Genomic DNA, 223,716 nt, shown 5'->3' with positions numbered 1-223,716 from the left:
TTCAAGGTTTGTCATTTGTTTCCCAAACTCCTCTTCTATTTCCTCTTTCTGTCTAGGTGGTCTGTAGTATACTTCTTTGGCAAAATCATGTTTATTTTTCTTCTGTTTGACATTTACTCAAATACTTTCTGTCATTCTTCCTCTCTCTGGTTTCTGGATTTCCTCACATGAGGATACCTTTTTAATATATAATACTACTTCACCCCCTCTTTTACTTATCTTGTTTTTATTGAAAAAAAGTTTACCCATCTATAGCTATAGAATCAAGGCATGGGTTCCCTAGCCTCAGTGATACTTATTAAGTTATATTTATCCCTTTGCATTAGGCTCTTTAGTTCCTCTTGTTTACCTTTCACTTCGTTCTTTGTCTTCTCAGAGAATTCTTGGTTCACAGACCTCTCCAATCCAATTCCTGCACTTAGCCATAGATTAAATATATATATATATATATTAATGTTGCTGTCCCTTCAAACATTCTGGCATCCCAGTTCCTCAGCTTCCCATGACTTGCATCTTCCCTCCACCTCAGCTACATACTGAATTGGTTATACTCTTCACCTCATCACTGCCTATGACCATGATTCAGAGCACAAAATTCCTTCCTTTGATCACATCTGCCTATTTTTCCCATCTCTCCCTCTTCTTCACCCCTTCTAAAACTAATCTTCATTTTCACCATAAGTGAGTCAGTCAGGAGACAAATAGGCAATTAGCAAGCATTTATTAAGCACTTACCATATGCAGGTAAGTGTGGGGAATACAAAGGAAGTTAAAAAAAATCTGCTCTCAAGGAAAGGCAGCTACACAGCCCATTGAGTGCCAGGCTTGGAGTCAGGACAACTTGAGTTCTAATTCAGACTCAAACACTTGCTAGCTATGGGACCCTGGGCAAATCTATTTGCTTCAATTTCCTCATGAATTGGAGAAGGAAATGGCAAACCTACACACACACACACACACACACACACACACACACACACACACAACTATCAGAGGAAAAGTGTTAGCCTTAAGGCAGATCAGTGAAAGTTTCTTGCAGCTCAGTCCATCTTTTCTCCTCTGATTTCACTTCCCTCCTTTCCTACTCTCTCCCCTCAAATCCCCTTATCCTTTTACCCCTGATGTCTTTCCAAACTCCAATCCTAAGTGTCTTCCCTCCCACCATCTTCCAATCATTACCGGATGCTATGCATTGATTTTGGAGGAAGTCTTACAATCATGTTAGGTGCGTTCAATATATTTATCTTATCTAATATCAACTAGATCCTTATTTTTGTTGTTTTTTCAATCATTTCAATTGTGTCCAGTTCTTTGTGATCCCAATTCTTGTGTTTATTTGGGTTTTTTTGGGCAGAAATAGTGGAATGATTTGCCCTTTCCTTCTCAAGCTCATTTTGCACATGAGGAAGGTTAAGTGACTTGCCCAGGGCCAAACAGTTAGTGTCTGAGGTCATATTTGAACTCAGGAAGATGAGTGTTCCTCATTCCAACCCCACCACTCTATCCACTGTGCCACTTAGGTGCCCCACCAGATATATAGTAAGTGCTATATAAGTGCTAGCTATTGTTAATCTTTGATTTTTCTTTATTTCTTCAGTTGGCTCATTCTCTAGTTTCAAAACCAGGTCAATATCTCTTCCAAACTTAAAACAAAAGAAAAACTTTTACTTGACTCTGCCAAGCCTTCAAACCATCGTTTTATATCTTTATTCCCCAATCATAGCCAAAGTCCTCTGGAAAAATAAACCAAAAAACTTCCAATGTATATATTTTGCTTGTACTTTTCCACTTCTTAACTGCTCATAGTGTGGTTTCATCTGAAAACTATTCAACTGAAATTTCTCTTTCTTCTGAAAAAATTGAAGACTTTTTATCAATTTCATTCTTCTTGATTTTTCTGGAATTTTTCAGTGTTGATCATACCCTTTTTCCTTCTTTGCTTTTGTGACATAGCTCTGTTTTGTTTTGATTTTCTGCCAATGTTTCTTTTGTTTTCTATCTATTTACCATCATTCCTGAGCTGCTTTTGCTGGATTATCATATGTCTCTAGTCCCAGTATACATGAACATTCTACATGCCCTGTTTTGCCTCCCTTTTTATAAAAATAGCTTTTTATTTTTCAAAATATCTGTAAAGATAGTTTCCAACATTCACCCTTATAAAATCTTATGTTCCAAAATTTCTCCCTGCCTCCCTCTTTCCCCTCTCCCTTAGATAATGAGTAATCCAATATAGGTTAAACATGGGCAATTCTTCTAAACGTATTTCCATATTTATCATGCTGCACAAGAAAAATCAGCTCAAAAAGGGAAAAACCGAGAAAGAAAGAAAAAAGCAAGTAAACAGAAACAACAACAAAAAGGTGAAAATACTATGTTGTGCTCCACACTCAGTCCCCATAGTCCTCTTGGTGGATGCAGATGGCTCTCTCCATCACGAGTCTATTGGGATTTGGGTCCCCCTTTCTAACAACATTCTCTTTCTTGGTGATCTTATCAGCTTCCATTGGTTAATCATCAACATTGCCATCATCAACATCACTATTGCCATCATCATCATCATCATCATCATCATCATCATCTTCTTCTTCTTTAAGATCATCGTCTCTATGCAAATGACCATCAAATCTCTAAATTTGGTCCTTATTTCTCTTCTGAGTTCCAGTCCCACATCTCCACATATCTTTTGGAAATCTACACCTGGATTTGCCATAGATACCTCAAACTCAACAGAATGGAAATAGAAATTATCCTCTTTTTCCCTAAAATCATCTTTCTTCATAGATTACCTAATTCTTTTCCACACCAAGGATGCCATTATTTTCTCAGTCATCCAACTTTATTACATAGGAATCATCTTCAGTTCTCCACTTGCACTCATTCCTATTTCCGATTAGTTGCTAAGGTTTGTCCTTTCCATCTCCAATAGATTGTAAACTCCTTGAGAGAAGAGGCTGTGTTAATTTGTTTTTGCCTTTCTTTGTATTTCTAGCATTAAGCACAATGCTTGGCACATAGCAGGTACTTAATAAATGCTAGTTGAACTGTGCTGTTGTTGTTTAATTGTTTTTTGATATGTCCAATTCTTTATGACCCCATTTGGGGTTTTCTTGGAAGAGATTCTAGAGCAGTTTGCCATTTCTTTCTCCAGTTCATTATACAGATGGAGAAACAGGGCTAAGTGACTTGCCTAGAATCAAACATTTAGTAAGTGTTTGAGGCCATATTTGACCTCAAGATGATGAATCTTCCTGACTTCAGTCCTGACACTCTATCCATTGCACCACTGGTAGCTGGCCAAGTTGAATGGTTCCCTCATAAGGAAATCTCCTTACTTCCTTACCTTACTGTGTCTTGGAATCCTAATTTATTTTTTTTATAACTTTTTTATTATAGCTTTTTATTTACAAGATATATGCATGGGTAATTTTTCGGCACTGACAATCACAAAACCTTTTGTAAAGGTTTTTCCCCTCCTTCCCCCCACCCTCTCCCCTAGATGGCAGGTTGACTAATACATGTTAAATATGTTAAAGTATAAATTAAATACAATAGAAGTATACATGTCCAAACTGTTATTTTGCTGTACAAAAAGAATTGGACTTTGAAATAGTGAACAATTAGCCTGTGAAGGAAATAAAAAATGCAGGCGGACAAAAATAGAGGGATTGGAAATTCTAAGTAATGGTTCATAGTCATCTCCCAGAGTTCTTTCGCTGGGTGTAGCTGGTTCATTTCATTACTGCTCCATTAGAACTGATTTGGTTCATCTCATTGTTGAAGAGGGCCATGTTGGAATCCTAATTTCACTTAAGGCTCAGACTAGGTATGATTTCTTGTCCCCAGCTATTAGTGTCCCTCTATCAAATGTTTTTGGTATTATTTTGTATACAGCTCATATTTACATATCTATGAGCATAACAGATTGCATCACTCCCCAATGGAAACTATAAGCTCCCTGAGAGCAGACACTGTCTCCCTTTGTATTTGTATCTCTCAAGTCGAGCATAGTGCCTAGCATCTGAAAGGAATTTAATGTTTATTGATCATTGGACATTTCATTGTGGATGTCTGATAGGCATCTCAAACTCACCATATCCAAAATAGATTTCATTATCTTCCATCAAAAACTTGCCTTCTCTATACCTGCTGTACCTTCCAATAATCCATTCTGTTGGTTTAGAGAAAATGAAGATGGTTTCTATTTTGGATCTGTTGAATTTGAGGTGTCTGTGGGACATCCAAATGGCAATGTCCAGAAGATATATGGAGGTGTGGGACTGGAGCTCAGAAGGGAAACGAGGACTGAATATAGAGATTTGAGTTATTTGCATAGAGATGATTGATGATAATGATGATGAAGATGGTGATGGTGGTGATGATGGTGATGCTGATGATGGCAATGATGATGATGAACCAATGGAAACAAAGATCACCAAGGAGGAGGATGTTGTTAGAAAAGGAGGCTCACAATAGTATGAGGAATACTCAAGTTTACGGTCTTCCTCTTTGCAACCTTGGAGTTATCCATGACTTTTTCTTCTCCTTGACTCCCCAAACTCTTATTAGTTGCTGAGTATTGCCAGTGATGGACCTAGAATCAACCAGACTTGAATTTGGTTGCTAGACACTAGCTTTGTGACCTTAGACAAATCATTTATCTTGATTATCCTCAGTTCCCCCATCTAATTTGGATAATAACAGTGCCTTTCTCATAAGGTTATTGAGAGGATCAATGAAATAGCAAAATGCTTTGAAAATCTTAAAATTCTCTATAAATTCTGGTTGTTTTTATTGTTGTTGTTATTATTACCTCCACAATTTCTCTTATATATGTCTCCTCTCTATTCACTTGCTATATATTTATATCTCAAACCCTCATTGACTCTCATTGATAATAATTGGATTATCCATCCTCCACAGTTGCCCCTCAAGAATATGAGATAAAGACGGAAGGGAGGAAGGACAATTGAACTTAGGAGTATACAGTTGAACTGTAAGAGAACTATTTCAGGAAGCCATCTGAAGGTGACTTTATGATGGAGGGCTCCCGTAAAGATCAGGGGAAGGCAAAGGTCTTTAGATAGGGTGGTTGGCGATTCCCTGCTTAGGTACACTAATGTTTGTGTTTACCTGACAGAAAATAGAGAGGTCCAGTAGCTTCTTGGAGTGCCCCTATTTGGGATATCATGGTCATGATTATCTCCTACTCCTTATGATTCGAGAGAAGACAGATAATTTGCTAGAAGATACATAAGAGGTAGTGCTGGAGGTTATAAAGGCCAGTGAGAAACCAATGATTCTAAGGACAAAACAAAAGATGTTTTTCCTATTGAAAATAGGGAGCTTTGGAGGAAAAAAGAGACCAAACAGCTGGTACCAATAGAGTGCCTGATGTACAAAAGAATATTCCTAGCAGCAGTTTTCATGGTAGTTAAGAATTAGAAACCAAGTAAGTACTAATGGATTGGAGGACGACCAAACAAATTGGGATATATGAATGTAGTAGAATATTTCTGTCCCACATGAAATGATGATAAGAATTCATTGAAGGATTGGAAGACATGAACTGATACAGAAAAGCAATCCCAGGAAAACAATGTACACAGTGACTGCAATAATGTAAACAATAAGACCAAATGGAATACAGCATAATATGAAATGTGAATCATTGTTTCTTCTTCTTCTTCTTTTTTTGAAAAGAACCAATGTAATGACATCAGAAATATCCTGACTCCTGGGGGAATTGGATTTAAGTGAGACCGAATTGTATTAAGTTGTCAACCTCACTCTCTCTTCCAGAATCATCAAAGTCCAGTGGCAGGACAAAAATTAGGTTGATGGGCGATGGACTGGGGCTTGGTGGATTCTCTTGGCGTCTTCAATGTTTGCTGAAGCTCTAAAGGTTCCACAGTAACTGCTTAAGACACCTCCGTGACCATTTTAGAGAAATTGTTCTCCTCTGCCCATTTTGCTGGGGAAAGTCTTTACATGTCTGGGATTGACATCTCGTAACTTGCCAAGAGATTTGGAGTCTATCAGTTTACCTTCAGTCTGGTTTAGCCCACCTGCAAAAACAGTTTTTAATCAGGGTGTGGTTACTACACATGCTACGGCTCCTTGGAGCCACAGGTAAGAGTTGAGTGGCAGGTGGGCACCAAAAGTGGATAAACAGCTTTGAAAAGGGCTTGCAAGCTCTCACATTATAGGTGCTAGTCCTCCTTGAATACTCCACAATCCTTAATATATAATTTATATATAATAACCCAGCTTGGTCTCATAGAGAAAGAGTTGAGAAATGTATCTCTTTCCTTTCTTCCAAGAAGTGGGGGACTACAGCTGGGGAATGGTACAAATGCTATCAGACACAATGTATCCATTTTGATGAACTGCTTTTTCTTTTTTAAATCTTTGAATAGAGAGAGAATGAAAATAGAAAAAGAAAAAAACATTGCCATGTGCACAGCAGAACATAAGAAAGAATTCAAAATGTGAAACCCTAAACTTCCTCTTCAAGAAAACCTGTATAATAGATAATACACATTTTGTTCAGAACTGTCCGTCTTTACTCTGATTCCTTATAGTTTTTTTGCTCTTTATTGTGCACTTTTTACTTTATTCTTTTTTTTCCCCTTTCCTCTCTCCCAATCCCTCAAGAAGGCTATAATTATGTGTGTATATATATATATATATATATGTATCCATGTTTAATATATATATTGATAACCATAATCATACACACATGCATATATCTGTCTGTCTATCCATTTATCTTATCTTTCTATACATATATTCATATATGTATTCTTATTGATCTTCCATTCCTCTGAAGGTAGATAACATCATTCATCATAAGTCCAAATCTTTCCATATTTTTCAAAATTTACCAATTTATCACTTCCTGCACCACAGTAATATTCCAACCTTATACTACCTAGTTATTTCAAATAGTCTACAACAATATTGATTAATATGACTGGCATATAGTGTAGTTTCCCTATTTTTCTTTTTTGATTAAATCTATTTTAGTTTTAACTTTGTCAGAGACCAATGATTACTAGCCCTGCTTTTTTTTTCCTAAGTTCTACTCTTGATCATTGTTATTATGTTTGTGTATATCCCCACTTATTTCTCTGCTTTACTTCTACCTGCTACCTTGCCTTGTTGTTACTTAACCTGCTCTGCCCCACCCCCACGAGGATCCCTCCCTTATCTTCTCTCTTCCTTTCCCCTCTTTTTCCATTCCCATTAATCTATACAACTTTCTATATCCCCCTAATTCTATTCCTTTTTCTTCTTATTTTTTTAAAATAAATTTAGAAGTCTTTTATGCTCTCCTAGATATACATGCATCATTCTCTCTTTAACTCATTCCCAGTGTAAGTAGGATTTCAGAACTACCAGCCCTCTTCCTCCTTCTGTGTCAGATTTTGCTTTTGCATCTTATTCGTATAACCTAATTACTCTTTCTAACTTTTCTTACATGGTTTTGCTTTTTAAAAATCACATCATACTCAGCTCTACTACAATCTTTCTTTTGAACTATCCAATTACTAATGACGATTTTAGACATATGGTTTACATTTCCACGTATAAAACAAAAACAGTTTGTCTTTGAGTCCCTTGAAATTAGTTTTTGATGTTTACTTAATATTTCTCTAGGATATTAAATGTTGAATTTTCTATTAAGTTCAGAGTTTTTTTCTTTGTTTTAGGTTGCAAAAACCTGAAAGTCTGGCAATTCATGGAATATCCCTTTTTTTTTTTTCATTCAGGATTATGCTTAACTTTTCTGGGCATGATATTTTTGGCTGCAACTCTAGTTCTTTTGTTCTGTTTTGATAGATAGTATTCCAAGACCTGTAGTCCTTTAATGTAGCTACTGCTAGGTCTTGTGTGATTCTAATTGTGACTCCACTGTATTTGAGTTGTTTTTTCCTTGTTGTTTGTAATATTTTCTCCTTGATCTGGGGATTTCAGAATTTGGCAATAATGTTCCTATAGGTTTTCCACAAAAAATTTCTTTCAGGTGATGATTGATAGATTTTTTTCCCTATTTCTACCTTTACCTCTTATTCTAATACTTCAGGACAATTTTCTTTAATTATTTTTCTATTATCATATCAAGATCCTTTTTTTGACCATAACTTTCTTATGTTTTCTCTTCTTCATCTGCTCTCCAGACCTATTGTTTTTCTTATGATATGTCTCACATTCTCTTCTATTTTTTCACTTTTTACATTTTGTTTTATTACTTCTTAGTCTCTTATAACTTCACTGACTTCCCATTCCCCTATTTTAGTTTTCAGGGAGTAATTTTCTTCTTTAAGATTCTGGATCTCTTTTTCTAATTGGTTGACTTCTTTTTATTATCTGCTTTTTTTTTCTTGGCTAGTTCTTATTTTTAAAAAAGGTTTTCCTCAATCTCTCTCATTTGATTTTTGAGTTCTTCTATGAATTCTTTTGGGGCAGGTGATCGTTTAACTTTGGGATTACATTTTGGGTTGGGAAGAAGCTTTTTTTTTTTTTTTTTTTAAATTTCAGGATCCTCTTCTGAACCTGGTCTTTCTTTAGTGTAATCACCTCTGGTCCTAGAATGGAGTGATGGTGCCTCTGGCCTCAGGTTCTCCATCAGGCTCCCCTCCATCCTCCTATAAGTGCCTGCAGACATCAGTTTTCCTGTCCCACTGCTTCTATACTCACCAAGACATGTGCTGTGAGCTGCAGCTGGCATCCTTTATTAGCAGGGGTTTCCTCAGTCTTCCTTGACTCAGACTCCCGACTTCCCATGCTGTCTCAGAGGTGAAAGTTCCTGAGACTGGGGTGGAGACTACCTCCCAACACAGCTGGCCCTAGGGCTGGTGCTTGCTGTTTCAACTGAGTTACCCTGGATATGTTTACACTTCACAGAGTCCAAACTTCCCTCTTGGTATCTTCCTTCAGATCTTCTATGATTGTCCTTGGAGGACCACTGTTCTGCCCAACTACTATTTGATTTTAACTACCCTATTTTTGTCCTAAACCACAATTTTGTCTTGTTTGTGGGGGACATCTGGAAAGCTTGGAATTTTCTGACCTACTTCTCCATCTTCCCAGAATCCTCTCAAGGGATATATTTTCAAATGAATATTTTGTAAAAATGAATCAATTAATCAACAAGCACTTATTAAGCGACTTATATTCTAGGCACTGTACTAGGTACTGGAGATAAAAGAATAAAGCTGAAACAGTTCCTGCCCTTGGGGAGTTTATAATATGGAGGGTGGGACAGGTAGCTTTGGTAGATATATGCAAAGTATAAAGATGAATATAAGGTAATTTGGGGGAAGGCACTAGGAATTGGAGAAGGGGGTCCTTTGAAAGAGAGACCAAATATGGAAGAAAATGAAGACCATAAAATCCCAGCATTACCTTCACATTTCCAAGGGGTTGAGCCTCAAATCTCAATGATCTGGTCCACATTGGGGGTAATGAGAAATCTTTGCTATTCCCAGTGGGTCTCTTGATATAAGGTGATAATGATAAACAGTAGCATAACAGGAATCTGCAGACTGCAGTATGGATGATGTATCTCTGGTACAACCTTTAAAATGGGTCAAAGTCATTTAAAGCAGGGCTTCTGAAACTTTTTCCATTTGAGACCCCTTTTCACCTGAGAAATTTTTATGAGACTCTGGGTATAAAGGTATATAAAATAGTTATACAAATCAAACATTTACTGATAACAAATTATTAACAAATTTATTTTTAAACAATTCTTTGGTATACAGATAATTTTACCATTTATTAAAGACAAAAATAAATTTGCATACTGATGACTTTTTTTTTAAACATAAAGAGTTAATGGAAAAAGTTGATGGGAATATTTGATAACTCAGACTGTTGCCAAATTTTTTGTGATCCCCAACATTTAGTTACACAATCCCATATGGGGTCATGCCCTACAGTTTAGGAAGTTTTGATCTAAAGTAACATAGTTAAAAGGTCATTTATGCTCTTGTATACAGTATCAATGCCAGTTGATACCCAGACTTGCCCTATGCCACCACCTTATTAGTGATCCTCAATTCAACAGTCAAAATATCCTCATCCCTGGGAACTCCACTGGGGAAATGATATGAAATTTCTATCCATTTAGAGACTTCTGCTGAAAAGTTAACCCACCCATTTACTAGAGCTAGATATTTACTCTCTCTCACTTTCATCCAAGAACTCAAAATTATTACCAAGTTAGCTGGTCCTATATTTCTTCCTGGCTAAACACCTTCAGTGATCTCTTAATGGCCCAAATCCTCATCCTATTTGACTTCTGTTAATCTTCCTTTATGCATGCTTTTTTCTCTCTCTGTTTTAGTATTTCTCCTCCATGTCTAATCGTTTCCTCTTGTCCCCTTTGCTGGATCTTCCTCTTTTCTTTTTTCCCCCTCTTTACTCCTTTTTTGGTCATCTCATAAGTTACCATGGATTCAATAATCATTTCTATGCAGGTGATTTCTAGTTCTATTTATGAAATCCTAACCTCTCTACTGACCTTTCTCATCAGCAATTTTCTCTTAGATTTCTTGAAAAGGATATCTGTAGGCATCCCAAACTCAATTTAGGAAACTCAGACTCAAAACAGCACTCATTATCTTTCCTTCCAATCCTTCTCATTTTCCAAACTTTCCAATTATTGTCCAGAGCACCACATCCTCAGGTCACCCAAGCTTACAACCTTGCAGTCATTCTTGACTCCTCACCTGCACTCACCCCAAATTTCTAATTTGTTGTCACATATTCTGATTTCTATCTTGACAATATTCTGATTTCTATCTTGACAATATCTCTCACACTTGTTCCTTTTTCTCTTCTGATACTGCCATCATACTGATCCATACCTTATTAATTTACTTCTGGACTATTTCTTTTTCTTTTTTTATCTTTTTTGCTGAGGAAATTGGGGTTAAGTGACCTGCCCAGGGTCACACAGCTAGGCCGTGTTAAGTGTCTGAGGTCACATTTGAACTCAGGTCCTTCTAACTTCCGGGCTGGTGCTCTATCCACGGTGCCATCTAGCTGTCCCACATCTGGACTATTTTAATAGTTTTCTGGGAGAGGGGGTCTGCTTGCCTTAAGTCTCTCTTCACTCTGACCCTCCATTTAGCTGCTCCAAAAGTTCCCCATTGCTTCCAGAATAAAATATTAAATGTTGTGTTTTGCATTTAAAGCCTTTTATAACTTGACTCCTATATCTTTTCATTGCATCATGATATGAAAAAAGTGCATTTATTATTTCTGCCTTTCTGCATTTGATTTTGAGGTTTTTAGGTCCTAATACATGGTCAATTTTTGTATAGGTTTCTCCCATATCTTTTCAATGTTCTTACTATCTACCCATCTCAACATTTTGAGAAATGGAGCCATTCCCCTCCATAACACTCCCAGGGACTGTATACTGACTTAGAAAACCACATATTAACATCCTCTATATTCCATTGTCTTTGTATTAATTAATAACATAATTATACAAGTAATGTGTATTAATTAATAATTATAATGAAATATTTCTCAATTGCATTTTAATTTGGTTTGGGCAGCACATTGTTTGTTTCTAACAGACTGAATGGTCCTCATATATATAGAGAGATGAGCTATTTGCCTTCTCATGGCTTCCTGGCCCACTTTAGAACTCAATTTAAATTTCACTCTTCAGGAGACTTTATCTAATCCCTCATCACCCAGTCTGTTCCCCCCCCCCAAATTATTGACCACTTACATCATATGTATATTATATGTACAGTTATTTGCCATTGAGAACTTGAACTCTTGGAGGACAAGAAGCATGCTTTTGTCTTTCTTTGCATGCCCTGTGCTTAGCATAGTGCAAACTCTTAAATAATGTTTGCTGACCAACTTACTGGTTAGAGCATCCCCTTTCTTTCTTACATTCACCCTTGTTCTATAGACACAACTTCACTTTACCCATGCTGCTAGAAAGCAAAGCACTTCTCAACAATATCACCCTTCTGTTGCCCAAACCCTTTCTGGGAAGGAATTGTTTCCTCCCTGAGGAAATGAGATTTTTCAATTGAGGACACCTGAGTTATTTCCCCAGGACATATTGACCATTCTGGGGGATAGAAACCTTTAGACTTTAAGGAAGGAGTAAGAAAGGGTTGGAAGAGGGTCAGGTAGATTATGTCTAAAAACAATCCATCGGGGTCTATCACAAACATAGTTTCTGGGAGGGGGAGACATCTGACCTTGGCAGTTAGGACCAGTATGATGAACTTACTGATTAGCTGGGGTTCGCTTCATGCCCTGAGATTGGACAAGAGAATCATTTTGCCAACTGAGGATAGACTGAGGGTTAGGGAGGTTAGGGAGGCACTCCAATTGGCATGTAGGGACTAATTGGGCAGAAGTAGTTCCCTCATCCTTGGTTAGGGGGATCAAGTGGTCTTCCAGGCTCAGTCCAATATGATAATGTCCAGAGCTGTAATAGATCCACAACTTCTGTTGTTCTTATAATGGCTTTGATTGGTTGTTTCATTTAGCAAAGAGAATAAATATGATGTCTTTGATAGGTTAACATCCTACAACTAATGTGCAATGGAATAAATTGGCAAAATTCCTTTATAGGTTCTGATCCCAAAGAAGAGAACCTTTCATTGCCCAATCCTATTTCCTCCAGGTCCCAGACTACCCCACTGCTCAGGAATAAGCATGAAGATCTTAGCTGATTTATCTTAAGGCTATCTTACAGGTCAGTGCTGAGGATTATAGCTCAACTCAATGCCATGATCTTGTCTACCTAGGTTATTTCCTGTTATTAGATTAGTGGCTACTGAAGTCCAATTGCATATGATTCTCTCATAGAGGACAAAGCCATTGGTAAACCAGTCAATCAATCTATTTATTTTATTTTATTAACTATTTTATTTTATTAACTCTTACTATGTGTCAGGCACTGAGGAAACAAGCTTAAAAAAACTGTGCATATAAGATACATACACTTTATGTAAATGGAAGGTAACCTTGGAGGCCTCAGCCACTGTATCTCATTTGCCTTGGTCAACATCATATCAAGAGTGTAATGGTGTGCTTCCATATCCTCAGGAAGGAAAGTCTTTTCAGGTCTCTGCTTACCAGAATGTGATGTTGTTCTCTGAGTCTTTTGCATTTTAAAAATTTTCTGTAAATGAATTAACAAATACTTGTCCTATACCTGATATTCATATTCTATACTTTCTAGAAAAGACTGTTACTCATTTTTTTATTTAAATTTTTTCCCAAATTTATTTTATTTGAAGAAACAGAATAATAATAAAAAAAGAAAAACAGAAAAGCAATGCAAAACAAAATGAAACAGAAGAAAAGAGAACATTATCATGTGCTCAGCAGAACATCAGGGAGGATTCAAAATATATAACAACAAATACCAATTTAAGAAAGTATATATGTTAGTAGAAGAAAATATATTGAGTGTCCATCTTTTCTTTACTTCTTTGTAAATTGTTATTTTGTTCTCTGCTGCACATCTTTTTTTTACTTTATCCTTTTTTTTTTTTGCCTTTCATCCCTTCCTCACTCCTGAGCAAGCTATAGTTTAAAAAGGATATAGATATAGATATATGTATATCTATCTATCTATATATATACATACATAAACCCAGACACACACACATATTTCCTTTTCATCCTCTTCACCATCCCCAAGCAAGCTACAGATAAGAAAAGATGTATTTATGCAGATATATATATAGATATATACATACATACACACATACATACATACCTTACATACATACATGTCTGTTCCATCCCTGCTGATTCATTAAATTCTGCTCCCTTATTTGGTTTACTATTACTTAAACTCCCCCCACCCAGGGATTCTTCCCTTGTCTTCTTCCCTCACCCTTTGCCTCCTCTTCCACTTATCCCTTCCCCTTATGTCTTTATAGATTTTGAAGGGTGCTATACCCTTCATGGTATATATGTGGTATTGCCCATTGAACCCATTCCCAATGTGAGTAGGTTTTCAGAACTAGGAGCCCTTCTTATTACCTAATGCCTCTGTGCCTATTCTTCCAATGCACCTCATTTGTACAACATAATTACAATTTTTACCTTTACTCCGCCAATCTTTCTTTTGAGCTTACCTACTGTTGATGTAAATCTTAAACAAAAAGTATATATTTCCCATGTAAAAAAATAATTTGTCCATGTTTATACAATTTATCCATGTTGAGTTCCATAAAATTGCTCTTCGACATCAGCTCTTATATGTTAAATTTTCTGTTAAGTTACGGGTTGGTTGATAGAAAGTCTTGAAAATCTGCAAGTTCATTGAATGTCCATTTTTTTGTCATTCAAAATTATAAATAATTTTTCTGGATATGATATTTTTGGCCACAGGCCTAGTTCATTTGCTTGTCTGTAGATATGATTCCAAGACCTATGGCCTTTTATTGTAGTTGCTGATAAGTCTTGTACAATTCTAATTCTAGCTCCAGCATATTTGAATTTTTTGTTGTTGTTGTTTCTTGTTACTTGCAAAATTTTCTTTTTGATATGGGGTTTTTGAAATTTGGTAATAATATTCCTATGTATTTTCCACAAAGGATCTCTTTGAAGTGGTAATCAGTGGATTTTTTTCTATTTCTACTTTCCCCTCATGTTCTATAACTCCAGGACAATTTTCTAGGATTATTTCCTGCATTATTGTGTCAAGGTTCTCTTTGTGGTCACAATTTTCTGGCAGTCCAATTATTCTCATATTTTTCTCTTCTTGATCTGTTCTCCAGATTTGTTATTTTTCTTTTGAGATATTTCACATTCTATTCTATTTTCTCGTTCTTTATAATCTGTTTTGTTATTTCTTGGTCTCTCATAGTTTCATTGGCTTCCCTTTGCCAGATTCTAATTTTCAAAGAGTTATTTTTATTTTTGAGATTCTGTACCTCCTTTTTAAATTGGTTAACTTTTTTTTTCATAATCTTGTTTTTTTTGGATGGTTTTAATTTTTTTCTTTAGTTTTTCCTCAATGTCTCTCATTTGATTTTTGAATTCTTTTTTGAGTTCTTCTATAAATTCTCTCTGGGCAGGGAGCCACTTCACATTACTCTTTGAGGCAGAAGCTTTCTTTTTGCTAAAGTGTCCTCCTCTGAAGATAAATCCCGGTCTTCCCTGTTCCCATAATATGTTTCAATGGTGCGTTTTTTTCTTCTTTGGCGGTTCATTTTTTTAAAAATATGAGGTATTAATATTTCAAGCTTCCCTTTAGCTTAAACCAAGAGCACCACCCTCCTGCAAGTACCCACAGCCAGCAGTACCCCTGCCCCAAAATTTCTGCTCTCTTCAGGTGCTGATTCCTTCTCGCCCAGGGCCGTGTCTCAGCAGCACAGGTGAGCCTGGTGTTCCCAATCAGCTGAGGTTCACTCAATCTTCCCCCAATCATACTCCAACAGGAACAAATAGTCCAGAAGGTCAAAGTGTCTGTGATTCTTGCTGAGACTCTAGCTACAACCAGATAGTCTAAGGACTTCCCTACTTGACATTTCTGAGGAGCTATCACAGAGGTGTTTGCACTTCAGACAAGTTAATGCTGGCCTGGGGGCTTTCTTAAGATCTTTTAGAATTGTATTGGGAGGATCCCCATTCCGTCCCAAGTCTTCTTGGTTTTTCACCAGTCTTTGTTCATTCTGAAGCACAAATTTGTTCTATTTGTGGAGGAAATTCGGAGAACTTGAATTTAACAATCTACTCTGCCACCTTCCCAAAATCCTCCCCTCTGTTACTCATTTTTTGGAAGATCCTATTCATAGCCTTACCTAACTTTTGTTTTAGAGATTTCCCTATAGTGTTATTGTGGAGGAGGATGAGAGTCATTAAGAGAGAGATTTTCCTTTCCCAGGTCAGGTCCTCTAAGATGAACTCAGCTTCATGAGATCCTGGAATCCCTTGCTGTAGATGAAAATTTATTTTAGCATTTTTGACTTCCATGTCATATGGTGAACATACTGAGTTTGCAATCCACTAAAACCCACAGGTTTTTTTTTTTTTTTCAGATAAACTACTGTCAAGCTATTTCTCTGCTATTGTACTTAGATCAATTTCATCAAATGTAAGATTATATTTTTCCCCTATTAAATTTTGCCTTATTAGATTCAACTCAATACAATAACCTGTTACGATCTTTTGGGATCTTGACTCTACTATTTATTGCATTAGTTGTACCTTCAAATATTATTTGCAAATTTGCTAATTATTCTTTTTCTGTCTTTATAGGCCCCAACATAAATCTGAGACACCTCACTTGAGATTTTTACCCATGTTGATGTAGAACCATTAATGACTATTTTTTGAGTTCAGTCATACAAGCAATTATAAATCCATTTAATTGTTGAATTGGTTAGCTCCCATTTCTCCATCTTTTATGCAAGAATCATGTGAGGTATTTTGTTAAATACTTTGCTAAAATCTTGGTAAGCTAATCTATATCATTAGTAAATCTATAGCATTCTACTGATCTAACAGTTTAGTAGCCTTTAAAAAAGGAAATAGATTTTTTTTTTGGTCAAAATCTTTTTTAATTAGATTTTTTATTTTCTCCATTTCTTTTCTAGATGTTCACCAGTCTTTCTTTCATAATACATTTTAGAATTTTCATAGTAATTGAAGTCAAGCTCAATGACCCATAGCTAACTCCTGAGGAAACCTTCTTTCTCATAAGGGGGCCTCAAAATAGATGTCTCAGGGTCAAGGTACTCTGTGGCTTCCCAGTTAATCAACAGCAAACAGGCATCCTACTGATGTGTTTATTTTTTTTTCTCCCTAGACAGATGGAAGACACAATTAGTTCAAAGCAAAGGCATTTAATGAAATAGCATAGTAAGAAAAGTAGCAATAGAACATTCCCACCCCTCCCCAACCTAGAGCATATTCCTCCACAAATATGCATATCATCAATGGGAAGAGAGTGTATGCATAGGGATAACACATGAGGGACACACATGTGGGGAACATATGTGGCCAGGAAACACATATGGAAGGGCAACTCATGGAGAGCTTCCAGCTCTCTAGGGTCATCTCTGGGTGATATTATAGCACTGTTCCTCCTGGGTCTTTCCCCCACTAGGTGCTGATCTCTCCTGGTTCTATTCCTGGACATTAGGTGATGTTTCTCGTTGTTTCCCCACTGGGCATTGTGTTTTGCTTATGTCTACCTCCCCCTGCTCTCTCATAATCTGCTCTGCTCTCCATCAGGTATCAATCACCTAGGCTGATGTTCTTTGCTGGGCATTGCTACCTGATGATAGTTTCTGAGTTTCATCTCTTCAAAATCACCAAACAGCTACCTTATCTCCAATCTACTGATGAAAACTGACTAGAAAGAATCCTCTTCCCATTAAAAGCTGACTGACAACTCTTTATTCAGCTCAAAATCCAGACAGAATGACCCAAGTTTTTTCTTCTTCAATCTATTATCTGGAGCTGAGATCATAATCTTTTGCTCCATACAATTATCTGATTTAAAGTTAGAAATTCCCAACCTCAATAGAAGCAATTACAAAGACATTATTAGAGAGTTTTGATTACATGAAATTTAAATGCTTCTTCACAAAGCTAATAAATTTAAGATGGAAAGGAAACAGTTGATTGAGAAGATATATTTGTATTGAATGCTCTTATTAGGATTTGAAAACCAAGACATATAGGCAACTAAGAGAAATATGATTCCCCAATATATAAGTGGTCAAAGGCTATGAACAAATAGGATTTAAAATGAGAATTATAACCCAAGACATAGGCAACCAAGGGAAATATATGATTCTTCAATATATGAGTGGTCAAAGGCTATGAACAAATAGGGCTTAAAATGAGAATTATAAATGATTAACAACAATATGAAAGAATGCTCCAAATCACCAATAATAAGAGAAATGCAAGCATGAGGTTCCAATTAGTACAAATAATCTGAAAAACAGTTTGGAAACATGCAAATAAAATGGCTAAAATACTTTTACCCTTTGACTCATAGATTTTATTACTAAGTATACATCTCAAGGAGATCATTGACAAAAAAGAAAGGCTCCAGCTATACTACAACATTTATAGCAACACTTTTTGTGTTAGCAAAGAAATGGGAACTAAGTAGCTATTCACTGATTGAGGACTGGCTAAACAAATTGTTGTAAGTAATTTGAATACAGAGAAGCCTGGGAAGATTTACATGAACTGATGCAAAGTGAAATAAGCAGAACCAATGACTACAATGATACAAATAAAAAAGACAATTGCCACAAAACTATCGAAAATTAATACTGCAAAATTACAAATAATAAATTTGGGCTCAAAGAAGAGATGTGATAACACACCTCTTCTCACCCTTTTGTAGAAGTGGAGAAGGGAGCTTATAGGTGTGAAAGAAGATGTATAGAATATCGCAAATATTGTAAAAAATTTAATTGTACAGATTTGCTCTGCTGATTTTTTTCTTTTGTTATGAGATGGCTCTCGGAGAGGAGGGAAAGAGTGATACAGAGAAATCTAATTGATTAAAAAAGAAAATGAATATTGTAAAATTATAGATGTAGCAGGAGAGTCTTCACATGTAGAGGAATATCCTTGTGTGGTTTGAAGGGATGCAAAAAAGAATCTCTAGTCTTTTTCTGCTAAGAGGGGAAGAAATAGAATGGAGTCAAACACTGCTTTTCTCACAAAGAGAGGATACAGGGGTAGAATTATGTCCATCTGTTCCCTTAAATATTGTTCATCTAGGGAATATTATTAGGTTCACTCTAATTTCCAATCGCTGCACCATTATTATAATCAAGAAGGTGACTTCCAAGCTCCATATCCAAAGCTTGACCCGTTTCCCACAAAATACAAGTTACACAATGAACACAAATAGTGAATAGCAAAGAATACAGCATATTCAAATCACAGCAGAACAGAGACTGAAAAGGTATACATACGGGAACATTTACTAGATAATACAGAATGAAAGACCTCTCCCATTGGGAAAGAGAGATTCCTAGATCTTACCCAGAGTATTAAAACTCTCTGCAGTCTCTACTGCAATGAGCTGGGAATATGACACGACTGAGGCTGCCATCTCTAAGTCTTTTCCTTCAGCAAACTCAAGTGGGATTAGTCTCTCTCCTTTTTCCTTTCAAAGCAGGAAGTGCCCAAAGTGATGGAACTACAGAGTATCAAAGAATACTAAAAGCTTGATGAATCCCAAAGAGAATTGGAGTTCTCCCCTTGCACCAATGCTGCCCTGACCATCATGATAAAGGGAAGGCCTTTATCTCTATCAAAGGTTATGTTCCATAGCTAGAGTGCATACCCAGAGTCCCAATGGGCTTTGGTATAGGGGTTACATTAAGAAAAAGCTTGGTCCCAAAGAAGTGACGTCAGAAAACACTTCTTCCAACATCACTGCAGAGGTGGGATGAGGGGCCCATTGTTATGGAACAAAACCCATCATGTCAAAGATTTGCTTAATGAAATTTCTCCTTTACTTTTTTTTTTAAAGAAAAAACTTTGTTTGAAAGGATTATTTTGAGAAAGGTACAGGGAGAAGGATTTGGGGAACATCTAGGTGCTATAAAAACAAATTATATTAATAAAAATCTATTTAAAAATAGAAATTCCCAAGATAATTTTTTGCATTCTTTACAAAAGAATCTGAACCAGAGTAAAAGGTTTTAGTGAAAAAAGCAACATATTGTTCTCCACCCATTTGGCCCTCATTCTGATTTTTAATAAATCAAGTCTAGTAAATAAACACTTTGTGCTAGGCACTGTGCTAAGTACTGAGAATACAAATACCAGTAGAAAGTACCTGCCCTCGACAAGCTTACATTCTAATGGCTGTCAGACAATACGTTTTGTTGTTGTTCAGTTGTGAATCTTCATTAACCCCTTTGGGGTTTTCTTGGCAAAGATACTGGAGCGATTTGCCATTTCTTTTTCCGGCTCATTTTACAGATGGGAAAACTGAGGAACACATAAAAGGAAGCTTAAAAAAAGATTGGAATGGGAAGGGGAAAGAGAAGAAATGAAAGTATCCCACAGAGGGGCATTATAAAGTCCAATAGAGGCAGGAGAAAAAAAGAGACTGACTTAGGCACCTTCTTTAAATGTTCAGGAGGAACCAGTTAATCAGAGGGAGAGGCTAGAAGTAGAAGGTAGTTTCAGTGTGTGAAATCCAGAAATGGAGTGAGCTTCTCTTGCAAAGAGATTTTTGTAACTGTCTGCAGCTAAACTTCCTAGGTCTGATGCTATATTTTGGCCAGTGATATACATATATACATATATATATGTGTGTGTGTCTATATACTATACATATATATGTATATATACTATACATATATATGAGTATGTGTGTATATATATATATAGGTCAGTGATAGATAAATACACACACCCATATAATTTGCAATTTTCCTTCTCTTCCCTTTCTTGAGTAGCAGGACAGCTGCACATTTTCTTTTTTTTTTTTTAATTTTTTTTTATTAAATAACTTTTTATTGACAGAACCCATGCCAGGGTAAATTTTTACAACATTATTCTTTGCACTCACTTCTGTTCCGATTTTTCCCCTCCCTCCCTCCACACCGTCTCCCCAAGATGACAAGCAGTCCTATACATGCTAAATAGATTACAGTAGATCTTGGATACAATATATGTGTGCAGAACCGAACAGTTTTCTTGTTGCTCAGGGAGAATTGGATTTAGAAGGTATAAATAACCTGGGAAGAAGAACAAAAATGCAGGCAGTTTACATTCATTTCCTAGTGTTCATTCTTTGGATGTAGCTGCTTCTGTCCATCCTTGATCAATTGAAACTAAGTTAGATCTTGTCTTTGTTGAAGAAATCCACTTCCTTCAGAATACATCCTCATACAGTATCGTTGTTGAGGTATATAATGATTTCCTGGTTCTGCTCATTTCGCTCAGCATCAGTTCATGTAAGTCTTGCCAATCCTCTCTATATTCGTCCTGCTGGTCATTTCTTACAGAACAATAATATTCCATAACATTCATATACCACAATTTACTCAACCATTCTCCAATTGATGGGCATCCATTCATTTTCCAGCTTCTGGCCACTACAAACAGGGCTGCCACAAACATTTTGGCACATACAGGTCCCTTTCCCTTTTTTAGTATCTCTTTGGAGTATAAGCCCAGTAGTAGCACTGCTGGATCAAAGGGTATGCACAGTTTGATAACTTTTGGGCATAGTTCCAAATTGCTCTCCAGAATGGCTAGATGTATTCACAATTCCACCAACAAAGTATCAGTGTCCCTGTTTTCCCGCATGCCCTCCAACATTCCGTGTTATCGTTCCCTGTCATTCTAGTCAATCTGACAGGTGTGTAGTGGTATCTCAGAGTTGTCTTAATTTGCATTTCTCTGATCAATAGTGATCTTTCATATGGGTAGTAATAGTTTTAATTTCATCATCTGAAAATTGTCTGTTCATATCCTTTGACCATTTATCAATTGGAGAATGGCTTGATTTCTTATAAATTAGAGTCAATTCTCTATATATTTTGGAAATGAGTCCTTTATCAGAACCTTTGACTGTAAAAATGTTTTCCCAGTTTATTGTTTCCCTTCTAATCTTGCCTGCATTAGTTTTGTTTGTACAAAAACTTTTCAATTTGATATAATCAAAATTTTCAATTTTGTAGTCAATAGTGATCTCTAGTTCTTTGGTCATAAATTCCTTCCTCTTCCACAGGTCTGAGAGGTAAACTATCCTATGCTCTTCCAATTTATTTATGATCTCATTCTTTATGCCTAGATCATGAACCCATTTTGACCTTATCTTGGTGTACGGTGTTAAGTGTGGGTCAATACAGCTGCACATTTTCAATTCTCATAGCACTTCTCTTGTTTTTCACCATATTTCAAATATCACTCAAAGTAGTCTATCGTCTCTTGCTCTCTATTTCTTTCTCTATCTTTCTCTGTCTCTGTCTCTGTCTCTGTCTCTGTCTCTCTCTCTCTCTCTCTCTCTCTCTCTCTCTCTTTCTCTCTCTCCCACTTATATGAATTATTCTGTAGCCATAATTACCCACTTCACCAGTGAACTGAGATTTGCAATTCTACTTGTCATTAGCAAAACCTCCTATAAAACAGAATTATCATCATGTCACAAAGAGGCTTTGGAGTAGGACTTTGTGTAGGATGGTTTAACATATGTTCTAGATTTTCAGAGAGTGAATTTCAAAGGGATTAAGAGAAAAGATAGGTAGAATACAGTAGTCTATAAGGTAAGTAGTCTGTCCAATGTAATGTAAAGCTCTAAATAATTAAATTCAGGAAATAAAAAATCTTATAATATCAAAGTTGGAAAAGATCTCAGAAGTTATCATGGTAGCAGTAGCTAATTAATTAACTAAAATTAGCTAAGTCTCATAATGGATAGGATGCTGGGCCTAAAGTGAAGAATCCTGCCTCAAATATTTACTAACTGTGTGACCCTGGGCAAGTCACTTAATCCTGTTTGCCTCAGTTTCTTCAATTGTAAAATGGGGACAATAATAGCATTTATCTCCTAGGATGTTGTGGGTATCAAATAAGATAATATCTGTGATGTACTTAACACAGAGCCTAGCATATAGTGGGTACTTAATAAATGCTTATTTCTTTCCTTCCATTTAGTAGAACTAGAACATAAATAAGAATTCTTTCTCTAGTATACTTTATGAATGGTCACTCATAATCTTTGCCTGAAGATGTCTAGAGATAGGGAATCCACCTTTGTATGAAGCTTCTTTTTAGGAAGCTTTTCCTTACATCAAAACTAAATTTGCTTCTGCATTCTCTACCCAGTTGTTCCCAGCTAGACTCTCTGGAACCAAGCAAAAGGATAATAAAGTCCTCCCAATAACAATTAACCCTATCCTCATCTTTAAGGCTTCTTATGGATCCTGTAAATCTTCAACTCTCCAGGTTGAACATCCTTAGATCCTTCATTTGACCCTCTTATATCCTGATCCTGGGACTTTTCAGTATTCTGTTTATCCTTTGATATTCTCCAGTTTATCAATATTTTTCTTAAAACATGGTGCTTAGAACTGGGGTATTTCATTTTACTGAGTGACTATTTCAGAAATGATCTGACCAGGACAGAGAAAGTGGAATGGTCACATCCCAACCCTTGTATATTAGACCTCTCTTAATGCAAACTCAAATTTTATTTGTCCTTTTTTTTTGGATGCCTTTTACCACACTCATGCAGGACAGTGAAGGACAATGGTCAGAGGGCTGTCTTTTGGCCAGGAAGACTTCAATACTGTTTTGGACAGCTATGCCATTATGGACAATTTGGTCATCTGGGATAAGGAGCCATTTAAGACTACAAATCATCAATGAGTTAGCTGTCTTTATCTGTGGAAGAAACTTCCATACCAGCTTTCTCTAGGTTTGGACAAAAAGATTTTTTTCCTCTGAGGTTGTTGGAGTTAAGTGACTTGCTAGTAAGTCTAGAAAGTAGGATAAGCTGGAAAGGCTTCTAAGGTGGACTCGATGATGGTCCAAGAACCAACTAAGCTACAGAAAGTTTCATCATGAGGCTGACTGCAGAGTGATTTTTTTGACCACAGCAATTCAATTGCTTGATTGAATTTTAGAAGGGTTACAATCTTCATTAATGAAGGGGGTAGCCTCTTTGACCAGTTTTAACATAGTATTAATCTCATATGCCTTTAAAAGCTCTCTATATCCAAAGATCAATGTGGGGTATTTTGCAAATGTGGTTTGAACCCCTATCTAGATCATTTTCTATTTCACAGATCAATATAATAAGTAATTGCCAAATTACAAGTTACAATTGTACAAATTACTAGTACAGAATAGCAAAAGAGAAAATTCCCTTTTGAACAGAGAGATATGATCTCTCCTAGACTCTTAATTTCCCACTAGGCTATCCTCCTCTGAACTTATCCATTATTTCCCAGAAACTTCTTCCTGGAAGGTCCCTTCAGCAGAGCAAGCAAACCTTCTGTCTCTGGGTCCCTCCTTTGAAGGTTCAGCTCCAGCCAGAACCTCCATTTAAGGTGGGCACCCAGGACTTCTCTATCATACATCTGATTTCTTCTTCCTATCCCTCTCTACCTTCTTTTTATGTGTTGTCTTTTCCATTGGAATATAAGTTCCTTAAGGGCAGGGAATGTCTTCTTTTTACTTGTATTCCTGGAATCTAGTATAGTGCTAGCACATAGTAAGTGCTTAATAAATGCTTGTTGCTTATTGATGACAGAAACTCCCTGGAAAACTCATACTTTTAGAATTATATTCTAGCTGGAATGTATCTTACGGTTTAGTCTACCAGCAACTAGCTGGTCTCTCTTTGCTGCTCCCCATCCTGACTGCAGCTGCTGTTCCTAAATGCCTGTGAAAGTTATTTATTCCTTTTCTGCTCCTCTGATGAGTTGTGGTTGTCATCTGCAGGAATTATTGTCTATTGTCCGTGCCTTTCCTTCCTTAAAGGGAGCGTTAACTTTTTCTGTGAGACTTCCTAGTCAACATGCCTGGTGCTAATCAACTTATTTTCAGTGATTTTGTCAGTCATGCCCCCAGTCACATCACAGACAAAAACAGACTCTTTTGAGCATGATGCTAATGTTATTTTTTTCCACCCACACTGGAAGAAGCTCCTCAATATTTAGGTTGGGGTGAATAAATTATTTTCAACTCCTATTATATCCCTATCAGTTCTGAAAATTTTTTTTTAAAATTTCAATAAATCTCAAGGAGATTTAGTAGGACTGGAGAATTGATGATCTTTCCCTTTATTCTTGATGCTATGCATAAGTTCTTTTTCTTTCCCCTTCCACAGACACACAAACACACACACTTGCATACATATTTAATTTTGAAGTATTTATTTTCAAAGGAGAATTCCATCAAAGGATAGAATTAAAATAGTTAATAGGGAGGTAAAACCCAGGGGAAATGGGGAGATGGGAAGAGAGCACCTGGCAACACTCAGTGAGATGCACAAATTTAGAGAATCTACCCCAAATGTTCACATGGACTATTTGCACCTCATTTGTGGTACAGCCTTCCAAGGTCATATTGGTCTGATCAGCCACAGTTGGACACACTGTAACTTGACTCTAACAGAGGGAAATTCTCTTAGAGAATGAAGGACAACAACCAATCAACCCTTAATGATTTTAGTTCAGCAGCTTTTTATTTAAGGTTGTTTGATCAAGGGAATCTCTGGTCAAATTGATGAGTTCTCAATTAATCTGATGAAATTATAGGTGTGAACCTTTGTTTAGAGGCACCTGAAGGTCACCTTCCCATGGAGTTTGGATATACCTGCTGACATCCAAGAGGGTTCAGGGGACTAAAAATTGGCTAGACTTTTCTTTTATTTGCCTCAATTCTTATCTAGCCTTTAATCACTGAATGGGTGTTGCCTCAGATAAAATGAGACCTGGGGAAGAACTTAACTTAAAAAGGCCAGGGTTTTCCACTGCATTTGGGGCCATCATTAGCCATCCTGATCTGTGTCTTGCCATTGGACTCTGATGATTCTGGAGGAAAGGGTGAGGCTGATGACTTTCCACAGCCCTTCCACAGTCCTTAAAAAATGGAATGTCAACTTTCTTTTTCTCTTTCTCCTGACAAACCAGCGCATTTCATAAATAGGGCTCGTGTGTGTGTGTGTGTGTGTGTATGTGTGTATGTGTGTGTGTGTGTGTGTGTGTGTGTGTGTGAGAGAGAGAGAGAGAGAGAGAGAGAGAGAGAGAGAGAGAGAGAAAGAGAGAGAGAGAAGAGAGAGAGAAAGATTCAGAGAGAGAGGGAGAGACAAACACAGACTCACAGACAGAGACAGAGAAGGAAAAACAGAGTCAGAGAGACAGAGACAGAATGAGACACACAGAGAGAGACAGAGATAGAGAGACAGAGAGAGGGAGGGAGAAAAAAGGGAGAGAGCAGAGAGAGAGAGGAAGGAGGAAAAGAGAGAGAGAGAGAATAAAAGAAACCTATGTCTATTCACAGTTTTCTTCCACCCCCAGGAGCAGTTAATGACAATGGGCAATTTATGACAGAAGCTCATGGAGAGCTGCATGTGCTCTCCCAGGTGGCCTGAGAGGGGAGTTACTGGACCTTAAGTTCCTGGCTGCTATTTCCTTTCCTGAGCACAAGCCAGAGACAGAAAGAAGACTGGATGATGAACTTCCCCAGCCTGAGATATTGCCTGGGGGCAGAAGCAGATTTCCTTCAGAAATATATGGCAAGATCAGAACAATAGTTGCCCTCTCAACTTTGGGAAGTTCCTTGTAAGTGACAAGTTTGAGATTTTGGGAGTCCCAAACTTCTTTTTTTATTGACAGTACATATGGATGGGTAATTTTTTACAACATATCCCTCGCTTCTAGAACTGGGGTTCTTAACCTTCTTTTGTGTCACAGACATCTTTAGCATTCAGTTTGATGAATTCTAGGGACTTCTCTGAATAATGGTTTTAAGTTCCTAAAACAAAATACATAAGATTACAAAGGAAACAAATTATACTGAAATACAGCTTCTTAAAAAATCAAATTCTCACACTTCAGGTTAAGAATTCCTGTTCTAAAAGGTGCTAATTCCTCCATAACATGCTTCTTGGAGAAGGAGAATCCACTGATGTGTCCCCTCCAGCTAAAGTATTGTAATCACATTTTGGGGTGGGATGGCAGGGGACAGGATTGCAATATCATTGATTTAGGACTAGAAGAGATGCCATCAAGTCCAAACATTTCATTTTACAGACGAGTAAACTGAGGCTCAGGGAGTAACTTGCTTAGGATCATACAATTAGTAAGCATCAGAAGTGGGATTGAAATGCAAGTCTTCCTGATTTCTAGTCCAGTGCTCTATTCACTGCCATCTAGCTGCCTCAATCTGGTGACTTGTATCTTGCTACTTCCTTGCTTTTACCATGAGATACCATGACAATACAGGTCCAATGAGAAGGGGTATTGTTTATTCAGAAGAATCCAAAGTATAGTGTGTTTACCCAGGGGATGGAGGGGTAGTTGAAAGGAGAAGGAGCCTTGCAGGGATTATGTAGGATTCTGTATGAAAGAAGGATTTACTAGAATGTCAGAGAATTGCTTCATTAACAATCCTAAATTCAAATCTCTTCCTAGGGAACTGGTGGGCTATTTGAGTACTTTGTGTATTTTCTGAGTCTATTTATGGCCTTTGGAGAATTCTTTGGTGAATCTTCTGTCTTTTCTGCAAAATAAAATAAAAGATGTCTTATCCTATATGCATTTATTATTTCAAGAACTTCTATAGCATCTGGGGACATTGTTATCTATATTTGAGGAACCCTAAGTACCATGAGGAGATTTTTCTGGAGTAACTCAGGGTGGGGAAAATGAGTAAGAGAGAAATTGGCCCTTTTGGGATTAGTCCCCAGGACTGAATCTGGTCAGTGTTTGCCAAGAATCTTGGGGAGGGGGAGACTGAGCTATGGATTACATTTTCAAGATACATTCCAGGCTACCGAGAGAATGGCAGATGCAATTGCTGAGACAATCTTCGAAGAAATGTAGATGGGAAAGGTATAAACAGATGGGAAACTAGCAAACATATGCTGTTTCCAAAAAAAAAAGGAAGAGGGTAGAGAGCTCATGAAATTGACTTTAATCCCTAGAAAAATTCTAGAATATAGCACTGAAGAGAGTTTGTGAGCATTTAGAAAATAAAGTAGTAATCACAAGAATTAGCATGGTTTCATCAAGTATAGTTTCATCACACCATTACAAAATTGCTAGGTCAGAGAAATGCCAGAGACATGGATTTTAGCAAAGTATTTGACAAATTCTCTCATGCTGTCTTTGAGGATAAGGTAGAAAGATGGGGACTAAAAGATGTACAAGTTAGGTTAGTTTAGAACTGATTGAATAACTAGACCCATCAAGAATTGGATAGATAGATCAATGTTAACTCAGAAGTCTCTAGTGGAATGTCCAAGATACTATCCTTGTATTCTTTCCAATATTTTAAATTAATGATTGGGCTGAAGACAAAGACAGCATATTCCCACATGACACAAAGCTGAGAGAAATACCTAAGGTATTCATGATCCAAAAAGTCTCTACAGGCTAGAATGATGGATCAAACCTAATATAATGAAACGTCACAGGGATAAATGTAAAGTGTTAATCCTTGGGTTCAAAAAATCAACTACACAGTTAGATAGTCAGGCATGTGAGCTCAGTCAGCAGTATGACATATCATTCCCCAAAATCTATTGCAGTTGTAGCTAGATTAAGAAAGATATTTTCTCCCTAAAAAAGAGAGTTGATGGTCTTGTTGAACTATGCTCTGGTTAGAACATGTCTTTGTTTTCAGTTTTGGAAGCCACATTTTAGGAGGGACCTTGACAAGCTGGAGTATATCCAGAAGATGTTGGCTGGGATGGCAATGGGCCTGGAGGAAGAAGCCTGGGAGAAATTAACTTGAGAAACTGGAGATCTTTAGTTTGGAGAAGAAAAGACATGGGAAGGACATGATAACCGTCTTTGTGTCATGTGGAAGAGGGATTAAATTATTCCACTTGGCCCTGGAGAGCAGATCTAGGCATTCTGAAGGGAAATTATTTAGAGGCAGATTTTGGCCCCAGGGAAGGAAAAAAGGAGATTTTGGGAACTGAGGGAGTGAAGGATTTAGTGGCTGAGGGACTAAGGGGGCCTACTGAGGGAAAGTTGGGGGCTGAGGCTGAGGGGGAACTACATGCCCTGAGGGACCCAAAGGGGTCTCAGAAACTGAAAGACAGAAGATTGGAGAGATGCAAAGACAAGGGAATTGAGAGAATGGAAGGGTTAAGTAGAATAATGAGGAAAGAGGAGATCCAGGGAGTGGAGAAGACATATGGGACCAAGGAACTTTGAAAAGATCAGACACTGAGAGCTGGAAGGGATTTTGAAAGTCATTTAATAATAAAAGTCAACATTACTGAGCATTGAAAGATTTGGTAAAACCTTATCTTTTTTCATCCTCACAACAATCCTGTGTAGCAAATTCTGTTATCTCCATTTTAAAGATCATCACACAAAGCCTATTGAGTGATGGTCATGGTCAGGAGGCTAGCAAGTATTAAAGGCAGGATGTGAATCTAGGATTTGTGGATTCTAAGCCCACCATCTCCATTGGGTCAGGTTGCCTCTGGCCAAGTACAATATCCTGATTTTTACAAATAAGGAGATCAGATATAGATTAAGGGTAGGCAGAGAGGTTTGATTTACCTGAGACCACAAACACATTAAGTAGCAGATTGTAGAAATTCCTCTAGGTATTTTGATCCCCAATATCTTTGCATTTTCTACTGAATCAGGATTCCAACGGAGGTATTAAGAGCCTAGTTGGTTGAGATACTGAAGGGAACTAAAGGCTCAAGGAGAATGGGGTCATTGGGGGGGGGGGAATGAGAGGCTAAGGGACAGACTGACCTGGAGGATTTGGGGAGAGAAGGGCAGAGGGGACTGAATGGGAGATATCAGAGACTCTCAGATGACAAAGGGGACTGAGAAACTGAAGTGTAAGAAGTCTGAGGAAACTTAAGGGAAGAGACAGGGAGATGTTTAGGGAATTCAGATTTTTAAAAGGCCTTAGATATCAATACCTCATTATTTTTTAAATTTTATTTTTTCCAATCACATGTAAAAAGTTGTTTAACATTTAATTTTTTTCTCTTAATAGTATTTTACTTTTTTCAATTACATGTAAAGATAGTTTTCAACATTGATTTTTGTAAGATTTTGAGTTCCCAAATTTCTGCCCCCCTTTCCAGCCCCTCTCCAAGACAATAAACAATCTTATATGTTATATATTTATGTACAATCATTTTAAACATTTCCATATTAATTATAAGATTTTATTTTTATTATTTTTTTCTGTCAATTTGGGGTAACACAGCTAATAAATGTCGTGGTCCTTGAACTCAGGGCCTCCTGACTTCAGGGCCCAAGCTCTCTATTCACTAGCTGCCCTCAAAATTTGATTTCCAAAATTTTGAGTTCCAAATTCTGTCAGTTCCTCCTTTCCCTACTCCTTGAAAACTCGAGCAATTTGATATTGAGTGTATATGTAATATATACAGTGATATTTACTGAGCAGGAGGGGAGGCACTAAATACCCCCTTCCTTAGGATGATAGGAACAAGGAAACAAAGGGAGACACCAGAGGATGAATACAAAAGTTTGTCACAATTCTAGAGAAAAGTCGGGAGAGCTGAAGCTCAGAATTAGCTGAGGCTGGCTTTGAAGGCTTATAGTGACAAAAAGCTTCTAATTTATTGTGAAAAAAGGGGTGAACCTCAGAGAGAAAGCTGCCTACAAGCATGGCCTCCAGTTCTCTCCTTTCCCTCCTGGCTTCCGACCTCTCATCAATTTCTGACACTCCTCGGGTATCTTTGCTCCATCTGCATCCCTTGCATCTCTCCTAATTGTGGGTGTTTCCCTACTACTCTGCCCTGGGCTCTCTTCTCCCCTTCCCTCCTCTCCTCTCCTTCCCTCTCTTCTTCCTTCCTCTCTTCTCTCATGTCTCTGTGCCCTTACGAACACACGGGGGTTTGATAATCATCTCTAAGCATCTGACTCCTAGGTCTGTACTGTAGACCCAGCCCTGGCCTGGCTCCTGAGCTCCAGCTGTTCATCGTCAACTGCCCACCGGCTACTTCAAGCTAATGATCACGACATCTCTGAAATCGAACTCGTTATTTTTTTTATTCTAACGGATCTGCCTTCTTACCTTCCCTGCTTCTGCCAAGGATACCTCCATCCTTTTCCATACAAGGTGGTCCCTTCTCCTTTGCCTTGCCAATCTAATCAGGACTGACTCTTTTAAGAGTCGACATCTTGTCGACCACGACATCTCTTCGTTTTGCTCACATGGCTCACTTTCCCTAGTTGAGGGCCTTCTTTCATGTCTCCTACTGAGAGCGTCCTGACAAGGTAATTCTGCCCCAAGTCTCCTATCCACAGCTGCTGAAGGGATCTTCCTAAAGCCCGGAGTGGCCCGTGACACTTGGCTCTTCTCCATAAAACTACAGTGATTCCCTTTTATCTCCAGGTCCAAATACAAACTCTTTCTCATCTAAAGACCTTTCCAAGCTGGCTCCAAGCTACCTTTGCAGCCTTATAATTATGCACCACTCGTCTGCAGGTATTCTTGCACCCAGCCAGACTGGCCTCCCGCATCTTGGCTTTGGCTGTCCCTCATGGCCCGATTGCTTAGAATCCCTAGCTTCTGTCAAAACTCAGCTCACACGAAAGCTTTCCTCTCGACTGCTAGAGATCCATCCTCCCATCTAAAGTCCTTTGCAGTTGTTTCTTTTCGTATTTGTGTCTCCCCATCAAATGTAAGCTTTTGGAGGGCAAAGGCCGCTTCATTTTTATCTGGCCTTCCCAGAGTCCTCCCGCATGGAGTAGGCGCTTTATAGACGTTAAATGGAGAGAACGTGAGTATGAAAGGTTGAGGAGATGAAGGGGGGATTACAGGATCGGGGCCTCGGGGACCATCTGGTCCAACCATCTTGTTTTCTAGATGGGGAAACTGAGGCTCGGAGAGGCGAAGCGTTCGGCCCCGGAGCCCCGGGCGAGTCATCGGCGGAGGCGGGATCTGGGGCCCGGGCTCGGCCGCGGGGCGCACGGCTGGAGCTGCGCACTGCGGCTTTTGCGCTTCGCGCGCCCCGCGCTCCGCTCCGCGCGCCCCTGCCCGTGCCAAGGCCGCTGGCTACGCGCGGGGCCGCCGACCGGCCGCCGGGCGTCGGAGGCGGGACGCGCCGTCACTGAGCGCGGCGGCGGAGGAGGAGGCGGCGGCGGCGGAGGAGGCGGCGGCGGCGGCGGCGGGAAGATGGCGGAGTCCGGCGGCGGTGGCGGCGGCGGCGGAGGTGGAGGAGGCGGAGGAGGAGGAGGAGGGGGCGGAGGAGGCGCCGAGCCCGGCCCGGAGAGGCCCCGCAGGTGGGTGCGCGGCGGTGCGGTGGCGGTGGCGGCTTGGGGCCTGGACGCTCTCTGCCCCCCTCCTCTCCAGCGGCCCGGCGCCGGTTCCTCCCCGAGCGGGCGGCGGGGAAGATCCCCTCAAGGCCCCGCGGGGATGCCCCCCACTGCGGCGCTGCCCTCTCCCTGGGAGAGGGGCAGGACCTGCTTCTCCCACTCCCTACCGGGCAGGAGCCTCTCAACCCCCGCCCCCGGGGGCAGGACCCTCCCCTCAGCCCCTTTCTCCAACGAGACAGAACTCTCCTCCCGCTTCCGCCACCCCCAATTCTTCCAACCCTCCTTCACCCCCAGTATTGAACAAGATCCTTTGCTTTCCCCAACGGGACAAGAACCTCCAACCTTCCACCAAATACCCAACTGCCAACAGAAAGATCCTTACTCCCTTCGCATTAGCGCTCCCTCCCCCTTTTCCAACCACCAGCTGGCAGGACTGCCCTCTCCTCCCCCTGCTCGCTGAGCTGGACCCTTTTCTCCCCTCCTCACGGGGTAAGATCTTCCCAAGCTTTCCCCTGCCCTCACCTGCCAACTGGCGGGGACCTTCTTAATACCTGTTCTGCACCAGGGCCTTGGAAAGGGAGCATCTTACTCCCCAGATCTTTCCCTGCCATCTCCCCAGGTCCCCCTCTCCTCTCCCTCACCCTGTTCTTTTCCTGTTACAAGCCAGACCTTCCAAACTCCACCTAGGTTCCCTCTCTTCCTCTCAGCAAGGGATAGGACCCCCACCCCACTCCACTTCCTCCATTCCTCACCTGAGATTGGACCATCTTCCCTTTCCCCTCTCTCCCTCTCTTGGCGTAGGATCCAGGCCTTACCATCCCAAGAGACCACCCTAGCTTCTAGCTGAATCAGGTGTGCTCCCTTCTTCCCCTCCCATCCTCTAGGCTTATGGACCTTTCCCCAGGGGGATTTGGGGATTTATGGAGAAACCTTTTCTAAAGGTTTCCTAGACTTCTTGTCTGGTGTCAATACATACTTTTTTGGAGGCCCTCCCCCCAACCACCTGCTGTGAGGAGTGTAAACACTTGGGTGTCCCTTCATTAAACACCTCCTGTGTTCTGGAGTTCTATGTTGGACTAGGGAATCTATGGAAACTTTGACTAAATGTGCACATTTGATAAAATAGTACCCCCTCTCTTCATGGAGCTCCCTCTCCAGCAGGGTCAGAAGACACTAAAAGAGATAATAGGAATCTACAATATTGTCTGTTTAGGGTATGTATGAGAAGGCTAATAAGTTCCCAATGAAGTCTGGGATGGGGACATCCCGAATGAGAATGGTGGGGATCAAGGAAGGCTTTTCTATCAGGGAGCAGTTACTTTGGATGGCCAAGGACTGTGCAAAGACCACGCTTTAAACCTGTTATTCAAAACAAAACAAAACAAAAAGTGGATCTGTGATTTAATTGGTAAAGGGAACTGTCTTTCCTGATGCAGATGGGCAAATCTGTGGCCAGGTTAAGAGACTTCCTTGTCCAGGGCTACGTGTTTAGAAGCAAGACTTGAAACTACCTCTTGACTGAGTTCAACTATCTTTGTTGTTATTCTACCTCTTGGTACCTGGTAATAGTAAACATTTAATAAATGTTGAATCAAGGGAAGATTTACTATCTATGATTGTCTTGGTCAGGTCTGGGTTGGGATGGCTGGTTTAGGATATTTGCTAAGTGAGGTTTATAGGCATTCTGGTCAGTCAACATTTATTTATTGATTACTGTGTTCCAGACGGGATATAAATAAAAGCAAAACCAACTCTTCTTCTCACAGGGGAGACAACATGTAAATAATTGTGTATATGGAAGATATATATGGACATTGGGGGGATGGAAGGTAATTTCTGAGGAAAGGTATTGGGGGAAGGGGAGAGAGGGAGTAGGAAAAACAGTTACAGAAGGGAGTCCAGCTTTAAGCTGAGTCCTGAGGAAAGCCAGGAAGCAGAGCACTCTGGGGAGGATGGTCCATGCCTCCATGCAAAGGCCTGAGTCCTCTTATAATAGGAGGCCAGTATTATTGGATCTTAAAAGTATGGAGGAGAGTAAAATCTAAGAAGACTGGAAAGGTAGGAAGGAATTAGGTGGCAGAGAGCTTTAAATCCCAGAGGCTTTACTATTGGTTCTTAGAGGTAAGAGGGAGCCACTGGAGTTTATTGAGTGGTGGGGGAGACAGAGTTGAGGGAAATGACACCTGAGCTTTAGCTTTGAATGGAGGGTGGATTGGAGGAGGGAGAATGGGTTTTTTTCTTCAACTCATTAAATTTCTATAGAAATTTACTTGCAAAGCATCTTCCTAGTAGTCCTGGATGCTTGGGTCCTTTTAGAAACTTGATCCTTACCCTTCCATTTCAGAAATGGCTTTTTGGATTTCGGGGGCCAAGAAAAAAATCATTATTAGAGTTTATAAATAATTGGAATTCAGTTTTGGAATGGGCAAGGGAAAAGGGGGAGAAACAGGAAAGACTAGTCAAAAAATTAGAGATTGCATAATTTTTACGTCATTGCTGCAAGATGTTTGGTGAAACAAATTTCCACACTGTAAAAAGTAAAAGCAAAAAAGTCCTTATGACTTAGTGCCTAGCCAACTTTCTGCTCAGCTTAGCTGGGCTAGTCTCCAGATGACAGCCCCTGGTTAGTATCTAGGCTTTTGGAAGCCATTAGGTATGGTGGAAAGGGTGTCGGCTCCAGTAAGGATGTGTGTTCAAAATCCCTGATAGTGAGATGGATGACATCTAAACTCTAGCCTCAGTTTCCTTTTCTGTTCCAAATTTGTGATCCTGTGACTAAGACTACAGTTCTTTCTATTGGATATCCAGATGGTACAGACTTGGAGTCAGGGAGACTTAAATTCAGATCCTAGCTATGTGACCATAGACAAGTCACTTTGCTTCAGTTCATTTGTTCTTCAGTTTCCTCAACTATAAAATAGGATCATTGCTAATTAATATCTACAAGTGCTTAGAACAGTGCCTGGAACACAGTAAGTGCTTAATAAATGCATGTTTCCTTCCTTTTTTTCCACACTGCCTTTTCTCAAGGGACGGCTTTAATTTATTAGCAACAACCATCATTTATTAACCACCTACTGTATGCAAAGTACTGTTTTCTAAGAGCAAAGGAATTCTCTAGCCCACTCCCCCCAAAGGTTATATAACATGTTTGTTTTAACTTCCTTTTTTTCCCTCAACCGGGGGGGGGGGGGAGAAAAGAGCTCATTCTCTTTCCCATCTCTGGGGAACAACAAAAATCGGTTGCCTAGTAGAACAGTCGTTAATGGTCGAACCAAACCCTGCTGGAAGCCTTGGGGAGAGTTTGAATGTAGCTGCTTGAGCTGGGGGTTTGCGTAAGGAAGGTGGGGGCCCCAGCGTAGGTTTTCAGCCCTCCTCCTTTTGTCCCACGGGTCTTGGAGAATCCACACAAAAGACACTTGTTCTCCAGTGGACCTCCCCCTCCTTGGACCGGGAGGTGTTGACTGTGTCCAGTGCTCCTCCAAGGAAAAGAGGATGTTTGCTCCGTAGGCTGGGAAGGGGATTTGTGGAGGGGAAGGAGAAATTCCCTGTGGAGTCACACCTCCTGAACTGAAATACCATCTGAGTGAGGTACCGCAGGCAGCCGAGTGTCAGGGATTCCTCTGGGCCCTTTTCATCATTAAAGGCCTTTCAGATGTTGTCCGGCACTGGTGTCTGCAGGGATAAATTGAGCTGTTCATGGGTGGTGAGGAGAGTCCAGGGGCAAGAAGGGTCTGGGAGGCCACAGAGATGTTCCCACTGAGAATGATCAGATGTAATGTCTCTCCCGGGGGTGTTGGAATTATAAATGGGATCTTTTTAAAAACACAAGGAAAGACTGTGTGGTGGGATGGAAAGAACATCTGAATACCTCTAGAGGTCGAAGTATTCCCTTTATTTCTGCAGGCAAATAACTCCTTTCTGAGACTCAGTTTCCTCATTTTTTAAAAAAGGATTTGATGACCCTGGCTCTCCCTACTTCTGATTGGTTGACCTGCAGGCTGAGGGCTTCTTAAAGGGTACAGTGATATAGGAATGTGAGCGCTTAGCAGGCATTATTGCCCACCCAAACTTGGAAAATAGTACTCCTTCCTATTGGGAAACATTCTGGTTCAGTGGGAAGGGCCTGGGATTTGAGGTCAGAGAAGCTGTGTTTGCATTCCAGCTCTGTCACTTGTTGTGTGACCGTGGCCAAGTCACTGAGGCTCTGTAAAATGTAAGAGTTTTCTATAAAATGAGACTTGGACTAGCTGACTTCTGACAGTTCGATCCAGATGTAGCTCTGAGGCCTGCAAATCAGAACCAAGGTAACATTCCTAATCACCTTCCCCTACTCAAGACTCCATAGATTCTTTGGTGTCACAGTTTAGTTCAGATATTTATTAAGTGCCTATAGTATACAGAGCCGTGAAATGATCTAGTGGGAGAGAAAACCATGCATGCACAAATAATTTAGGAGAAAAATGTATAGGGAAGATCTAAACCAATATTTATGACAGAACGGGCAGGAAGGGAAGGAATTGGAGAAGACTTCCTGGAGGAGATAGCAGCTCAAGCATTTATTAAGTGCCTACTATGTGCCAAGCACTTACTAAAGTGCTAAGGATACCAAGAAAGGCAAAAGCTTCTAGTCTAATGGGAAGTTAACAGGTAAGCAGCTATATACAAATAAGCCCTCCTCAGCATGAATTGGAGATGATCAGCATTAGATTTGGGGGGGGGGTTGGGAAAAGCTGCTTGCAGAAGGTGGGATTTTATCTGGCATTTGAGGGAAGCCCTGGAGAGCATTCCAGGCAGGGGGAGCTGCCCGAAAAAATATCAGGAGTTAGGCAATTAGGGCAACCAGTGTCATTGGGTCAGAGAACACAGTGGGAGGACTGAAGGAGGGCAGAGGTAGAAGGGTTTCTGGAAGACTGGAAAGGTCTGGCTGGGGCCTAGGTTATGGATGAACAGTGGAAAGAGCCTCTAGGCTGCTGAGGGCAGAGAACCTTGTTTCAAATCCTGCGTCATGTTTATTATAGGTATGACCTTGAGCAAGTCAGTTTACTTGGTCAGCCTCAGTTTCCCCAGCCATATATTCAAGGTTTTGGATTAGATTGCCTCTCAAGTTCTGGGTGTGGGATTCAGTGGTCCTCAGTGGCTAATGAGATAGAATGGGTAGGGGGGAAACAGTTCCCAGGTGAGACCCCTACCTCTGGCTGGATCTTAGAGCGCAGGAGGGACAATGAAATAGAAGGCCACAAAATCAGGAAGGAGAAGAAATGAGGGGATGTGGCTCTCCTGTCCTGGCCACTTGTAAGTTGTGGGGAGCTTGTGTCTCCTGAGTGCCCTGGGTGTGAGCACACTTGAGACACGAACAGAAGGTGGGAGGGAATATGGGACCCTCCATGGGGCAAAGAGTATCCCTGTGGACCTCAGTCCTTGCAGGGGGCTGGGCTTGGCTCACTGCTTCATCTGTGGAGTATTCTAGGGGTCCTTACAGTTTCAAATCCATAGTGCAATGACTTGCTGGGCTATCTTTTGCCATTTTTGGTCCCTTTTAATCCTATTTTTTTTTATTTGTTTGGTGGTTCTCTGAGACACTGTATAATGTAATTGAAAGAACATATTCCACCTCTGACTTGGCTCAGCTGTGTAATTGCAGGCAGGTCATCTTGTCTCTCAGCCTCAGTTTTCTTATCTATAAAATGGGGACAATATTATTTTTACTCCTTTCTTTAGAAGTTTTTTTGTGAGGGAAACATGTTGTGAACTCCGCAGTCTGATGCTGTTCTGTGGACAAGATGGCAGTGCACTTAGGCCGACTTAAAACTAGGTGAATGGCTGGACCCAAAGAGTAGCTGTTTTTGGAAGGAAGTTTATAGTGGAGTGCCCAAGGGATCTTTTCTTGTTATTGGACTATTGCTTAACTTTTTTTTGACAAAGCCTTGGAAAAAGGTAGAAGTGGTATGTATATCAAATTCCCCTCAACATAAAGCTGATATAAAGACTTAACACATTGGAGAGATGGGAAAACCTAGACAAGTGTGAGTAAAAAAACAAACAAACAAACAAACAAAAAAAAACAAAAAAAAAAACAACCTCACTACTTTCTAAGTAAAACATGATAAGATATAGCCAGATTGCACTTTGGCCCCAGAAGATCAGTTCTTGACCTGGGGCCCATGAGTTTTTTTTTTAATTAAAGCTTTTTCTTTTCTTTTTTTTTCCCCCAATTTTCTCAAAAGGTCTATCATACCTAACTTTTTTTTTAATTGAATCTTTTTATTTTCAAAAATATATGCATGGATAAATTTTCAACATTGACTCTTGCCAAACCTTATGTTCCAAATTTCTTCCTCCCTTTCTCCCATCCATACATAGCTACCCATGGCTAGCAAAATATTAAAAATATATGTTAAATCCAGTGAATGTATATATATGTATACAGTTGTCTTGTTGCAGAAGAAAAATCAAATCAAAAGGGAAAAAAATGAGAAAGAAAGCAAACAGCAATAAAAACAGTGAAAATGCTATGTTGTGTTCCACACTTAATTCCCATAGTCCTCTCTCTGGGTGTAGATGGCACTCTTTATGACTAAACAATTGGAACTGGTTTGAATCATCTCAATGTTGAAGAGAGCCATGTCCATCAGAACTGATCATCGGATAGTCTTGTTGCTGTGTATAAGGATCTCCTGCTTCTGCTCATTTCACTTAGTCCATGTAAGTGTCTCCAGATCTTTCTGAAATCATCCTTCTGGTCATTTCTTACCAAACAATAATATTCCATAATATTCATACACCACAATTTATTCAGCCATTCTCCACTTGATGGGCATCCACTCAGTTTCCAGTTTCTAGCCACTACAAAAAGGGTTGCCACAAACATTCTTGCACATACAGGTCCCTTTCCCTTCTTTAAGATCTCTTTGGGATACAAGCCCAGTAGTAACACTGCTGGATTAAAGAGTATACACAGTTTGATCACAGTTCCAAATTGCTCTCCAGAATGTTTGGATCATCTCACAACTCCACCAACAATGTATCAGTGTCCTACTTCTCCCACATCCCCTCTAACATTCATCATTGTCTTTTTCTGTCATCTTAGCCAGTCTGAGAGGTGCATATTTTTTTTTTTTTAAGATTTTGATCCCCATATTTCAGCCTGTGGCAGTTGGCTTCCTTTGTAGTCCTGGGTATTTCATTTGGGACATTTAAAATGTGATTCTGAGAAGAGCCCCCGAGGACTTGACCAGACTTTCTGCCAAAGGGTTCCTGTGCCAGGACAAGGTGGTAGGCGATAAATAGGCCACAACCTATGGTCCGAGCAACTTGGGCCGTCCAGAATGAGGCAGGAGGTCGTTCCTGTCACGGTCAGACCAGACCCAGAGGAAAATGTTCAGATCTGGACTTTAGGAAACTGGGTGATAAAGTGGAGGGGCCAGGAAGGGGCTTCCCATTGAAGGGGGAGCCTGAGGGTGCTGAGAGGGAGGGGAAGTGTGTGGGGCTGCGACAGAGACTTGTCTTCAAGGATTTGAAAGGTTTTCCAGGAAAGTGGGTTTTGATTTGGGCGCGGCTCCAGGGGCCTAATCTGCTTCTCCCTGTGGGTCCTTTTCCCCTCCAGTTTCATTCCTCCTGACTAACTGTTGCTCCTCCTCTGTTGGGAGACCCTTCCCCATCTTAGTGACCCGGCTTATCAGTGTGGAAGGTGTACAATGGATGGAGACCTGTCTTAGGGAAAAGTGGCTGCAGGTGTGGATTTTACCAGCCAGCTCTTTCCGCTTCCTGGTGCCCTGGGACATCTGCGTTTGCAAAAGGGCCTTTGGCAACGGCGGCCTCTATGAGGGAGGCTCCTCATGGCTGTGACCCAGCTGACAGTCAGGGACTGGAGGCCGAGGCTCTAAGGAGCCGTTGGCCGTGCCCAGGCAGCCTGCCAGGTGGCATGATCTGTGCCCTCTGACTCCCCGCACCCTCTGTCATTCTTTCTTAGTTATCGCTCCTTTGCCAGGGAACGTGCACTGAGGCTTTTTCACCACCTTGGTTTTGCAGGTGGGGAACCCTCTGTGGGCCCAGATCTCACCCCTTTAGGTTGTTAATTTTGGGGAGAGATTCGGCCAGCTTCTTCCTCCCGTGGTGGGTCAGCCTTCTGGGCTTGAGCCTCCCTGGAATTTGCCCGGCTGGTCCCCAGATGACGGACGTGTTTTCGCACGGGCCCGTCCTCGGGAGCTTTCCTACTTGGCAGGACCTGCCAGGGCTTGTTCTTTGCTGGCACAAAATCTCAGGGTTAGGCCCGTGTCGTGACGAGTTCCTGGGAGATGTTTGGGGAACTTGTGCACGCACATTCCGAAAAGTGAAAGAAACCCGTCCTTGCCCCGAGATCTGGGAGAAAAAGGGAGGGAGGAGGACCAGTTACCTCCATACTCAGCCAGATTCTGGCAGTCCCAGGGAGCCTTTGTTGAGAAGACCTTTGGCAGTCTTAGAAGTAGGAGATGAAAAAGGGGCCCTCCTCCACGCTCTCTGCCTCGGCTAGGCCAGAAAGCTGTGCTCTCAGGGCTCGGATCCCCCTTCCCCCAGGGGCTCTTTTTTTGCTGAGGCAATTGGACTTAAAGCACTTTTCTGGGGTCACAGCTAGGATGCGAGAAGTTTCTGAGGCTACATTTGAACTCGGGCCCACTTGATTTCACAGCATCATCCAGCTGCCCCAAGCCAGGGGATTTTGCCCTTGCTCTGTGTCCCTCTGGCAGCCAGGGAGGTGAAGCCTGTGAACTCTGGAGAATCATGCATTAAAAAGCCAAACCATAAAACACATAGGACCTCAGAGGAGACCAATTACAGTGGAATGCATTTATCAGAATTAAACAAAACACCAAGTAACTAAACCATTGCTTTAGAATTCCTGCCCTGAAGTCAGGAGGACAAAGCTCAAATCTGGCCTCAGACACTTAACACCTCCCAGCTGTGTGACCCTGGGCAAGTCACTTAACCCCAACTGCCTCAGCCAAAAACCAAACCAAAAATAAGAATTCTGGCCTAAACAAGAAGACTACATGATGATTACTTCTGATGGACGTGGCTCCTTTCAACAGTGAGATGATTTAGGCCAGTCCCAATGATCTTGTGATGGAGAGAGCCATACTATGGGAACTGCATGTGGTTCACAACAGAGCATTCTCACTCTTTTTGTTGTTGCTTGTTTGTATTTTCTTTTCTTTCTCATTTTTCCCCTTTTTATTTGATTTATCTTGTACAGCAAGGGATTTGTATAAACATGTATTCATATGTTGGATCTAACATATATTTTTACCATATTTACCATATATTGGATTACTTGCCATGGAGGGGTGGGGTTGCAAGGAAGATTTTGCAAGGGTCGATGTTGAAAAATTATCTGTAACTACCTGCCAGCTAGGGGAGGGGGTGGGGGAAAGAGGGGATAATTTGGAACAGACGGCTTTGCAAGGGTCAATGTTGGAAAATTACCCATGCATATGTTTTGTAAATAAAAAGCTTTAATAAAAAATTAAAAAAAGAAAAATTATCCATACAGATGTTTTTGAAAATAAAAAGCTTTAATTAAAAAAAAAAAGAATTCCTGGCCTAGAGTAACATAAATTAGCCCATTGGCCGTTTTGGTTGCTCCTTCTAAGAGTGACATAGGCTGGCTTACACGCAGGGAATTCATTTTTGGAGTTGAAGCATTGGCCACGAATCTCTGGGGATTCAGACACAAAGAGGATCCCCAGGCTCGAGCAGAGGGCCAAGACAACAAGCTTTGGGTCAGGACATCCAACAGCCAGAGCACCTTTCCCAAAGTTCTAGGCACATGCATTGGGAAAAGATGAAGGGTGACATCATCCCCCTGCCCCCGGCGCAGAATGCATTCAGCAAACAAAGTCAAGAGGCTGTTCTGTACAAACATCTGTGGCTTTGTGCAGGGGCAAATGGGATCTAAGTCTCAGGGAGCTCCTCGTGGGGATGAGGATGTGATGGGGCTGAAGAGAGATACAGACTCAATGCTCAGGGAAAACCAGGGGAGACTTTGAGAGGGCATCCCAGAAGGCTTCACTGGGAGGCAGTGTCGGAATTGAGCCCTGAGAGGATCTGGGCCTTTGGAAAGGGAGGGAAGTAGAGGCAGGCGTGGGGGTGGTCCTCAGGGAGACGGTGTGCTCAGGGAACATTGGGGCTGGAGTGTAGTGTTCCTTGAAGGGGAATAATGTCACAGAAGTCAGTAGCCTATTATTCCAGCTGTCCTGTCCCGGGTGGTTGTATTTTCCATTCTCTGTGCTGATGATTCTCAGATAGATTTGAACAGCAATGACTTCTTTTCCTCACCAGGTTCTTATCTCCAACTGTCTGTGGGGCTTTATGAACTGGATATCCTATAAACATCTGAACTTGTTATCATTTTCCCTTCTTAACTTCCATTTTATTTCCCAGTCACTTAAGGAGTCATCCCAGACTCAGGACTTCTGCGTCTGATCATTTGCCACGTTCTATACTTTCTCACTCCCATCCCTGGGATATATAACCCTTCTTCTCCCACCTTTCCCCACCCTGGGCTGGCAAGTCCTCATCACTCAGGGCTGGACTCTTCCCACAGCCTGCCAAATGGGTCTTCCTGTTCCCTGGCTCTCCCCTCTCCAATCCATCCTCTACTTGGCTGTCAAGTTGACTTTCTTAAATTATAGTCCTGACTCCTGTATTCATGCTTTCCAAGGGTGCTCTGGTATCTGCAGGATCAAATAGAGCAAAGCTGCTTTTAAGCTGTGGATCAAGACCCCATGGGGGTCAAGGGACTGAATGTGGGGATTGCAAAATCTTGATTACCGCTAAATGTTTGATTTGTAAACCTATTTTATATATGCTGTATGCTCGAGCTTGTGTGAAAATTTCTTTGGCAAAAAGGAAAAAGTTTAAGAAGCTCTGAGATAGAGAAAGATTCTGGCTTTTAAAGCTTGCTGTGGTCTGACTTCTCCCTACTTTTCCAGACTGTTCCCCGTAATCAGTGACCCAGTGATATGGACCTTTCTTCAAACAAAAAACACTGTCTCCAGATCTGGGCATTTTTACTGTCTTTCGGACCTCTCCATTCTCATTTCTGCCTCTTGGCTTCCTGACTTCTTTCAAGTCTCAGCCAAATTTTCCCCAGTTCTCCTTAATTCTATTTCTTCCCTTTGGGGTAATCTCCAGTTTGTCTTCTCTATTAGACTCTGAACTCGATGAGAGCTGGGGCTGTTTTTTGCCCTTTTTTGCACATCCAGAACTTAACACAGTTTTTTTTTTTTGCTATATAGTGGGGCTTAATACATGTTTATTGACTTGACTTGGATTGACAAACTAGATTATGGAGAAGCTTAAATGCCAGAGTGAGGAATTTGTATTTTATCTGGTAAGCAATAGGGAACCATTGAGGGTTGTTGAGTAGAGGGGTAATCTGGCCAGGTATTAGGTATATTAGTGTATTAGAAATATTTTGACAGCTACGTGAAGGATGGTAGAGATTGTTGGCAGGATCCCAGCTAGACTGGTACGGTAGTTTAGGTGAAAGGTGGTAGTGGCTTGTAGAGTAGTGGTTATGGGTTTGGAGAAGAGATATGTGAGACATGATGTGGAATCAAGAGCTGATTGCACATGACAGGGGGGAGAGAGGAATCGGGATGGACTCCACTTTGGGTTCCATGGGACTGGCAAGATAGGAGCGCCATTAACAGAAAAAAGTCCTGGGGGATGAGTTTGGCAGGTTTGGGGAATAAGATGGGACCAGCTTTGTAGTTAAGATGCTGTTGGGGATACAGAGGGAGATGTTTGGCAGGGATTGGAGGGGTGGGCTGCAGCTGAGGGGAGAGGAGGGGCTGTATGACTGTGGGAGGCCTTTGTGCAGAGGCTGGATTGGGACCCATGGCAGCATCTCCGAGAGGAATAAAAAGGACTGACCTAGGACAGAACCTGGGGAGAAAGTAAGGAGACCAAGAACCAGTGAGCAAAGTCCTGGAGGAGTGTGGAGAAACAACACATCTTCATCTGTTTTGAAGGCTTCTGATAGTCAGCTGTGTCCTGAAGACACCTGTTCATGAATGGCTTGGGTCATTAATCGGTACCCAAATCTGTCTTCCTATCCCTTCTATGCATCCTAGGCTGGGTTTAGCCCTGCCCACTGGGGCCACAAAGAGCTGATCAGACTTCTTATCATATCTCTTCCAATATTTGAAAAGAAAAATCATTCCTTCCCCAATTGCTTTTCCATACTGACATTCTCATGTCCTTCCATTAAATCCTTAAGAAGGCATTGTATTCATGCTCCTTTCCAGGTGCCCTTGCTCATCCTAAAATGGAGACCCAGAACTGAGCCCAATACTCCAGATATTATCTGACCGGGACAGAAAATAAGGTTCTCTTCCTTCCTAGGGATAGGGACAAGGGAGATACTAGATTTCTATTCATATCATCCAATATTAAAGTGAACCAAATTAAAATGTAAGTTCCTAGAAGGCAGCCACTTTTTTTGTCTTATCTTTGTATTCCCCCCTTCCAGAACAGTGTCTATACCCTTAATGGATGAATCATTTTTTATTGAATTGAATGTTAATTTGAGATTTAAAAAATGATTGATGCAGGCTGAAACTTCCTTCCCCCAAGTCTCCAGATCTCAGAAGGATGAGTAACTTTGCATAGTGTCGATCTAAGTATCTGAATCACTTCTTAGAGTCAGGATACAATCCTAATACAATCTTAGAGTCAAGAGAGATCTCAGAATATGTCTAGTCAGATCCCAAATTGTAAAGCCTGCCGGCTGCATCCTTCTCAGCTTCTTCCCCGTCCCTTGGCTTTTGCATCTGTGGTTACCATATCCTTGGATTTATTAATACTAGGGACTTTAGCCTGCCCTATCCCCTTCCACTTCTTTGTAAGAAACAGCACTGACCAATAATTGATCATCTGTGCTGAGTTTTCTTTTTCTGTGTCATGTAAAATAATGTAAAAAAAATTGTGTGTGAGTGTGTGTGTGTGTGTTTGAGAGAGAGAGAGAGACAGACAGAGAGAGACAGAGAGAGTGACAGAGACAGAGAGAGAGGGAGAGAGACAGAGAGAGAGAGAGAAAGAAAGAGAGACAGAGAGAGAGAAAGAGACAGAGACAGAGAGAGAAAGAGAGAGAAAGAAAGAGGAGAGAGGAGAGAGACACACACAGAGAGAGAGGCAGAGAGACAGAGAAAGAGAGAGAAAGAAAGAGGAGAGAGAGAGAGACAGAGACAGAGGCTGAGAGACAGAGACAGAGAGAGGAGGGAGAGAGACAGAGAGAGAGAGAGACAGAGGCTGAGAGACAGAGACAGAGAGGGAGAGAGAGAAAGAAAGAGGAGAGAGGAGAGAGAGACAGACAGAGAGAGAGAGAGAGAGAGACAGAGAGGCTGAGAGACAGAGACAGACAGAGAGACAGAGAAAGAGACAGAGAGAGACAGAGAGAGAAAGAGGAGAGAGGAGAGAGACAGAGAAAGAGACGGAGACAGAGAGAGAAAGAAAGAGGAGAGAGAGATAAAGACAGAGAGAGAGACAGAGAGACAGAGAGAGAGAGAGAGAGAGAAAGAAAGAGGAGAGAAGAGGAGAGAGAGAGAGAGAGAGAGAGAGAGAGAGAGAGAGAGAGAGAGAGAGAGAGGGAGAGGGAATTTTACTGTGTGACCCTGGGAGGGAGAGCAGCATTAACTGGTACCATACATCCTTCTTGTAATGTCAGCCCCTAATTGCACAGTGCCATAGCCCAGCTTGCAGAGGCTGGAATGGCACCTGAGGGAATTGAAGACCTTTCTGGTTAGAAAAGCCTTTTAGAATTGAACATACTCAGGCTGGAGAAAATCCTGAATCAGGGACCTTGCCAGCTCTTCCCAGCCTAGGGAGAGGAAATGGGGAGATGGGAAGTCTGGGGGTCATCTGAGGATCCAGGAGGAAGACAGCTTCCAAGGGAAAGGATGCTGGATTCCACAAGGATGGAGATGGGCGTGAGATTCGTGATGTCCTGCCGCTCTTTTCTTCCAGGGGACGTTGGGATTTGGGACAGCCTGCCAAAAAGGGCAGGTGGCAAGAATGCATCGGCTCACCTGGAATCCAGTCATCTGCCCTGGGGCTGCTGTAAGCTTCCCCTCTTCTACCCTGCATCCCAAAAAATCTTCCAGACGGGTCCATCTTTCATCAAGAGAAAGCACCTCTCCCAAGCTCCTGTGGGAAGGTCCCCCTCAAACTTCCAGGGCTGGAGTTCAAGATCTAACCCTGTATTTTAGTTAATGAGGTCTGGTCAGTGGCGGGAGCAGCCCCCTCCGCCCTCCCAGGCTGCCTCATTCATGCACCCTGTGTCATGATGTTAAAGCTGGCCTTGCCTGCCAACTCGGGGAGACAGAAAATGTACAAATGTTTATGCTACAATTGAGTCACCCGCACAAATGATTGTGTCTTGTGTCTTTTTTTTTCCCTTTTTTTGCCAAGGAAGAAACTGAATGCCTTCTGAGCCGGAGGAGGCTTCAGACCCTGTAGTTTAAACTTTACTCATGCTTTTTCCAGGATTTTCACATTTGCAACTGTTGAACAGTTTCACAGTCGAGAGCATAGGAAGTCAAATGACCTTTTCTCTGGAAAGTCTAAGTAACCCAATTGTGGCTCCTGGCGGCCCCTCCATTGTTATCCGGGAGCAGACAGGGTTCATTCTGGGGATAGTTATCTCCCACACATGGCCCAGAGTCAGGGCCATTTGGGAACTGATGACGGTCGAGCTCCTTAGGAAGGCGGAGGGACAAGATGAAAGGGGCCTGAGAACTTGGAATGTGAGAAGCGGAAAGGACTCCTAGAACCTCAGCGTGATGAACCTTGGAGCTCCAGCGAGGAGTCTGCCTGCTCCACTTTGGAATAGCCCTTGTCGTCACACTTTTTGCTACATTAAGCCTAAAACTGTGTCTCTAGGCATAGACTTTCAGAGCTGGGAGGGTCCTTGGAACAAGAATGAAATAGAAATGGGATCACTACACCACACATAAATAGAGGAAACCCCACGTTATTAGCATTATCTACATTCTGTTGTGTATTTTGTTAAATAGTTCCTATTGATGTTTCCATGTTTGCCACCTTTGCTTTAGAACACAGTGTTGGAACTGGGAGGGCCCTTAGAACCCAGGATGGCAGAGCTGGGAGGGCCCTTAAAGCTCAGGATGGCAGAGCTGGGAGGGCCCTTAGAACTCAGAGTGTCAGATTTAGGGCAAGCTTAGAATGCAGTACTTAAGTTATAAGAGAACTTGGAATGTCAGAGTTAAGGGGAGACCTTGAATAAAATTGAGAACTGGAAAAGGGGTGAGCTTAAAAGATCCCTCTAGACTAACCCCTTTCATTTACAAGTAGGGGAAATGAGGCAGAAAGCAGGGAAACGACTCCCTCAGCAAGCCGATAGCCGAGCCGGGACTGGAGCTCAGGCTCTCTGGCCCAGTCCAGAATTCTTTTCTCTTTTGTTGCCGCGGCCTGAATCTTAACTCCAGAGCTTACATAAGGCAGGGAGCGGAGGGAGAACAGGATTTCCTGATGCTCACCACCACCCTTACTCTCTCTGCTGCACGCTCATGCAGTCACTTGCCCACGCTGTAAAAAATGAAGAGATTTTACTTATTAAAGTGGCAGTGTTTCCAAATCATTTTGGGATAAAGTGGAGGAATTTACTCTTGCTTTAAACAAGCCCCAGGGGAGTGTTAGAAAGAACAAAAACCTTATTCCTTGGCTTGCCTGGCATTTGGGGTCTGGCCTGACCCAGCCACAGATGTGGAGCTCAGGGCCGGGAAGTGGGGGGGGGGGGCGCGGCAGGGGCGCCTTCTCTCCTAGCACGGCAGAATGCAGAGGGCTCATGAGCGAGCATTGGGAGATCAGGGTTCTGGGCCTGGCTCCCCCCCATTTTTTGTGTGACCCAGCACTTTGCACAAGCTTCTTGATACTGACTGACTGACTGATGTCGGCGCCCTCACTCCCTTTCCCTGGGCCTTCCCTGGGACCTGTTTTCTTTATATAATGAGGAGGGGGGAAAATTGATCTTTTGCGTCATAGGCTTAGCATTGGAAGGACCTGAGAAATCGTTGAGAATAGCCCCTGTTATCCCAACATGTTTATGGATTATTAAAAAGACACCCAGAGAGGTTAAGTCCTACAAGTCACCAGCTATACCGTCTGAGGTGGGATTCAAAGCTCCTTTTTCCCGGCCTCAAGTCCAGTACTCTGCCCTTTATTCCATGTTTCATCCCTTTTAGTTGTTCTGTGTTCTGAGGTTGCTTCTACCTCTGAAATCCTGTTTTCTGATTTCCTCCCCATCTCTGACAGCCTTGTCTCATGTTCTAAGGTTGTCTTCAAGTCTGATAGTCTGTGTTTTATGGTATTCTCCCGGATTCTAAGGGCCCTCCCAGCTCTGATCTCCCGGATTCTAAGGGCCCTCTCAGCTCCGACATCCTGGGTTCTAAGGGCCCCCTCCCTGCTCTGACCTCCGGGGTTCTAAGGGCCCTCCCAGCTCTGACATCCCAGGTTCTAACTCCTGAGTTCTTCTTTATTTTAAGGGCCCTCCCAGCTCCGATGTTCTGTGTTCCAAGGGCCCCTCAAGTTTTGACATCCTGTGTCCTGAAAGCGCAGACATTAGCTCTGTTGCATAGTGACATCTGCCATCCCCAGTGGGCAGAAGCCCAACAGAAGTGTTGCCCCCCGGGGTCCGAATTTGTTCCAGATCTATTGGAGAAGGGGAGTGATGGTAATGTCAGCCGGCCTCAGGCTGGGCGCCTACATGTAGTTGGGTGCGTTAGGTACTGCTTCGGAGGAGTCCTGACTGCTCAGAATCTTCCATCTCTGGCTTTTCTGCCTCCCTGTTCCTCACTAGTACCTGCTTCTTAACAGCAGAAATTTCCAATACACCCACATGTTGTCTTGAGTTGCTATAACACTTGGTTTTCTGTTTTAAATTATCACTGGAGATTTAGGAAAATAACCGTTGTGATGAAAAAGCAGCAGAATAAGGAGCGAAATTGTTCACGCCAAATTGGAAAGAGCAGCTGCCCCTGGGCTGGGAATGGGATTCTCAGTGGGCTCAGTGGTTCCCTGCCATGGTTTAGTCTAGGGCACTTGTCATGAATCTGGTACCATTGAGTGTCCCCTAGCTTTTAGTCAATGAGGAGGGAGTAACTGGGAGGTTCATCCTTCATCAGTGGTCAGCAGGGAGGCCAAAGGGCAATCCATCTCCTGTACTGTTAAGTTCTTAGGATATCAGATCTGGGAGGGCCCTTAGAACCAGGATATCAGGGATGGAAGGGCTCTTAGAACCCAGGAGGTCAGAGCTGGGAGGGCCCTTAGAACCCAGGAGGTCAGAGCTGGGAGGGCCCTTAGAACTCAGGAGGTCAGGGCTGGGAGTTTTGCCTCTAAGGGCACGTTGGGCCAATTCCTTTCTTCTATCTGGAAGAAGAACCCAATTCCTTTTGCTTCCACTGGTTTTTTGAGAGTTAATGGATGAGTCTTGAGCTTCTTGGCAATTAAAGTTCTTCAGCATATCTTGCAAAACGTCAACAGAGAGGTTTCCATTTTCCTCCTTTGTCTCTCATGGTCCTCACAAGTACTTTGCGAGGTAGCTGGGGCAAGTGTTCCTGCTCTCCTTCTGCAGAAGAGGCCGCTCAGAGCTGGGGAGGGAGGGAGCCTGTTCCAGGGCCCTCAGCTGGTAGGTGGCGGGGCTGGGCCTGGAGCCCAGGGGGCCGGCCCCCTCCCCCTCCGCCTCCCCCGGCAGACCGTCTCCGGAGCCCTCTTCTCATCCCACTTGAAGTTCCAGATCCAGTCAGTTTGGCTTGAGAAGGATGCTCTGCTTTTGCTTTGCTCTGGCCCGAGGGTGGGAGGAGGAGCAGGGGAACAGAGCCCAGGGAACAGTTCAGAAATGGAAGTGTTGACATGACCTCAGCCACTCCAGCGTTCGTCAGAGCCATGTTTAACCTTCTTGCTCTCAAGTAGCATGCGGCAGTGATAGCGAGGTGCCAAAAATATGGTGATTTTATCATTTTGGGCTCGGAGCACAAAACCCAGAGCTGTAAAATATTATGGTAACCATGGCGACGGGGATTTATATGAGGGCGGCTGACTTTGTTTGGAGAGTCTAATTGTAGTGTCGGAATCAGACTTCTAATGTACCTCTTACACACGGCAATGCAAAGCATCGCAGGAGATGGCTGCAGATGCACGGCTGGGGCTTTTTTTTTTTTTTTTTTTTTTTTTCCAGCTTTCAAGGACTTGAAAGAAAGCAGTTTCTCATCACGCTCTGGGTTAGGAATAAAGTTCAGTTGTCCTTCAGGGGTGTGCTTGTCTCATCGTGAAAGGCAGGATTGGGCTCTCGCACCCTGAGCTGTGGGATAGGGGAGGGGGCCCTGGGGGGCTTCCAGCTGCTTCCCCCCACTTTGGTGGGCTTGGAGCAAGCCCTCTCCCCCCTGGGCCTTAGCTTCCCCATTCATTAAGTCACAGCACCCCAACGTCAGGGCAGGAAGGGGCTTTAGACCCCGAACGTTCGATCTAGGAAGGATCTCGGAGACCACCGGCCCCAGCTTCTTGTGTAGAAGATGTTTGAATGAGCAAACAAACAAAATATATACATGGGGTGTAAAAAGAAGCTGGCGTTGGAATTCATACCTGGGTTCAAATTTTGCCTTTTACTACTGGTATGAGCTCTGGCAAGCTCTTTCCCTTCCCTGGCTGCAAAGGGAGGAGGTTGGACGAGGGCTCCAGAACCAGGACCTTCTGTCCCTTTAGGATAACATTTCAAGGCCAGGGAGAGCCAATCTTGAACCACCTCTTCTGAATCTGCTCTAGATGATCCTCTGGATCTGTAGAAACAGCAGCTTGACCTAAGGGAAAGAGTGTTGGTTTTCCAGTACAGAAGTCTGAGTTTGAGACTTTTCTAGCTTTGTGACTTTGGATGAACTAATTTTTTTTTTTTTTTTTTTTTTATCATTTGATGCCTTAGTTTTTCTCTCCAAAAATTAGGGACATTTGCATCCCCTCCCTCCCAGAGTTGCTGTAAGGAAGAGTACAACATAAATGTGAATTATATGAAAGCTGTAGTAGGTTTGGCCCCTCGAGGAGCCGTGATTCGAAGGCCTCTGGTGTTAGGGGCCAAGGAGGGGAGTTGCTTGCTGGGCCAGCCCCTGGGAACCTCTCCCTGGCAGAAAGAATGGCGAGTTTTGGGGGGAGCCAGACCCGGGCCACGCTTGCAGCCAGCGCCGTCCATCCCTCTGCGTCAGAGTCCCTGGGCATCGCTCGCCGATGCCCGCCACGGTTCTGGTGGGAGGTGTCGGAAGCAGGAAGGCCCAGTGGTACACAGTCAGTCTTGGGACAGTGCCACCCAGCTGCAGCCTCTTTCCGTCTTCCATGAGAGCCACATGGACAATAAAAACCAGAATTGGCTTTGGAAGTGGAAGTACTCACAGTTTGGAGGGGAAGTGAGGGAATTTGAATGTAGGACAATATTTTAAAGGGGCAACACTGTCAAACTTCTCTCTGGCCCCTTGCATTAGGCCTTCTGTGGGGGTGGGAAAGGATTTTTATAACCCCCTGAGGACTTGTTTTCTGTGAATTTTTCTGACATTTTAATGAAAAGAAGTGCTGGGGGACTCGAGTTTCCCCTGCAGCTTTTCAAAACCAAACATGACCGGAGGCTGGAGACATCCTGGGGGGAAACCAGGGATGGCCACATGGGCCAGGGGATAGGCTGCTATGAATCCAAGAGGTGGAACTTTAAAAAAATCAAAACAGAAAGTTAAAGCTGAGGAGATTTGTGGTGTAAGGAAGAGGGGTGTGTGTGTGTGTGTGTGTGTGTGTATGTGTATGTGCGCTATAGTAGAAGGGGCCCTTAGCCTAGGGATCACAAAACCTGCCTTTAAGACGTAGCCCTATTAATGATTAATTGTGTGACTCTGAGGGAGCCACTTCCCCACTCAATCTCCTCCTCTGTGAAATTTGTTGTTCAGTTGTTAGATCTGACTTTTTGTGTCTCATCTGGGCAAAGATAATGCAGGGGTTTCCCATTTCTTTCTCCTGCTCATTTTACAGATGAGTAAACCGAGGCATATGGGGTTAAGTGCCTTGCACACAGTCATATGGCTAGTGAGTGTCTGAGCCATTCCCGACTTCGGACCCAGAGCTCTATCCTCCACACCACCTGGCTGTCCGTCTGTGAGAGAGGGGCTGGGAATCCCCTTTTTGCCTGCCCTGAGCATTAAGTGATGTAGTGTTTCATTCCCAGGCAGGGCTGCCTATCGCAGTGTGAGGTTAGCAGCAGCCAGTCTGTTAAAGTGAATAATCTAGTGTCCTCACAACTAGAGTTGTGGGTTGCCCAGTGGGTAGTGGGGAGGTGGGCACTGACCATCAGGCAGGCTCCTATTTGAGAAACACATTTGATGTGCAAGATGGACCAGTTCTCTGGTGAGAATGACTGTGACTGATCTTCTCTCATATTCCATTCCTTGATGTACATCTATGATCCAGACATCCTGGTCTCCCCTCTGTGGATACTCTTCATTTTATTAATATCCTCCCCCCCAAAATGTGGTATCCAGAGATGGGACCAGGCTTCCATTCCGGGCAGAATGGGATGCTGCTGTTCCCTCCGCGTCCCTGGAAACTATGCTGGAGCCTGCACCGGCTTTTCCAATCAGTGCCCTATTACAGTGGTCATTGATTGAGCCATCAACCCTAGCACCATCTTGTAAAGTTGAGTTGTTTCAGCCCCATTTTTGGAATTAACGTGATTTGAAATTGATTTTTTTAAACCAAGGTGTAAGACTTTACCTACGTTCTTCTTAGATTTCATCTTATTGGATTGACCCCATGTTTTAGTCCACCAAGCCCTTGTTCCATTCTGATTTTTTCACCAGGTATGTTTGCTGTCTCTTCCCGCTCGGTCGCGCCTCCAGATTGGATAAGTGGGGCATCTCTGTCAGGAAACTCACCTTTAGGCTTTGATTTCTCTACTCAGTAGCTGTGTGCCTCTGGGCCAGTCCCCTCCCTGTACCTCAGTGTCCCCATTTATAAAATAGAGATAGTGATACTAGTATTGTCTCCCAGGGCTATGGTGAAAGTGCTTTGATAAAGTGATATAAAAGTAGGAGCTGTTATTGCAGCAGTGCTACAACAATAGTCATGGTAAATGAGGCATCTGGGCCGGGGAGACATTTGTTTTCTGTCAGGCCCCTGGGTTCAGTCTCCCTCCATGACCTCAAGGGCCGCCTAGTAAATATTCAGAGATCAGACCAAATTGATTTTTCCTGACTCATGGGGAGATGACTTAACCAGGCTCATCATAATGACCAGGGGCAGAGCAGGACTGAGTGGGCTGACTGCGTTGGGAGTATGGAGGCTCCTTCCTGTCCTCCTCCCCAGACTCTCTCCCCAGCTAGCTTCCTGTGTGACCTTAGACACATCCCTCCCTCTCCCACTCCGGGACTCAGGGTGTGGTCATCCTTACCCATCATCATCCCCCAGCCTAGGGAGGGAGGGAGGGAGTGATGGAGAGAACGAATGGGCTACTGTGAGTAATGAGCCTGGCCTGGTCCACAGGCAGGCGGAAGCCAGAGATAAGCATCCTAGACCAGAACTGAGCCCTCTTAGTCATGAGCCCTGCACAGAGCCAGAAATGTCATGGAATTAGTGAGGAGTGACCTCAGAGGTCATGGAGTCCCAGAGCTGAAAGGGACCGCGGCAAGTGGGCTCCCTCCAAAGCGTCCTGCGGCCGGAGCTCCCTGCCCACTTATCCAGCTCCTTTCACTTTATGGAATGTCTGAGCTGGAAAGAACCCCTACATTTTACAATGTCAGGAAGGTTCTTGGTTCACCCAGGAACAGAGCTGAAGCTAGAACCTTGGAGGGTCTTCCCCGGCAATTTCAGCTTCCAAAGAGCTCACGACTGAATGCAAGAGATAATCTACAACTATATTGGATGTTCACGGGTTAAATAATCTCAGAGAAGGCACATTAGCATTGAGGAGGACCGGGATATGCTTCCTGCAGAAGGTGGGATTCTGAGGTGGAAATGAGATGGGAGAGCCTGCAGAGCTGGGAGGCAGCCAGAGAAAATATCCAGAGTTGGGGGGTCAGTGTCAGTATGTCGAGAGGAGTCAGGTGTGAGAAAAGTGGAAGTACCAGAAGGGACTGGGTTATGGAAGGCTTCAAAAGCAAACGATGGATCCTGGAGGTAAGAGGAGCCACTAAGGAAGATCAGTCGGAAAGCCGAGGTAGGCTTGAGGTAGAGAGCCTAGCCAGCAGGTTAGTGTGACAGTGCACGTAGGAGGAACCAGAGACAAGGAATGTCAGCAGAGAAAGGCAATGTTGGAGAAATTGGACTGGCCTGAGGAACAGCTTGGATGTGGGGGTGAGTCCAGGTTGGGAGCCAAGGTGATGGGGAGAATGAGGGATGGTAATAGGGAAGCTTGGAGGTGGGGAGCGGTGGGGGTGAAATAGAATGTTTAATATTGGGCACGTTGAGTTTAAGTTGTTGTATAAGATGATAAGTGGTCGGGTCCTCCAACTCCTCCATCTCTGGGTCCTCACCTCCCAAAGGTTCTGGGAGGAGGAAAACAGAATTCTGTCCTAAGACAAATTCAACAGACTTTTATTAAGTGTGTATAACTGATATCACAATTCTTGCCTTCACATGGGTGGAGAAGGGTAGAAAAGGAGAGAAGTCAGAACTCAAAATTGTAAAAAAAAAAAAAAAAAAATTGCCAAAAATAAATAATAAAATGAAAAAAAAAAAGCTATTTATGGGACATCCAGTTCTCAATGTCCAATAGGCATTTGGAAGTACACATCTGGAAATCAGAAGGGAAATCAGAACTGGATGAATAAAGCTGAGGTTTCCCCTGTGTAGAGATGAAAATTGAATCTATGGGAACTGATGAAATCAGCTTGGAGGAGAAGAGAATAGGGCTCTTGGGGACAGCCTCTGTAATAATGGTCAGCGGGTCCTAGATCTGACCCTATCTTGTCTAGTGTGTTCCCAGTATCTTCTTTTCTCTGAGCTTCTAGATCACCTCTCTTGTCTGTGTTTACCTGCTGAATAGAATATGTACCCCAAGATTTCAAGGCCTCCTCTCACTTGTCAGAGCTTTGGCAATAGACATTTTTAATTCATTTAGTTTTCCTGCATCGATTATTAGACCGAGTTGTTCTGAGAAGTCATGGATCTAATTGAAATGGTAGTTTTCTTGAGCATGAGACAGTCAACATTGTAATCATCTGAGAATGGGTCCATCTGGCCTATCCCTTCATCTTTTAGAGACTTCCTTCAGGGTGATATAATAGAAAGAGCAGGAGATTTAGCATTGGAGGGATTTGACCCCATCTTTCCTGCTTGCTTGTTGTTTAGGGGAAACTCAATGAATCTCTCTGGGCTTCCCCTTCTTTATTGAGAAAATGAAGAGCTTGCATTGCGTGATCTCTGAGTTCCTTTCTTGCTCCATACCTTTGATCCCAGGTTTCTGGATGCCTCCCCTGGGCCTTTTAAAGAAATTTACTCATCCTTTAAAACTTAATTCAGATGTCTCCTCCTCCAGGAAGTCTTCCTGGACCTGAAGTGATGATTCTGCTTCCAATTTAGAATCTACCTCACAGCCTAGTGCTAGAGTCTGTTCTGTCTTGCATTGTCAGCTAGCATTTTTCAGGTATTTTCCGTGACGACGGTGTGGGCCTGCAGGTAAGTCTTGATCCCTAGCTACAGCACCAGCCTGTGGAGGGCCAGCACTGTTTTTTCTCTTTCGGGTACCCCCCACAGCACCTATAATAGGGTCCATCTCACTGGAAGGCACAATGCTGGCCACAGGTCCAGTGCTCTGAGATTCTTGTAGATCTGGCAGGTTCCCAGCTCTGAGTTCCGAGGGCCCTTTGAACATTGACCTTCCAAGCATCAGAATCCATTTCTCTGCAGCTAGTAAGGGCCCTCAGAGGCAGCTAGTGTCTGGATAAAAAGTCATAGGACTTAGTGCTAGAATTTATACCAAGCCCCTGATTTTACACATGAGGAAACTGAGATACAGAGAGTCTCGATGGGCAGACCAAGGTCACTGAGGTAATAAGTGGCCGGATCCTCCACACCTCTGCCTCTGCATCCTCACCTGCCAAAGGGTCTGGGAGGAGGAAAACAGAATTCTGTCCTAAGACAAATTCAACAGACATTTATTAAGTGCTTGTGTGTAAGGCAATCTTCTAGGCAATAGGAGTGCAGCAGTGGAAAGACGGGGATCCCAGCTGGAAACTTTTGACATATTTAGTGGAAGGGGGAGAAGGGTCTCACTCTGAGTTTATGGGGAAATAAATAGATGTAAGATCTTCTCTACCCTGAAATGACGGTCTGAAAAGTGAATTTTTATTTCTCCCAAATATTAATTTGGTCTGAAATATACATTATTCCGTCCCTCTTCACTATGCCTGAAGATTTCCAAGCTTGCTATGGATGAAGCCTTGTGCTGGCTTCTGGGGGTTACAAATACAAATACTCAGATAAGTAAATGGCTAGTAAATGAGCCTTTTACTCCCAGGGATGGAGGTTGGGGTGGAGGTGGGGGTCAGGATAAGCTTAGGAAAGCCTGAAGAAGACTTGGGGACCTGAATTACATGCACAGACCCATTGTGGGGAGATAGCTATCAGCCCAGCTTTTCCGAAATGGAGGGTAAGGAAATACAGAATATGAAATTTGGGAAAAGGCAGCTTGAATGGAAACTGGATGGCTCTTAAAGTACCAGACCAAGGAGCATGAGCTTTACTCATTTGGGAGCTACTGAAGGTTTTTGGGTTAGACATTGATGTGTGTTGGGAGGAACGTTTGGGTGGGCGGTGGAATAGGGGGACAACCAGGGAAGCTGTTGCACTCACCTGAGGAAGCAAGATAGTGGTCCTTGAGCCGAGGAAGGAGATGGGTGGAAGACAAGTGATTTTGGGTGAATCAGGAAGGTTTGACATGTGGTTATAGGAGATGAAGAAATAAAGATTCAAGAGTAACTCTGACCTTGCAAAAGTGGGTATTGGAGGGGCAGTAAAATCCGTAGCACTTCTTCAGGGTAGAGACTGTTTGTTTTTGTCCCTATCTCCTTGTCACCTAGACATAGTGAGCACTTAATAAGTGCTTACTTAATAATTGCTTGAAATTTGGAGGAGGGGTCCACCCAGACCTGAAGACTTGAGTTCCATTTGGCATTGTGAGTAGTGTTCAGGGAAGTGATATAGGGTGCTGTATGTGAATATAATATGGGAGCCCCATGAGAGGAGAATAGGAGAGAGAGAGAGTGAGAGTGAGAGTGAGAGAGAGAGAGAGAGAGAGAGAGAGAGAAAGGGAGGGGGAGAATAAAGATTTAGAACTGAGTTTTTCATGATACCTGCCCTTAGGAATCCAGTGGATAGAAATGAAAGGGCCAGGTAGCAAAGGACCCAGGAGAGGGCATTGTCACAGAAGCCAAGTGAAAAGAGCATTCAGGAGGAGGGGATGGTCAAAGGTCTTAAAGGCTGCAGAGAGGAGAGTAAGGATGCAGCTGGAGAAAAGACTTGAGGGTTTAGTAGTTGAGAAATCATTAATGGGTCACCATAGAAAGAGTTGTTTGATTGCAAAGCATTGAAAAGTGATGGGATGGTTTTTCCCTTTTGCTCTGATTTTTCTCTCCCAGCATAATTCATAAAACAATGTATATTAAAAATAAACTAAAAAAAGAAAGAAAAGTCATGGGAGATGAGGAAATCGAAATAGATCCCTTTTGTTTATCCATTTGTTGCTAAAGCATAAAATTTAACAATTTTTGCTAAAGCGTAAGAAGGGTGGCTTTATCTAGAATCTGTGAATTTATTTTTTAAATATTTTGGTAACTGTGTTTAAATATAGTTGGCTTCCTTGGCAATCCTAGGTACTTTTATTTTCTGCATTTAAGAGCATTATTCAGAGAAAGGGACCATAGGTTTCACTAGATTGCTAGCAGGGTCCAGGACAGAAAATAAGGTAAGTGATCTAAAAGGGATGCCAAAGTCACATGAATGAATGAACAAAAAACATTTACTGAGCCAGTATTATGGTGTGAGAAGAAGGGAGACATTCCCCCAACTTCTCTAAAAAATAGGGTTTGCAAGGTGTGAGTTATGAGCGATAGGACATGGAAGCATGGAATTTGAACCATAGAGTCAGTGCTGTGAAAGGGGGGAGTGGGGATTGAGGAGGTGACACTATTATGGGTAATACAGGCTAAGTGAAGACATAAATCATGGAACTGTCATGAATTGGGAAGTCAGAGAGATGGAAATGTGGGAGCATCATCATTCTCTCCTGAGGTCCTTGGAGTATGAGAGCAAGAGTGTGATTCTGGTTCTGAAAGGGGGAAGAGGGATCTGGAAGCCTGTCAGTGGCTAAATGAGGATTATAATATCCCTGTGAAATAGGTAGTAAAATATCATGTCCATTTTACAAGTAGGGAAAGTGAGGTAGTGTCATCTATAACAATTCTAGCAATTTGGGCAATGACCACCAAATGTAATCGGGGCAGGCAGCCTAGAAAGTGCTTTCAAATTAGCTTCTTTTAAAAAATGTAATTTAATATTTTATTTTTTCCCTAATTACATGTAAAAACAGTGTTAACATTTCTTTTCTTTTTTCAAATTCAAATCAACTTCTTAAGAAAAATTTATTGTAATGAGGGAAAGAACGTAAGGGAGATTTTATGGGCCTCTAGAAACAAGGTCCAGTGGTGGGTAGGGGGGTGGTTCAAGACTGAGACTCTGAGATACTTGTGAGTTTGCTTCTGGGGAGGCCACTGGGGAAGTCACTGCAGGGAAGGGAGGAGTCTCAGGGTTAGTCCAGACAACAGCTTACTAGGATTTCAGTCACTGGAGAAGGAAGTCTGACTTCTGGTAGTTTCTTATTAATTAGTAGTTCTTGCTAACAAGGTGCTAAACTCATTTCCTTCTGCCTGCTAAAGGTGCACAGGTACTGTTAACACCTTTAAAATTTCAGCACCCTGGGATAAAGCCCTATTTACTCTACCCTAGTCAATCTACCAGCAAACATCTATTAAATACCTACTATGTGCTGGGCAAGAAATCTTGAAGCCGGTAAGACTTCAGTTGAAGCCTGATTCCTGTGTGATCCTGGACAAGTCATTTAACTTCTCAGTGCTCTAGGCAGCTTTGAGATTGTGAGGTGATATCCTGTACTAGTAAAGGGAGTTTCCTGATCTGGGAGTTCCCTGTACCATTGAACTCAAAGGTGATATTCTCCCCACTGCATTGCCAGACCATTGTGTGGACTGTCCGGTGATAGCAGGAAAGTCTGGAACGAGGGCAGGAGGAAAAAGCTGCTCCTTGTGGAGTTGGAGGGCCCAGGAAGAAGGGCCATGTAGGGAGAGACTTCCGTGATCAGGGAATGAGGTGTTTCCTTTCCCCAAGTACAAAATCTTTTGGAGATATGGACTTCAACTTACCATACCCCTTCTAGAGGGACAGCATGATGGAGGGAATAGAGTGCTAGACTCCCAAGTCAGGAGACCAGAGTTCACATCCCATCTCTGTTATATGCAACATAACCAGGGGCCAGTCATTTAACCTTCCTCCAAGCCTCAGTTTCCCTTTCTGTAAAATGAGACTGATAATACCTACTATATGTACAGTACAGAATGGTTGAGGGATTTAAACAACCTTGGGCATTTAAAGTGCTTTGCAAACTTTTAAATACAAAACATGGGTATTAGTGGTGGTGACCCCTGGTACTTATTACTCATTTACTTACCTTCTTCCCTGTTCCCTTCCATCAGCCCTTACTATTGAGATCTTTTTTTTTATCCTTCAAGCTGGGAGTGGGCTGGTAAATATTTAAGAAGCCACTTTTTTTTTGGGAGGGGAACAAGTATATGCTAAAGTCACATTTTGAAGTTTAACATTGTTAATATTTTCTCCATCACTTTTTTAATAGTCACTTTTTATTTTTCAACATTCATCTTTGCAAACCTTGTATTCCAAATTTCTCTCCCTACCTCCACCTCTCCCAGACAGCAAGTAATCCACTATAGGTTAAACATTTGCAGATCTTCTAAACATATTTCCATATTTATATGCAGTGCAAGAAAAATATCCAAAAGGAAAAAAAGGAGAAAGAATAAAAAAGCCAGCAGACCACAAAAAGGTGAAAATCCTATATTGTGATATTGTGATTCACATTCAGTTCTGCTAGACATCTCTCTACTTCACTTTCTTAAATCTAACATTTAAAACAATAACAACAGTAAATCAAGCCTTGATCTGTACTTTGCCAATTTCTGTTTACACTGAGAATTTCACTATTGGCTCTGGGGAAAGCTTGTAAGAAATAGTTCTTCCTCCTGACTTTCTTGACCCCTTTTAGCAACAGCCAGAAGGGATCTCGGCTTCCCTCCTCTGTGTCAGTTCGTTCCCAAGCACTTGACCCTTTGCACACAACTCTCACCTCATCCCACTTCCTCACCTTCCTCAGCTTCCCTCCTCTCTCCCCCATTAAGATTCCATGAGTTACACAAGCTTGATTTGTCCTTTAGGAAGACTTTGACATGAGCAATGCCCTGCTAGTGAAGGGCTTGGAGTCCAAAGGCTGATATTGAAGTAGCAGCTCTACCACTGCCAGCAGCCCTCACTGTGTCTTTGGACAAAATGCTTGGCCAATCTGAGCCCCAAGAACATAATTTATACAAGGTGGAGACCATCTCAGCTGTTTGGAGGAAAGTGCTTTAGAAACTGTAAAGTTGGATGTTCCCAACATCCCAGGGCCAAGCAGAGTGCTCTGCACATAGTAGGTACTTAAAAATGCTTATGTTCACCGGCTCTGAAGTCAGGAGGACCTGAGTTCAAATATGGCCTCAGATACTTAACACTTCTTATCTGTGTAACCCTGGGAAAGTCACTTAACCCCGATTGCCTCAGCAAAAAAATAAATAAATAAATAAATAAAATAAAAAGTGTTTTTGTTAAGAGTAATAGCTTAAAAAAAAAGCTGACATTAATGCAGTGCTTTGAGATTTGCAGAATACATACCTACATTATCTCCTTTTCATTCTCCACTAACCCCTAAGGCAGGTGCGATTATTAACATCACTTTACAAAAGAAGAAACCAGTTCTAGATGAGTTGGCCAAGACTCTGAGTTTGGATTTGAACTCTCTCCACTGTTACACGATATCAAGAGTTGAAGTCAGCTGCTGGATGACAGCCCCCATAGTAGGTCAATAATGGGAGCTTGATTATTTGGGGATGACTCAGTGTGTAGAGCACTGGGGGTGGAGTTCGAATTCAGCCTCAGAGACTTAGTAGCTGGGTGACTGTAGGCTAGCCACTTAACCTCCACTTGATGCATCTATAGTTTCATTTGGAAAATGGGCACATTAATAGCACCTTCTTCCCCCATGCTACGTGGTTGTGGGAATCAAATGAGATGATGATAATAAAGTCCTAGTGGCTCCTAGTAAGCACTATATAAATATTAGCCATTATATTGTTATTAATATTTGAGGTCCGTTTTAGGAAGGACATCAGACCATTTCTTTGTGCCCCATCAGAGATAAGATCCTGGACTGGCCAGATGGCAGTCCACCCCCCACTTCTATAGAGGGATTCTGATTGTTTTTCTTTTCTTTCTTTTTTTTTTTAGTACAATTTTGTGCTTTAATATCTTTTTAAAATTTTATTATTAATTTTTATTGTTAAAGCTTTTTATTTACAAAGCATATGCATGGGTAATTTTTCCAACATTGACCCTTGCATAACCTTTTGTTCTATATTTTCCCCTCCTTCCCCCCACCCCTCCCCTAGCTTCCCCTAGTCCAATCTGATATTTTTTTGAGCTGGCGTCTGGTACCCTGATTATAGAATCACGGGACTCGGGCGTTGTTGAGAGAGATCTCAGAGGAAACCTAGCTCTGTGCTGGCTTAACTGCGGTCCCCCCAGTGTAAATCTCCTTCAGCAGCCCAGCCCCCTTAGCCATCCCTTCAACCGCTGGGGCCAGGGAGAACAAGCTTATTCCCTTATGAAGACATGACTGGCCTTCAAATACATCCATGCTCCTTTCAGCCACTAATGTGATTTTCCTAAAGCTCAGGTCTGATCACCTAGCCCCCTTCCAGACCAATAAACTCCAGTGATTCTTGGTCCTCTCCAGGAGCTAACACTTCCTTTCTCAGCTCTTTCTCTTTTCCCAAGCTCCTTTTGGTTTGAATTTTTAGAAAAGGGTCTTAATGTTAATGGGTCTGTTTTCCTGACTTTGGGGATGCTCAGGAGTCCAAGGTTCCCCCACACTTTCCAGTTCAGTCAGCTAAGGGTGACCCCGGACGTTGAAAGTATTTCTAGGAAATGACCGAGCAGGGTCCTGCGCAGGTCTCCCGACTGAAAGCTTTGCTCCTCATTTCTTGTCATTTATTTTACACTTTTGCTATGAAAGCCCTCCTCTGATTCTTCAAACTGGGCTGGGTTCTTGAGGGCTTTGTCAGTAGGACTCTAGTTCTAGCAGGTCCTACTGAGCTGGAAGGGCTTGGGAGACCAGCCCTGTGATGGACAGAATGCAGACTGGAGAGTCCATCTAGTTAAATTCAGAAGGGATCATCTCTAGTTCGCACTTTAAGGGAATGAATTTTGTAGTTGTAGCAACTCCTAAAGACGAGGTTTTAAGGTGTGAAAGGGCTGAGAACTGTCCCAGTGGAGGGATTGCCCCCCAGTGGAGGGATTGCCCCCCAGTGAAATCTGCAGTCCTTCCTTGGAGGTCCAGCCAGGCTGGCCACTTGCTGTTGCCCCTCACGCTGCTCCATTTCCCCTTCCTGGACTGCCTTCCCTTCTCCCATCTACCACTTACACTCTGGCCTTCTCTCAGACTCAGCTCAAGTGCCGCCATTTTCAGAAGGCTTTTATTGATCATTACCCCTGACCCCTTTTCCCAGTCCTGCCTCTCCTAATACCTAATCCCTTGGTTACTTTGTATCCACTCTGTGGGTTTCGTTGAGACTTTTGCAGTCGTGTCTGATACTTTGTGACAATATCTTGGCAAAGGTGTTGCCATTTCCCTTGTTTAAAGGCAGTGGAGTCTGAGGCAAACAGATAAAGTAGCTGCCTAGGTACTAAGTGCCTGAAGTCAGATTTGAACTCCGGAAGAAGAGGTTTCCTGACTTCAGACCGGGTTCCCCATAACTGCCCCTAGTTTTTTATCATGACTAAAAGGACAAGTTGTCTCCTATCCTATGAGACTTGATTGTTTTCTCTGTGTCCTATAGAACAGTGTCCAGCACATAGGAAGGGCTTACTAAATCTTTATTGTTGGATTTAAATATGTCCATCCCTTCCACCTCTGGATCTGTGGTCCTTTGCATCTGAATGACTGGGGGCTCCATGGACAGGTAACTTCTGCAGCTCTGTCTTTGGGAAATGAACTGGGGGTGGGGAGACCATCTGGAAAAGATCTGTTGATATCCTTCACCTAGCTAATGACATTTATCTCTAGCAAGACTTCGGCACTTAGAAGTACTGCTCTCTTTCTTTGAATCTTTTAGTTCACTGAATTTGTCCTCTGCCTCACTTAGAACAGTCTAAGACAGAGGATGGAAGTTGGAAAGGGTCGCAAAGCCCCAGTTCAACCTGGGCACCCCCTCCTGGAATGACTCCTATAACGCCTAAGCAAGTTGGCATCCCATCTTAGCCGGAAGAACTCTGTAGAAGACAAACATTGTGTTACTTCCTTGTAATCTCATCCTATTCTTGCACAGCTCTCATTATTAAGCTCTCATTGCCTCAAACACAAACCTGCTTTTTTATAAGCTCCACCCATTGCTCCTAGTTATATTTTTTTGGGTTGAACAACTATCCCTTGTTATCCCTTTAATTCTTAAAAAAAAGCTGTCATGTCCTCACACCTAGAATTAGATCTCCCTCCCTCCCTCCCTCCCTTCCTTCCTTCCTTCCTTCCTTCCTCCCTCCCTCCTCCTTCCTCCCTCCCTCCCTTCTTTCCTTCCTTCCTTCCTTCCTTCCTTCCTTCCTTCCTTCCTTCCTTCCTTCCTTCCTTCCTTCCTTCCTTCCTTCCTTCCTTCCTTTCTTCTTCCTTCCCTCTCTTCCTTCCTCCCTCCTTTCTACCTTCCCTCCCTCCCTCCCAACAATGAGATGAGTTCCAATGATCTTGTGATGATGAGAGTCATCTACACACAGAGAGATAACTGTGGTAAATGAGTATAGATCACAACATAGCATTTTCACTTCTTTTTTTCCTTTTTTTCCCTTTTTGATCTGATTTTTTTGTGCAGCAAGATAATTATATAAATACATATGCCTCTATTGGATTTGCATTTTTTTTTACCATGTTTAACATATATTGAATTCCTTGCCCTGGGGGAGAGAAATTGGAACACAAGGCTTTTCAAGAGTTTATGGTGAAAAATTATCCTTGCATATGTTTTGAAAATAAAAACTTCAATAAAAAATAAAATTAAATTAAATCTCTTTTTTTTTTTTTTTTTTTTTTTTTTTTTTTTTACCCAGGTTGATTATCCCTTGTTCTGATGACCAATCCTTCTATGGCATCATCTTGAAGCCTGTCACTATCCTGGTTATCTTTCACTGGGATGTTTTTCCCAAAACATGGCAAACAAATCTCTAAAGATGAAAACCTGGGGCTTAGAGTTAGAGGACCTGGATTTGAATCTCTGCAATGTTACAGCTTAACTGCCTTTGTGACCTTGGCCAGGTGATTTCATCCCTCTGTTGCCTCAGAATGAAGACATCAGACTATATGGCCTCTGAGGAGCAACCAGCTTTAGGCCTGTGATCCTGTGTCTTCCAACCAGGGTAGAAGTCAAGAGGACTTGTCCCCTTCCTCAATTTTGGCACCAAAAACCTCATTAACTTTGCATTACTTGTAGTTAGTCAGAAATTTATTCAAACACCCAAATCTCTTTCAGACAAACTGTTGGTCTGACCACTTCTCTGCCATTTTGTACTTCTGACATTGATTTTTTGAAACCAAGTGTAGAACTTTACATTTATCTGTATTAAGTGTTATCTGATTTAATGCTATTCAGTGTTGTAGCCTATTGAGCTCAGTTGATCCTAACTTATGTAATATGACAGCTATCCCTTTTTATGTTTTGATTAGACTTTTATGTTTATGTAAGTTTTGTTTAGGCTTTTTCAGTCCTGTCTGGTAATTTGGGACAATATTTTTGTTACAGGAAATTTAATAAGTATGTCTTTAAAAAACAGTAACAAAATGAATTACCAGTATAGGACTGTGGACAGATTACTAGGGATTTCCAGAGACTTTCTTCCAAATGATATTGACAATATGGACTATATTTTGCATCTGAGTGCTCATTCAAGCAGTCCTAGGGCTGTCATGTCATACTTTCCTTGAGCCAAATCTCTCCATTTTCCTCATAAAAATGCCCTGAAAGACCATGAAATACTTGGTCAAAATCTAGATAAACTATAACTACAGGACTCCCTTGATTTCCCTATTCGCCCTGTCTAAAAAGGAAGTAAGTGGCTTAGTCTGGTATGACTTGTTTCTGAGGAGATTGTACTCATTCCTTGAGATTGATGCTTCCTTTCCTAATGGTCCATAAACCTTTGTTTGAGTAACATGCCCTAGAATTTTGCTAGGAATTGGAAGTGATATTTCTAATCTTTGAACCAAAGGAGGTTTGGTGACAATGCTTTGTTCCCCGGTTTTGAAGACTGGGACATTTTCCTTTTCCAGACCTTCTGTATTACTTGTGTTCTCCAAGATATTTCAAAAGCATCGGAATCATATCTTCCAGATCTTTAATCAGGGGAAGAAGCAGTTTGTTTGGGTCTGGAGACTTTAATTCATCACTTGAACTACCCATTTTCTAACTTGCATTAGAGTTATTTCTATATGTTATTTATAACCCTTATCTCCTCTCCTCCCACTAGACTGTAAGTACCTTGAGGGAAGGGACAGTGTTGATTTTCTTTTTTATATCTCAGACACCTGATGTAGTGCTGTGCATATTAGCAGAACCTTAAGTTCCCTCCACTCCATGAAAGATTCAGTTCAATTTAACAAACATTAACTGCTGTGTGTATACCAAGCATTGGGTTAAATCTTGGAAGACACGGATTTCAGAAAAAGATCCTATTCTTGGGTAACTTACTCTGTCCCAGAGAGACAAAGGTACAAGGATAGAGTGAATTTAAGGAATTTGAGGAGGGAGACCTGGGAAATGGTCATAGAGAAAGTAAGCTTTAAAAAGAGATCAGAGTTTCTGAGTCAAAGATCTCCATCTTTGTAAAGATGGAGTACATCTTTAGTAGTAAAGAGTAGTACATTTTCAGCCTCTCGGGAAAAGGCTTGTCTGAACATTCGAGGTGGGAAATGACAAGCTGATTTTCAAAGATGTCCAGAAGAGAATGGGCAGAAAGTCAGGAAGAAACCCTGATGATTTAGGACAGCTTTGAAAATGATGTGTTGAATTTACTGTGCTTAGAGAGACAAGCATGCTCTCTTGGTGCTGATGCCGACCTCTTTTTCTGTTCTTTGTAGATAAAAATGCTCATTTCTTGGTATTTGCTAAGTTCAGAAATTTTTTAAAGCATTTTTAAACACTAAAGAAAGAAAAGAAAGGCATGTTGAGTTCCAAAAGCAACTAGGAAACCATTTTTGGCCCTTGTGAAAAAACATGAAATACCAGGATATGAAGCTCTTATTTTATGCTATAGGAAATAGGGAGCCCTTAAAGATGTTTGAGTGAGGGCATTATGAGCTAGACCATTAGCCTTAGAATAATCTGGCTTTTGAATAGAGGATGGATTGGAGAAGGGAGAGACCAGAAATGTGGAGTCCATACTTTTTTTTTAATTTGGCTTTAAAAATCAAATATAGAGAGAAATATTTACATTTTTTTTATTTAATAGCCTTTTATTTACAGGATATATGCATGGGTAACTTTACAGCATTAACAATTGCCAAACCTCTTGTTCCAATGAAATATTTACATTTTTAGGAACACATTTTCTAGTAGCTACTTCCTTCCTTGATTTCTGGAGTGTGTGTGTGTGTGTGTGTGTGTGTGTGTGTGTGTGTGAGAAGGATGGTCCATTAAGAGCTAAAGATCTTTTTCCAGTCAGAATACATTGAATATAGGATGGATTGGAGAGGGGGAGAGACCAGAAGTGTGGGGTATATACTTTAAAAAAATTTTTGCTTTAAAAATGAAATAGGGAGAGAAAGGTTTACATTTTTAGGAACACATTTTCTAGCAGCTACTTCCTTGATTTCTTGAGGGAGGGGGTGGGCCACTAAGGCTAAAGGTCTTTTCCAGCAGATGGAATTGATTTAATTTTTTAAAAAAGAAAAGAAAAAAAGTGTTCCTTCTCCTAGTTATAAAGAGATCTCACCTCTAAGGCTTTAAAATTCAATTCCTTATTAAATGAGGTGGCTACCGTAAGACTCTCTGTGGGCAATGAATGCTTTCTTACGTTTGATTGTACATGAGCGTTGTGCTGGGAATAATGAGCCTCGGGTTTGAGTCTTCAGCTTGGGGTGGATTTTCAGGCATGAATTTGCTGTATAACTTTGGGCAAGGGCTCATTCCCTTCTCAATTTCCTCATCTTGAAATTGGGGGCGATCCAGCACTTTTCAGAGGCAAAGCACTCTTTTGTGCTACCTTCCCACTGCCTGTGGGGGCTGTGATTATTATTATTAGAAAGCCACTGATCTCTGTTCTCCTGGAGGGCTTGGTTTAGCTGTTGACAGGCTCCCCTTCCAAGGCATGTGGTGGATATGACAGTCTTGTCAGTTTAATTCTCCTGAAAAGACACTGGGGCAATTTATGGCTTTTGGTCAAGTGCAGTTGAAGATGGAAATTGCTATGTGAAGTGCTCAGCCTTAATGGAAATAGCACCACATCAGGGAAATTAATTTGGGAATTATTGGCCAAAGTGCAAAGAGCAGCTTAATGGAGAGGATTCATTTGCGTAGGTGGCTCTATGGTTGAAGGGAGTGGGGCAGGCGTGCTAACCTAGACAGGCTTGGGGGAGGACTTCCCGTTGATGTGTGGGACAGAAAATAGGATGGCCTAAGTCTCCTAGCTTGAAGATGTTGTGGGAGTTCTTCCTAGAAGAAGCCTCAGATTTCAGATCTGGAAAGAACTTTAGAACAGAATACAGACTGTTAGAGCTAAAGGGGACTTTATAGCAGAAAACCTAGAATACCAGACAAATTTCAAGGCTCAGAGGACTCTTAGAATGTAACACACAGGATGCCAGAGCTAGGAGAGTCCTTAGAACATAGTGTGTTAGAGCTGGGAGGGTCCTTAGAACCCAGGATGTCAGAGCTGGGAGGGTCCTTAGAACATAGTGTGTTAGAGTTGGGAGGGTCCTTAGAACCCAGGATGTCAGAGCTAGGAGGACCCTTAGAACCCAGGATGTCAGAGGTGGGAAGGCCCTTAGAACCCAGGAGGTCAGAGCTGGGAGGGTCCTTAGAACTCAGAATGTCACTGGGAGGGTCCTTAAAATATAAAATGTTTGAACTAGAAAGACTCTTAGAATGCAGATGTCAGAGTTTAGGTAAGATCTTCAAATTTAATATCACAGAATCTTAACATCTAAGTAAGGAATCACTCAGTCTAACTTGTTCATTTTATAGATGAGAAAATTCAGACCTATATAGGGCAAGAGACTTGGCACAAAGCCTCATTGTTCAGTGACTGCCTAGAGATTTTGAATTTATGAAACTTCAGAGGGGTTTTTTCCTACTCTTCTCTCTCCCCAACAGGCAGTATTTTGTAAAGGCTGGAACTGTGGGTGAAGGAACAGGTATAGAGCAGAAATGACTCTGGAGACATTAAAACACTAAGTTTTGGCTGTTTAAGAGTCCAAGGGATATAAGCAGTCTTCCAAATGGGAGGCCCTGGATGTGAGGATTGATAAGGGGCATTGGGAAGAGTCTAACATGATTTTTTTCTTGCTTTCCCTAAACTGCTCTGTCTTTCAGAGCTCCTTGGGCCATCAGGTTCCTGAGAATCCTGGGTGGGATTTCTGAAGACTTTTCTTTCCTGTTTTTTCCTTCTATGCAGCATGGCTGATAAGAATGGGGCCCTCAAATGCACCTTCTCTGCTCCTGGCCACAGCACAACCCTCTTGCAGGGACTCGCCACCCTCAGAGCCCAGGGCCAGCTCCTGGATGTCATCCTCACCATCAACAATGAGGCATTTCAAGTCCACAAGGTGGTCTTGGCTGCCTGCAGTGACTATTTCAGGTGAGACCAGCAAAGGAGAAAAGACTGACTCTCCTCCTGAAAGATAGAGCTTAGCCACCTTTTTGTTGTTGTTGTTGTCATTTCTGGCCCTTCCTCCCTCCCTCCCTCTTTCCTTCCCTCCTTCCTTCTCTCCTTTCCTCTCTTCCTTCTCTCCTTTCCTCTCTTCCTCCCTCCTTTCCTCCCTCCCTCCCTCCCTCCCTTCCTTCCTTCCTCCCTCCCTCCCTCTCTCCCTTCCTTCCTTCTTTCCATCCAAACTTCCTTCCTTCCATCTTCCCCCCCCCCTTTTTAAAATATGGCTTATATGAAAATATGTTCTGCACGTCTTCTCCTATATAATTGATATCATATTGCTTACCTTCTAAATGGATGGTGAACTGGCCTGACCCTTTTCAACTTAATCATCTCCACTTCTAGAGGCCACAAATGGCCTAATGGGGAGGATTTGGCCATTATTTTGTAGCCTTGTGCTCTCTCTGACAGTGTTGGGGACAGTTCTTGAATTGTCTTGGGTGTCTTGTGTCTTCTGGCAGTAATCACTTCCATTGGTGCCTGTGGGAAAGCTCTGGGCTCTCTCCACTTCTTGGGTGCTGCAGGAGTCACATTTCCAGATTGAAGGTTGGTGTTTGGTCCAGATTAGCTCAGCCCCATCTCTGGGACTCAGTGCTCCCCAAATCTCTTTTTTTGTGCTATTAATTGGCACTCATGGCTTCTCTCCAGACTCTCAAGCTTAGAACAGCTTAGAAAGCTCAGAAATGTTTGTTTGGGATGTTTACTAAGTTCTCATTTGTGTGGCAGGTGCCTAGACCAGAGGCATTCTGAGAATACAAATACCACAGACATTTCTCTTTTTTAATTAATAGTATTTTTCTCCAATTACATCTAAAAATTAGTCTTTAATATTTATTTCTGTAAGATTTTGAGTTCCACATTTCCCCCCCTTCTTCCCTTACTTCCCCTCCCCAGGAGAGCAGGCAATCTGATATAGGTTATACATGTACAATCATTTTACATTTATTTCCATATTAGTCATTTTGTGAAAGAAAAATCAGAACAAAAGGGAAAAACCACAAGAAAGAAAATGCAAGCCAAAGTGAAGGTGAAAATAGTATGCTTCACTCTCCATAGTTTTCCTCTAGGGGCGAATGGCATTTTCCATCCCAAGTCTATTGGAATTGTGTTGGATTGCTGCACTGCCAAGAAGAGCTAAGACTCTCTTAGTTGATCCTCACAAAACCTTGCTGTTGTTACACCACAGACAATTCTGAGATGCCTTCTACATTCATACAGGGCACTCTGCTGACTCCTAGAGTGAGATCCGTGGTAGTCTTTGCCCTCATGGAATTAAGGCACTAGCTCATAAGGCTTTCTTTACACACAACATAACAATCCCTACCTATGTGTAGTGTTGGGCCTGAAGAGGTGGGTTGGCATTCATGGGATGGATCAGGGGAGCTGCTCTAGAGAAAGTGACCTTGGAGCCAAGGATCCCTCCTTATCCTTCCCTTTCTCCCTTCTCATCCCCTTCTTCCCTCTTTTCCCCCTCCTCTTCTTCCCCCTCTTTTCCCTCTTCCCTTCTCCTGTCCCTTGGAGGGAAATCATATGGATATTATTGTCCCCCTTTTACAGGTCAGGAAACTGAGATTCAGAGTCATTGGGGCTTGAGAAAGTGTCCATTTATTGCCTTCTGTGCATGAAGCACAGTGCTAGGCTACAGCAGAGAGAAACCAAACAAGCTCTGCATTCAGTCCCCTGCATTTTCTTGATTTTATTCCAGGCTCACAAGGCATTAAGCGTCAGAGGCAAGGTTTGCACTCAGCTCTCACTGCTGGGGATTAGGGCTCATGCCACTGGACCACATTGCCTTTGATTCCATCTTCTGATGTCCCTTTGGCAAATGATCATTGGGTGTCTGCTCATACACTGCCCCAATTTAGGAATCTGCCAATCTCCTGAGGCCCAGTGGGGCCGGGCTGGGGGTGAGGAATTCACTGGTCACAGGAGGGCCCTCCCTTTCAGGGACCCTTTCTGACAGCTCAGTCCCCTGCCTACTCTCTGCAAAGTCCCTGATGTTGGAGGCTGTTCGGATGAAAGAATGAGCCCCTGCCTTGCCTTTCTGGAGGCTGTTAGGGAGAGTTCGGAAAGACCCTGGCGGGTCCTGGATGATAGATAGCTGGCAGGGGCCGCTCCCTGAGCTGTTTCTGGTTCTGGTGAGCTGGGCCATCCCGGGCCCGTGGGGCTACTTTCCATAACTCTGGATCTCGAGCCGAGTTGGAACGGCCGCTTCCGGAGGGTATTTGGAAGCCTCTTCCTCCAGCTGCAGCAGAGTGTCGGGAGTGGCCGTTTAATAATTAACAGGCCTGGAGTGGAGTGCCTCAGGCTGGGCCCGCAGGGTTTGGGGCAGGTGCTCCCGCCAGGTTCCCGCTCTCTTGCCCCGGGCCTTCCTCGGGGCCTCGGGCCTGAGCCTGTCGGGTGAGTGGAGACCGACCAAACCGCTCTTTGTTTCTGACCTCCAGGGCGATGTTCACAGGCGGGATGCGAGAAGCCAGCCAGGACATCATCGAGCTGAAGGGGGTGTCGGCCAAGGGCCTGAAGCACATTATCGACTTTGCCTACAGTGCCGAAGTGACCCTCGACCTGGACTGCATCCAGGACGTCCTGGGCGCCGCGGTCTTCCTGCAGATGGTGCCCGTGGTGGAGCTCTGCGAGGAGTTCCTGAAGTCGGCCATGAGCGTGGAGACCTGCCTCAACATCGGCCAGATGGCCACCACCTTCAGCCTGGCCTCCCTGAAGGAGTCGGTGGACGCTTTCACCTTCCGGCACTTCCTGCAGATCTCGGAGGAGGAGGACTTCCTGCACCTGCCGCTGGAGCGCCTGGTCTTTTTCCTGCAGAGCAACAAGCTGAAGAGCTGCAGCGAGATCGACCTGTTCCGCGCAGCCATCCGCTGGCTACAGTACGATCCCACGCGCCGGCCGGGCGCCAGCCAGGTGCTCTGCCACATCCGCTTCCCGCTCATGAAGTCCTCGGAGCTGGTGGACAGCGTCCAGACCCTGGACATCATGGTGGAGGACGTGCTTTGCCGCCAGTACCTGCTGGAGGCCTTTAACTACCAGATCCTGCCCTTCCGGCAGCACGAGATGCAGTCCCCGCGCACCAGCATCCGCTCAGACGTGCTCTCCCTCATCACGTTCGGGGGCACGCCCTACACGGACAACGACCGCACGGTCAGCGGCAAGGTGTACCACCTGCCCGAGCCCGGTTGCCGCCAGTTCAAAGAGCTGACGGAGATGGAGGTGGGCTGCAGCCACACCTGCGTGGCCGTGCTGGACAACTTCGTGTACGTGGTCGGGGGCCAGCACCTGCAGTACCGCAGCGGCGAGGGCGCCGTGGACATCTGCTACCGCTACGACCCCCACCTCAACCAGTGGCTCCGCATCCAGGCCATGCAGGAGAGCCGGATCCAGTTCCAGCTCAACGTGCTGTGCGGGATGATGTACGCCACGGGCGGGCGCAACCGGGCCGGGAGCCTGGCCTCGGTGGAGAAGTACTGCCCCAGGAAGAACGAGTGGTCCTACGTGTGCTCGCTGAAGCGCCGCACGTGGGGCCACGCCGGGGCCTCCGTCAGCGGGAGGCTCTACATCTCCGGGGGCTACGGCATCTCGGTGGAGGACAAGAAAGCCCTGCACTGCTACGACCCCTCAGTGGACCAGTGGGAGTTCAAGGCCCCCATGAATGAGCCCCGCGTCCTGCACGCCATGGTCAGCACCAGCAGCCGCATCTACGCCCTCGGGGGCCGGATGGACCACGTGGACCGCTGCTTCGACGTGCTGGCCGTGGAGTACTACGTGCCCGAGGCCGACCAGTGGACCACGGTGAGCCCCATGCGGGCCGGCCAGTCAGAGGCTGGCTGCTGCCTCCTGGAGAGGAAGATCTACATCGTGGGGGGCTACAACTGGCACCTGAACAACGTGACGAGCATCGTGCAGGTGTACAACACGGAGACGGACGAGTGGGAGAGGGACATGCACTTTCCCGAGTCCTTTGCGGGCATCGCCTGCGCGCCCGTTCTCCTGCCGCAGATCACTGCGCAGAGATAGCCCTGGGAGGCCCCCGGGCCGGGGCCCGGGCGCGCCTCGCCATCTGCACGTGGCTTCGGGCGACGGCTCTGTGGGTCTTGCCTCGCTTTGCCAGTAACTCTCTGTGCCAAAGGCCAGGGGAGAGCGAGGGCCGGGGTCAGGAGTGTGGATGTCCGTCCCCGGGGTCCCTCCTCTTCCTCTCGTCTTAAGAGTCTGGCAGCCGGGGGAGCCGAGAGCCCTTGCCAGGGCACTGCGCCGACCGTGTCATGGCTGAAAATCGCATTGCGGGCTGCTCCCCCCCCCCCCCCCCCCCACTCACCATTTCTCCACTCTGTTTGTCACAAATGAGAGAGCCCCCATCCGACTTTTGTTTTAGGCCATTAGTTTCTATTTTGCTTCTTTGTGTCCTTTTTTTTCGGCCCCGTTGTTTCCGAATGATCCCAGACATGATTTCATTAGTGTTGAGTGGCTCCCCAAAGTTGTCTCTCCCCCGCTCTCCATTCCAAGTTGCTTTGTGCGTGTGTTTCTAAAATAAATTTAACCAAAACTTTTATAACATACGGACCTCCAGGAGCAGAAAGAGACTGAAATAGTTGAGGTTTATGGATGATGAAAGCGCATTCTTGCCTCTCAATAAGTGATTTTCCCCCGATGCCTGAGATGCATGGAGATGTCTCTCTGCAGAGTGCGGTCATGAGCCCGTCCCCCGGGGCAGTCGCTTCCCTCCCGGAGGAAGTCATTCCTGCACCTGGTTCCCTGCCTGGCTTCAGAGCCGCCTTCCTCACTCACTTTTCTCAGTGCAGACGAACAACCAAAGACAGCTCTGGAGATGGCCGAAGTCCTCAAAGGTCATCGGTTCGAATCTGTTTTTAAACTTGCCCAGTAAGTTCTGGACGGGGTCTTATTGGGGAGCAACGGAGAAGCTTGTCTCCCAAGCCCCGGAGACCCTCTCATTCTCCTGTGTCCCATTTACTTTCAGTTACCTTCCCACCTCCCCTTCCGGTCAAAACCTTATTGATTTCTCTTTTGTTCATCATCCTCATCATCTTCATTTATTTCCCCATTTTGATAGCTCTCCAAGGTTTGCAAAGCAACGTTTTTACCGACCACTGAGTGAGCACAAGTATTTTTAACCCCATTTTATAGATGGGGAAATGAGATTCGGAAACAAGGAAATCGCCTGTGCATTCAGGTGGTTAGTGAGCTGCCTACTCAGAACTTGAACTCGGGACCCTGGATCCCAAGAGCTTTTTCTTCTCTCTTGTGGTGCAGTAGACAGGAATCCCTCGAATGTCTCCGACTTCCCTTCCCACAAGGATTCCGGCCCATTTATTAGCCATCTCTGTTCTGTTGGCTAAGGCTCTTAAGGCCGGACCTATATCACTTAAATAAAAATTTGTATCCTCTTGAGGTAATTTTGGATGTCTCCTTTGATACTAATACTTGAGGGATAAAATCTCTTTGTAGGCAGGTACCTCCTGTCTTAAAAGAGTCGTTTTTTCTCCCTGTGTCTATTTTTTTTTACGGTTTGTGCGGCCCCACCGTTGACCTCCGAAAGGTCTGCTAATGCTTGGCCCTAGCTATTTTTCTCTCCCCTCTCAGCATGTTGGGGATCCTGTGCCATGGAAAGAGAGGTGGCCGGGAGCCCCTGCCCGGCTAGGGGGCACTAGCAATGCAGCTGCAGCCACCCTGAGTGATCTCTGCCAACTTTTGGAAAATGCAGTCAAATAAAATTCTTATCCAAGGGTGAAATCTCTGGCGGCAATATTATTTTCAGACTCTTGTTTTTGGAGGTTCATCTAATGTCGGTTATGTTCTGTTGTTAAAATTCCTCTCCTCATTTTCATGCTGATCCTTTCTCTTCCCTCCCCTTCCCCCCTTTTCTTCCTTGCCACTCGACCCAGAGAGAGGTGCCCCCCATGGCGCCATATGCCCATCACTGGATGTCTAGGGGGGCATGATTCCCTCCCTCCCCTTCCCAGAACTGGCTCGGTTCTGGCTCCAGAGGCCTGGTGGGGTGGGGGGTGTGAGTTCAGATTGGGGTGGCTGAAGCAGCGGGGGAGGAGATGGGGACTGGCCTGGTCCCAGGAGGTTGAGGTTGGAGAAACTGGGCAGGCCCCAAACCAAGCATGAAGTCATTTGTCCTTCCATATGGACCGAAGGGATATTCTGTGCAAGAGAGAAGCAAGCCCCCCCTCTTTTATGATCTGCCTCCTTCCTCGCTGATCTGCAGAGAACACGCAACTTATTGGTTACATGTTTTTTGAGAATGTTTGACATTCATGGACATTCTTCCAAGACCAATGCTTCTGGGATCCTGCTCTGAAGCATACATCCGCACACAAGACCCTGTGCCAGCAGGCTGGGCCCTCCCAGGCAGTGGGCCTAGTGCCCCCGGGGGGCTGAAACGGGGGAGAGGTGCCAGACGGGGACCCTGGCCTCCAGGTCCTGATGTCAGGCTCATGAGGGGGTACTTGCTGGGGAGCCCTTGGGAGAGCCCCCCCAGAGCCATCCTTCAGGCTGTGAGGGGTAAAGGGCGCCGGTCGCTTCGGCAGGGCTGGGGCCTCCTTGCCAGGTCTGAGTCCCCCAGCTCAGCTCGCACCTCTGAACATCTTGTTCCCGAACAGCTGGCAGAGGTGTGGGGGTGGGGCCTTCCTATCTAGGGGCAGATCCATTACCCAGGGATTGTGCAGAACAATCTCGCCTGGTTGGTGGAATGCCTTTCCCCCCTGGAAGAGAAGGGAAAATTATTTTTTGTACTGTAAACTTTAAAAGCTAAAAAGCTGTTTTCAATTTACCAGAAACTGCCTTGGAACTTAACTTTGCAAACGTTTGTGTCCTTCAAAAAAAAATCTACCCCAAACCACCAGCAATTGTTTTTTTAAAGCTTTTCTCTTCATGTTAGTGCAGAGGGAGGATTTAGGGGCTTCCAGCCTCCTTCCTATCCCTGATGGACATCACGAGGCTGTGGAACGGATGGCCGTCCTGAGTGGGGACAGAGGCTGCAAGAACGCTCCCATTCCAGATGTCCTGTTTCTGTGCAGCTCTGGGCTCAGCGAGAGCAGAAGCTTCCCTCTGCACCTGGGCTCTAGCTGTGGGAAAATGCAGGGTGTCCCTGGGCCAGCTTGATGCAGAGAGGGCTCCCCGCCCTCTCCCATCCGCCCGTCACCCCCCAGCTGGCGCCGAGTCCAGCCCTGGCTCTGGTACGGCTGGGCTGGGGAAGAAAGCTGCCATGCGAGGCCGAGGAGGCCGAGGGGGGAGGGCTCCGACGGCCTCTCTGGCCTGCACTGGGCACACGCCAAGCAGTGGGGCACCTGGGTGCAGCTCTTTGGCTCCATGCTGCCCAGAAATCCTCCTGATGCCGTTCAGATCAGTGCCAGTGCTAAGGGACCCAAGACAAAAATGAGCAGTCCCCTGCCCTCAAGAAGCTTGCATTCCACAGAGACCCTCACTTTCCTATTACCCACAATTCTTTATTATTATTATTATTATATCTTTTTATTTACAAAACATATGCATGGGTAATTTTTCAGCATTGATCCTTGCAAAACCTTCTGTTCCAATTTTTCCCCTCCTTCTCCCCACCCCCTCCCCTAGCTGTCAGGTAGTCCCATACATGTTAAATATGTTAAAGTATAAGTTAAATACAGTATATGTATACATGTTTATACAGTTATCCTCAGAAAAATCTTACCCATAATTCTTTTTTTTTTGTGGTTTTTCTTTTCTTTTTTTTTAAATAACTTTTTATTGACAGATGACCCACAATTCTTGAGAGAACCTGCAAATATTAGCAATAATAATCTGTAGCACCTTATCATGTGCAAACCTCTACCTTTAACCCATTCTATGAGGTAGTCACCCCCATTTTATAGATGGGGACACAGGTTAAGCAGGAGACTTAGGACCAGTACAGCCTCTTGGGTCTGGGACTTCAGGGGCCATCTAGCAAAACCCATTTCACAGGTGGTGAAACTGAGACTCAGGGAGATGCAAGAGACTTACCAAGATGGCAGAGGTTGCAAAAGAGAATATTTGAAGAGTACAGTGGCCAGCAGGTGGAATTAATCCAACTAATTGAGTCAGATGTGAATCTGAGCCTTAGGTCTTAATGCTTCCAAACTTGGTATACTTGTTTCGTTAATCTCTTTATCTGTACACTACTCACCTTTCTGGATTTTTGTAAGGGAAGTTCTATGTGTGAGCCTTAATCTCTATTAATGTGAACACTTGTTTAATTCAAGAGGCAGCCAATGGCCCAGTGGATAGGATAGAACAATGGTCCTGCAGTCAGAAAGCCCTGAGTTCAAATTCAGCCTCAGACATTTACATTGTGTGGTGGGGCAAGTCACTTAATCTCTGCCTCAGTTCCCCAATTGTAAATTGGGGATAATAGCACCTACCTTGTTATCTCAGATGAGATATAAAGCATTAGTCCCTGGGGACATAGTAGGTGTTTAATAAATGTTTATTCCCTTTCTTTCTCTCCCCCTACCCCATTATTTAGCTAGTGAATGGCAAAGCTAAGACTCAATGTGTCTTATTAAAAAAAAATTTCACTACTATCTTTTTACTATATCCTACCAGACTCCTTAGAGAAAGGGGCCCCAGTTATTGTTTGGTATCTCCTTCCTCCCCTTGTCCATCACCTTTTTCCTAGGCTGAGAACAGATTATGCTCCATTGGTCTCCAAGACTTTGCTGTAATTTTCCCTAATGTTCCCAGCATCCTTAAGGAGTCCAGGCACAGAAGGATGTGAGAAGCTGTAACCTTGGGACCAGAGAGGCAGCTCAGGCCTCCTGCCTCCTCTGCCCTTGCTCAGTTTGGGTGCCCAGATATCTGGGGGAGTGTCAGTAGGTCTGGGGGATAGGACTTTGCTCCTTCCTCATTCCCTCCTCCACCCCCCTCCCACTGTTGAGGGAAAAAAAAATCAGCCCTAGTGTATCATGACAACTAACTATGAGTCATTGCAGTTGCACTGAGCAGAAATCGTGCTACAGGCCCGGGAAGTACCTGGCTGGCACAGGGAAGCCCACTGGAGCAGATGGAGCAGTCACTCTGTGGACCCACGGACCGCCCACGCTTGCCCACCCGCCACTTGCTGCCGCCAGGGAGCTGTCATCTCGGGCGCAGATGCTTTGGGTGCCTGGGAATGTCTATAAAACAAGCTGGAAGTGAAAGGAGGGGGGCCCTCATCTCTTGGGGGAGGAGGTTATGGGTGGGAATTGGGGAGCTGCTTCCTTCTGGCTATAGAGAGAATAACTTTGTCTTCTTGGGCAAGTCACTCCCCTTAATCTATAAAGTAATTTGCAAGATGCCATCCAGCTTTAAAATCTCATCAGTCACAAGATATTGAGCTCAAAAGTAATTGACACAATGTCAGGGCTGGAAGGGCCCACAGAACACAGGATAACAGAGCTGGGAGAGCCCTTAGAACCCAGGAGGTCAGAGCTGGGAGGGCCCTTAGAACCCAGGAGGTCAGAGCTGGGAGGGCCCTTAGAATCCAGATGTCAGGACTGGGAGGACCCTTAGAACATGGGATGTCAGGGCTGGGAAGGCCCTTAGAACCCAGAATATCAGAGCTGGGGGGGCCCATAGAACACACCAATCAGGTATAGATAGACCTGTTCGTGACTTCTTGACACAGGGAGCTCTCATATGAGGAATCTCTCTTGGAACCAGTCCAAGTCAGCGCCTCCCCACCATGTCCCTCCATAGCCCCAAGCTCCAGGGCCCCTTGCCTGCCAGCGGGTCACTAGGGGCACCTCCTGCTGGGCACTGCCTCCCTTCTGGCCCTCAGCCTAGGCGAGAGGGGATGGCACATTGGGGCCAGGCCGGGCTTCCCTGTGGGCCCAGGTTGCCTCCAGTCTGTGCTCCCTGCGGCTTGGCTTAGCATGGTGGGCACACACACAGATGAATTCATGTGTAGGCTTTGTATGACCCCATCTATACCAAACATGGGCCGTATCGGAGCAGGGGTAAGGAGTAATTGTGTGATTTCATGGTCCAAAGGGACTTCTAAGGAGGAGACTTCTAGCACCAAAGCGGGTCAGGCTCTTCTCCAAGGCAGGGGGAGGCTAAGGAACCCACCCCACGTGACCCGGCCCATAAATATCAGATGGGGGTCTGGAATCTGGGACTTGTGGATTCTGAAGCCAGCTCTCTAACCATCATACCACCAGTACCTCTTTAAGGCCCACAGAATTCATACTAGGCAATTATGAGTGGGGGGGGGAGAAAGGGAGCTGGCGCCAGCAGCCTGGAGCATCAGCCAGGGCCCGTGCGTGGTGGGGAGGAGGTGGTGTTTCAGCTGGACAAGGAAGTGGCGATGAGGAGATGAACCATCCCAGGCGTGGGGGACATCTTGTGCAAAGGCACGGAGAGAGAAGATAGGATGTCAAGGGACAGCAGAGCCGGCCAGTTTGGCTGGACTGGAGAGCTCATGAAAGGGAGTAATGTGTTAGGAAGCTAGAGCCAGGATGTCAGAGCCAGAAGGGCCTTTGGAGAATGTGGAGTCCAAACCCCTCGCTTTATAGATTAAGACTCTTGGGCCAAGAGAGGGGGAAGTTACATCCTTGCCCAAGGTCACATAGCTCCATGTAAGTGTCAAGGGGAGGTTTGTAATTGAGATTTTCCCACTCCCAAATCTGGGGTTTGCTTCCACATTTCCCTTCAGTTTTAGGAATTTCTGGGTCTCTAATCTCCCTAGGGTTTGCCCACAGGGGAGGGGGGGGGTTTCCAGGGCCAGGTCTTCCTCCTTGTGCTGATGGAGCAATTTCCCAGGCTAGACCCAAAGATCAGAGTAATACTTTTCTGGGGCCATCTGCCCCCAGGATGCTCCATTTCAGACTTATTTAGATTCAAAGACTCCCCATGTTCTGAAATAGGAAGAGCTTTTGGAGATGTAATCTCACTCTCCTTTTGCAGATGGGGGAACAGATCTGAGAAGGTTGATGACTTTGAACACCAACCCGGCTCTTGCTGAGGGCCACTCACTTTCTTTTCTTTTTACTAGGTTCCCATCACCACTTTTGGCCCCTTTTCCAGGACCTCCGCAGAAGGAGGAGGAGGAGGAGAAGGAGGAGGTGATGGAACCTTCCCGGGTCTGGCCTTGAAAGGAAGGAAATGGATCTTTTTCCTGGCCTCATTACTTGTGGAGCTGAGATGGTTTTAATTAGGTCTCCCTGGGGCCCTGTCTGGAAAGGAGCCTTCATCCAGCAGGGGATTCAGTCTAGTTCATGAACCTCTCACGTGGATGGAGTTTGTCTCCAAGGGTTCCATTCCTGGGTGACCTGTTGGGGTGGAGCTCATCCATCCTGGACAGAAGATGCTGGTACATCCGTTCCTATGGCTGGTTCAGGGCCAGAGGAAGGTGGAGATGGCCAAGAAGTAAGAATGATTGACATAGATGGGGAATGGAGGGGAGAGGTGAGGAGAGAAGATTTCTACTTCTACCTAGGATCTCCTCCAGACACTTCCCCCCCCCACCCCGCCATTTCCTCGTAGTTGTGGGTTCAAGTCACCAAATTTTTTTAGGCTGTGAAGAGAGCCCTGTCTCTCCATGCTGGGTGAGATATGAAGATAAATAAATTAGGATTCCTGCTCACAAGGAATTTGTAATCTAGTAATAATCCACCCCCTTCTCATCCCCCTGTCTGTGCACCTGCTGAATTCCTGCTCATCCTTTAAAGCTCTCTGGAAATGTTTTAGTTCACTGATTAAAAGAACATTTATTAGGCACCCACAGTGTGATACGAAGTCAGCCAATCAGTCAACCAAGCATTTATTAAGCATATATGTACCAGGCTTTACAAATATCATCTGGTTTGATTCTCACATATCTATCAAGATAGGTGTTGTCATTACTTGCATTTTACAGTTGAAGAAATCACAATAAGTGATTTGCCAAGGTCCCGAGTTCTGCAAAAATGCTTTAGTATGTATCTGAGGTAAAATTTGGACTAAGGCCTTCCTGACTCCAGGCCCAGTGTTCTATCTTCAACATCCACCAGTCACCATCAAGTCCAACTTTCCTGATGAGGAATCTCAGATTCAGAAGTGATTTGGACAAAGTCACACAGGTAGCATCAAGGTTGAACCTAAGTTTTCAACTCTCCCATACTCCACTGCTTCCTTCCATTTAATTGAAGGACTGGACGATTTGTCTGACATTTTCTCCCCACAGTTGGTAATGACCTTCTCCACTGGAACTCACACAGCACTTTGGTTGCATTGGTTTTGGATGGTACTTATTGGTGACTATAAACTTTCCTCCTGAGAGACTGTGAAGTCCCAGAGGAAAGGATGGTGGCATCCCAATTTTGGATGTTCCCCTTCTTCTGGGCATAGTGCCTAGCACCTCAACAGATGCTTAATAAGTGTGCCGAGTTGAAATATTTTGATGATTAATAATGATTGGTGACATTTGTGCTTTGCATTGATCTCTCTGGCCATTTTCCCCTTCCTCCCCCAAATGGGGCATGAGGGAGGGGGATAAGCATTTAGTAGTGGCTACTATGTGTAGGCACTTTCAGGTGGAAGAAAAGATGATAGAGCAGCGTGCCTATGTCTGACCTTGAAAGAGAAGAAATTTCTCCCTTTCCTGGATTCTCTGCTTCGGGGACTTTAAGGATTTTTATTATGTGTCCTTGCACTTCTCTCTGGAAAGGACAATTGTCTTGATCCTTGCAAGGGTTCTGGGAGGGAGGGGACTGTTATTTCTGCTTTGCTGATGATGGCAGTCAGAGAAACTCCTAACTTGCCTTAGCTACGTCTGGCTCTTATGCCTACTGCAGGCCTGTGCAAAATCTTGTGTTCCAAATTTTTTCTCTCTCCCCTCTATCTCCTCCTCTAGACAACAAGTAATCCAATATATGTTAAACACGTGCAATTGTTTTTATTACACATACATATGCGTGGGTAATTTTTCAACATTGACCCTTGCAAAAACTTCTGTTCCAACTTTTCCCCTTCTTCCCTCCATGCCCTCCCCTAGATGGCAGTTAATCCCATCATGTGCAATTTTTATATACATATTTCTACAATTATCATGCTGCACAAGAAAAATCAGCTTAAAAAAGGGAAAAAATGAGAAAAAGCAAAAAGCAAATAAAAAAGTGAAAATACTATGTTGTGAGCCACATTCAGTTCCCAGGGCTCTCTCCATCACTAGACCATTGGTATTGGCCTGAATCACCTCATTGAAAAGAGTCCCATCACATATTCAACATATATAGGACTGCTTGCCATCTAGGGGAGGGGGTGCAGGGTGGGAGGGAAAAATCGGAAAAGAAGTGAGTGCAAGGGATAATGTTGTAAAAAATTACCCTGGCATGGGCTCTGTCAATAAAAAGTTATTATAATAAAAAAAAAACCTAAAACAAAAAAGTAAAGAAAAGAGTCCCATCAACATTGATCATGGCATTATTTTGGTGTTGCTGGGTACAATGATCTCCCGGTTTGGTTCACTTTTTTCAGCATCAGTTCCTGTAAGTCTCTCCAGGACTTTCTGAAATCATCCTGCTGGTCATTTCTTACAGAACAATAATATTCCATAATATTCATAGTCAGCCATTCCCCTTCCAAAGGCTTCTACGAACCAGTATGAAGGTGCCTTAATGACCTTAGGACAAGGGAGACCCCCTCCCAAAGAGATTCCTCTTAGGATGTTGGATGTGCTTTGCTCTGTGACCCCAGAATTTTCAGTTCATTTCATTAAAACTGCCAAGAGAGCGACAAAACCGCAGCTCTACGTTGTAGGCTAACAGCCAGCACCCATCTAGCTATTTGAGACTCACAAAGCCTTTTACCCGTGTTCATTTGTTCCGGACAACAACACTGGGAGGTGAATGCCAGAATCTTCATTTAACAGACAGGGAAACTGAGGTACATCGTCCCTCGGTTTCTCGAGAAATGAACACCTCCGGCGAAGGAGTGTCTCATTGGCTGAGACCTTCGCTGAGGATCAGGGATATAAAGAAGAGCCGGTTCTTTAGGGAAGTCCTTGATAAAAGGCATTAACCACCAGTGCATCCCTAGAATGGGATTGTTATTTTTTAGTAGCTGTTTTTTAAAGCACCGATTAAGCGCTATTTCTCAGCCGTAGACCTGAGACATTGGAGTCGGGAGAGACTTGAGTATGCAGAATGCCAGAGCTCACCGAGCTCAAGCCCCCCCAGAGAGGGGCAGGGTTGTGGGAGACCCTGACCCTGTGGGGGACCTGACCCTGTGGGGGACCCGGACCCTGTGGGGGACCTGACCTTGTGGGGGACCCGGACCCTGTGGGGGGCCTTGATCCTGTGGGGGGCCTTGATCCTGTGGGGGACCCGGACCCTGTGGGGGCCCCGGACCCTGTGGGGGACCCGGGCCCTGTGGGGGACCCGGATCCTGTGGGGGGCCTTGATCCTGTGGGGGACCCGGACCCTGGCCCTGTGGGGGACCCTGACCCTGTGGGGGACCCGGACCCTGTGGGGGACCCTGGCCCTGTGGGGGACCCGGACCCTGTGGGGGACCCGGGCCCTGTGGGGGACCCTGGCCCTGTGGGGGACCCGGACCCTGTGGGGGACCTGGCCCTGTGGGGGACCCGGGCCCTGGCCCTGTGGGGGGGTCACGAGGAGCCGCGGGAGGGCGGGGCAGAGGACTGGCTCCGCACACCTGTTAGGGGGCTGGCTGCAGGGAAGAGACCCGGGTACAACTAGGGGAGGAGGCAGCGAGCGCCGGAAGCGGCGGACGGGAGCGAGGGCGGCGGCGCTTGCAGGCCGGTGTGGGAGCGAGCGCGCCGGGGCCCCAAGCGGAGAAGGGCAGGAAGGCGCGCGCCCGCGCGCCCGCCCCTGCCCGGAGCTAGGGAGCCCCGGCTGCTGCCCCGGGCGGGCGCCGCGGACCAGCCCGTGGCGCCTGCGCCTTAGCGCTTAGCGCCCGCTCCCTCCCTCTCCTCGCCGTCTTCTCCCTGCCGCGCAGGCGTCTTCCCTCCGGCTCTGCGCGCGGCCTGGTGCGCCTGCGCGAGGAATCCGCCGGCGGCGCTTGCGCGCTGCGGCCGCCAGCGGCCCGGCCCGGCGCCTGCGCGGTGGCCTTCGCTGGAGGAAGGGGAGGAGGAGGAGGAGGAGGAGACGGGAGGGGAGGAGAAGATGGCGACTTCGAACAATCCGCGGAAATTCAGCGAGAAGATCGCCCTGCACAACCAGAAGCAGGCGGAGGAGACGGCGGCCTTCGAGGAGGTGATGAAGGACCTTAGCCTGACGCGGGCGGCCCGGGTAAGAGAAGCCCCCTCCTCACCCGTCCTCACCCCCGCTCATCCCTCCCCTGATCATCCTCATCCTCCCCCTCCCCGCCCCCGGCGGGGGCGCGCACGGAGGGTGCGCGGGCACGAGGCGGGAACGCGCGCGGCCCCGACGGGCGCGGGGATGGGGGCGGGGGGCGCCGGGGGAGTGACCCGCTCTGAACTGGCGGAGCAGGTGACCCCTCCCTCGTGGGGTCCAGGGGGTGTGTGTAAATACTTGACCCCCTCCCTCACGGGGGTCTTGGGGGGAGCAGGTAACCCTTCCCTCACGGGGGGGTCTCTGGGCCCTCCCCCATGGGATGTTTTTGGGGAAGCAAGTGGTCTCTCCCCAGTCGGGGGGTCTGGAAGGTTAGCGGGTGGCCCCTCCCCCACGGGAGTCCGGGGGAGGAAGCAGGTGGGCCCCGCCCCCGCAGGGGACCGGGGTGGGGGGACAAGCGGGTGGTCCCTCCCCCTGGGGATCTTGGGGTGGGGGAGACAGGTGGTCCCTGCCCTAAGGGTCCTGATTGGAAGAAGCCCCCGCTCCCAAACAGCATCCCGAGATGACAGGTGTCCCCGGTCCGGAGCGCTACAGCGGAGCCAGGGCTAGGCAGAGTCAAGTTCAGCTGCCATCTCTGAGGCACAACTTGCAGAAAAGCGCTGGCGAGGGACGTTTAAAAAAATGTAACTTTTAATTGATGTCCCTATTTTTGTTACCAGAAAATTCTACTTTTTAGAGTCTGTGGGTAGGTGTTTTGTGCTAAGTCGAGTTCCTTACGAAGCTCCAAGGCTCTGGTGAACCCGCCGGTGCTTTCTTCCCCGACGTGGGGGACAGGTGCAGGTGGCTCTGCCCCTCCCGAGTCCTCCGGGAGCAGGTGCCTCCCCCCACGGCTGCACCGGCCCTAGCAGGGGGGAGCTCTAGAATTACTGTTGCCTTGATCCTATTGGGCATTGCCTGGGGTGGGGGAGAGGATGCAGGTGCCTTCGTTGGGTCTCATTCCAGAGAATACCCCTGCTTCCCGGGCCAGGAGAGGCAGCTGTGGTCAGTGTCATGCTTCCCAAGGCTTTTGAATATCAAAAAATTTCTTAGTTCCGACCACCCTTCCCAAATCATGGTAAATGTATATAATTTGTGTCCAGTGATTTGAGAGAATAATGACAAAAATCCACTCTGAATTCAGCATCACTTTTAAATAACTATGTATTTTAATCACAGTAGCATTAACATATTTTGAAAAAAAAAACAATACATATGTATGAAACATTTTTTTCAGGCTATAAAAGGTCTGTTTGCTTACTTATGGATTTGATGATCTCTTGGCTTTCTTGCTAATAACTCCATGACCACCCGCTACCACCCAAAAATGTTGCTCACAGATTGGAAACTATTAGACTAATTTGAGTCAGGAAATCTATTTTCTTTTTCTTCTTCCACTCCTTTTGTTAATTGTATATTTAGCCATTTAGCAAACATGTGCCTTGGTTCTTTCATCTATCAAATTACAATGTCTTCTCTGCCTATTGGCCATTGTGAGGCAATAAATAATAAAACGAGGTGAGAGACCTTTGAAAGATTAAAAGTGACATAATAGTAGTATAAGATCTTCTTGTTAATTTTACAGAGCATCGGAGATCCCGTGTCTTATATAGTTCTTAGTGATAGCTGGGAGGCTAGGAAGCTCAGCTTCATCATGCAGAAGGGTCTGCATCTGGTCCCCTTCCTGGCTGTGGTTGCCTGCTCATAGTTTCGCCCCTTGATATCTCCACAGTGAAGCAGGGACAGGCTGGTTACCCAAGGAAACCACTTGGTAATGGAAATATCATTGAACTTGGAGTCTGGAGATTTGGATTTGAGCCTCAGTTCAGCATATTAGTTAGTCAGTCAGTTGGTTCAGGCATTGTGCTGAGCAATGGGGATACAAGGATTGACCAAAAAAAAAAAAAAAAAAAAAATAGTCCCTGTCCTTAAGGTGCTTATTTTCCAATATAAAGAAATCAACTCTGTGACCCTTCCACTTTTTGAGCCTTGTAGTTGTCTCATTGGTAAAATGAAGCCAATAACATTTGTTCTACTCGTCTTAAAGGGTTATTTCATAAAAATTGGACTATGAGTGTAAAACCCCAAAATTTAAAGTATTATATAAATGCTTGTTATTGTGGTGGCTCCCCCTCTCTTTCTCTTAGGGTGCTTGAGCTGTGGGTGAAGATGAGCTATATTTATTATAGGAAAGGTATACAAATACCATTTTAATGCGTCTACTTATGTTACTCCTGGGCTTTAAAGCAGGCTTTTGTGTTTCCTTATTGCCCAGAGGTTCAAAGACAAAGGCCTCAGCCTGGGCACAGGAGGGCCTTCCTCCTATCAGGCTTCCTCCCATCTTACCACCTTTGTTTCACATTCTCCATGCACTCTGCACGTCCATTCTGCCCACTCACACTCGTCAGGGCCTGCAAATCTCTCACTTGCATTATTGCAATATGGGCCTCTATTTGGCCTCCTGTCCACTCTCCATTTGGCGGCCCCAGCATTTCTGGGCTCTCCTCCCTCACTCTTGCCCATCCCCCACATACTGCCCAATTGGTCTTCCCAAAGCACAAGTTGGACACGGTCCTTCCCCTTCTCCATAATTTCAGGGGCGCTCTAGCCTTTGAGAATGAAATATAGACTCTGTTGGCAGACCAGAACTCTTTACCACCTGGGCGTACTTGACCTTTTTAGGTTCCTTTACACCTTCTTCCCCTTTCTATTCAATTTCCATTCCTTCTAAAAGCCCATTCTACCTGGCTCCTCACCTTTCCTTGTCTCAGGTTCTTCTTCCTTCCTTTAACCTCTTAGAAGCCCTGGCTCGTTTCCAAGTTTAGCTCATGAGCCACTTTCTCCAGAATGCCTTTCTTGTTGCCCCCACTCCCAAATTACCTAATATTTATCTTGTTTATACTCATAGATGTATATAGCTCCCCCATTAGAAAGCTCCCTGAACACAGAGATTATTTTATTTTTGTATTTGTGTCTCTAGTATCTGGGACAGAGCAAGAAGAAGTAAACTCATGTTGGTTGATGACCATCTTCTTGTTTATTTGTGCAGATTGTCATCCATTTTAGACAGTCAGTAAGCATTTATTAAGCACTTACTATTTGTTAAGTATGGAGCGGGCATACTATATGCTAGATGCCGCAGTGGATGGAGCACTGGGCTTGGAATCTGGAAGGGCCTTTTTCCTTGGTTCAAATCTGGCCTTAGGGGCTTGCTGGTTGTGTGATCCTGGGCAAGTCACTTAGCCCTGTTTGCTTCAGTTTCCTCATCTGTAAAGTAAGCTAGAGAATAAAGCAGCAAACCACTCTAGTATTTTTGCCAAGAAAATCCCAAATGGAGTCATGAAGAGTGGGACATGACTGAAGAGACTCAATAACATTCGTTTACGATGGGGAAGTGGGAGCACTAAGAAGTCTATAGAAAGGTTTCTTGTAGAAGGTGATGGTTGGAACTTGAAGGAGGCAGAAATAAGGAAGGAGAGCATTGTAGGCATGAGGGAAGGTGGGGGGGATGCCTGGAGCTGGGACATGGAATGTTGGGTTTGAGGAGCAGCCAGGAAGCTGGTGGCACTGGGTGGCAGGGCACGATCCTTCTGATCTCACATGGGGAAGGCTTTTCTCTTCTCAGTCTCCTCCCTGAAACCTCCCTCAAGGCCCTTCCTCTTGCTCCTAAGATTTGTTTTTCCTAGGCCTGTGATTTCATTGGTGTAGGGGTTTGGGGGGGGGGAGATCTCTCCCCCAGGGCTGACAGACACCTCTTTTGCAATCTGAGATCCTGGAGTGTTGCTGAGGCCACTGAGAGGTGAAGTAACTTTTTCAGAGCCTCAATCAGTGTATGTCAGGGCTGGGTCTAGAAGCCCATTCTCTATTTCCTATGCCAAGCTGCATCTCTCCCCTTTCACTGCCTGCCTTGTAGTATACTCATTTGTATACATGACCTAATCCTGTCCCCCCCACTAGATTGTAAACTCCTGGAGTGGAGGGTACAGGAGGGCAGAATATCATCCTTTTTCATTTTTTCATCAGGGCTCAGTACAGTGTCTTAATACCAAGTAGGTGCTTAATTAATGCTAGTTGCGTGTTAAATCATTGCACCATTTCCACATTTTCATGTGCTTTTTGTGCTGCCCTCCCCTTTGCTAAAAGGCAAACTCTGCAGAGTTGCTGTGGCCAGATTGGATTGTCAGAGCTAGTATGAGAAAGGAGGGGCTCCTGGTTCATGTTTCTACCTACTGCTTTCTCCGGGCCTCCGGTAAGGGGCCTGTGGTGAAGATCTGAGGGCTGGGGCCAGTGGGGAGAGATTTTAAACCTCCAGTGCCCCTCCTTGGAAGTGTTCTGTGAACAGTGTCGGTCTACCTAGAACAGGTGTAAGCCAAGTGAAGTCATGGGGTTGGAGTCACCGATACTGTTACTCTTATGTTCTACTAATTGTTATCCCTGGTAATTAGTGTGCCTTTAGTTGCTTCTAGCCTTAGGAAACACCATAATTAGACATTGCGGTATATCTTGTCACTCGGAGGAGCGTCAGGCCAGGTTTTTATGCTGTGTGTTTTGTATGTGTCAGGAGATGGTCAGAAAGGGTTAAGACTTCTTGGCCATCTGCTGGTGGGGAGCCAGGGGCTAGGAGAGATTTTGTTTCTTAGTGACTAGCTCATCTCTGAGATTGCCAGCTTTAGTCTTATTACTGTATTAATAATGCCTTGCATACAGTAGGAGCTTAATTGAATTGAATTAAAAAAGAAAATGAAGGCCGATTGGTAGCTATGCACAGGAATAGCAATGGTTGTCTAGAGCCCTAGGAGATGGGGGGAAACTGGACCTTTAGGGAAGGATTCCCTGCCCTGGGCTCCAGTGTCAGTTCCGGCATTGATCAGACCTGTGGCCTCAGGAAAGTCTCCAGTCTTTCTGAGCCTCAGATTTCTTGCTTGTAAAAAGAGGGGGTTCCAGCTAAGTTATCATTGGGGTGCCTGCCAGTGAACCATCAATGAATCTGTAGCATCTAGACCATAAAAGCTGGGAGGGAGGAAAGAGACTGGGCCTGTCCTTCCTCTCCTTTTGTCTTCCACAACCCAACCATCTGAGGGTCAGAGGGTCCTGAGCTGGAAGAGACCCTTGAGACCCGCTATCCTAGAGCCTGCCTGCAACAGTGAAGTGACTTGTTTGAGAGGGAGGGTCAGAGGTCAGAGCCCTTTTTTCAGGGCTCTTGGTTTGCCTCTTTCACAAGATCACACCATCATATCATATGCTGACATAATGCTGTCATTGAGGCAGGGTTATAGAACTAGGCCATTTTACAGATGAGAAAATGAGGTTCAGGAAAGGGAACTTATTGGCCCTTTGGAACCAAACTATACAGGATCAAAGTTTATTAATAGCTAGCCTTTATAAGGGCTGCTAGAGCACTGGGCCTGGAGTAGGGTAGACCTGATATCAAATGCTGCCTCAATTATTAGCTGTGTGACTCTGGGCAAGCGTTTGCCCTGTTTCTTCATCTGTAAAATTACCTGGAGAAGGAAATGGCAAACCAAGCACTCCAGTATTTCTGCCATGGAAATCCCAAATGGAGTCATGGACTGGGAAATGACTGAATAATAGCAAAAAAGCATTTATTTCTATAGAACTTTAGAATTTGTAGTGTGCTTTATGTGGATTACTTTATTTGATCCTGGAATTTGAACTTGAGTCTCGCTGATACCATGTCTTTTATGTCTATAATACTACTCTATGAGCTTAGAACATTTTCACTGCTGACGTCTCTTTCAGTACTTATTGTGTTCTAGGGTCTCTCAGCTCAGAAATTCTGTGTTCCATGGTCAAGGTTTCTTTCTCTCTCTGCTCTTTCTCTCTTGGTATTTTCATTAGATTCTGTGGTTTCAGTGGTCATCTTGATGCAAATAAACCAGAGCTATATGTCCAGCTCTAATTTTTCTCTGGAAGTAAGTCCTAAGCTGATTAATTCTCTCACTAACTGCCCTTTTTGGGTATCTAGATATCGATGCCCCCTAGGCTTCTTAAATTCAACATGTTCAAAACCAAACTCATTACCTTTCCCCTCAAACTCTCCCCTTTTCCCATTTTTAATTAATTAATTGATTAATTTTAAATACACATTGCTTTATGAATCATGTTGGGAGAGAAAAATCAGAACAAAAGAGGAAAAAAAAAACATGGGGGAGAGGAAAAAAACAAACAAACAAAAAAGAAGTGAACATAGCATGTGTTGATTTACATACATTCAATCTCCAGAGTTCTCTCTGGATACAGATGGCACTTTCTGTCCAAAGTCTATTGGGATTGTCATGGATCACTAATCATTGAGAAGAACCAAGTCTTTCCTAGTTGATCATTGCATATTCTTGCTGTTATTGTGTCCAATATTCCTGGTTCAGTTTGTTTCGCTCAGCACCAGTTCATGTCCCCATCTTTCTAATTACTGTCCAGGGTACCACCATCCTCCTCCTCAAGCTTCATTTATAATCACTCAACATGTTCTGTGTATTGTTATTAGTAACTCTGTTACTAACATTAGGTAACATTAGTTACTAATCCTACAGAATTACAATTAGTAACTGTTCCTTCTCTCTGTTGCCACAGTCTCCACTCTAGTATAGACCCTTATCTCTTTACACCTAGACTTCTGCAGTAGCCTGCTGGTGAGTCTCCCTGCCTCAAATATTTCCCCACTCTAGCCCATTGTGCACCCAGGTGCCAAAGCAGTTTTCCTAAATCACAGGTTTGACCACATCACTCCCCTACTCAGCATACTTCACTTGGCTTTCTCTTACTTCTAGATTGAATATAAGACTCTTGGTTTGTTGTGTACAGACTCACAATCTGGCCCCTTTCCACCTTTCCAATCTTCTTATACTTTACTTCCTCTGATCTACCTATACTTACTTGCTGTTCCTTGCATGTAAAACTCCATGTAAAACTCTGTGGCAGAAATGAGATTTGTACAATCTGGGTCTTTTGACTCCGGAGCCTGTCCTCTTTCTCCTGTGTCACGTGTTCTTGAAAACCCAGGGGCATTTCCACACTTCTGTGTGGCTTCAGAAGACTTTCCTGAAATTGGCTGGTAGCTTCATAATATCCACCCAAATGAATACCCACTTGTCAATTTGCCTTATTTGCCTGTCAAACTATTGAAGCTCTTTTGTTAGTCTTGCAAACCCTAAAATGTATGTGTTTTGTGAATTCTTTCTGCTCAGGTAGGTGAATTGGTACCTGGACTCTCATAAGGGCCTATGAGCAATTGAGACAGGAAAGGAAGGAAGGAAGTTGGAGCTCTGGACAGTTAGAAAGACGTCTGGGTGATTTTCAGTCTAAAAGAAGATTCAACTACAAATCAGAACTCCTGTTTTTGATTTGATAATATGTTCCTCAGTTTTGTGACCCGGATCAAAAGTTTCTATTCCATGGCATTGGGCTGAATATCTTCCAGTGTTAACTATTGGGTCTACTGTATTCTTAGAATCTGCAGATGAGAGATATGTCCCTGTTCTTAGTAACAGAATTTGTATTCAAACTTTGAAACCAGAAACCTTTCAGGGGTGATTTTCTCATCTTTTTCTTGTCTGAGTTTGATTCAGATAAGTGTGAACCCTTGTGCTGTGTGCTGGGAATAAATTCTGAGATGAAATAGGGCAGCCTCTCTCTCCAAGGAGCTTAGAATCTAGTAGGGGAAGCAGCTTGCTTTAATGGAGTTATTCTTCAATATATCAGCGATTGTGGTTTTCCTCAATGTACATTCACTGATGCAGATTGCAACCCCTTTTTGATTTAATAGACAGCTTGTCTTTGAGAGTTGCTATTGCTGAAAAATTTATCTTTCTGCAACCATACTGGCTAAACTTAGTTGTTATTGGGATGAAAAGCACAGAATTCATTATCAGAGCCATCCTTTGATTATCAACATTATTGGAGATGAGATATATACACAAATGTTTTCCCTCTTTACCTGTTGAAGTCCAGCTGGTCCTTTAGAGACCAAATGGTTGCTATGTGAAGCCTTTATAGCAGCCCTACCCTCTCCTTGAAGGACAACGTTCACGGTTTGAGAGGCTACAGTATAACAGATTATATTTGTTCTCGTTGGCCCCAGGGAAAAGGAGAAGCAATGGGTAGAAATTGTGGGGAGATGGTTTTTTTTTTTTTTTGGCTCAGTATGAGGAAAAACTTCTTAATAGCTGGAACTGTTCCAAAGTAGAATTGGTTGCCTCAGGAGGTAGTGGCTTCCCCTTCAATAAAGTTCTTCAGACATAGGTTGAATGATCACTTGTTTGGAATTTTGTATGTGATTTCCTGTACAGGTGTGGGTGGGCCCAAGATTCCTTCCAGCTCAGCGTCTGGGGCTATGACAGGGAGTGATAGAGAGAAGAATGATTCAGGAAAATCTTCCTGGAAGAAGCCATGCGGTGTCTGGTAAGGGCCACGAAAGGATGGATTTCCACTGATGGAGGTGGGAGGAGGGGAGCTAGTGGGTAAAAATCTACTCCAGGCGAGGGAGGAATAATGTAAACTAAGTGAGAAAGGGCTAAAGAAGGAAAAAAAAAGAATGACTGAAGAAGTTGGCCAGGTTGGCTGTGGTATCTGGTGTGTGCAGGGGGCTGTGTAAACAAGACTGGAAAATCAAAACAAAAATAACCCAAACAAGACACATTGTGATGTCTTGGATAGAGTCCTGCCTGTAACATACACTGGCGAGTCAGTTAACCTCAGGCGAGTCAGTAAACATTGGTTAAGCACCTACCATATTCCAAGCCCTGTTCATAGTTCTTGGGATACAAAGAAAGGCCCTTGAGGAGTTTCAAATCTAGTGAGGGAGACTATGCATCCAAAAGAAACAGAAAAGGGAGAATACTTTTGGGATCTTAGGCAGAGTCTGAGGAGATCTGAGTTATAGTGTGCTTTTCACCTTGCAGGGTAAGGCAGACACTTAGCAAGTGATGAGGTAAATGTCCCAGGCACTTTCCTTGAGTGGAGGATCTGGGGGGAGTGCCCAGGTGTCTCTCCACCCTGCACCAGGACAGGCAGAAATGCTGAGAAGGTCTGAGCTCCCAAGTGGATTTCATCCTGCAGAATGATTGGTTTCTGGAGATCATGAAGTCCAGGACATAAACCAGAGGGGAAATGAACTTCTCAGTATTTTAGGCAAATTCTCTGACTGTTAGTTGCAGGAAGGTGCCTACCTCCATAGGTAAAAAGGGAGTTTTCTCATCTAAGAGTTCCTCATCTCAGTGAAATTCCCATCTTTGTAAATAATGAGAATATTACTTATTTCTGTGGCACTTTGCAGTTAAGTAAGCTCCTTCCTTGTGACTGCCCTATGTGACTGTAAAACCTCCTCACTTCTGTATCTCATCTAAAGGGTCACTTCTCTCTGATTCTCCTTTGCCCCCTCTCAGCAAGTTGTGTCTTCCCCCCCCCCCCCCCCCCCCCCCCCCCCCCCCCCCCCCCCCCGCCCCAAGTCATCTTAAGTCTATTTTGTCTGTCCATACCTGTCTATTTACATGATGTCTTCTGGGACTAGACTGTAAGCTCTGTGAGGGTAAGTATGCTTTGGTTTGATTTTTTGAGCTCTAGTGCTTACTTTAGTACTGTACATAGATACTTAATAAGGCTTTATTCATTGACTGATTGAAAAACTCCTCCCAGATTAGTAGCCTTGTTTTCCCCTTTCTACAAATGAGCAAACTGACCCCTTGAGTGGGAAGTGACTTGTCATTAGTCAGTCCCACAAGAAGCCAAGCTTAGTGACTCAGAGGGCCCTGCTCATTTGTAGGAGTCAGATGGTAGAAGGCTCGAGTGCCAGGCTTAGGAGCATCATGTCCAAGGAAGAGAAGCCTCTTATGTGAATCCCAGTTGAAAGGGAGCTTGGGCATCTACTGAAGAAGACTCACACTCTTTAGTGTGCCCTTGCCAGAGCAGCCCATGAAAGAGATGGGACAGAGGGTCAGAGGAAAGCAATCTTTTATTATAAACTTAGTATTTCATCTAAAATGTTCAAAGACGATTTAAAAAGGAAACAAAAGTTCTACAACAGTAAGTTCCAAAGTACTATGTTTTTAAACATTGCCTAACAACTTCAACTTGATAACAGAAAGGTTATTTGCTTCTATGCCTCCTTCTAGTTCCTTTTATTTCTGTGTATTTAAAGAAAATCTAGTGCTGTGATCATTACTATTTAATTCTGTGTAGTCATAGGCCTTGGGGACTCTATTTCGACTCTGTTTGCTTTGCTCTGTGGCTCACTATTTCTCTGTAGTCTTTATGTTTGTAATTGCTCACAGTGCAATAATATTTCATTATATGGAGTTATTGGTTTGTTTGACCATTCCCCCAGTTGTTGGATACATAGGTTGCTTTCAATTTTTGGTTATTACAAATAAACTGTGATGAATGCTTTTGGTATAGACAGGCCCTTTTTAAAATGACATCCTTAGGGTCTAGCAGTATCACAAGGTTAAAGGGTATGATTTGTAAGTCCTTTGTATATTGATTGCCTTATTGCTTTTGAAATGGATGTTTGGGTACAGATTGTGCAAACCTCCCTTTGGAGACTACCTAAGTTGATAGTTAATCAACAGGCATTTATGGGTGTCTTTCATGGATCAAGCATTCGGCAGCGCCCTCAGGATAGAAAGACTAAATAAACCCTCGGTTCAGGGGAAGAAAACATGTACATATATATATAAGCCTGTATAAATTAAATTATGAGGTGATTTGAGAGGAGGGGCACTAGCAGCTGGGTAGTTCATGAGAAGTCATTTTGGAGGTGGATTTGAGCTGAGCTTTGAAGAAAACAAGGGATATTAAAAGGCAGAGGTAAAGAGGGACACATTCTAGGTACACCCTGGAGAAAGCTTCCTTTCTCCTTGGTGGAGCTTTTTTGTATGGACTTTATGGCTCTCCTGGCACAGACAGGTGATAAAAAGTCTGAAGATATCCAGCATTGGTATGCTTGATATTTTTTGCATTTGGCTTAAATGGTGATGGCAGATTTCAGCTAAGATATGCTTTTATTTTAATGAAAGACCTTTTAGAAAGTTAGATTATTATGTAGTGTATTCAGAGTGGAATGGAAAATCAGGCAATCACAAAATAGCACTGAAAGCTTGCTATATGGTATGCAGAGATATATGATGGCTCTTGCCCTCCAAGACTTTACTGCTAGTTTGGGGGTGATGAGATGTTGACATAGTTAACTCTATTACAAATCATTGTGATAAGAACCTGGTGACATTGGGCGATTATATAGTTTTGGGGAGCGGGAAGCCCTGACTGGCCATCAGGAGATCTGAATTTTTAGTCCTGGCTTTGCCGTTAATTCACTGGGATCTAGGGGAGATCAGTTAACTGCTGTGGTTCTCCTCATCTGTGAAATAATGGTGTTGGGGTTGGATGGCATTCTTTGTTGCTGTGATATTTTGTTCTTTGTTTCCATAAGAGGGTGACTACAGGAAAAGGCTTGTCCTCTCTTCCCCTAGGGAGCTGCTCCCCAATAGAAAGGGCATGGGCTCAAATTTGCCTTCCTTTTTTTGTTTGCGCCATCTTTAGTTCCCATTCCACAGGGTGCAGGATGTGATTTCTAACGGTGACCAGCTGTTGGAAGGCTAGGCGTTGAGTGCCAGGCTACTCACACGGACTCTGCCTTCCTCAGCCATCTCTGGCTGGGTGGGTGATCCAGGTGCACAAACAGGGAAGCTAATAAAAGGCTTTGCCCAGGGGAGGAGTGGAAAAAGTCAATATTTATCATTTGCCGGATGTAAAAGGAGGGGCTCCTAGGGTAGCATCTTCAATTGCCTCTGTTGATTTTAGAGGAAATTGCCCCAGCAGAGATTCCAGAACACTGGGGATACTAGGAGGGCTACTCTTCTCCCAAAAGCCCTCCTGCGGCTTTGGGTCTTGGGGGACTGGATTGCAAAGATTGCTAGCTCAGCTTTTAGGAAACAGAGGACTTTCTTAGCTTTCTAGGAAAGGAAAACAAAAAAGAGGCTAAAAGGCCACAAGTGGCTGGAGGACATTGTTTCTCTGCCTCAAGTTGGATTCTAGATTAGAAACCCAGAGGCCTCCAAATCATCTGAGGCCATCAAATGACTTCTCTGGAATGACTCCAGGAGAGGCTGCTGGCCTGGGAATTAGAAGAACTGTAGTCAATTCCCCTCCCTGATGTGTTTCTCAGGTGTAAATGAAGATGGGTACTGGTCTCACTCTGGACTCACAGACCTTAAAGCGCTACAAAAGTGTTGTACAGTTATAGGACAGGCTGGAGAATGGGTCCAGAGACTCAGTGAGAAGGAATTGGAGGCCAAGCTGGAGGAGATCCCACGGGGCTGAGGAGATGTGGTGAAAGGAGAGTAGTCAGGAGGGCTGGCTTAGAACCTGGGCCTGTTTGGAGGCTAACTGCATGACCTAGACCACTCTGGCTGTCTCTAATATCTCCAAGATCTTTTCCAGTTCTGTGATTCTGGGATTTCCAGCCGTAGATGCCCCTAAGTGGGTCTTTAATCTCTCCCCATCAAGTGATGCTTCCCAAGACTAGGAATGTTTTCATTTAAAATCATCCTGAGAGTAAAAAGGGAATGGACTTAAATGGGAAGAAAGGAGTGTCTTTCTGTGCTCTTGGGTGGGATTATTCTGAAAATATGATGTCATTTCTATGTACTGTTAAATTATTTCAGAAGTGTCCACCCATGGTCTGTTCTTCTGGAATATATTTTTAAGCATCAGAAAGCCCAAACAATTAGGAAAAATAAAGGTTTCCTATAAGTCAGTTGCTTTAGTTGGTATATATTTTTAAAAAAGACATTTGGGTCGGAGCCTTGTATCCCTGTCAGCTTGGAGTCTGGCCCTCTGCATGGATGTTGCTGCCATAAATCCAAAACTGTTGTTGAATCACTGGGAAAGTTGCGTAGATTATGACTGGGCAGTCTGGTTCTGTTCAGTCCAGAATGGTGGAAAAGCCTGCGGCTTGAAAGTCCTGGGTTCAAGACAGATCCCACCTCTTCTTACCTTTAGGACCATAATGGGATCAGCTTCCCTTCTCAGAGCCTTAGTTCATTCATTGTTTACGTAGGACTGTTAATCCTTGTGCTGGGGAATCACATGAGATCCTATAGCAGGTGTTCTTCAGACTTTACAATCTTAGAATTTAACATGAGCTATTGTCAAACTGTGGAGGCAACTGGGTGGCTCAGTGGATGAGTCCTCCCTAGAATCAAGACTTGAGTTCGAATCTGCCCTTAGATAGCTCATTTAATCTTTGTTTGCCCTAATCCACTTGAAGAAGGCAATGGCAACCCTCCTCTTTCCCCCCAGTGTCTTTGCCAAAAAAAAATCCCAGAGAAAGTATGGGCCACAGGGCACCACAGTAAAGCATTCTAGAAACAAGAGTAATCATTATCACTGTTGTAGTGACAGTCTGAAAGCCCTCTGAGGCGTTTACTAGTGTGATGGATGAAATCACATCTTGCAAGCTTTGTTAGCGAGGTGTAATGGGAAGAGTCCTAGGTTGGGAGTTGGAACCACTGAGTGCAGATCCTTGCTCTGCTATTTGCCCGTGTGACTGTGGTTAAGTCATTGGTGGAATAGCCTCTTCCCTCTGTGTCTTTATTTTCCTTGTTTGTGAGATGAGTGGCCTGGGCTAGATTATTTCTGAGGGCCCTTCCAGTTCTGAATTCCATGAATTAGTATTATTAGTTGCTTTAAATGAGAACGATTAGCTCAGTGTTATCAGCTGAGACCCTGGTTGTTTTCATTGAGTGGATTGGGCTAGAAGCCAGCAAGAGTTGCCTGAATAAGCTTTGTAATAATTCTGATTGCCCAGAGCACAGTATGTAACTTAGAGTGATAGAGAAAAATACTCTTATTAAAGGACTTATTCTCTGATTTAGCAACCTGAGAAGTGCTTTGAGTCTTTTCTGGAAACCAAGAGTGAATTTAGGTTCTAATTTCATAAACAAAATTATTGTTTTAGTTGTCTAACCTGTTATTCTGCTAATAATTGTAATTGTACCTAAAAAGTGGCATGGTATGCTTTGAGACTGAATGTACAATGTTCTCCCTCATAGCAGTGAACTCATTGTTTGTCAATACCCATTTTGTCAATCACTGAATAATTACAGGGTATCTCTTAGTCTCATGCACTTTTTAATTATTTTTGAATGTACTGTTGACATTTGCAGAGATTACTTGTGTGTAAAGTGATTTTGAGGAGCTTGTTGGTATCTCATTTGCAGGGGGAGAAGAGGGGTTATTAAAAACTACTGGATATTACCTTTCCTCTTTCTGCCTCATTTAAGTATAAACATCTAGTTTGATTCAAGCTGTATAAAAAGCCTCTTTCTTTGCTGATTGAAAAGAAATACACTATTTATTTGAAACATTTCAACGTAGAAGTAAAAATCCAAAACTTTGTAGGCTTCTTCCTCCTGATTGTCCCAAACTGGTACCATGAATACCTGAGACTGGGCCTGTGAGCAAGTCCCAACTGATCATTACAGCAGAAAGCTTGGAGGAGGAATCTGAGGAGTCAGTGTGCCTGGTGCCAGTGGCCTGGTTTTGCAAGGTCTCCGCCCTTCTGGTGTTCAGGACATGGTGGGGCTGAAAGTGAAAGGGTTACTTATGTTCTAGGATCCTAGGAATTTGCCATGGCACTAGATCACATGAAAATAAATTTCCCACAAGAGTTAAGTTACTGTTCCGGTACCTCTTTCAGAGAGAGTGTGAGTTTTGGAAGGGAAATAGTCCATATGACCATGTCTTGTAGTGCTTCGTTCAGCTCAACAAGTAGACTGAGCCAGGGTCTGTGAAGCACCTAACATAAGGAAAGGAGAGGGGAAGGGGATAGATGGAGGAAGGGACAGAGAAAGAGGAAGGGAGACAAAGACGGAGAAAAAGAGAGCAAGAGAGAGAAGGAAAAAGAGAAAGTAGAGAAACAGAGAGGGGCGAAGGGGGAGGGAGGAGAGAGAGAGAGAGAGAGAGAGAGAGAGAGAGAGCGAGAGCGCAAACGAGTGAGCTTGGGAGAAAGGTGCTGCAGTGATTTATCAGTACAGTAATAGAGTAGGTTGGAAGAAGTGCAAAGAGATATAATGAAGTACTTTGCCAGGAAGGATTCCTATTTTATGCCCAAGGGAATTAAGGATGGCTTTAAATCTGCTACTGTGAATTACAGAATTTTAGACCTGAGGAGGACCTAAGGAAAAAGCTTTGTCCAATTCCCTCATTTTCAAGAAAGAAGAAATTGTGACCTATAATGTGTCCATAGTCACTGAATTAACAAGTGACAGAGCTGGGGTTTGAACTTGGGTCTTTTTGTTCTTTCCTTGAAACCATGATGCCTCTCCCTTCTATGTCTTCCATGCATATATCAACAAAATGGGCTCCTTGGTTGTTCAGACTACCTGAACGAAGTCTTTCTCAGAACCCCTGAGTGGCTCCCAGTTATATCTTGAATGAAATGGCAACTATTGTTTTTCATTCATTTATTAGTTGCTTTAAGCATTGTTGATCACTTGTCCCTTTTTCTGAAATGCTCTTCTTGCTATCTCTCAGCCTGCACTTTAATAACTGACATTTATATAACACTTTAAGGTTTGCAAAGAATCTTATGTACTTTCTCATTTGAACTTCACAGCCTTTACAATCCTTGGAATCATGGATAGCAGATTGTTTCACTGTGCTGATCTTCAAATTTATGCTTTGTAAAATGGAGATCATAATCCTTGTGCTACCTACTTCACAGGATTATTGAAAAGAAAGGACTTTGCAAAGTATGAGGGGCTGGAGAAAAGTAAACTTGGGATATTATTTGAGAAAATAATAAAATGAATGCATAGTTTTCCTTCATAAAAGTTGGCTAGGAGGCTGGAAGTAGAATAATATTAATCTTTCTGTTTACAAATAGCTGAACTGGTGACTTCCCCTACTTTGCTTTTTCTTGGAAAAACATGGTTCCTGAGCCGTGGGAGAGTGCCGGCTTCACCTGCCCAGGAAGGTTTTCATCATAAATGAGAATGAAATCCCATCTTGTCCAGATGTTGCCATTGGACCGGAACATGGAATTCAGAATGTGGGACAGGGATCGTGCTTACTCTCCTCAGGCTGTTCCTATTACAGTTCCCTTCCACCCGCCCAGTGGAAATCCAGCTCATCCTTTAACACTCAGTTCAGCCTTGTCTGGCCCTTAGTCTGAAGAAGCTGTCCTCCCCCTTCTCTCTCCTCCCCAGCATTCTGTTTGCCATCTCCCCTACTCATTTATCATGCATTGTTTTTACTGTTGTTCTTTGTTATATTGTAATGTTGCAGCAGTACTGGGAGTGCTGCCTTATGAGGCTTGAATTTGAATCCTGCCTTGGCTTGGCTGCTCTTTAGGGTGTCCCTTTTTTTCTATCTTAGATTCATTAGTCATAAAATGGGGATGATGTTTTTTGTCCTTTTTGGCTCACAGGACATTTGTGAGGAAAGTACTTTTTAAACCTTCAAATACCATATGGATCTGAACTGCTATTATTTGTCATCTATTGGTAACTGTAAGATTGCAGGAGGCCCCGGGTTGGACATTTGGCATAAGTGAGAGGTCAAAAAAAGAGAGCCCCGGGACTCCACCGGGTCCATCCAGACAAGGTTGAGGGATGAGGATGCATGGAAGGATGTGAATCAGAATCAGGCTCCACCAGTCCATAGTCTGTGGGCTAGGCATTGTGCTAGGTGTCAGGGATGCAGAGACAAAAACTGAAGTCCTCTTCACGCTTGAGGAGTTTCCATTCTGTCAGAAAAGATAACAGGTACATTTGTCATTACATGAGAGGACCTCCAGGGCCATCTCCAGTCATCTTGATTTGTGTTTGGTCACTGGACCCAGGTGGCTCTGGAAGGGAAAGGGAGGCCCAGCCCTTCCTCCCTCAAATCCACTTCACATCATGTCATGGCATCCCCTCCCGTCTGTCATGGTCCTCTTTAAGAGCAAAGGACAAACCACAACAATAACAAGTGGCAGTGGGGAGGGGCAGGAAAGGCTTTGTGTCAGAGGTAGGGCTTGGATTACATCTTGAAGGAAGGGGAAAGTATGGAGGAAATGCATTCCATGCATGGAGGACATGGGCAGCACAAATATGGGACAGCAAAGAGAAATGAAGGCTGTGTTACTGGGATGGCAAGAAGGCTCATATGGTAGGACCACAGAATGTGGAAGAAAGAATCATGTCCGTTGAGGCTGGGAGCGTAGGCTGTGTAGAGTGTTAGCGTTTGATCCTAAAGGCAATGGGGAACCACTGAAGTTTATCTAGTAGTGAATGACATGGTCAGATCTACAGTTAAGGGAAACCACTTAGGCAGCATCCTGGAGAGTGAGTTCGAGTGAAGAGTGACCTGAGACTGGGAGACCAGTTAAGAGGTCCCTGGGATAGTTCAGGCAAGAGCTAAGAACAGTGGCTAGCCTTTAATTCCCCTGTAAGGTTTACATAGAGGGGAGTGATCAAAAGTGATGAGGATTGAGACACAAGAACCATTTGGCAGGAAGAGGTCAGGCTTAACTTTGGGGAGAACAGTTTTGGTTGAATGATGCAGAAATGATAGCAAGGTTGTTCTTAGCTTTTTCTAGGCATTTGGTTGAGGAAGAGAGTTGTGATATAGGATAATAATTTGAGGGGATGCTTGGGATTAGTGAAGTTTTTTTTTAATTCACTAGTATTTTATTTTTCCAATTACATGTAAAATAGTTTTCGACATTCATTTTTGTAAGATTTTGTTTTCCAAATTTTTTCTCCCTCCTTCATCTCCCCCTCCCCAAGATAGCAAGCAATGTGATATAGGTTATACACGTTTAGTGAAAATTTTTTTAAGGATGGGGAGACTCAGACATGAAAGAAATAATAGCCAAGGAGAGCCTGAAAATGAAGAAGATGGGTCTGACTGAGTGGCCAGTCTGCTAGAGAAGAAGTGGCTGAGGCCCTTGATAAGTTGGCTTTGGCATGAGAAGGGCTATCTCATTATCAGAAACTAGAATGAAGGAGGAGGCAGGGAAGGTGATGTGAGGGGAGTTTGAGATGAAGAGAATGGGAGAAAAGGGAACTCACATAGAATGACCTCAATTTCTTAGTAATGAGTGAAATCTTCTGCTGAGAAAGTAAGGGAACTTATTGGAGGTTTGAGGAGAGGAGAGGAAGTTTGGAATAATTCCTTTGGGGAGGGAGATAAAAAATTAACCAGAATGGGGATAGAAGGGATCTCCTTGCTAGATTGAAGGCCCAGTTATATACATGTGTATATAATTGGTTAGATTATATTCCTTTTGTAGTTCACCCAGCCAGCACAATTGTGTGGCTTCCCCTGGCTTTCTTTGGCAGCCTGTGAGGAGAAACATCGTTACCCAGGATGAAGAGCCATGAGCAAATTGTAATCTGTGCTGTTAGAAAAAAGTCCTCATGTTGATGAGATCATAAATCCATCAGGGTATCGAAGTACCATCATTTGTCCTGTATCTAGACTATAGGGCCCATGAGGACAAGAGACTGTGCCTTCTTCATCCTTGTGCTTTCCCCAGCACTGAGCCCAGCCCTCCTCCCATAGCGGCTGCCCAATAATGTTTCTTGATTGAACGAAGAGAATGTTAGTCTTCCTGTAGACCAGCCATGGCCAGGGAATGCCCAGGGAGTGCCCGGGCCAGTCTGCAGTTCAGCCACCTAATTGGTCTGTTGTGGTAATGGGGCTGGAGAAGAGACGAGGCCGTGGTTGACAGCTCTGGGCTGGGTTGGCAGAGAAGAGAGAGAAGAGCCAGTCCACATGCTCCGCCCCCAGCAGCGGGGGGCGGCGGCTATGTTTAGTTGTTCCCCAAACTGTGTGGGGGCTGTTGGAGCCTGGTGGAGGGGGAACGGCAACAGGATGGCATGGTGGCTCAGCTGGGAGCCCCGCCGTGGGCCAGCCACCTCCTCCCTGATGGCCAGCTTCAGGAATGAAGCACTGAGTCACAGAATGTCCGAGCTGGAAGGGACCTTGGACCATATTAGATAGAGCCTTTGCTCTAAGAGGCTTTGTGACACTGAATGTCAGGAGTGAAAGGGACCTGAGAAGGTATAGCACAACAGTAAGGAAAACCGGATTGCTGAGGTCTCAGCTAGTGATCACAAGAGCTTTCCTTTTACAGAGGAAGGTGCCAGGTCCAGGACAGAAGCAGTGGCTAGCCTAAGGTTACACACTGGGTCCCAATGACTTCTAGAGGGGGAGAAGGGACCCTAAAGACTTCTAATAGTTAAGTGTCTGGAGGAAGTACAGTAAATGTACTTTGGGAATTTGGCTAGGACTGGACCCATGTGCTATTTGGCCCATATGGATACTTTTTCTATGCATTGTTCCCTATCCCTTGGACTCATTCCTGGTGCTATATTCACACCTACATCCTTTCTTAGCCACAGACTCATACTAGAGATATTGTTTTAGGCTTTATGGTCTCCTGTGTAGGGAACTGGGTCAGGAGGCAGGAGATCTTGGCTTGGTTTTCCATTTTGTCACTGTGGGGCAGCTTAGTTAGCTTTCCTGCTGTTGTGCTTGGGTTAAATCATACTTGTCATTTTAGTACCTCTAGGTAATATTGAGAGGATCCATTTGAATATCTTGAGGTAGGGTATTGGATTGAGGACTGGTTTTGGAATCAGAGGCCTGGATTTAGGGGCTGGCCTCATCCTTCACTGGCCTGTGCACCTTGGGCCCTCCCTCAGCTACTGCTTCCTCCTTCTCAGTTTGGGTACTATCCTCACTTGACTTTGCAGGGGTCTGGTGATGTATATGTCTGTATTGATGTTATGTTTTTCATTTTTGATTTTAGAAAATAAATCAAGGAGTCAAGAATGGTGCCTATTTCTACGGCCTTTTCCAAGACACTGTAGAACTGAAAAATTGATATATATATAAATGGTGTGACGGAAATAAAGGTTGATAGGAAGGTGAGGATAGTCGTATCTTTGCCATTAGCTCTGTGACATATTGTGAGCCAGTTCCTCTCCCTGGGGTTAAGGTGAGCAAATTCAATTCAATTCCGTTTGACAAAGTACTGCCTGATTGGAAGGAAGGTGTTCATTGTATAAAAATAGTGAGAGCAAATAGTCCCTGTCCACAAGAAGCTTGTTTCCCTTGTCTGAAATCATACTCATCCATTAATATCCATCTCAATGTTGCTTTCTCTGTGAAGCCTTACCTTTTTCTCTTTGCTCCTTTCCTTACAACCTCTTAACCTCCAAATAAAAAAAAGAAAAGATCTTGTATAACTTGGATCTTATACAACTCTTTGTAATTATTTAATGTGTTTAATTATATTTATTTTTGCAGTAAGTGTATGCGCGCGCGCACGCGTGCATGTGTGTGTGTGTATATGTTTTGTATTGTCCCTACTAGACTAAGGGCAGGGAATGATACTTGTATTTTCTTTTTGGAGCTTGGATGAGTATTTTGTAGTTGGGCTCAGTAAATATTCTGCATATAGTAGGGAATTAATATATATTTGCTGAAGTGAATTAAATTGGATTGAACTAGATAATCCCTTAAGGTCCCTTTTAAAAAATAAATATATTTTTCCAATTACATGTAAAAACAGTTTTTAACGTCCTTTTTTTTTTTTTTTTTTTTTTTTAAGATTTTGAGTTTCAAATTCTCTTCCTCCTGAGGACCCTTTTAATCCCCCAAACCTGTGACTTGATGTGTGGTGACAATACTGAAGCCTTAATATTTATTGAATGTCAGCAATGGGAATACCAGCTGGCATCCTCTCTGGCTAGAGAAGCCTTCCCAAATGGGGATATTGTTTTCCTTCCTGAATAGCTCTGCAAAGAGAAATTTGGAGAAAAAACATTGGTCCAAAGCCTGCATTAGAAGTCTCTTGACCTCAAGTGCTTTGAAATAGTTCACGTCCATTTAGCATCTTTAGAAAATCAAGGACCAGTGTCATTGTGTTTTAGGATAAGGAAACTGAGGCTCAGGAAAGTAAAATTATTTTGCCCAAGGTCAGACAGTTAGTGGGAGAGCTAGGATCACTGGCTCCAAAGCCTCTGCCATCTCTTTCTGTGTTCGTATATGAACACAGAATATGTGTTATGAATATGAAGAGAAGTGGAATCCAAGCATTTGGTGGATCTGGTACCAGAATGCTGCTACACTGAAGAGATTCCGTCTCTACCGGGTGATTAGTTCTTTATTCCCTTTTCTTGTGTTAAATTTTTAATTTAAAAAATTGCTGCATTTCCTTAGCTTATCTTTTTCTGTTTCCATCACATCAAGTACTGAGGATGGGGTATGTGTAGTAAGCCAAATTGGAGCAGCTTGGGAGATAGTGTTTGTTGCATCATGATCTACTCTTGCTCCTTTGCCCATGAACACAGCCCAGAAAAGGCTTTGCTGTTGTTCACACAGTTCCCTGTGCCCAGACAGCCCTCCTTTATCTCCTCCCCTCTCTCATATCCATCCACCTGTTGAATCTCTACCCATCATGCTTCAAGGTCTTGGTGTAATACCACTGTCTGAGAAGCTTTCCTAAATGCTCCCAGGTAGAAAAAAATCTATTTTTTCTTGGATTTGGCATAGCACTATGGACTTCCATATTTATTTTATCCTATTTTGATTTAGTTCTTATATAAAAATCTCATGTTTATGGTATATATTGCCTCCCTAGTGCTGTGCTTGAAGTGACATGAGGTCATGGACAATGAGATACTGCTGGTGGTAATTAGATTTTTAAACATGAAAGCCAGTGATAGGATACAGTGTGCAGTCAGTGTAAATATGACCATGTGGTTTACATATGGCATTTTGTGGTCAAATAGGGGAGGTTGAGGTTTGCATGTGGATGGCAAGTTTACTGAAAAGAGTTTGCTATATGATTTTAGAGCTCCAAAAAACCTTAAAACACAGATTTTCAATGCTCCAGGTGGCCTTAGAACAAGTGTTTGAACTGGAGAAGCTAGAATGTGGATGTCTAAGCATAGCCTATAGGCCCTTAAAGTTTAGGGAGGTTGGGGGTGTTATACTGGGACTTGGGTTCAGAGCATAGGAGTTTGAATTCTGGTGCTTTGCTTCCTTGTTGTGGGTCTGTGGGCAAGCCACTGTGACTGATAGGACTTGTCCCACAGAACCTGCCTCATAGGGCTGTAACCTTTGAAGCAGCAGGGAGTGTGGGCCAATGGTTAGTGTGCCAGGTTATCATCTGATATTTGAGACTTGGCAAGCACCTGGTCTCCCCAGGCCTCAGTTGCACAATCAGCAAAAGGGAATTCAATTTCTTGCAACATGTATCTGGTTATGACAACAAGAAAAAAAGCTGATCTAATTATGATCTAAAGTGCCTAAGGGCTGCAGGGAGAGATTCTGTGCAAATACCAAATAGGAGGATTTGTGTTCCCCTGGTGGCCCAGTATTGTTCATAACCTGTTGTCAATTTGCCTCTGTCACACACTTTTGGTTTTGTTGAATTAAAAAGATCAACCCCCTAAGGACTCGGGAACGAATTGATGATTAATCACAGGTGATGGCAGCCAGCAGGACCCTGGGTCTGAGTGGGATGTGGGGCTTCAGCCTGGGTGAAGGAAACCTTTCTGTCCATCTGGAAAACTGGTTTTCTGAGTCTCTGCAGTAGCTGGGGAAGATATTGTGTTAAGTGTGTGTGTGTGTGTGTGTGTGTGTGTGTGTGTGTGTGTGTGTGTGTGTGTGTGTGTGTGTGTGTTTTATAGCAATCAAAATCTTTGAGCAAATACTGTGGTATCGTGTTCTGAATGGCCGTGAGCCCTGATGGGAGCCAGCGATGGCTGCCCTGTTCTCCTGTAATGGGTTGGATGTGATAAGAAAGATTTCAACTATGGAAAACCAGATTTACAATAGAAATACTGTACTTTTTGCAGGAAATTCTCCATTTTCATATATAGGCTGCCCCCACCTTACTAAATGGTAGAACCCTAAAAGTTAGTCTGGAAAGAACTTGGTTGTGGAACCTGGAAAACATTTCTTATCGAAATCATCAACATCATTAGTTTATTTTCATATAGTGCTATAAATGTGTGTATATATATATATATATATTTCATTTATGTGTGTGTGTGTGTGTGTGTGTATACATTTTGTCCAGCTTATTTACTTTGAACTTAACAAACAGACTAGGAGGTAGGTTTTATTGTCCCCATTTTAGATGAGGAACCTGGAACTCAGCAAGGTTAAATGATTGGCCGTGCAGTATGTGGCAGAGCTGGGACTTAAGCCTGGGCTCTCCATCTGCAGGTGGAGTTTCATTTCTCTTAGGCCAAGGGACAGCTAGCCCAGGGACTGATTTAAAATGACAGAATTTTAGAACTGGAAACAACCTTGGAGTTCAGTTAGTCCAAACCCTGCATGAGACAGGAATTGACTCTGGCATTACTTGCAGCTTCATCCTCCCTGTTCTTGAACACCTCCAGGGATGAGGAACTTACTATCTCACCAATTAGACTTTTTTCAAACAGCTGTAATCTTTAGGGTGTTCTTCTTTATGAAGAGAAACCTGCATCCTTATAACTTTCCACCCCTAGTTCTTCCCTTTGGAAGCAAGCAGGACAAATCTAATAATTCTTCCTTATGACTTGTTTTCACACATTTGAAATCCTGTTTCCTCTAAGCCCTTTCTCTAGGCTACAACATCATTGGCTGCTTCAGCTGACCATCACATAGCATGGGTTTTGAGTTTCCGTGCTACTCAGCTTCCTCTGATCACATGCTAACTGGTCATTGTTCCACTCTAAAATAGATTATCTAGTCCAGATGTGACCTGAACAGCCCAGACATGAAGAGAATCTAATGAACAGTCAGGTGATAGAACACTGGCCCTGGAGTCAGGAAGACTCAGATCCTTACTAACAGCATGACCCTGGTTAGTTCATTTCATCTCCGCCTGCCTCGGTTTTCTCATCTGAACAATCTGGAAGATAATAATAGCACCTCTTTCAGGTTATAGTGAGAATAAAATCAGGTAATATTTGTGAAGTGCTTTGCTAACCTTAAAAGTACTATATAAATGCTAGCTATTGTTGTCTCCTCTATCAGAGAGTGTAAGCGTCTTGAAGGTACGGACCTTTTCATTTTTATCTTTGTTTCTTCAGTGTTTATTACAGTGCCTAGAATGTGGCAGACATAATAACGATGATAGCTAGCATTTATATAGTGACTACTTCTATTGCAACTGTTAATTCAAATTTGATCCTCATGGCAACTCTGGGAGGTAGATGCTGTTGTTATCTCCATTTTACAGTAAAGGAAACTGAAGCAAGTGATTTTCTAGGGTCATACAGTTAGTAAGTGTCTGTGGCTGGATTTAAATTCAGGCCCTCTTCACTGCATCACCTGGTGGCATTAAATAAATGCTTTGATGATCGATTGATTCCTCATAAGGAAAATTGATTCCTCATAAGGAAATCATGGACTACAGAATTTCAGAGATGGAAGGGAACTTAGAGGTCCCTTAGTCCAATCTACCCCGGACTAGAAGTCCCTACTACAGCCTGCCTGTCCAGTGGTTATCTCCCCTTTGCTCCAGAGGCCTAGGGCAAGGGCAGCCACTAGCTCTCAAGACAGCCCCACTCTTAGAGAGCGCTGGTGGTTCAGCCTTTTTCCCTTTCAACCAGACTATTGGATTAGCCTGTGCCAAGGCTGCCTGCTTCTAATCTCTTCTTACTGTGGCCCATCATCCACTCAGTTAGCAAAGTGATCTTTCTCAAAGAATTCTAGTAAGTCCCTATTACCTCCAGGATCAGCGAGGCAGAGCCTTTAAAGGCTTTTATAAGTTGGTCTTTTTGTAACTTCTGTCTTCTTACCCTTTACTCCCTTCCACACTTCTCGTTACTCTGCAGTCTAGGGATGCTGGCTCCTTCCTCCATATCGTGGGAGTCTTGTGGAAAATGTTCTCGAAATTCCACCTTCTACAGGAAATCTTTCCTGATCTCTCTTAATGCTAGTACCTTCCTTCTGAAATGACCTTCCACTTATCTTGTATGTAGTTTATTTGTGTAAAGAGCTATTTGCATTTTGCTTGGCCATTAGATTTGGGGCTCCTTAGAAGCTGGGACTAGTTTTCTCTTCCTTCTTATCTTCAGTACTTCATTGGTATTTAATGTTCTTACCAAACATATTAAGCCACAATTTGCTTCTTTGCCACATTTACTCATTCTTTGCTCCTAGATCTGCCCTCTAGGGCCAGAGATCACAAAACTTCCATTTCCTAGATTCACTTTCTGAGGGAGGGACAGTTTATCTTTCCTAAATCATCTCTCCTCAAGGCTTAATGTCTCCAGTTCCTTCAGTGGCTAAATTTGCCTTTCACTCTCCACTTTTCTCTCTTTTCTGTTGTCTACTAGATACACGTCCTTCCTCAGCTGTGGTGCATGCAGTGGAACCTAGCAATGTTCCATCTGGGGCCTGTCCAGGCCCCACTCAAACAATGCTGTGCCCTCTCTGGTCCTGGGATTTAGGCCACTATAGATCATCTCTATGATACTCTTCCTCTCCTTTTCCTGGTTCCCATGAAAAGTTTGGGCTCTGCCCTTGTCTTTCACCTTCACTTACTGGTACCCAGGCCTGCAGACCACCTGCTCACTCTTTCCCATCATCCTTTTATATGTTGACTGCCTCCGTTGGTGTGTGTGTGCCATGGGTCTTTATTCAGGCCTGGTCTGGGGTAAGAAAGCTTTAATAAATTATCTTTCTAGCTATCGATCTATCCATCTCTGTCCATCTGTCTTAATGTAGCCCAAGATCTTGCTAGTTATTTTGGCTGCTCTGTCACACTGCCAGCTTATACTGAGTATTTCAGTTCATTAAAATCCTCACCTCTTTCCCCTGATAAATTGCTCTCTGACCACGCCTTCCCTATCTTATACCCATGAAGCTGATTTTTTTGAACTTAAATGTAAAACTGTTTATTTATCCCTATTAAATTTCATCTTACTTGATTCATTCCAATATTCTAGCCTGCCAAGGTCTTTCTGGAGCCTAATCCTGTCATCCAGATTATCTGTCTCTCATCTTGTGCCATCTGTAAATGATGTATTTCTCAGTGATTCAGTCAACATTGATTAAGAACCTACTATGTGCCAGGCCCCATGCTAAGTTCTGGAGATACAAGGAAAGGCAGAAGACAGCCCTTGGTCTCGAGGGGTTCACAGTTTCTAATGAGGGAGACAGCATGCAAACAACTTTGGAGAAACAAGATATAAACTAAGTTGGAGGTGATTTCAAAGGAAAGGTGCCAGCAGTAAGGAGATCTGGGAAAAGGTTCTTGTAGTATCTGGGATTTTAGCTGGGTCCTGCATAGAAAGCCAGGAGACAGATGAGAAGGGAGAGGATTATATGTGTAAGGGACAGCCGATGAATAAGCCCACCAGGAGATGGAGGGTCCTGGGCACAATATGGTAAGGTCAGTGTCACTGAATACAGTAGGGGTGATGGAAGGAGTCTGGAAAAGTTAGAGGGAGCCTAAATGTCAAACAGAGAAGAGATTTTACACTTAAGGGTAGAGGTGATGGGGAGTCACTGGAGTCAATTGAAGGGGATGGGAGGTAACTTGGTTAGTTGTTTGCTTTAGGAAGATCTGTGTGAAAACTTGAGTGGAGGATGAATGGAGCAGGAAGACTTGGCAGGAAGACACCCCCCCTTCTCCTACCCCCTGCAGGTCAACACATCAGTCCAAGTGTGAAGTATGAGTCTGAATCAGGGTGGAAGTCCAGGCAGACAAGAGGAAGGGGTGTATTTGAGAGGTGTTGCAAGATAAAATCAACAGGCCTTGTCAACAGATTGGATCTGAGAATGAAAAGGTAAGGGGGCCATCAATGTTGTAAGCTAGGCTGACCGGGAGCTTGGCAGTGCCCTTGGCTATAATAGGGAATTTTTGGAAGAAGGGAAAGTTTAGGACAATAGATAAGTTTAGATTTGCCATGTTGAGCTTAATTACTGTACACCTAGTTCTAGATGTCTGGTAGATACTTGGAGAATTGGAATCTAGAGGTAGGAGAGAAATTAGGATTGGACTAGTGGATTTATAATAGAAAAATAATTATATCCTGGGGAGCTATTAAGCTCATCAAGTAAAATATTATATATAGAGAAGAGAAGATGGACTAGACCAGAGTACTAAGGCCCCTTCATGGTTACTGGTAGGGCCTGAATGAAGATCCAGCAAAGGAGGAAGGTGAGATGGGAGAATGGTGGGAAGGAACCATGTCACATTCTTGTAGAGAAGAGAATAATCAAGGTGATCAGCAGCATCTGAAGGAGGATTAAGAAAAAGGCATTGGAGTTAGCATGTAAGAGATCAGTGGTAACTTTAAAGAAAGTGTTTGGAAACTGGACTGTACGTTAAGAGAATGAGAGAAAAGGGAATGGGGAATCCCTTGCCGATAGGCCTCTCTTTAGTCACAAATGGGAGGAGAGAGATGGCTGTTGGGGAGGAATAGATGAAGTCAGGGGGATGGGGAGACATAGACAAGTGTGTAGGCATGAGGGAAGCATCCAGTAGGCAAGGGGGGATTAGAGGTAAGGACCAGAGTAGAAGGATCAAGGCTGGAGAAGTCAGGCCGTCATTGGCACACTTGTGCATGGGGAGGGCTTTGCCTCAGCAAGAAGGTGGTCATTTCTTCTTGTGAGATAGGGAGGAGCACACATCTGAGGGATGTGAGAGAGGAGGGGAGCGGAGGGGTGCCTTGGTGAATGTCAAGCCTCAGTTTTTCCAGCAAAGCTTTCCTTCCGGAGGTAATAGAGCCAGAGCTGGTTTCAAGGAAAAGTGGGAAAAGCCCCTGTGGTGAATGGGTAGTATAAAAGTATCTCCTTACCCCAGTGAGGGCTCAGTTTAAATTAGGTAGCAAATTTGTGTTGGATCCAGTCAGCATGGTTCTGTGATTTGCTCCAGTGCATTTAGCTGCAAATGTAATGAATGGTGAGAAAGATCCAAGGCTGAGGCTTGTCAGGACAAGATCTTCAGTAGGGTAAGAGAACAAGGGACTCCAGAGAGAGGGATGGTGGAGAGCTGACCTGGTTTGCCAAGGGTCAAAAAAGGGAAAAGGAGAAGAGATTGGTCTGCACAGGAGTGGTGGCCTGGGAAGGAACCAAAGGATTGAGGAACTGGAGGTCATGGTGAGGAAGAAGATAGCAAAGTAGAGAGAGAAGTGAACATGGAAGTGGTGCATTTGTGTGGGATGGCAAGATCAAGAGTATGAGCGCCTTGGTGTGTAGCCAAGGTTGGGGGGCGAAGTTGAAATGAATTGGTGGAGAGGAACTGGTTGTTTAGGGTGTCTGAGGAAGTACTAGTGTGCTGTTGAAGTCCCTTAGTGTGAGGACAGGAGGTGAGGAGGAAATCCCAAGAGGCAAGCACAAAACTTGCTGAAGAAAGAAGCGAAATTCCCTGGAAGCCAGCATATAACGGTTGCCCAAATTTTGACTGGGTGAGAGAGAGAGAGATTGAATAAGAGACAAAACTTAGTGATGGAGATAGAGGTCCTGGAAGCGGCAGTGTCGGGGAGCACTGAGGGAATGAGTGAAAGTGCCACCACTGCTGGAAAGGAAGGCTTGGTCAGCAGCAGGGGCCCAGAGTTCTCACCCTGACATTCAGGGCTCTTTGCCTCGCCATGTTTCATGCTTTCCTCTCTGTCCCATACCTTCACTGTTTCTTGGTCTCATCCTGCCTTCTGTCTGCCGGGCCAAACCTCTACTAGAGGTTCCCTTTCCCTGGCTCTATTGAAGCCCTTCCCTCCTTTCCTTCCAGATGTATTCAGGTCCTTTCTGCCTCCTCTATAATGGCTTCCCCCCCCCCAATTGGAAACTTTCAACTCAAATTTCTCATATGCTAAAAACAATGTTATTATTAATCATTGTTATTAATAATAATATGGGCAGTTGTCTAGCTAGGTGACATAATGTGTAGAATGCCAGGCCTGGGCTCAGGAAAACCCAAGTTCAGATCCCTCTTCAAACATTTGATCCTGGGCAAATCACTTAACCCTATTTGCCTCAGTTTCCTCTTCTGCAAAATGAACTGGGGAAGGAAATGGCAAACGACTTCAGTATCTTTGCCAAAAAAACCCCAAGTAGATCATGAAGAATCAGACACGACTGAGACAAATGAACAACAAAAATTAATAATAATATTTATATAATGCTTTATAGTTTGCAAAAATTATTTGATATTTTCTGATTTGATTCCCACAATAACACTGGGAAGCAGTTGTTATTTTTAACATCATTTTACAGATGAGGAAACTTAGGGGAGAGAAGGTTAAATGACTTGTCTAGAGAGCCAACCAATCTGAGGTAGTATTTGAACTCAAGGCTTCCTGACTCAGGTCCTGGTGCTTTCTTCTTTATGCTACCCAGCTAGCGAATGGCAGGCAAGAATATGGAGGGTTCTGTGGGAGTGCATCAGACAGAGTTACTGCTTTTGCTAGAAGGGATTCTAGACCTTCTTCCCTAATTGCAGACTTATGGAAGGCAGAAAAGTTGGTTGGCGTGGTCCCAGTCTTTATCTTGGGTGTAGTGTAGCTCTAGAGTGGCTCACGTACCAAGGTTTTCTCGTGGCAAACACAAAGATTGGCTGGGCAGCTGTGGAGTCAGTGGAATTTTCACTAATGGAAGGATCCGAATGCCGAGACGAGTCATCTACTTCTAGAAAGACTTCTCACCCTCTGCTCCCTGCCGGGGAGATCAACTGTTAGTGTGGGGAAGAAAAAGCCTTCAAGTGGAGCAGCCACGCTAGCTGGGGGATGGGCTTGTTTGTTGTGTGTCCCGAGTTTCTGGCATTGATTGACAGTTGGAGAATTTGCTCCATTTCATGATAATCAGGACGTTGAATTTTCCTCCCAGCTCTTGTCGTTTTGTGTTTTAGGTGCCTCCCCGCTCTGATATTCTGGGCTCATTGTTGGAGAATCTCTCCCAGGCCTGGCATCCATTCTGAGGCCCCTGCCAGCTCTGATGTTCACGGATTTGAAGGGCCCTCCCATCTAAGGCCCCTTCCAGCTCTGAAGTTCTGTGTTTTCAATTCGCAGGTTTCTTTCAGCTCTGACATTCTGTTTTATGATCAAATAAGACACACACACACACACACACACACACACACACACAACTTTACTGTTTAATTGAATTGAACTTTAAAGCATTATATAGATCTCAGCTATGATGATGATTGTGATGTCTCTTTTCATTCCAATTTTCTCTGTTCTGTATTCTGAGGCCCCTTGCAGTTTTAATATTCAGTGTTCTAAGGTTCCTTCCAACTCTGATGTTCTGCATTCTAAAGCTGCTTTGAGCTGTGACATTCTGTGTTCTAAGGACCCTTCTGACTTTGAAATTGTCCCATATTCTAAGATGTCTTTCAGTTCAAACATTCAGTAAAGTTATGAAAAGCATAGTTTAAACATGAACTCTGAATGTGAAGAGCAGATGACTTTTGGGGCCTCGCTTGCTGTTTCTTTGACACTAGAAGGCAGTGTACCATTTGAGGACCTTGGAGAGGTATGTCAGAGTGTACGTTGGGTTTCACTTGGGCTAAGCTCATTTTTTTCTTGTGTTGTTTTTGGATTTTGTTAAATAGCCAGTATTAGTAGGTTTGTTATCTGAGGGACTTGGGGGGGTGTTGTTGCTCAAGGATCACAGGTTGCACCCTAGTCAGCCAAGGAGCAGCCTCCATGATTATGAAACATTTTTAATGTTGTTATATAACAGAATCGTCATTCTGTATCTAAAAATAACAAAATGGAGCATAAAAGCTATTTTGGTCTTGTTTAATGAGGGCATCTCCACTTTTGTTTCATCTTTCCTTAGGCACTTCCATCTTAAGAGCAAGATAGGGTAGAAAGAGCAGGTATTTGAAAGCCATATGTCATCCTAGAATGCAAGAAAGCTTTTGTGTCAGCAAGCCTCATTTAAAAACTCATTTGTTTTGATTTAGCCAAAAGTACCTTTTGGCAATGGCTCTAGGTATCACTTTGTGTTATCTCAAACTGGCTGTCTGACTCCACTCCTAGGACCCAGGAGTTCTCTGTCTCTTAGAGTCCAGTTGGAGGGTCTTGGTTGCAATATTAGAGGACAAACATTTTTCAGTTTGGTTGGACACCTGTCAGAAGCAAAGGCTGACATTTGCAAGACTGGCACTGGGTCTGCTTGTGTTCCCAACACCACACAAATCAGGTTTGGTTTGTATTGGAAGCTGGCTTCATGCCCAGGGTTAGAGCAGCATGCTGAAGATTAGTCCCTATTTAAAGGGGCTGGTTGTAGTATCTTCTGGTTTTGCTTTGCTTTGTGTTATTCAGTTGTGACTATGTTTAAAATTAAACTTTAAAGAATTTGTTCCCCTTTTCTACTAAAAGCATTAGAAATGTGGTTAAATAGTAGGGAAAAATATGTGAATTTAATGGTAGCATTTTTGAAGTAAAGCTCAAGTTTTGATTTCATTAATTTAAGGTCTATTGCTAGTGTGATATTTGTTTGCAGATGACATTGTGATGACTGTTATCAGCATTGGAAAGCTTCCTGAGATCTGTAGTCATTTAAAAGTGTTCAGCCTTATTAGCCACACAGGAAAAACAAGTAGATGAAGAGTTCCTGTTGTCTGGATGACAGGCAATTGGCTGAAAATATCAACATATAGCTAGTGATGACTCTCCACATGTTAGAGATAGAGCAGCTTGGAGGTATTAGAGTCACGGTACCTTTTTAAAAATGGCATAGATGCAATAATAGAATCGTGACTTATACCTGGAAGGGAGAAAGTGGAGCCCCAGTAAGGTGAAGGTCATAGAGATAGCAAATGCAAGAATTGAGCCTCTGACTCCAAATCCAGCACTTTCCCAACCCTAGCAAACTGGGCCTGAGAATGTGGTCAGAAAGCTCTGAGTTCAAATCTTTCCTCAAACTTATTAGCTATATGGTAAAGTTACTTAATCTTTATCTTACTTTCCTCATTTTTAATATGTGAATAAAAATACCACCTAACTCTTGGTGTTCTGGCGTGAATAAAATGAGATGATACTTGTAAATTGCTTTGAAAACCTTGAAGTGCTGCATCAATGCTTACCTATTATTTTTGCCATTGTTAGCATCACCATTATTATTGTTATTATATACCAGATCTAGAAGGGACCTGAGAATGCAAAATTTCAGAGTTGGAATGGACCACAAAATGAAAAAGTTAGCATAGGAAAGGGCCTTAGAGATCATTTACTCAGATCTCTTAATTTTCCTGATGAAGAAAGTGCGAACTAGAAGAAGTGAATTTGCTCAGATTGAGTTACTAGCCAAGGCCTCTTCTCCTGTACTTCTCTGTTTCAACTGTGGATATTTTTCTCATAAACATGGCCTCCTAATAGACTTATGTCTTATTCACATCCTGTAGAGTACGATGTGATGATACCCATGAAAGAAATGAAGTCTCGTTTACACAGCACTGTGTTTGCTGTGGGAATGTGGCATTTTGTTGCAGATGCTTAAAAGGTTTTACTTTGGTTTCATCCTGTTTCCCTTTCAACTTCACCTGCACCAGATCAGTGCTTCAGTGTTTAGGCTATAAGCAAAATATTTCCACTCAAAGAGCCAGTAAAATAAATCTGTTTTTGTTTAGTTGCTTAATGTATAAGGGATGGAGATCTAGGTGAAAAAAGATCAGTGTAGAATTGTAACCAGGAAGTGGTTTGGAATTTCATTTCTATGAAGTACATGGGAAGAACCAGAATATACCAAATAATCTGGTACACACTTAACTCAGAAGCCATAGATTAAAATTTCTAATTAGAGGCAGGGGTATAGTAATGAGAGTCTTGAATTGAAGAGTGGGCATCCCCCTCCCATTACCCCTTCTGTTAAAAATAAATTTTTTTTAGGGCTGTGAGCCAAGAATGGTTGTTCCATTTAAAAATAACAGAAAACCATAAATTAACATTATTTGTGTTTTATTGTATTTATATTTATTTTGTTAAAGATTTTCCATTTACCATTTTAATAATTTTGTTCATGAATTTGATCTCTGTTGTGGACAACTCACTAAACTACAAGTTGAGGGTAGTGACTTAACATTAGTAGAAACAATTCCCTCTTCGGGAGTTTCTGCTACTAAATGATATCATAGGTACGAACAGTCCTTATCTCAGTCACTATCCCCAAATCTGAAAGAAAGGAGAGAGGAGTGGACAGGGGACAAGGTCCTTCAATTTCAAATATCAGATTAGCTGTCATGTGGAATCAGATTTGTTGGTCTCAGAACAGAGCTTCTCCCAATGGGTAGAAGTTAGGAGGAATTTTGGAGAAAGGAGAACTTCCCAACCCTCAGCCCTGTGGCATGATGGAAGAGTCACCTCAGAGGCCCTGGTATCTGGAAGCGCTGGCTAGATGACTGACCTCTTTTCAGTTTTTTTGTAGATGGAAGAAATTGTGACCCGAGAAGTCCCTTTCAACTTTTTTATGGGAGAGCAGTCCCATTCATAGGATCTTATGATCATTCAATTAGGACTAAAGGGAATTTTCAAGAGGGTTTAGGCCAGTCCCCTTGTCTTATAGAAGTAGACCGGAAATCCTCGCATTGACTTTTCCAAGGCTACATTGGTAGTAAGTGAAAGACCCTCGAATTTGAACTCATGCACTCAGAAGCCCACTCCAGTGCTCTTTCTGTTATTGGAAATATTGTGGGTTAAATTCATGAAAGTTACAGTATAACAGGCTGCTGGCATTTTGATAGTAGTTTATAGTTTGTAAACTACTTTTACACTTTACAAACACAGTTTGTAAAATGCTTTTTTACAGCTTATAAAATTTTTTTTAATGTCACAAAAGCTCTGTAAAGTAGTAAGTACAAATAGTATTACTCTGAAGAGTGAAGGAAATATCGCAACTGAGGCTAGAATGTGGGGTTCTTGTTAGATCTGGAAGGGATGGACTTTGAGAGATCATCTTTCCTGCCCAGAAAAGGGCAAACAATTCCCTCGGAGTCCCTTAGTAAGTGTAGAATGCAGATCTTCCCATGGGAGGTGTAGTGTTGTCTCTTATGTATCTTATTTAATGTCCTATAGCCTGTATTTAGCATGAAGTGGAGATTTGGGGGCCCATCTATTTCAGCCCCTTGCCCAGATCTCCAACATCAAGCCATGCTTTTTGAAATCACAGCACTTTTTGGCTCCTTATCCACTGTGAATGATACTCTACCTCTCTGTCTCTCATTCTTTCTGGAAGCAGCCCACTCTCTTGTGGAGCAGATTCCTTATATTGAATTGAAATGTTTCCCATAAATTCTTGAACTCACAAACACTTTAGAGTGTTCCAGCTACGTATAGCTCACCTAGTACCCTCTCTGTAGAGCTGTGCGTGCCCTAATTCAGATAGAAGTCATCATGGAAGTGAATTGACATGGAGCTAAATGTAAGGTTTTCCCCACTCGGGTTCAAAAACTCAGCTGTGAAAGCCTAAGGTTGGCAGAGTTTTTGGCTCGGCAGCTGTTTGTGTGTAAAGGGGCTCAAGGTTTTCGTAGACAACGTGATATCAGTGAGTGGTGAATGGAGACATGCCAGCCAAAAAAAGAAAGAACAGACAAGTTCTCCGTCATGGTCAGAACCCGTTGGAAATGCTGGGTCTGCTTTCAAGACCCACCTTTGTGGAGGGATATTGATAGAGCTGAGGACTCGGGTTTGAGGATGGTAAGAAGGCCAGGGACCCTAAGGAACAGCTCCTAAGGAACAGCCAGCCCCTAAGGAGTAGCCGTTTGAACCGGAGCTGTGAAGCCTGGGGAAGGGAAGACTTGGAGGCTTAATTTCCTGCATGCAATGTTTGAAGGGTTCTCTTTTGGAAGGGGGTAGGACTTAATTCTATTGGAAGGTAGGTGGAAGTTTGTGAGGGCGGATTTTCATTGGCTATGAGGAGATTCTCCCTAAAAATCAGAGAGGGCTCAGAGGCCCACTGAAGAAAGGTGGTAGATTCTCCCTCATGTCTCGATGATTTCTTGGTATTATGGAAGAGATTTCCTGTTAAGGTATGGATTAGACTAGGTGCCCTTTCAGCTCCCTTTCAACAATGAGAATCTAGGATTCTGGAATAGCCTCAACTCTTGTGATCAATACATACCTTCAGTTACTCACTTTTCTAAGCTTCCTGTAAGTAGCATATGGATGTGCAAAGAACTCTAAGGATTTAGGAACAAGTGGGCAGATTTGTGGGATTAGTGTGGAAATTTTGACACCACTACTTTGCAAAATATGGTCCGAGGGGTAGGGAATAGGAATGGAGGAGTTGTGCTCTCTCTCCACAGGCCTGAAATAGCTGTCTACTCCTGGCCAATGTCAACTGGCTCAGCAGGATTAAGGGAGCCTGCGAGCAATCATCGTGAAAAGCCTAGCCTGGGGGAAACTGGAAGGCTGTGGCTTGTTGTTGCTGAGGCTGGGGCTGGGGCTGGGGCTGGGGCTGGGATTGCTGGGGCTGCTGCTGGGGCTGGGATTGCTGGGGCTGCTGCTGGGGCTGGGATTGCTGGGGCTGTTGGGGCTGGGGCTACTGCTGGGGTTGGGGCTGCTGCTGCTGCTGCTGGGGCTGGGGCTGGGGCTGCTGCTGGGGCTGGGGCTGCTGGGATTGCTGGGGCTGCTGCTGGGGCTGGGATTGCTGGGGCTGCTGCTGGGGCTGGGATTGCTGGGGCTGCTGCTGGGGCTGGGATTGCTGGGGCTGTTGGGGCTGGGGCTACTGCTGGGGTTGGGGCTGCTGCTGCTGCTGCTGGGGCTGGGGCTGGGGCTGCTGCTGGGGCTGGGGCTGGGGGCTGCGGCTGGGGGCTGCTAGGGCTGCTGCTGAGACTGCTGCATAAGTAGATAAGAACAAGTCCAGAGCCTCAAACACTTCAGAGTTAGTCCCCTCTGCTTGGCCTGAAGGACCGCTTGTCAATTGCAGCAGAGCCTGAGTGCAAGGAGGTGGTGGGCATGAGGGTCGGGAGGGAGGATCCCCTCCAAGGGGACAATCTATCTTTCACCTCAAGAGGTTGCAGCTTGTAGATCTAGACCATTTAGGGTCTCTCTGGGAGCAGGAACGTTAGAGATTATAAGACCGGCTCATGGGCATTCTTCTCCTTTGCTAAATTGGTGATCATTCCTACAAAGGAAGGAATTAAAGCTTGGCTTGGAAAGATTTGTTCTAGTCTTTCTTTGTTTTGAGAGACAAAACAGTCCAAAGGAAAAAAATCTTGAGCTCAGAGTTATTTTTTTCACATTCTAATCTTTTAGCTAAAGGCAAGTCCTTTAGAACTCTGTAAACTGGAGGTAGTAATACCAGTTTTGCCCACCTCCCTGGGTTGGTTTGAGAAGCAAATAAGATAATTGTTGTGTCCTTCTTTCTAGAGCCCCCAAATTGGGGTGACAAAACTTACCATGTCCGGGTGATTAAAATATACCATCTTAGAGGAGTAAAAAGGCGAGACTCCCGAGGATGTTGGAAATATGGCATCTGTTTATATCAAGGTTTTACCCCTTTATATACCCTAATACCTTTTTGTAACCAAAACAACACTGGGCATGTGCTAAGTGTCCCGTGGGACCACATAAACTTGCCATTGTGTGTAGTTTGCCATCTGATATCACTCTGCTTCAATTACAACACAGGTTGTCACCTTCCCCTGACTTTTCTGGAAGGCCAAGAGCCCTTAGGGGAGATGGGGAGCCGAACTAGACATTGTCAGCAGGTTCCCTCTGGGCTGGTATAACGTAATTATACCTCACTCAGACTTCCCCCACTGTCTGTGACCCTTTACAGATAATAACTGTGAAAATAAATTAGAGCGCTTTGGAAATGGAAGCTAGTACTCCCTTCTTATCAGATATGTGATTTCAGTGGTGGAGATAGAGTGGTTCTTTCCACTGTAGATGAAGTGGTCCTCAAAACTGAGTAGTGTTAGTTGGTTGTGTTGACTGAAAGACATTCTCTGAAGGTTACCTTTTTTGAGCCATTTAGCTAGGTTCATCTCTGAAAAATAGCACAATCCAAAGGATTATAGCTAAGGCCTTTATAAAGGATTGACAACTCTTTCACTGGCATGATCTTCAAGAATTTAGGATCAGCTCCATGCTAGTTTGAGACCTCCCTTAGCAAAGGGTTCTTCTTTTATTTATTTTTAAAATAGACTTCTATTCATATCTTTTCTTTTTATATCCCCTGCATTTTTCATAGTATCCCTCATTACCTGTCCCAAAGAACCAACTTTTATAATCCATCCCATTTTACAGATGAGGAAACTAAAGCACATAGAGTTTAGGTTACTTGCCCTAGGGTCACAAAGCGTGTGTGTGTGTGTGTGTGTATGAAATGGAATTTGAACCCAGATCTGCATGACTAGCATGGGGTACTAAAGAACTTTTCTAAGGTCATACCATGAGACAGGGACACAGAAAGGAATCAAACCTAGGTCTCCTATTGTTTACTTGTTTCAATCATGTCTAATTCTTGGTGATCCCATTGAAGGTTTTCTTGGCAAAGATAGCTAGAGTGATTTGTCATTTCCTTCTCCAGGTAATTTTATAGATGAGGAATTGAGACAAGCAGAGTTAAGTGATTTGCCCAGGGCCACCCAGCTAGTAAGTGTCTGAAGCTGTATTTGAACTCGGGTCTTTCTGACTGTAGACATGGCACTTTCATTCACTGAGTCATCTAGCTCAGTTGAATAATGATAACGATAATAATAATAACAGTAACAACAGTTATAATAGCTAGCATTTACATAACACTTTTAAGGTTTGCAAAGTACTTTACAGATAATCTCATTTTATCTTCAAGATAACCCTGTGAGGTAGATGCTGCTATTTTCCCCATTTTACAGACAGGAAAACTGAGACACAAAGAGGTTAAGTGATTTGGGTCGTACAGCTAGTGGATCTGAGGCAGGATCTAAACGTAGGTCTTCTTGACTTCAGGTACAGAACTCTTATAATCTGTAACACTTTGCATTTTTTTTTGTATTATGGTCTAAATAGAATATTTAGTAATTATGCTTTTTAATATTTATTTGCAGGTTATATATACTCAAAGACATGGTCTATTTTGGGGAAAATGCTATAAGTTTTAAGAAATAATGCATATTCTTTAGTGATCCCATTCAGAAGGTATCATAACTTTTAAAAATTTAATTTTTTGAAGAGAATCAGCTACACTCAGAGAGAGAACTATGGGAAATAAGTGTGGACCACAACATAGCATTTCCACTCTTTCTGTTATTGTTTGCTTGCATTTTTGTTTTCCTTTTCAGGTTTTTTTCTTTCTTTCTAGATCTGATTTTTCTTGTGCAGCAAGATAACTGTATAAATATGTATACATATATTGGATTTAAATATACTTTAACATATTTAACAAGTATTGGACCACCTGCCATCTAGAGGAAGGATTGAGGGGGGAAGGAGGGGAAAAGTTGGAACAGAAGATTTTGCAAGGGGTACTGTTGAAAAGTTACCCATGCATATGCTTTGTAATTAAAAAACTGTAATAATAAAATAAAATAAATTAATTTTTTTCAATGAACAAAAATCTACTTTCTATCTGTCCGTTTTTCCTTTTTTCTCCATTGGGGAAAAAAGAAAAGAAAAACAGAAGCCTTGTAAAAAATATTCATAGTCAAGCAAAATAAATTCTCACATTTGCTATGTCCACAAAAGCCTATCTTGATCTGTACTCTGAGTCTAGGAGATGGGTAATGTGCTTCACTATTAGTCCTCTGGGATTGTTGTTGGTTAGTATTTTGGTTAGAATTCTTAAGTCTTTCTTAATCCTAATTTGCCCCAATTCCTCATCTATAAAATGTAAACACACTGGAGAAGGAAATGGCAAGCCACTTCATTGTATTTACCAAAAAAAAACCCATGAACAAAGTCTGTGAGGATCACATAGAGTCAGACTCAATTGAAAGTTAATTTGTGGTTTTCTAAGAAGCCCAGGCATCTATTTGAGTTTGACACCACTGTTTTAGAGCATTTTTTCATATGTCTATTGCTAATTTAGTTTTCTTTCTCTGAACACTGCCCATTTGTAGCCTTTGATCATTTATCAACTGAAGAATAACTCTTATTTTTATAATTTTTATAATTTTGAATCAGTTTTCTTTAAATATTTTAGAAATGTTCTGGGAGTCTGGATATGTGAGATTTTTAAGTTGGTATCCTGTCTTCAAGGTCAGTGGCTTTGGTTTATATAGAGATCATGTGTTCTTTTAATGTCCTCCTTCTTTCTTCTCCACTAGATTCTCTTCCATTTCTCTTGCACTTTAGTCGTTCAAATTTTTAACTTCCTTTTTTCTTCACTGGAGAAATTCTTCATTCTGGATTAATTTTTAAAATTTAGTTTTTTATTGCAGTAGATTATTTATTGCATTGAAAGTTACCACTCATGATGTACCGCTCATATTTATTATTGTCTCTTATAAATTTTTCTCTTTTGAACCATTCTAGAATTTCTTGTTCCATGCTCTTTTGAGAGTTCATAAGATTCTATGTTTCATTTGCTTCATTTTCCCTTTTCTTTTAATATTTAAGAGAGTTTTGTAATCTCTTTTAGGGTTTAGTACTCATCCTTTCTTCTCATTTTAGAACTGCTTTTGTTGATTTATATCCTCCTTGTGATTTGAGTTCTGTGTCTCTTAAAATTTTGTTCCTTTCAGTCTTCTTTCCCCTTATATTTTTTCATCACTCAATTTCTGATTCCTCTGCCTTTGCTGCCTTGGGATTAGTCTGAAGAGCTTAGTCTTCTCCTATGTTGGGGAATTTAGTGCTCACCAATCTGGTCCCTGTCCTAGATATGCTCTATGGGGACAGCACTGGTCCCAGCTGGTTTTCAGTCCCCTTTCTTCTAGGTTTAGTATAGCCAGTCCTGCTGGCCTCCTGCCCCACTTCCTCCCTTGGCTCTCCTCCTTTCCTTCTGTGGCTAGGCTGAATCAGCATCTGCTGTTTTTTGCAGTGCTGGGGAGGGCTGTTCTAGAAAGTGTGTCCATAGACCTTAGGGTTCCATAACTAGGGAGTTGCCCCAGGCAGAAGGCAGCTTGTGCTTTCCCCTTCTACACTTTCTATTCCTATGTATGACCAGGTGGCATCATTATCTATAGCTTGTTGTGGAAGAGAAGTGGTCAGGGCTTGAGGTATATTGACAAAGTCTCTGCTAAAGAAGGGCTCTCAATATTGGTCCCTATGTATTGTAGGCTAGTTTGTATGTCTCTACAGGAACATGGAAGGCTATTTTTAGTGAATGTTTTATGACTTAGATTTCTCCAGTGTTAATTCACAAGGATGTAATTGTAGTGAGGTTCTATCTTTTTGGTCCTATATGGTCATCTATAATACTTGTGACCCATAATATCACTTTTGGATTGCTCTGAGAGTTAATGGTAACTAAAGGAAAATGTCTGATCTGTCATCTTGCTGGTGGGAGCTATAAGATTAATAATAGTATCCTTTAAGAAGTCTGATTTTCTTGCCACATTGTGGAGTAAAGGGGACTCTAAATTCTCTTGCTTTCTTTTAAAAAAATATTTTTTTCTAATTATATGTAAAAATTTTAATATTAGTTTTCTAAATAACTTCAAGTTTAAAATTGTCTCCTTCCTTCCCTTCCCTACCCTCTTACTTAGATGGCAAGTAAGAAAATGTCTGATCTGTCATCTTGGTGGTGGGAGCTATGAGATTAATAATAGTAGTATCCTTTGAGAAATCTTATTTTCTTGCCACATTGTGGAGTTAAGGGGACTCTAAATTCTCTTGCTTTTTTTTAAAAAATAATTTTTCTAATTACATGTAAAAATTTTAATATTAGTTTTCTAAAAAAATTCAAGTTTAAAATTCTCTCCTTTCTTCCCTACCCTCTTACTTAGATGGCAAGATACTGTAGTTATGTAAAATATTTCTATGTTATTCATGTTGTGAAGAAAATACAGACCAAAAAGAAGCCCCAAGAAAAATAAAGTTTAAAACAAAAGTATGTTTTGATCTACATTGCAATTCCCATCGGTTCTTTTTCTGAAGGGATAACATTTTTCATCCTGAATTCTTCAGAATTGTTTTAGTTCATTGTATTGCTGAAAATAGCCAGATTATTCACAGTTGATAATCAGCAACAGAGTTACTGTTACTATATATAGTGTTCTGGTTTTGCTCACTTCATTTTGCATCTGTTCATGTTGTCTTCCCAGGTCTGACTCATCTATCACAATTACAACTTGTTCAGCCATTCCCCAATTAATGAATATCCCCTCAATTTCCACTTCTTTGCCACCACAAAAAGAGCTGCAACAAATATTTGTATACATAATTTTTTAAAAAAAATCTCCCTCCTTTTTTTTTTTAAGTAAAGTAGTTTTGCCATTTTTGTTATTTGTCCTTTGTTCTCCAAGAGGACCCTGGCATCAGAAAGGATGACATGCAAATGAATTGGATTTGAGTGAAGGCAGGCTGGGCAGATAACCAGCCTCACTTTCTCCTCTGAAAACATTTGCATGATATAGATCAGGACATCTGCAGATGGCTTTCACTGGTATTGGAGTTTCAAAAGATATTTCCAGTTATATAGCTCTTTGGGCATGTTTTTACATTCTCTTCAGAATGGTTGAATTAGTTCCCAACTCCACCAACAACAGTACATTGGTTTCCCAATTTTCCCACATCCTTTCCAACATTTGTTTCCTTTTTTGTCAAATCAGCCATTCCTGACAGGTGGGAGGTGATACTCAAAGTTCTTTTAATTTGCATTTCTTTAATCGTAGTGATTTAGAGCATTTTTTTTTTTCATATGATATAGGTAGCTTTGTTTTCTTTTTCTGAAAATTGTTCACATCCTTTGATCATTTGTCAATTGGGGAATGATTTGTGTTCTTATAATTTTGAGTAGTTCTCTATATATTCGAGAAAAATTTGGGGAAAATTCCCGTTTTCTTCTTTCCTAATCTTGATTGCATTGGTTTTGTTTGTGCAAGAACATTTTAATATAATATAAGTAATATTCATTTTACATCTTATAATGGTCTCTTTTTTATTTGGTCGTAAATTCTTCTCTTATTCATAGATCTGACAGGTCCTTGATCCTCTAATTTGCATAATGGCATCACCCTTTATATCTGATGTTCCCTTTTTGATCTTATCTTGGTATATGGTATAAAATGTTGGTCTATACCTAGTTTCTGTCATGTTGTTTTCTAGTTTTTTTTTTTTTAATCAAATAGCAAGTTCTTATCCCCAAAGCTTGGATCTTTATATTTAATCAAGTGTGAGATTACACATTCATTTACTACTATGTATTGTACACCTAATCTATTCCACTGATCTGTTTCCCTAATTTTTAGCCAGTACTAGATTGTTTTGATAATTATTGCTTTGTAATACAGTTTGAGATGTAGTGCAACTAAACTACCTTCCTTCACATTTTTCTCCCTTTGCTTCTTTGATATTCTTGACCTCTCTCTCTCTCTTTTAATTAAATAAGTTAAAATGATCTTGTGGAAACAAAACCAACCGAAACAAGATTAAAAGGGAAGTACAAAGCTGGGAAAAAAATTTTTACAGCCAGTGTTTCTGATAAATGTCTCATTTCTAAACTATATAAAGGACTGTATCAAATTTATAAGAATACAAATCATTCTCCAATTGATAAATGGTCAAAGGATATAAACAGACAATTTTCAGATGACAAAATTAAAGCCATCTATAGTTATATGAAAAAATGCTCTAAAGCCCTATTGGTTAGAGAAATGCACATTAAAACAACTTTGAGATACTACCTCATCCCTCTCAGATTGTCTAAGATGACAGGAAAAGATAATGATGAATGTTGGAGGGGATGTGGGAAAACTAGTTTTACTAAAGCACTGGTGGAATTGTGAAAGGATCCAACCATTCTGGGGAACAATCTGGAACTATGCCCAAAGGGCTATCAAACTGGGTACCGTTTTATCCAGTAGTGTCAGCACTGATAAGGTCTATATTCCAGGGAAATCAGAAAGGAGGGAAAAGCACCCATATGTGCAAAAATGTAGCAGCTTTTCTTGTGGTAGCAAAGAATTGGAAAAGGAGTAGATGCCCGTCAGTTGGGAAATGGCTGAACAAGTTGTGGTACATGAAGATAATGGAATATTATTGTTCTGTAAACAAGCTGATTTTATAAAGGCCTGGAAAGATTTACATGAACTTATACTGAACAAAACAATCAGAACCAGGAAAACATTGCATACAATAACAGCAAGAATGTGTGGTGATCAACTGTGAAAGATTTGGTTCTTCCAGTGGTTCAGTAATTCAAAGCAAACCCAATAGAAAATGCCATCTGCATCCAGAAAAAGAACTGAGGAGACTGAATGTAAATCAACAAATACATGCTTATGTTCATTTATTTTTTCTGTTTTTTTTTTTAAATTTCTCCCATGGTTTTTCCCTTTTGCTCTGATTTTTCTCTCCCAACATGATTCATAAAGAAATGTGTATTTAAAAAAAATAAATTTACTAGAAAAAAAATGATTTTTGTGGAGAAACAAATATATTGCAGAAACAGGGACATAAAGTCCCAAATCCTGTGAAAATTTTGTAACTCATGATTCTGCATCAAATGAAGAAAATTTCTTTCAGAATTGACTGTCTTCCAGCTTTCCATATGCCCACCTTCCCTTGAGGCCCAGGCTAGGGGGGAGGACTTGGACAGGGCTGTGATTCTAGGCACAGACTTCCCTTGAAAGATGTGGTTGTGGTCTCAGAGCGAGCTGCAACTCATGGAATAAACCAAATCCACTAGGGCGATATTGGGCCGCTAATGTCATGTTGGGATGGTAATATGGCTGGGGTTATGAAACCCTTTCAGTTGACAGACAGGATTGGAGATGCAGTGGCATTTCTTCTAGTTCCAGCCATTACCCTTCTTCTGGATCTGCATTTGCCATTCTTTTGGTTCATCCAAAGGGCATCTTTCTTTCCATTTGACTACTGTTTGCTTTTTTTATTTTTTTATTTTTAAATTTAAATTTTTTTTAGTATATACAAAACATATGCATGGGTAATTTTTCAACATTGACCCTTGCAAAACCTATTCCAACTTTTCTCCCTCTTTCCCCCACCCCCTTCCCTAGATGGCAGGTAGTCCCATATATGTTAAATATGTTAAAATATATGTTAAATACAATATATGCATACATATTTATACAGTTATCTTGTTGCACAAGAAAGATTGGATTTAGAAAGAAGGTAAAAATAACCTGAGAAGAAAAAACAAAAATGCAAGCAAACCATAACAGAAAGAGTGGAAATGTTATGTTGTGGTCGTTACTCATTTCCCAGTATTCTTTCTCTGGGTGTAGCTGGTTCTGTTCATTACAGATCAATTGGAATTGATTTGGATCCTTTCATTGTTGAAGAGAGCCATATCCATCAGAATTGATCGTCATGTAGTATTGTTGTTGAAGCATATAATGATCTTCTGGTTCTGCTCATTTCACCCAGCATCAGTTCATGTAAGTCTCTCCAAACCTCTCTGTATCCATCCTGCTGGTCATTTCTTTCTTTCTTTTTTTAAAATAGCTTTTTATTTACAAGTTATATGCATGGGTAATTTTACAGCACTGACAACTGCCAAACCTTTTGTTCCAATTTTTCCCCTCTTCCCCCCACTCCCTCCCCTAGATGGCAGGATGACCAGTAGATGTTAAATATGTTAAGGTATAAATTAAATACACAATAAGTATACATGACCAAACCCTTATTTTGCTGTACAAAAAGAATTGGACTCTGAAATATTGTACAATTAGCCTGTGAAGGAAATCCAAAATGCAGGCAGGCAAAAATATAGGGACTAGGAATTTAATGTAATGGTTCTTAGTCATCTCCCAGAGTTTTTTCACTGGGTGTAGCTGGTTCAGTTCATTACTGCTCCATTGGAACTTATTTGGTTCATCTTATTGCTAAAGATGGCCAGGTCTATCAGAATTGATCATCATATGGTATTGTTGTTGAAGTATATAAATGATCTCCTGGCACTGCTCATTTCACTCACCATCAGTTCATGTAAGTCTCTCCAGGCCTTTCTGAAATCATCCTGTTGGTCATTTCTTACCAAACAATAATATCCCATAATATTCATATACCACAATTTATGCAGCCATTCTCCAATTGATGGGCATCCCTTCAATTTCCAGTTTCTAGCCACTATGAAAAGGGCTGCCACAAACATTTTTGCACATACGGGTCCCTTTCCCTTCTTTAATATCTCTCTGGGATATAAGCCCAGTATTGACTACTGTTCTCTTCATCGATGTTGTGCAGTTTGTATACTCTGCTGGGAATAATGTTCTAAGCAGATAATCACCACACTCACAAATCAGAAACTTTGGTTCCAGATTTTCCAATATAGTTTTATCATGTTGGAAAGGCTTTGAATAGGGTTCTTGTGAGTCAGTCATCAAAGGACCAACCAGTTAAGTAAATAGAGTAGATTGGCCACTAGGTGGTAAATTCTTTGGCCATGGTAACCCATGAAATAGGGACAAATAAAAAATTAGTTCCAGGTCCATGCGACTCTCTCCTTCTACAGTATATTTCTTTTTTAAAAAATAACTTTTATTGATATTTTTAGTTTTTATATCATCTAGATTTCCCCTTGCATGCCCTCTTCTTAGCCATCTCTTGAGACAAATAATGTTTTAAAAAGAGGAAGAAAGGGGGTAAAATCAACTTACTGAACCCATCATCACATTGAAAAAAAGCTGTTGAATTCCTTCTCATCTGTGGTACCCAACCTAGGTAGAGGAGCCAGGGAAGAGTCTTCATATCTCTTCCTTGGGGCCAAGATTATTCTATGTAACTTTGCAAAATACAGTTTTTATTGTTTTGTGGTGGATTTTTCTATTTATATTGTTGTAGTCATTGTGTATTTGAGTAGTTTTCCAGCCCAAATAGAACTAGTGTGCTGCATATTGACTTCAAAATCCAGAAACTAACACTATCCCTGTTATATTGAGTTTTTATTTATTTTATTAAATTTTACCATTTGGTTAGGGAATTTTGCAGCCCAAGTTTGACACCTTTGGTTTGCTATTTTCTTGGACTAGTTTATACAAATATTTCCATGCTTCTCTATATTTATCATATTTATAATTTCTTATAGCACCATACTCCATTGCATTTGCGTTATACAATTTGTTCAGCCATTCCCTGTAAGACAGACATCTACTTTGTTTCTAGTTCTTTGTTCTACAACAAGTACCTTTGGAACCTCTTTCTAAAGATGACCTGTGCAAAAGAAGTGGGCCCACAGTGCAAAAAGGGAGAACAGCTGGACAGCCAAAGTGTTATGTTGGTGCCCACAGATTGTAAAGGAAAAGCACTTTGGGGGATCCTTTGTATGAATCTCTGGGCCAGTAGGACCAAAGGCTTGGCAGGATGGAAGGCCTGTAGATATCAGATCACAGTATTAAAGGGGTGTGCAGTATTGAAGAAGTGCATTAATTATCCAGTCAGTCCACAAAGTATTTATGGCCCCTGTGTACCAGGCCCTATATCAGAGATTGGGTATATAAATAAAAAATGAAAAATTCTTACTGCTAAGGGTTTTGCATTTTATCAGGATTTCCGTATATATGGGATAAATACAAAATCAATCTGAGGTAATTAAGGAGGACAAGGACACTGGCAAGTAGAATGCTCAGGAATAACCTTGTTTAGAAGGTGCTGGTTGATATTTTTGTCATCGGTCTCCTTCATGGGAGAAAGACTTTTCTGGAGAAACCTGAAATTGGTACCAGACCAAATAATGATTAAGAAATCCAATGAGAAGTGTTCTTCTTGAAACGTCTGGAATTTCCTAACTTCCAGCCTTTACTCTTAAACTTTGGCAGAGTCATTCCAGTGTCTTCGTTTTTGGCTCTGGTCAGCACATGATCCTGAAAGAGAAAGCCCACTAGGTCTTTGGATTTAGCCACTAGATTTAGCTTTCTTGAGGTTTGGTCTCAGGGCTTTGGGAAAAAAAAAACTGCCTCTCACAGAGACAAGATTGTACACTTCAAACTTTTTTACTGAGTGCATAAATTCCAAATTATTGGAGGATAAGGGATGAGCATTCCTAGAAATCCTTACTGGAATCATGAAAAGTACTTGAAGGGGGAACATGCAGTGGCTACCTCCTACTTCTTTACTAGCAAGAATCCCTGTGTGACATTTATGTACTAGATATCCATCCACACAGACTGTACGTTCCCTAGAATTCTCTGGGATTGAAGTCAGAACAGCAGCAGCACCCAGAGGAGCTCTCCTGTCGAGGACTTGTGCCATGTCAACCATCGACAGTTTCTAAATTCATCTCATTACTTTAAACTCAGATTCAGGGGCATTTGAACCTGAAGACTCTTGAAAGCTAATTGCTTGGGAAGCTGGGAGAACTTATTTGAGCAGAAATTGGAGGAAACCAGAGACATCTGTAGCCTACGTCCAGCACAAAATAAAAAAATCCAACACACTACACTTCTAGCTTCCAAAGACATGAATCTTACTTGGAATGGCAGGATCTAGAACTCAGCTGGGATTGGAGAAAGGAGTACTAGGAGTACACAAAATGCCAGGAAGGTCAGCTATTCTAAATACTCTCCTCTCCACCAAAGTCTGAAGTAGTTTTCCTTTGGATAGGAAGGTGGTTCAGCATCTCCTGGAGAGTGGGGAGAAATCTGTGAGACTAGAAAGAATGCCAGAATACATCCAGAGAAAATATCATCCAGAATTTCAGTATGTTCTCCTAGAAGGAATATGGGCCCTTGGGTCTGACTTTTCTGATGAGGATCTAATAGAGGAACTGGGGATTGCTGATGGTCCAGGCCTTTACAAGTACAAATTTAGTAGTTTAATTTAGGAATACATTCATATTCCCCAAGAATGTCTCTAGGATCTGACTAGGGGAAAAGAATGAACTACCAACTGACTCCTTTGTGAAAGAGGGCAGCTACGGGCTCCCCGGATTCCTGCTGTTAAAGTCTCAATATCAGTGATCTCTGCATTATTCATATTTTATGACGTCTAAAGCAGTGAGTTCAGTGGATAACATTAAAAAAAATTCATTGAGAAGCTTTCTTATCTGTAAACTGAAGAAAATGATAGCACTTACCTCCTCAATTTGTTTGGAAGACCAAATGAGAGATATTTGTAATAAGTTTTGCAAATCTTATATTGGGAAAGAGTGGTAGATTTTGGTTTTTCCTTTGTGTTCTTATTCCTCCATTAGAGGAACTTGTCAGCATTGTCAGATTGTGAAACCAGGGCACACCTTTGATCAGAGGCATTTGGTGCTTGGACTGCCAAATGGCTAGCACATAGTGGGTGCTTAATAAATGTTGATCATATTGCCTTGGAGAGCCATAACCGTCCAAGCTCATGTTCTTCTACCTCCTCTTATATCTCCCTCCACCTGCTTTCTAAACACTCTGTAATCTGGCTTCTGCTCTTATCATTCAACAGAAACTACCCTCTTCACAATTAGCAAGGATCAGATTGGGAAATCGGCATAGCCTCATTTCAGTCCTTCTCCCTCTTGACCTGTCTCTTGGAGGCTTCGTCTCTGGGTTTTTGTGACCCAGCTGCCTCCTAGGGATCTTCCTGGCTCTCTCACCTCCTCTTCTCTTCTCACTTCCCCCACCCCTCCAGTTTCCCTGGGTTCCTTCAAGACCTCACTCAAATTACCCCAAGCTCCAGGAAGGTCTTTGGGCCCCTTTGAGATGATTCCTTCTAACTACTCTTTATAGGCAGACTTTTCTTACTAGTTATTTACATGCTCTCTTCCCCATTAGATTATCAGCTCCCTGAAGTCAGGAGCTGTTTCCCCATCTCTTGGGATCCCTAACACTTGGCCCAGGGCCCAATATTTTAGTAAGCCCTGACTCAACTGACTAGAATTCGTGGGGCCTTGGAAATTTGTGCAGATGTTCTGATGTTCTCTGTCTGCATCTAGGAGACAGACTGTGGCCATCTCCCTTTTTGGCCCTAGTGGGGCTGTGGCCATGCCAAGTCTTTTAAAAGGAGAACGTTTTGTTGTTAGAGGCCTCGGGTTAAGTGGCATATTTTTTAAGCCTCCCCTTTTTATGAGCACCAAAAAATAAAAACTCAAATTCAGAGGAAAAGTTAAATTGTTACAAAGTGTTTCAGTATATGGATGGGGTGGGAGTGAGAAACATAATGTGTTATATCCCCAGATTGCCCTGGAGGGAGCAGCTGCTGTCACTGCAGGTTAGAGCTACGCTCTGTACTTCAGGATTTCATTTCCTGTGCCAGCCCCATTGGAGGAACAGCTGTGGATTTGGAGCCTGACCCTGCTGTCTGATCAGCATTAGGACTGCAGCACAATCATTGACTTGAAAAATCTTGGCTTGCGCACGCCACTTCCTGCCAGTGACAAGGGAAAAACAGGGGAGAGGAAGGAGAGAGCATTTGTAGTTAGTGTCTCCTCCTCTCTTCAACCACTCCCTCCCTCCTCCTTTCCCTCCGTCCTTCCTTTGGTGCCCTGAGGTAATGACACACACTGGGAGTGGGTGCTCGGAGCCTATGTTACCCGAAACTGGTCCTGCTGCTGGCTTCCTACCCTGCTCCTGAGGCTCAGAAAGTGCCAGTCTTCAACACTCAGTGAGGTCCATTCAACCTGGAGAACTGGTATCAGTCACATTGATCCTTCGGCTGGCCAAGCATTCTGGCCCTTTGTTACCTCTAGAGAGAAGATTCCACAGCCGCTTGGCTTCTTGCACTGTGGAAAACATACACTGCAAGGACCATCCCAACCAATATTGAATTGTAGTTATGACAGTCATTTTTCCTAACCAGACCCTCCTGGACCAAAACCTTATGAAACCCTCCTGTGACTTTGGTTAGCTGATCACTCGAGGCTCAAAGGGCGAGGGCAGTGCTTGAGGTCCAGCTGAACATCTGTCTATTCCTTTATAATATTGTTTTGCTGAAAATTGTTCTTTTGCGAAGCAATTATTGAGTTATTCTGGTGTATTAAAAGTGCCTTTTTTTGCTTGGATAGCGGCTTGTGTTTTCAGAACTGTCCTAGTGGAGTTTCAGATGGATGCTTTGCAATATGAGGCAGCATACAACTTCTAAGCAATAACTTGGGTTCTGGCTATTCTGGGTACTACTGCTTAAGTATCAGAATTAATTTCATCCTTTGAGGCAGAAAGCTGCCAGGTACACCATACGGCATTAGTGCAGATGTGGACCTCCCCGAATGTAGGTGACATTCCTAAAAGTAAAGTTCAAAAAGAAAAAGAAAACATAATGAAACAAAATTATTTTTAAAAATCCTTAATTTCACTAGAGTTGTACTATTTCATATGACATCCTCTCCATGCCTTAGTAAATGGTTTTTATGAATTCCTGTAGCCGTATAATTTCTTCACTTGCTGCCCAATCTTTCAGTATTAATCTCTGCTGATCCTTGATTTGGCAGACAGGAGCCCTTCCGGTGTGGCCTAAGTCCTATCATAATGATTGCTTTGCTAGCCGAGCCTTGGAGAGCCATAATCATTTCTACTTCACGAGAAAGCAATAGCTCTGGTGTAGGGATGTAAAATTATGGTTTTAAAAACATTACAGCAAAAGAGTTTAAAAATATTTCTTTTTATATAAATAAATATGCTTTATCATCACTATTGTCTTTGTAATAAAGAGCGCAGTATTAGCAAAAATGAATGAAATTAAATACATGTCTTTTCCTTGGATTGAGATTTTATGTGAATCCAATTTGGGAAGAAAATATAGCTTCTATTTTATCCAAAATGACTAAATCCATATCAGCAAGAATTTGATTTTGCTTTGAATGGGGATTTGGATGTGAAATTCAGTTGCAATAGTCACTGCTTTCTGGAATTGCCCCTATTTTTCTCTTTGTTGTGTTATATGCTGAGAAAGTCTAAATAGCAGTACATTGAACTGAAAGAGGGTAGTGGTGGTGTATATATTAAATTGAGAAAGACTGATCAAGAATCCAGGGGTCAGGTCTAGGACTCATTGGATTATTGCTGGAAATGGAAGTCTATTACTCTGAACTCAGATGTGCTGATTGAATTTATGGGAGAAGATTTTACCCTTGTTGTTTGTGACCCCTACAAATCATCAGCCCTCTCTCTTTGTGTGCTGCAGTTATACTTTGGGAAAAAAGCTTGCAAGGAAGGCTTTATTGCAGATCCTCTTCTCAGACATCCCCAGGGGTCTCTGAGAGCCAGGGGAGATGGGAATTACTTGATGTCAAAAGCTAGGCCATGTGTCTGCTTTGCAATAGTTCATAGAAACTCAAGAATGGTCAGACATATGCTCATTATTCCTTACTTCATTTTAAATGGCTCTTTGATCTGGTGAGGTTGGTTCAAGAATAAGAGTGGCATAGAAGGGGGTAATGAGCTCTGGCAGCTGGGAATGCCTACTATAGTTGACCTCTCCTTTCCAGAAGTACCTTTTCCTTATTTTCAGGCCAGATGCAAATCAGAGTCTAGTAGTAGCTGGGTAGGATTTTATTTCTCTAAGCTAAATGCCCTTCATTAAAATCCTTTTTTTTTTTTGGTCATATTATGGAGTTGAGATAGAAGTTACAAAAAATCCTAGAAGACAGAAAAATTTCGGGTGTAGGACTTAATCTCTTGTTTGAAGAACACCTTAGTTGAATCTGTGGAGGTTATCAGGGGATAATTTTTTTTCTCAGTAGCATTTTATTTTTCCAAATACACATAGAGATAATTTACAACATTGATTTTTTTTTAAGATTTTGTGTTCCAAATTTTTCTTTTCCTCCCTTACCTCTCCCTTCCCCAAGACATCAAGCAATCTGATATAGGTTAGACTTGTACAATCCTTTTAAACATATTTCCATATTTGTCATATTGTGCAAACACAAGAAAGAAAAAACAAGTAAACAAAAAAAAAGGTGAAAGTACTATGCTTCAATCCACATAGAGTCTCAGAGAGAGAACTGAATGTGCATAGCACTTTCCATGCTAACTCTGTTAGAATTGTCTTAAATCATTGCATTCTTGAGAAGAGCCAAGTCCATCACAGTTGGTCTTCACATAATCTTGTTGTTACCGTGTACGATGTTCTCTTGGTTCTGCTCACTTCACTCAGCATCCGTTCATGTAAGTCCAGACGTTTCTGTAATCAGCCTGCTCATCGTTTCTTATAGAACAATATTTCATTACATACATACACTATAACTTATTTAGCCATTCCCCAGTTGATGGACAAAGGGAAAATTTTTTTTGACTACAATTATAGAGACTATATTACAGCATAGAGAAGTTATCCATGGTAGAAATATTCATATTTGCGTAATCATTCAACTTAGTTAAATTCAATAAATACTAAGTTTTTGCCTAGTACTGTACTAGATACTGTGCTAAGCACTAGGGATACAAAGAAGAAAATGAAAAAGGGAAAAAAGTCCCTGCCCTCAAGTAGATTACAATCTAATGGGGAAGGGAGATAATATATGAGAAAGTTGGAAAATGTGGGCAGGAGTGCTGAGGAGGGGGAATCACCGGAGAATACCAGCAAAGGGCATTATTTTCTATGAAGCTGAGATCAAACAGAGCTGCACATTCAAAGTCGAGTGAGTTGGAAAATCTAGGACCTATAAAGGAAGGCTTTGGGTGGAGTTGCATGCTGTACCCTCCAACCTTCCAGTTAGAGGGGAGAGGAGACTGAGGGAAGTAGGAAGGTGCTAAATATATCCAAGGTTGAGTAAAACAGCCTGATGAAGAGATTTCTGGTGATCAGATTGTCCTGGGAAAGATGTTCTGTTCCAATGAGTTGAGAGCAAGCAGAATTGCAGCTCTTGGGTAGTTAGTTACACTGGAGTCTGGAGGTTGAATTCAAATCGATCTTCAGATACTTCCAAGCTATGTGACCCTGGACAAATCACTTAACTGCTTGCCTCAGTTTCCTCATCTGTCAGATGAGCTGGAGAAGGATATGACAAACCACACCAGAATCTCTGCCAATAAAACTGTACCTGGGATCACAGAGAGTTGGACATGACAGAAAATGATTGAACAGAGCTGCAGATGCAAAGTAGGTTTTTTGAGATCAAAAATATTTATCATTGTATTGGCCACAAAGAGAATGGGGTGTTGGTCCTGGTTCTACCACTAACTAGCCATGTGACCTTGAAGTCTTCTGAATTTGTTAGTTTGGGACCTAGCTTTCTGGTATGTAAAATAAGAAAACGAGCCTGAATGATTACCAACCTTGACATACAGATGCCTGTAACATATACTCTTTGGAGAAGTTTGCTCCACAAAACCATTTGTTAAATGAAAATATCTGCTTTGGCCCTTCAAGCCTTCTGTTTCAAAGGCATCTCCAACCCACAAATCTAGCAAAACCATCCTGCATGTGTAATGATTGACAAAAGGTTTTCAGTACAAGAAAGTACAGTTGGGGACAGGTGGAACTTGTGCCTAAATCTGTAGTTTAAAGCCACGACTCTTACAGACAATGCTTTCTGAGGAAACCCTTCTCGAGTTGCCCATTACTTCACTCTCTGTCCTTAAGGAGACAGCACATTAGCTGAATACATGCTGTTTTTGAAGTGTCTACACAGGGAACATGAGATAGCTTCTTATTGCCAGTTCCTGTCATCAGGGGCACACGAACATTTGGAAAGCTGCAAACTAAATTGTTTAGTAAACTAAATTGTCCTTATAAAATTGACCCTGTTTCTGTTTTTTTTTCCTTCAATAAACCTATGATCATTATTTTTTTGTGCATTATTGAACTACTCTGTATGTAATTTACAAAATGACAATACTTCGGGTCTGGAAGGAGTCAGAACATATGATTCTAGTTCTAAAAATTTAGATCATAGATTAGATTTAGATTTAGACCATAGATTATCTAAGCAGGAAGATTCTAGACCTTTATAACATAGGCTATCAGATCTGGGAGAGGCTTTAGAACAAAGAGTTTTAGAGCTGGGAGGGCACTTGAAACATAGGTATAACAGATATACTGAGATGTATGACTCATGATCAGGATATGCTTTATTCAAAAGGAACAGATTAGAAAGAAGCAATAATAGCAGACTCATCATGTGATGTAGAAAAAAAGGCTGAATTTGAAGTCAAGAGGAACTTGGGTTCAAATCCTACCTTCTATAAGGAATCTGTGAATTGAAGAAAGGAAGCAAGCAAGCATGGTAGAAAGTACTTGGGAAGGAAGGAAGCAAGTAAGCATGGTAGAGAGTACTTGGGTAAGACTCAGAGAAAGATTTGTTCTAGTACCACCTGGCTAGAAGGAGGAATTAGATAATGACCTCCAGAAGCAGATCACAAAACTGACAAAAGATAAAATATCACGAGGTCGTCACTCTTCCTCACTCCCTCTTTCCTTCCTTCCCTCCTTTCCTTCTTCCCTCCTTTCCTTCTTCCCTCCTCCTCTTCTTTCCTCCCTCCTCCCTCCCTCTTCTCTGAAGTGGAATACCAAAGTTAGAGAATAGTTACTGTTATTGTTGGAATGTTGAATGTTTGAAAGTAAAGTCAGACTGGAAAGGTGGATTGGAGGCTGATTGTGGAGCCCCTTACTTCCAGATTGCAGAATTTCTATTTTATTCTAGCAAAGGAATGACATAGGCAACCCTGTGCCTTAGGAAAATTTATTTTGGCAGTTCTGTAGAAGATTGGAGGCTGAGAGACCAATTAGGAGACTATTAGAGTTATCTGTGTAGAAGTCATTAGCATAACTATAGTCAAGGATGTGTGACTAGAGAGTAGAAGAAAGATTTGAGGCATGTGGCAAGAATCTAGAGTATTTGATAGGTGGTAGATTGGGGAGTACAGAAGAGGGAAGGAGCCAGTGATAATTTTGAGGTTACAAATTTGGTTGACTTCTGAGGGTTGGTAGTGTTGACAGAAATATCTTTGGAGGAAGAAGATGAGATCCTTGTGGACTAGCAAGGTGAAATGTATCAAGGAGATGATACTATGGGACTGAAGTTCAGAGAAGACTAGAGATACACATATTTGGGAGTCATTTAAATAAAGATAATTAAATACAATTTGCTTGACCGATTTGGGTATGATATGAACAGAGGGTAGGGTAGATAAGTGTTTTGTTGAACGTAGTTATTAAGATCCAAAATTATGGGTCACATCTAATGAAATTTTTTTTAAGTTTAAGGCTTTTTTTTTATTATGTATTTACTGAATAGCAACAAAATAAGCACATAAAACAAAGGGTAAAAGTCATAGCCTCTTAAATTAACATATAACCATCAAATAAGGAAAATGCTTTTATTCAGTAACTTTTTCCAGGATTGTCTGAAGTTTTTCCACCTTTGGTTCTGTTTTCCTTCTTTCTTTATATGATGAAATTTAAGGAGAACAGGTGTAAAGTATGACATTTGGGTTCAAAAAGTAAAGTACATAGGTATGGGAAGGAGGGAAGCTATCATTATGAATTTTGACATGGCAGCTTAGGCCCCGTTAAGAGGTATATTGGCTAGACATTGGCCTCTGACAAGGAAAGATTTTCTAATCAGTTCACAACTATTTGTTAAGTGCCTTGCTCTGTTCCAGGCACTGTTAGGTAGGTACTGGGTCATTTTGTCCAAAGATGAAAGGCAGTTTCTGCCGTCAAGGAACCTACATTTTAATGAGGGAGTCTCTCCTTCCCCCTTTCTCTCTCTCACTTCTTCTCTACATATATATGCCTAAAAGCATAATAGTGTCTGAAGAGGAAGGCAGCAGCAGTTAGACAGGCCTAGAGAAGGTGGCGCCTGAGCTGGGTCTTGAAGGAAGCCAGGGATTCTAGAAAGCTGAGGTGAGGAGGAACAACCCTCTGGGTGTAGTAGCACAGCCAGTGCAAAGGCCCAGGGAAGAGAGATGAGCATATCATGAATGAAGAAAGGCAAACAGTCTGTTCTTGAGAATGCATGGAATGGACTAGAAAGGTGGCTTAGGGCAGGTTGTGAAGGGCTTTAAATGCTAAACAGCAGAACTGATACTTGATCCAGATAGAAGCCTGAAGCCGAGGTCGGTCCTTCCTCTGACTTGTGTGGAGAAGAGAACAGAGCAGGGAGAGAATGGAATCTTGGAAGTAGTGGGTTCCCTATCCCTGAGATTCTAGCTCAGGTGTAGGTTGGACCTGATATCTTCTGAAAACCCCAAAAAGCCTAGAAGGAGAGGAAGTGACTGGCTTAGTTTTGCACATGTAACCAGAGGCAGGATCAGTAGGAGAGCCCAAGTGGCTTGACCCTGAGCCCAGTACACACTAGCTCTCTGTTTGTCTCCTTTGGAAACTTGGAGGGGATTCCTAAGAGAGCTCAGTCAGTAGGAACTTGGAAATGTCCCGTTCGTATTTTCCAAATTGGCTTCTGCCTAATCATCTTTAGACTTCTAGTTCTTCCTGAAGCTGTTAGCATTAGCAATGCTGGGAGAAGCAAATCTGTTGCTTCCTTCCTCTCTCCTAACATAGTTGTAAGGAAGGCACTTTATAAACCTTCAAATAAGTCAAAAAGTCTCATTTTCCTCCTCTCTCTCACAAATGAGCGGGTAGAGTTTGACCTCTCAGGCCCTTTCCAGTTTTCACATTCTATGTTCAGAATCCTCTAACTCCGATTTTCTCCATGCCGGGGTCTCGTTCTGCTCTAAGAGTTGATGTTCCTGTGGTTATCCCCACTCTTGATTACCAGGTGGTCTGGTCTACCTTGTGCAGCTGCCTGATATGATGTTACCATTTACACATCCAGAGAATAACAAAAAAGAAAAAGAAAACCCACAGACTTCTTTCATTGGGGTTTGTAATTTTCCTCTGAGGGGAGGGGATGAGTGGGTGGTTTGACTGCTGAGATTTTGTGATTCTGAGGATGCCATTGTGATCACAGCTGAAGTAGGCAAGATTTGTTTTTCATCTGAAAGCCTCCCTTCACTGCAGAGAGGAGATGCTAGAGAAGGGCAGCTGTGGGTAGGGCTGCCATAATTCGGAATGGTTCCCATTTGTAGCACTCTGTAATTTTCAGAGTGCTCTCTTCCTATGCAGTCTCTCCATGCATGGATGATATTCCCATTTTATAGATGAGGAAACTGAAATGGATAGAGAGGCAAAGGGGTTTTGCCAGGTTTTTGCTGAAGGTCTTTTTACACCAAGGTTCTTCTACCTTGCCACACTGAGGGATGATGTCCTCTTGATGATGATTTTGAGCAGTTTTGATTGGGATAATAACAGCAGTTCGCACTTCTCCACTGCTTATTTGAAGGTTTATAAAGTGCCTTCTTTACAATTATCTTAGGAGAGAGGAAGGGAGCAACAGATTTGCTTCTCCCAGCATTACTAGTGCTAATGGCTTCAGGTTCTGCTCATTTTTGAAAGGGATTTAGGCTGGTTTCCAAACACACTTTAAAAACAAAAGCCGTAAATTCCCCCTCATATAAGACCTTTCCTGAACATGCCCTTATTCCTATATTACCTTTTGTTGAATTCTGTTACAAACTTCATACACACACACACACACACACACACACACACACACACAGGTTTCCCTAGGTCTTTGTCTCCTCGGCACCTGTCACAGTCCTGGGCACATGACAAGTGCCTAATATAGAGCTTGCTGATGTTGGCAATATCTTTTCATAAGCAGAAAAATCAGAATGCATAAAACTTGTGATAGCTCAGTTTGCTTGTGTTTTCTTAAACCAAAAGGTTTTAACTTTTCTGATATTTATGGATCTGGGGCCTTAACCCTGGGACCTGGCTCAGTAGTCAAGAGTAGATTGGGAGACTGACTGCAAATGGGTTCTTTGGGGTAAGAGTCACTAGCTGGCCCCTTTCAGACTAAGTTACAGGTTGTACTTGGGCTGCTAAGGCCAGTTCAAAGCCTTATTTAAAGGTTCATTGTGACTCAATAGATGTTTGTGGACCTTCAAAATGAGAGAAAAAGGATGAAAGAAGATAAATCAGACCAGGTACCTGCCCTCTTGCAGTCTCCAGCCTAACAAGGAAGGACAGATACTCTGTTTTAGGATGGAATATAAAGAAACAAAGAGATACCCACAAAGTGCTTTGCAAAATCTAGGAAGGAAATATTTCTTCTTAGGAAGGGGCTGAGGAAAGGACCAAAAGATTTGCAAAAGCACTTCTCATTGGAACTGCCAATAGAGCAGGGTTTGGAAAAATAGATAGTATTTCAACAGGAGAGAGTTATATGTTGCTCAAAAAAAATGGCATGAACCATATAGGGTTCACTGAATTATACATATAATATCAAAAATGGAAGGCACATTTAAAAAGGAAGCAGTGGGGTTCAGTGGGTAAGGATTCTGGATATCAGAGTTCAGGTTCAAGACCTGTTTCAAGGCTCTTCTGGATTGTGATTTAGGCCTTGCGACATTAGCCTACATGGCTTTTGAGGTTCCTTCCAGCTCTGGATCTATGAACACTGAATAGAAGAGCTAAAAAAACCAACAACAACCACAAAAAAAACAAAACAAAACAAAACAAAAAAAAAAACCTTAAAGCATTGAATGTTAAAATTGAAAAAGACCCTAAAGCTTTGAATGTAAGAGCTCACAGGAACCTTCCATCTGAATTTCTCTGAGGCTGCGATGATCCTTCTTGTCCAAACTGCACTCTGTATTTTCCACTCTCTCTCTAAACAACCCTCCACTGCTGATGGGTACCTTTTATCTCCCCAGATCTCTTCTAACCCTTCCTTTTCAACTTCTTTTTATGTATGTTTTCTCCATTAGGATATAAGCCTTTTGAAGGCAGATGTTTTCTCTTTTTATTTACAGCACTTAGCACAGTGCCTACCTAGCACATTGAAAGTGCTTAAAGAACTCTAGCTGACTGACTTATTCTGATTTTGTAGAATGTAAAAACTAATAAAAAACCTTAGAGATTAACTTGTTTTATAGATAGAGAAACTGAGATCCAGCACAATCCATTGCCCTAAGTCATGCAATTGGTTAGTGGCAGAACCAGAACTGTAATCCAAGTCTAATTATGGGTAACCTATCTCTAAGAATCTCTCTAATATGTTATTCACTATATTTCACTTATTCTAAGGCTATTCTAAAGCTAGAAAATTTAAGCATCATATACATTAAAAAAATTAGTTATGGAAACTGCAAAGCTAGCAACTTTGTGAAAACTGGCTTCCTGTGTTCATTTATTTTAGAGGGTCATATCTTAGAGATCTCCTTAGAAGTCTACTCCACCCTTATCATAGTGAGTGCCTTTAAAGTACCACGTTGATAAGAGTGCTTATGATGAGGCTTAAGACCATGGACCACATGTCCTGGGGCTATTTCCTCTGAAGGAAGAAGACCTTTATTCTGACTTTGCATTTGGCAGCAATTAGCTGCTGAGGAGGAGGGAAGCTGTAAACTCTCAGTTCCCAGAATCTTCCTCTCTGGATAAGGGCTATTAAGGAGTCAGTGCCAAGCTGATACTTTTTCTGTAGCTATCCCTGTCTCCAGAACTCCATGGGCAGGCTGGAGCTATTGTGTTCAGTTTCCTTTTAAGTTTTCCCTTTTGGATAATCTCATGTGAGTGTATATATATTCACACATATGTGATAGGAACCTAACTCTCTTCCCTCAACTCTAAATCTGCTGTTACCAGTCATGCTCCATTAAAGTACTGAGGAACTTGAGGACATAAGACATTGCATACTCTGTCAGATATGGTGAAAAAAGCAAAAGGCATCATATTTTTTTCTTTTAAAGTGAAAAAAGAGAAAAGAGATCTTGTACCTAGAATATTAAAGCTAGAAGAATTAAAACATAAGAAGCTGAATCTCCTCTCTCACATAAACTAGAAATATGGCAGCTATTTGTGGGCCCAGTCCCATTACTGATTGGCATAAACCGTGACCTGCTCTGTTGGGACATGGTCCAATTTGTTCCTCCATAAAAGAAACCCCTTTTGCAGGGGTTCACCATTTGTTATTGGGGATGTCCATCTCACCTATTGCAACACTCTGCAATAGAGGTAATAGCTGTATATCATTCTCCCTACCCTCCCCATTTTACACAGGGAGAAATTTCAGAAGCTCATAGGACCCTTTTCTGATTTCCCAAGGTACAATAATGCTATTCCTTGCAAGGGCCACCTTGAATTACCTTATATTTCCTTTTTTTGTATTTTGTATATGCTTAAATTGTTTCCCTCAATAGAATAGAAACTTCTTGAGGTCAGGGATTGTTTTGTTTTTTTCTTTCATGTCCCTGCCACCTAGACATAAGGATATAATATTTTTTATTTAATAATTTATTTTTAAAGTAACTATTTGTTCATTAATTGATGAAGTGACTTACCCAAGATCACATAGCAAGTTATTAACAGTCCCAAATTAGAATTTAGATCATTTAACTCCAAAGTTCATTGTTATCCTATTTTATAGAGAGCAAAAAGTCATGTTCCTAGAGTATTTCAGCCATATGAATCCCATTCTCAAAACCCCATAGTTATTTCCAGGTGTCTCCTGAATCAAATGGAAACTCCTGAGCTTAGCATTTCCTGTCTCTTCCCTTCTTGTGCACCCTTTCCTATGATGCCTTCTTGCACCCCACTCTGGAACTTCCATTCTGAGTAGGCCAGTCTAGAGTCAATTCCCTAACCCCACTCTCCTGCCTTTTTGCCTCACTCTTCTAAGATTGCTTTCCCCATTTCATTCTTTAGAACTGAGTTAGTCAAAAACTCCTAAAGAAACCCAAGTGTCTGTTGCTCGCTCTGAGATCTCCAAGGCTTTGGGGATAGTGTGATCTCTTCATTTATTCATTCAGCAGATACTTACTGATGTCTTATTTAGGTAAGACACTGTGCTGTGGGCACTAAGAAAAATGGAGATGTAGAGGATCTATATAAGAAGTTAGGATCTACAGGAGGGGATGATAGATGTAAATAAATATAATTCAAAATGGAATACGAAATGTGCTTAGTCAGATCAATGTAGGCGCCAAATCCCTTTTGTCTGTAGCATTGTGCCTTCCAACATTTTAACCTCAGAAGTTAGTTTATCAGGAGTGTTTTGTGTGTGTGTGTGTGTGGCAGCACTTTAGGAGGGATATTGCCAAGCTTGAGTGAGCAGGATGATGAAGCTGTGCTCAGTGAAGATCACTGGGAGGAACAGAGAATGAATGGCTCCTTTTGGCAAATAGACACTGAGTGAAGAGGAAAGCATGGGATTAGATACAAATTTACTTTCTTGAATTATGTGGCATTTCATCACAGGAAAGAGTAGCTATTAGACTTAACTCTCTGCTTGGTCTCCATAGGTGGAAATAAAACTAATGGGTAGATATTAAACAGAGGCAAATTGTAAGTCATTAAAAGAGAGAATGACCTGTCTCACAGAGGAATAAGTTGTTAAATGAGTGGCTTGTCACCAGAAGTGTTGTGTGATATAGGGTGACCTTCCCTCAAGGATGTTGAGGAATTCTCTGCTTCAAACTTGGACTGAATAGAGAGCCTTCGAGAACCCTTCCAGTGCTGTGATTCCCCTGGGGTCTTAATAAGGAAGTCTTCATTGGCAACATCTCTTTACTGCTTCAGCAAGGAAAGTTCCAAACATTTGGTTGGCCAAGTTCAGCAATCAAGAAAGCCTGCCATTAATTTACTTTAATCTCATTAGAAGGAAAAAGCTGATGTTGCCATGGAAATAGTTGAGCCTTGACAATAATCATACATAGTATCAAAAACAAGATTCCATCTGCAGGAGGAAGAGGGTTGGAGCCTCTTAGAGAATCCAGCTGATCCTTGGGGGTCTCTAGGGCCTTTGTCTATTTGGGAAGAGCCCAAAGTTATCTGACAACTGGAAAAGTAGGTACTAGTGAAGGATGTCGCAACTGGGGGACATTTCAAAGTTAGCCAGTTCAGACCTCCTTGATTTATAGGTGAGGAAACTGATACCCTAGAGAGGTGAGGTAACTTGCCCCAACTCAGACAGTAAAGTCGCAGTACCATCTGGCAGAGCTGGGACTCACTCACCAGTGCTCTGACTCTAAGCTGAGAGTGCTTAGAGTTATCTGGGGCTGCCCTGTTCTGCCCTGGGAGTGAGACATCTGGCTGGGAGCTCTCATGCCACCATTAACTTGTTGGGTGATTCAAGCAAATTGCTTTTTTTCTTTACTTCTCCTTCATGTCCTCATTTCTAAAATCAAGGACTTGTGTGTTTTTATTTTTTTTCCTGTTTCCTTCCAGCTTGAACTTCCTATGTTCCAGGGTACATTTCCTCTGGTTCTGAAGTTCCTCCCAGCTCTGGGGTTCTGTAATTCTTTAAATTAAAATAAGGCTTTCTGAAATGAGTAGATGGATGAAAGAAAAATCATTTATTAAACACTAGCTATCTAGCCAGCCAAGTACTGTGTGAAGTACTGCCTGGATATTTTAGTGTGATGTTCATTGCTTTTTGCTTGGCTCCTAATAATGGCATGGTATTGACTTTTTAGCCAGTCAACTCCCTAGGGAGATGAACCTTTGATTCTGCCAACATTTGAGTATGAATCCACAGTTTCCCTTTCCCTTTTTCTTTTCTTTTTCCTTCTTAACTAGAGATATCCAAGGACAAGGACAACTTTTTAAAAAATCATATGACATCTTGGCAATGTCTTTCTCTCCCCTTCTGTGTAGCCTTTGACTCCAGAGTCCCATGCTTCTGAAGTGGTCGTTTTAGAGATTGAAATAGGAAGCCAATTTCATGTCTCTTAATTGAATACCTAATCTTCTGCTAGGAGACAAGGGCATGGTAGTCACCAGGGTCTTGAAATTTGTTGGCTTCTGACCTTTTAAAAGGTATCCTTCCAACAAAGTCACACAGAGTGGAGTGGAGAAGGACAACAGATAATGCTGCCTGGAGCTGGCCCTGACTGGGTCAGAGAAATGTGGTTGGAAGGGGAAGAAGAAGGAAGGAAGCTAAATGTGGTTAAAAGAATCTCTGCTCTCATTGAAGCACATATTGTAATGGGAGATTCTAACACAGAAAGAAAGCTGAAAAAATAAGGAGTGAGGGGACCTGAAGGTACCTCCAGAGTAGCATGATTTTGAAGTCTAGAAAGTCAGAAACAGGACCCAGAGTGGGAGGAAGGCAGCCTGGCCTGGACCTCTTTACAGAAGGGAGGCTCAAGGTGGGGCTCACCAGTGGGAGAAGGGGGGCAGTCCGTGCAAAGGGACATTCCAGGAGGGCAGACTGCAAGGGTACTAAGAGACTCCAGAGTGCTAAGGGAAGGTCCAGGACAAGACAGCAGAAGAAGCATGATTTTGAAGTCCAGAAGGTCAAGAACAGGGCTGGAAAGGGATTGAAGTGACAGACTTGTAATGGCTGGGTGGAAATGCTCTTTTAATACCTTCATGCAGAGAAAAACCCCCAGGATAATTCATGAGTAGAAATGTTAGGAGGAGCTAAGCTATTCAAAATGCTTTTGCAAACCATAATACCATAGAGTTTTTAGACCTGGAAGGAATCTCAAAAAACAAAACATCCCAGCTGGAAAGGACTTTAAAATGTAGGAAGTCAGAGCTGGAAAGGATTTTAGAGTATAGAAGGAGTTGAGGGAAGGAAGAAGGAACCATATAAATCATGAACATCAATGTCTGAGGGAGAACCATAACATTCTAATCTTTATAGACCTGGAATCATAGAATGTCATCTGGGAAGACATTTAAAACAATAGAATGCCAGAGTTTCAAGGCATCTTTGAATATAAAATATCATGTGGTATATGAATGTTATGGAATATTATTATTCTATAAGAAATTACCAGCAGGATGAATACAGAGAGACTTGGAGAGACTTACATGAACTGATACTAATTGAAATGAGCAGAACCAGGAGATCATTATACACTTCAACAATACTATGTGATGATCAATTCTGATGGACATGACTCTCTTCAACAATGAGAGGATTCAAATCAGTTCCAATTGATCTGTAATGAACAGAACCAGCTACACCCAGAGAAAGAACCCTGGGAAATGAGTATGGACCACAGCATAACATTTCAACTCTTTCTATTATCATTTGTTTGCATTTTTGTTTTCTCTTCTCAGATTATTTTTACCCTCTTTCTAAATCTGATCTTTATTGTGCAACAAGATAACTGTATAAAAATTTATACATATATTGTATTTAATATATACTTTAACATATTTAACATGTATGGGACTACCTGCCATCTAGGGGAGCGGGTTCAGGGAAGGAAGGGAAAAGTTGAAACAGAAGTTTTTGCAAGGGGCAATGTTGAAAAATTACCCATGCATATGTTTTGTATATAAAAAGCTATAATAAAAAAATGAAGAAAAAAGAATATAAAATATCAGAGCTGGAAGAAACTTTTGAAAAAATGGGATCAGAGGTGAAAAAGAACTTAAAACATAGAACATCAGAGTTGAGAGGGACTTTAAGAGAGAGAATATAAGAGTTTGGAAGGATTGTAAAACATGAAAGGTTAGAGCTAGAGGAGCTTAGAAGATTAGAGCTGTCCTCAGATTATTTTGTATGTTCTTAACTGTTTACATGTTATGTTTCTTGTGAGTTTTTGAAGGTAAGGATAATTTTTCACTTTTGTCTTTGCATTCCAGGTAATGCAAACCTGTGCATTACTAACCTAACAGTGACTTATATGTAGTAAGTACACATGTAATAAATGCTTGTTGAATTGAACTCCTTTGATCTAGAAATAACTTTAGAATTAGAATGTTTAAGGTCTCTTCCATCATAAAATATAAAACTTTAGAGCTGGAGGAGACTTTGCAACATAGATGTCAGAGCTGAGAAAGATCTCAGAACATAGACTAAAGAATGTTAGAGCTAGGGGAATCCTTCAAAAGAATTATAGGTCACACTAATACATTTTTAGTAAAGTAAAGAATTGGTTTAACCATTCTGGAAAGCAGTTTGGAATTTTGCAAGTAAAATTACTAAAATGTCCCTGCCTTTTGACCCAAAGATTCCATTGCTGGGCAAATGTCCCATGGAGATCATTGACAAAAGGAAAGAGTCCTTGTATACTAAAATACTTATGATACACTTTTTGAGGTAAAAGAGAATTAAAAGCAAAGGTGATGAACATTAGTTAGGAAATGCCTAGACAAACTCTGTTACATAGATATAATGGAATATTATTGTGCTCTAAGATGTCAAACTCCTTAAGGAACCAGTTAATAATAGCTTTTTGTTTTCAAAATACATGCAAAGATAGTTTTCAACATTCACCTTACAAAACTTTGTATTCCAAAAATTTCTCTCTCCCTTTCTCCTATCCTCTTTTCCTAGGTAGCTAGTAATCCATATAGATTAAACATGTACAATTCTTCTATACATATTTCCACAGTTATCATGCTGCATAAGAAAAATCAGATCAAAAAGAAAAAAATGAGAAATAAAAAAAAAAACAAGCAAGCAAACAACAAAGGTGAAAATACTTTGTGATCAACATTCAGTCCCCACAGCTCTCTCTCTAAATGCAGATGGCTCTTTCCATCACAAATCTATTGGAATTGGTCTGAATCACCTCATTGTGTTTTTTTTTTTTTTTTGGGGAACCAATCAATAAACATTTATTAACCACCCAACTCTGTGCAACATATTATTCTAAGAACTAGGAATACAAAAGGAAGTAAATGATAATTCCTGTCCTCAAGGAGTTTACAATCTAATGGGGGAGATAACGTGTGTGTGTGTATGTGTGTGTGTAAAATATACAGGTAAATAGAAAATCATTAATCACAAGAAATCATTTTTCCAGTCAATGTCAGCATAGAGTGACAGACAAACAACATAGAGTGATGTGGACATTGGGTTTAGGGGAGGCACCAAGGCAAAAAAGTCCCAGTGAATCACTTCATTGTTAAAAAGACTCATGAAGAAACCCGATTAAAAGATAATTGGAAAATGTTTAAAAAATAGGAAAAAACATATAATGCAACACAGATAATATTAATGTGTAATTTTCTAGGTCAGTATGTGGCCTGCAGTGTGAAGACCACGTATTTTAAAATCAGCCGGAGTTAAGAATTCAGGTTAGGGGAAAATTGTCACTCTTTATTCTCAGTGAAGAAAGATCGGAGGTGGAAGGGAATCGACAATAGCAATGTGTGCAGCTGAGTCAAGAAGCTAGCTAGACCAGCAGCTACAAGACCAGCCTCTGAGCATAGAACCCAGGCCCAATCTCTTCCAGCTTCTCTTCCTGTCCCTCTGCCTCCACCCACCAAAATCATCATTTCCTATACAACACATCAGGACTTGCACAGAGAGTGGGTGGGGACCATTCTTTATCCAAGCATGTATATTAATAGAGTATAGTCCAATTACTATTTAGCCTCATGTGCTTGGGACCTCAGTGCATCAACTCAAGCCTCAGCCCATTACACTGCAGGAATTGTTTTCTGCTTGAGTTCAACATCATTGCTATAAAAAATGACAAATGTGATGACTACAGAGAAAATAGATTGACAGAATCTGATGCAAAATGAAGTAAACAGAACCAAGAAAGCAACATGCACAATGGTTGCAACAATATAAATGGAAAGACCCACTACAGAACAATCAGAAGTAAATGTTGAAAAATTATAAAGAACAAGCCTGGCCCCAAAGGAGAGAGATATGAGACCCTCCCTTTTGCAGAGCTGAGCGGTCCTTGGGTGTGGTATATTATTGCACATATTTTTAGATTTTTTTGATAGATTAATTTATTTTTTTGCTTTGAAAAACATAATTCATTTAGGGTGACTCTCTTGGAGAGGGATACTGGGAGAAATGTTGGTGATGTGGGGAAAAAAAAAGATAAAAATTGTTTTACAAAGCCTGGTGTCATGGTTGGTGGGAAGACCTTATAGAATGTCACAGGAATAGTAAATTAGAGAATGCCATAGGAAAAGGAATAGAGAATAAGTTTGAAGTTGGAAGTGACTTTAGAGATGATCCAACCGCTTCATTTTATAGGAAAGAACCGGAGATTCAGAGCCATATAGCATATGAGAGACAGAGTTGAGACTTAAGACTCTTCTGATTTCCATTTTAATGCTTTTTATAATCTACCTTACTTCCCAAGTTGGTATAGTGGTATAGGAAAAGTACTGATTTAAGTCAAATTTTTCATTACTGAATACTGATGATTTAGGATGAGATTTTGAACACTGAAATGTTTTTGAAATAGTATTGTTTCATCTTGAGATTAATGAAAATTTCCCCTGATCCCTGATTCTTAGATATTTGGATAGGATGATAATTCCTGGTTTTGTTTAAAAGTGTTTTATTTTGATCATGATGGCACATTATTTTAACTTGATAGATGGTTTTCATATATTTGAGCAACCAAAGTGTTATTGTCCCCTCTATGAACTGATAGAACCTTTCTGGAATGTTGGGTTCTGTTCTGAATATCAGTTTTAGCAGGAAAAACAACAATTCAAATAACCTCCAAAGTTGATTTTCAATATTAGGAAGGGATTTATAAACCATGCCATATGCAAATCAGTTGAAAGAACTAAGACTATTTCACTTGCAGAAGATTTGAGTTATAGAAGAGGGGTGTCTCAGTTGGTATAGCTGGGCACAAGAGAGTTTGCACAAGAGAGGCAGACTGGCCATTCTAGATGCAGACCACCTTTGTAGTGTGCTTTTTATTTACATCAAGCCTAATTTGATATGTCACCAGGTAATTATTAAGTGCTTACTATTTACCAGGCACTGTATTAAACCATGAGGATTCCAAGACAGACAAAAACCAGTCCCTAGCCTAAAGAAGCCCGCAATAACAGTGTGAGGAGACAACATTGAAACAACTTAAAAATAAGATATACAGAATACATTGAAGATAATTAATAGAGGGAAGGTACTAGCATTCAAGAAGCTAGTACTTTCAGGAGAAAGGCTTCTTGCAGGGAGTTTAGTTGAGACTTACAGAAGCTAGCAGAGCTTACAGGAAACTGAGACTATAAGAAGGGAGGATTCCAGGTATGGGGAAATGAAAATGTGAAAATGTTTGGAGAGGGGAGATGTAACGCTTGTTCATGAAATGGCAAAAGGGCCAGTGTCACTGAATGAGAGAGTATGTGGAGGGGAGTAAGGTATAAGGTGGTGTGTCTTAAGGACTTTCAAAACCAAACAGACTTTATATTTGATCCTAGAGGCTATAAGGAGTCAATGGAGTTGGTTCCTCTTCCTCCAGATCCACTCTTCTTTCCACTGTGGGGTTAGATTTTTCTTCAGGGTTGGTAAATCATCTTTTGATGGAACCAGAAGCTAGTCAGAACCAAGTCTGATGAATGATTGGAGTAAGGGATAAGGATAAGTGGTCCTGCATTTGATTTCAAAGTATGACAATGAAGGAATAGGAACAAGAAGTAGATATGAAGAGAAAGTAGTAAACCTTAACCCAAGTAATGGAATCATTAAGTAGGGATAATATTACAAAATCAAAAGATTTTTTTCCCTTTTTTTTATTTAATAGCCTTTTATTTATTTACAGGATATATGCATGGGTAACTTTACAGCATTAACAATTGCCAAACCTCTTGTTCCAATTTTTCACCTCTTACCCCACCCCCACCCCCTCCCCTAGATGGCAGGATGACCAGTAGATGTTAAATATATTAAAATATAAATTATATACACAATAAGTATACATGACCAAAACGTTATTTTGCTGTACAAAAAGAATCAGACTCAATCAAAAGATTTTTAAAGAAAAATAGAAGAAAATATAAGATCTCAGAAATTAATTCATCAAGTTCTTTACTCCAGAGCTTTTTATTTCATTTTTATATTTCTTGCTTCATTTTTTTTTTTTTTAGGTATTCAAAAAACCCATTTTTTTCCTTTGAAATCTCTGCTCACATTGTTTTGGAATTATCCTCTTTCTTTTAGGAGTGCTCTAGTTCTAGATTTTTATACTGGTTTTTCTTTGGTTTACTTGTCTCTTCAGCTTTATTTTCTCAATTGGGGCTTTTTGCCAGTGCCAGGTTCTGTCTTTTTTTTTTAAGTAAAAATTATTTTTTTCCCTTTTTTATTATAATAACTTTTTATTGACAGAACCCATGCCAGGGTAATTTTTTACAACATTATCCCTTGCACTCACTTCTGTTCCGATTTTTCCCCTCTCTCCCTCCACCCCCTCTCCTAGATGGCAAGCAGTCCTAACATGTTAAATATGTCACAGTATATCCTAGATACAATATATGTGTGCAGAATTGAACAGTTCTCTTGTTGCACAGGGAGAATTGGATTCAGAAGGTAGAAATATAGGTTCTATCTTATGCTGCGCTTTGAGAGGGATGGCTTCTCTTACTTTGTTTTGCCTTGTTTCATCTGGATTTCAGTGCTGACTTTTGTCTACCTAGGGTTAGACCCCCATGGAAATTTAGAGCCCTATATCTTCAGTTTTCTCCCAATGCAGAATGCTGCATATAAAAACATATAGCAGTTCTTTTTGTGATGGCAAAGAATTGAAAACTGAGGGGATGTCCATCAATTGGGAAATCACTGAATAGGTTCCTGTATGTGAATGTAATGGAATACTATTGTTTTATAAGAAATGATAAGCAGGTGGATTTCAGAAAAATCTGAAAAGACTTAACACAAACTGATATTGAATGAAGTGAGCAGAACCAAGAGAACATTATACACAGTAACAGCAACATTGGGCAATGAGCAACTATGATAGACTTGGCTCTTCTCAGTAATGCAGTGATCTAAGACAATCCCAAAACACTCATGATGGAAAATGCTGACCACATCCAGAGAAAGAATTGTTGTCTTTGAATACAGATCCAAGCATACTATTTTCACTTTTTTGTTTTTTCTTTGTCATGGTCTTCCCCTTTTGTTCTGATTCTTCTTTCACAACATGACTAATATGGAAATATGTTTAACATGATTGTACAATTATAACAAATCAGATTTCTCATCTTGGGGAGGGGAATGAAGGGAAGAGGGAAAGGAAGGGAAGGAGAAAAATTTGGAATTAAGATCTTATAAAAATAAATGTTGAAAACTATCTGTACATGTAATTGGAAAAAAATAAAATATCATTGGAGTAGGAGTCAGGTGGGGGTTAGGGGTGGAAGACAATGCTACCTCTTGAGCTGAGGTATCCTGGTCTGGGCATTAGATCATGTGCTAGTTGCTACCTGTGGTTTCCAAATTTCCCACCCTCGATCTTTTTAACCAATATGGAGCTCTCTGATCACCCTGGGGCTTTCTCTGAGAGTCTTTCTCCTCTTGCTGTTTCTGAACACAGAACTCTGAAGACTATATATGTTTCTGGCCCATGTAGTTATTTTGGGAAGCTCCAGACTTGGTTACTTTGGGATGTATTGCTGTCTTTTCTGGTGATCCTATTTCCTGTTGCCTGAGGGGTTCTGGTTGACTTGTGCATTTCTAGAGTGGAAAAAATCACTTATTGTAGTTTCTCTTTAGATTTCTTGATCATTATTCATCCTGCGAATTTCAGGTTTTTGTTGTAGTAGGTATGTGGGAGCTCGCCATCTGCCTCCTGTTTAGGCAGCCATCTTGCCAAGAAGGCCAGCATTGTTTTGTTTTCACATTACATCTCTTTTTTATTTTTCTAATTTGATATTGATTTTGATCTTTTCTCTAATGAGTTGATGGTCTGACTATATACATACAGCTGATTCAGAAATCATTCTCCGTATCAGTAACCAGCCTTTTTTTTTATCCCTTAAGATAAATTTTTTGATGATATTATTTGCTGTTTGCTATGTTTAAAACTGCCTGATTCTCTTTTTGGAGAAAATATTCTTAATATATGTTTGTGACTTCTTTATCTTTTTTCATATTTTCTGAGTTTTGTTGCCCTTCCCATGTCCACTTTTATATGGAAATCACTGAATATTAAAGTATATGTTGATATAATTTGGAGAGTCTTTTAGAATTTTTCCTAAAATTTTTCTGTCCTTTTATCTTCAGTTAATTATCCTTTTGGTATATAACTTGCATGGGTGGTAGTGGTGTTTTAGTGGCGGCCTTTTTCTTATATTCCCCATGGGTACTGTGATGTAAGTTGACCAAATAACCTAAGAGATTATGTTTCTGGTTGTCTGTGATCATTATAAAACCAGCTCTACCAACTCCTTTATTTAGTCTTTCCAAAGGTAATGTGTGCTTCAACTTCCTTATATCGTTTGGTTTTATTTATTGGTGAGAATGTCAATATTGATATAATTGCATTCTTCCAGTAGAATGTTGACTCCAGATTGAAATACTACCTCAAACACTTAGTGATTTTGGCATATTCATTTGATTTCTTCAAATCTCAGTTTCCTCATTTGTAAAATTGTGATGATAATTCTTGTACTACGTATACCTCTAAGAGTAGTTGACACTTTGTAGACATCCTGATGTAATTCAAGTTCTATGTTTATAGTCAGCAGCTGAGCTTAGAAAAGGTCCACTTTCTGCCCATGATGATTCCCCAGTCCTTTAGGAAGTCAGCAAGAGAGCTTTGGTGAAGTTGGATCAGTTCAGGCTACCAGTGACTGAGATGCCTTATTTTTAAAGGAGATTGTTTTTGAGCCTTGTTTGTGAGCAGCCCCAGGCTGCTCACAGAGTGCACTGACAGCATCTGTTTGTGAGGGAAATTGAGACAGTTTTGTTGATATACACAGTGTTGTACCTTAGCAACCAAATTTGCATAGTGTCCAAGAATTGAACGTTCTGACTATAAGAGACTGATCACTACCTATCTCTAAATGCCCTGTTACTAGAGGCTAAGAAAGTGAAAAAAAGAAAAATAACTCCTTTGAGCCTGATGAGGAGTTATTGACCAGACTGACCACTCATACACGAGTTACTAAAAACATACAAAGATTAATTGAGAGGATGCTTAGGTTGGGAAAGGAAACCTGGTGAATAGGCAGGGGAAATGTGATCCCTGTCTTCAAATACCTGAAGGAATGTCATTTCGCAAAAGGACTGGGCTTGGGCTGTGTGGTTTCAGAACTAAGTCAATGAAGAGAAGACATAGAGAAGCAGATTGAGGCTTAATATTAGGAGGAACTCTAATTACATTACAGCAGCCCTATAATGGGGACTAGCTGTATAAAAGGTGTTGCCTCCATAGGTCTATCATGAGAATGAAAGATTGATGATATGATGAATGACAGAATGATAGATCGAATGATCTATCATTAGAAATACTCCTTTAGAAGCTTCATGATTGTCATGGACTCTAGAGAGATTGATTCAAGCTTAAGGTGAGACTTGGATATTCTGAAGTTCCTTCATGTTAATGTTCTGTGATTCTAAAGTACTTCATCAGCCAGGCAACCGTGTTCCTTGGATAGAACGATGACTAAATGACTCGGAGAAAGAGGATCTCTGAAGTGCTTTAAGCCAGGTGGGCTGGGAAGCAAGGTCTCCAAACTGGCAGTGAGAGTCCTGCTGGCTGAACAGGGAGGAGCCTGAGCTAAAAGGAGAGTGTGCTGCACACAGCAAGGGAAGGGCATGGTGTTCTTTGGGTTAAAGAAGAACAAACGTGACCTAGCAACAAGGAGAGAGGTGGATAACAAGTGAAGAGTGTTCCTTATTGAACAGAAGGGCAAGGAAATGGTTAGATGGGATAGAGTTGATTTCCTTAGAAATACATCGTTTGATCTGATTAATGTATGTTAATCTGCATGGACCCGTACACAGGACACAGGTGTGTGTATATTTCTGTATTTTCTTTAAAGAGATGTACAGTACTTTCAAAGCAAAATATCTCCTCTATCTCTGAACTTAGGCTGTCATTAAAAAGTTTGTTTCTTCCATATTAAAGGCATTCAAGTTCAGATTCTGCCTTGTCTTGCAGCCATTCAAGTGGCTTCTTGGGACTGAAAGGGCCTTCTTGATAATAATTCTCTCAGCTTGCTTGCATCTTGCATCCATTCAGAAATGTCCATGTTATGCAAAGGAAGCCATGCTCTTATAGGATAATGTACCTAATGGAGTCTGGCCCTTGGCATTTTCTGGCCTACCTGCGACTTGGTTGCTGCCTCTGTCGTCAATTTGCTACTCAATCTCATTTCTGCAGTGAGATGAAAAAGTGCCATTTTGTAGAGTATGACAGCTGTAGCAGGGATCAGAATTGAAGCAGAATCTCAGGAGGATCCATAAAGCTAGCATATGTGAGATTAGACCAAAGAATCTCAGGAATATCTCCCTTGCTTGCATCCTTTATTTATCATTGTGTAAATAGTCAGTCCAGTAATTGAACCTGTTGGATTAGACTCCTAGAATGTAAAAGCCAGCAGGGAACGTAGCAAATAGAACTAGTCTGGCAGAGGCCTTGGAACACAAACTGGAGGCGGTTGGGACTGTGGGGATCACTGCATCCAGCCCCATTCTACAAATGAGGAGAATGAACTCCCAAAGTGGGGGGACACCTTATAAATCAGTGGCAGGTCAGGGGTAGAAGTCAGAGTTCTTGCTTCCCCCTTTGCTTCTCTTCACAGTATGTTGGAGCAGGCCTTTCCAGTCAGGTTAAGCCGACTTCTCTTTTTAATCTTGCATTTTATTTGGGGGGTGTGTGGGGACTTGAGCCCTTTCCCTGTTTGTTGCAGCTGCAGTGTGTTTTTTCCTTTTAGTTACAGTTACAGAAAACACAGTATCTACAGCTGGGACAGAGCCGAGGCCAGTACTATGGAGGGTCCCTGCCCAATGTGAATCAGATTGGGAGCAGCTCCATGGACTTGCCCTTCCAGGTAAGTGGCCTTTCTTGCTTCTGCCATTTAAGCCTCTGTTCTCCACTCCAGTCCACCAAGGATTGGGGAAGTTGATCTCCTGCCCATCGTTAGCCTCCATTAACCCAGGTTGGCTGCTGTGTGGTGAGCAAATCTGGGGTGTGTCTGCATCCAAAAATGGTGGGCCCAGAGAAACGCTTCAGACTTTGAGGGTCTCCAGATGATTGCAAGAGCCTTCCTCCTCAAATGCAGCTAGCCAGGGGCTGTCTCTGCTCTGGCTAAGACTTCCCGGATCCTCCTCGGGTCTTTCCCCTGTCAACAGAATCCATTGTGAGAATGCTATTTGCACAAGAGTGTTTCAGCAGCCACTACACCTGTTGGTCAGTTTCTACCAGCAGCAGTAACTGTTTGGGGACTTTGGAACTTGGCTTCTTCTTTCTTGACTAATCCACAAGCCCTGTAATTCTCAGAAGAAAAACCCAGCAGCCTGACCCCACTTCTCTGCAAATATTTCTTGGCAGATCCCTCTAGTGAAGTCTCTTGTTACTAAGATGTCATTGCCCTAACAAATTATTCTACAGAGCATGTTCTAGCACCTTACTGTCTGTGTTATAGATAATTAAAGACAAATTCCACTCACTAAAACAAAGGAAAAGCCTGTTTTCAGATCCAGCAACCTGGGTCTCACCCATTCCTTGTTTTACTGACTTGCAGATGGAGGTGATGTATGTGTTGGGGGAGCAGTGTGAAAACTGGGCCATGGCCTGGGGTCCTGTTTGAGAACATTTTGGGCTGTGCTTGGACAGAGGCATGACTAATTAAAAAATAAGTTGTTCCTTTTATGAGCCATACCTTTCCCACTGCTAGAAAATGATTTCAGCATATACAGGCTGAGCCTTTGGATCTTCAGACTTAGCAGTCCATAGTAACAGGCTAAGCAGAAAGCTGCAAATAGGGCTTGCTCAGGAACTCCTGACCTTTTCCCCATGAGGATCTCTTGATCCAGTTCCAAATGACCTGTTTCTCCTCATTCCTCACCCCCAGGTAACTTCGTGTGCATAATAATTTACTTAGATGTGTTTATGTTATCACACTGCTCTGTGCATTTGAATTAAATCACTTAGATCTCCTTAAAATTGTCTTTCTTGATTTCCCCTCCCACCTCTTCCTTATCCCAGCAAATTTCCTTCCTGGCTTTTAGTATTCTTTGTATTGTTCTCACCAGTCACCCATGTCATTCCCCAAGAAAACAAGCATTTTTATGAAGTCACTGAATACTGCCTGGGCAAAAAACCCTAACTTGAGGCTTTTTTTCAGTGGGTTGGCTGCTTTCCCCTTCTAAGCCGTAGCCAAAAGGTTGGGAAAAGCTATGTGCAGTGATGCACAGGTGGGGGCAAGGGCAGGGATACAGATCCACGGGTGTACCTGAAGTGGGAAGGTGGGTGGATGAGTAGGATCTCTGAATGTTTCGGTTCTTTGCATTTGCAGCGCAGCGGAATTCTTGGAGAGACCTTGGGAGCAGCTCCTGTCTCTTTGGTAAACGTGTATTGAGGCTGGTGCCAATACGTATTTGGGACTGGCTTGAGATTCCCTGAGCAGATACGTATTTGGACACTCCCTGTTCTCTCTCTCTTGGTATGCGCCCTGTTTGGTTGACGCACCCTTACAGCTCCCAAAGAGTTGTTCTGGTCTGTCAAATGAAAATGGATTCGCTCCGCATCCCAATTTTGAAAACTGCGTATTGTTTAGTTGATAGACTCTTTGGACCCAATTGTAGTCTATCCCACACTCCCTGCTTCCTTGATGGACAGCAGCAGCTCTTTCTGAGCTGTTTTAGCCCATGGTTTAATCAGACAGCATCTAAGCATGTGCACCATGTCGGCATGTTTTTTTGTTTTTTTTTTTGTTTTTTTAAATCATGGGGAAGAGCTAAATCTCTTCTAGTTAACCTGGGAAGAACACAACAGCCGATACAGGGTGATAGTCACAAACTTCTCTCTCCTCCCTGAGGTTTTCTCCCATGTCTGCTCCTTCTGTGCCTAGGTTTGAATGAGTGGTTTTAATTTAAAAGAAACTGGATCTCTTGTAATCTAGTTTACCATGAACTCCTGGTGAAAAATGTTCTGGATTCTGACCTTACAAGTCAAACCGGAGAGTGCCCATCCTTCTGGAACCCCTAAAAGGCAGCTGGGAATTTTCCCTGGAGAGGCAGGGTAGGAGGTTGGGGGAAGCAGCACATAGACATTCCAACTGCTCTCAGATTCTTCATGGTGCTGGATTACAGACAAAGATGTAAACAAGATGGGAGGGAGTGTTCCTTTGGGGTTCTGCTTTATTAAAAGTACAGAAGAGGTGTGTTGGAGGGATGTTGGGGCAGAAGGAGAATCAGAATTTGCTAAATATAAAAAGATCAGGTCTACAGAGAAAGAACAAAGCCTTCATTTGTGATGGAGAACAGAAATCAAAATCATTGTTACAAAATGGGAGCAAGGCTTTATTATTGAAATAGATCTTTGCCTACAGTTTTGAGAAAGCACATCAAGCTTAAAGTCATGCAAGATGGTAGGAGAGAAGAGCTTTGTCTCATCTGACCCTAAATGAAAGTAGCAAACTTAGAATTTACAGACCTCCAGGTGAAGACCAGGGCCTCCTCTTACTTCTTTTCTTGGCATGGCAGCAAGAGGGAGGGAGTGCACATCATGGCACCTGACAACAAGGAACAGTTAGAAAGGAGGCAGAGGTGGGCTCACAGCCCTGGGCTAGAGGTTATGACCAGGAGACACATCAGAAGTTACATGTTCAAACTTGGAAAAACTCACTGGGCCAGGAAGCGGTTGCCAGTTGCAGAACTTTAGCCCTGGGGGAAGAAGTCAAAGGTTGTACGCCTGACAAATATCTAAAAACCTCTACCCTTGGCCCATTAGAAATAGGGCACTGGGGCCAAAGATTGAAGAACACCCTTTATTTTCTAGATTCAAGAAGAAAAAAAAAGTTGGGGGCAGCTAGATGGCACCAACCCTGAACTCAGGAAGACCTGAGTTCAGATCTGACCTCAGAACTTAATACTTCCTAGCTATGTGGCCCTGGGCAACTTAAACCCAATTGCCTCAGCCAAAAATAAAAAATAAAAAATAAAAAAAGAAGAAGAAGAAGAAGAAGAAGAAGACGAAAAAGTCAGCAGAATATGTAGTTTAGGAAGTCAGGCCTTGAACTTCCTCTGAAGAGCCTTGGATTTCACCCGGAACCTGTGAACTACAGATACCAGCTGACCACTCCCAACACAAAGAACTTTATTGTCTTGTTAGAGACTTGAGAATACTGTGGTTGTGAGGGGAGAGGAAAGAAGAAAAAGAAGGCAGAAGTTGGGGGGAGAGAGATAGACAGATACACCGAAAAAGGGAGAGCATCCCACCAAGGAGTTCCCTTGCAGAAGGTGTTGAAAGATTCGAGCCCTTTTGCATTTCTTCCTGCCTCTCTCTAGGGTGTCAACTCTAGGGTGGCACTCTCCAACTGCCTCCATCTGGATGCTCCATCTAGGTGCACGCTGCCCCGTGCATGCTTCCTGCACCTGGTCCAGCCCTGCCCTGCCCTGTCTACCCTACCTTCTTTCCCCATCCTTTCCATGCACCAGCTCTCAGTAGATTCCTGGGCAACTTTCTATTTCTTCTATTTCTTTCATGTCAAGTTTGTTCAAAGGGTTTGAGGGTCTTATCTTAGAGGGTTGAAGAAATGATGGATGTGGAAGGAGACCTGACTTCATCTGTTTCCCTCTTTCTGCTTGGGGATGCATTCTGCTCAAGGGCCCTTTGGGTACCTCCTGCATTTGATCCAGACCAGAAGAGGCCGGACAAAGCTTTGAAAGGGTCGGGGTGGGGCTGGGGGAGGTAAGAAAGGGAACTATGAAGGGAAATTGAATTCTGTCATTCAGCTAAGCAGGGAGGAGGGAGGGTTGCTCCTCTCTGCCTTTTGCAGCTGGTAACTGTTGTATGGGTTTCTCTTTCTCTGTTTCCTCTCTCTTCCCTCCCAGACTCCTTTTCAGTCATCAGGCCTGGATACCAGCCGGACAACTCGGCATCATGGTCTAGTGGACAGAGTATATCGGGACCGCAACCGTCTAGGGTCTCCTCACAGGCGTCCCTTATCGGTGGATAAACATGGACGGCAGATATCCTTTTCTCTGGAAGGTTGGGGGGGGAGGGGTGGCAAGCAACCAGTTGAGGTGCTATTGTATCACCCTACAATGAAAGGACTGGGAGACCCTTAGAATAGACCAACAAATCTGGAAGGACCTTAGAACAGTGGAGAACGAAAAAATCTTAAGAGCATAGAACTTCAGCAATGGAAAGGGACCTTAGTGCAGAAGCTAACCAACCAAAAATTAGAAACCATTTTAGTCAGGAGCATCTGAAATCCAAAGAACAGGGCAGTTTGTAGTGATGACAGAATAGACCCTTTAACAAACCTTCCTGTGTAGATGTGGGACCAGCTCTTTTCCCTGCCTCTTTTCCTAGGTTGGCCACCCCTGACCAAGAGCTCCCCATCATTGCTGTAGTGTGAGCAGTATTAAAGTCTCATGTTTGGGCTGCTGGACCTGAGGACCCAGAAGCCCTTTCTCCAGCAGCAGATTCAGCTCGCCGCCAGTCAGGAGCAGCCGAAAGCGCTGGCCTGAACAGAACTCTCCCGCCTGGGGGACTGTGCCGGCAGCCTGAGTTCAGAACTGGGAAGGAGGTTAAGACCCCTAGGAAGGAGTCAGCTGAACCCAGACTCCCTGCTGCCCTGGCCCCACATTTCATGACCACATTCCCCTTGCCTGGAAAGGCTGCAGCCCACACATGTGTGTTCACAGGAGGAGAGTGCTGAGTGGTAGGCGGAACCGAGTTGTACCACCAGGGAAAACATATTGTAGTGGTGGATAGGGAGAAAGGGCTTGGAGCCAAATGGAGAGGGCCAGGAGGAAGACGCCTCAGACTTCGAGCAGCTCCCACTCTGGGTACTTGTGCGCGGTCCTGGACACGCTCTGACCTCTTCTCTCCCAGTGCCTTAGCTTGTGAGCTTGCCAAGCTAGACTAAACTGCCCTTCTGGGGAGCTGATTTTCTGTCCTTTTGACTGAAAACATTCGGGGTCAAACAGGGAGGTTAAGCATGGGTTCTTTGGTGGTTTTCTCCTTAAATCCCCAAATCACGTGGACAGCTGTCCATATGGAACCGTCTATCTGTCTCCTCCGTCAGATACAAGCTGGAGAAGGTGAGGGCAGTACGCGTGTATGGGAACCCGATTCAGGTCCAGGGCCCTCCCATGGCAACGTCGTGTGTTCAGGGAAAGGGTCTCGGCTGAGGCATCCACATCCCAGCTCTCACTTGGAATCTCCGGGCCCTAAATCTCTTATTGGGCTGATGATCTGTTTGCACTGGCCAACGCATGCTTGATTTATTAGAGGCCCCTTTTTGTCAGCTCTCGACTTGGGCTCTCATTGAACCTTTTATGAGACATGTGTTACCAGGTGCTTGTGAGTATTCTGGGGAGCAGCGTCAGTATGTCTGGTACCCTGACATCAAGAGGAAGGACCTGAGGGGTTTTAATCATTGAGACTGGTCCCCAGTGTGTTTCCGTGCTGATACTATTGTACTTGGTCCCTAGTGTTTCCTGGTATCATCTCATCTTGGGAGTATTTTATGCGTTGGCTAGGAGGAGATGTTATCCCCGAGCTAAAATTGAGATACAAAGTGGCTGACTGTCAGCTATAATGAGAAATCTAAAGGGTGTGTGTGTGATAGACATTCTATTCTTTCTCCTTCCCCACTTCTGGTGGCAGCCTTCTGCTGGTGGGGAGAGGGTTTCCTTGGGGCTTCCTCAAGGACCTTAGCCTGTCATGGGGTCATGCCTGAAACAACTGAACAGGAACAGGAGGCAGACCTGGGCTTTAGGAAGAAAAGATCTGGTCAGCCGAGTGGAGGCGGCACTGATGGGGAGAAACCTGGGGGGGACACTCAGGTAGCAGCAGCTCTCCCTAGTCAGGTATGGGGTGCCTGCTTTGGTCTGTGGCATGGACTGCCTGCCCAGGGAGGGTGTGAAAAGGGAAACCATAGAACCGACCACTGAGGGCATAAAGAGAGAGGGCCCTGAGGGGCCAGGAGGCAGAAGCTCCGGGGCAGAGATAATGAGGTCAGTCCCTATGAGAAATGGGCAGAAGACAATTGGAGATGTGAGACTAGCCCTTGGAAGAGAGGTTAGGGCTGGATAAGTAATCCGAGGACCATAATTAACTCCATGGCAGCCAATGAAATCACCAGGAGAGTGAACAGAGGGAGAAGAGAAGAGGGCCCAGAACAGAGCTCCCATTTGTGGATCGTGTCCCATCATTCCCTGCTACGGTCATACTGGCTTTCGCATAGGCAGTGAGAAGTGCTTTTCTTCCTCATCTCTGCTTCTTGGAATTTCCCACTTCCTTCAGGTCTCCAGTCCCATGCCATCCTCCAGCACAGGCTTTTTTGGATTCTCCCTAGGGCTGGTGCCCTCTAAGAATTTTTCACTGATTACTTTGCATTTACTTAGTGTGAATGTGTTTTTTCTCCATGGTAGAAGGTGAAGTTTGAAAGACGGAAATTCTTGTGTCTTCAAATGGGCATCTTGTAGGAGTTTAAGAAGTGTTTGTTGAGTGGAATTGAAGTCTGGCCCTGGTATTTGGGTTCAGTAGGCTGATCGCAGGGATTGGCATTGGCAGAGCAGGGAAGGGAGATGGACAGTGCAACAGGAGCCCTAGTAGTTCCAGCCTCTTGAAGTGGGAGAAGCTAACAATCTGTCTCATCTTCTGCCAGGACCAATTCTGACTCTGCCCTACACCAGAGCACCATGACTCCTGCTCAACCAGACTCCTTTGCTGGAGGCTCCCAAGACATCCAGCAGAAAAGAGGTAAATGCGCATCAGCAGAGGTCCCTTTACAGGAGCTCAGGGAGCCTACCCACCCACTTAGCTAGCTCTGAAATCTGAAGTTCCTGCAGTGATTGACTTATCAGGCAGACAGTTGTGCTCTTAAGGAAGAAGTATTTGACTTTCTCTGCTATTAATCACAATGTATGTGGAAATATACAGGTTGATTTTTGCGCTTCAAAGCATGAACAAGAACCCCATTCTGTTGAAGTGTTTTGTTTTTGTTTTTGTTTTTCTTTGGTCTTTTTTTCCCCCCTTAATACAGCTTTGCTCCTGTGTCTCAGAAGAGGGAGAGATGTTGAGAAGAGAAGTTTTCATCATAGAAACAAGATTATTACAAACCATTTTGCAATAATAAAGACAAGTACCTCAGAAAGGCAACAAAGTAGGTAGGCTTGAGCTCAGAAGGCCTAGCTTCAAGTTCTAGCTGCCACAGTTATTAGATGTGTGACCCTAAGCTAGTCATGTTGCCCCTTCTGTTCAGTTTCCTTGTCTATAAAACAGGGGCATAGTACTATTTGTATTCTTTGTTTCACTGAACTTCTGTCCCCAGAATGTTTCACACACCGTAGAACACTCTAGAAGTGTGAACCTTATTATTGTCTTCAACAGTTTAAGGATGCTCTTGTCCTTGTGTTTTCTCTCCCAGCACTGATTGTAGTCCCTCTGCCTTAGCAGATGGAATTCATTTGGTATAATCCTCTTTGAGATGACCTATGGTGATCCTTAGAGAATACACAGCCTGTTCCTGGGCTGATATTCAATATCTTTCCTGCTCGATGGGACCTATTAAAGCTTGGTCTTTGGTGACATAGTCTAGTCAACTTCACACCGCAATGAAATATCAAAGGAGAATTTTTTTTTTTTGCTTGCAAAAACTCTTAATTATTTTTATTGTGTGCAGTTATTTAATGTTTATTATCTTTACTTTTTCATTTTAATTTTTTTCTCAATTATATATAAAGATTTTTTACATTCATTTAAAAAAATTTTGAGTTCTGAATTCTCTTCATTCCCTCTTCCCTTTCCCGATCCTTGAGAAGACAAGCAGTTTAACATAGATTCTGTACATGCACTTGTACAAAGCATTCCCATATTAGCCACGTTGCAAAAGAAAACACAAACCAAAAACCCCAAGAATAATAAAGAAAGTAAAAAATAGTGTGCTGAATTTAGTCTACATTCAGACAGAGGAGGACTTTTGTGAAGGTGGCTGTTGTTGTTATTACTAGTATCATTAGCATTATTACTATTATTTCATTCGCATATGAGGTTCAAATAGAAACTGTCCTGGGATAAATTGCCATGTTACCATTGTTCCTTTATATTCAGTATTCTACAGACTTCTGATTAAGTGGCTAAAATACCTGTTTTTTATAGTTGAATAAAAACATGAGGTTATGAGCTTATTCACCATAGGCTCACGGAAAGGACTGTGGGTGTTAAGAGCACCTCACCCTTTAACCACAGCATTGTGTCTGTTCTCTCTACTTTGAAAGCTTTTTGTTTCATGTAAGCTGATGATTGAGGAGAGAACTATTAAAAATCCTTTTTCTTAAGTTTTAAAGACTGTGACCATGATCTGGGTCTAGTACAAGTTGTTGGTTAAAATCTTCAGATTTTTCGAGGTCTCTGTTTGTAGTTATTGTAAGCCTATGAAAGGGAGGGAGTTTCTGGCATATATAATCCTAACCACCAGGCCATGGCTTATGAGATATTTGGCAAGTGCTAAATTTTTATACCATTATTATTATTGTTATTGTATTACCTTTTTATGTTACTACTTTTTTATGTTGGCAGCTGCTGTTAACCAGTGGTTTTCTTTGACTTGCTTCCCCAGAATTAGGTAGCATATTCTAAGTTTTATGATATTATATATGATATAAACTACTATATATCTTATATATAAGTTACATCTTATAAATATTATAACCCCAGATATTTCAAAAGCTTATTGGTGCTTTTTTCCCTAACATATTCATTTATGAATTTGCTCTTTCTTCTTTCCCCTTACTATGAACCTTTTCTTGTAAGAAAAAAACAAAATTTTTCAAAAAGTTAAGCAAAACCGTCCAATAAAGTGAATAAACGTGTGCACTATTCCACATCCATGATCTCCCACTTCAGAAAGGAGGAAGGTATAGTTTATCATCCATTCTCTGGACCAGGATTAATCATTACATTTATTCAGGATTCAATTTAATTTTAGTTTTGTATTTTAAACATTCTATCAATCCTAAAGTCAACATCTATTGAGTTAGAGGCAGCTAGATGGTTCAGTGGATAAAATAGTGGCCCCGGAGTCAGGAAAACCTGAGTTCAAATGTTACCCTACTTGGGGACCCCACACAACATACTTTACCTTTGTTTTTCTCAGTTAAGTGGGAATAATAATAACACCTACCTCCCAGGATTGTGTTGGGGATAAAATGAAACCATATTTGTAAAATGTTTTAGCACGGGGCCTGGCCTGGCACACATTAGGTGCTATCTAAATACTTATTCCTTCCTCTCCTTAATTCTTACCATGTGTCAGTCAGCAGTCAGCAAACATTAAATGCCCACTGTGTGCCAGACCCTGTATTGAGCTCTGGGATACACAGACAGGCTCTTCCCTAAGGGGACTCTCAGAATAAAAGGAAAGACAACATGTAAACAACTCTGTGCAAACAAGATAGGCCGAGGATAAACTTGAGGTAATTAACAGAAGGAAGGCCCTAGGATTCTTGTCCTGTCCTCCCACTCTCCCTTGTGGAGGAAAATGCAAGTTTTACTTGCTCTCAGTTAAGTTCAGAATTTTAGGAAAGAAAAGAAATAAGCTTTTATTAAGCATCTCCTGAGTATTGGATGCTAAATGCTCCTCACCACAGCTCTGGGAGGAGGTGCTATTCTCACTCACATTTTACATTTGAGGAAACAAGCTCACAGAGGTAAAAGGACTTGCCCAGGGTCACACAGATAGTATGTAGTGCCTGAACCTGGATTTGAACTCAGATCTTCCTGACTTCTGACTTCCTGTGTTCTATCCACTGTATTCACCGGGCTACTATGAATGTTTTAGTTCCTGTGGGACTTGACATAGGGTTTGTCTTTGACTTCTTGGAGGCATTGCCAGGCTCAAGCACTAAACATTTGGGTGACTTTTCTCCCCTAATCCCAAAGTGCAGGGACTCCTTACAGCCCTCCACTGCTGACTAGTTCTGTTTTGTCTCCTCTTTTTCAGTTTGATCCAGACTTCTCATTTCATAAATGAGAAAACTGAGGATCTTTGAGGATTAGGAGTCTCATCTAAGGTTATTTAGCTGGAGCGAGCTGATGCTGGCTTTCCCTTCACCCAACTGGGTGCCTTGCTTTGCCTCTGAGGTACCGGGATGGAAGAAGTATCTGTCCCATTCCTCAGCAGCCATTTCTGAGTTCTTTTCCTGTTGTTCATGGGCAGAGACAGCCTTCCAGGTGTGGGAAGTTCTTCTGGGAAGGGGCTAGAAGTGGGCCTTCCCCACCCCCTATTCATGAAAGGGAACAGCTAGGGCAGTAGCAAACACCAGATTTCGAGAGGTAGGAATTTCCCTTTTACTGTCACTCCTCTTCTCATCACACTTGCCTAGTGTCAGGGTCAATTCCATGGGTTCTAAAGGTAATAGCACATCTGGCCTGCCAGATGTTCTGTCTCCTTCTTGGGTTAGATTGGGTTAAACAGAATAAAATATATATAGATCTCCCAACTCAAGAACTTAACATTTTCCATCTCCTTTAATGCATGGTAGTTTCTATGATTTTTTTTTTGTACCAAATCCTTTTATAGAATTTTTTTCTTACCCAAAGGAGTTTGTTGTTTCAGTAATTTCAGTATGTCCATGATCTGTGTAAGAACAATGCCTGCTGCTGTAGGTAACGTTCTTAAGGAAGGCCCCAAAGCAGTTAATTAGCAGATTTTGTCTTATGTTTCTTTTTTTTTCCCTCCCCTCCCCTCAATTCCTCCAACCCCAGTCTTATTATTGACAGTCCCAGGAATGGAGGAAACCACTTCTGAGACAGACAAAAACCTCTCAAAACAAGTGTGGGACTCTAAAAAGGTAAGAATTTATGAGATTCTGAGACTTGGGAAACAGAACTTTTTCCTAGAGCATAATACTGTAGGGGAAAGTTAGAAAAGGCTACTGGTGAGAGCCTGAGGGGTCTGTGTGGAGATTTCCGGGGATCCAAGAACCTGAATGGAGAAAAAAATGTCATCTTTCTTTCAGGAAGTATTATTTCCTTTTGTGACCTTTTGTGTTTAAAACATGGCTCTGAGTAAGGCTGCATAGCCTTCAGCAGAGCCCCTGACCAGAGGTCCAAAGGACATGAGGGTCTGAGCCCAGGACCAGAGTAACATGGGACAGACAAAGGCCCAGAAAGAGCAGAGCAGCCTCAGAGTGAGCAAGTTCCCTGTGGCTAGATGGTGGTTTGCCAGAAATGTGGTAGAGATGGTCACTAAACAAAGTGCGACTTCCCTACAAGAACTCTGTAGAGATTTTACAGGGTGGGCCGTGCCGTTGGAGGGGGGTGCACTCCCCCTGCCACCTTAGCTCAAATGTAGGGAATGATGGAAAGGCAAGAGCAGCGGCTGGAGTGGCTGAGGACAACTTCCTGGGAAAGGCAGAATCTAGATGAGGAGAAAAGAAAAAGGGCCCATAGAAAAGTGCTGGCGACTTGTGTTGCTGCACCGTGTTTTTCAGTTTACCGGCCTCAAATGGGTTCTTGGTTTTATTTGTTCTACATTGAAATAGTTGGCCACCATTGCATCAGCAAGCACTGAGGGGAGTCTCCCGTGTGCCGAGCACTGTGTTGGGTGCTGAAAATTCTGAGAGAGATGGGCCTGTCCCCACCCTCAAGGAGGATATGGAGAGAGTATAGATAGAGGCCTCCAAGAACATGCAAAATAAACCAGTATAAAACAGAGGTGAGACTTTTGCAGCCAGAAATCAAGGAAGGCCTCATAGAAGGGGTGTGTGAGCTCAGCTGTGGAGGAAACTAGAGATTCAGAGACAGGTGAGGAGGGAGAACACGCCAGGTCTGGGGGCAGCCAGCTGGGAGTGTGGGAGAGGGAGGCTGGTAAGGTGAGCTGGCAGGAGATTAGGCAGGCTCTTTACTGACCCAGAGGCCTAAAGTGACCCAGAGGAGGCGTTAGTGAGCAAGGGGAAACATGGCACCCGGGGCTAGTGTCCCTCCTGCAGGCGTGTGGAGGACAGACTAGAGAGGGATTCTAGTCCAGGGGTGAGTTGATAAGGGCCTGAATTAGTGCCCTGGTCACATGAGAGGAGAGAGGAAGGGGCTAATCTGAGAGCTGCTCCAGAGGTCGAGGCTGCAAGACCTGGCATCCAGTCGGGCACGTGGGCAGAGAATGCCTGTTGAAGGCACTGGCAGGCAGACGGGAAGGAGGAGTCACAGCTCTGGGGGGCGGGGACACTGGAAGAGCCTGTCCTGGGCTCATGCTGACCGGGTGGCCAGTTCATGATGCCGGCAAACAGTGATGATGTGGGCCTGGGGCCCAGGAGAGAGACTAAGGCTGAATAAGTCAAGCTGGGGTGACTGTATGGAGAGAGGACCTGGGACTGAGCCTTTGTGTTCACCCATAGCTAAGGGCCAGGATGTGGATGATCATCCAGCAGGTCAGCCCAGAGGAGAGAGAAGATGCAGGAAGGGGAGGCTGGTCAGTGAGCCCCTGCAGAGGTCAACAAGAATGAAGAAGCAGCAATCGTCAGAGGCCCTGGTTGGGGGCCCTCTGGAGAGGGCAGCTCCTGAAGCTGGACTGTGGAGTTCAGAAGAGAGTGGGAGGAGGGAGGAGGAAACAGGGGATGTCGACTGCATTTTCCAGGGTTTTGTGTCCGAGGGAGTATGGGTGGAGGGCCCGGATTGGCCTGGAGCTTTCAGATGGGCTGAGGCACCGGCGTGTTTGAGCTTACAGAGAAGAGTGAGCTTACAATTAGGGAAAGATTGAAGATGAGAGAAAAGAGATACTTGTGGGGCATCTGGCGTGGTTTGTAACTCCTCTCGAAGACTGCTGAACTAACTCTGCACCGAGAGTGTGGGCTCTTCCTGAGCTCTTGTTGATGGGCAGGGGCCCACCCTCGCCCTCCATGGAAGAAGGCAGTCATGACTGACTTACCCCTTACAGGAGGCGCGTCAGAAATGCTGGCGAACACGGCATCGTTTTCTGAGCAATTCCTTCAGGAAAACATCAGCTTGAAAGGGCATCTAAGGAAAATGGAGAACTGAGCCAGAAGAGGGCTTTGGTGAATTGGAATTCCCAGTCAAGTCCATTGAACCAGAGTGGGGCTTCTCCTGACCTCGCTTCACACCACTGATGTAAGGGGGTCTGCTGGCTTTTGGTCTTGAAAGCCGCCCATTGTGCCCCCAGCCCCTTGGGTCTCACCGTCGGCACTGTATTTCTGACCCTGGGGGACGTTAGATCAGAGAGGAGCCATGGCTGATCCATTCCTTCTTTAGAGGTTGGCTCATGTTCAGTTTATGAGATTGTGGGAAAGGCTCCTGTTACTGAGCAAACACTAAGGAGCCTCCTCAGTTGGGCACTGGGTATTCTTATGCTCAGCTCTGGGGGAAATAGAAGGGCTGGACCTAGACACTATTCGTAGCATGGAACCTGTTGGAAAGTCAGTCTGTAAATGCAGCTTGGTGATCTGAGACTGGCGCTTGTACCACCAGAAGACTTTGGGGAGGGGACAGCTTGGGGGTGGAGGTGGAGACTGAGGAAGGGCCCCTGGGAGAGCAGCTGTGTCGGGCTTGGAACACGTGGCTCCAATGTTAAAAACACAGGCTCCAGTTCTTGCTTTGCTATGGGAATCGATTCAAACAATCTATTGTTGATCTCTGGCTGGTTTTGGTGTTTTGTTTTTGAAAGCTTGAGGCGTTTGAGTGGTACTGGAAATATCAACTATTATTAACCCAGCTCTGGCCTACAAGAGCATTTGGGGGAGGAGGCTGGTTTCTCACTTAAACTGTTCACAAGTGAAACAGGATTTCTTGTCCCTTTGAGGGGGGCTGTGTCTGAGGTAGGATTGTTCCCAAAGGGCCTCTCACCAAGCAGCAGGGCTTGGCACCCACACCACCATGAGCAGCCATGGCAGCTGAGCTTTCCTGCGAGGCTTGGGAACCCAGGTTCCCCCACAAGACATTCGTGAGCCCCTTCCTCCTCCTGCTCAGGCCATTTCTGCTGACTCAGGAGGGATCACCGCTCAGGGGAACAGGCTGGCCAAGAGACCTGAGCCACCACCAGCCAGGCTGGGGTTTACAGTGTTGAGAGGCAGCTTCTGGAAATCCTCGGCGTGGTTATCTGCCAGCCCCCTCATCATTTTCCTTTGTTTCTCAAGGAGTTCAGCACTGTCTTTCTGTCCCCACCCAGAATATCCCTACCACTGCCCCCCAACTGCCCTCCCAGCTGCTGTGACCTTCACCTTCACTCTCACTAAACACCCAGGTCACCGTAGCCTCAACACCATCATCACCCTGTAGCTTCTTATAGTCTGGGGAAGCTCTTCTTGGTCCTCAGCTCTCAGCCTCCCATCTCACCCGCCCCTCACGCTCTCTCCTCCCAACTTTTCCTTGATCCTTAGGCCAGCCAGCCCCGCCCTGGCCTTCCTTCCCAGTGGAGTCTAGTCAGTTGTGCCATCTTCTTGAAGCAGTCATCCCGCTCTGGACTGGAGCCCCGGTTGCCCCCCTTTTATTTCTGCTCCTGTGCTGCCATGCCAACAGGAAGAGATGCCATGGGGCTGCGCAGTCTGCTCCAAGGGCGGGCTCCCAGCCAGCTCTGCCGCTTCTCAGCCAGGGGCCACGTGACTTAGCCCCTCAGCACCTCCCATGCTGATGAGATGCCTCATGGGGTCCTCTGCTCTTCAGCTGGGGCCTGGGAGGGTGAGCCTCTCCTGGGCCCTCGCTGCTGTGGGGCAGACCTTGCTCCTCCATCACGGCTCCACGCTTCCTGCAGCATCTGCTTAAACTTCGTTTTCTTTTCTCAGGCCCCTCACGCCACCCCCTCATTCTCAGCAGCGGGCCTGGCTTCATCCTTTCTAGAGAACATAGAAACCGTCTGTTCCACGTTCCCTCTTCTCCCTCTTCTACATCTCCCATCTCCACCTGCTCCCTCTTCTCTCTCGCTTTAGGCTCGGGGGAGGGAGTGGCCACGCTTGTGGCCAAGGCCAGCCTCTTCCTTGGGCCCTGGATCCGGTCCTCTCCCATCTGCTCCGGAAGCCAGCCCCTTCCATTGTCCCATCGTCCCCAGTCTCTGCTAACTTCAGGCTCTTATCTGCTGCTCCATGCTCGATGCCCCCTCTGCCCTGGGCCTGTGCACAGGCCATTCCCTAGTCTAGAATCCCCTCCCTCCTCCTGGCAGCCTTGGCTCCAGTGCCTCTTGCAGACAAGATCAGTCGCCTTTACCCCTCCCCAGCTTCATAGAGCTATGTGTGGCCTGGGAGGAGTTTATGTCAGTTCGTTCCAGTAGCCTTCTTTAGGGCAAGCGCTGGACTGTCTCCCCAGCAGCCAGCCGGTAGCTAGGGCAGAGTAGGCACAATAAATTGTCAGTTGAATCTAGGGGTCTTTTCTTTACAGGGTGAAACAAGAGAGATGCTTCTGTAGAAACTCAGCTGCCGTGTTTAAGCCAGGCTACCGTTAGCTCACACAAGCTAGGCCCACTGCTTGGAGGTCAGCTGCCTCTCAGAGAGGCTTAAGTTTCCCCGCCAGCTGCCTCCTCTCTCTTTCTCACCAGGGGCACAAGTGGGCCCTGTGCTCACTCAAAGAGTGCAGCTTGTGCAGCAGTGAATAAATAGTCAGAAACATTGAGAGGTTTTTGCTTGGGAGCTCCTGCCCTTCCTCAAGTTGGCTTCATTGCTCCTTCCTAGGACCCTTTTTTTTCTGATGATGTAACTTATTCCTGGAGACTTCCTTATGTAGAGAGCAAAAAACGATCTCTTTCCTTTAGGGGCTCCAGCCTGAGCTGAGGTTTGCCTAAGGCATTGTCTTTCCTTCCCCATGATTGGGCAACGGACAAGTGCCAGGTCCTAGGTCTTTCTGACCATCTGCTGCCCCCTGGGCATTTTAGTGGGTAGAACTTATATTTTAAGGGTATTTAGTGGGGAGAGGTTAAAGACTATGAATTGACTTATTTCTGAAAGATCCTGGCTCTGGGTTTTTAGGGAGCCAAAACAGTTCTTTATGGTGCCCCTCTCCTTGGGAAAGCCAGAATTGGGGGCCCAGGATGTGGTCTGCACACTGCCATATGTTCTGTGGTGTACATCCAGAACTGAGGAGTGTGAAAATGCAGGCTTTTTTTTTGGCAGGAGATGGATTATTTTTACATGATCTGACTTTGAGTCCTGTTTCTCTTGCACTCATGAGCCGTGTAACCTTGGGCAGATTATTCTTTCTGTATGGGCTGCAATTTTCTCATCTGTAAAATGATAGGGGATAATCTCTAGGGTGCCTTGATAGCTCTAAAATTCTTAATTTTGTTATTGCAGATATGGTGACCTCAAAGTGTCATAGAAGACTAAGGATACTGTGGGTTGCGGCATGGTTGTTTGGGAATGCACACAGCCTTCTCAAACTGGTTTTCATTGGGGTCTTGTGTTTTATTTCAGACAGGGTCGTCAAGGCCTAAGTCCTGTGAAGTCCCAGGAATCAAGTAAGTCTTGGATGTGCCTTGGTTTATGCCCATGGCCCTTGCATGACACATGGGCGCTCATACCCACCTTTTACCCAGATGTCTGTGACCAATAGGTTGGGAGGCAGTAGCCCAGCACCTTGCAGCCTTAGTGAGGGACATGTTTGGTCCAATGCCAGGGTTTGCTTTTCACTTAAAACATCCGCTTAGAGGCCAGTTTTAAAAGCAGTGAGACTTGTCAGGTGATGAGAGTCTGTATGGAGTGGACTTGGATGCCCCCTTCCTTAGGGGGATAATGGTATGAGGGAAAGCAGGGCCTGCAGTCCCCTCTGCTGCCTTCTGCCCTGCCTCCAACTGCTCAGATGACTAAGGGGGGAGCAAAAAGGGGGCCACTTGGACCTAGATAGGGTTTCAAGAAAGCTGCGATTTTCTGGGAAACAGCTGAAATGGATGCTTTATTTATTTATTAATAATAGAGGCTGTACTGCTAAAAAGAAATCTCTTTGGGGAAAAAAATAAGATATATAGGTGGACATTAACAATCATATCGAGGCACTCTGCAGGTCTGATTGGGGATAAAAGTACAGTCTGACTTTGGGCTCATGTGATAAGAATTATAACAGCGAGGCTGTAGCTGACAGCACTGGTATCATTTGCTATTTCTGATTGTTTTGTGAGCGCTGCCTTGTTTCTGTGTTGAAAAAGAGCTAAAGGGAGTTGGGAGGCTGGGGATCTAGTTCCAGCCCTACCACTAAGGTGCTTTAGCACTGGAGGCAAACTGCTTAAGCCCTCTTGGCTTACTCTGCCAGGAAAAATTGGTATGGATGGGCTCTGAGGCCCCCCTGAGTTCTAAGGGCCTGCCAGAGCTTACTTCTAGAGCACTAACCTTCTGTGGTTCTAAATTCTCTTTTGTATTAGGTCCTGGAAGAAGAAAACAGGCAACCCCCCAAGCTCACTGTTGCTGTTCTCTGTGTGGTCTCTCCCTCTCGTTTAGCATCTTCCCGTCCACTGACCAGGAAAACACTACAACCCTAATTCCTGCTACCCATAACACAGGTGGCTCCCTCCCCGACCTGACGAATATCCATTTCCCTTCTCCTCTCCCAACCCCTCTGGATCCGGAGGAATCCACGTTTCCAGCCCTGAGCAGCTCCAACAGCACTGGCAACCTGGCGGCCAACCTGACGCACCTGGGCATCGGCACCGCCAATCAGGGTAAGGCTTGGACCTCAGAAGCCAGGAAGGGCCGGGCCGGCCCAGGTGTGCAGAGTAGCTGGGGGAGGTGCAGTCGTGCTGGGGAGGGGGGAAGGCAGGCGGGGATTCCGCTGAGTGTGCATGTGTAGATGTAGTTCAGCCATTCTCGGGTTGAAGGGTGTTCTACAGATGTGGGCGTTTTGATGTAACGTGCATCTGGAGAGAGTCGTTTAGATGTTGCTCGTTTGCTTGGAGCAACAACAGACCATTAGGCAGGTGAATATATCATCCCAGAAGCCTGTTGAAAGAGAGCTCTGGCCCTGAATTTCACAGAACTTTCAAAGAAATCTCTGAGTCTGGAATTGCTCTATTGCTTTCTTGGAGAAGAGGAGAGGTGGCAGTCTTCTGCTCTGGTCAGCTCACATCTGGAGAGCTGTGCTCAGGTCTGGAGACCACATTTTAAAAGAGGGATGTTGGTGAGCTGGAGCGCGTGCAGAAGCAGCTCAGATCCATGCCCCGTGAGGGGCAGCTGGAAGAAGCAAGGCCTGTGTGTCTGCCGAAGGGGTTACCTTGAGGAGCTTTCTATTGTCTTCAAGTATTTGAAGGACTTCTGAGTGAAAGAAGGATCCAGTTTGTTCTGCTTAGCCCTAGAAGGAGGCCTAGAATCCATGGGGGGAGGGGGGGGGAAGGGCATGGGATTATAGAGGGAAGCAGATTTGGAAGCTGTTGTAGAGGGAATGCCTGCTTCAGGGAGGGATTGGATTAGTTGACCTCCGGGGCCTTTTTTGCCCTAAGATTAGAGTGGAGAGATGGGACCAGCTCAACCTAACCTGTGAACACATACTTTGGGGCCACATGTGACTGTGGAGACTGTCCAGAGCTGCTCCTATCGCAGGGCACAAGAAGCACACCAGACTGTGCCATCTGATTCTGTCCTGGTCTTTAGGGTGTACACACAGGAACTTAGATGTGTCTGGAACTTGCTTCTTTTTCTGAAGACAGCTTCCAAAGGCCTGGGGGTCCCCTCCTCCTTACTTTGCCCTCTGTCAGTCTTAGCTGTGTGATGAGGACTTGGAAATTTCACTCAGGACCAGGCTTGGGGAGGATGTTGAGCTCAGGGTGAAAAGCTTTTGCCGGTTGCTTTGTCTGGCTTATATGGAGTCAAAGGTTACGGATTCAAATCCCTGTCGTATTTCTTAAACTCTCCTCACTTCTCTAAGCTTTGGTCCAACATGGATTCCTGTGACATTGGCCAAATGCAGTGGGGCCTTTTCCCTTTTGGTGGCTGCCATGCAGCCTGGAGGATGTGAAGATGGCTTGATGGGAAGGGCTTTGCTCATTAGATGAACACATTCCCCTGAGATTCAGGGCACCAGCATCTGAACATTCCCATGGAAATCTGCTAGCCCCCAGAAGAGGTGCTGTGCGTGAGGTCTGCACGTCAGATGGGGCTTCACCGAGTCTCTTGATCTCCTTCTACAGACACCTTCTATTTTCTGTTCCTGGTTTTATCAGCTCGAATCTGCAGCAGCCTCCAGCAGTGTTCATTCAGGGCCTTTGCCAGAGTGCCCTTGGCAATCCTTTCAAAGCAGTCCCAAGGATAATGTACCTCAAAATTGTACTGAGTCTAAACAAATGGAGTAAAATATACACATATGAAAATAATAGACTTGAGAATGTTGCATTGTACCTAGCAGGAGGACTCACACACTGAAGGGCGGCCTGCTTGTTAGCGTAAAAAGAGTAGAATCTCATAATGTTTGACATATGTTTGATTGTTTGTGCATTTGCCAGAGAGAACAGGTCACTTGGCAAGTTTTTTTTGCATTTTAAATCAAGCGAGAGCTGCTGGCCTCTGGCACATACTGTACTTACCGCCCAGCCCAGCCACTCAGGTCCTTGGACAACAAAGAAGAAAGAGGCCTGTGTCTCCTGGAGGCGATGTAGCTGCTCTCTGGTTTCTGTCCTTGCTTGGTGAAATCCTGCCCCCAGCCCCTCACTAGAAACGTAAAAGCTGTGAAATCTGCAGTTTGAAAGTGGGTGGGCGGCTGGGGAATGGTTAAAGACTTGAGGGTGGAAAGGTTCTCCTGTGCAGGGGGATGTTCTGGGTGGCCCTCTTGAGCACATGTTTGTCCAGTCAAGCAGAGTAGCTTGATGTGGAGTAGAAAGACTATTTAAAGTCGGAAACTTTGTCTGACTCTTGGGCAAGTCCCTTAGCCTATGTATTCCTCGGTTTCCCCATCTGCAAAGTGACTGAGTTTATCTGATCTCCAAACTCCCTTCCAATCAGATTCTAGGGCCCTCCTGTCATCACTAGAACTCTTCTTTGAGTTCGCCTTAGTCATCTTACAGAGATAACTTACAGTGAATTCTAAGGTCCAGAATCTAGTTCTGTATCTTAAGTTGTATTTCAGGTTGTGTCAGGAAGCATGTAAGGCTGCATCAGCTTGGTTTACAGCCCAGCACTTTGCTCTTGTCGTTTTAGAAACCTGTCTGGCTTCAAATATGAAGTCTTTCATTCCCCCTTGTGCCTATTAGAGAGATAGTATTACACACCAGAAAGAGCTGCAACCTGGGAATAAGACCTTGTCTGGCTTCAGATCCCAGCTCTTTTCCTACTTGCTTTGTGATCCTCCCTGAGCAAAACACACTTCTAGTCTCAGCCACAGTTTCCTGTGTGGAAAATGAGAATTGGACTTTATCTAGATCAGGGATTCTTTTTTAAAAATAATAATAGTCTTTTATTTTCAAAATACATGCAAAGATAGTTTTCAATATTCACCTTTGCAAAACCTTGTGTTCCAAATTTTTCTCCCTCCTTTCCCCCCTCTCTCCTAGACAGCAAGTAATCCAGTATGTATTAAACATGTACAGTTTTTCTAAACATATTTCCATATTTGTCATACTGTGCAAGGTGAAAGAAAAAAAATTAAGAGAAAGAAAAAAAACCAAGTAAACAACAACAACACAAAATGAAAATACTATTCTTTGATCCACATTCAGTCTCCATAGTTCCCTCTCTGGATGCAAATGGCTCTCTCCATCACAAGTCTATTGGAATTGGCCTGAATCATCTCGCGGTTCATATCCCACAACTTATTTCGCCATTCTCCAGCTGATGGACATCCACTCAGTTTCCAATTCCTTGTCACTACAAAAAGGGCTGCTATAAGCATTTTTGCACATGTGGGTCCTTTTCCCTTTTTTTATGATAGATGAGGACTTCTTAAAGAACTCTTTAAAGAAAAGTTTTGATATTTATATTTCAAAAGAATTGATTTCCTTTGTAACCCTCTGTTTTTGTTTTTGTTTTTTATGGCTTTAAAAGCCTTATTCTGTGAAGGGCTCTCCTCCAGGGCTCCCCAGATGGCCATTGCTGCAAGGGTGGAGAACACCAGTGAGGAGAAGCCCTGTTCTGGATTCCACCTAAGGGGCCCTTTCAGCTGTGAAAATTGTGACTCTTAGAAGAACATCAGAAAGTGACAGTGCTTGGTAGAGGAAATCATTTTCTGTAAGCTTGTTTGGGTGACAGGCATAGACAAGTCATCAAGAGTCTGAGGTCTCTTGCCGTGGCTCACGGGTGGCTCTCACATGGCTCAAGGGAGCCAGCTGCTCCCTTCTCCAGAGCTCTGGACAATCAGTCATTCCTGTTCCACGTCTTTTCCCCAGAGGCCTTCTGACCCTCCTGACAGGGTGCTGTGTCGGTATCCAGAGGTGCTTGTGACCCTGTCACAAGGTGGAGAGCCCTCGGCCAGGGCGATGACCCCTTAGCATTCTCTGAAAGCTGCAGGGGTGGGAGCAGGAAGTAAACTGAGCACTGGCACAGGCTTGCACATGATCACTGGCCACAGCCTGGGCCTGGGAACCTCTCCCCCCCCCCCCCCCCCCCCCCCCCCCCCCCCCCGCCCCGGAGACCTTTCCTGGTTGGGAGAACCTGTCTCCCAGAGCTTCTGTTCTTCTGATATCGCTTTGGAACAACCTCACAGAAGGGGACAGGTGTGACAGCGAGACACTGAACTAATATGCTCAGAGATCACGCTCAGAGTAAGCTGCCTACTCCACATCAGGCCCCCCACTGCCTGCCTGCCTCTGAGTCTGTGGAGTTGTGACCCCACTGCTTCAAGAGACTGCCTTCATGAAGATTTGTCTCCTGGCAGCCCAGCCTCTGGGCATCAGCCTCTCTTTGTTCCATTAGACCAGTCCTCCTGGGACAGACCCCAGTCTGTCCTCTGGGGGTTATTAGGGTGAGTGAGGGTTTGCGCTCTGCTGAAAGGGCTTCAGAGTGCCCAGGGCCATTCCTGCACCATAGAGGAGTACCAGGGTATCCTGTAGGCCCACACAGCCTGAAATGAGGGCTCTGGTTAGACTACTAAGCGAAAGAGTGATGAGGGATAACAAAACTTAAATGAAGTGATAGAAAGCAAATCAGCAATGCAGAAACCGGATGCACGTTGTCTGGCCAGCTGAAGAAAGCACAGCTGATCTGAGCAGAACTTAAGACAGATTTGGAAGGGATCAGACTGAGTTATGGAAGGAACCTCATACACAGGGCAAATCCACTGGCATTTCTTTACTCTTTGTTCATTTGCTGAGCCTGGAGTCAGAAAGACTGACCTTCCTGTGTTTAAACCCAGCCTCAGACACTTATTGGCTGTGTGACCCTGGTCAAGTCACTTAATCTTGTAAATAAGCTGAAGAAGGAAATGGGCAAAGCACCCTAGTGTATCTGCCAAGAAAATTCTTAATGGGATCTTGAGTGTTGGACATGATGAAAATGACTGAACATTTGTTTGGTATAATTTTGTTAAATATGGAAGATTTTTAATGAGAATTTATGTTATTTGGTTAGCAATTTGCTTGTTTTGCTGATGGATATTAAATTTAGATGATGCTTTCTTAAAGACAAAGAAATTAAAACTGCAGAGAAAAGCCTTGAATTTGGAGTTGAGAGAAGCCGGGTTTAAATCCAAGGCCTGCCAATTATTATTTGTGTGGCCCTCATCAAGTCGCTTCTCTCTGGGTCTCATTTGCCTCAGCTATTAAAAAAAAAAAAAAAAAAGAAAAAGAAAGTGACTAAATGATCTCTTAGGACTCTCCCAGCTCTGACCTCCTGGGTTCTAAGATCCTTCCCAACTCTGACCTCCTAGTTTCTAAGGGTCCTCCCAGCTCTGACATCCTGCGTTCTAGGGGCCCTCCTGGCTCTCAGAACTCTTTGAGTTCTGGGCCCTTTCAGCCTTGACATTCTATGTTCTAAGAACCCTCCCAGCTTTGACTCTCTGGGTTCTCAGGAATCTCTCAAATCTGCCATTCTTTAAGTATATAATTGTTTACTATCATTTAATACTTTTCAAACACTCTCATGACAAAGGTCTTTCTTGGCTCTGTAATTTAGGAATGTTTTTGTGAGGGAATTTTAGTAGTGATTCATGTTTCAAACAGGGTCTGAAGTATATGACCTCTGCAGTTCTTTCCATTTTGTGATTCTATGGCTCTAGAAGCTTTGAATGGAGTAGGACCGGATGTAAGGTGCCTCTGCCCTTATCACGGCCTAATCGCAGAGACTCTTGTCCCAGAAGCTTGTGTGAGAGGCTGAACTATTCAGCTAGCACAGGAGCTGGTATGAATCCCTGGAGGGTCTGGACTTGACTTTTGACTGGAGGAGGTGAGATGTGAGTTGTAGGGACCCCACCCAGACTCATTCTCAAGGTAATGAATCCACGAGGGCTCCGGGCCCAGGCCCATGAGCTGGCTGCTTCTTGCATTTCAGGCATGTTGGCGACTCCAGGCTCCTCACAACAGCACCATCAACCAACGGTCAGTCCCCTCTCCCTGAACGCAGAGTCGAGACGGCAGCAGAACCAGCAGATGTCTCCCACGCTCTCCCCTCTGTCGCCAATCACTCAGGTACATGGGAGGCTGCCACCTTAGAGAGAGCACCTTTGTTAGGTCTGTACGTGAAGAGACTAGGGCGATTTTTGTTGTCCCAGTTGGTGTTTGAACCCAGATTCAGAAGCCTTAGGGGTATCAGGGTGGGGTAGTGAAGAGAGCTTCGAGGTCTGGCTCTGCTGCTTACAAACCAGATTAAACTTTGTTTGAACCCTAGTTTCCTCATCTGTATAATGGGCATAATAATACTTGCACTTAGAGGGCTTTTGTGGTGATAGTCCAGTAAAACCAACATCAGAGGAAGAATGAAAGCTGTTACTCATTGCATATTTATTAAGTGCCTTCAGTGTGCCCTGTCCTGTGAGGATATCTTGCTGTCATGGGAGAAGATCTGGATTTAAGATCAGTAGTCTAGATTCTAATCCCAGCCCATATATGTCTCTTTTTTCCTCTCCCAAGGCTTTGGTTATTGCATCTTTAAAGCCATATAAATATAAGCTTTCTATCAAATGGGAAGTAATGGACTGGATAATCTCTAAGGTCCCTTGTTCCCAACATTCCAGGATTCCCCATAATCCTCATGGCTTCGGATTTTAAATGCCATTCTAAACACCAGCATAGAATCGCTCCCAGGTGCACCCTGGGGTGGCCATGGGCATTCAGTGTGGAAAGTTGAACGTGTCCTTGTGCTGGGGCACATCCACACCAGGAAGGTCGCTCTGGAGAGTGGCGGCCGCTCCTGCTAATTGGTGCAGCCTCTTCTCAGCTATCTCCGTGGAATAACATACATAATTGGTATTGACCTAGCACTGAATGTATGTATGTCTGCACACATTACCCTATTTGAGTCTCTCAAGAAACTCTTGAATTATGTCCCTTCTGATTCACACTGAGAAAACAAGCGGGAAGAAATACGTGTCTCGCTTGCGCTTATTTGCAAGCATCCAAGACGAGATTGAAATAGACCCTCCTGCCCTGTCCGCCAGCCGGCCATTTCATGTGCCCAGAGGGATTGATGACCATTTTAGTGCCGCTCACTGTGTGGTGCTTTAAAGTTCACAAGACAACTTGCTCATAGTCGCCCTGTCCAAGTCAATATTGATAATAACTTAGATGTATGTGGCTCTCTTGCTTGCACTTTGCCTTTCATGCATTTTCTCATTTGATCTTCACTTAAAGCTATGAGATCAAATAACTGTTCTCATTTTGCCGATGGGGAAACTGAAACCCTGCCACATTTGCATTTGGAATACATTGTGTGATTATCTTTTCTCGGTAAATCGGACCTCCTCGGTGGTTTTTTTGGTTAAAATTATAGTACGTGTCCATAGCCCAGCAAACCTGAAGTGTCATTGAAAGCAAGGAGGTCAGCTTTGCCCTAGGGAGGAAATGCTGGCCTGGGGATCAGGAAGCCCTGATACCTCCTAGCTTTGTGCCCGGTCAGGTCTCCACAGCGCCGAGCCGTAAAAGGAGAGGGTGAACCTCACAGCAGCTCATGAGCCGGGGCCCGTCCCAGGGAGCCTGAACCCACACAGGGCCTCAGGAAGGAGCTGGCGGGAGATGGGGGTGAAGAAGCCTTTGTGCCTCAAGGGTCCTGCTGTGAGCGGGAGCACTGCTGCCTCCTAGCACCAGGGGTGGAGGGACAGGCCCAGGCTGGGTTTTACCGGCTCAGGAAGGCCCAGATGGGCTGGTGAGGGCAGGTCTGCAGCTGCTTCCAGCCCAGGGACTCTGGGGGAGTTGTTTCCCCTCATGGAGTCTCAGGACTCTCGTCCGACCTCATCGGCCTTGTGAGGGTCAGAGGACAGACAGTGGAGAGGCCCCCGGCCCAGGTGAGGGGCTTTAGAACTGTGAACTCTGATGACACTTGTGGTTATTGTCCGTGCCATTTTACAGATGACGACATTGGCCTCTGCAGATAAGAGCCCTTCCCCTGGGCTTGTTGACTCACAGACAGCTTTGGAGATCAGCTAGTCAGCCCAGACTCCTATACATTGTGTGTGGATTGGATTGAAAGGTGCTCACTTGCCCTCACTGCCCGTTGTTGTAGTTAGCGGATGCTCTTGCCGGAACAGCCTGACATCTTTTGCCATCTTGTATCCCCCTCCTCAGGCTGTGGCTATGGATGCCCTATCCCTGGAGCAGCAGCTCCCATACTCCTTTTTCACTCAAGCAAGTTCCCAGCAGCCGCAGCCGCCGCCGCCACCGCAACCTCCACAGCCGTCCCAGCAGCAGCCCCAGGTGCCAAGCAGCCTCTCCCAGACCACCCCCTTAATGCCGAGCTCGGGTTTACAGCGGGGGCCTCCGCTCCCCCCCCTCTCAGTCACAGTACCATCTACCATCCCCCAGTCCCCTCCAGGCAACCAGGCCCAGCCGTCCATGGGGATAGACATCACCTCGGTAAGTTGGGTGCTTGGGGCTGGGGGCACAGATGGCAAAAGACCCGTGTCTGTGGCGGGCTAGGGGTGGAGGGCCTTGCAGCCGAGCCAGCGCCTTGGGGAGAGAGCCTCTGTCCACCACAGGGCCATTTTCAGCAATGCCGAGTTCTTTGGGGGCGCTTCACTCTTTCCCTCTTCCTCTGGGGGGGTCAGAAGAGGTGCAGTTTTGTCAGACTGGGGGCTCTTTCCACTGCTGCATGGGGGGTCTTCTGTGACCTCGTGGCTGGGATGGGGTGACTGACTGCCACCTATCATATAGGGCAGCGGAGCAGAGGCCCCCCGGGCTGGTTTTATGCCAGTGACTTCCTGAAGGAGCCGGCCCAAGGGGAGTCACTGAGTGGGGACGGGTTGGGGGGGGGTCAGAGGAGAATGGGTGCTTTTCTAAGCTAGTGAGGGCAACTAGATCCCTTTGGGTCTTGGTGCTAGTGTCTTAGTTCCTGTGCTGTATACTAGCAGCTGCAGCATAGAATTGATCCAAGCCCCAGAGCTCATTAGAATGTGCTGTTTGTGATCAATTGTGGCTGCTGAGTGAGGAGCGGCTTTTAAAGTTTGTCAAGTTCCTAATTTTAAACACAATGAGTCACTACTACGCATCTGATAACGGAAGCTTCTTAAAACTGACTCAGAGTGTTTTTTCTGGCTCACCGGCAGGCAGATCACTGTCAGAAGTCAGCCCTGGGCTGGCCTCTCACCCAACAGGCAGACAGGTCAGCGTAAAGGCCGGTCCTGCTATCTCCGGAGGGAACTGGTCAGTGGGGGGCTTTCTTTGCAGGGATGGGTAAGGTTCCAGTCATTGGCTCTCAGAGCTGGGGCCGCCTCAGGTGCCTAGGAGCTTCCCTGAAAGTTTTGGGGAGAAGGGAAGGAGAGAGCATCAGAGCGCGCTCCCCAACTACAGTGCATAGTCAGGGCCCTTTTCTTTGGCTGAATGTCCCACAAGAGAATACAAAGAAGTACTTTTCTCCACCTTGGGGTGCCCACCAAAACCTGAGAGTTCGATTGGCACTTGGTGCTGTGCCCCATTCTCCACTATCCTCAATGGGAAGGTTACAGGTATAAGGCAAATGACAAGTGCTGTAGACCAACCACTAGGGCTTTTTAGGCAGCTCCAGAGAGATACAGGAGTGAAGGGAATTGCCATTTTCGCTTGACAGAAGAGCCCACCGTTTCATGTGGTCTCTGATAAGGGAGGCCATTGCTTTGGCCAGCCCTGGTCCCAATGGAGAGTAGGTATTGGGATACGAAAGAGAAAAAAAATATATAGGACAAATCTGAACCTGCATACTGGCCCATCTAGGTGTAAATTTCTGCAGAATCCAGTCAAAATGTTCTGTATTTGCTTTCAATCTTTTCACACATAAAAAGAGCCAAATCCTGGAAATTCAGAGCGTCTGAGTTTTATTTTCAAGTAATGGCAATAGATATATAGAGATAGGGATTGGACTTGTGATTTCATTGGCATAAGGACACTGGCTCTTCAAGGCTGGCTGGTAGAACCTGAGGGTTAAATGACTTGCCCAGCATCAGCCCACAGGTGTTAAAGACAAAACTTGAATCCAGATCTTTCCAAGATCAGCTCTCTGCATCTTGTGGAAATAACTGGAATCAATCCATGGCATTTTCAAGTCCTGAATGAGACTTCAGGATACCGTGCATAGTATCACTGAAGGGTCTGCAGGTCCTCAGGCATCTCTGTCACCAGCTTCTGACAGGGAGCTCTCCTCATCTGGAGCAGTTCCAAGCAGTCCCAACAAGAGGCTTCTAGGAACTCTCCTGCCCATTTAATTAGTGCTGATTCTTGTTTACCACTGAGTGGGTTTGCTCCCACATGGTACTTTGCCTTCTCCTAGGAAGACATGTGTGAAAGTAGTTTAATTCCTTGCAAAATTTCCCATTTGCAAGTAAACCATTTGTACCTGAATTCCCAGAGCAGTGTCTTAGAAGGGAGCTTCAAGATGGTTGGGGATCCCCTGGTCTGGGTACCTTGGAATAAACCCTCACTCCCAGGAGCCTCCGAGAGAATGTGAGGAATCATTTTAATCCTGGGCCCTTCATCTAACCCTAACTCACCAGGCTTGAATAACCTGGCCACCTAAGTCCTGACCATGGCTGCCCCGAGACAAAAGGGACCTTTGTTAAATGGATATCAAAAGGAACAGGTTAAAATATGTTCAAGGATAAAGGATGGAATTTGGAAAGCACCATCAGTAGAGCCTCTAGGTGGGAAGAGTGTTGTAAGGCTCTGGAGTTAGTATGTATTAAGTGAATTAGTATATGTGTTGGGACTTGCTGTGGTGTTCAGCCCTGTCTTTGAAGCACAGAGGGGTGGGAAGGGGTGGGGAAAGCAGGATGGGGGTGGGGGGGCTGGGATAGACTGGAAGTGAAAGGTATTGAGAGTTTAAACTGAACCCAGCTTCTCTTGGCCAGCAGGCTGTACACACAGTAGAACCCCTTTCTGATCTAGTATCAGTGACATCACTCTGAGTCCTACCTTGTAACCAGATGGGTGATAGCTGTAGCAGGTTTTTTTTTTTTAAGCACTGTTCTGAGAGCATGTGAGAGTACAGCCAGAAAAGAATGTGGTAATGGGGTTCTACTGTCCTGGATGAGCCACGTAATTGAGATCCTGCCCTGACCTACCGGCCCTGCCAGTGGGCCCAGGCTCCTGCTCGCTGTGTGGCTGTATCCTCCAGGCTTGGAATCTCCAGCTCTGCACCAGTAAGCATGTAACCTTTCAACCTTCCATCGATCCCATGGTCTTTAATTCTGTGTTGTTCTGTAGGGTTCACTCCAGCAGTACCGCAGTAATGCTGGCTCCCCAGCCAACCAGTCTCCCACTTCTCCTGTCTCCAATCAAGGCTTCTCTCCTGGCAGCTCCCCTCAAGTAAGGGACTCTGTGCTTGCACAAGCCTTGCTTCTCGTCTCCAGTATGTCCATTGCCAACCCATGGTCACTCACTGTCACTGTCTGTGCCTCATGCTTCACTGATGTCTCATCCTGTCTGGTCCCACTGAGATGCCGAGTGTTTCCCCAGCCCCCGAGGCCGCTTCTTCCCACACACTGGGAAATGTGGCTCGGCCAGGCTCTCCCTCATCAGCCCTAGGCCTCCGCAGTAGCATTTGAAAGGGGAAGCGCTTGCTTGGGAGTATGACAAAGATGATGTCAGAGTTAGGGGCTGTCACAGGAGGAGAATGACCTAGAACGCAGAAGAAGGGCCTTGGCCCCCAGCCCCAGGGCTCGGGAGACCAGGCTTCTCTTCCTCCGTCCTGGGATGCCCCTGAATCCCATGGTATCCATGGTGCCATTGGCTCTAGGGACCTTACAAATGGCACTGACTTAGAAGCAGCATGGGCTGGGGACCAAAAGTCGAGGTTGGAACTTGATTGTGTCAGTGAAGACTGTTCTAATGCATCTGCCTTTTCTATGCCAGCACCTGGCCCAGGGGCTGTCACTGCAGCCACCGGCCAGGCCGTCCACCTCAGGGATTAACCCTTGTATAATGGAGGTCTCTGGTATTTAGGAGAGGTTTCAAGGCCTGAATCGGGCCTAAGAAGGCTGAGGGTGAGGGAATGTTTTGCCTGTCTCTGCTACGTCCTGTCAGGCAAGACCGCTGAGAGAGAGAGGAGAGTGAGGGGCTGGAGAGAGCAGATCTGATCACAGGACAGGGAAGAGCCATCTTTCTGCAGCGCTTTTGGGCTTCTCAGACATACTTCCTCCCAGTGACTGAGGGAAAAGAGCTGTAATAGGGTTCCTGTTTCCATTTGATATCTGAGGAAATGGAGACCTCAGCACCTAGCGGTGCGGCCTGGGACTCAGGACCCTGATGCAGACTTCTGGCCCTAGGTGCTGCTGCTTTAGTCAGCTGGGAGTCTGCAGGCCTGCCCGAGCCTCGGTGCCCGGTCTTGGCCATCTAGCACCCCCCGGCTACCCCGTGGTCCCAGAGCCATTGCCCAGGCAGACTCGGCTCATGAGTACGCTCCTCTACACCCGGGCCCTCGTCCAAAAGGTTCTTGTGGCACTAAGATGCATTTCCCTTTGGACCAATCTCAAGCCATACCTGGATCCTCTTGGGATTTTATTAACAAGAGCCATAATTACCAATACCAGCCCACAGTTACAAGTGCTTTCTATTGCCTGAAGTGCTCTTTTTATAACAAGACTGTTGGGATCTGCATCATTGCAGGGAACTTCCAAATTGATGACATCACCAACCCAGTAGAATAATTTCTGTAAGAGCCACTGAGTTAGACAGATTGAGGATATAAGTGAGAAAACTGCGGTCCAGAAAGCTAAACTCAAAGAGCTGGTCTAGAGCAAACCGAGGCCTACGGAAGAATTAAATCACAAAGGAGTTATCACTGGAAGCTGCATGGATCCTCCTCCCAGTGACCCCTAATACTTATCGAACCTCTGTACCTACTCCCCAGGCCTGCCATGGAGTCTGCTCTGATAGCTGCCTCATGGCCATTGGCCATGGTGTATCCAAGATACTGGAAGGCCCTCTCCTTCCCAGGATCCAACTTGTGGATCCCAGGTTTTAATTATTGGGGGTTTGTAAGCAGCGCTACCTTGTGCAGCCAACCAAGGAGCTTGCTCAGGGTCATCCAGGTCCTGGTGTTCCATTTCTCCTTCCCTCTCCTGGGGCATATGCCAGAGATAGGCCAAAAAAGTCCATTGACATAAGCATTCCCAGAGGTCACACATCTCTTCCCCACCCCCCATGCTAATGGGTCCTGCCTCCCTTTTCTTTTCCTGAGCTGCTATTTGACCAAGAATCTTTTGACATTGAAACTATAATTTTGCTATGTCCGGCTCTATTTCCTACAGGCCAGGCAAATTCAAGAAGTCCTAGACTAGCATTGATGTTGGCCATTGAGACTGAAATGCTGCAACTTTGTTTGTTTGGTTCTGTTTCCCACAGGCCAAGAGAAATGAGGAGAATCTTCTCCTCGCCACCTCAGAGAGCACAATAGAACATGCTTCCCCCTTTGCTTTTTGGGCAGACTTCACTGTTTGAGCTGCTCAGTATTAGTCTTGTCGCAATCCAGCTGAAGTAGATAGGGCGTGCATTTTTAGTGCCCTCTCATCCTCTGAAACCAGTCCAGCAGAATCATAAGGTTCACTCCCCACCCTGGGGATTCCCTGAAAGCCCATTAGTTAACCCAAAGGGATGGCTCTAATGGTGGGCTTTAAGACCCTGTGGATGGCCCAAATAGAGGAGCCCCCCAGCTCCTCTTCAGTCACACAAAGACCCGAGTTTCTCCTCCATCGGGTCATAAGGCCTGCCCTTTCCCCTCTTTATCCCCTGCCACCTGCCACTGACTATTTAACACCTCCCCAAAATACAGAAAGGGCACTTACCGAAACCTACCTGATCCTTATACCTAGTCAATGGTTTGTTCTAGAGTCCTTTTTGAAAACTGGAGGATTACACCCACTAGGTAGGTGCATGTGACTTAAGTGGTTTCATTGAAAGGAGAGATTTGGCCAAGTCGGTATCTAATATACATCATATTCTCCATTGAGCCATGGGATAACTTCTAGAGGAGCAGTGATCCTCCCTCTGGTTTTTCTCAGGGTTTGATGCCTTTAGAGCATCCTCATCTGGATTATATATCCCTATTCCAAGCCTTTGTGACTCCTTCAGATAGACCTATTCATAGGAGATGTGCCTTTAAGTGGGCTACTTTTCTCTCTCCATTTTTGTTTGCTGGTTGTGCTCTTTCTTGACATCTACTTCTCACGTGGAAGGAACTTTCCCTTTGCAAACCTTTGTATAGTGTTGATCAGCCTGATGCCATCGACTAAACCCTTTGAGCTCTGGCTGTTATAGAATGTTTTCTAACTTTTTGGATTTTTATTCAGCTGAACTCTGGAAAAGGTAGTATGTCCATCCATTGCCCTGCCTTTAGACAAGAGGCTCAGGGAAGTTCTCTTGTCTGAGCTGGAAGAGGTCATCTCCTGTAATGTACCCAGTGACCATGAGTGAGTTTCTCCTTCTTTACCCTTCCTCTTATCCCCTCTTCGTGGAGATATGCCATCTTTAAGGAAAACTAACAAAAAGATGGCCAGAATGGCTGCTCTCTTCTAGTCGAGCCAATCAGTGAGTTTTCTTATCTTCTCATACAGTCACAAAAATCAGAGTTGAAGTTGACATTCAGTGCCAGCCATTCCTGGCTGAGCAGTACAGTGTTCCCACAACTGTTTCACCCTTCTCCAGGTGAACCCCTGGAAAATCATCCCAATTGGGATTGAGATGGAAGGCTGCAAGCAAAGTTACACTGGGTTGATATGTGAAAGTACTTGGCAAATTGTAAGCCATTATTAGCCATTATGATCCTGAAACTGGGTGAAAAAGAAAAAAAAGTTTCTTGAAATCTTAAGATTTTAAAGCTGTAAACTACCTCAGACATCTCCCAGTCCATCTTTTTTCTTACAAGCTAGCAGATTGAGGCTCAGAGAGAGAGTACAAGGACTCATCTAAAGTCCTATTCTTAGTAAGTGGTAGAACCAAGATTTGGACCCAGATCTTTGACCATTAACTTTGATTCCCTTTTCTGGAGCATTCAGCTGCAGCTTGGGCTGAGTCAAGCTTGAGAAGTGACCTCTCTGGGAAGGACTTTCTCTCAGGCCTTTCCAGCAGCACCCTGTCCCAGTACTGTCTGCCTTAGAGATTCGGCTGGAATTCCAATCAATTGTCTGGGTTATGAATTCCTGGGTCTCCCGTATAATTATCTGATATTCTGGGGAACCACTCCCAGTCACCCCTGCCCACCCAGAGTGCACCTGGCTCCTGCCTCCCCCGGCTCAGCCTGCTTGGGAGGACTAGGATGTGAGGTGTTTGTCCCAAACAACGGGTCTCCAAGCATGGTGTGGGCATCCTTCAGCAGGCTTCACTTGTTGGGATTTCTTCTTATTTTAATAGCTCTGTAAAGGCAGGTGTTCTGTAAGCTTGACATCTATTCCCTCTTACAAAGAGCTGTTGGAAGAGGCCTTCATGGACGATTCTGGCTGACACATAGGGGTGTGTGTGTGTGTGTGTGTGTGTGTGTGCGTGCATGCACGCACGCGCACATGCAGTCTAGAGGGAAGAATTCTGGAAAAAAGTTTGCTGTATGTTTTTCTAGCCTTTGTTTGCTGAAATGACTTCATGGTCTTTAACTGTGTGCTTGTATCCCATTATCTTTGTAATCTTTGCAATGTGGCCACACAGTGTCATTCTGTTCCTGAATTATATGTTCATCCTTGCTAGGTGGGTGATAGTTTCTAAAATTTTTATTTCTATCCTGATCATTGAAGGAAAAATTCTTATGCTGTGGTTGGATTTCAGTCATTTTAACTGGAAATTTGACAGAATCCACTGAAGAAGAGAAGTAACAGGAAGTCAGATTCCAGCTCCAGATGAAATAGAGCTTTGTAACCATCAAAGCTTTCTTATACTGGAAGAGACTGACTGCTTTGGGAAGTAGTGAGCTCCCTACAGCTGGAGTTCTTCAAGTTTGTCAAGGATGTTGAATAGGGAGTTCCTCACAGGCTGTAGATCTAGGATTCAGTGATGTCAGAAGTCATGATAGTTAATATCTTCCCTTCCAGGCTTCTAGACCCTTTCTCTACAGCTCCCATCGTAATGTAGAGAACATGAGCAGGAGGAACTGCTTCGGCTCATTTGTGGGATAGTCCTCGGGGCAAAAGGGATAGGATGATAGCCAGGGTTTGAATGATGAGTTTTCTGTAAAGTCAGAAATTACGGAGATGGCACAGTTCCTCCTGAGTGACTGAGCTCAGCTGTCACCTCATTGTTTGTCCGTTTCTGTCCTTGAAGTATCCTGTACATTTTGAGATGGAGAAGATCAGTTGAGGAGCATATAGGCTTTCCTTCCTGGAGATTCCAGGGAGTTGGGCTGTTCTCCCAGGAGCGTGTGCTGGGCACCCTCGTGGGCCGAGCTGACTTCCTGAGCCAGTGTTCTGACCCTTAGAAGGCAGTCCCCAGAGCAGCAACCTGGTCCAAAGGCCCTTTGTGGCCTTGCCAGGGCTGGCCATGAAGTTAGGGGATGTGGGAGAGTCACTAGCTCAGGGTGGGCCTGGCCCACCTCTGCAGAAAGCATGGCTAGTCTTGCTCTGTGCCCCGGGGGAGAAAGTTGCTGGGGAGACGTGGTTCTCCCCCCACTGGCAGTTGTAGCATTCTGTTAGCTGTAGTTGTAGTGAAGAACCAGCCCTTTCCCAGCAGCTGTAAGCTCCTTGAGGACGTTTTGTTGTTTGTCCCGGCCCTCATCGGGCCGCAGTCTGAGTCTTGTCGGTTAGGTTGGCTGAGCCCGCCTCAGAGCAGAGCCTCTCTGGGTGGCTTCGGCGGCCTGCCCTCTCGTCAGTGGCCTGCCAGGTGTGGGGGATCTCACAACAGCAGGACTCTTTTTTATCTGCAGCACTCTTCCGTCCTGGGCAGCGTCTTTGGGGACTCCTTTTATGATCAGCAGATGACAGCAAGGCAGGCTAATGCCCTGTCCCATCAGGTGAGCCCCGTACGCTTCCTGCTCGGAATGGCCACTTTCTGCTTCCCTCCATGGCTGTGGCCACCAAACCTGGACCACGAGGTCTGATCCCAACTTCCAGGCTGTCAGCTCTCACTTAGAAGGGTTGTCACGTGAGAGAGAAGCTTTCATAGCTAGAAAAAAGGACCTTTGAAATCCCCTGGTCTAACAGGGACCCCAGGGAGGCCCGGCGACTTAAAACCACAAGCTACGAACGCAATAGCAGAATCAATATTGGAACCCAGGTCTCCTGAATCCCAGGCCATGTCATCCTACGTAATATGGAGGCTCTTCTCAGCAGCCACGAGGTTGGGCTAAAGAGAGGTGGAGTTAAGGACTCCGGACTCAGTCTTCTCATTTATTAAGTGGCCTTGGGCCTCCGAGTGCATTTGCTTGAGATCTGTGCTCCCAGGAATGCGTGACCTCCTTGGGCCTCAGAAAGGCTCGTTCTCAGTGGCCTCTAAAGCCCCCCCACTTCCTGATGTCAGAGTTGGCCTGCTGGACCTTACGAGAGTCAGGGACATGGCAAGGAGGTGCTCTGACTCAGAATCCAAGGACCTGGGTTCAAGTGCTGGCTCTGTCATGTTCTAGCTTTGTGACTGTGGCCGAATCCTTTAACCCAAGGGGAGCGTGTTCTAGTTCCTTGTCTGCAAAGTGACTCTGGATCCCTGCTCCTTTCGGGGCTGAACTGTGAAGGGCCAAGTGGGGCGTTGCCTGAGGAGCGCTCTCTAAGTGAGGAGGGTGAGAGATCTCCCGGACAGCGGGCACCACGTAGGTGATTTTGTTTCCCTCCCTCGGGCAGCTGGCACCCCACATCTGCACCTTGTCCTCCAAGGAGTCGGGTCGAAGCCTCGCCCAGAGGGTACTGGGGCCTGAGCTGGGGCACGTCTGCCTTGGTGCGAACGGGCATCGAGAGATGCCAAAACAGCGCCCCAAGGCAGTGCCTTTCCTGCCCTTTCCTACTCTGGAAAAAGTATAGTGCATTTTCTGCTAGGGTTTGCAGCTCTTTAAAAATACCAGCAGAACCCATCATCATTCATTCATTCATTCATTCAACAAGCATTTAATCCACTTGAATTGGATGGAAAAAGACACAGGTAAAAAAGAGCCTAGAAACTGGTTAGAGCATGTACTGGCTTGTCCTCTGGGGGAAATTTGTGTGCAGTCTGAGCTGGACATGGCGGTGAGATTCTCTGGTCTGATGTGGTTCGGGTAACGCTTGGTTTGTGCTTTGATCTTCAGCTGGAACAGTTTAATATGATTGAAAACGCTATCAGCTCTAACAGCCTGTACAGCCCCTGCTCCACACTTAACTACTCCCAGGCTGCCATGATGGGACTGACAGGGAGTCACAGCAGCCTTCAAGATTCACAGCAGCTAAACTACTCAAGCCACGGAAACATCCCCAACATCATCCTTACAGGTAAGCTTCTCCTTCTCCCCTCAGAACCTGAGGCCAGACTGCCACAACTCTCCTCCTTTGCCATCCCTAGTCACCTTCAGCACTGTCCCCTGGCGCCCCATCAACATTACCCCTTCCCCCTACCACCATCCCCTCCTTCCATCAGTACCATCCCCTCCCCCACCAATACCATCCCCTTTCCCATCAGCACCATCCCCTCCCCCATCAGCACCATCCTCTCCCCCATCAGCATCATCCCCTCCCCCATCAGCATCATCCCCTCCCCCATCAGCACCATCCTCTCCCCCACCAGCATCATCCCCTCCCCCATCAGCACCATCCCTCCCACTGACCATCTTCACCTGTTACCAGCATCCATCACTGTCATCATCCCTACTGTTTCTTAGGCAATCAGCTACAGTGTAGCACTCTGGTGGTTGTATTTTTCATGATGGTGATGATGAAGTAACAAACCTGTTACTTCTTCCCAGTAGAAAATAAGCTCCTTGAGGGACTTTTGTTTTTGTCTATTTTTCTCAAATGCCTGACACAATGCCTTGTACCTAGCTGGCGTTTGATGAATGAATGTTGAAATGCAATGAAATGAATGTTTCCTTAAGATGAGAACTATGCAGATATAGCTACAGAAATGCAAATAAACTATAGTATTGTTACATGTTTACATTTTCTTTCTGTCTGTTGGCATAGGAATAAGTTGTGCTAGTGGTTCTTTCTATCTGCCTGTTGATTGGTCTATATCTGTCTGTCTGTCCATCTATTTAACTATCTATCTATTGGTATAGGAATCAGTTGTGCTGGGGAATCTGTCTGTCCATCTGTCTCTCCATCTATTGGCATAGGAATGAGTTGTGCTGGTGGTTCTTTCTGTCTGTCTGCTGGTTTATCGGTCTGTCCATCTCTCTGTTGGTCTGTCTATCTGTCGGTCTGTCTGTCTAGCCGTTGGCATAAGAATGAGTTGTAGTGGGGGTTGGGCTTGAAATTGGTTTTGTATCAATATGCTGAAACTTCTTGGAGAAAGTGGTACATAGGGCACCCTTTAAAGACTGGGTGACTTGGCCCTGCATTCCTGGCGTGGAGGAGCTGTGGCCCGTGCCAGCCCCCCTTTTATGGCAGCAGGCTTTTCTGCCCAGAGACCAGGGTCCCTGGATTTTCCCTGTTCCCTGGGAACTGGCATCTGGTAAGTGTTTTACAGATGAAGAACCCAAGGCCCACCGAGACTTGCCCAGAGCTTGCCCCAAGGAGTCAGATTCTAGCAGGTCTTTGGATTCCCAGGCCAGGGCTTCTTATGTAGTGTCTCGTGGCCTCCTGGAGGAGAAGACCGCTCCCACGAGAGCAGTGCTGTGCTAGAGGAGCACCATCTCGATCCATTACCAGGTGGCCATTTAGAGACCATTGAGCCAGATACAGGCAGAGAGTACTCATGGTTTGCTGACAGCAAACACCACCCCCTTGTGCCAGGGGTTTGATTTTACAGAGAGAAGAATGGAATTTCCCTTGACTCACTTTACTCTATGTTAACACATGTGTTTTATCTTAAGGGAAGCGGCTCAGGGCTCATGAGCGATTTGGGTTGGTGTAAAGACTCCTTCCTGGCCAGGCCCCGGCTGCCTAACAGCCGTCTCAGCTCTGCACTCTCTCCGTGTTCTGTGTTCTAATGCCCTTTCTGAGGTCCCTCTCCCTGGATCTCACTCACAAAGGCAGCTCCAGGTGTGGTTTCGGCCCTTACCTCGGTCTCTTCCCCCAAGGCCGGAGGCCCGCCTCCCGTGGAAGACAGTCACACCTTCCCTAGGCGCAGAGCAGCAGGGTGTGAAAAGCCCAGATACTGCCCTGTCAGGATCAACTCTTCTCTCTGTCACGGGCTCGCCGGAGACGGGCAGCATGAAGCCTCTTGCTGGTTGGTCCGCTCCCCTCTGGCGGGGTTGTCATGTTGGAGTGGGGAAGCTAACCCTGTTTTTGTGTCTCCTGTTCCAGTGACAGGGGAGTCGCCCCCCAGTTTATCAAAAGAACTGACCAGCACTTTGGCAGGAGTCGGCGACGTGAGTTTTGATTCTGATTCCCAGTTCCCCCTGGATGAACTCAAGATTGACCCTTTAACGCTCGATGGACTTCACATGCTCAACGATCCCGACATGGTCCTCGCTGACCCCGCCACAGAGGACACTTTCCGAATGGACCGGCTGTAGGGCGCAGACACCTCAAGCCTAGGAGCGTGCCACCTTCCTGGCGCCCAGCCGGACTGAATGCAGCCACGGGTCAGTGGGCTCCGATTCCAGGGTTCCCAAGAGCAGCCGCTCTGCCCCATGCAATTGAGTAAAGCTTGTCTTTCTAAGCTTGCAGTGCTGCCACCTCCTCATCCCCCACCCCAGCCTCACCCCCCGGTGCCATCTTGGACCCTCTGGTTCAGTCTACTCGTTGCCATTTGAATGAGTTTGGATCCTGCATCCGCCTTCCTGCCCGAGTCCCAGCGTGAGGTTGTGAATGTGTTCTTGCACTAGGAGGGGGGTATATGTGGCCACCACCCGAAGCAGCGTGCCCGCCGCCTGAGCAATCTCCCTCTGTAAGATACCAAAACCATTGGCCGGCGTCCTTGTGCTCTCAAGTTGCCATTTCCGCTGTTGTCCCTTCCCTCCCTCCCTCCCTCCTTCCCCTCCTGCCTCCAGGCTCTGAGTCTCAGGCTGATGACTCCGGGGCCCCTCCTCAAGCCCTCAAGGTGGAAAGAGCAGAGCTCTGGGGCTTCTGACTCCCTGACTGCTTGGTTACAGCCGCTTCCTAGTGTAATGGAGCTTTCCCCATGTGGATATGCCTTGTGCGTTTTCTGATTTGTTTCCTCTCTGGTTCAGCCCTCACTGCCTTTTCTCAAGCCGTTGGCAAAACGGTGTTCTCTGAGACCGGGGAGCAGCAGCCAGAGCAAACCCATCCCAGAGGGCTTTGCTGGATGGGCACTCCCCTCCCCCAAAAAGAGAGAGAGAAAGAGAGAGAGGGCGTGAAAAAGCAAAACATAAACACTATTTTGAGAGATTTCTTTTTATATTTCTGAGCACACAAAAAGTACTATAATTCATTACCTGGTGAAAATGAAGGAGAGAACCGAAGATTTAAAGCAGCTAGAATGACTTCTTGGCCAAGTTGGACAGATCTACTTGCTTTCCCTTTTCTTGTTACTCTTCCCTATTCCCCACCCCACCTCATCTCCATCCTCTCCCCAGCCCCATCTTCATCCCCTTCCCTATCCCCCACCCTGCCAAGCCTTTCCAGTCCTACCCTGGGGGTACAAATCCTGGGCAGGAATGGAAGGAGCTCCTTCTTGGGAGGAGTCCAAGGAAAGGTGGGGCATTTTTGACCTATTTTTTATTATTGTTCATTACCTGTTATGTGTTTTCAGTTAACTTTACATACTGTTATTTAAGGAATTTGTGATTTTTTTTCTGTTTTTGTTTTGTTTTGTATTTAAGTATTTGGATAGTCGAGACATAACCGAACTCTATGGAGCCATTGATGCCCTGTAGGTCTGTACAGTGCATCCACTTGTGTTTTGATTCCCCAAATGATATGCATCATAGTCTATATTTTTAAACCAACTGGAATTTTAAACAACTCTCAACCAGAAACAATCACATCAACGTCTAAGTCTAAATAAAGAATGTTACCTTTCTGATGTCTCCAAATAAGTGATCAGCCCTGCCAAATTCTGCTTGTCTCCAGCGCCAGAAGGTGGTGAGTTAGTCAAGGCCTCCACAGGCTGGGCTTCTGTCAGCCTCCTCAGTCTTGCCTCCTGGGGACATGACGGCATAGCTGACAGCCAGGGGAAGGCCCATAGTGGAAACAGTTGAAGAGCTTCCCATAGGCTCATAGACCCCGGATGCGGGGGACCTTAGAGACCCTGTGGCCCAGGGGTCTCAGCCTTTTGTATCCTTGACCCCTTTGGCAGTAAGTCTGGTGAAGCCTGTGGAGTCTTCTCAGAATCATGTTTTCAAATACATAAAACATGTGGCAATTTAAAGGAAACTAATTATATTGAAATAGAATGAGCAAAGGGTTTTGTTTTTTTTTTTTAAGTTCATTGATCCCAGGTTCAGAACTCTTCATCTAGTTTAACTCCTGTTTTACAAAGAGACTTGCAAGGACTTGGTGGGGTCCCGCTGGGACTCCTGCTTGTGGCTCAGTTGTTCTTCCCATTCCATTCCCTGACTCCCAAAAGTTCCTGTTTGAAACTTCCATATACTCTTAGACTCGAGGCTTGCCAGACCAGACAGATAAAGGGGGATTCTGAAACACTTAAGAATTTGAGGTTTGGTTTTGTTTTTAACTGTTTACCAAGACTCCCCAAATCCTCCATGTCCCAAGAAGTCTGCTGGTTTTTTCATTCAGCAGTCTGCCATAATGGGATGTGACAAATTATGACCCTTCTCCTGGCCCCCTTATTTTGTCATTTAAATTGTATTATTTTCAGCTAGTTGGTAGTAAATGCTCATGAAAAGAATACATAGAGGGCAGCTCATTTCAATATGATTTTTGTCAAATGGATACCACTGCCCCAAAATTTAAAAAAAGCCTTTTAACTTTATCACATCAGAGTTACTTTTGTATTTCCTCCTCCCTGCCCCCCTCCCCATATTGCTGACCAGAATTCCATAGGAGAGGTCACTGTCAAACTCTTCTCCTTCAGGGGGTGCTCCCTGCCCATTTTGGTTTGAAATGAGCTGGGAGAGGGAAGGAGGCAATCTTTTGGGGAGTCCAAGAAGGCCATGAGTTATAGCTCGATTTCTGTGTGCTTCAAGAAATCCAGGGGAGGCCGAGCTCCTTAACCATACCTCCATCCATGCTGGCCGTAACCACCTTCCTCCTTCATGCTTCTGGACTCTTTTCTAATCATTTGCACTAAGGTGACATGAAGAGGATCATTTTATTCTTAAAATAGGAACTTCTGAAACATTTTTTTTCCTCTCTGGAGAGTAGGGAGGACTCTCCCCATCTCCTCCATTTAAGGCTCAAAAAAATCTTGCCCACTTCTAACTACCATGCTCCTGCCACCTGCTTGTTTTCCTCTGCTAATGCTGTTTATTTTTTCTTTTCTCTACTTTTACCTCCCCTACCCCTACTCCTATCCCCCCCAAAAATGATCATTTCCAATGGAAGAGGCATACACCCATAAGAGCTTGAGTTACTTTCATAAAGACGATCCCAGTCCTTTCCTTCAGAACAGCCAAAGGTATTGTGCAAATTTTCTGTGCTTCCTGCAAGTTTTGTTGCTCCCTGATAATTCTGTTTGTTCATTGACTTGGTGTCCCCACCCAGTTGGGCCAGCCAAACTTTATGCACGAAAATGCTTGTTTGTGAGGCGTTATATTTTTTAAACCACTGTCTCTTAATGAAGCATCCAGTTTGGAAGGTATTTGTTCAATTCACTAACCAGATTGTGTGGTGGATAGTTTTTTACAGGGACATGATGTTGCTAAATGCTACCTTGGAGAATGTGGTCTTTTTTTTTTAAAAAACAAAAACAAAAAAACAAAGACAAAACTACATGTACATAAGAGAGTTTGTTTATTATTAGAATTGTAAGTAGAACTTTTTAAAAATGGCCTTAATAAAATAACCCATCTGGATGCAATTCTCAGACAAGGCATTGGGGACCATCTAATTTAGCCAATATCTATCTGTCTGTCTATCTCTCTCTTTCTCTCTGTCTCTTCTCTCCTCTCTCTCTCTCTCTCTCTCTCTCTCTCTCTCTCTCTCTCTCTCTCTCTCTCTCTCTCTTTCTCTCTCTCTCTCTCTCTGGCTCTCTCTTTCTGTCTCTTCTCTCTCTCTTTTTCTCTCTCTGTGTTTGGTCCCTTTCTGGAGGTGCGTGATGTAGAAGGGGATGACAGGCACAGACAGGGATTCCTTGTCTCCAACCCCAAAGACAGAGGCAGTCCTGCTATTTGTATTAACCCTTTGAGAAACTGAATGTCACACTGGGTGCCATCTTGCTAACACTCTGAAGATAGATTTTGCTGCCAGGATATTCCATATCTTGCCCACTGAGCATCCTTTCATCACTGGGATAATAGGTGAGATCTGATGAATGGTTTGATAAAATGTTTTATTTTTTTCTTTTTGTCACCCATGTTCCATGTCTGGAAAATTTTTAGTTTGGGGCTGGTTTTGAATCTTGGTGAATGGGAAAGGTCAGAGAAGGGAGCAGCAGCACTAGGGACTAGCATGGAAGTTAAGGAAGGGGCTTCGATTTTTAGCTGCCAAAGAAATTAAAGCTGCAGGACCACTGCTCCCAGCCTGAGACAGGAAACAGGAGCCTCAGCCACTAATGAGGGAATTACTTGAGTGGAGAAAATGAAACCATTTGCTTTTGATTTGGGTGCCGAGGACATTTGAATGACATTCATTCTCTATCTCAAAGGGTTAATTCCCACACTCTTGCCCGCCAATGGATTTCTAGTTGGTTTTTTCTAACATTCTCCCAGGAAAGACTGTTGTGTTTGCCAACTTTTTTGCAAAAAAGCAACCAACCAATGGAAACTGCACTCTCATCATGTAGAAAATACTGTGACTACAAAGAGACCCTGTAGATTTTTGCTATTTATTACCGTCTAGGAACCTGGGGTGGGAGGGGGTGTTGTTTTGCATCATGTATATAGTACTGATGTCTGCATTCTCTGTAAACCTGGATCGACACCGGCTGACTTTTGTGCCGCCTGCATGAGACCTGCATGGGACTGGAGGCGGCAGCAGGACACATGTCTCAGGGCTGTGCCCGCATGTTAATAAGCTTATGACCAGTGTCCTGTGCTGCTGCTCAAAACCTTTTCCTGGACAGAGGGAACTCCTATAAAAAAGAGTTTTTTTGGAACTCCTCCTAGAGAGAGAGTGGGTACTACTCTGGCTCCTATATTCTTGAGCCAAAGCTGCCCAAAACATCCAAGGTGGTGGAGCTGGCAGGACCCTTAGAACACAGGATGTCAGAGCTGAGAGGACCCTTAGAACCCAGGATGTCAAAGCTGGGAGGGCCCTTAGAACCCAGGATGCCAGAGCTGTGGGGGGAAAATTAGAATATAGGGAGTCAGTGCTGCTTTTTGGAGGGAAGCAGTAGAACACAGGATGTCAGAGTTGGCAGGGCCTTAGAACACAGAGAGTCAGTGCTGGGAGGAATTTCTAATTTCAAATTAGCAGGAAAGGATCTTTGTGATTTGGTGATTCAATTCTAGTTCAACTTCCCTTACTTAATTGAGGTCCACAGGAGGGGGTCGCTTAGCCAGGTCAAACATTTTCATTAGTGACAGAGCCAGAACAACCGCTCAAGGCCTGTTTTTCTCCACCTCCCCTGCTAGAAGTTTTAAAATGTTTTTCTTAAGGGAAATCAACAAAACCAATAACCCAAATTCCCCACCCCCTGCTTCCCATACCCTTCAAAAGTCAAGACCCTCAGGTCCTCCAATGGAACCATGGTGGCTAACTAGGTGCTGAGAAGCCTTTTCTGCAAAGTTCCAGGGCAAACACTGGCCCCCTGGGAAGACTAGCCATCACTGTCTAGCCTGTCTCTCTAGCAGAGCTCTCCTAGAAATACAGGGTCATGAAATAATCGTGGCATTTGGGAAGCCCCGTCTGTCACTCTTGTGTCCCTGGGCCATGTGGTACAAGGTAGACATAAGGCTGAAAAATGCTGCCCCTCCTCTCTCCCTCCCCTCTCATCAGGCTTTGGATTTCCAGCATCTTTGTGGCTTGTCTGTCTGCTGGATTCCATATTTTATAGAGATCCTTCACGCCTGTGGGGACACTCTTGGGCCACTGATGAATTCCCTTAAAAAGAGACAGCCTCCTCCCCCCAAATAAACAATTTCTTCATACTTTTTATTGCTTGTATTATAGTAGGGACTTGAGCAACTCTGGGAAGGCAAGGGGAAGGTTGGCGGAATGTTCCCTGAGGAGCATTGAACTCTTCAACTCATCTTTGCTAATGAACCCACAAATCCCCTACCCCCAACATTTCTTTTCCCCATTCTCCGAGTGCTGCTCATTAAGGACACAGATGTTTGTTTTTTCTAGCACCCTGTACTGTGGGGAACACAGAGATGACTGACTAAGGTGTCTTTCCCTCAGGGAGCTGAGAAGCCAATGGGAGGATTGTTATGTAGACAGAGCCAGCCCCTTCCTTCCTGTGGATCTGCTTTCTGTACTTGCACAGGATTGAGGAAGGCAGCCCGGTCAGGGAGGTGTGGGGGACGTTGGGGGACAGTATTTCATGAAGTACTTGGGCAGGTCTGACGCAGTGGAAGGTTAGCCGGACAGCCCCCATCACGTGGGAGGACATGGCAGAGGTTACCTGCAGAGGTCTGTGGGGTAAGAACAGTGGAGATCAGCCACTGTCTGCAGAAACAGCCGGGGGAGAGGGGGGGCATGCTGACACAGAGATGAGTTAGTTTGGATTCAGAGGAGCCGAATTCAGATCCAGTGAGTTTAGGCAGATGGTTTGCTTTCGTTGGGTCTAAGGGTCTTCTGTAGAGAGAATCGGACCACAGGGTCAGGAAGATCCCTTCTGGCTTTGTCTTGTGATACATCTGTCACCGCGACTAGAACAGGCAGGAATCGGCAGCCTCCTTGAGCTCTGGGTGAGAGGCTCTCCCACCTGGGAGCTGGCAGGTAGGGCTGGAAGGCAGAGTTCTGGGTAGAGGTGCAGCTCACATGTGAGGATGGCCCTGCTTTCCTGACACTTTCCCCACAGCAGCCCTTTGCGGTGGGCCAAGAGCCGTTGGGAGCCACCCCCATCTACAAGGTTCAGTGCTGGGAGCTGGGCTTCAGACCTAGGTCTCTCCTCCAAATCTAGTCACGTAGTGGACTGTGTCTGGGTCGGGCAGGATGGGCTTGAATCCGTCCTGACAGCTCCACTGGGGCCATTGTGAGGAAACCAGTTCTACCAAAATCAGATTGGCAAAACCCCTGGTGAAGCAGCCCTGGACCACAGACTCCCTAGGGTCCCCCCCATCCTCGAATCCTGTGATCTGGGCGCCTCTCCTAACTTCCGAGGCATCCTTGTCTAGCCGAGAGCTGAGTCCCTTAGGCTGAGCCTGCCCTGCGGGGGTGGGGGCAGAGAAGGCTAGCTTTGGAATCGGGACTTTGGGGTCAATTCCAGATCTGCCACTTGACATCCATGTGGCCATTGACAATCTCTGGGTCTCAGTCTGCTCACCTGTACCTGAGGCCCTTGCAGATCTAAACACGACTTCCCCCCCCCCCCCCCCCCCCCCCCCCCCCCCCCCCCCCCCCCCCCCCCCCCCCCCCCCCCCCCGCCTTCCTGCTGCACTCACTGACATCAGTCGGACCAGTTTTTAGGGTCCATCTTGAGCTCCCTCTCCAGGAACACAGAGAAAGGGCAGCCCAGGCTTTTGTCCTAGCCTTACCCTCAATTCCTCTGGAGAAAGAATCTGGGAGCTGGGTGACCCAGGCCCAAGCTGAGGAGGGGGAAAGGGGAAAAGAAACTCTTGTTCCCATGCCCTGTCTCCTTTCCTTTTCTGGGACAGCTGACACAGGGCTGCTGGGGTCCACGTGGTAGCTCTGGGAGCAGAGGGTTCTGCTGCTTCCTCTGTTCCTCATGGGTTAAATGAGGATGTTGGACTATTGATCCCTAAAAGGCCTTTTCCCCCCTAAATCCTGTGAATCACAGTTTCCTTCCCCCCAATGGCCAAATGTCCCCAGTACAGTCTGCTGAATTATCCTTGCAAAAAAGGCGATCCACTCCTCTTCCCCACCCACACTTGCCTAACTGGTCATTTTTACTGAGGTCTGCCTTGACCCCAAGAACTCAGCCTGCTGACTGGGACAGCCTCCTGCCATCTGTCTGAACACTGATTACAGTAAAAGACCCTTTGACAGCAGTGGGTGCTGTCGGGCCTAATTTCCTTGAGCTCTGGGGAGCCCCTTTGGCACCCCAACCTGCCCATGGGATCCTTTGGTCCTGAATAATCTAGGCTTCTTCCCTGACAGGGAACACCACCGGCCCCTTAGAGCTGCAAAGGCACTGGCCATCCCTCATCCTCCTCCCTGAAAGGGAAGCCGAGTCGAGGGTCCAGGGACAGCTCTGTCCTCCCTGGAGCTCCTTCCTCTGGCCTCTCTCATGCCTTATGTCCTGCCCCTATTGCTGCAGGAAGCAGCTGGCATCCTGACTGACAGCCCTGCTCCCCACCCTCCCTTTTGCTTACTTGCTGGTACCAGCCTCAGTCCTTTCACTCTTCTGACAAAGGAGCAGTGAGGGCCTGCCCGCTTGGGGTCCAGGCCCAGCTGATGGGAGCCAAGGATCCAGAGCTGGCCAGTGCTGGGGGGGGGGGGTCTCAACCACAGCCTGGCGCTGAGGCTCAGGGACAGAAGGTCACTTGCTCAGTGCCCTTCAGACCATAGGTCCGGAGCCAGATTTGAACCTAAGGGTTCCTTCCTTCCCCTCGTCCTGGCCCTCTTCTCCGCGCCAAACTGGCTCCTTTTGGGTTACCAGAGCATCCTGCCTTACTGGGCCTGGCTCAGTGGGTGGGACTGGCCCACCACTGCCCTCTGAGCTGCCCAGGTGAGCTGGGAGGCTCGCCACATCCTAGTACCCTCTCGCACAGGAATCTCCAAGTGCCCTCTTGCCCTGAGCGCCTCAGCATCCAGGCTTGCCGGGCTGGCAGCATCCGCAGCGGGCAGTGCCCCTGCCTACGGGATCTCCCAGCGCTGCTGTCCTCCTAGTGGCAGCTCCCAGAACTTCAGTCCTGGCCCCAAGAGGGACCCTTCCCCCCAGGCCTGGCCTTGATGACCCCAGTGCGGTTACTGATCCATTAGGTCGACCCTCGGGCCCTGGCTTGGGCCCCTCCTGACCGAGCCGGCCACAGGCGTCCCCTCTCGGTGTCAGGGAGGGGCTGGGGGTTAGGAAGGCTTCCTTCCCCTGTGGGGGGGTGGGAGGGGGCGACAGGAGGGCCAAAGTTCTGCTGAGGAGAAGAGAGAGCCCTTGGGGGGCAAGGTGCAGGCAAGCCGCCGGCCTTGTTTCCCTGCCCGGGCCTGGGACTTCCGGGCTAGGAGGTGGGAAAGGCTTGGACCTGGGGCCGGAGATTCCTGCCTCTGATGCGGCTCCGTGGGTGATTTGGGAAAAGTCCCTTTCCTCCCTGTGCTCTCCGTTTGGTCTGTAAATGTCGAAGGCTGGGCTTGCCGGTCTTTTGCTAAGGATCCTCATGTCTCTGACATTCTAGAATTCTAAGGCTTGGTTCCGGTCGGCCTTCTAAGAGGGAAGCCCCGCTTTCAGGGGAACTTGCCCATCTGCTAGCTCGCATGGGCCCCCAGCCTCATGGCACGCCCGCCACCTCCAGAGAACCTCCAGGGGTGGAAGCCTATTCCCTTTTCTGCCCAATAGCCACCCTTCGTGCTGAGGCATTGCGGGGCAGGCAGAAAAACAAAAAGCCCTCGTTTATAAATAAGAGAATCAGCCCCCAAGGATAAATATATCCTTCATCCCCTTCTCCTTCCCTGATCTTCTCACCTCAGCTGGACCTACATGCTGAGAGCTCAGAGGATCTGTACACTTCCTTGCTCTTTTGCTACAAAATTGGGGGCTGGTTCTCCCCATTTTACCAATGGAGCAACTGAGACCCAGTCAGTGGCAGGAACTGGGTGAAAGGGAGAGTCATAGGTAGAACCCACAGTCCTAATCCCACCAAGTCCCACCCCCCAATTCCTCCTCACACTGGTAAGGGACGGGCCTTTACCCCCAAGGGAATTAAGGTGGTATACAGCTGGGCCCATGGGAACAAAGAAGAGGAGACCCCAGCTCAGTCAGGCGAAAGGGGTACACGGGGGGATTTCCTCCTCTTGTCCTGGGAGGCCGGAGACTTCCCAAGGGCAAGGCAGGCAGGTCTTGAAGCCCCAGTTCCCTGGAGCTGTTGGTCAGGCCTTAAACTACTATTCCTCAGCCCCTGTGGCCACATCCAGAGAAATGGGGCTGGTTGGTATGACCACCCTGACCACCTCTACACCCCTCACCCTATTGGGAAGGGCTCCTTCAGGTGCTGACCTTGCCCCTTCCCAGACCTGGGGCCGTGCCGGCTTGGGAGGGGCTCCATTTCACCCTGGCTGGCTGGGGGGGCTGGGAATAGGTCAGTGTTGGTGCTGGGCCCTGCCCTTGTCTCCTTGGGACGGGAGGGGAGGCCCCAGCTCCCCCAGCAGCCGGGTGAGGAGTCAAGGACCCAGGTGGTTCTGTTAAGAGTCCAAGACCATCCCCAGGAGTCCTGAGCCCCTGATTGCCTTTGGCCAGCAAATGGGAAAAGGAATCCAGGGGAGGAATGGACAGGATTCAGAAATGGCCACAAGCTGCCCCTCTTGGAGGGTCCACAGCTCGCCTGTGCACTGAGGACTTGTGTCTGGTCTCACTGATATATGCAAACCCCTTCTGTCCGCCGTCTGCACCCTCCGGCCCCCGGGGCTCCAGAGCTCTCTGGGCAGGTAGAAGTGGGAGTTTGGAGGTGGCCCCCTCTGTGTCCGCCCCCAGGCCAGGCTGCAGGCGCCCGGCCGGCCTGGCCCAGCCCACCTGGACTGTACCCGGGCTCCCGGCCCCCCCACTTCAGCCCCATTCTCTTTTTCCTGTGGACGCTTTGTCTTTGTATCTTTGCATTCTTTGTAAAGGAAATGTAATAAAATTCAAATGTTTTCGTCTCTGGCTCGTCCATTTTTCCTCTCTTCTGGCTTCAGCCTCATCCACACGGACACGCAGGGGGTGCTCACATGTAGATGCATGCATATATAGGCCCGTGGTGGCCCACGGGCTCGTAAACCGGAAGCTGGGGGAAGCCACAGGGGGAGGGGGGGCGAGAAGTGGTGGGCCTTGCTCAGTGTCCCCCTCCCCACCCAGCACTGACCACCACAGCAGTGGGAATGAACTGAGGTCTTTATTGTCCTTCCTGTTTGCTCCCTTCCCCCTCCACAGGGAGGGGGTGGCCACCCCCACAGGCTCTCCCTCATCCTTCTTGCAGAGAATACAGGGCACTGAGGATGTTGCCGTGGGTTGTTGGCTTTGCCCTCGGGACCCGCTGCCAGAGGGGCTCCTGCAGCTTCGGCTCCTGCAGCCCTCGGGGCGGGGGGTTAGTGGTGTGTAGGTAAAGGGGTTGGGGGGCATTGGCCAGGAGCAGGTGGCCACCCCCTTCCTCTGACTTCAGTTATGTTGTAGGCGATAGGTCTCATAGTCCTCTGGAATCGTGTCTGCAAGAGCAAGAGACCGGGGACCACTGAGACTTGGACCAGTATCTGCCCCCCCCTCCTGGGAACCCCAGACCCAAGTCTTCATTTGGCCCCCGTAGCTACTGCGTCTTGGGCCAGGAGATGCTTATGGGGGTTCCCATGATCCCCTTCTGGTGTGCCGCCTCTGCCCAAGACTCTGGTCCATATCCCTTCCCTCCCACCCCAGGACTCTATCCCCCCACCCATCTCCCCCAGTGCCCCATCCCCTCCGTACCATTACATCGGTAACGGAGATTGGCCCAGATGATGTTTTCCTGGGAAAAGCAGAAGACGCCGAGACGGCCTCCTCGCATGGTTGTGTCCAGTACCACGTTACTGTCGGCCACAAGCTCAGGACCCTCATAAAAGCGGACCCTGGAATAGGAGCCCAGGGCTCAGGCAGGTCCCTCAGAAACCATCATTCTCCCTACCCCCATAGCAGGAGGAAGATGGAGTTGGGCAAGAGGTGAAGAGAAGTAAAGAGCAGAAGTCGGAAAGGGCTGCGGAGGAAGGGACCAGAGTTCCCAGAGTTACGGACTGGCTCTGAGGTTCAAGTTAAGGATTGGGGGAGTCAAAGGTTACGATCAGAATTGGTTCCAGTAGGACTGGGATTGCAGCTAAAGTTAGGGGAGAAAATAAGGGTTAGCATCAGGACAGATTAGCCCCTGAAGGTTGGATCGGAGTCGATCAAGGTGGAGGCTGGGTCAGGATTGGGGTTCAAAACTCACCGGATGTAGCCCACTTGCGGCCGGTGCTGCAGGAACCACCGATAGGACGTCTTGTCCTTCCAGCCCACATTTCTGGGGTCCTTCCAGAGGAGCTTCACCTGGTCGTTGGTGTCCCCTGTGTGCCACAGGGCGTTCCGCAGCTGCTCTCCGGGGCCTGTGGATGACTTCACCGCCTGAGCCCCAACACACAGAAATGCCCACGAGGTGAGATGTGGGAGCCCTGACTCCAAATCCCAGCCTCACTCCTCATTGCCCCTGGGACCGTGAGCAAGGCACTCAGTGTCTCTGGCTCTGTCTGCTTATCGGTAAAATGGTGGGGTTGGATTGGACGCCCTCCTCCTAACTGAGAGCCCGAGACCCGGCCGAGAGGGGGTAAGGAGGGGGCAGAGACGCTTTGTTCCCCACTCAGGCCTTGAGGGAGGGATCAGGATGCCTTTCCATGACCACAGAGAGGGAGGATCTGGGAGGACTGAAGCCCCGTAGCTTTGGTGGAGGGAGGGCATGCAGTCTGCAGGTGAGAGCAGGTGTTTGGTTAGAGTAGGGCAGGAGGAGGAAGGGAGTTCCATGGCCCTGGAGCAGCCAATTTGGGAGGGAGCAGGCGCGGGCGGTGCCCAGGGGAGCCCAGCCAGTGGGGAACCACTAGCAGGAAGATTCGGTGGCCTCAATTTAAGTTTTAGGGGATGGAGAGAGTTGGAGCCTTGAAGGTCCTCTGGGGACCTGTGGTTTAGAATGGCCTCTGGGAGGAAACGTTGGGCGCTCGTCGCAGGAAGGACCGAGGGAAAGGGGGTCCCCGGGAGAGGCTCAGCAGTCCCTGGAGCGTGTGAGGGTCCCTTCTCCAAGGGGGGCCCGGGATGCTCTGAGAGCCCACCTTGAGCTGGATGCCGGGTTCAGCCACGGCTCGGAAGGGATTCGCCTGCCAGTAGGTCTGTTCCATCTGCTTCCACATGACCACGTAAAAGCTGGAGCTGTCCTGGTAGCCGAAGATGAGGCCCGCGTAGTCATCGTCCGTGAGCGTGTTCACGTGGAACGTGCCTTCGAAGTCCACGCCGTTGAAGGCCGTGTAGCCTGGAAGGGAGAGAAGGCAGGGAGGGCACTGGGCTGAGCCTCGGGGAAGCCCCAGCTTGGGCCCCAAAGCCCCGGCCTCTGCCCGGCCTTACCCACAGCCAGCCCGGGGTCGCTGTTCATTGTCTGCACGATCTCCATCCCCTGCAGATGGTGGGAAGGAAAGGGGGAAGGGAAGAAAGGAAGACTGAGGCCCGACTCTGGCCCACTAGAGCCACGCCCCCTTTCCAGACACCCCCCCCGAACCACGCCCCCTCCTTTTAAGCCACGCTTCCCCTCCAGACCCCTCATAAACCAATTCCCAGTCTTGGGACCCAGCGGACCTGGTTGAGGACCACCCAGTTGGGGTCTATCTGCGCATCTCCTTCTGGATCTAAGACCACCGTCTGGAAGGCGCGGAAGTCCGTGAGGGTGACTTCTGCGTTCTCGGGGCACACGTCGATCTTGTCCACGACCTTGTCCGCATCGAAATCGCCCTGACAGGCGTCGCCCACGCCGTCGCCTGCGGAGCCGGGAGGATGAAGCCCGCGGCTGAGGTCCCGGACCCCCGCTCTCGGCCTCCTCTCTCCGTCCTGAACTCCGCGCCTCCCGTCGGGAGCTCCCCTCCCCTGCCCCCGCAGACTCCTCTCCCCCTCCCACGCCCATCTCACCATCAGCATCCTCCTGGTTCGGGTTGGGGACGAGGCGACAATTGTCCGGCCCCGGGGGGTGGCTGTCTGGGACTCCATCATTGTCGTCGTCGTCATCACAGGCATCGCCCAGCCCGTCCTTGTCGGTGTCCTGCTGGGAGCTATTGGGCACGGTGGGGCAGTTGTCCCGAGAGTCCTGGTGACCATCCCCGTCTCTGGAGGGAGGCAGGGCCAGGTCAGACGGGGCGGGGGCGGCCGCCTCCTACGGCCTCCCTCGCTCCCGCCCGCCCCTTCTCCATCCCCATCGCCCTCCCCGCGCTGTGTCCCCCGCTTCCTTACTGGTCCTGGTCACTGTCGCAGGCGTCCCCTACCAGGTCGTGATCCACATCTTTCTGAGGAAACAACCCACACGGTATTTGGAGCCAGCCGCGGCCTGAACTCCCACCTCATCCTCCTTTTCTAGAGTTTCTAGGAACTCTGGGAACTTTGCTTTGTGGTAAAGACCAAGGGCTCATCTCACGGAGACAGGGGGCGGAGGGAATCTGCTCTGATCAGGAAGTGGGGAGGGGTCTAACCTGGTCCTCACCTGGAGCTTTTAACCTGGTCCCACAGGTTGAGGGAGGGGGAGACTAACCTGGTAGGGCGGCGAGGGTTAAAAATTCTGACGTGGTTCGGGGAAGCGAGGGGAGGGGCGGGGGCTTTCCTGTGGTCAGAGACCGGAGGGTGCTAACCTGATCTGCTGTTGTGGCTCCCATAGCCCCGGCCCGGAGACTTACCTGGTCAGCATTGCCTTTTTGTGGACAGTTATCACAGGCGTCTCCCACCCCGTCTCTATCACTGTCCCGCTGGTCTGGATTGGGGGTCCGGGGACAGTTGTCGGCAGCGTTCCGGATCCCTGAAGAGAAAAAGAGAGATGTTACCCGAAGGATCAGGAGGAGCCGGTGCTAGGGCCAATCTGGGGGAGGATGTGGGAAGGCGAAGGAGGGAACCCCCGGAAATAAAATGGAGGATGCTGGGAGTCTGGTGGATCAGCCTCTTGGGCAGGTCAGACTCTTTTCCAAGTATTAGTTTTCTCATCTGTGAAATGGGAGGGATAATGGCTCCTACCTCAGATAGTTGTGGTAAGACTAAAACATGAAAGCACTTTGCAATCCTAAAGCATGACATCAATATTATTAATATATAATAAATATTATTGTTGTTAGATTATTACAAATGTCTAGTGTTTTTTTTTCAAATTCTTAAAAATCACTTTTCATATATTGTGCTTCCTCTTGAATTTCAATACTATTTCACTCCTTTTGTTTACACCTGCTACATGTTCTTATGGCCAAAATATCCAACAAGAATTTATTAAGTACTTAATGTATTTGAGACACTTGTGCTGCATGTTGTAGGTACAAGGCAAATATATAAGTCTTTGCCCTCAAGCAGCCTCCAAGTCTGGGAATCTGGATTGCATTCCCAACATTCCCCTAAAACTCACCGTGCATCCTAAAGTGCAGGAAGCTCAACTCCAACTTTTGGCTGTTCCTAATATCCGTAATATCTAACTGACATTAATATATAACCTTTTAAGGTTTGCCAAGTGTTTTGTGTGTGTTACTTCATTTGTTCCTCACAACTCTGGGAGGTGTTATTATCCCCATTTTACAGACAGCTAAACTGAGGCGGGTGACATGCATGGTAGGCTCCCGGAGCTACTAAATCTCAGAGATGGGATTTGAACTCAGACTTCTCTCCCTCTCTACTTATGAATCTGTACACTATTCCAGTGAATCAGATCTACATCCTCCTCTCTTATTTGTCAGATTTATCCTTACATTCCTTAATATACAATTTCTTTGTGTGGGATCACAAGATTTGAGCTGTCAGCTCTATTCTAACCTCAGAGACCATCTGGTACAGCGCATAGATGAAAAAGATTCATCTTTACACTCCTAATCTCCCTCCTGATCTCCAGGCTCCAGGCTCCAGGCTCCAATCTCCAATAAGATGTGTTGAACAGATGTCCAGTAGACATCTGCAACATAACTCATTTTCCTCCTTTCTTTTGTCTCCATCCACTCAAACCTCCTCTTACCATCAAGGACCCTGCCATTAGTTCCTCACATTCAGAATCGACTTCATCCTAGACCCCTCACTCTCATGACCTCCCAACTGTATTTAATCTATTGCAAGACCTGTTGATTTCATCTATTTGAGTTTTGTAAGATCTCAGTCACCCCAAATTAAGTCCAGGCCTCTAGATGTGGCCAGACCCTAACAGAGGACAGTGGGAACTCAGGCTCTTTAATCCTTCCTGCCACCCAAGTTATATTCACTTTCTGGGCCACTATATCACACTGTGAACTCATATTGAGCTTGCAGACCACTAGAACCCCCAAATCTTCGGATGAACTATGGTCTGGCCACCACCATCTCTCCATTGTGTACTTGGGAACGTGAGTTCCCACTATGCTTGGACTAGTGAAGTAGCCTGCTCACGGATCTGTCTGCCATAAGTCCGAGTGTCCACTACAGTCCATCCTCCATTCAACTGTCAAAGCCATCTTCCTCAAGCCGTCTTCTTACAAATCTCTGCCGGGGTCACCTCCCCTATAAAATAAACTCCAGGGGCTCCCTATTGTTTGTAGGATCAAACATAAAATTTTCTGATTTTTAAAGTTCTTCATAAAGGGGTCCCTTTCTACCTTTCCAGCCTTCTTCCATCTTACGTCCACATACTCTGAGCCAGTGAGACTGGTCTCTGGGATGTCCCTCTCACAAGACCTCCCAGACATTCTCTCTGGCTGCCCCCATTCCTGGCTTCCTTTAAGTCTCAGCTAAACTCTTCCCTTCTGCAGTAGCCTCTGATCTCCCTTAATACTAGCTTGCTGGTGCCTTTCTAATGGAATCCGCTCAATTTAGTTCATAGACACACTATCTGTTATTTATATGTCGTCCCCCATTAGACTGTAAGATCTTTCAGACCAGGGATCAAGTGTTTGCTGTTCATTGTGGCTCAGCGCCTGGTATACAGTAAGCACTTAATAAATGCCCTACGGCAGTTTGTTGACAGACTCTTTTCTGCTTAACGTCCTATCATTTTTGTGGGTCTGAGTTCTAACCAAAGGGCCAGGGGAGGAAGGAAAAGGGGTCGGGCCATTCCGTCAGCCTCTTATCCCCCCTCCCCTCCCCCCCCCCCCCGCCGGCCAAAGCTCACGGTCCCCATCGATGTCATCATCACAGGCATCCCCCCGGCCATCGCTGTCCGTATCCCTCTGGTCGTCATTCTTCTCCGTACGACAGTTGTCGCAGGCGTCCCCCCACTTGTCCTCATCGGTGTTTCGCTGGTCTGGATTCCGGACCAGGACGCAGTTATCCTGGAGGGCGGCGGGGAGGAGGAGATGGAGCAGTGCGTGGCTGCAGCGCCCCTCCCCTCCCTGTCTCCCCTCCTCTTCCCCTCTCCCCTCCTCTCCCTGTCTCCCCTCTTTTCCAATCTCCCTCCCCAATAGCGAATTTCTCGCTTCCTTACCCCACCCCGCGTCTCACCTGCTCGTTCAGGATCCCGTCCCCATCCGCGTCTGGGTCACAGGCGTCCCCGATGCCGTCTTTGTCCACATCCTCTTGGCCCGAGTTGGGCACCTTTAGGCAGTTATCCTGGGGGAGGATGGGGGTGTGAGCTGGAGAGGGAACAGAAGCCCAGGGACTGGGGCAAAAGCGCAAGAAACGAAGAGGTGGGATGGATGAAGAAACCGCTTCAAAAAAGTCGTCGGCACCAGGACAGGTCGGGATATTAGGAGGTATGTCCAGCTCACAAACTGACAAAGATCTAGGGACTTCCCTGGGCTACAAGTTGCAGAGAGAGACATTTCAGCCTAACTTGAAGACCCCCTAATAATCAGAGCTGGCCAACGGTATTATGAACTTCTTGGACAGGTAGTGAGCTTCCCATCACCGAAAGTCTCCGAGCGTAGCCTGGATGACTTCTGATCAGGGATATCGCCGAAAGGAATCGTACTTGGGTGGAAGCTGGGAAGAAGCCTGCCCACTTCTGGGATCCTCTTCAGGATTGGAAAAGACTGAGAGGGAGGAAGCCTAGGAATTCTGGGCCACTAGGATAAAGGGGCCAGCCAAGAGGACAGGAGGGGGAGGGGCCCTTCTCCCAGCTCACCTTTCGGCACTTCCTATCCGGGCACCTCAGCTTTTCGTCCGGAAAGCCGTCCAGGTCGGTGTCCTTACCACAAACGAGCCCATTGCCAGCCCAGCCCACAGCACACTGCGAGGGAAGAAGGGGCTCAGCTGTCCTGCTGCCCAACGCACTCCCAGCCCTGCCCCGGCTTCGTGCGTGCTCAGTTACACACAAACACACCCGGCCTGAGCCTCCTCCGCCCCCCCAGCCCTCAGACATTTCCCTTCCCTCTCCTCCCCCTCCTCTTCCTTGCCCACTCCCTCTTTGAGCCTGATCCAAAGCCTGCCCTCCAGGGCCAGCAATCAAAGCGCCTTACACATAAGTGCATCCCTTATACGCAGGTGTAGACACAGCCCCCATCCCCACGCTCATCCTTCCCTCCCCAGGGTCCCTCTGGCTTTCCTAGGACCCTTCTGTGGCCCTGACCCCGTCCTCTCTTCTCAGAAACCAGCACCCTTCCTAATAACACTCCCTGCTCACATGCCCTCCCCCAGCCCCTGAGCCCAAGTCTCACCACACATGACGTAGAGCCGTCCCTCTCCAGGATACAATCAGCATTTTCATGACAGGGACTGGGCTCCCCATTAGGACACATCCGTTGGGTTTTCCTCCGGCAGCCAGAGGCCTGATCTCCCACAAACCCTGGCTTGCAGGGCCCGCACTGGAAGGATCCCTGCCTCAGGACCCAGGGGAAGAGAAAGCATCAATGACCTAGCCCTTCCTTCCCTCCCATAGAACTCGGGGTCCCTTCCTTTTCCCATCTCCTCCGGGGGCATCCCCTACTCCTGCTGCCCTTTCTCCCTTTCCCAGAAAGGCCTGACTCTGTTTTCTCATTTTCCCTCACCCCCATTTCTCCATCCTTTAATTTCCCTTTTCCCTCTTGCTCCCTCCCCTCTTCCAGCTGATTCCCTTCCCTCTGTCCTCGGTCCCTCACCCGAGTATTGGTGCACATAGAGTTGGGGACACAGTTGTGCTGGCCAGTCTCACACTCATTGATGTCAGTGCAAACCTGGAGTGGGAAGCATCAGTCATGATTATGTCTAAAGACCCCAAATTCTCACCCTTCTCCTTTCCCCAACTCAGAGCTAGAAAAGGCTTTAGAGATAGTGTAATGAGACCAATACCCAAATAGGAATCTTCTCTACAACACTCCTCTGTTCATCTCATCTCCTTTTGAATACCTCTAGTAATGAGGAACTCACTTCCTACAAGGTAGATCATTCCTTTCATCTTTAAGATATTTTTCTTATCTATTTTAATTCTACTATTATTTGATTCATTCCCAGCTCTCCAACCCCATGATCTCCTACTGTCAGGAATTTCTATTGATATCTTTTTTCCCTCTGAGGCAGTTGGGGTTAGGTGACTTGCCCAGGGTCACACAGCCAGGAAGTGTTAAGTATCTGAGATCTGAGGTCAAATTTGAACTCAGGTCTTCTTGACTTCGGGCTGATGCTCTATCCACTACACCAACTAGCTGCCCCTCTACTGATATCTGAACAGGCTACTCAGACTTTATGTTCCTCTTCAAATCTCCCTCCCACAGGCTACAGAGACATCATCTCAAAACCTGATTTTGCTTCTCTGCCTCCTAAAGAGCCTAAAGATGCCCATGAGCCAAAGGAAAAATCCCAGATTCTTCAGCCTACTTTTCAAAGCCCCTCATGCTCTGAGAGCCCCTCTGACTCCTCCCTTTTTCTGAAACACAGTTCCAGTCACTGTTCCTTTGCACTTTGCAACCTTCACTCAAGCTGTCTCTGCTCCCTCCCAAAGAAGATTTTATTTAACTGTCAAAATCTAACTCATTCAGATGGGTGAGATAACCCAGCCAGAACATGGAGGCAATCGGTGTAAAGGTTCCAGCCCAATTCCTCAAAGCCTGGCCCAGTACAATCCTTGGGCTGAAAATCAGGAGACCTGGATCCAAATAAAAGCTTTGCCATTGGCTAGCTGTGTAGCCCTGAGCCTTGAGGACATGATCTATAAAAATGAGGTGCTTAGACTTTGACATTTCTACAGGTTTTCCCAGCTCTTACATTCTGTTATAAGATCCTTTCAACCCTGACACCTGGGTTCTAAGGGCCCTCCTAGTTGTGACATTCTGTGTTCTAAGGGACCTTCCACTCCTGACATTGTGTGTTCTAAGGGCCCTCCCAATTCTGACATGCTGGGTTCTAAAAGCCCTCCCAACCTTGATATACTCTGATCTTAGGGCCCTCCCAGTTCTGGGTTCTCAGGGCTCTCTCATCTGATATTCTTTAACCTATACAATGGTTTGCTGTCATTTAATACTTTTCAAACACTCTCATGACAAACAGGTCTTTCTTGGCTCTGTAATTTAGGAATGTTTTTGTGGGGGAATTTTAGTAGTGATTCCTGTTTCAAACAGGGTCTGGAGTATATGACCTCTGCAGTTCTTTCCATTTTGTGATTCTATGACTCTAGAAACTTTGAATGGAGTAGGACCGGATGTAAGGTGCCTCTGCCCTTATCACGCCCTAATCGCAGAGACTCTTGTCCCAGAAGCTCGTATGAGAGGCTGAACTATTCAGCTAGCACAGGAGCTGGTATGAATCCCTGGAGGGTCTGGACTTGACTTTTAACTGGAGGGGGTGGGATGTGAGTTGTAGGGACCCCACCCAGACCCATGCTCAAGGTAATGAATCCACGAGGGCTCCGGGCCCAAGTTCAAGGTGATGGACACAGACACTCCCACTCTTAGGGACATGAATGGGGACACTTACCTGCTTGTTGGCCTTGGCAAAAGCCAAGCCCACGCCCTCGTGGGCGGGCCCGCTGTACCCGGGAGGGCAGGCTTCACAGCGGAATCCCGGGCTGGTGTTGATGCAGCGGACCCGGGGGTAGCAGGGATGCGCGTTACACTGGGGGGAGAGAGTGCTACGTGAGGGGCGGGGCAGCGGCCGAGGACTGGCGCAGCCCCCCCAGGGCGCATCTCCTCCCCGCAGAATCCCTCCCGCCCTCAGTCCAAATCCAACCCACCTCGTTCACGTCCGTGCAGTGGGATCCGTTACCCGAGTAGCCCGGAGGACAGGGCCCACAGCGGAAGCCGCCGCCCGGGGTCTCGGTGCAGGTGACGCCGGGGAAGCAGGAGTCGGGCTCGCAGCTTCTCTGCGGCCGCACGCTCGTCCACGGGCTACTCACGGGCTGCATGCCTGGAGGACCAAGGGGCGAGCGGGGCAGAGCCCCGTCAGAGGCCACACCCACGGCCGCCCGCCGCGCCCCCGGCCCGCCCGGTCCCGGGCTCCGGCCGCACCAGGTGCGAGGCAGCCTCTGCCGCCGGGCCTTCCCCTCGGATGCGGGTTCTCGCTCTGTGCCTGGGTCTGTCTCTTCCTCTCTCTGCCTCTATCTCTGTATATCTCTATCTGGGGCTGTATGTTAGTCTGGGTGTTTATGTCTGTCTCTCTGTCTGCTTCTGTGTCTGTCTTTGTACCTATTTTTCTTTGCAGGTCTTTCTCTCACGTCTCTTTCTGTCTCTTTGTGCCTGTGTCTCCTTTCTGTACCTCTGCTTTTATCTATTTGTGTGCCTGTCTCTCTGTGCCGAGGGTCTATCTCTGTGTTTCTCTGTCTCTCTCTTTGTCTCTCTGTCTCTCTGTGTGTCTCTCTCTGTCTCTGTCTCTGAGTGTGTGTGTGTGTTTCTCTCTGTGTGTGTTTCTCTCTGTGTATTTCTCTGTCTGTCTCTATCTCTGTCTCTGTCTCTCTCTCTCCTCCCTTCCTCCCACTCCCACACACACTTTGGTCTAACTTTCTAACTTTCTGGTGATCTAGCTTTTTAGTGTCTAACTACTCTTCTCTTTCCCCCTCTTTTTATCTTCCTCTCCCTCTCCCCCTTAACTTCTAGGTGTCTTCTCGTTTCTCCCCTTTCTTCTCCCTTCTAATTCTCCATTTCTCCTTCCTTTATCTTAACTCTCCTTCCCTTGTGTCTTTTGACCGTTCTCCCTGTCTTTCTTCCTTTCCATGTCTTTTTCTCCATCTCTGTGTCTGCCCCCCCCCCAAATATTGATATCCTTTGGGCCCTCACCACAAGCATCACACTCCATCACCGTATTCTTCAGGAAGGTGATTTCTTTAATCTGGAAGCAGAGATGAGGAAGAGAAGTTGTGGGGCGGGGATTGAGGGAGGTTCTAGTAACCACAGCCTACCTGGAGAGAAGGATGCCAGAGAAGGGAAAAAGAGTTGCGCCGCGGACCCCCCTCCCCGGCCCGGGTCATGAAAAGCTAGCATTGACTGTTTCCATTCAGGAAGTGGGAGGAAAGGAAGCCCTGGGGCTCTGGGAGACCTGGGAGCCCGGCCGGCTCCTCACCTGCTGCTTGAGAAGTTCCCGCACCTCCTGCAGTACCAAATTGGTCTCTTTCATCTCCCGAAGCATCTGGGGCGCCACGTCTCCCCCTGAGCAGAGAAGGGCGCCGTTGTAGTGCTGGGCGGAGTCTGGGGGTATTGGGGTATCGGGAAAGGCTTTGGCTTGGTAGGAGGAGCTACTCCTGATAGCCTTCGGAGGTGAGATAGGACTCTATCTCTGGGGGGAATCCCTGGATCCTTAGGAGGGGCCAGGGACTGTACTGAGGGCTCAGCTGCTCTGGCTGGGGGGTGGGGGGGGGAGAAGGGGGAGCCAGGACTGAGGTGATGATTAGAGATGGCGATGGTGGACGGGGCTCCCTTGATGGGAGCAAGAAACTGAAGCTCAATTCTCTGTCAGGTAGGCGGAAGCCCGAAACTCAGCTCCCCTTCAGTGTGGCCCTTCCCGTCCCCCAACCACATCCCTATCCCTCAGCCTTTGGCCTGGGGACTTCTTTGGGTTCCTTAATCGTGACGTGCTAACTTCGGGGGCTGGCCGGGCTGCTTGGGTTCCCCTGGTATTCCTGACTGAGGTGGCCACGACTGGTTTTGGAGCTGGAGAGAATACCCCTCCCAGGGGTCTGAAACGCTCCCCAGCTAAAGTGGTTCATAGAGGGCAAGGATGCTGGGCCTCCAAGGGCAGCAGGTTGAGCTAGTCCTGGGAACCTCACGGGCACGGAGGCTGTCCCTACACCCTCACAAGCTACCGGGGTTCGGTGAATTTTGAATCAAGCCCTTAGAACCACACCCCCGTCCTGGCTGCAGAGGTTTGGGGTGTGGTGCGAGGGTCCCCGTTAGCATTTTCTAGGAGCTCCCTCCGAACTCCTTGGAGTATCCCCAGATCCAAAGCTTAGGGCTGGAGGGGACCTGAACGTGTCAGTGGGACCTGCCCAGCACGAGCCGAGCAGCCGGCTCCAGATGTGAGGGCTCGAGGCGCCCCCGGACCCCCGCTTACCCACTGGCGCCTGTCTCTGACCGCTGACGAGGTGGCAGACGAAGGCGAGCAGCAGTCCACGGGAGGGAGATAAGGGCATGGCTGCGACTGGGGCCGCGCCCGGGTCCTGGAGAGTGGGGGTCTCTGCGGAAAGCGAGGGGGGCTGCGCCGAGCTCGGTCCGACTCCGGCTCCGGCCCGGGAGAGATCCCGTTAGACTTTAGACGGCGGCGCCTTTTCTCCCTGTGCGCTCCCTCCCCGCGCTATTTATGGAAGGCGATCCTCTCCTCCTTGGCCCCGGGTCCGGGGCGCCGGACGTCACGTCGGGACAGCCCAGCCCTGCCCAGCCCCTGCGCCGCTGCAGACTTGCCAGAGGTAAACAGGCGGCGGTGCAGTCATCGCAGGAGCTCCCCGCCCCGCCCCACCTGGCACTGCCTCGGGGGACGCGCTGCCCTCTCCGTTTCGGGCCTCGCTGACCCGGAGTTCCCTCCATCCCATCGCGCTACCGTGTACCCTTCGGAGAGGAGTCTCCCGGAGCCACCGATGAGCACCTGGCGCCCCTGCGCCCACCCCTTGGGATAGAGGCTTTCCTCCCTTCCACCGCCCGAGCCCCTGCCAACCCACCAACGTGGGGACAGCTGAATGGTTCAGCTGAGCTGGCAGCAGGGGGCGCCGCTGGTCACCCTCTCCGGGGGTCAGGGAGGGTGGGCTCCCCTTCACATTCCCCACCGCCCCCAGACCTGTATCTCCCAGCTCCATAGGCAACCGGGCCAGGTAGACGGATCCCTCTGGAGACACTGAGAATGCCCTGGTTCAACAGACCCGGACTGGGAACAGGCAGCTTCATCCCTTGATTCTTGGCACTGCTCCTTTCCCACTATGGAGAAGAGTAGATTGATCCTTGATATGTCATTATCACTGGAACCACCAATCTCCCAGTGTCCCAGGCTGAACGCCAATCCCCATCCCTACACAGAGACACAGAGAAAGAGAGATAGAAACAGAGACAAAGATAGAGACAGAAACAGAGAGACACACACAGAGAGAACCTTGCATCCAATCAGTTCCCAATTCCTGTTCTTTGGCTTTCTTACAGCTGCCTCCCAGCCCTCTTTCTCTACAACCTGGAATATTGAATCCACCTCCTGATGGACCTCTCCATTTCCCCCCACTCTCCCTATCTAACCCCAACTAAGAGTCATCCTACCAGAATCTCTTCATTCTATCCCCAGGGCTTGTATGCCTAGCTCATAGTATATTCTTTAAAAATATCCATTGATTGATTGACTGAAACCCCGATTACCTGCATCAGTCCAACAACTTCCATGGTTCCCCATGATCCACTGGAGAAAGTCCAAATTCTTCCATATGGCATTCAACACCTTCCACGGTCTGACCCTAAAATACTTCTCTAACTTAACTTCCAACTGCTCTGCTCCCCTTCAGGTCATATATATGTTCTATAAAAGGAGCTTTTCTATCCCAGCCTACAATATCCTCCTTCATTCTGGCTTTGCCTGTTGAAATCAGGCCCATTTTTCAGTGCTTGGATCCATGCCATTTCCTCTAGGAAGACATTTATATTCCTACTGTAGCCTGCCTCCCTTTCACTCAAGCTAGATGCCATCTCTTCATCCTTTAACCTTTAAAACATCCCTTGTTTCTCAATTTAATTTGTCCCAACTATATTCTGCCTTGTATTTAAATTCTGTATGTCTCATTCTCACACCATGTCAAACTTGTGCAAGGACCCAGCTTGCAGTAAGGAAGAGTTGAGTTCAAATGCTACTTGTGTGACTCTGGGTAAATTACTTCACTGCATCAACCTTTGTTGATTTGTAAAATGAAGGGAATGACATTCCAAAGAGCAATTTGGAACTATGTCCAAAGGGCTATCAAACTGTGCACCCCCTTTGGTCCAGCAGTGTCTCCACTGGATCTGTATCCCAAAGAGATCATAAAAAAGGGAAAAGGCTCCATGTGCAAAAATGTCTGCAACAGCCCTTTTATAGTGACAAGGAACAAGAAAACGAGTAGCTGTCCATCAGTTGGGGAATGGCTAAATAAGTTATGATATATGAATGTTATGGAATATTATTGTTCTGTAAGAGATGAACAGCAGGCCTCTCAAAAAGGCCTGGAGAGACTTACATGAACTGATGCTGAGTGAAATGAGCAGAACCAAGAAAACATGGTTCACAGCAGCAAGATTATGTAATGATCAACTCTGATGGATGTAGCTCTTTTCAATAATGAGGCGATTCAGGCCAGTTCCAATGGTCTTGAGACGAAGAGAGTCATCTCCATCCAGAGAGAGGCCTGTGGGAACTGAGTGGATCACAATATAGTATTTTCACTTTTTTTTGTTGTTTGCTTGCATTTTGTTTTCTTTCTCATCTTTCCCTTTTTGATCTGATTTTTTTGTGCAGTGTGATAATTGTGGAGATATGTATAGAAGAATTGGACATATTTAGCATATATTGGATTACTTGCCATCTAGGGAGGAAGGAAGAGAGAAAAATTTGGAATACAAGGTTTTGCAATGGTGAATATAGAAGACTATCTTTGCATGTATTTTGAAAATAAAAAGCTATTGTTTAAAAAAATTAAATGAAGGCGTTGAACTCAATGGCTTCTGAAGTCTTTTTCAGCTCTAATTTTATGTTCCTATGAAGAATGAGAGTCCCATAATCAGACTCTGAACCAGAGGTTCAATTTATTCATCTCTCTTCTTAACTCCTTCATTGCTCAAGCACCTGATTATGAATTGGAGAAGGGTTATGGAGAGAAGAAGAGTGGAAAGTGAGGGGATCTGGGAGAGGGAGAAAGAAAGGCTTTGGGGGGAGAAAGATGAGAAAGAAGGAAAGGGAGGAAGAGAACTTGGGAAGGAAAGAGAAGATGAAAGAATGAGGAGGGGAAAGATATGGAAAAGTAGGAAGGAGGAGGGAAAGGAGATTAAAAAAAGAAGAAAGAAGGAGAAATGGGGAGGAGATAGGAGGGTGGGCACTGGATTGGAAGGAAGAGGAGGTAGAGAGAGAAGAAATAAGAGGAATAAGAAAGGGGAGAGAGGGTGTAATAAGGGAGAGATAGGAGAATGGCAATTGTTCTCAGAGAAAGAGAAGATTGAGCAGGAAGGAAAGAGAGAAAATATCATTCAATAAACATTTATTAAGCTCTTAGGTTCCAGGCACCGTGATAAGCCCTAGAAAGCAGCAAAAGACAATTTCTGCCCTCAGGGAGGTTCCAGTCCAATGGAGGAGACAACAAGCAGATGTGTATAAACAAGCTATATGCAGGATCAATAGGAAATCATTAACGCCAGAAAGGCACTAGAATTGGGAAAGGTTGGGGAAGGCTTCCTACTGAAAAGGGGATTTGAGTTAGGATCTAAACTGGGGGAGTCAGTAGATAGAATTGAGGAAGGCATGGGAGACATCAAAGAAAGTACCTGGAGCCTAGAGAGAGAGTGTCTTATTCTTGGAACAAGCAGGAGACCAGTGTCACTGAACTGAAGACTATATTGTGGGTAATCAAGTGAAAAAAGAATGGAAAGGGGGATAGAGTATAAAAGGCTTTGAATACCCAAACAGAGCATTTTGTATTTGATCCTGGAGGTAATAAGGAGCCACTGGAGTTTACTGAGGGGGATTGCGGTGGAAGGGGTGATGTGCTTGAACTTTAGTCATTTTAATGTCTACAATAGGGAGAGGCTTAAGGCAAGTGACCCTCTCCCCACCCTAGCAGACTATAATAGGAGTGAGGTGATGAGGGTCTGCACTAGAGGGATGGTCCAGTCAGAGGAGAGAAGGGGGTGTATTCAAGAGATGTTACAAAGGTGAGATCAACAGGCTTTTGCAACAGCTTGGTTATTGGGGAAGAGGAGGGAAAGAATCCAGGATGATTCTTAGATTGTGAGCTTCAAGAATGGGAAGATGGAGTTGTCTTCCACAGTAATACAGAAAGCAGGAGGTGAGGAGGGTTAGGGGAAAGATAATGAGTTCAGTTTTGGACCTGTTGAGTGTCAGATGTCTACTGGAATCCAGTTGGAGATGTCTGAAAGACAATCTGAGATGAGAGACTGGAGGACAGCACAGAGATTAGAGCAGGAAAGGCATGTTTTAGAATCATTAGCATAAAGATGGTAATTAAATCTGTTGGAGCTGATGAGATCACCAAGTGAAATAATATAAAAAGAGAAGAGAAAAAGACTCAGGACAGAACCCTGTTAGAGGCAATGATTAGAGGGGATAATCTGGAGAAGGATCTAGCAAAGAAAACTGAGGAGGAGCAGTCAGAGAGGTAGGAGGACAACCAAAGAGAGA

The 223,716-nt window shown here is 44.7% G+C and overlaps 3 protein-coding genes across 9 annotated transcripts; 2 read left to right on the top strand and 1 right to left on the bottom strand.

Moving 5' to 3' along the window:
- Window positions 1-31,493: 31,493 nt before the first annotated feature.
- Window positions 31,494-76,844, top strand: KLHL26 (kelch like family member 26). The gene is given in 4 exon segments (XM_031948186.1): window positions 31,494-31,519; window positions 31,521-31,973; window positions 69,075-69,257; window positions 71,771-76,844. Coding segments are annotated over 4 exon segments (2,244 nt in total). The 3' UTR covers window positions 73,353-76,844.
- Window positions 76,845-84,414: 7,570 nt separating this feature from the next.
- On the top strand, window positions 84,415-197,946 carry CRTC1 (CREB regulated transcription coactivator 1). Of its 7 annotated transcripts, none has more exons than XM_031948180.1 (15): window positions 84,415-84,580; window positions 158,158-158,274; window positions 159,742-159,789; window positions 162,281-162,418; window positions 163,437-163,498; window positions 165,070-165,164; window positions 169,170-169,255; window positions 174,812-174,855; window positions 175,829-176,049; window positions 181,796-181,932; window positions 184,024-184,311; window positions 187,129-187,230; window positions 192,767-192,853; window positions 194,114-194,294; window positions 196,266-197,946. In XM_031948180.1, exons 1-15 carry the CDS (start codon window positions 84,455-84,457, stop codon window positions 196,475-196,477), a joined length of 1,944 nt encoding a protein of 647 aa, XP_031804040.1. In that variant the 5' UTR covers window positions 84,415-84,454; the 3' UTR covers window positions 196,478-197,946. The 7 variants fall into 7 exon arrangements, with proteins under 7 accessions (XP_031804040.1, XP_031804039.1, XP_031804041.1 ...); XM_031948179.1 differs by having other exon boundaries at window positions 159,742-159,795; XM_031948181.1 differs by lacking the exon at window positions 159,742-159,789.
- Window positions 197,947-206,789: 8,843 nt separating this feature from the next.
- On the bottom strand, window positions 206,790-219,731 carry COMP (cartilage oligomeric matrix protein). The gene is made up of 19 exons (XM_031948178.1): window positions 219,418-219,731; window positions 218,431-218,516; window positions 218,148-218,199; window positions 217,109-217,281; window positions 216,853-216,990; window positions 215,043-215,117; window positions 214,623-214,781; window positions 214,091-214,195; window positions 213,469-213,576; window positions 213,140-213,299; window positions 210,711-210,829; window positions 210,274-210,326; window positions 209,956-210,149; window positions 209,629-209,807; window positions 209,401-209,449; window positions 209,112-209,308; window positions 208,244-208,416; window positions 207,751-207,890; window positions 206,790-207,497 (listed from the first exon to the last, which is right to left on the bottom strand). Exons 1-19 carry the CDS (start codon window positions 219,494-219,496, stop codon window positions 207,451-207,453), a joined length of 2,286 nt encoding a protein of 761 aa, XP_031804038.1. The 5' UTR covers window positions 219,497-219,731; the 3' UTR covers window positions 206,790-207,450.
- Between the last annotated feature and the right edge of the window lie 3,985 nt (window positions 219,732-223,716).

Source organism: Sarcophilus harrisii, chromosome 1 (assembly GCF_902635505.1).
Source record: "Sarcophilus harrisii chromosome 1, mSarHar1.11, whole genome shotgun sequence".
NCBI lineage: Eukaryota > Metazoa > Chordata > Mammalia > Dasyuromorphia > Dasyuridae > Sarcophilus > Sarcophilus harrisii.
The sequence above is the reverse complement of the archived record's forward strand: the minus strand, read 5'-3'. Positions and strand labels throughout refer to the sequence as shown.

Coding starts and splice junctions, on each gene's coding strand:
- CRTC1 (XM_031948179.1), top strand. CDS start 84,455: ATGGCGACTTCGAACAATCCGCGGAAATTCAGCGAGAAGATCGCCCTG. Junction 84,581..158,157: donor GCCTGACGCGGGCGGCCCGG/GTAAGAGAAGCC, acceptor TTTTCCTTTTAG/TTACAGTTACAGAAAACACA. Junction 176,050..181,795: donor CATCGGCACCGCCAATCAGG/GTAAGGCTTGGA, acceptor CTTGCATTTCAG/GCATGTTGGCGACTCCAGGC.
- COMP (XM_031948178.1), bottom strand. CDS start 219,496: ATGCCCTTATCTCCCTCCCGTGGACTGCTGCTCGCCTTCGTCTGCCAC. Junction 214,196..214,622: donor ACGGCTCTACGTCATGTGTG/GTGAGACTTGGG, acceptor CTTCCCTCGCAG/TGTGCTGTGGGCTGGGCTGG. Junction 213,577..214,090: donor CGGATAGGAAGTGCCGAAAG/GTGAGCTGGGAG, acceptor ATCCTCCCCCAG/GATAACTGCCTAAAGGTGCC.